This window comes from Pelodiscus sinensis, chromosome 1 (genome assembly GCF_049634645.1).
Source record: "Pelodiscus sinensis isolate JC-2024 chromosome 1, ASM4963464v1, whole genome shotgun sequence".
NCBI lineage: Eukaryota > Metazoa > Chordata > Testudines > Trionychidae > Pelodiscus > Pelodiscus sinensis.
Window position 1 is genome coordinate 133,690,690 of NC_134711.1, and position 243,439 is coordinate 133,934,128.

General features: G+C 49.3%; 3 protein-coding genes across 5 annotated transcripts; 2 read left to right on the top strand and 1 right to left on the bottom strand.

Annotated features, from left to right (window-relative positions):
- The first annotated feature begins 17,952 nt into the window (after nucleotides 1-17,952).
- KLRG1 (killer cell lectin like receptor G1) lies at nucleotides 17,953-36,946 on the top strand. The gene is made up of 5 exons (XM_075902428.1): nucleotides 17,953-18,113; nucleotides 21,246-21,350; nucleotides 22,240-22,391; nucleotides 25,119-25,222; nucleotides 36,507-36,946. Exons 1-5 carry the CDS (start codon nucleotides 17,996-17,998, stop codon nucleotides 36,616-36,618), a joined length of 591 nt encoding a protein of 196 aa, XP_075758543.1. The 5' UTR covers nucleotides 17,953-17,995; the 3' UTR covers nucleotides 36,619-36,946.
- Nucleotides 36,947-43,601: 6,655 nt separating this feature from the next.
- On the top strand, nucleotides 43,602-132,958 carry LOC102463964 (alpha-2-macroglobulin-like). Of its 2 annotated transcripts, none has more exons than XM_025181347.2 (37): nucleotides 43,602-43,775; nucleotides 51,150-51,333; nucleotides 64,810-64,966; nucleotides 65,956-66,008; nucleotides 66,645-66,665; nucleotides 67,327-67,492; nucleotides 73,769-73,853; nucleotides 76,527-76,650; nucleotides 78,832-78,946; nucleotides 79,270-79,379; nucleotides 87,570-87,731; nucleotides 89,856-90,083; nucleotides 91,767-91,830; nucleotides 92,764-92,906; nucleotides 94,424-94,573; nucleotides 95,428-95,595; nucleotides 97,242-97,383; nucleotides 100,838-100,925; nucleotides 101,498-101,726; nucleotides 103,373-103,499; nucleotides 111,151-111,272; nucleotides 112,454-112,505; nucleotides 113,605-113,688; nucleotides 114,093-114,269; nucleotides 116,341-116,425; nucleotides 118,026-118,182; nucleotides 118,436-118,510; nucleotides 119,504-119,669; nucleotides 120,531-120,754; nucleotides 125,198-125,416; nucleotides 125,704-125,831; nucleotides 126,025-126,115; nucleotides 129,485-129,553; nucleotides 129,725-129,793; nucleotides 130,837-130,939; nucleotides 131,588-131,629; nucleotides 132,789-132,958. In XM_025181347.2, the coding sequence occupies exons 1-37, from the start codon at nucleotides 43,687-43,689 to the stop codon at nucleotides 132,818-132,820; spliced, it is 4,500 nt and encodes a 1,499-aa protein (XP_025037132.2). In that variant the 5' UTR covers nucleotides 43,602-43,686; the 3' UTR covers nucleotides 132,821-132,958. The 2 variants fall into 2 exon arrangements, with proteins under 2 accessions (XP_025037132.2, XP_014425634.2); XM_014570148.3 differs by having other exon boundaries at nucleotides 43,607-43,775; nucleotides 97,242-97,398.
- A 4,732-nt stretch (nucleotides 132,959-137,690) lies between these two features.
- LOC102443957 (alpha-2-macroglobulin-like) lies at nucleotides 137,691-202,278 on the bottom strand. Of its 2 annotated transcripts, XM_075902349.1 has the most exons (36): nucleotides 202,119-202,277; nucleotides 195,942-196,125; nucleotides 192,929-193,085; nucleotides 192,561-192,613; nucleotides 187,692-187,712; nucleotides 183,491-183,659; nucleotides 182,389-182,473; nucleotides 181,415-181,538; nucleotides 179,481-179,598; nucleotides 179,199-179,308; nucleotides 178,836-178,997; nucleotides 178,246-178,473; nucleotides 177,337-177,400; nucleotides 172,396-172,538; nucleotides 171,536-171,685; nucleotides 170,862-171,032; nucleotides 169,620-169,707; nucleotides 167,767-167,890; nucleotides 166,888-167,116; nucleotides 165,020-165,146; nucleotides 164,493-164,614; nucleotides 161,291-161,342; nucleotides 160,646-160,729; nucleotides 160,052-160,228; nucleotides 158,742-158,826; nucleotides 157,535-157,691; nucleotides 157,161-157,235; nucleotides 155,645-155,810; nucleotides 152,196-152,419; nucleotides 150,981-151,199; nucleotides 150,568-150,695; nucleotides 145,590-145,680; nucleotides 140,651-140,719; nucleotides 140,161-140,263; nucleotides 139,222-139,263; nucleotides 137,691-137,859 (listed from the first exon to the last, which is right to left on the bottom strand). In XM_075902349.1, exons 1-36 carry the CDS (start codon nucleotides 202,205-202,207, stop codon nucleotides 137,834-137,836), a joined length of 4,416 nt encoding a protein of 1,471 aa, XP_075758464.1. In that variant the 5' UTR covers nucleotides 202,208-202,277; the 3' UTR covers nucleotides 137,691-137,833. The 2 variants fall into 2 exon arrangements, with proteins under 2 accessions (XP_075758464.1, XP_075758471.1); XM_075902356.1 differs by lacking the exon at nucleotides 137,691-137,859 and having other exon boundaries at nucleotides 139,211-139,263; nucleotides 202,119-202,278.
- Between the last annotated feature and the right edge of the window lie 41,161 nt (nucleotides 202,279-243,439).

Here is a 243,439-nt window from a genome sequence, read left to right on the forward strand (position 1 = left end):
CCCCCTCTGTTCCTGCTTCCAACACCTTGTCACACCAGACTTGAAAGAGAATCCTCTGAACTGTCATTCAGGCTTCAATTCCACACTTTACACCTCGGTCTAAACAAAGACATTAATTATCTCACCCATTACAAAGATAGCTTCCCCAATTATCACCTCTAGTGTCATTAGCTCACGTTTACCTTGCTCCCCTCTTCTGTTCTGAAATGTGATTTGTCCTTTTCATATGTGTTCATTTTTTAAATTGTATCCTTTGGTATATATGGTTGTGACTATTTTCTTCCACTGTTTGATCTGAGGAAGTGGGTCTGGCCCATGAAAGCTCATCATCTAATAAACCATCTTGTTAGTCTTTAAAGTGCTACATTGTCCTGTTTTTTGTTTCAGCTACACCAGACTAACACAGCTACATTTCTATCTCTGTTCCTTAGACACACAGAAATCACTAGTGCCTAAATTAAGCTCCTTCTATTCCCTTTATCCCCCTCCCCACCCCACAATGAGATGTATTGCAACTGCATTTTTTGAAGTTATTGCAAAATTATCAAGTGTCCTCCATTTCCACAAGCCAGAATGACAGCACTAAACCATGACAATTACAGGGTGGAGAAGACCATGTCACTAACCCTCACCACCATTGCTTGAAAGGTATATTGCCCATGAAGATCAACTGGGCTGGGTTATTTTATATGTAAAGCTACTGAGAAATGCATATATTAATACCATGATGGCAATGCTTATATTATGTAAACAATAGCTAATAATTGTCAAATGAGACCACTTCCCTACCTGCTTACAAAGCGCCTTATCCTATTTAATTTTAAGCTAGGATTAGGCCCAAAGCAATCTGTTGATATTACCGAAGGAGATCCAGGTAATATTTAGTCATCCTTCAAAAAATATAATGGACCAAGTAGTCAAAGCCCCACTGCCTAGTAGAGGGCATCTTTGAAGAAATTTGAAGAAACTTTGAATTTACTTCTGACAACAATGCACTTTCTCACTGGACATGGGGGCTTTGGCACAGATTTCACTTTGTGTCAGAATAACTCAGAAATGTGTTGTCCCAGATAACTCCATTCAAGTCTAGGCAACGTGCAGCCCAAAGACAGAACAAATTCCTTTGAAGTTGGAAGTCAAAACATCTCACCTCTATACATAGCTCACAAAGGGCTTGTTCACCATGACACAATTCTCGATGGAGAGAGATGATACATCCTGCCTCTCTGTGGACGTGTCAAGTGTTTTCATGTGGCATCTTAACATACTCTTTAAATCATCAACTGCTTGGATGAGGAAGACACACAAAAAGTTTGCCCATAGAATCATAGAACCATAGAGCTGGAAGAGACCTTAGAAGGTCATCAAGTCCAGCCCCCTGCTCTAGGCAGGACCAATACCAACTAAATCAACACAGCCAGGGCCTTGTCAAGCCGAGACTTAAACACCTCTAGGGATGGAGACTCCATTACTTCCCTAGGGCTATGTCTAGACTGCAGGCTTCTTTCAAAAGAGGCTCTTTCGAAAGAGCCTCTTTCGAAAGATCGCGTCTAGACTGCAGGCGGATCTTTCGAAAGAGAAATCCGCTTTTTTGAAAGAGAGCACCCAGCGAGTCTGGATGCTCTCTTTCGAAGACGGCCTCTTTACATTGAAGAACGCCTTCTTTCGAAAGAGGAACTTTCGAAGGAAGGCGTTCTTCCTCGTGAAACGAGGTTTACCGCCATCGAAAGAAAAGCCGCGTTCTTTTGAAATAATTTCGAAAGAACGCAGCTTGAGTCTGGACGCAGGGGAAGTTTTTTCGGGAAAAGGCTACTTTTCCCGAAAAAACCCCTGAGTCTGGACACAGCCCAGGTAACCGATTCCAGTGCTTCACCACCCTCCTAGTGAAATAGTTTTTCCTAATATCCAACCTGGACCTCTCCCACCACAACTTGAGACCATTGCTCCTTGTTCTGCCATCTGTCACTACTGAGAACAGCCTTTCTCCATCTTCTCTGGAACCTCCCTTCAGGAAGTTGAAGGCTGCTATCAAATCCCCCCTCACTCTTCGCTTCTGCAGACTGAACAAATCCAACTTCCTCAGTCTCTCCTCATAGGTCATATGCTCCAGCCCCCTAATCATTTTGGTTGCCCTCCACTGGACCCTCTCCAATGCGTCCACATCCTTTTTGTAGTGGGGGGCCCAGAACTGGACACAATACTCCAGATGTGGCCTCACCAGAGCCGAATAAAGGGGAATAATGACATCTCTGGATCTGCTGGCAATGCTCCTCCTAATGCAGCCCAATATGCCGATAGCCTTCTTGGCTGCAAGGGCACACTGTTGACTCATATCCAGCTTCTCATCCACTGTAACCCCCAGGTCCTTTTCTGCAGAACTACTACTTAACTGGTTGGTCCCCAGACCATAACAATGCTTGGGATTCTTCCATCCCAAGTGCAGGACTCTGCACTTGTCCTCATTGAACCTCATCAGATTTCTTGTGGCCCAATCCTCCAATTTGTCTAAGTCACTCTGCCATCAGGTGTATCTACCTCTCCCTCTAGCTTAGTATCATCCGCAAACTTGCTGAGGGTGCAATTAATCCCCTCATCCAGATCATTAATAAAGATATTGAACAAAACTGGTCTTAGAACTGAACCTTGGGGCGTTCTGCTAGAAACCGACCGCCATCCTGACATCGAGCCGTTGATCACTATCCACTGGGCCCAGCATTCTAGCCAACTTTCTATCCCTCTTACCGTCCATTTATCCAATCCACATTCCCTTAACTTGCTGGCAAGAATATTGTGGGAGACCGTATCAAAAGCCTTGCTAAAGTCAAGGTATATAACATCCACTGACTTTCCCATGTCCACAGAGCCAGTTACCTCATCATAAAAGCTAATCGGATTGGTCAGGCACGACCAATCCTTTGTTAATCCATGCTGACTATTCCTAATAACTTTCCTCTCTTCCAAGTGCCTCAAAATGGATTCCTTAAGGATCCCTTCCATGATTTTTCCAGGAACTGAGGTAAGACTGACCAGCCTATAGTTCCCTGGATCGTCCTTCTTCCCTTTTTTGAAGATGGGCACTACATTTGCCCTTTTCCAATCATCTGGGATTTCTCCCGATCTCCATGACTTTTCAAAGATAATGGCCAAAGGCTCCTCAATGACATTTGCCAACTCCCTTAGTATCCTCGATTGCATTAAGTCCGGACACATGGATGTGCATACGTTTAGCTTTTCTAAATAGTTCCTAACCTGTTCTTAACCCACCAAGGGATGTCCATCTTCATCCCATCTTGCGTCACTTAGTGTATTAGTCCAGGAGTCCACCTTGTCCGTGAATACAGAGAAAAAGAAAGTATTGAGTACTTCAGCTTTCTCCACATCATCTGTCACTATGTTACCTTCTTCATCCAGTAGGGGCCGCGCACCCTCTCTGATCATCTTCTTCTTGTTAACATGCCTGTAGAAACCTTTCTTGTTATCCTTCACATCCTTAGCCTGTCGCAATTCCATCTGCGCTTTCACCTTCCTGATAACCCCTCGGCATTCTCGAGCTATACATTTAAACCCTTCTCTGGTCATTTGTCCATGTTTCCACTTTTTGTAAGCTTCCTTTTTATGCTTAAGTTCACCAAGGATTTTCCCTGTAAGCCAATCCGGTCTCCTACCATGTTTGCCTCTCTTGCTACGCGTCGGGATGGTTTCTTTCTGTGCCTTCAATGAAAATACTGCCAGCTGTCCTGGACTCCTTTCCCCATCACGTTAGCATCTCAGGGGATTCTGCCCATCAGGTCTCTGGGGGTATGTCTACACTACAACGTTAATTCGAACTAAATTAGTTTGAATTAGTTAATTCGAACTAAGCTAATTCGAACTAACGGATCCAGACTAAAAAACTAGTTTGAATTAGCATTTTGCTAATTCCAACTAGCATGTCCACATTAAGTGGACCCTGAACCGGGCTTAAGGATGGCCGGAAGCAGTGCTGGCAGGGCATCAGAGGAGGTCTTAGAGTGTGGAGATGCTGTCTCAGGCTAGCCGAGGGCTGTGCTTTAAGGGTCCCGACCCCCACCCCGCACAGACAGTTCTCAGGGGTGCCCCGCTTGCAAAGCAGTCCTGGCTTGGAGTGCCCGGACTACCCACACTGGGCACATCACACCACTCAGCCATCAGCCCGGCTGCATTTGCCGCAGGCTGCCATCTGGGGAGAGGGGGCAATTGGGGGGCTGCAGGAGAGCTTCCACCCCCAGAAGTCCACAGAGCCAGCCCAGTCCTCCCCATCGGGGGCTCGTGCCCCATTCCTCCCTCACCTCCTTCCACTTACCCTTCCCTAGCCCCTCTTCTTGACGTACAAAATAAAGATAACGTGTCTTCCAAAATGGAATCTGTCTTTATTGAACAAAACTGGGGGAGACTGGGAAAAGGAGGTGGGAGAGGGGAAGAGAGAGGCTGGGAGAGGGGAGGGTAACTAAAATGATCAGGGGTTGGGAACAGGTCCCAGATGAAGAGAGGCTACAGAGACTGGGACTGTTCAGCTTAGAAAAGAGGAGACGGAGGGGGGACAGGATAGAGGTCTCTAAAAGCAGGAGTTGGGTGGAGAGGGTGCATACAGAAAAGTTCTTCATTAGTTCCCATAAAGAAGGACTAGAGGACACCAAAGGAAAGGAATGGGTAGCAGGCTTCAAACTAGTAACAGAAAGTTGTTCTTCACAAAGCAAAGAGTCAACCTGTGGAACTCCTTGCTGCAGGAGGCTGTGAAGGCTAGAACTAGAACAGAGTTGAAAGGGAAGTGAGATCAAGTCATGGAGGTTGGGTCCATGGAGTGGTATTAGTCAGGGGGTAGGAGTGGTGTCCCTGCCCAAGGTTTGTGGAAGGCTGGAGAGGGATGGCACGAGACAAATGGCTTGGTCACTGTCTTCGGTCCATCCCCTCCAGGGTCCGTAGGGTTGGCCTCTGTTGGCAGACAGGCTACTGGGCTAGATGGACCTTTGGTCTGACCCAGGACGGCCATTGTAAGCTCAGGGCTCAGGGTCGGGGGTCTCAGTGGACCCCCTTGATTCTCTTGCACACCTGCTCTTGGGTGGCCAGGCTGGAAGCTCTCTTGCCCTAGCCAGCCACTTTCCTGTGTTTAGTGTGGAGATCGTGGACGAGGTCCACGAGGTCTGCACTAGCCCAGGCGGGTGCCCGCCTCTTGCGGTCCCGGGCAAGCTCCCGGGAGCCGCCAGCCTGGTCCCGGGAAGACGCGGAGGGCTGGGGGGCATCGGGTGGGTGGCTCGATCCGTGCCAGGTGCAGGGTCTGCTGGCTGGGTGCTGGCAGGCTTGCACCTGGCACGGGCACCGTAGCCAGCCTGTGACCCTTTAAGGAGTCCGGGGCCGGGAGGGGGGCAGATGATTTTCCCTGGTGTTGGCCAGAGTGGCCACCAGGGAAAGCTGGGGAGGGCTAGCCTCCCACTAGTTCGAACTAAGGGGCTACACACCCCTTAATTCGAACTAGCTAGTTCGAACTAGGCTTAATCCTCGTAAAATGAGGTTTTCCTAGTTCGAACTAAGCGCTCCGCTAGTTCGATTTAAATTCGAACTAGCGGAGTGCTAGTGTAGTGCCTATTAAAGTTAATTCGAACTAACATCCGTTAGTTTGAATTAACCTTGTAGTGTAGACACACCCTGAGGGAGTCAAAATCTGCTTTTTTGAAGTCCAACGTGTGTATTTTACTACTCTCTTTTCTTCCTTTGGTCAGGATCCTGAAATCTACCATCTCATGATCACTGCTTCCCAGGTTGTCATCCACCTCTACTTCCCCTATTATTTCCTCCCTGTTTGTGAGCAGAAGGTCAAGCTGTGCACGGCCCCTGGTCGGATCCTTTAGCACTTGTGTCAAGAAGTTATCCCCAACATTCTCCAAAAACTTCCTGGATTGCCTGTGTACTGCTGTATTGGTGTCCCAACAGATGCCAGGGTGATTAAAGTCCCCCACGAGAACCAGGGCCTGCAATCTGGAAGCTTCTCTCAGTTGTCCGAAGAAAGCCTCATCTACCTCATTCACCTGATTCGGTCGCCTGTAGCAGACACCAACCACAACATCAATGCTGTTGTTTGCTCCTTTAAACTTAACCCATAGACTCTCAACAGGTTTTTCTCCCTCTTCATACTGGAGTTCAGAGAAATCATAGTGCTCTCTTACATATAGTTCAACTCCTCCTCCTTTTTTTCCCTGCTTGTTCTTTCTGAACAGTCTATACCCTTCCATGACAGAGCTCCAGTCATACGAGTCACCCCACCAAGTCTCTGTTATCCCAATTAAATCATATTTCTTGGACTGGGCCAGGGCCTCCAGTTCTTCCTGTTTGTTGCCCAGGCTTCTCGCATTAATGTACAAACACCTCAGGTAACCAGTTGATCGCCCTATCTTCTCCATTCAAATCAGGGGTCCTCCTTTCTTGCTCGTTCCTCTCTGCATTTCTTCCCAGTATCCGTCTTTCCCACTCCCCTCAGGGTTTTGGTCACTGTCCCCTGACGAACCTAGTTTAAAGCCCTCCTCACTAGGTTTGCAAGCCTTCCCGCGAAGATGCTCCTTCCTCTCTTTGTTAGGTGGATCCCATCTCTTCCAAACAATCCTTGTGCCTGGAACAGAGTCCCATGGTCGAAGAAACCAAAGCCCTCTCTGCGACACCACCTGCGCAACCCCGCATTTATGTCCTCAATTTGACGATCCCTGCCCAGTCCTTTCCCTTCAACAGGGAGGATGACGAGAACACCTCTTGTGCTCCGAATTCTTGGATCCTTCTTCCCAGCACTACATAATCCGCAGTAACCCGCTCAAGGTCATTCTTGGCCATATCATTAGTTCCCATGTGGAGAAGCAGGAAGGGGTAGTGATCCGAAGGTTTGACCAGTTTGGTAAGCCTCTCAGTCACATCGTGAATGAGAGCTCCCAGTAAGCAGCACACCTCTCGAGGTTCCAGGTCCGGTCATCAGATGGATGGCTCAGTCCCTCTTAGGAGGGAGTCCCCGACCACCACCACCCGTCTTTTTCCTTTGGGGGTGGTGGCCGTGGAACCCCCATCCCTAGGACTACGCATCCCATGCCTTCCAGTAGATGGCATTCCCTTCCGGTTTCTTCCTTGTAAGGTTCCGTCCAAACCATCATCCACACCCGAGTGACAGCGATTTCACCACTGTGGTAACATACCTACTCTCTCTGTGGGCTCTTCTGGAGGAAGAGAGAGCCTGGGGAGGTCTCTCAGGGGGAGAGGCCAGGGGTACCTCTATTTCAGTGATTCTCAACCGTGTTGAGCCAGGGGATGCACAGGCCAATGCAAACTTTTCCATGGATCACCAGTTGCTAATGCAAACTCACCATTAATTACATCATTTCACCTGAGCCATTTTTCTAGTGCTGCAGCTAGAGAGAATGGCTTAATTTAAATTATTAAACAGATTGAGTATTTTAACTCGTAATCAAATGTCATTTTAAATAAAATAAAATATTAATTTATGTACAACACAAAAAGGTTTCAATTTTTTTCTTTATCAGCTTCAGAGGGGTAGCTGAGTTAGTCTGTACAGCATCGGTTCTCAAACTTTGTGATACCACAACCCCCTAAAATGCTAATTGAATTTGTGTGATCCTTTCCCCGACCCTCACCAAAGTTGTTACGCAAAAAAAAAAAAAAAAAAAGGGTGGGGCGGTGGGAGCCAAAGTTGCTAAGCAAAAGTTGCACCACTTTGTCCAGTTTGGGACTGCACACACCCCTCCCCCTGAGACAAGCCCCCCAGCAGCCCCCCATCCCAGTGCACTCTCCCCCCCACCCTCCCAGGCAGGCATCCTCAGGGTCTGGAGCCAGGGCCTGACTAAGGGGTGGGCTACCCAGGCAGCTGCCCAGGGCACCAACCTACGGGGGGGGGGGGCAGCTGCCAGTGGGCTGCAGTGGCTGCCCAGGGCGGGGGCCACGTTAACCCCCACAGCACTGGCCAGCAGCGCCCTTCCCCCTGTGGCTGCAGGGCCCTGCACGGCCAGGTGCAGCCTGCCCCAGGCGGCCCCTGGCTGCGCGCCATCGGCAGTGGCCAGGCTGACTGGGCAGCTCATGCGCCGTGTGTCCTCCCACGCATCCCGGGGGCAGGCCCGTGTATGCCTCGTGTGCCTGGAGGCGAGGCCACGTGTCCTGGGGGCAGGCCCGCACATGCACCCGGAGGCAGGGTCATACGCCCTGGGGGCGGCGCCGCGCACCTGTGGCCCAGGGCGCCAAAATGGCTTGGGCCAGCCCTGTGACTGGAGCCGGCCCAAATCTCCAATCAAATCTCCCCGCTTCTCTCTGCCCGCCCCCTCCACCTCCCGCAGAGCCAGGCACGGAAAAAGAATCTTACTTTTAAAGTGTCTGCTTCTGCAGCCAGCCCTGATGCCTCAGCCAGCAGCTTACAGGGGCAGCATCACGTGGCCAGCTGCCGTTCTCTGCTGGTCAGGTGGGCCAGAGCAGTGCATGCTCCACTCCTACCCAGCCCAGCAACCCCCTAGCGTGGCGCCCGGCAACTTCCCCCTCCTACCCCACTATTCACTAGATTCTGTGGTGCTCCTCACTCCCCCTCCAGACGCTGCAGGGGAAAATTGATCAGACGGAGCCCAGACTGTCCAGAGATGCCGGGATGATACAACTGCAAACAAACAAACAAAAAACAGATCCAGCTGCGACCCCCCTGTAAGTTGGTTACCCCCAACTGAGACACTTCATTCCTCCAGGGTAGATTTTATGGAGCCCCTTTAGTTTCTGAGTTGGGGACAAAAATAAGGGGGTCAGTATGTGTGACAGGGTAGCCAGAGAATGGGATAGGGATGGCGTACAGGATCTGGGAGGGCAGTAGGGGGCAGAAGAGGGAGAGTTTGCAAGGGGTGGGTGGCAGGTAAGTAGGGTTGTCAGGTGTCCAGTTTTCTATCGGACAGTCCGGTATTTGCGCCCTCTGTCCGGTAGAAAATTTCAGAAAATACCAGACATGTGCAATGTCCAGTATTTTCTGAATTTCTGGCAGGGCGCTGGACAGAAGCCTGGTGGGGGCGGAGGAGTGACTGGGAGTCGGGGCCGCGATTGGCGCTGGGAGCGCTCTGGTTGTGTGCAAAAGCCGGGCGAGGCGGGGTGGGAGCCGGGACTCCCAGCCACTCCTCCTACCCAGCTTCTGCACACAACCAGAGGCTCCCAGCACCAATCACGGCCCCGCCTCCCAGCTGGGAGCATCTGGTTGCATGCAGAAGCCGGCCACTCCCCCCGCCCCCACCTGGCTTCTACTAACAACTAGAGGGAGTGCCTGCCAGGGGCACGGCCTGTTGGACTCCGGCTGCGGCCAGTGGCTGCACACCCCCCCGCCAGCTCTACTTCCCACCCCCCCTTCCTCTGGCCCCTCCTCCTCCCGTCCAGCCCCCGATCCCTGATCCCCCCCCAGCTCTGCTTCCCACCCCCCCTTCCTCCCGGCTGGTCCCCCCCCAGGCCAGTCCCTCCCCCCCTCCGCCCATGAGCAAGTATGTCTGATATTTTGGGGGGGTCTTCCTGGTAACCCTACAGGTAAGGTGCAGAAACCGGCTAGGAGTAGGGTATCTGGCAAGGTGGAGGGCGCAAAAGCAAGGGAGGGTACAGTGTGTGGCAAAGAAGGAGAGTGCAGGAAGAACAGTAGATGCAGGAGCGGACTTGAGCTAAGTCTACCCTATCAGATTTTTCTGATTGTTTTTCCAGAAGAGGCTTTTCCGCCATTTGGCCCTGTCTTGATGGGGCAAAATGGCAGAAAAGCCTCCTCTTTCAGTGGTGCCCTTATTCCTCATGAAACGAGGAATACAGAGCTCCGCGGAAGAGCACATTTACTCTTCCGCGAAAAAAAGTGGAAGAGCAAACATATTCCCTGGATGCGGCAGGGTTTTTTCAGAATACCTCCTGTATCCAGAAAACCCCCACAGTGTAGATAGACATAGCCTAGGGGTAGGATGTCTGGCCAAGGAGGAAGTGTGTAGGAGTGGACTGAGTGGGTAGAAGCTCCCGCTCCCGCCCCCACCCCCCGGGCCACCCTCCAACTGCTCTCCGGATGCCCCTGCACAGCCAGGCCTGGGGGTGGGGGGAGAACTCTTCTCACACACACACAACCCCACAGCTCTTCCCAACCTCCCTCCCCCGCCCAGCTGGGCCGTGGGGGGGGGGAGGGCACTCTTCCCCTCCCCCACCCAGCCAGGATGCTTTTGACCGTGCTGTTTCCCCCCCTTTTCCCATTTGTCCCTCCTATCCCGCAGCCCAGCCACTCATTCAGGCTTCCTGGGCTCCTAGAGGCACTGCCTCCTGCTTCTTCTATTGGCTGGATCTCCAGCTGCAGGAAAGTCCAGAAGTGTCCCTGACTCCTTCTCCAGGGAGGGGAGGGGGAGAAGAGGAGAAGCAGCGAGGGACCTTTTTCCCAGACAAATTTGGGGTTTTCCAGGGAACCCTGAAAAAACATTAAAAATCAGGACAGTCCAGGATTTTTGGGGCCACATGGTCACCATATCCATACCCGTGTGTTGACAGGCAAGATGACAGAGTTTCAGCCCTGCTGGCCACTCTCTTGGTGCTGCAGCTGCCTTCAGTGGCTACTTTAAGTATCATGTCCATCCTCTATGTGCCCCTCCCTTTCACATTCCTCCTCGCCTGGCCCCTTCCCTTTCCATGTTATGGAAAATAATACCATTCCCAGCACTTTGCATTTTCCAGGCACAACCAAACCTTGACTTAGGTTTAAATTAGGGTAAGAGGAAGCTGCCTACCAAATATGGTGGTCCTAGTTCTTACAGTTTAGGAGGAGTTCCGGAACAAATGGACTTACAGATGCACTCTAATATATATGCAAAAGCGGCAAGGAGTCCTGTGGCACCTTATAGACTAACTGAAGTGTTGGAGCATAAGCTTTCGTGGGCAAAGACCCACTTCGTCACATGCATCAAAGACCCACTTCGTCACATGCTGTGCAGGGGCATCCGGAGAGCAGTTGGAGGGTGGCCCGGGGGGTGGGGGCGGGAGCGGGAGCTTCTACCCACTCAGTCCACTCCTACAGGACTCCTCACCGCTTTTGCAGATTCAGACTAACACGGCTACCCCTCTGATATCTAATATATATGTGATGGATGTGGCCACATCACATACATATATGGCTGCATATGTAGCTCACAACAGTAAATAGGTTGAGAACCACTGCTCTGCAGCAATGTTGTGTCTATTCAATTTGATCATCACCCAGGCACTATAAATCCAAGCCCTACTGTGTATGTAGTAATCTGAAATAAAAAAGCATCATCGTACAGCTTGCCTCTTCTGAAGGGGTATTGTATGTTGGGAAAATGTAATCTGAGTACAGTGGAATATTCAGAAAGTCCTAAAACATTTTTAAAAAAAAGAAATTACACATGTAAACACTTGGGTTTCGTCTAGACTGGCAAGTTTTTCCGCAAAAGCAGCCGCTTTTGTGGAAAAACTTGCCAGCTGCCTACACTAGCTGCTTTGAATTTGCACAAGAACACTTATGATCTAATGTAAGATTGTCAGTGTTCTTCCGCAAATACTACTCTCCCGTTCGGGAAAAAGCCCTCTTGCGCAAATGCTTTTGCGCAAGAGGGCCAGTGTAGACAGCAAAAAAGCCTCAATGCTGAAAATGGCGATTGGGGCTTTCTTGCGCAAAATTGTCTGTGCCAATCTAGATGCTCTTTTCCACGATTGCGGAAAATCGTACCAGTCTAGACGCAGCCTTGCTGAGAGGGGAGGGGAAGTTAGGGAGCAGAGGAATACATGGGGAGGGATTGGAACAGCAGCAAGGAAAGTGGTATAAATGGGGATGAGTGATAAAGGAAGGGAGAACAGTTGTGGGCATAGATTAAGGAAAGAAAACATGGAGGCTCTCCCTCAGGAGACGGGAAAAAATTGAATCAGGTGCATTTGTCAGCCTCACATCCTCCCTTGATCAGGCATCCCCTGGTGGGTGCCGGGAGGGCTGGGGCCAGGTAATCTTACCTGCTCACAAGGGAGCTATGGTCTGTCTGGCTGGGGGCACTGCTCCCAGGAAACCCCCTGTAAATATCTCTTTAGCAGCACTTTAAAATAGTTCCCCCGCCCCAAGTCCCTGCCAATTCTTTAAAAAGGTCCTTGCTGATTCTTTAAATATTCTCTCTGTTGTCTTTTGTTGCAGTACAGACAGCTCTTGCTGGAGGTGTGCACTAAGGTGCACCCCCTTACTTTCACCTCTGCCCCTCAGGCTTGCACCTGTGGCTGCACCTGAAAGCCTGGTGGGAGGAAGGGGTCTGAAGCTGGCACAGGAAGCTGTGGGAACATCTTATACAGGTGCTGGCTGCCCAAGGTTTTCTTGGGTGTATGACCTAGAAAGCCCTCAGTAGCCCATGAGCAGCCAACCTCCCTGAAGCCTTTCACTGACAGCTGTAGTGATGGGCCCACCAGCAGGTCCCTCCAGTTATTCTGTCAAAGTGCTGCTGTCTGTGAGAGCCCAGAGATTCTGGGGTCTTCTCTCTACTTAGTCTACTATAAAACCCAGTTATTTTTCAGGCATGCTGCAAAAGACACAACAAAAGGATTTTTGGAGAGGCCAAGGCTATGCTTCTTAGACAATGAAGGGGAAGAAAAGAGCTTCTGTATGACTACACTTCTGCTGAAGTGATCATTTAATGCTGCTGAGTTTTGAATTGTATTAATAAGTGTTAAACACAAAGGCTATGTCTGCACTGCACTCTAAATTTGAAATAAGCTACGCAATAAGATTGCGTAACTTATCATATAATCATAGAATACTAGGACTGGAAGGGGCCTCGACAGGTCATTGAGTCCAGCCCCCTGCCCTCATGGCAAGACCAAATACTGTCTAGACCATCACTGATAGACATTTATCTAACCTACTCTTAAATATCTCCACAGATGGAGATTCCACAACCTCCGTGGGCAATTTATTCCAGTGTTTAACCACCCTGACAGTTAGAAACTTTTTCCTAATGTCCAACCTAAACCTATCTGTGAGGAAGTGGGGAGTTTTGGGGATTCAAAGAGGGGTGTTACATACAGGGGGGCACTCAGTGCCCAGCAGTTACTTAGGTTTAATGTGATAAAGGTGGGGAGTTGGTTGTTTCAGAGAACAGCACAGAGCTGGTGCCATGCTGTCTAGTACCCTGATGACCCCAACCCTCCTTGGAGGACACAGCCAGTTCTGGCTGGATGACAGACAATAGGCTGCAGAGAGGGACCCCGGCAACCAACCCAGCTGACTCCAGTGAGAGGAGAACATTGGACAGAGGAGGAGAGGTGGAGAAGAGGGGCCTGGGCAACCCTCTTACCCGAGGAGAAGACAATGGACTGGGGAGGGGCTGTTGCTGGGGGTATTGGAGGCTCTGCTCAGAGACTGGTGTTGTAGTTTTCTTGGGGACTGAGAGCAGGGCAGGCAGGGCTCAGCTGGCTGCAAGGGGAGGCTGACGTATGGGCTGAGGGCCCAGGCCTACTGGCCTTAGAGACCCGTTGCTGTGTTCAAAGCTCAATAAACCCTTCTGTTTTGTGCTGGCCGATAGTTGCTCTGGTCTAGAGAACAGGGTGGCACCATTCCTTCTGGGAGTGGAGGCCCCGGGCATCCAGAGAGAGTGGACCCCCCGAAGGGGCTCACAGAGGAGGCAGGGATGCTGAAGGCCCTGAGAGGCACCATCCTGGAGGCAGAGGGGTGGTCCCCTCAGGTGAGAGTGGGCACCCCGAGAGACGGTTCCTCCTCTGGAGTGAACTCCCTGAGAAAGGGCTGTCTCACTGCCGCTGGAGTGGAGTGAGCTCCCCGAGAAGGGGCTGCTGCACTGGAGGGTGGGGGTCCGCCCAGGAGCCGAGGGGCCAAGTGTGAGCACCAGTGCCGGCCTGATCCATTTTGGTGCTCTGGGCCCGGCGCGCGGCGCCGCCCCAGGTGCACAGCACATACATGGGCCTGCCCCCAGGGCGCACAGCGCATGCGCGGCCTGGCCACGGCCACTGTGCAGTGTAGACATACCCTATAAAGAGGCCTATCCAAGTCCCTTGTGGTATGTCTACACATCAAAGTTATTTCAGGACACCAGAGGTATCCCAAAACAGCTATCCCGCATCTTCACAAGCCACCTGTTATTTTGTAATATTTTTTGAAATAATGGGTGCACTATTTCGGCATCCCAGTAAACCTCGTTCCATGAGGGTTAAGGGACATCTCAAAATAGAACTTTATTTCAAAATGTGGTGCTGTGTAGACTGCACCAAATTTCAAAATAGCTTATTTTGAAATAAGAGCAACAAGAATGATTAAAGGTCTAGAGAACATGACCTATGAAGGAAGGCTGTTAAGTTTAGAAAAGAGAAATTTAAGGGGGGGGGACACGATAGCAGCTTTCAGGTATCTAAAAGGATGAGGTATACCTGGGTGGTCGACAAATACCTTTGATATCGACACCCGCGCGTCCAGACTATCGCGCTGAGCCGACAAACAGCTGATCGGCTCAGCGCGGCAGCCATGTAAATTTAAATGAAGCGTCGATTATTTAAATCGCCGCTTTATTTTCCTATGTCTGGTAGCCTAATCTACATGCCTCTGTCGCTTTGAAATTTGGTGCAGTCTACACAGCACCACATTTTGAAATAAATAAATAGGGTCTAGACGTACCCTATGGCGACCAGAATTTGAAAATGTGCGAGGAGGACACTGAGTTGACAAAAAAAACCCATACTTGTATATGTATATAAATAATCGTATAAATAAATGATCATGATATTAGTCGTCTTATAAGACAAATAGACTTAACGAAAACAATCATATAATGTTAAAAACATCAATATTTGTCGCTCTTATGAATTAAAAATATCAATTCATTTTTATCAATTTCATGTTCAGTCCATTCATTGTCTTTTATTATATTGTTAATTCTTCGTACTTCATTGAACAATAAATTGTCATTGTCATTTATTGTGATGCTAAATTTTTCTTTAACGAATAAAACTGTTTCAAGGATTTTATTCCACTGAATTTCTCCAATCAGCAGAGTCCAATCATACATGTACACTGGTTTGTCATGCTTAGTCCAATTTTCTAGCTATTCAAGAGCATTTTTATAAAAGCTCATTGCCTCCCTCGTAAATTCTTTCTTCATTCCCAGATTGTTCTCTTGTAATTTGTTTAAATTAGTAATTACAACCAATGAAAGGAAGTTGGACTCAAGACGTGATTGAAGTTGCTCCTTTAATTGTTTAATATGCAATCCCACTTCTGTAGAAGTTATATGCTCTTTTTCAATACTTTTTATAACTGACTGGAACAAAATTGCTTGATTGTGAACACAATATAGAGTTACTTCAGCAGATTCATTATTAAACAAGTTTTTCAAGATCAGTGGACATTTTTCCAAACTTAGAAAATATTATTTTAAAGGCTTGAACAATTGCAGCAGTCATTCAATGGCTGGCATTAAAGCTAACTTTAATTAAATTAAAGCATCTTGTTTTCGAATATCCCAATAGTTTTTTATATTCAACTGAGGCTTCTTTGCAAACAGTTTTTAATGATATAACTCTTACAGTGAATTGTTCAAAATGTAAATAAATTTGAGGTATCACAACTTCAACATTGATGGACATTAAGCTTGATGCTGTATTGATGGCATTAGAAATTGTATCTAATTTAGATACAATATGGGCATTGCAACCGATTCCAATAATCGTTTTCCCAACTAAATGCTTTATTTTCTTATGAACAATTTTATCACCTTTTTAGGGTTAATCATGTCAACTAAAAAAATCACATTGACATTACATGAAAATGGCTCAAAATAAATAATAACATTACATAAACCCTCTAAGGCTGTGTCTACATTGGCACCCTTTTCCGGAAAAGGGATGCTAATGAGACACTTCGGAATTGCAAATGTCCCAGGGATTTAAATTTTCCCCGCGGCATTTGTATGAACATGGCTTCCGCTTTTTTCCGGCTCGGGGTTTTGCCGGAGAAAAGCGCCAGTCTAGACAGGTACCTTTCGGAAAATAAACCCTTTTCCGAAAGATCCCTTATTCCTACTTTCAAGGATCCCTTATTCCTACTTTCAAATAGGAATAAGGGATCTTCTGGAAAAGGGTTTATTTTCCAAAAGGTACCTGTCTAGACTAGCACTTTTCTCCGGCAAAGCCCCGAGCCGGAAAAAAGCGGAAGCCATGTTCATGCAAATGCCGTGGGGAAAATTTAAATCCCCAGGGCATTTGCAATTCCGAAGTGTCTCATTAGCATCCCTTTTCCGGAAAAGGGTGCCAATGTAGACACAGCCTAAGTGTACTTATACTCTATATTAAGTCTTTTAACGGGTTCAATTGTAATATAATGAAACTTTAAAAAACAGCGGGATTTTTTTTTTGGCAAAGTAGGACAAGAAGGACAATTTTTTTTCAAAGGAGGACAAAAGGAGGACATAAATATTGGGTAGGACAAGCCCCTCAAACGGAGGACGGTCCTCTTCAAAGGAGGACGTCTGGACACCTTACCAAAACAAAACTCTTAATCTTTTTCCTCAAGCCTCTACCTTTCCCTTTTTCACTCAACATGGGTGACACCACCACTTTCATTGTCACTCAGGCCTCTAACTGGGTGTCATCTTGAATCAGTCTTCTCTCTAAATACTCATATCCCAACTGTGTTTACTTGCTGGTTATTCCTGAATAATGTTAAAATCCAGCCTTTCCTCTCCATTTGTCTAGATAAATTTCACCTCATCTTGTGTGTCAACTACAAGTTCCTTCTCTCTGGTCTTGAGAAACTATATTTTGTTCCACTTAAGTTCATTCACAGCACTACTGTAAAAATCATGTACATGCCATGTCACTTTGACCATTTCTATTTTCTCCCTCTCTGCATCCCTCACTCTTCCCTGTCTCCACTGCATCAAGCACTTTGTCTTCCTTTTAAAAGGCCATTATGACCTAGCTTTGTTCTCATCTGTTATTATACAGTTTTGAGATGTGGCCTCTGTTCTGCCAGTGATTACAGCTTTCACTGCCCATTTGCCGAAATTGTCAGGTTTTCCAAAAACACCTTTGCACTTCTTTCCATGATGACCCTTATGCATGGAAAGAGCATTCCTCTTCCTCAAATCTCCTCTTAAAACTCATCTTGGCTAGTGTGACAACGCGTCAGGGAGCCCCCGACCCTGCACCCCCATCCACAGTCAGATGTGACTCTCAGCCAGTAGAGTAGATTTAATAGTTCCCAGAGACACAGTGTAGCTTAGAATCAATGTTAACACAGGAACCAGGGCAGACAGCCTTATTCCACTTGGGGGGAAGGGCTCACTGGCCCTGAACCTCCCCTCTTTTCTGCTTTCAGTCTGCTCTCTCATCCTACCCAGGGGAGACTGCCTTACCCCCACAGCCACTGCTCACTTGCTCCCGGCAGCCCCGCCTCCTCCATTGTTATCTGCTGTCACCTGGGCCTCAGGATGTGAGAGACTGTACATACTTACCCAGTGAGTCGCACCCAGCCTCCCCCTCCTCATGCAGCTAGTGCTGCAGGGCCTGGGTATACTAAGACTCACACACACCCACACACAGTATCACTACAGAGCAGCATGGGACAGTTGGATTATATATAACACCATAAGACAAATAGTGAATGCAACACTAGAGTGAACATAGAATTACAAAAGTAGACAACATCCCCACTACGTCCTGGCTAGGTTTCCTCCAAAGTGCTTGGCAATGATTAGATAGTTGGTATGCTTGTGACTGCTGTTTATTACATCAATTGTAATATTCTATTTCCTTGTGCTCCCTCTGCTTGTATCTTTTGCCTCCATTTAAAATGCCTCTTCCTTGAATTCACATCTTTCACACAGTTGGAGGTGGAGGCTGCTAGATTGCGTGTTTTGTTTTTTTAAATGCAACCTCGGTTTCCTGTTTCTCATGATCCGAGCCCTTTCGCTGAAGGAACTGATTCAAACTCCTTGCCGGATACCCTCCTTGTCTTGGCATGGAGAGAAGCGGGGCAGAAACCTCTGTTGCTGATATGAGTGAAGAAATCACCTATGCATCTGTAAAGTTTTCACGGACTCCAGCAGTCTGTACCAATGATGTTGTGACAAATAAAGGTAAGCAAGCCTAATGAAGGTTCTGTCCTATGGTATCTGCAGGATCTATGATGGAAGTGTTCAGAGCTGGTCATTGACTTGGGGTGTCCAGCTTGAGTGAGCGTTTGATATTAAGTGCTAAGCACTCACACTTTATCAGAAATCAATGGGAGCTGAAAGAGCACAGCATCTCTGAAAGGAAGGCCCCTTTTGGGTTCTCAGTTTGAGCACCTGAAATCTGTAGCTTTCTTGAGTTTGATTGAATAACAATAGAATGGAGAATTTAAACCTATGTAAACTAATAATTATGAAGGTATAGATCAATTACTGGCATATAAAAATCATACACGAGTGAGGGAAAAGATTATTTAGATAATCCTGTGTCTCCTGAGGGTGAGTTCAAGATTGCTCTTTAGGACATGTTATCTTTTTTTAGTGTTTTCCTCAATCTAGGTTTAAAAGCCCCCACTGACGGAGCTTGCATCTCTTGTCCTGAGAGGCCGTTCCACAACTCAACACATCTCACTAAGATTTTCCAAGTATTCATCTTACATTTTTCCTTTCATAGTTTCCTCTTTCCTCTTGCTGTTTGCACCCTTTAGATATTTGCAGGCTGTTATGAAGTGCCCTGACCACTTCAGTTGTGGATTTTAGCTCTCTTTATTTGTTTCTTTCCAGTCCCTCAGTCATTTTTGTTGCTCTTCTCTGAATTCCCCCCAGTTTGCTAATATCTAATAATGAGGTGCCCACACTGAATGTAATATTCCAGGTACGTTGTCATCAAAATTGTGTAGAGGGAGGCTATTGCTTCCGTGTCCCAAGAAGGTATACTTCTGTGTACTCAGCTAAAACACCCATTTCCAGTGGCTGGGGCTATTTAGGCCTCATGCCTAAATATTAATCTATATGAACAATGCTACCATAGGGAACCAAATATCCACCTGCCAGCAAGGTCTCGTTCAGTGGGCAAGAGACCACCTTGATTTTGGATTTGTTTTCTAGCTGTGTTTCAAGTCTGTCACATGGGAGATGGGGTTTATATTATATATATTTCAAATGTTTTGCAGTCTCTTTTTTATTTCAAAATCTTCCTTTTCACATTATTCCCTACTGAGTCAACAGCAGAGGAACAAAAAAGGGGAAGCTCCTCTTCAAACCCAGTCCCTTTGCCTCCTCAGGAAATGGTATCTGATCACTTGTCTACCTCATTCCTCCAAATAAAGCATTTTTTTCTAGGCTAAAGTAAGGCTCCTACTTCCTCTCATTGGGTCACATCTTGTAATTCAATGCCAATTTACCACAGTTGACTCTCCAAGAACTTGTCCAGTTGTTTAAATGTCCTGTGTGTTAAAGGTTTCCCTCCTTTTCCTTTGGATAGTCTCCTTCAGTTTCACAGCCTCACTGTTAGGAAATATTTCATGAGTATCAGTACAAGATTTTCCCCTTTTGTTCAGTTTCATCTCAGTTTTTTTCCTCCCTTTCTCCACACAAAAGTCTCTTTCCTCATGTGATACTGTAACATTTGAGATCAGCAGAGGCCTTCAGGTTCAACAGGGCAGAACTAGAGGCAATGAATTCTCATGGAAGGACCTTCAACTCCGGAAAAAAACAACAAACGATCTGGCAGCACTTTATAGACTAACAAAACATGTAGATCAGTGGTCCCCAACGCGGTGCCCGTGGGCGCCATGGTGCCCACTGAGGCATTTATGTGCGCCTGCCTAGTGACCAGGGCCTGCCCGAGCCATTCTTGCACCCTGGGCCCCAGGTGCCCTGCAGCCCCAAAAGGTTGGGGACCACTGATGTAGATGGTATCATGAGCTTTTGTGGACACAGCCCACTTCTTCAGATGACTGGAGTTATGAGTAGTTGTGATTTGTTTCCATCAGTCCCCTGGATCCTCAGTGTGCTAACCTTGGTAGTGTGGTTCAAAGAAAGCTTTTAACTTCTCCAGTCTTTGGGGAAGGAGTAGGGTTAGGAAAGTGTCTGCGGATTCAAGAGATACAGATAACTTATTGGGGCTAACTGATTAAGACAGATGAACATAGAAGTTCTGTATTTCTGGTTTGTGATTCTTTCATTGTACTTGTGCCAAGAGCCCAGTGAGAGGGCCACTTAAAAGTCAAAATAATAATAATATAAAGATATAATGAACCATATATAATGGCCATAACCAGCATCATTACAGTTTGGGGAAGATGTAACCAAGCAACTATGCCCATCATGATTTTATTTGAATCTTGCCTCATTCATATTATGATGAGATTAATTTTTCATGACAGCAAGAACTATGGTTCAATCTATGGGAAAGATGCAGCATCTGAACTGTGATGCTGAGAAATGAGGGAGGAACTGAAAAATCTCTCCAGGCAGTTTCTTAGAACGGAAACCAGACTTCAGTATCATGTTTGAGCAGATATTGATCTCATATTTGAACTATTTTTTGTTTATAGTCAATGTGTGCAAGAGATTATGTGATGCAGAGGGAGTTCCCCCTTCCCTCCTAACATCAGGCTTTGGGGCATTTCTCAGGCCCTCAGATTGAGTCTAACATCTTGAGGTACTCAACAGCCATGCTGCTAGTAATACTAATAATGAAGTGTTATCCAAAGGTCTTATCCTGATTAGAGCCTGAGTAGTGCTAGGTGATATACAGAGATGAACAAAGACATGATCAATATCAGAGGAAGGGCGTAACTATTCCATCTGAAACTCCAGGAAGAATTCAGAGAGGAATAATGTAGTGGGAATATGTTTAGGGATCTGGGCAGAATGCTGAGGTTAAAATTACTTACTCAGGCAGAAAGCACCAGGGCATCTAGGTAATTTCTGACTCAGAGTAAAGTGCTCCCTTACTAGGAGTGCTCCTTGCCGGAAAATATCCCTGTAGCACTGTTCAGGGCTGTTGCTTTCAGCATTGTGGAATTGCCTGGGCAGTACAGATGTAAGCAGCCATTTCTGGTTATGGACATATTATTAAAGGAACTACAAGGAGATATAAGCAGTGTATACCTTTTGAGGTATAAAAAGGGCCATAAGCTCTGTGGCCATAAGCAGTTTGGCAAATACAGCTATGAATGGGGATGCGTAGTTGCCGGTGAGATAGGTGTATACACCATGCATTTACCAGAATTCCTATTTTCTCTCTTCTAGCTCCCCAGCGCTGGCCATCTATCCTGTGCATCTTGGCTGTAGGTGTTGGGATACTGATTGCCCTCCTGGTGATTGTAGTGATAATACAAGTGGTTTGGAGGACTGGTGAGTATTCAAAGAGACATTGGATATAAACAGCCTGATCCTGCAAGATGGGAGGTCTTCTTAGTTCACCTAAGCAGAGAAGGTATGATTATGACGACCATTATACTCTGGCACATCAGGAGAGACTTTACTGAAGACACCGGAGATAATCTAGCTTTGCATGTCAAAGAAAGCAGAAGTTTGCCAAAAACTTACTGAGGTCATCCCCAATGGAAACCCCAGAGGGCTTGTCCTAGGCCTGGTTTCCTAGTTAAAGGAAGAGCATAATGAAAGATTGTTTTTCAGATTTGTCTGCCTTAAAGCAGTGACTTGAGAAATAATAGTATTACTGGTATGACATTCTAGGTAAAACATGCACAAAAAGGTGCTAAACCTCATATGCTTATGTTGCGTGCTGTTGTGAGCTGTGGTCACACCTATTACACTTCTCATCCTGTGAAACAATCACACCATCATGTTATCATATTCTTTCCCCCTGCATTTCAAACATAGGCAGTGCATGCTTTGCAGTTAGAGGCCTAAGTAAGTTCTGCTTTCACAGGACTAAGTAACTGCATCTACTGAAGTCTGCAGAGTTATCCCCGTGTAAAAGGAAGATCAGCCTAGAGTGCACACCTCTGATCAAATTCAGAGGTGTTATAAAGAATTACATAAAAGGCCTGTGATTCCATTGCCCAGTAAAAGTTGATTATGCTTTTATTGCTGACCCTCAGGTCCCTGCCTTAATCACATTCCATCCTTTCCACGTGGCTGCCATGGTCTGCTAAAGAAGTGGCTACATTTCCACAAATGTCTATGCAATTCCAGCAGGTATCCAGGCTATAAAATGCCCTAAAATCCTTCATAGTGAATAGAAACAGAAAAAATCATTGATATGCATTCTTTGCAGATAGCACCTGTCCTGGCTGCCCTGACCAATGGTTGGGTTACAGGAGCAGCTGTTACTTCTTCTCCAAGATGAAAAAGGATTGGAGTTCCAGCCAGGATTCATGTTCTGCAGAAGGATCACATCTCCTGGTGATCAGTGATGCCAGTAAAATGGTAAAAGTCTATCATTATCATTACATGAGGCTCTTCCGTTGCCTTGCAAATGCTGTTATGATTTGTCTGCAGGGCATGCTATCATGCTGAGACCAATCTATATATATTTTAGAAATGTGTGTGTCTGTCTGTCTGTGAGTCTGTTTGCTCAAGAACTCCTCCTAAACAGTAAGAGCTAGGACCAGGAAATATGGTATGCAGCTTCCTTTTATCCTAACTTAAAGGAAGGTCAGGGTCTGGTTGTTCCAGGGAAACAGGATGTGCCTGGAGTTTGATTGTTTTCCATAACATGGAAAGGGAGGGGGCAGAGAGAGGAGGGATGGAATATTCACAGTCACCACTGGAGGCTAGAGAGCACAGGGGAGAGCAATCCTGCAGCATGACCATGGGGGGCAGCGGTACCACCAAGGGAGTAGCCAGTTGCCATTGGGCTCCACCATCTTTCCTGGCCATGCTCCCCCAAACCTCTCCTCTCCAGACCTTGGCCCCAGGGTTAAACTGTGAAGGTAAGGAGCCCTGCCATCTCCACTGCCTCACCCTCCACCCCCAGGAACACTGTTGAGGCTGGGCAGCATAGCTCCTCCCCCCCCCCCCAGCACCCTCAAGCCACTAAGCATGGCCACAACTGGCTGGCCTACATGTTCCCTCCCTTCCCTCCCCCCAGCCTGGCCTGGGGAATGCTGGTGGGAGGCCTGCATGACCCTCCCCACCCCCAGGAGTGCCAGCGGGAGGCTTGCACGGCCCCCGCTGCACCCCCATGCTGGGCAGATCTTCTAGTTTACTATAAAGGGAAGAAAACCCCTTGATTCTGTTGATGATATGCAGGAGGCTAGCATTTTTAGTCTAGGTCTAAGAGGTTCCCATGGGGTTATTATGATCAGCAGTCAGAGACAGATGCTGCAGGGGAACCTTTTTCCATCCTCTGGTCTGTGTCCTCCCCCTGCCAACAGTTAGCTTTCCACGGATGACAGGTAGCTTAGCTCAGCCATTTTAAGCATCTGAATGCAGCTTTGTGGAGGATATTAGAAGCCATCTGCTTGTAACTACTTTCCCCTACAAGTGCCAGGTAGGGGCACAAAATTGGTGACCATAAGAGACTTTCAGGTACCAGACAAACAAAGCTAGTTAGGACTCCTGCTTAAGCAAATGCTGAGCAAAGCCCTTGTTGCTGGGAACCATCCTCAACCTCTGTCCAACCCATTTTTCTACAGGTTCTGCCAGAAAGCCTCCCTGATCTCTCTGGTGAAAGTTCTTCACCCCTTTCTCTGTTCCTTGGGCCTTCTCTGATATCTCCTGTAATGAGTTCCATGTACTGTATAATGGATTTTCCTGCTGTAAATCATTCCTGTACTTCAGCCACACGATACTGCATTCCTTATATTGTATAGGCTGTGACCCATAGGCTGTCCTTTGCTAGAAACATTCATTGATTTCCTGGACATAATTCTCCAACTAGCCTGTCTCTACACTGGTTTGTCCTAGCTTCTGTTTCCCAAACATCTCCCTGGGGAATACAAGCCCCCTCAATTCACAAAGAAACCACATTGCCACAGCTTGTCTGGAAGATGTCAGCTCTGTTGTTTGCTTCTATGCATCCCCATTCCTGGCAGCAGGAGACGGAGCATTATAACACTGGTGTATTATGATTTAATTAGACATATAGTAAGGCAAATTCATCCTTGGTGATTTCCTTAACTTTTGTGTATTTATTCCAAGGCACAATGTATTGTGTACAGTTATTTTTTCTATGAACAAGGAACACACATGTTCAAAGTCATAAAATGGAAATGAAAGCCTCTAGAGGGAAAAGTCCATGTGTCTTTACTGAAACTTCAACACTGCCCTGCCAATGCCTGTTCCAGTTCTGGGTTCCCGCACACAACTCTGCCAGTGCCCCTCAGTCCTGCCCTGAAGCTCCCTGCAATTCCAGCCCTGGGTTCTTCCTGGCACCTCAACTTGTGATTGCTGCTTTCTGAACACAGTGTGCACTACATGTCTCCAGACAGGACTCCAAGGTTTGAGCTGCTTGCCAGCTATTACTTCCTAAGTATAAAAAGAAGAGTGTGGGAAACACAAGACAGGGACAGCAGCAAGAGACAAGCTATCAGCATTTTTTAAGATGTATGCATGGGTCTTGTCACCCACATGAAGTTAACTGAAATATTGCTAAGTTCCACAAAAATTGTTATTCAGATTTTAATGATGTTTTAATGTTTTGGGCCAATCAGCTACAAGAAAATACTGATTATCTTAAGAAATTCCAATGCATGACATTAATTAGATATATCAATGTTAATAATAAGATAGTCTAAGTGTGAGTGTAAGACTGTTGATCAAAGGAAGGCAGTGTAGTACAAGATAATGTGTACCAGTATGCATATACATATATGCACACACTGTTAATGTACAGTTCATAAAATAAACCACAGCATAAAACTTTTTACTTCCAAAAGTTTAACTTTTCTGTTACCTTTCTTCTGTCCTCATGTCTTGTCCATCCATATTAACCAAGATATTTACCCAGAAAACTGTCAAATTATATTTTGCACTGATTTTCATACATTTAAAATGTTTTAATAATGAACAGTGGTACATTCTCAGGAGAAGAATAGTCAGGCTCAGCTGATACATTTTGCCCCCTGACATTTGATCTCTCTGTTTGCCTATCAGGACATGTATTTTCAGGTCGAATTAGCCCCTTTTTGTGGCTTCTCCACTCCCTTTTAGGACCTCTTCAAGCAGATGTACACAGATACCTATTGGATTGGTCTGAGGAACAAAAACGGCACTGCCTGGACCTGGGAAGATGGTTCAAAACTCAACAATACAAAGTGAGTTTGATTTCAATTAAAAAAAAAAAAAACCAGCAAACTGAAGAGCTAGATCGTCAGACACTCACTGTATTTATCAGTTCTTATGCAAGCAAAACTGCTAGTGAAGATCTTGGGAGCTATGTCTACACTGCAGGGAGTATTGTGGTATAGGTGGTTTACATTATGTGACAGATATTATTGTGGCCACAGCTATGCTGGTATAACCCCACAGTGCAGGTGCATCTTCCCCTGAGGGAAGGGTTTATTCTTCTTTGAGTGATGTCCCTGTGGGTGCTCCACTCTGGGTGCACCGGCACCTGGAGATTTTTCCAGCAGTGTCCTGCTGTGCCATGCACATGCCCTGGTGCCTCCTCATGCTGTTGGTGTCCATTAGGTGCATCTGTGGCCTGGCCCCCCTCAGTTCCTTCTTTACCATCCGTGGCGGCAGATGGAGCTTCTTCTTTCACCCGTTTTCACACAAAAACCACAGAAATAGTTAATTCTCCTCAGTTTTCCTCATCTTTCCAAGTTTTGAGTCCTTCCCAACCCTATACTAAAAACATTTTTTTTTCCTTCATCATTCACCCAGACTTCATTTTTCTCCTCATGCCTGGATTCCCAGTCTTCAAATGATATGAGACCTGCCGAGATGCTATGCCCATTTCTGATGGGCACTTGTCATGCATAAATTGTTTGAGAGAAGCCCATCAGATGCAGAAGTGCACTCACTGCGCAGATCTTACAGCGAGAGTGCACCATGACCGTGCCAATAGGCTGAAAATGTACCTATATGAAAAGTTGCTTCAGCCACCATGTGAAGACTCTCCCATGCCTAAAGCATCAGACAGGTTGAAAGGTATGGACAAAATTCATCCCTCTACCTCTTTTGGCTAGCCAAAGTTGAAAATCCGGGTTTCCCTAGCTAGATTGCTAGCCTCAGTACCCAGCTCAGCAAGGGTGAGCATTGGCGACAGGCCCAGCACTTCTGGTGCGATACTGCCTAAATCATCCGCACCATACAAGAGGGCCCACTCTGAGCCCAAACAAAAACAATTGGCACTGGCAGCACTGATCGTACCAGCCGAATCCGTCACACACTCTAGGCACAGATCAGCATCAAAGCTGGCATCGGAGGCAGACCCAGATATGGCATCAAAAACCAGGCACCAACATTCCTCCTCCCAAACAATTGTCCCCAATGGCACCAGCAGCACCAAGCACCACACACTTAGCCTTGGCACCGCTACCAGATTGCCCACGGCACTCTGGACCCCCACCCAGCTGACCCTCACTGGCACTGCCATCTCCATGCTCATAGGTGCAGTCCGGTCACACACAGATTTGAAAATTTGGTCGATAGCCAGAAAGACATTGCTGTCACACCACCAACCGGACAGCTACAGTTCAATCACTGCCTCCGGCCCTTTTTATACCAATGCGCACAAATATCAGATCAATGGGTATTGGAGCTCACCAAAATTGGTTACTCCATCCCATTCATTGTTCTTCCTCCTACTCACTCTCCCTTCGCATCCCTCTTCAGGGACCCCCTCACAAGACCTTCCTTCAGCAAGAGGTCCTCACCTTCTACCAATAGGTGTGATAGAGTCAGTACCAATGGCTTTCCAAGGGAGAGAGTTTTCTCAACATACTTCCTAACTCAGAAGAAGAATGGCAGATGGAGACCCATTTTGGACTTAAGGGGGCTCAACAAGTACATCACATACCAACAGTTCAAAATGTTGATACTAGCAAGAATTATTCCAGCACTAGATCAAGGAGGTTGGCTTTCAGCTCTCGACCTTCGGGATGCTTATTTTCAACAATACATCCTGCTCACAGGCATTTTCTATGATTTGCAGTTGGGAGCCAACATTATCAATATCAAGTGCTCCCTTCTGGGCTTTCAACAGCTCCCAGAGTTTTTTCCAAGATTCTAGCTGTCGTGGCGATATTCCTATGCTGTCAGGGAGTTATAATATCCCATACCTGGATGACTGTCTTATAAAAGGCACATCCTTCCGAGAAATGCAGGACATGGTCAATATCACCAAGGACCTTCTGCTTCATCTCATTTTCCATATAAACTACCAGAAGTCCATGCTCCAGCCTACTCAAACTGTAGAATTTATAGGAGCACACATTGACACCGTCACAGCTAGGGCAACTTTGCCCAGGCACAGATTCGAGGCCCTTCACAACCTCTTAATGGTGGCACATGCGACCTCCACTGCAACAGTCTGTGAATACCTCAAGATCCTAGGCCAGATGGCTGCCACCACCTATGTGGCCCAATTGGCCAGGCTACATATGAGGTGCCTCCGGTCCTTTACACCCCTTTCCAAGATGGTCACTATCTCACCACATGTCCTCAGTTCATTGGAATGGTGGACGCATCCACACAATGTACTACACAGTGTACAATTCCATTAGCCAACCCCAACAGCCATCATCATGACCGACGTGTCCCTCCTGAGAAGGGGGGCTCATCTTGGACATCTCACCATACAAGGAAAATAGTCCCTCAGCAAACAAGTGCACACATCAATCTCCTAGATCTCAGGGCTGTGCACTATGCATATCTCCACTTTTTGTACCACATAATACACAGCACAATCAGTATCATGACAGACAACACAACTTGCATGTATTATATCAACCAACATGGTGGGGTCCAGTTACCCCTCTTATGTACAAAAGTTCTCAAATTATGGAACTAGTGCCTTGCACACCAAATTATCCCCTTAGCCACGTACCTCCTGGGGGCACTGAATGTTATGGCGGACATTCTCAGCTGCAATTTTTATGACAATCATGAATGGGAGATAGATTCCCAAGCCCTCTAACACGTTTTCTTTCTTTGGGGACAACCAGACATAGACCTCTTTGCAACCAGAGCTAACTGTAAATGTCACCTTTATTGCTCCAGAGCAGCCCTGGGGAAGGCTTCTCTGGGAGATGTGTATTCCCTCAAATGGGACTGTGTCTAGATTACATGAGGTATTCACATTCTACAAGGAGTAACAGTAGTTCGAATTAGGATCTTTAATTCAAACTACTTACTCTGTGCCATGTGTAGCCGCGGGCACGGAGTTTGGACTAAGGGGGATTTAAAAATGGCGGCACCCGGGAACATGCAAATGAAACCCAGAATATTTAAATCCCTGGCTTCATTTGCAACTCCGCTTGCCCTCATAACCCTACCTAGCTCAAACTAACGAGCTAGTATAGACATACCCTAAGAGTTTGACTAAGCCACCCTTCAAGCCTCTAGCAACTTGCTCATGGTCACACCTATCCATGAAAGTCACCTTTCTGGTGGCTATCACCTCTAGCAGGAGAGTGGGGGAGCTTGCTGCACTAATGGCAGTCCCCCCTTTATACAATTTTCACTAAGGACAGAGTGACCCTTCGGCCCCACCCTAAATTCCTCCTGAAGGTCTCTTCTTCCTTCCACATTGATGAATCCATACACTTACTTGTGTTCCCCAAGCTGCACGCTGATCCATCCCAAGCTGCATAGCATACCCTCAGTGTCCGCAGAACACTCTTGTTTTACATAGACCGAACAAAATCATGGAGAATATCCCCCGGACTCTTATCCTTTGACAAACATTCCAAGGGCCAAGCAGTCTCCTTCCAGAGGATTTCTTAGTGGATCTCATCATGTATCCTCTCATGTTACACCATCCATAACAAACAACCACCAGGCACGATCACTACCCACTCCACTAGGGCCATGGCCTCTACACCTGCCTCTCTCACAAATGTACCTCTGGAGGACATTTGCAAAGCAGCCACTTGGTCATCAGACCAAATATTTGCAAAACACTACACGCTTATCTCGGCCATTGCATCATATATGGCTGTTGGACAAGTGGTGTTATCCTCATTGACAGTGGCAGGGCTCCAAACCCACCTCCACAATTTGACTACTGCTTTGTAGTCACCCAGGGTACATCTAGACTACAGACTTTTGTCGACAGAGGATGTCTAGACTACATCCAGTTCTGTCGACAAAGCAAGCCACTTTGTCGACATGACAGTGTAGACGCAAAGGACAGTATAGATGCAATAACGCCTTCTGTCGACAGAACTCTGTTGACAGAAGGCGTTATTCCTTGTAGAATGAGGTTTACCACTGTCGACAAAACTGCCGAGTTCTGTCAACGTTAAATCAACAGAACTCGGCGGTAGTATAGACGCAGGTGTAGTTTTGTCGACAAAAGTCCCCTGTTGTCGACAAAACCTTGTAGTCTAGACTCACCTCCAGAGTGGGGCACCCACGGGGACATCACTCGAAGAAGAAAGGAGAGTTACTCACCCTGTGCAGTTACAGGGGTTCTTTGAGATGTGTGTCCCCATCAGTGCTCCACCACACACCCTCCTTCCCCTGCTTTGGAGCCTTCTGGTCTAGTGGCAAGAGTAGAGAAGGAACTTAGAGGCTGCGCCATGCTCATGCCTAACTGACACCAACGGCGTGAAGAGGCACCAGGGCACATACACAGCACAGCAGAACACTGCTGGAAAAATCTCTGGTCACCGGCACGAGGACACACCAGAACCCAGAGTGGAGCATTCATGGGGACACACATCTCAAAGAACTGCACAAGGTGAGTAATTCCCCTTTCAGTCAACATAGGAAAACCATACTCCTGAGGGAAGCACAGGCACTTTCTTATTTCTGGATGGGTGTTCCATGCCTTGGGGCCCCACCCCTTACTCCATCCCTTCCCCAAGACCCCACCCTTGCTCTTCCTCTTCCCATTCCTTCTCCATCCCCCAAGCAAGCTCTGGTCTCACTTTGCCTCTTCGCACCCTTTCTCTGCCCTCTTCTGCCAGTACCTGCCACTGAGTAGCTGGTGGGTGCTGGGCACTCACTGTTTTTTTCAATGGGTGCTACAGCCCTGGCTATGTGGATAGGAGCATTCTTCTATTGACCAAGTTGTACTGACACCAGGGATTAGGTCAACATAGCTACAGCACTCAGGAGATGTGGATTTTCTCAACCCTGAGAGCTGTTGAGATGTCAGCCTAACTTCTAAGTTTGCAGAGGATATCAAGCTGGGAGGGGTTACAAGTGCTCTGGAGCATAGGGTTATAATTCAAAATGATCTGGACAAACTGGAGAAATGGCCTGAGGTAAATAGGATGAAGTTTAATAAGGACAAATGCAAAGTGCTCAACTTAGAAAGGAACAAACAGTCTCACACATACAGAATGGGAAGTGATTGTCTAGGAAGGAGTGCTCCAGAAAGGGATCTAAGGATCATAGTGGATCATAAGCTAAATATGAGTTAACAGTGTGACACTGTTTCAAAAAAAGCAAACATGATTCTGGAATGCATTAAGAGGAGTGTGGTGAGACAGACACCAGGGCTACATCTACACTGGCATGATTTTCCGGAAATGCTTTTAACGGAAAAGTTTTCAGTTAAAAGCATTTTCGGAAAAGCACGTCTAGATTGGCAGGACACTTTTCCACAAAAGCACTTTTTGCGGAAAAGCGTCCGTGGCCAATCTAGACGCGCTTTTCCGCAAAAAAAGCCCCGATCGCCATTTTCACGATCGGGGCTTTTTTGCGGAAAACAGTACTGTGCTGTTTACACTGGCCCTCTTGCGCAAATGATTTGCGCAAGAGGGCTTTTGCCCGAACGGGAGCAGCACAGTATTTCCGCAAGAACACTGACGATCTTACATGAGATCGTCAGTGTTCTTGCGGAAATTCAAGCGGCCAGTGTAGACAGCTGGCAAGTTTTTCCGCAAAAGCAGATGATTTTGCGGAAAAACTTGCCGGTCTAGACACAGCCCAGAAGTAATTCTTCTGCTCTACTCTGTGCTGATTAGGCCTCAGTAGGAGCATTGTGTTCAGTTCTCGGCACCACATTTCAAGAAAGATGTGGTCCAGAGAAGAGCAACAAAAATGATTAAAGGTCTAGAAAACATGACCTGTGATGAATAACTGAAAGAACTGGGCTTGTTTAGTTTAGAAAAGAGAAGACTGAGAGGGGAAATGATAGCAGTTTTAAAATATATAAAAGTGTTATAAGGAAGACAGAAAATTTGTTCTCTTTGACCTCTGACGAGAACAATGGATTTAAATTCCAGCAAGGAAGGTTTAGGTTGGACATTAGAAAAAACTTCCCACTGTCAGGGTAGTTAAACACTGGAATAAATTGACTAGGGAGGCTGTGGAATCTCCATCACCAGAGACATCTATCAGGGATGATCTAGATGGTGCTTGGTCCTGTCGTGAGAGCATGGGCTTGGACTTGATGACCTCCAAAGGTCCCTTCCAGTTCTAGTGTTTGATGAATCTACCAGAGTCTATGATTCTAAGTCCAGACCAGACACTATGCACTGTCAAATTCTACTTTTCAGACATCAGCATGAATCCACGTCCATTCAGCCTTTTTCTATACCACTCTGACCTAAGACCTACTTAATGCCAACTGGCAAAGGAGTACAGAGAAGTTGCAGGAAACTCCTGGGTCTGATATGTACATTCTAGTTTTCCAAAGAATGTCATGCAAGGTTCCAAAAGCTGAAATCACACTGGCTATCTCTGTAATTGTGAAACACATGTACACATGTTATGTAAGGAGTTATGTAAATGTACTGAAAACTAGTTTTTTGTACTGTGTGTTTAGGGTCACTGGCAATATCAGGTTTTCTGCCAGACAAGACTGTCTGTATGGCAGTTTACAGTAAATAAAATATTGCATGATTCACAAGGGATCTCTTCTTACTAGTCTAAACTGAATGTGAATGAAGGATTGTAAAACATCGCAGAAAGAAAAATAACAGGAAGAAGTGTACAGTGGAGTGGGGGTAAAAAACACTGTCATAGAATCCTAGGGTTGGAAGAGACCTCAGGAGGTCATCAGGTCCAACCCCCTGCCCAAGGCAGGGCCAATCCCAACTAAATCATTCCTGCCAGGGCTTTGTTAAACCAGGACTTAAAAAACACCACTTACCTAGGTAACCCATTCCAGTGCTTCACCACCTTCCTAGGGAAATAATTTTTCCTGATATCCAACCTAGACCTCCCCCACTGTAACTTGAGACCATTGCTCCTTGTTCTGCCATTCATCACTACTGAGAACAGCCTCTCTCTGTCCTCTTTGGAACCTCCCTTCAGGAAGTTGAAGGCTGCTATCAAATCCCCCCTCACTCTTCCTTTCTGTAGACTAAATAAGCCCAAATCCCCCAGCCTCTCCTCGTAGGTCATGTGCTCCAGCCTCCTAATCATTTTAGTTGCCCTCTACTGGATTTTCTCCATCCTTTCTGAAATGGGGGAGCCTAGAATTGAATGTGATACTCCCAATGTGGTTTCACCAGTGCTGAATAAAGGGGAATAACCACTTCCCTAGACCTGCTGGCAGCGTTACTACTAATATGCATCCAAATATGCCATTACTCTCTTGGCTACAAGGGCACACTGTTGACTCATATCCAGCTTTTCATTCACTGTAATCCCCAGGTCCTTTTCTGTTAAACTGCTATTTAGCCAGTTGGTCCCCAGCCTGTAACAATGCTTGGGATTCTTCTGTCCCACGTGCCGGACTATGCACTTGTCCTTGTTGAACCTCATCAGATTTCTTGTGGCCTAATCCTCTGATCTTTCTAGGTCACTCTGAACCCTATCCCTGCCCTCCAATGTATCTACTTTTCTGCCTAGGTAGTGTCACCTGCAAACTTGTGGAGGGTACAATCCATCCCCTCATCCAGGTCATTAATGTAGACATTGAACAAAACCAGCTGCAGAACCAGTCTTTGGGGCACTCCACTTGAAACTGACCACCAATCAGACATTGAGTCATTGATCACTACCCATTGGGCCCGACAACCTAGCTAGCTTTCTTTCCACCTTACAGTCCATTTAGCCAATCCGTATTTCCTTAATTTGCTGGCAAGAATACTGTAGGAGACCATATCAAAAGCTTTGCTAAAGTCAAGGTATATCATGGCCATGGACTTCCCCATATCCATAGAGCCAGTTGCCTTGTCATAGAAGGCAATCAGATTGGTCAGGCATGACTTGATCTTGGTGAATCCAGGCTGACTGTTCCTGATCACTTTCCCCTCTTGCAAGTGCTTCACTTATTTTGAGGTTTACACATCAAAGGTTTGCCTTCCAGCTTTCCTATATGGGACACAAAGATGATACCCTGTTATCCTTTGCCTATGAAGTAAATAGATAACATGTTTCAAACTGAGACTCTTATAAAGCAGCTAGGCGTAGTTGAAAATGCTGGAGAGAACTTTGGGTGAGATAAGCTTCTTTAGACAGGATAAGCTTCTTTGTTACTTAAGTTTTAGTTTCTAGAAAGTCTGATTTTCTTTTTTATTGTAACCCTTTGTTTCCAATACTCTTATTCACTATCACTGGCATTTCTATACTTTGATCATAAATGTATTATATTTATAGTGGAAAAAAGATTTCAGTGCTGTGATATTAAGCAAAATACTAGTCCTGAGTTGAACTGGCAAGAAATGATGTACTGTTTCTTTGGGAGCATCAGCTTGGTAGTTCTGTGAGTGTCTAGTATATCAGAGCTGGTTATTTCAGGGACTTGGGGTTGGTGTGTGCATTTTACTCCCTATAGAGCAAGAATGAGGCCTGAAAGGCATTGATTTTGTTAGTAGAGGCTGGTGGTTTCAGAGAACTAATCCATAGCAAGCACAAGCAAGACTTCATACTAATGACAGCCTGGGGTACTTTCGTGGAGAATCACAGTCATTTTGCACAGAATTAAGTCACTTACCCATGTGAAAAATATGTATAAAATGCAGGGCCGGCCTTAGGCCGATTCACCCAATTACCCCAAATCAGGCCCTGTGCCTAAAGGGGCCCCATACCCCAAAGCCGGAAGTGTGCTGGGCACAGTGTGGGAGAGGGCGTCGGCCCCACATGAGGAGTGCGGCAGCTGCCTGCACCGCAGGAAGGGTGAGTTGAGTGCAGGATTTTCCTGCGCCGTGGGTGGGGGGGGGTGGTTAACTATCCCTGGGTATGTTTACACTACCACCCTAGTTTGAACTAGAGTGGTTAATGGAGGCAATCGAAGTTGCAAATGAAGCCCGGGATTTAAATATCCCAGGCTTCATTTGCATATTGCCAGGCGCCGCCATTTTTAAATCCCCACTAGTGCGGACTCTGTGCCAGTGGCTACACGCGGCACGGAGTAGATAGTTCAAATTAGGCTTCCTATTCCGAACTACCGTTACTCCTCATGGAGCGAGGTGTACCGGTAGTTTGGATTAGAAAGCCTAATCCAAACTCCGTGCCACGTGTAGCCGCGGGCACGGAGTCCGCACTAGCGGGGATTTAAAAATGGCGGCGCCCGGCAAGATGCAAATGAAGCCTGGGATATTTAAATCCCGGGCTTCATTTGCAACTTCGATTGCCTACATTAACCACCCTAGTTCGAACTAGGGTGGTAGTGTAGACATACCCCCTGGGATTTGTTGGCTGCTGCTGGGCCTTGTTGAAATTATTCAAATTGGGCCCCGCACTTTCTAAAGTCGGCCCTGATAAAATGTTATAGCTCTGAATTGGGTGTTATCTGAAGCTCTGTAAATCAAGAATTATTCTACCAAATAGAATATAGCTCTGATATACTAGACACTCACAGAACTACCAAGCTGATGCTCCCAAAGAAACAGGTCATAATAGAGTTACACTGGTTGTAGACTAGAGTCCCATTGATGTAAAACTGACTAAGTCAGATCAGAATCAAGCCTCACTTTTCAAATTTCAGAGAATTTCACACCCAGTTCTGCAGTGGTGCAAGTGACCGAGTTCAAGGTAGTGGAGAATTTCACCTCATCTACACTTACAATTTATGTTGACATAACTATGCCACTCAGGTGTGAGAAATCTACACTCCTGAGTGCTGTAGAACTTGGACCTCTCTGGTCCAGCACTGTTAGGACCTGACCAGCCCTGGACAAAGGAGTTTGCTTGACCATGGGAAGTATATGTGTGTGCATGGAGGGGTGGGTAATTAACAATGGGCTCCTCTTCTCACCCACCAGGCTCCAGTGGTCCTCCCAGCTTTGGTGGCCCACTGGGTTCTGGCAGCCCCACTGGCCTTGCTGCCCCACCAGATTCACTTCCCCGCTGGCCCTACAGGCTGTGGCAGCCCCACCAGATTCCACCAGCTTTCCTGTCCTCCTGCTGGCTTTTCTGACCCGTGGGCTCTGCTGCCCCACCAGTCACCGGCAACCTCTTTCACTGGGACTCTCTGGTCCAGCAACATACATGGTCCTCCTGGACCACAGAGATTGCTGGACCAGAGAGTCTTAGACTACAGAGATTCAACCTGTAGCTGTGCCTTCTTATGCTCGGCTACAGGTACATCCATGGAGAAATGGCTTCAATTTTCCTAGTTACAGTCACATGAGGAGATGGTGTTCCTGCCTTGGCATAGCAGTGGCTCTAGTCTTCATGTGAACCTGGCACAGATCCTTTGGCAGGGATTTACGCCAGTGTAAATCAGCATTTGAGCCTTCATTTTGGCTCATTCTATTGCCAGAGTAAGGACTGCAGGATTTGGACCTGTGGCTTTATAGTAATGGCAGACCACTTTCCCCCTCTCTAGCACTTCTCAAAGCACTCAAGTGAGGAGCTAACTTGACAGCCACTCCGTGGGAAGCTCAGTGCTGGTATCCCTGTTATGCAGCTAGGGAAGATGAGGCCCAGAGAGGTGAGCTAATTTGCACAGGATCATGTATTTGTGGGCTTCAATATCTAAGACATAGGTGAGAGGATTATTCTAAGAGGGGTGGGTGAGATTCTGTGGCCTGCACTGTGCAGGGGGTCAGACTAGATGATCATAATGGTCCCTTCTGACCTTAAAGTCTATGTGGTGTATCACTAGCAGAAGTAGGACGAGATGCTCATGGCTCCCTGTGCTATGCTCTAGCCATTTGAACAATTTCCCTCTGGAATTCCAGCTTTCATACTGTAAAGAGCTCCTGGAGGGAAATCCTCCCTCACTGAGTCTCCCAGCTTTGCTGCTCTCAGCCTGTCCCAGATGGCCCATGGCACTAGCACACATGCCACTTACGTTGCTAAATTAATTCACTGCACTATGTCCTTGTCTAGTATTGGCATGCATTTCATGATGACAATGGGCCAGAGGGGTTATTCTACATTCATCATCTCTGCTAGTGTCCGTTTTGGATTTAGTGACAGCTGCCGCATCTGCAGCTATTCCTGTCACCTTCCCTCAACAAGCAGAGAGAGTTTTCTGCCTTAACTTTTAGTCATCGTTCTCACTCTGTGTGTCTTTTGCAGGGTTCTCTCAAACAGCCCCGTGCAGCACTGTGGTGTCCTGGTCAAGGGGGTTCTCCAGGCCTCCAGCTGTGAAGTCCCTCTCCCATGGATCTGTGAGAAATCCCTCAAGTAACCTCCCACTGCACTTTCCCACCAAATGGTCTTCACTCATCTCCAGCCAATGGATGCAGATCCCATCAGCCTATCCAAACGTGCTTTATCCTTCTTTACTGTTGGTTGTTCTGATGTTCCTAGGAGGATTGAGCCCTCACTACCCCCTATTGAAATGAATCAGAATTGCACAGTCATGTAGGAGACCCCAACGTTTGGCCACTGTTCCTGGAAACCAGGCCCAGGGAAGGAAGTGGACAGGCTAATGGTGACCAGTGATGGAATAAGTACTCAAAAAAGTTACTTGAGTAAAAGTACTGCTACTTTGAAAAAAAATGTAACTAAGTAAAAGTCAAAGTATCCTTCTGGAAAACTACTTGAGTAAAAAGTACAAAAGAATCACATCTTAATTGTACGCAGATGTAAAAAATAGCCATCCTGTCTTCCGACAGTGGCCAATGCCAGGTGCTTCAGAAGGCATCAACAGAGGAGGCATCATTATGATTCATCTCCTGTTGCCCATTCCCAGTTTCTGTCAAACAGAAGCGAGGAACACAATTCCTACCCATTCTGTCTGTAACCCTTCTGCCGAGTAGGCCTGGCAACAACCAGGGCCGGGTTCAATATCTTGGGGTCTATCTCACACAGAACCGGCTCGAGCCCCCACCCAGTAACCTGGGAAATTCACACACCGCTGGGTGCCTCTGAGAGGCAATGCTTCCCCACTCGCAAGCACAGAGTCTGAGTGTAGGAAAAAAAACATTTAATGAAACAGAGAGATAAGTCATATGGCATTAACTTGGGGAAAACACCACAGAGTTCGTAACTCAAACATGAGCTAAGCCCCCCACCCCCAGCCAAGAATCACCTGAAGTCCCAAAGTCCGACATCCCAAAAGTCTCTGTCCCTGGTCAGTGACACCCAGAGTCCAAAAGTTCTCCCTCAGGGTTTCACCTCCCAACCTGGGTAGAAATGAGGGTGGGGGGATAGATAGGGAGCACCTTACAAGCCACTCCGCCATGGTCCACCAGCTGTTTCGTTCCACATCACTGGATGCTCTGTTGGACGCCTGCCGCCACTCCACACCATGCCATTGGTCACCGCTCCTCACCTGCCACCGCTTCGCTGGCTGCAATAGGTCTGGCTCCCAGGCAAACCAGTGATTTCAACTCTTTAGCCACCACCTGGACTCGCAAAGGATTCCAGCTTCCACTGGACTAGCAAAAAGACCCCTCATGGAGTCTGCTTTAGGTCTGTCCATAAAACAAAGGGGGAAAGGGGCAGGTTGGGCCAGTCTTACAGCACGCACCTGGCAGGTGTGAAGCAGGCTGACTCAAGCCCTTTAACACCTTCCCCCAGCTCCGTCCTCAATTCTGGAAGGGGGCAGGCTTATTCCTTGGAGACTTCTTACAATGATGGTGGTGTCTCTCCTGCAAGCACTGGTGGCATGTTTTACAGTTCCCACATTTAGGGGGTAGCATGATTTGTGACCCCCACAACAGCCCCAAATTAGTTACAATACACCACATTCCATTCCAACACTGATCCTCCATCAACCCTGAATTGGACTTACATAGCCATACCTCGGATTCCCTCCCCATCCTGGCATGAGCTGTATTTACATATCAACAGTTAATTATCTTGCACCGTTAAACAATCGGGCTATGTCTACACTGGCACGATCTTGCGCCAGAAATATGCAAATGAGGCAAAGCATGGAATTTTGCCGAGCCTCATTTGCATACCTAATGAGCCACCATTTTTGCAGAAGAGGTTCTTGTGCCAGAAGGAGCATCTACACTGCCCCTTCTTGCGCAAGAAAAACCCTCTTGCGCAATGCCGTTATTCCTGAAAATAATCAGAGTAGCACAGGATTCTCTGCGGTGGAGGGGGCGGGGATTGGAGGGTGTTCAATAGGGCAGATCGTTCAGCTTGCTGTGTCTGTGCTATAGAGCAGTGCAGAAGGCTCCAGATTCAACTGGGCTGACCAAATAAGCAGTGAGGTATTTACTTCCTGTTTCAAACTCACAATTTGAAGCCAGCCTGATGATTTGAGAGAGGAGTGCAGGTCATGACTTTGGTAGCACTGCTTGTATGGCTCTCACACACTGCCCTCTCACATCACCATCCGCAGCACCTCTCTGCCCACCCTCATCGAGAGGATCTGCGATACTCTTGGGCTTCCCATGGTTTCTCATAGAACAGCTCTCCCTTGTGGCTAAACACGTGGCGTATTCTCTTATGGGCTGACAGGGCCCATGCCCAGAGGTCCCAGGCAGTTCGTGAGCCCCACAGAAGTGGCCTGAACTCCAGCCATGCCTTCTGCTCCTCTCTCCTGTCAGCTGCTCCTCTTCTTCCCCACCAAGCTTTGTCTCCAACCCAGCCTGTGGAAGGGTGGTGACCGAAGTATAATCCCCCCTGTCCCAGGCAGATCTGGCTGAGTGCTGCTAGCCCAAGACCCATGCTGAGCTGGCCACCAGATCTGGCTCTCCCAAGTAGGACTGAAGTGAGCCCCCTTCCTTCGCCCCCGCCCCACGTGGCACAGAGCTCACCTGAGCATTTCTTTCCTCTTCCCCACCCTAGCGTGGAGTTTTCTGAGACCCTTCTCCCTTCCTCTCTCCTCCGCACAAAGTAGAGCTGGCCTGAGCTCCTCTTCAGAGCCCTTCCCTCCCCACTCAGGACTGGCCAAGGCTCCACTGCCCCCCCTCCCAACCCTGTCCCACTACTGCCCCTTTGGCAAAATTGGGCATTTGTCTCATTTGCTCATGATAACTGGTGTAATATTATATATTGCCAAAATAAGTCTGGGGCTAAAAGGGAACATGTGATCACCCTAGGCCAGGGGTCCCCAAACTTTTCATGGCCCCCCCTTACCCAGTCTGTGTCCAGCCCTTCCCAGGTGTCAGGAGAAGGGCTGGGGCCTCTCTCAGGGCTGAGAGTGAGGGTGCAGCTGGGAGCAAAGCTGCAGGTTTGGGCTCTGTTATGTTTCTCTGTGCCCCTCTAAGGGGATGAGCATCACAGTTTGGGGATCACTGCCCAGGGAGCTTCAGGCCATGGCTAGCCCAGGGAGCAAGGACTTGGAGGGACAGGAAAGGAGCAGGGGGTGCAGAGCTGTGGGGCCCACATGTTTTTGTGCCTAGGAACCAATAAATGTCAGTCCAACTCTAAGCTAAACACGCAGAGTTGTCAGCCCAACAGCTGGCTCGCTCTTGACTGGTGGAGCTTGTCAGTGAGTTTGCTTCCCAGTCTCCCGCCCCCCCTCCACCGCCCTCTCCTCCGCCATGTCTTAGCCTCTAGAGAGGCTACAGGGGCAAGGAGAAAGGGAGTGTGCCTCTTGCATCCACTGCCTCTGCTGTGGGCACAGAGAAACTGTGCCTGCTGATGGGAGGAGAGGGGGGAAGCAGAAGAGGGGATAGGAGGGGGCACAACCCCAGAGCTGCGTGACCATGCCCCTCCCTCTCCAAACAGCCCTGCCCCTTCTGGGAAGCAGCAAGCCTCAGTCTGTTCCCCCAGCTGTTCCCCTGTTGCACTTGGCAGAGCTGTAGCTGTGGCACCTCCCAGCTCACGTCCTGCCTCTGCCTCTCCATGCCTGGCACAGCTCCCGGGCCAGGCTCAGCTGCTTGGCCTGACCATACCATGTGACGGAGCAGCCAGGGGTGGGGTGGGGGAATGTGACCTTGCATCCCCCCCCTACCCTCTGCAAGAACTGCCTCTCCCTGCGGGAAACGCACTGAAAACCACCTTAACTCTGTCCTCAAGTGACTCTGCTGGATAACTAGAATGACACCAACATAGCTGTCCCAACCTGATTTGTAAAACAGATCGAGGTTCCATTTCTTCCCCACCTCGCGTCACTACAGGGTGGAGTGAAGGCTGTGAGGAGGCCCTGACTGTGTCCTTCTGAGCTGTACGTGTTGGGATTTCTTTCCAATGCAGCCTTAACTCTGAATTGCCTGACTTCCTAATGCTTGTTTTTCAATCAGTGACTCTGTCCCGGTGAAGCTTTCCCCCTGCATTCTGTGTACAGTGCACCCTTCCACCCCTATGTCTCTGTAGCAAAGCTTTTGTTTGAGTACATGACTCAGGGCACTCATGGTGCCACATTAGGGTTGCCAGGTGTCTGGTATTAACCTGGACAGTCCGGTATTTTCACCTCCTGCCCAGTAAAAAACACAGAAAATACTGGACACCTAAAATGTCCGATATTTTCTGGGGTTTTCCCCCGACAGGAGGTGAAAATACTGGACAACTGGTAACCCTATGACACACTCAGCAACTGGGCCCAGCCCCCGGGTCCCCAGGCACCAGCCCCGCTGCTTATCTGGTTCTGCAGGGAAGCTGTGTTCTGGCTCAATCATGAAAACAAGATGGCTGCTGGCAAAAAGCCTAAAGACTTGAAGCAAGGGGAAGAAATGCCTTCCCTGGGTCTTAGTGCTCAACCTCTCCTCTTCCTATCCCTCTTCTAACTCACATATGCAGAGGGGCTATTTTATTTTTTGCTTAACTTTTTTTTTGCTCAACAACTTTGGTCTCCCCCAACAGAATTTTTTGCCTGGTGTTTTTTTTGGGGGGGCGGTGGTATTTTTGGTTAAACCATTTGGCAACCCTAGTAATAATTACTCAAACGATGGATGTTCATGCACCAGGCATGAGCAGATTGTGAGTGGGGGTCAGGGAGAAACTATTCTCCATGCAACAGTGTTACTTAGAGAGGTGCATTGTGGGGCATCCTCTCCCCCTTCAACGCACCCAGCATTGGCTACTGTCAGGCCAAGATTACTAAGTGGAACAATGGCTCACCAGCATGGGGGCAAGTGGGGAACTAAACCAGATGGACCAGTTCTCTAGGTCAGTGACCCAGCTCTGTGTGCTGTGTGTGGAATGGCTAGGCTGTTGCCCTGGGGAAATGGTTAATGTGTTACAGACTGTCCCCTCCCCCCCGCCCTGTAACACTCCTTCTGTGCTCTGGGCAGGCAGATGGGAAGGTGAAGGCCAGGTTATAGCTGAAAGGTGGCAAGTTATATAGGCCTGCGGGGCACCAGGAATATTTGAATCCCCAGGCCTGGCTCCAGCAAAGTTTGTAGCCAAGCCTTTCCCTTGCATGCTCCTGCTGGTGTGTCTAGGCCTCACCTGCTGCCCCTGGGTAACTGAAATGGTCTGGGGCCCCTGCTGCCACCACTGGCACCGCAGTAGGACTAGAGCCGTTTCCTGTCACTCGCTCCCTGCAGCTGCCAGCATGTCTATGCAGCCCGAGGGTGGGGTGTTTCCACACACTACCCCTGCCCTGACACCGCTGTGGCCAATGGAAAGCTGCCCAAGTGGTGCTTGTGGGCAAAAGTGCATGGCGATCCTCCTGGCTCCACATGCCTCAGAGATGCTGCCAGAGGGGGATGCCCCAGGTAAATGCAACTCCATCCCCATACACCCCATCCTCTCCCAGAGCTTCCATTCACACTCTGTCCAGCCCCAAATTTCCTCCCAGAGCCTGCACCCCTCACCCTCTCCTGCATCTCCACCCCCTGCCTCAGCCAAGCCTCCTCTACCATCTGGACACCATCCCAGAGTCTGCATCCCACCCTGAAATCCAATTCCCTGCCCCAGGAAAGGAAAGGAAATCTCAGAAAAGAAGGTGGATCGGCAGAGAGCCTGATTCTAAAACTGAGAGGAACTGTTTTCACCCTCCTTATACAGGCCCATAGAATCATAGAGCTGGAAGAGACCTCAGGAGGTCATCAAGTCCAGCTCCCTGCCCAAGCTAGGACCAATCCCAACTAAATCATCCCAGCCAGGGCTTTGTCAAGCTGAGACTTAAAAACCTCTAGGGATGGAGATTCCACCACCTTCCTAGGTAACCCATTCCAGTGCTTCACCACCCTCCTAGGGAAATAGCTTTTCCTAATATCCAAGTTAGGCCTCTCCCACAGCAACTTGAGACCATTACTCCTTGTTCTGCCATCACTGAGAACAGCATCTTTCTGTCCTCTTTGGAACCTCCTTTCAGGAAGTTGAAGGCTGCTATCAAATCCCCCCTCACTCTTCCTTTCTGTAGACTAAACAAACCCAAATCCCTCAGCTTCTCCTCATAGGTCATGTGCTCCAGCCCCCTCAGCATTTTAATAATGATTTAATAATAATCCAGCCCCCAATCATGTGCTCCAGCCCCCTAATCCGCCCTCCGCTGGACCCTCTCCAATGCATCCACATCCTTTCTATACTGGGGGGCCCGAGAACTGGACACAGTACTCTAGATATGGCCTCACCAGAGCCGAATAAAGGGGAATAATGACATCTCTGGATCTGTTGGCAATGCTCCTCCTAATGCAACCTAATAGGCCATTAGCCTTCTTGGCTACGAGGGCACACTCTTGACTCATATCCAGCTTCTCATCCACTGTAATACCCAGGTCCTTTTCTGCAGAACTGCTACTTAGCCATTCAGTCCCCAGCCTGTAACAATGTTTGGGATTCTTCTGCCCCAAGTGCAGGACTCTGCACTTGTCCTTGTTGAACCTCATCAGATTTCTTGTGGCCCAATCCTCTAATCTTTCTAGGCCACTGTGGACCTTATCTCTGCTCTCCAACAAATCTACCTGTCCCCTTAGCTTAGACACATCTCAACCCCTGTACCCACAATTTGAAGGAGCTTCTTTCCCTTCCTCAGCACCTCATCTAGCATTGCTACAGGGTAGAGTGGCCAGCCTCACTTGTTGAGGTCCCATTGGCACTGCCTGCTGCCATTCCTCTCCTCTCAACACCCCCCCTCCCGCCCCCAGCCTGCCTTGCTCTCCCTCTCCCCCATTAGACAGAGACAGCATCAATCTAGACTTTCGCCCCCTACTTTGTCAGGTTCAGGCTAGACCTATTTCTGCACCATGTTTCAGAGCTATTGGAGCCAGCTCCTCCTCACATTCCTCTCCCCATTTCTCAGATGGTCCCAGTGCACTGCCCTTCTCTCGGCTCCCTTGGGGGCTGTTTGCAGAGAGCAGCATAAAAGGGCTTGCCCAGCACAGAGCCAGGGCTGAGTGCAAGGTGCAGGGAGCCAGCTGACAAGACCGAGTGTTGGTCTGACTCACCACTTCTGCTCTGCACCATGGGCAAGGACAGGCTGTTAGGTGGCGTGAGCATTTTCCTCCAGCTCCTCTTCCTCCTCCCTGGAGACACCTCACCCACCACCGAACCGTAAGCTGCTCATGCAGAGGGGGCTGGTGCTGCTTTGGGAATCAGGAGTCCTGGGTTTGTCTCCTGGCTGCCACTGATGGACTGACCCCTGGGAGGTCATGGCTCTGCTTTGTGCTCCTCTCCTCCCCTCCCCAACATGGTGATAACAGTGCCTTGCTCGCACCTGGGGGCAAGCAGGGGCTGAATGTCTGTCAGGTGCTCTGAGGTCCCTGGGTGGAACAGCAGGTTGGAGCGTGATCTGTTCTTTCTCTGGTTGTCATTGCTCAGGTGATTCCTCCCACCTGCTAGTAGGCCTGCAGGGAGACCCCCACCTGATAAGAGCTGAAAGGGAGGGGTTGTGCTGCCAGGGAGATTCTCCCACCTGGGGCTCTGGCAACACTGTTTCCTCCGCTGGTGCGAGAAGATGGGGGGGGGTGTAACTGCAAAGCAGCTGCCAGGTTTAACACAGAGGCAAACAGAGGGCAGCCCTGCGGTCAGTGCTTCCTCCAGGCAAACTCTGTGGGAGATAACAGAGGTGCTGCCAGCACTGACCCCGTCCACCGTGAGATACGCACAAGCCCCTGTGATGTGCCAGGCAGCTGAGATCTCTGAGGCGTGTCTGTCCTGCACTGGGAAAGAGCCTCCCAACCTGGGTCTACAGACTTGTGCTAGTGTGAGCCCTGAGAACAGTGTGGGCAGCGTGACCCAGGCTGGCTCTTGGGTGCTCAAGGGCTTGGGCATTGGGGCCCCTAGCTGTTAACACTCTGCCTTGTGGAGACCAGGATTCAGGGTCTGTCTGCACTTACGCAGCAGCAGCCGCACCTCTCTAGTGAATAGTGAAGATGTCACCTGTGCTGATTGGAGACCTATTCCCATCCGTGCAATTACCCCACTTCCCTGAGGAGTGGTACCTCTGTCCAGGGCCATCCCTAGAGGGGTGCAGGGCCTGGGGCAACCTCCCCAGCCCCATCTCTTCCTCAAAGCCCCACCCTTGCTCCACCTCACCTCTTCCCCCTGCGCTACAGCCTTTTCTCAAAGCCCTCCACATGGGCTGCATGACCTGGGGGTTGCCAGAGGGACTTAACGTGGGACACCAGCAGGGGTCGGGCATCCCCAGCATTCACCATGGCAGCAGGAGCCTGGGCAGCAGAGTGACTCACGCAGCAGCCTGCTGTGCTCCGCTGCCTTCTCCCACCCACATTGCTCCATTTCCCCAGGAAGCAGAAAGCTACGGCCCAGCCTGCTCCGCTCTCATGAGCAATGCTGGGCTCGAGGATGGGCTGGGGCTGGGGCTGGGGCGCTCTGCCGTGGTGCAGAGAAGCAACCGGCTGGCCCATGGAAGTGGAGTGGAGCAGGCTGCTGGGCCATTTGCTTCTCAGGCCCTCACTGCTGTTGCAAGTACAGCAGGACCAGCCTCTGTTACCCCCACTGTGCCAGCCCTCACCTGGCTGTCATGGGCCCCCTGGGCTCCCATGAATATGGGATACGGTCCATAGGACGATTGGAATGGTGACTGCAGGTCCCCCCAAATGCATAGGGCCCAGGGTGCCTGCCCCAAACTGTCTTCTGGATGGAACAGCTCTGGCTGTCTGGAGGGGAGAAGCCTTCCCATTAGCATAGCACCAACTATGTGGAGAGTCAGGTTGGTAGAACGGTGTTGCTCAGGACAGTGGGTTTTCCACACCCACTCCCTGGAATAACTCAGTGGGCTCGTCTACACTGGCCCCTTTTCCGAAAGGGGCATGTTAATTTCACAGGTCGTAATAGGGAAATCCACAGGGGATTTAAATATCCCCCGTGGCATTTAAATAAAAATGTCCGCCGCTTTTTTTCCGGCTTTTAGAAAAGCCGGAAAAGAGCGTCTACACTGGCCCCGATCCTCCGGAAAAAAGCCCTTTTCCGGAGGATCTCTTATTCCTACTTTGAAGTTCCTTACCTCAAGACTGATGTAAGTTTGTAGAGTAGATCAGGGCTCAGCTTGTGACCCTGACAGAGTCCCAAAGCACTGGCTGAGATGCAAAGCGATGGGGGGCAAGGGAGATTTTCTTTTCCCAGGGAGACCGTTTAAAATGCATTTGCTGTGGTCCTTTTTTAAGTCCTGGCACCACCGTGTGGGCATGTGCAGTCACCATACTAAAGAACTTGCATAATTGACCAAATCGTCTCAGATATGTTAGGGCTGTAGAACAGAGCTGGGTAATATTTTGGTAAGATTGTCAAGATTTTGGTAAGTGGTCAAGGAACACACTTCTCTATGAAGGGGGTGCAGGAGGGAGCTCGGGGTATGGGTTTGGAGTGCAGGAGAGGGCATGGGATCTGAGAGGGAGTTGGGGTGAAGGAGGGGGTTGTGACCTGGGTCAGGAGATTGGGGTGCAGGGTCCAGAAGGGGTTAGGGGTACAGGCATGAATTTTGACCTGGGGGGATAGAGAAGGGGGTGCAGGATTTGGGAGGGAATTGTGACCTGGGGTGGGATGTATCTATAGAGGATGGGGGTGGTGGAGCATGGAGTTGGGAAGTGGGAGGGGCTCGCAGGCAGGCTTTGGCTGACAGTCACTTACCTTAGGTGGCTCCCAGCCAGCAGCCCAATAGGTTGGTTCCCAAGGCAGGCTCCCTCCTGCAGCAGTCCCAGGCTGCTCAGGGAGGTTCTTTCCATATGCCACTCAGGACCACACATTCCTGGGGAGCGAAAGATCTCCTGTGCTCCCCTGGCCAATCATCATGTCTAGGAGCAGGGCCTGGGAGTGCGGGAGCATGTAAACTCTCGGCCTGGCCCGGGTCTCACAGCACCTAGAGCGAACTGCCAACCATTTTGAACAGCTGGTGGCTCCTTCACACTGCATGCCCTGGGTGGTGGTGGGTGGGGAGAGGAGGAGACTACTTCTCCCACCCAGGGCATTTAGGGTCTGGGAATGGGGGAAAGTACAAAGTCCCCCTCCCGCCCTGCCAGAGGTGCTTCTTGGTGTTCACAACTGCTGATGGCTCCCTCTGGGTGCCACACACCCCTGGAGGAGGGGAGCCAGCAGACATTTTGAACAGCCTTGGGGTCAGAGCAGGGTAGGCCAGGGGTCATATGAAATGGTTTGGTGGGCTGGATCTGGCCTGTGGGTCATACCTTGCCCACTCCCACTCTAGAGTCTATTGCCTAGAAGGTCCTGTCTCAGACTGTAAGGAAAGCTCTGGAGTTAACTCTCTGATACTGTTTACTGTTTCAGAGTGCTTGTGATTCCTGATTCTATTGTCTAGCAAATGGGACAGCTTGTGGTCATTTCTGGCATCTGTCAGTCACCCACCTTGTACTCAGGCTGTTGTGGGTAGTTGCCAGTGCCACTGATCCCAAAGTCGGCTACGCAGTGAATCAATGTCAAACGCTGATATTATCGTGAATTGGTGAATATATCCCATGGGTTGTCCATATTTTTACCAACCACGTCTCCTCCTCCCCCCGCGTCTTATGCAAGTTGATTTTTACTCATATTACAAGAAGACAAGACCAACATAATAAAGTCAGCATCTTCGATTTAATAATAATTTAACTTAATAAGGGTGGCATGTTTCGGTTGTCGAAGCAAATGCCTCACTCAGTTTACGCGGCTAAACAGACAGTTTTATTGGCCAATAAAAGCAAAGTGAGCCAAACGTGGTCCCAGCAAAGCCGGGCCCAGTAAGGCTGCTTAATACAATCAATCCTAGTATCTTTATACCCTTAACCAAACAGTCTGACGTCAGGGCATCCAATTACAGAAATAATCAATTAGACTAGGAAAAACAAAGCCTTATTAACAAGATGGCGGACAGGTACGAGGGAGTACCTCTCCTCTCTGAACCAGTCCAATTAACACATTCCAATAGCACATCTGTCTTGGCCTGGCGCATGGGGTGATAGAAAGTTCACTCTGGCCTACGTGCAAAGACAAAAAGCTGAAATGGTTTCTGTTATACAAGATGGCTTCTAGCTAAACATAAACTAGCTTCATCAACTCCCCCCTTTTAGCCTTTTAAAGGCTAACCATGAAACCATTTTACATCTCCATTTTCATCAAAGCCTTTATATACATTTCTTGTTCCTCTCTCTGCTCATCATATTTTAACATCATTACTTCCACATTCCCTTTAGTAAGGGTCTGTCCCTTGTTTTCTAGAATACAAGAAATACAGCATTTGATTAACAAGAAACAAAAATAAGCACAAAAGAATATAGCCACTACTAAAATTACACTTTGCAAAATCCAAGTTCCCACATGTCTAAACCAGACTCTTAACCAATCCCAGAGGGTCCAGTCTTCCCCCTGCCTTAAGCGTTCCACAGCTTTTTCAATCTCTGAGGCATCTTCCTCCACTTCTTTGCTGGTGTCAGTGATATACACACAGCATTCCTTTCCTACTAAGGCACAAACCCTGCTCTTATTAGCTAGGACATAGTCTAGGGCCATCCGGTTCTGGAGAACCATTTGTCTCACTTCTCCTAGTTCCATATTAATGGCACGGAGAGCTTTGGTTGTGGCATTAGCTACTTTCTCGAAAGCTACTTCCAGCCTCCGAATTTCTCTTACTGCATAGGCCACACCCAATCCTGGGAACGCAATTCCCCAAAACCGCTGTGTTTCTGTTCTCTCTCGGTAGTTTCGGATTCTACTCCCAGGGAGATGGTTAGTGATTCGAATGGCTGGGAAGGCTGCTCCAATGTAGCAGGTTCCACTCCAGCCCTTAGGCAGTGTTTTGTATGCTCGGCGACCACATATAAAGTAATGACCAACCTTTGCTGTTAAGGTCCTTTGGCATTGGGGCTTCATCATCCATTGCAAATAGTACCCATCGATTCCAAAGTCATAAGGGCCTTTGTTATTTTCCCAGGTGTTATTTCTGTTCCATACTCCATTCAGGACAATGTTTACCTCACACCTGCTTTTAGCGTCCAAACACAGAGGGTCCAGCGCATGGCTGCCTCACTAGAGACACCGGTGTGCCCTTTTGAAACTGTGACACATAAGACAGGCCTAATAGACAAAGACAGACACAGACAGACAAAAATGTTAGCTGCTCCACAAAATTGGATTCCGTAGCTCCCCTTACCCCGATGGCCGGCCGTCACTCCAAATCCCAAGCCCTCACTAGGAGATTTCGTAACAGGTATCTCCTTACCTTTTATTGAGTGCTCTGAGAGGTTTGGAAGTGGAGTGCCAGTCCGTCCATACGGGCAAGTGGCGCGTTAGGAATCTCAGTAGAACCTCCAAATTGTCGAAGCAAACGCCTCACTCAGTTTACGCGGCTAAACAGACAGTTTTATTGGCCAATAAAAGCAAAGTGAGCCAAACGTGGTCCCAGCAAAGCCGGGCCCAGTAAGGCTGCTTAATACAATCAATCCTAGTATCTTTATACCCTTAACCAAACAGTCTGATGTCAGGGCACCCAATTACAGAAATAATCAATTAGACTAGGAAAAACAAAGCCTTATCAACAAGATGGCGGACAGGTACAAGGGAGTACCTCTCCTCTCTGAACCAGCCCAATTAACACATTCCAATAGCACATCTGTCTTGGCCTGGCACATGGGGTGATAGAAAGTTCACTCTGGCCTACGTGCAAAGACAAAAAGCTGAAATGGTTTCTGTTATACAAGATGGCTTCTAGCTAAACATAAACTAGCTTCATCACGGTGATGGTTGAGGTCTGTGATGTTGTGTCTGATTCGCTATCGTAGCCAGATTCAGAGCTAGACGAGTCGACTTCCGGAAGAATTTCACATTTACGGAATAGTAGCCAGTGTTATTCTTTCCCAAGCTGCCAATACCCATTTGCAAACTTCGATGTTAGTTGCACAGTGCTGTTGACCTGCTGGAGTGAAGGTGTGCTCCCCGTTTGTCATCCAATTGTCCCATTCCTCACGGATGAAGAACTTGAATGGGTGGTTGAAAGCTACATCAAGTGGTTGCAACTTACAGGTCGGTCCACCTGGAATTATGGTGATATGGGCTCCCAGGGCATTGATATGTTTTGGAACCAAAGTTTCTTTATGGGCGGACAAGGCATCTAAAAGTAGCAGAGATTTGGGATTTAAAAACCCGCCTTTTCATGCATGAAAGCAGCTGTCTGTCCACATCTTCATCACCTCTGTGTTCATCCAGACCACAGAAATGCCAGCTGGTAGTTTTTCTCAAGGCATTGTCACCCTCTTAAAAATTACCATCGGTTTTAATTTCTTACCACCTGCCGTGCATGCCAATATGACCGTAAAACAGGTGCGTTCATGACCTGTGGTTGCTACAGGGACTATCTTCACTCCAGTTGCTGCAACAGACTGAGTTGAGGGTATATAGAAATACATGGGCACCTTGTCCGTGTTAATGACATCATTTGTTTTCAGACCCATCTGGTTAATTTCTTTATGGACAAAATCTTTGAAAACATCCATATTCTTCTCCCATTCATCAGGAAGCCATTGACCAACAGTTGTCTGTGCTTGAACTGAAAGGTTGTTTCATCTCATAAATTTGTAAACCCAGTTAACTGAGCCTCCGTGAAAATCATCAATTTTCATCTCCATAGCCTTAAGTCAAGACTTGAGCTTTATGGCTACCACTGACATCACACGTTGGCTATCTCTGTGCAAGAACCCACTTTACCAGGTTTTCTTCTAGATTTGGCCACTTGACTTTCTTTCCTTGGCATGCTCTTTTGGGAGGATTTAATTTCTCAATCTCTGCTTCTTCTTTTCTCCACTAGCGAACAGACTTTTCATTAACAGATCATTTAAAATCTGCAGTATATGATTTGCGCTTAGGCATCTTTACAAATATTTTGTTGGACTATATTTGTTATAAACTGAAAACGTTTTAAAACATTGTGGTTGGTACATCTTATATAGCAGTAATAGGGTAGTGCTTATTGCTCAACGGCCTCAGCCATGGTTCATTGCCGGTATAACAAGACCCAGTATTATCGGGTGACATCGTAATCTTCAATCTTTATAGCTGGCAAGTGGCAACCACGTCAAAAACCACCAGATTCTTTTATGAAGGTGGCAGAAGTCTCTGTGGGTTATGTACATCCACAGGTAATCTGATATATTTTTTACACATGATAGAAAAACTGTGGGTAATACATGAGTACCTGTTATACATGGATGCATGTTATATTCTCTAATTTACGGTAACAGCTGTCAGTCTTGTTCCACAGGTCACCTTGGACCTTCCTCATTAACCAGCACCTTCCTTAGATACTATGTGAAAGGCCCAAGGAAAAGTCCTTATTGGTTGGACAAAATATACAACTCACATTGGAAGGCAAAGGCTGAGACCATCAAATTGATTTGGTTGCTTGTATCGGTACAACCCTTCAGTGTGACACCAACCTCCACCCCCAGCCCTGCCTCTCTGACCCTGCCCTTCCCTTCCCAGGCAGTACATGGTCTTCGTGCCCTTTTTGGTCCACACCAAGGTTCCTGAAAAGGTCTGTATCCAGTTGACCCACCTGAATGAGTCTGTGACGCTGAGCGCCACGCTGGAGCATGCAGGGGAGAACCGGAGTCTGATCGCAGACGTGGTGACCGGGAAGGACGTCTTCAAGTGCATCCCATTCACCGTGAGTATCTGACCCACCCCCAACAATTATTATCTGTGTCAACAGCAAAGCAATATGGATAGTAACCAGAAGGATTAACCCCTGGAGCTCTGGTTGATTAGCAAGGCCAATTAAGTGGAACTAATCTGAGAATAGAGTAGGTTTCCTGGATTGAGGTCTGCCCTATCCTATACATGACCTGCCCAATTCCCACTACATGCACAAGTCTTTTCCCCACTGCTGGAAAAGACAGCTAGAATAGCTGAGATAAGATTTCTAGCTCAAGGCCTATTGCTGCTGGTGTGAATCAGAATAATAGAACTAGAAAGAACCTTAAGATGTCATCAAGTTCAATTCCTGACACTCGTGGCAGGACCAACCACCGTCTAGACCATCCTTGGCTGGTGTCTATCTAATCTGCTCTTAAAAATCTCCAATGATGGAGATTACACAATCTCCCTAGGCAATTTATTCCAGTATTTAACTAACCTAATAGTTAGGAAGATTTTTCTATGTACAACCTAAACCTCCCTTGCTGAAATTTAAGCCCATTGCTTCTTGTCCTCTCATCAGAAGCTAAGGAGAATATTTTTCCCTCCGCCTTGTAACAATGTTTCAGGTACTTAAAAGCTATTATTGTGTGTCCCCCCCCTTTAGTCTTCTCTTTTTCAAATTAAACAAACACAGTTATTTCCATCTTTCCTCACAGGACATGTTTTCTAGACCTTTAATAATTTTTATTGCTCTTCTCTGGACCCTTCCTCAATTAGTCTACATCCTTCCTGAAAAGTGGCACCGAGAACTGGACACTTCCAATTGAGGGCTAAATAGTATGGTGTTCAATGGCAGAATTACTTATGTATTTCTTACAAATATCCCAGAATGATGTTAGCTTTTTTTTTTCCATCAGTGTCACACGATTAACTCATATTTAGCTTGTGGTTCACTATCACCCCTAAATCCTTTCCTAGACAGTCATTTCCTGTTCTGTATGTGTGAAATGGACTGTTCCTTCCTAAGTGGAGCACTTTGCAAGTGTCCTTATTAAACTTCATCCTATTTACCTCAGACCATTTATCCAGTTTCTCCAGAGCATATCATCCAGTCTTTCAAAACATTTGTAACCCCTCCTTCCCTCGGTATCATCCACAAACTTAATAAGTGTATTCTCAATTCCATTGATGAAGATATTGAACAGAACCAGTCCCAAGACTGATCCCTGTGGAACCCCACCTGTTATGCTCTTCCATCATGACTGTGAACCATTGATAACTGCTCTCTGGGGATAGTTATCCAACCGCTTATGAACCCACATTGTAGTCCCTCATTTAGGTTGTATTTCCCTAGCTTATTAGTGAGACGGACATGCAAAACTGTAACCAATGCTTTGCTAAAGTCTAGGTGTACTACATCTATCACTTCTCCTCCGAAAGTGGCTTTGCGTGATGCTGCTCTCACGCTCCCTCCTGCAGCTGGGGGAACAGCAGCATGCAGACATGCCAGGCAGAGTAAATAGCAGCAGCAAGGGCCGGGTTCAGTATCTAGGGGTCTCCTCCCAACGAGGTAATACAACACCGGCTCGAGCCCCCACCCAGTGACCTGGGAAATCTTACATACACCTCTGGGTGCCTCAAAAGAGGCAATTCTTCCCCTCTCGCAAGCACAGAGCCTCAGTATAGTAGCAAACCTTTAATAACACGAGGTAACCGACATCTGCATTAAATTGGGGAAACACCACAACTCGGATTTACCAACCAAACAATGAGCAAAGGCCCTCCCCCCAGCCACAAATCTCCCCAAGGTCCCAAAAGTCCAACACCCCAAGAGTCTCAGCCCTGGGTCAGTGCTGTCCCAGGGTTCAAAAGTCCACCCACCCGGCAGGGTTTCACCATCCCAACCTGGAGGGGTGGGGATCGATGCACCTTACGTGGCCCGGCGGTGGCTCCGCCTCTCTGTGCCGCTGCCGTCAACGCGAGTCACTCCGCCACACTCCACTTGTCACTCCGCCACACTCCACTTGTCGTCAGGTAAGCCGCCTCCACTGTCCGGCTCCGCAAATCCGCCAACCGTCTCGGTCCACGCTCCGGGCTGCCAGCTGGTTGCTCCTGCCACTGCTCCACCAGCTGCCGCTCCTACCAGCTGCAGGCCGCCGTCAGCCGCTCTGCTGTCTGCTCTCAGGTCGCCCTGCCAGCTGCATCTACTGTCCACCTGCGCTTGCTGGTTGCCCCTTGCAAACTGCTCTGCTAGCAGCACAGCACCAGGCTCGCCTCAGCAACAGTGATTTCAGCTCTTGTCCACAGCTCAGCAACAGTGATTTCAGCTCTTGTCTACAGCACACAGTGATTTCAGCTCATAACAGAGGAGCCTTAGCGCTGGCCCACAGCAAAGTTAGCTCCACAGCTCCCAACTAGACTTCTAATGGAATCTAAATTAACTCTGATATTCCACAGTGGAGAAAGAAGGGAGTGCAATCAGTGCTGTTTAGGCCCTCAGACAGGGCCCCACCACCAGGTACCAAGACCTGTCCCCCAACCTCTCTCAATTTGACTGGGTTTGGAACCCATGCCCCTTGTCTAGCGAGTGCTACTTAGTTTATGGCGAATCCCTCTGTCATAAACAGTTCCACCATTCCATTGTCCTTGATTCGCATAATCAGGGCAACAACACTTTTATCCCCTCTGCCTCAATAACAGAGAGACTGGGGCTCCCACAGTGGCCAAAGTGACGATTTGGGCTGCTGTGGCACATACTAGACAGGGTGGGTGTGTCTATGCAAAATTGGGCTCAGCCCCTGAAGTCTCTTTGCACCACTTGCCACAGTTCGCCACTAGATGTCAGGATAGAGTTTACCCTGACCCTGCTTACACTTCTAATATATTTGTAGAATGTTTTCTTGTTTCCCGTTATGTCTCTAGCTAGTTTGCTAGTTTGATTTTACTTTCTACATTGGCCTATCTAATTTTGCCTTTACTTACTTTTGTTATGTATTTGTATTCATCCTTTGTAACTTGACCTAGTTTCCACTATTTGTAGGATATCCTTTTGATTTTTAGATCATTCAAGATCTCCTGTTTAAGCCAGGGTGGCCTCTTGTCATACTTCCTATCTTTCCTATGCAGTGGAATAGTTTGCTCATGCACCCTTTATAAGTCTCATTGAAAAACTGCCAACTATCTTCAATTGTTTTTCCTCCTGCTTCCCATGGGATCATACCTACCAACTCCCTGAGTTTGCTAAAGTCTGCCTTCTTGGAATCCATTGTCTTTATTTTGCTGTTCTCCTTTTTATCCTTCCTTAGAACAGCGGTTCTCAAACTGTGGACTACGATGGGAGGGTGGGAGAGGGAGACAGCCCCAATCCTTGCTGTGCAATCTGGCTCACAGGGAAGAAGTGGAGCCGAAAGTGGCTTTGCGTGATGCTGCTCTCACGCTCCCTCCTGCAGCTGGGGGAACAGCAGCATGCAGACACGTCAGCTGGCGGTTTTCCCCATTGTTCCCATTGGCTGAAATCTGGCCAATGGCAAAAAAGTAATTGAGCACCCCCTTCCCCTTATGCCCAGACCCCACATCCTCAGCCTGCTCCTGGCCCCTCCCTTGCTCCTGCACCCTGCCTTTGGCCAGACACCTTGCTTCTAGCCTGCTCCTGCATCTACCTCCCATCCAGACCTTGCACCCTCATCCCCTCCTGCACCCCACCTCCTGCCCAGATCCTGAACCCTCATCCCTATCCCTTTCACAGGCAGCCCTGTCCCATACACTTAACCCCTCATTTTTGTCCCCACCCAAGAACCTAAGGAAGGCCAGAAAATCCACTAACGCTGGGACCCCAGAAGAGTAAATCTGTCCTATGGGAAGCCCTGAACCTCAGTCCTCCCTGTCCCTCCCCTCCTCTGGTGGGGCTGGAGAGCCAGAGGAGTGTGGTGTTTCACTCTTTGTAATTTGAGTCCTGTGAGCAGCCGGAAAGCCTGCACTGGCTGCCCCAGAATTTGAATGGGCTTCCGCATGGGGAAGACAGGATAAAGGGCACCCTGAAAGTTACATCAGTGAGAGTTGGTTTTTTTTTTGAGGGTTTGTTTGTTTGGTTGGTTGGTTTTTTGCTTCTGACTTGTGTGATCCCCAAATGATTTTTCTGTGGGTCAGCGGCCCCTGTCCCTAAAACGGTTCACCACCCCTGTCATAAAGAAAACATGGAAACTTTTATTGTTGGACATAAATTTAATATTTTACTTTTATTTAAAATGAAGTTTGATAAACTAACATGAGAAAGTTAAAATGCTTAATGTGTTTAACAATTTAAATTCATGTTTCCTTTCTTACTGGTTAAGTTAAACGATTCTCCTTAGCTACAGCACTAGCAAAATGGCTTGGTATAATTATTTAATGAATGAGTTTCCACTAGCAACTGGAAAGGTCTGCAGAAAAGTTTGCATTGAGCCAGGAGGGCCAAAGGCCAAAAAGTTTGAGAGCCACTGTCTTAGAAATATGAATTCGTTTCATTTCATGATTGCTTTCACTCAAGCTGCTTTCCACTTTCAAATCCTCAATCTGTTAAAATCAAATATAGAACAGCCTCCCCCTATAGCTGTCTCCATCTCCTGAAATTTAAAAAAATACTCCAGTACATTCCAAGAACTTGCTGAATAATCTGTGTCCTGCTGTGTTGTTTTTCTAGCAGATGTCTAGATAGCTGAAGACCCCCTCCTATATCCAGGACTTGGGGGATCAGGGTACAGGATGGGGTTGGGGCAGGGAGTTGCTGTTTTGTGTGCATGAAAGGAGGGCTTTTGAAACCTGAAGTGATCACACACATAGCCAGAGGATTTTCAAATGGACTTTGAAAAGGAAAAAAAAAGGGAATAGAAAACATGATTTGCTATTTGGTTTCCTACTATCATGATGTAGGAACCATGTCATAGTTTTTGCGGGATCTGACTCTGAAGTTTGATTGCTTGAGGTTGGCAGCCCTGCAATAGGCACTCTTAAGTGCCAGCTCAAAGGAAAGGGTTATTTAGTAAAACTGGCAGAAAGGATGGAAAGAGCATCAGCCCGCAGTTACCACAGAAGATGAACACAGCACTTGCCAGACTTGTTCTCTTATGGGTGACCCAATAAAGGGTGCAAGGCTGAATTTGTTCAGTGAGGGTCTTCAGGCCTGATAGCTGGGATGTCCCTTCAAGATCATCTTTCTTCTAGAGACAATTAGCCCGCAGGCCCCACTGGCCAGGGTCTGCCTCTTAGTTGCACGTATAACTGAGGTGCCTCTGTGTTGTCTTTCTGTCATCAAAGATAGCAGTTGACTCACATCTGTTTGCATGTTGCTTCATCTCTAGGCAGCAATCAGGCTACAAGGCCCACCCTAAACTTCCCATTATGCAATCACCATATATGGGCTTTGGCTTTCCCATCTGGTAACGTCAAATTGATGGTTTCCCCAGCAACTCCCCTGTCTGAAGAACAGGGGTTCCCAAATTGTAATGAGTTATTTCCTCCAGCCAGCCTGGAAGAAGCCATTTTGGAAAACAAGGGGACACCCAAGGGCTGTGTCTACATTGGCATCCCTTTCCGGAAAAGGGATGCTAATGAGACACTTCGGAATTGCAAATCCGCGGGGGATTTAAATATCCTCTGCGGAATTTGCATTTACATGGCTGCCGCTTTTTTCCGGCTTGGGGTTTTTGCCGGAGAAAAGCACCAGTCTAGACGCGATTCTCCGGAAAATAAGCCGTTTTCCAGAAGATCCCTTATTCCTACTTTCAAGGAAGGAATAAGGGATCCTCCGGAAAAGGGCTTATTTTCTGCAAGATCCTGTCTAGACTGGCGCTTTTCTCCGGCAAAACCCCGAGCCGGAAAAAAGCGGCAGCCATGTAAATGCAAATGCCGCGGGGGATATTTAAATTCTAGGCTCTGCTGCTTCTCCACTAGGCCTGTCTACCCTCAGCAGTCTGCTCTGTGGTGACTGCTCCTGAACCTCTCTGAACTGGCAGTGGCTATTGCTGGATCCCCTGGACGCAGGCTTCCTTCTTGGGACAGACATTTTAAAACTGCTTCCAATCCCTTCATGCCATTGGCTAGGATAGGGGTTAGGGTTAGGGGTAGGCTCTATCCTTCCTGCTGCTCTAGCTCACCATTTGGTGGTAGAGGCACCTGCTCAGCAGGTTCATCACACTATACTTCAACAGCCACAGTTAATTACAAATGGCCCTTCAGATCAGGCCTCAGATGCTTGGGAAAAGCTTATCTTGTGGGTGTAATAAATTCATTTACTAGATGTGATCATGACTCCTACTGGCTACTTCAGTGACTGTAAGAGCCTGCTGCTTACAGAGAGCTAACAAGAGTACAGATTGAACTTCTCTAGTCCAGCGCTCGGTGGCCTGGGAACATCCATGGTCCAGTGAGATTGGAGTTAGCTGGATGGCCACAGACCATGGGTGTGGCTAACTTTCCTCCAGTCCCATAAAGTTTGTTTACAGCCACCAACCCTGGCTCTCAGGGTTCTGTGCTACTGTTTAGCTCTAATTTGCCCATAAATGTCTTCTAAGGGTATGTCAGCACTACAGTGCTATTTCGAATTAACTTAATTCGAAATAGTTAATTCAAATTAAGCTAATTTGAAATAACTCATCTATACACAAAAACTATTTCGAAATAGCGCATCCACACTGAGTGGACCCTGAACCGAAGTTAATGCTGGCTGGAACCAGTGAGGGCAGGGCATCAGGTTGGGACTTAGTGTGTGGAGCTGCTGTGTGTGGAGCTGCTGCCTGAGGCTAACTGAGCTCAGTGCTTAAAGAGACCCGACCCCCACCCCGGACAGACAGTTCTCAGGCTTCCCCCTTGCTTGTCTACCTCGATGAGGGACAGTAAAGCAGTCTTGTCTTGGAGTGCCCTGAGTGCCTACACTCGGCACATCACAGCACTAAGCCACATGGAGCCAGAGCTGTCCCTGGGCATGCTGGTGCATCTCATGGGGTCGTTGCCATCAGCCCGGCTACACTTGCTGCAGGCTGCCATCTGGGGGTCCATCGGGGGGCTGTCAGGATCCAGGAGGCCCTGAGGAAGAGTGTCCACCCCGAGGAGTCCTCAAAGCCTCCCTGGTCCTCCCCACCGGGGGCTCGTGCCCCATTCCTCCCTCACGTCCTTCCACTTACCCCTCCCTAGCCCCCCTTCCTGATGTCAAATAAAAGACACCACGTATGTGCAAAAATAGAAACTGGGTTTATTGAACCAAACTGGGAGGGGGGGGATGGACCTCTGGGGAGACTAGGAAAAGGAGGTGGGAGAGGGGAAGAGAGAGGGTGGGAAGAGGGAAGGGGGAAACCTGGGAGGAGGGAGCTGGAAATGGGAAGCAAGGGAAAGAAGGGGGTGGGGAAGCTCAGGGTCGGGGGTCTCACTGGACCAACCTGACTTTCATGCAAACCTGCTCCTGGGTTCGCATGTGGCCTTTGGTGGCCAGGCTGGCAGCTATCCTGACATAGACAGCCGTGTTCCTTCGTCTAGGGCTGAGATCATGGACATTGGGGCATCCCCTCCCAAACCTGAATAAGGTCCATGAGCTCCACCCTGGACCAGGAAGGCTCCTGCCTTCTCCAGCCCCTGGCAGGCTCCTGGGAGCTGGCAGACTGCTCCTGGGGAGCGGTGGAGGGCTGTCTGCCAGTGGCTTGTTGGCTCATGTTTTGGGGCCACTTGGGTCAGGGGCCCCGGTGGCCACTGCTGGCTCTGGGCTGGCAGGCTTGGAGCTGGCACAGGCACTGTGGACAGAGTCTACCCCTTTAATGTCTCTGGGGCTGGGGGAGAGGAGAGTAAGTTTTCCTGGTTGTGCCCAGAGTAGCCACCAAGGCTTTCTGGGAAGGGCTGGAGGCCCCCTATTTCGAATTAAGTGTCTATACAGCACTTAATTCAAAATAGCTATTTCGAATTTGGCATTACTCCTTGTAGAATGATGTTTACCAAATTCGAAATAAGGGCTCCACTATTTTGAATTTATTTCAAAATAGTGGTTTGCCTGTGTAGATGCTATTAAAGTTAATTTGAAATAACTGGTGTTATTTCGAATTAACTTTGTAATGTAGACATACCCTAAGAGTCCAGTAAGCAGTGAAAGTGTTGGCAATGCTGCTAGACAATACTGACCTTTTGTGGTTCAGCTTATCTCTGGTTTGGCACTGGTCAGGTCCTGAGGGCGCAGGACTAGCAAGGTTCAACCTGTACTCGATTAGCTCAGGAGATTGGGCCTTTGGTCAGATGTTAAATCTCAGCTGATGAATACAAGGCACATACCCATGGCTTGTCGCAGATGGACAGGAGATGGAGTTTAACATGCAGAAAGGAGTGTGTGGGGAGGTTGAAATGTTTCTTCTAGAAAAGAAGCTTCCACAGAGTGAGAATCATGTGGATAAATCCTGTGAGATTGTGTCACAGAGATCCCCTTGAGACCGTCACCCAGTGTGCTGACCATATCGTTGAGACTGCATACCTGCCCTCTGCCCACCACCATGTCCTGCTGGGCCAGAAGCTCTGCCCTCCCAGCAAAGACACAGGCTACGTCTACACTGAACCTTTCTTGTGCAAAAGCCTATGCAAATGAAGTGCAGATTAGCATACTGCTGCAGTTCATTTGCATAATTCATTAGGGACTGTTTTTGTGCATGAGGCTTTTGAGCAAAAAGGAGTTCTGTAGACGGCTCCATTTTGCGCAAAACCCTCCTCTTGCACAAGAGCCGTTCTTCCTCATTTTTTCAGGAAGAGCAAAGTAACTTACTAAGCAAAGGTAAACAAAAGATGCCATCTCAGCCTAATACTCTGAGAAACAAAGAAGAAGAATTAGAAGTCCTGGCACAGCCAAAGAACTATGATTTGATTAGAATAGCGGAGACTTGGTGGGATGACTTACGTGATTGAAACACTGTCATGGAAGTACAAACTGTTAAGGAAGAAAAGCAGGGGAGAAAAGAAGGAGGAGTTGCACTGCATGTAAGAGAATGCTATGATTGCTCAGAGCTCCAGTATATAGAGGGGAAAAAGCCTGTTGAGAGTCTTTGGGTTAAGTTTAGAGGTGAGGGTGACAGAGGTGATGTTGTGATCAGTGTCTGCGGCTGTGTCCAGACTCAAGGTTTTTTTTTTTTTTTAAAGTAGCCTTTTTTCGAAAAAACTTCACCTGTGTCTAGACTACAGCCGCGTTCTTTCAAAATTAAATCGAAAGAACGCGGCTTTTCTTTCGATGGTGGAAAACCTCATTTCACGAGGAAGAATGCCTTTTTTCGAAAGTGTTCTTTCGAAAAAAGGCGTTCTTGAATGCAAACAGGGCTTTTTCGAAAGAGAGTATCCAGACTGCCTGGGTGCTTTCTTTCAAAAAAGCGGCTTGCTTTTTCGATAGTACTGCTTGCAGTCTAGACGCTCTTTTTTCGAAAGTATCTTTCGAAAAAGCCTCTTTCGAAAGAGGCTTGCAGTCTAGACGTAGCCCTATAGACCTCCAGATTAGATGGATGAGGCAGACAAGGTTTTCTTCAGACAACTGAGAGAAGCTGCCGGATCGCAGGCCCTGGTTCTCATGGGGGACTTCAATCACCCTGACATCTGTTGGGAGATCAATACAGAAGTACACAGGCAATCCAGGAAGTTTTTGGAGAATGTTGGGGATAACTTCCTGGTACAAGTGCTGAAGGAACTAATCAGGGGCCATGTACAACTTGACCTGCTGCTCACAAACAGGGAGGAACTAGTAGGGGAAGTAGGGCTGAGTCTAGACCACGAAGTTCTAACGCAATTTGGAAATTGTGAACTGCAATTTGCATATCTTTTTCCACTTTTCTTCCGAAAGAGACTTTTCCAACAATTGGCCCATCTACACTGATTTACACTGAGGTTTCCAGGGATGCCAAAAAAATGTGTCTGCTTTTCTGATATTTTTTTCGGAAAAGCAGACACGTTCCTTGGACACGGCAGAGGTATCCCAAAAAAGCTCTGTAGTCCAGACATACCCTAGATGTGGGTGGCAATCTGGGAAGCAGTGATCATGAAATCGTTGATTTCAGTATCCTGACCGAAGGGAGAGCAGCAAAATACACACCCTGGACTTCAGAAAAGCAGCCTTTGACTCCCTCAGAGAACTGATAGGCAGGATTCCCTGGAATGCTAACATGAAGGGGAAAGGAGTCCAGAAGAGCTGGCAGCATTTTAAAGAAGCCTTATTAAAGGCACAGGAAGAAATCATCTCGATGCGCAGTAAGAAAAGCAAATATAGTAGGCAATCCTCTTGGTGAGCTTAAACACAAAAGGGAAGCTTATAACAAGTGGAAACTTGGACAGATGACTAGGAAGGAGTATAAATATATTGCTCGAGAATGCAGGGGAGTGATCAGGGAGACCAAAATGCAATTGGAATTGCAGCTAGCAAGGGATGTGAAGGGTAACAAGAAAGGTTTCTACAGACGTGTTAGCAATAAGAGAGTGGTCAGGGAAGATGTGGGACCCTTACTGGATGAAGGAGAAGACAGATGATGTGGGTAAAGCTGAAGTGCTCAATTTTTTTTGGATGGCCTCTGTCTTCACAGACAAGGTCAGTTCCCAGATTACTGCACTAGGCAAAACAGTATGGGAGGGGGTTGGGCAGCCCTCGGTGAAGAGAGAACAGATTAAGAACTCTTTAGAAAAGCTAGACATACACAAAGCCATGGAGCTAGATTTAATGCATCTGAGGGTACTGAGGGAGTTGGCAAATGTCACTTCAGAGCCTTTGGCCATTATATTTGAAAACTCTTGGTGATTGGGGGAAGTCCTGGATGACTGGAATAAGGCAAATGTGCCCGTCTTTAAAAAAAGGGAAGAAGGACAATCCAGGGAACTACAGACCAGTCAGCCTTCCCTTAGTCCCTGGAAAAATCATGGAGGGGATCCTCAAGGAATCCATTTTGAAGCACTTGGAAGAGGGGAAAGTGATCAGGAATAGTCAACATGGATTCACCAAGGGCAAGTCATGCCTGACCAATCTGATTAGCTTCTTTGATGAGGTCACTGGCTCTGTTGACATGTGGAAGTCAGTGGGTGTGATATACTTGGACTTTAGCAAAGCTTTTGATATGGTCTCCCACTATATTCTTGCCAGCAAGTTAAGGAAGTATGGATTGGATAAATGGAATGTAAGGTGGATAGAAAGCTGGCTAGATTGTCAGGCTCAATGGGTAGTGATCAGTGGCTCGATGTCTGGATGGTGGTTAATATCAGACAGAGTGCCCCAAGGATTGGTTCTGGGAAGGGGTGAAAGTAACTTAAAATTTCTTACAGGGACTGTCCTATTGTAACCTGGGTCCCTGCCAGCTCTTTAAATAGCTCCCTGCTGGTTTTTGCCACAGCTCAGGCAGCTCTTGCCAGCTCTTGCCAGCTCTTGCTATGTACTTTCACATATGATTCTGGGACTGGTTGGTGGTCAGTTTCAAGTGGTGTGTCCCAAGGATAGGTTCTAGGGCTGGTTTTGTTCAACATCTTTATTAGTGACCTAGCTGAGGGGTTGGACTGCACCCTCAGGAAGTTCACAGATGACACCTAGCTTGGGAGAGAGGTAGATACATTGGAGGGCAGGGATAGGGTCCGGAATGACCTAGAGAAAATGGAGGATTGGGCCAAAAGAAATCTGATTTGGTTCAACAAGGACAAGTGCAGAGTCCTGCACTTGTGATAGAAGAAACCCAACCACTGTTACAGGCTGGGGACCAACTGGCCAAGCAGCAATTCGGCATAAAAATACATGAGGATTACAACAGAGGAGAAGCTGCATATGAGTCAACAATGTGCCCTTGTAGCCTTGACAGCTAATTTGGCTGTGGTGAGGCCACATCTGGAGTATTGCATCCAGTTCTGGGTCTCCATTACAAAAAGGGTGTGGCTACATTGGAGGAAGTCCAGTAGAGAGTAGCAAAAAGGATGAGGGAGCTAGAACACATGACCTATGAGGAGAGGCTGAGGGATTTGGGTTTGTTTAGTCTGCAGAAGAGAAGAGTGAGGGGGGATTAGATAACAGCCTTCAACGACCTGAAGAAGATGGAGTGAGGCTGTTCTCAGTGCTGACAGATGACAGAATGAGGAGCAATGGTCTCAAGTTACAGTGGAAGAGACCTAAGTTGGTTATTAGGAAAAACTATTTCCCTAGGAGCACTGGAATGGGTTCCCTAGGGAGAGGGTGGAATCTCCATCCCTAGAGGTTAAGTCCCGGCTTGACAAAGCCCTGGCTGGGATGATTTAGTTGGGGTTGGTCCTGCCTTGGGCAGGGGGTTGGACTTGGTGACCTCCTTAGTCTCTTCCAGCCCAAGGATTCTATGATCTATGCAAGTGTTACAAATCCTAATTCTCAGCCTAGTTCTCATTTCAGGTAAAATTCTTCAAGCCAGAACTGATCTTTTTTGTGACTGGGGTCTAACAGCTTCTTCCTTCATTAGAGATTTTTTCATTCCAGATCTTTTCATGTGCTCACTTGTGATGGGGAGCAGTCTGTGAAGCCAATCATTCTTTGTTTCCCACCTCTTAAATAGAATTTTCCCTGGGTAGGAACTCTTTCTTCAATTCACCTGCCTCCCTCCAGGAATAATACAAAATTGAAGATGGATTCCAGCAGCAGGTCCTGTCTTTGTAGGATCAATCAGAATCCAGGCCTACCAGAAAAACAAGACTATTCACAAATTAAGTTCTTTAAGTACCACTAATGACCTAGGTTAAAAAACAGGTTTACAGTTTATATTTCTAACTTTACATACAAGACTGATACATGCACAGAAGTAGAGTATACACATTCAGGGGCTTACAAGCTCTTGAACAAGTCACTTGCCCTGTTTTGCTTAAAGCATATTCGACTTATGCATATTCATATTCCAAAACATATTTCCATACATATGTGGGGGAGAGTCATATATCCCTTTGGAGTAAGACTATGACAGGAGGAAGGGTTTTTATTCTCAAACTCTGCAGATGGCAAGAAACAATGAGGATACGAAGGGGAAATTTGTCAGAGACAGAACGACAGGGGTGGGGAAGGCTGGTGTAGTCTCTTTTGCTGTCAAGCACCCAGAGCAGGAGGCTAGTGGGAATGTGGAAATAGGAGAGCTCAGCTTGGGTGCTCCTGATCTTGTCCTTGTCACCACTGTGGTGTGTCTGTGATGGTTTCCCAGACAGCCCTCATCTCACAAAGGCAGGTTCAGTGAAAGAGGCTGTTGAGGGAAGTTTCTAAGACCATGTTTCTTAAACTTTTTAAGACTGAAGAACACCAAACAATCATTTTTTTTATGAGGACCACCAAGGATTTTTGTTAACCAAAAAAAAAAAAAAAGGTTGGGGGGAAGTTATTGAATAAAAAAAGGTCACCTGCCCCTTTGCCCCCTTAAGGGCAGCCATTTAAATCTCTGTTGTTCTCCATGGTACACCGCCAACTACCTCGTGGCACACAGGTGTGCCGTGGAACCCAGTTTAAGAAACACTGCTCTAAGACAGCTGCATTTTCACTGTTCTCTAGCTTCCTAAGTCTAACAGCTCGGCAGCAGCGTTTCTTACGGTGCTGGTGAAGGGGCCAACGCTGGAGTTCAAGAGCCAGAAGTCAGTGCTGGTCAAGAACTCCGAGAGCTTGTGCTTTGTCCAGACAGACAAGCCCATCTATAAACCAGGACAAACAGGTACAGGGAATCGAGAGGGTTATTGCATTAAGGAAATCCTCCATAGATCCTATAAGCAAGCAATATAGCCACATTGGTCTGACATCTGCAGTGCACTGAATGTGCCACATTGGTAGGTCTTGGAGAATGAAGATTTGTGCATCCCAGCACAGGCATAATGACACACCTCTCTTTATCAAGACCTCCAAAGAGGAGATTTCAGTCACTGGAATGGTGAGTTTTAATGGCTCAGATATTTGTCCTAGTTGGACTGAGGCCCTACCGACTGACTCATTTCACACAAGCAATCAAATAGTCTTCAGGATGGAAACAGACTTTGCCCACTACAGACCTGGAGTCAGTGACATAGAGGCAGGATTCCGTGAGCCATGTTGATTGTGCCATCCATCCCGTTGACTTGGGGCTGACTTTGATGCCCAAGAGGAGGAAAAATCTGTACTATTTTCCTTGACCATCCTGATGCTCAGCTGGAGGGTAATAACTCAGGTGCTCAGCTGGTGCTGGAGTGGTTTGTTTCTTAGGGGTTGTCTTTTCTAACCTGACCTCATTATATAGAACAGGACTTTGAGGAGCTGTGTTAATTGACATGATGTTACATATAATATTTCAGACAGCGTAGACACAGGCAAGCTGTGTTTCATGTTTTGTCTACTGGTTTGGTGAATGCCATGGTTTCCAGTAGCCTTTACTCTTGAGCAGTAGACATCATGTGAAATATGACTTGTCTGTGCCTACATTTGACTGCAAAGCTGCTTTTAACATTCTGTTAGTTAATACGATTCCTCAAGGCCTTGTTCAGACATGGTCTAGCTTTCTAGTGAAGCCAATCCCACAGATGCCAGATTCCAGATCTCATTCATAGAATGGGCTGGAGGAGACCTCAAGAGGTCATTGAGTCCATCTCATTCCCCATCATGCCATATGATTGCCATTTTCTGTTTTGGTGGCTGAATGTCTCATCATGGAAATCTTTCTGTCTCTCTTCTCAGTCCTGTTTCGTATTGTCTGTCTGGATGAAAACTTCCATCCTCTAAATAAAGTGGTAAGTGTGCTACACCTTAAATCATCTATGTGTGCAAAAGGATGAGAAAAGTACCCTAGCAAAAGGAGATGTTCCCCAGATTAAGGTGGGACTCCAGTGCCAGGGTGACTTTAGGACTCCTCCTTCAGACCACTTCATAAATTCATCTCATTTGGAAAAGAACATAACACACAGATCTGGGAATGGCATTGCCCACAGACAAATCCCTTTTTTCAACCTCACAAATAAGCAAACAATCCTTGTTATTAGGGTTGTAGAAGCTGCAATCAGACCATATAGCCTGGCATTTCTGCTCCCTTCTAAACCACATCGCCATGCTGCTATCGTGTCTCCCTGCTACAGCTGAAAAGACCAGTTGTCTATCTGCATCAACACTAACTTCTCTTTGATATGCCTTGCTGGAAGCTTTAAAAATCACATAATGCAACCACTTATATAGTGCTGTCCTATGGAGGAACATTTTGGTTTAAGTCTGAAGCGCATTTTGGTTTAAGCCCTGGTAGTTTATATTCAGTTGGTGTCACTCAAGATGCTGTTCTGATTATATTAACATCTCAGATCCTTTACAGCACTTGCTGATATTTTCATCTGGGGCATGAAGTTTGAACTCATTCTCCCTTTCGCACTCTTTTCCAGATTCCACTGGTCTATATTGAGGTATGTAGAGGAATTTACTTCATGTTCAGAGCATTCACATCTCACCATTGGCAGCAATCAGCACCTGGCAGCCTTAAGCTGCTTCTTGCTGATTTTGTTTGGCAGAAAGACCCATAGTGCTAACGGCAAGAAGGATTGGTTTTACTCTCACAGAGCCAATAATGCATCCAAATACTGCCCTGCAGCCCCTGCTGTTCCAGCCCTGGGCTCCCCTCACAGCCCTGCCAGTGTCCCTCAGCCCTGCCCTGCAGCCCCCTGCTATTCCAGCCCTGGGCTCCCCTCACAGCCCTGCCAGTGTCCCTCAGCCCGTCCAGTGCCCCTCAGCCCTGCCCTGCAGCTCCCTGCTATTCCAGCCGTGAGCTCCCCTCACAGCCCTGCCAGTGCCCCTCAGCCCTGCCCTGCAGCTCCCTGCTATTCCAGCCCTGGGCTCCCCTCACAGCCCTGCCAGTGCCCCTCAGCCCTGCCAGTGCCCCTCAGCCCTGCCCTGCAGCCCCCTGCTATTCCAGTCCTGGGCTCCGCGCACACAGCCCTGCCAGTTTCCCTCAGCTCTGGCTTGTGCCCCCTATGTTTGTCTAATTCTTGTCTCCCCACAGAGCTCTGCCAATGCTTCTAATTTCTCACATGCATCGCCTCTTGTAAACTGTGGTCTTGACACTTCTAGGACCCACACCGGAACCGTGTGCACCAGTGGCAAGAAGTTGCATTGAAAGGGGGCTTCACCCAGCTCTCATTCCCCCTGATCTCTGAGCCCATCCAGGGGACCTACAATGTGAAGGTGCATAAGGACACTGGGGAGCTGAAACACAACTTTACCGTGGAGGAGTACGGTAAGGATGGCTACTATCATAGTGTGAAGCTAGTTGCCGGTAGTGGATCCAAGGTGTTGACAATGGAGAATGAAGGCTAGATTGAATGGGTCAGTTGATCTGATCATTATTTTCTGCACAGCTGGAATAAGGCAGGGTCTAAGAGGAGTTTCTGTGCTCTGATAGGTTGACTTGGTACCCTCTTCAGACTTGTCCTTTACTGCATATCTTGAAGGTCAAGGACCAGAGAACTCAATGAATCCTTTACCCCAAACCTGGATTTCAGGGTCTGAATCCCAGCATCATCAATACAAGATCTTCACTGCTGGAGTGGTTGACTAAGCATAGTTTCATGTCTATATTTGTAGTTCTAATCAGGCCAATGTGGCCACGTGCGGGGCTAGCAGGGGCAAATTTTGTGCCTGCCCACAGGGGTGCAATTGGGGCTACTTAGGCAACAGAAAATTCTATTGGTTATGAAGATAATTTAGCAATTATTGGACAGGAGCACTGCATCTAATTCCTACATAAAGAAAGAAAATTAAATAAATATAAGACCCACTCAGCTGAAACACAAACATGTTCTGACATTGTGTGGCAAGTCACTTATGGCCTTAAAACTGACATGTATATTCTTATTCAGATACTTTCACTAATATCAGATGGGATCATTGTGAGCACCTAGTCTGACCTCTTGCACATTTCTAACCCAGTCCTGAAATAGAGCCCTAACCTCTGGCTGGGTTCCTGTTGTCCTCAAATCATGGCTTAACAATTTCAAGTTACAGAGAATTTACTGTTTACAGAAATTTAAACCTGAAAGTGACCAACTCCCCATCCTGTGTAGAGGAAGGCGAGCTCCTCCCCAGGATCTCTGTCATGGTTGGCTGATGTTGGCTTTTTTTTTTTTTTTTTTTTTGCAACGATGTTACACTGTTTACTTATGGTTAGCTTGTGGTCCATGTCATATCACATCTGTTATCTGCGGATATGCACGGCTCTCTGGATAGGTGCTTGGCTAACTTGCCCTTAAAAATGTCCAGTGTTGGAGATGTCACAACTTCACTAGGCAATTCATTCTAGTGACCCTGACAGGAAAATTTTCCCGTTGTGCAACCTAAACCTCCCTTGCTGAAATTTAAGCCCATTGCTGCTTGTACTCTCATCAGAAGTTAAGGAGAATATTTCCCCCCTCCTCCTTGTAACAACCTTTTAGGTGCTTGAAAGCTGTTATCATGTACTCTCCGTCTTCTCTTTTCCAAACTAAACAAACCCAATTCTGTCAATTTTCCCTCGTGGGTCATGAATGATGTTTGCTTTGTTTTCAACAATGTTACAGTGTTGATTCATGTTTAGCTTGTGGTCCACTGTAGCCCCTAGATACCTTTCAGCAGTGCTCCTTCCTAGGTAGTCACTTCCCAGTGTGTGTGTGTGAAATTGATTGTCCTTTACTAAGTGAAGTATTTTGCTTTTGTCCTAATTGAATTTCATCCTATTTACCTCACACCATTTTTGCAGTTTGCCCAGATAATTTTGAAGTATAATCCTATCCTTCAAAGCACTTGCAACCCCTCCCACTTTGGTATCACCCTTGTAAGTGTAATCTCTATGGGTATGTCTACACTACCCTCCTAGTTCGAACTAGGAGGGTAATGTATGCATACCGCACTTGCTAATGAAGCCCAGGATTTGAATTTCCCGGGCTTCATTTGCATAAGCAGGGAGCCGCCATTTTTAAATCCCCGCTGCTTCGAACCCCGTGCAGCGCGGCTACATGGGGCTCGAACTAGGTAGTTCGGACTAGGGTGCCTATTCCGAACTACCGGTACACCTCATTTCACGAGGAGTAACGATAGTTCGGAATAGGAACCTAGTCCGAACTACCTAGTTCGAGCCCCGTGTAGCCGCGCTGCACGGGGTTCGAAGCAGCGGGGATTTAAAAATGGCGGCTCCCCGCTTATGCTAATGAAGCCCGGGAAATTCAAATCCCGGGCTTCATTAGCAAGTGCGGTATGCATACATTACCCCGCTAGTTCGAACTAGCGGGATAGTGTAGACATACCCTATGGCATTATCCAAATCATTAATGAAATTATTGAACAGAATTAGATCCAGAACTGATCCCTGTGGAACTTCACTCATTATGTCCTTCCAAAATGACTATGAACCATCTATAACGAGTGTACCCAGTCACCAAAAGCTGGTATATGTGAATAATTTTGTTGACACTTTTGCCAACAAAATACTTCCACCTTCAATAAGTGGGTTTTGCAGCATTCACAAGTGCACTTGCTGCATCAATAGCTTGCTGTTCACAGGTGGGCATGCTAAGCACTCATAAACAACAAAAGTTTTGTGGAGCAAGTGTTGGGTGATTTTCTAGTTTTGGAAAATATCACTGTCGATGGCACTGTCATTGCCAAAACCTGGAAGTGGAAACAACAGCTTTAGGCCTTGTCTTCACTTGCATATATTTTGTTCTGTCAAGAAAAAACTGCTTTTGGATGACAAAACTCCTTGAGCATCCATACTTTCACATAGCAAATGTCACTAGATTTGGTAGTTTGTAGTGACAGAAGTTTTCCCTTCACAAGTGACTTTTTCAGGACAGCATCGACAATCCTATGATGTAGAGCCAAGATCAAGGATCTCTATCACGCCTGCCATAAGGCAAAGGAGGCAAACAGCCGGTCTGGTGCTGCACCCAAAACATGCCAGTTTTATAAAGAGCTGGATGGAATTCTGGGTGAGGTGCCTATGACCATACCCTAGGACACTGTGGATAGTTGTCAGAAGAGAAAAGAGCCAGAAATACTTGTCCCGGATACACAACAGACACAAGTTGGTAAAAAGACTGAAGAGGCCTAGGAGGCAAGAGTGAGGTCAGTCCGGTGCGAGGAGCTGTTCTCTTCCGTGGTGAGTTGCTGAGTTTCCTCTCCAATATCGTTTGAGAAGTCATGTGCTGAAGTAACGGAAGGGACATTGTTTGCAGGTGGGTGGGGTTGTTGGCTGAGAGGGCTGGCGGTGCAGCCATGCAGGGTGGGATTGGAGGTGGTTCCCTGGCAAGCAGTTGCTATGCCGGTGGGCCAGGTTGGGGGCTGAGTGAACAGCAGCCATGCAGGGTGGTCTATGCAGTCGGGGAGAGGGGGCAGTACGGGATGTCCATTTCACTGTGGCCAAACACAGCGTTGATGCATGCACGGATAGCAATAGAATCTTCCTGGGAAACGGTGTCGACAAGCTGCCTGATGTACTTATTCATTTTGTCACAGAGATTCCGGAAGTGGGTCTGGCCCACGAAAGCTCATCATCTAATAAACCATCTTGTTAGTCTTTAAAGTGCTACATTGTCCTGCTTTTTATTCCATGGCAGGGCTGCCTTTGCCCCACCTCTCTGGTACGACATTTCCCCAGACCAGCCTGCAATGTGTGCTGCCAGAACCAAGCTCAGCCCGGGCTTGCTTGTTAAACTTCAGCCATGTTATGTCAGAGATTGCAGCCTGAGGACAAGTGCAGGATAATAAAAATGGTTTCCTCGTACAAGTGCTACACAATCATGGTCTTTACCTTGGGGGAGTCTTTATTAAAACTCTTTCCCCCACAGTTTCACCCCCAAATTAAAAAAAAACTCACCATGATAAAGAAGTATCTGCACAGCAGATGTCTGCTTGACTACTGGAGAATCCAAAAAAGTGGGATTTTTTCCCTAGGCCATGGGTATTACAGTCAGAACTGTTACATTTACTCATGAAGAGTACAGTCATGCTATTGTTAATGGTTACTTTTTCAGACTAGACCCTGAGGAGTCCACCATCTTGGACACCATCATCAAATAGAATATGGTAATTGAGAAAAAAGAAGCCAAGGATGTGTGATAATAAGATGAAGGATTTGCTGGGTCCCTCCTCTGCTCAGGCAGTTAAAGAGAACGACGATGAGCTATAGAGAGGGAGCAAAGAGTAAGGGAGGGGAAGCAAAGAGAGCACAAGCAGGACCAGAAACAAGATGGAGTCGAACAGAGGCAGGAGATCACTGAATGCATGCTACAGCACATGCAGGACCAAAATGAGATACTCAGAAGCACAAGAGTCCTGAACAATAGAGACCATAACCTAAAGCCCCTCAACTCTAACTCTCTGCCTAGCAGCCATGATTCGCCCTCACCCCATCATCATGCACAGCTGCATGATGCATCCAGCAACCTTTCTTCAACATGCTCAACACAACCCTGCAATGGTTTCTTCTCCTTGAGCTCCACTCCCTGTGAACCCAATGATCACAGCGCGACCTTAGCACAGTTGTGAAGTTTTAAAATACAATAAAAGACAAATGCTATGCATGTTTCCATGAGCTTTTATTTTGTATTAAACAATCCATGCCAAACACTCTGGCCCGAATGCCTCACTTACAACCTCAAGGCACAGAAATCTCAGGCCTCCTCGTTGTCAAAGGGTTTCCTCAAAGCCTCCCTGATATTGACAGCCAACCTCCGTGCTCCTCTAACAGCTTGAGTGTCTCTGGCTGCTCAAAGTGTGTGTCCAAACCCTGTGCCTCAGCACTCCACCCACGGGGAAACAGTTCACCCTTACTCTCCTAGAAATTATGTAAGCAACAGCATGTGGCCAACACTTTAGGGATATGATCCTTCAGAAAGTCCAGCCTGCCATAGAGACCTCTCCATCTCCCTTTCAGTCTGTCAAAGGCACATTCAACAGCCATTTGGCAGTGGCTTAACCTGTTGTTGATCCATCCCCTACTGCTGTCCAGGTGCCCTGTGTAAGGCTTCAAGGGCCAGGGCTGCAAGGGGAAAGCAGTGTCACCTAGGATCACTGTGGGCATTTCCACATCCCCTACCGCAAATGTTTGGTCTGGAAAGGAAGTGCCAGACTGCAGCCTCCTGTCCAGGCCACTGTTCCTGAAGGTGTGTGCATCATGCTCCTTTCCAGACCTCCCCACACTTATGTCTGGGAGATGCCCGCTGTGGTCCACAAGCACCTGGAGCACAATGGAGAAGTGCCCCTTCCAACTGATGTACTTTGAGGCAAAGTGCTAAAATGGGGACGTGTGTGCCTTCTATTGCCCTGCCACAGTTAGGAAAGCCCTTTTCAGCAAAGCCAGCCACTATGTCGCCCCCATTTCCCACAGTCACTGGCCTGTCCAGCAAAAAGTCATTTATTGCCTGGCACACTGGCAGAAATATTGCGCCGACAGTAGACTTGCTCACTCCAAAGTGATTCACAACTGAAGGGTAGTAATCCGGAGTTGCCAGCTTCCACAAAGCAGTGGCCACACACTTCTCTACCAAGAGAGCAGCTCTTCTTCGGGTGCCCTTGCGCCGCAGTGCAAGGACCAGCGCCGCACACTGCTCCAGGAAGTTCGCTTTACGCATCTGAAAGTTCTGTAGCAGCTGCTCTTCATCCGACACCTACATGATAATGTGATCCTGCCACACATTGGGTTTCCCTAGCCCAAGAGTGATGATCAGCTGAGCATAACAAAACTATAGATCAATTCCTTGGCTGCTAATTCTGATGAATCTGAATCAGATTCTAATGAATCTGACTATGATAATCCGAATTTGATGAGTATCGTAAGTGTAGTCATTGTCCACCAGTAGGTCTGTCATTAGATATGCTGCAGTGTATTATGTCTTCTGCACATAAGGACCAGAAGGCTGTGACCATGTTTTCTCATCATGTTTGCTTGAATTGACATGGGATTCGGAAAACCCCAGGGAAGTCTGAGAAGAATACAGATGGTTAACGGGATGTTTTTAATGTTCCCATCATGCCTACTGCTACATTGCACATTCTCATAGGGCTTAGAGTGTGGAAGGTGATGCAGGGCACTGTGGGATGCATGCCCACAATCCTTTGCTCTTTTTGTTGACAAGGGAGCTGCATGTGTGGACACAAAGGGTACCAGAAAAGCCAGTTTGACAAGTTTCCAGCTTTGGTGACTCCACTTTCATGGTCAAACCTTGCTAGTGTAGCTATAGCCATACTTTATGCAGTTCACCAACCTTGGAACAGATCATTTAACTTCAGGAAACATCCTAACAGCCCTTTCTTGTCTTAATCACCTGTTAATCACCCAGTTTGTAAACAAGATTCTAAGGTGCTGAGGACTCATCACTCCATTAACTTCAGTGGGAGTTGCAGATGATCCGCACTTTGGAAAATCACACTAATGAGAAAAATTGAAATGCGTTGGGTCCCTTTGGGAAAGAGGCATTAGAGCAATCATGTTACCACTCTTGCACTGAGTCTGTGTGTCTTTGTGGTCTCCTTTCTGCAGTGCTGCCTAAATTTGAAGTTCTGGTGAAGCTGCCCAAGGTGATCAGCATCTTGGAAGAGAAGTTGAAGGTGACAGTCTGTGGCCTGTGAGTATTGTTCTTTCCTGAACTCCTCTTTTGGTTTCTCTCTCACCCCAGTTGCTAATGAAGCCCCAGATGAGAGCTGAGATCAATATGTGGAGATTAAAATATTTCTTAAGGAAGTTTTTGGGACCTATACAAAAGGCCCTGTTTGTAATAGGATAACAAGCTTTTCAGCATCTGCTGCGTGGAGCATCTTGGGCATGTAACACTCGGACAACACCCTTGTGTCCCTAGCACACATGAGCTAACCGAGGTGCAGTTGTTGGGTGCGATAGCTGGGGTGTAGTGTTTGGATCAGGCCCAATAGACCTAGCACATTTAAGAACGGCTTCTCCATTGCAGATGGGGAAACTCCAAGGCAACCCTGGTGCAGCTAGTTCACCAAACACTGGCCCTCAGCGCAGAGCCTCATGTTTGGCAATCTCCAGAGTTCCTGCTGGACACTCTGAGACACACTGCAACAATGATTTGCAAGATGTTCGATGTGTAGTAGCTTAATCAAAAATGGGGGTATAGTAAAGATCACAACCAAGTGATTCAGCCAAGCATTTCCAGCAATCAGTATTCCTGCAATAGAGTCTCCAAAACCAAGTTTTGTTCTCAGCTCTCCAAACAACATGGGAAATTACTTCAGTGGAATTGAATGGCTTTTCAGAGGGGCAGCTGGCTGCTTTGTTTTGCCCCTCACACAGTTGCATAACCTGTTGAGGCTGTGCCTGGAACAGGCCTATTTTTTGGGCACCTCGCTATCCACGTGAAAATGGAGAGGACTTAGAGAGGAGCAACACAAACAATGAAGGGGCTGGAGGGGCTGACTGATGAGGAAGGACAAAAGAGCTAAGAGGCAAAGTCAGCTTGGTGTAAGGAGGCACAATGACATCAACTTCAGTACAGGCAGTCCCCGACTTACGCGGATCCGACTTACGTCGGATCCGCACTTACGAACGGAGCTTTCTCGCCCCGGAAGTCGGGGCGAGAAAGCCCCGTTCGTAAGCTGCTCCGGTGCCCCTGGTCTGCTGGAGACCGTCTCCCCAGCAGACCACAGGCACCCGGACTGAAGCCGCAGCCGCGGGGGGTCCCGCGCCTCTGAGGCTTTGCCAGAGCAAAGCCTCAGAGGCGCGGCACCCCGCTGCCGCTGCGGCTCTGCTCCCCGTGTCCCTGGTCTGCTGGCGGGGGGGGCGCAGCTACTGTGCTCCCCCCCCCCAGCAGACCAGGCTTTTGTTTTGGACTCTGGGGCAGAGCAGCTGGGGCGCTGCCGATTGGTCCTGCAGCGCCCGTGGGCACTACTGGACCAACCCGGCAGCACCCCAGCTGCTCTGCCCCAGGTCCTGATTCAGCCGCTGCTGGTCAGTTTCAGCAGCGGCTGAATCAGGACGTCTGGGGCAGAGCAGATGGGGTGCTGCTGGGTTGGTCCAGTAGCACCCCAGCTGCTCTGCCCCAGGCGTCCCCAAGTCAGCTTCTGCTGAAACTGACCAGCGCTGACTACAGGAAGCCCGAGGCAGAGTTGCTCTGCCCCGGGCTTCCTGGAATCAGCTGCTGATCAGTTTCAGCAGCAGCTGACTTGGGGATGCCTGGGGTTCTTAAGTTGATTCTGTATGTAAGTCAGAACTGGCGGTCAGTTTCAGCAGTGTCTGAATCTGGACGCCAGTTCCGACTTACATACAGATTCAACTTAAGAACAAACCTACAGTCCCTATCTTGTACGTAACCCGGGGACTGCCTGTAGCTGTTTTTGAGCTTAAATATGTTAACGAATGTATGACCGCCAAGGACAGAGGGCTTGATGGACCTTTGGCCTGAACCAGTACGGCCAGTGTTATGTTCTTTTAGAATAATAGAATTATAGAAAGTTAAAGTTGGAAGAGACCTCAAGTGGCCATCTAGTCCATCTGCATGCCCAAAACAGGACCAACCCCAACTAAATCATCCCAGCCAGGGCTTTGTCAAGCCAAGACTTAAAAACCTCTAGGGATGGAGATTCCACCACCTCCCTAGGGAACCCATTCCAGTGCTTCACCACCCTCCTAGGGAAATAGTTTTTCCTGATGTCCAACCTAGACCTCCCTGTGATGGCGAGTCGGGGTTCCTCCTGGTCCTGCAGCCCCGTAGCAGCAAGAACAAACTCTGTCAGCCAGTAGAATAGAGAGGGTTTATTGCTTCTCCAGGATACAGCACAGCACATACAGAGCCAAGATGCCTCAGACTCCTTGAGTTAGGGGGTCCATTGCCCCCCGCCCCGACCCTCAGCCCTCAGCTTAGGCTGTTTCCTTCATGTTTCCCAGCCAGCAACTGCCTCACTCCCAGACTCTGCCTCCAAACCAGGTGTTCGTCTCCGCCTCCCTCCCTTTGTCTCTCCCATGGGGGAAGAGCTTTGTTATCTGGTCAGGCTGGTCCTAGGTGTCTGGGCTAATACACATGTGGTGAGTCAGTGGGAATCACACATCACAGCGCAGGAGGACACTGGGTTACAGAGCAGAAACCACCCCCACTACATCACACTCCCCCACTGTAACTTGACACCATTGCTCCTTGTTCTGCCATTTGCCATCACATCATAATCACACCACTATGATGATTAAGGAGTGCAGGGTCACAGGACTGATCATCTTCTCCAGCTCTTCAGCTCTCCCACCTCACTAATAGCCTTGGTTTCTTTTGACCCCTCTCTGGTTATAGATACACCTTTGGAAAGGCAGTCCCTGGCTTTGTGAGCGTCCGTGTGTGCCGGAAATATAACCACCCGGGCACCTTGTGTTATGGTGAGGATTCAAAGGCCGTGTGTGAGGAATTCTCTGGGCAGGTAGGTGATTGCTACGCTGTCCGTGAGGTGGTGTGATGTGGCATGCGAAAGAAAACTATGCCCGCTTTAGGCATAATCCTGCTGGGGAATGGACTAGATAGGTTAATAGTTCTTTTCCATGAAAATACTGTGTGATACCAGACTAGATGTACCAGTAATAACAGATCTGGACTCACAGATTATTTCCTTGCCATTGTGGTGGCCTCAGGCACTGGTGCACCTCAATCCCTCTTATTGGATGAGTGTGCAAGGGCTGGATGATGCTGGCAGCTTGTGATATGCCAGAGGTCCAGTGATCCCTTATGGCTTGAACTCTATGATGGAGCTACAATCTGACCAGGAGGTGGAAATTGATCTAGATGGACCAATGGCTTTCAGAAGAGGGATGAGTAGAGGATGATTAGTTATTTATCTGTTATATTACAGTAGCACCTAAGGGTCCAAATGGGGCCCTATTGTGCTAGGTGTTATAAATACACATAGTAAAGAAATATCCTGTCCCCAAGGCTGTGTCTAGACTGGCAAGTTTTCCCACAAAAGCGGCTGCTTTTGCGCAAAAACTTGCCAGCTGTCTACTCTGGCCGCTTGATTTTGCGCAAAAGCACTGACGTTCTACTGTCCGAAATCAGTGCTTCTTGCACAAATGCTTTGACATTCCCATTCGGGCAAAAGCCCTTTTCCAGAAATGTTTTTGTGCAAGAGGGCCAGTGTAGACAGCTAAAAACTGTTTTGTGCAAAATAGCCCCGATGGCAAAAATGGCGATCGGGGCTTTCTTGCGCAAAACCGCGTCTAGATTGGCACGGACGCTTTTCCGCAAAAAGTGCTTTTGTGCAAAAGAGTCCATGCCAGTCTATACGCTCTTTCCCGCAAATGCTTTTAACGGAAAAACTTTTCCATTAAAAACATTTGTCGAAAATCATGCCAGTCTAGACATAGCCCAAGAGTTTACTCCATCAACAGACAAAACAAATGGTTGGAGGGGTTGGTGAAAGGAATTACTCAAGTGCAATCAACAAGTCAGTGTCAGAGCTGGAAATATATCTCAGGACTTCTGAGTGCCAACCCAGTGTCCTGTCTGCTGCCCATACTGCCTCCTAGAGTCTCTGCAGTCTTAAATCACGTTAGAAATATATGGCTAGGCATAGTCTCTGGCCACAAAGAGCTGGTGAACTTTGGAAGATAGAACAAGCCAAAATAAACATTGATCAGTGATTCTAGAAAGGGGGAACATCTGAATTACTGCTGGTGGGTAGAAGGGCGGAGGGGTTCTCCAAAGTGTGTTTTAAAGAAGCATTTGAGGGAGCAGACTGAGGATGCTTGGCAGATGAAGACAAGGGGAAGAATTCGTACTTAGGGATTCATGCTAGGGAAGGCACAAAGCTGAGCAGTAGAAGGAGGAGATGGAAAGATCAGTAAGAGGACAGAAGGGGAGAAATGCAGGGAGCAAGGAGAGGAGAAGTGGGATGGAGTATGAGGTATAGAAGAGCAGAGCGGGGTTGAAATGAGGCAGACCATTATGGGGAGGACCAGGAGCCTTTTTTATGCAAAAATAGACAGGAAGCGGGGGAGAGATCTCCAGAGTAGGATGATGTGGTCTGAGCGTGGGAACAAGGAATGTTTAGGCTGGAGGCAGAAGAGCTTAGAGAGGAGGAGGTTACACGGACCAGGCTGTGAGGGCACAGCAGTGGGGACAGGAAGCAAGGGCAGGCTTTGGCAGCATCTGTCTAGCTATCATTTTGCTCTTCTATTTATCTAATCTTTTTGGTATTTGTATGACACCTGCTGATTCCACTTGGTATTTCAAACAAATGAGTATCTGCTAATATATATGATATGGGGGAGATATTTCTGTTATGGCATATGCCCTACATAGTCCCTTTTTATTTTTCCATTAGGCATTTGGAATTTCATGCTTTTAAAAGAAGTTTTTAAATGTCCAGCCTGCTAATCATTTTACTCTGTATTTCAACTGTGTTGCTGTGTATTTCAGAATGTTCATTGCCAGTTAGTTTATGGACTTTCCAAATCTGAAAAACAAAGTCTGAACAGTGAAAATGTGTTGTTCTCCAATCTCTTTTTTCTCAGCTCAGTCAGAATAGGTTTTCTGAGGATGATAAACTTTGCACACAGGAGAATGAGAGAAAAAACTCCTAAGGATTTTGTTCTTTTTTGTCCATCAGGCAGATAGCCAGGGCTGTATTTCTGAAGTGGTAAAGACCAAGGGATTCCAGCTCAAGAGAGCTGGGTATGAGAATAAAATCCAGGTGGAAGCCAAGATTAAAGAGGCAGAGACAGGTATGAAATATATGTACTTGCCAGGTCAGGTGTGGGGAGCGCAGGACTGTAACACCAGGGGAATCAAAGGGCAGGACTGAGGGGCACTGGCAGGGCTGTGTGGGGAGCCCAGGGCTGGAATAACAGGGGGCTGCAGGGCAGGACTGAGGGGCACTGGCAGGGCTGTGTGGGGAGCCCAGGGCTGGAATAGCAGGGGGCTGCAGGGCAGGACTGAGGGGCACTGGCAGGGCTCTGCGTGAGCCATGGGTTGGAATGGCAAAGGACTGAAAGGCATAATTTCCATGTGTTAGTTCATGCCCCCTCTTTGTTCTCTTCTCTTTCAGAGGTGGAGTTAACGGAGACAAGTTCCTGTGAAATCACATCTACCATTAGCAAAGTCACCTTTGAGCAAATGGACTCCCATTACAAACCTGGGATCCCTTTTTTTGGGCAGGTAGGGAACCTCTGAAACCACAAGCAGCTAAATGCCATGTAAGTATGAAATGAGTGGGAAACTCTTCTGCCAGCTGAAGCCAGCAGCAACCAGGGCTGGATTCAATATCTAGAGGTTTCTTTCCCTTGGTGCAACAAAGAACTAGCTCAAACTCTCGTCTAGTAACATTATGCATCACCTCTGGATGCCTCTGGGTATGTCTACACTACAAAGTTAATTTGAACTAACGGATGTTAGTTTGAATTAACTTTAATAGGCGCTACACATACAAACTGCTAGTTTGAACTTAATTCGAACTAGCGGAGCGCTTAATTCGAACTAGGTAAACCTCATTCTACAAGGACTAAGCCTAGTTCAAATTAAGTAGTTCGAATTAAGGGCTGTGTAGCCACTTAATTCGAACTAGTGGGAGGCTAGCCCTCCCCAGCTTGCCCTGGTGGCCACTCTGGGCACCACCAGGGAAACTCGTCTGCCCCCCTCCCGGCCCCGGAGCCCTTAAAGGGGCACGGGCTGGCTACGGTGCCCGTGCCAGGTGCAAGCCTGCCAGCACCCAGCCAGCAGACCCTGCACCTGGCATGGCATGAGCCAGCCACCCACTGCCACCCAGCCCTCCGCCTCTTCCCGAGACCAGGCTGGCAGCTTCCAGGAGCCTGCCCGGGGCCGCAAGAGGCGGGCGCCCGCCTGGTCTAGTGAGGACATCGTGGACCTCATCGAGGTTTGGGGGGAAGCCTCCAACGTCCATGACCTCCGCACTAGGCACAGGAAAGCATCCGTCTAGGGCAGGATAGCTGCAAGCCTGGCCACCCAGGAGCAGGTTTGCGTGAAAATCAAGGTGGTCGAGTGAGACCCTGACCCTGAGCCCTGAGCTTAGAACATAAAAACATAAGAATGGCTGTACTGGGTCAGACCAAAGGTCCATCTAGCCCAGTAGCCTGTCTGCCGACAGTGGCCAATGCTAGGTACCCTGGAGGGGATGGACTGAAGACAACGACCAAGCCATTTGTCTCGTGCCATCCATCTCCAGCCTTCCACAAACAGAGGCCAGGGACACCATTCCTACCCCCTGGCTAAGAGCACTCCATGGACCCAACCTCCATGACTTTATCTAACTTCTCTTTAAACTCTGTTCTAGTTCTAGCCTTCACAGCCTCCTGTGGCAAGGAGTTTCACAGATTGATTATTTGCTTTGTGAAGAAGAACTTTCTGTTATTAGTTTGAAGCCTGCTACCCATTCATTTCCTTTGGTGTCCTCTACTCCTTCTATTATGGTAACTAATGAAGAACTTTTCTTTATGCACCCTCTCCACCCCACTCATGCTTTTATAGACCTCTATCATATCCCCCCTCAGTCTCCTCTTTTCTAAGCTGAAAAGTCCCAGTCTCTTTAGCCTTTCTTCATATGGGACCTGTTCCAAACCCCTGATCATTTTAGTTGCCCTCCCTTCTCCCACCCTCACTCTTCCCCTCTCCCACCTCCTTTTCTCAGTCTCCCCCAGTTTTATTAAATAAAGAGAGTTTCTATTTTTGACCACATGTGTCCTTTATTTTTTACATCAGGAAGGGGGGCTAGGGAGGGGTAAGTGGAAGGAGGTGAGGGAGGAATGGGGTACGAGTCCCCGATGGGGAGGACTGGGGTGGCTTTGTGGGCTCCTCGGGGTGGAAACTCTCCTGCAGCCCCCCGATTGACCCTCCCGGATGGCAGCCTGCGGCAAGTGCAGCCGGGCTGATGGCCGAGTGCTGTGATGTGCCCAGTGTGGGCACTCAGGGCACTCCAAGCCAGGACTGCTTTGCAAGCGGGGAACCCTGAGAACTGTCTGTCCGGGGTGGGGGTCGGGTCCCTTTAAGCACAGCCCTCGGCTAGCCTGAAACAGCAACTCCACGCTCTAAGTCCTCCTCTGATGCCCTGCCGGCACTGCTTCCGGCCATCCTTAACCTCAGTTCAGGGTCCACTCAATGTGGACATGCTAGTTCGAATTAGCAAAATGCTAATTCAAACTAGTTTTTAAGTCTAGATGCACTAGTTCAAATTAGCTTAGTTCGAATTAACTAATTCGAATTAAGTTAGTTCAAATTAGTGCTGTAATGTAGACATACCCTCTGAGAGCAGGTCTACACACTGGGGAGTTATTCTGAAATAACACCCCTTATTTTGAAATAAAAAGGAGAGCACTATTATTTTGATTATAATGTACAGGCAGTCCCCGACTAACGCGGATCCGACTTATGTGGGATCCGCACTTACGAACGGGGCTTTTCTCGCCCCGGAGCTCGCGGGCGGCGGGACCGCCCAGAGCGCCGCGGTCCCGCCACCACGTCCTCTGGGGCGAGAAAAGCTGCTCTGGGTCTCCCTGGTGTGCTGGGGGGGACTCCCCAGCACAGCAGGGAGACCCAAGCAAAGCCGCACAGCCGGTGGGACCTCTGCGCCTCCGCGGCTTTGCTCGGGTCTCCCTGGTCTGCTGGGGAGGGAGGGGGCGCAGCTAGTGCGCCCCCCCCCCCAGCAGACCAGGCTTTTGTTGCGGGACGCCTGGGGTAGAGCAGCTGGGGTGCTGCCGGGTTGGTCCTGTGGGGACTCTGCCTAGGGCTTCCTGTAGTCAGCCTCTGATCAGTTTCAGCAGCGGCTGAATGTGGAGCCAGTTCCGACTTACATACAAATTCAACTTAAGAACAAACCTATAGTCCCTATCTTGTACATAACCCGGGGACTGCCTGCATTTGAATAGATTTGAATATAACAGGGAATGTATTAATGTATTAAGAGGGAATGTATTTCAAAATAATAACTCTTGCTTGTGAAGAGGAATAAGCTTATTTTGAAATAGTTATTTTGGGAGTTATTATTTTAAAATAATATGGTAGTGCAGAGACAGCCTGAGAGGCAATATTTTCCCAATTGGTACTAAAGTAATTTGTAACCAACACTAGAGAAAGCTGGTAAGTGTGAGCAAGCATGCTCTTTCTTCTGGATATCCCAGCAGAGCACATGTGTCTATGTAAATAATCTCAGGGGGAGATGTGCTAGTCTGGATCTGCAAAAACAATGAGGAGTCTGGTGGCACCTTAGCTCTGGTCTACATTAGGAGTTATTTTGAAATAATGCCTCTTTTAGGCTACCTCTACACTACTGAAACCGCGGTTTAAAGCGGTTTTGCCAACAGCTGAGTGAATTTTCGACCGATCCTGTACTCCTCAGAAAACAAGGAATACAGGATCTGTCAAAAAATCACCCCGCTGTTGCAAAACCGTGTCTAAGCCACGGTTTCTGTTTCAAAATGGCACTTGACAGAGACAGTGCCAGAATGTGATTATGCAAATGAAGCGTGGGATATTTAAATCCCCGCTTTGTTTGCACTTCCGATGTGTCTAATTTACATCCCTCTGCCAACAAAGGGGTGTAGTTTAGACTTGGCCATATTGAAATAACAAGCAGAGTGTCCTCACTACCAAGCTCGTTATTTGGAAATAAGGGGCTGGTTATTTCAAAATAATAACTCCTGCTTTCCATGAGAAATATTGCTTCTTTCAAAATAGTTATTGCAAAATAGCAGTAGTGTGGATGCTCTACTGCTGCTATTGCAAAATAACTACTCTCTAGTGTCATTCAGAGCAATTACTCCCCAGTGCTTCCTGAGACGCTAAGGTTGCGTTTAGACTGGCATGATTTTGCGCAAATGCTTTTAACTGAAAAGTTTTTCCGTTAAAGGCATTTGCGCAAAAAAGCATCTAGATTGGCACGGGTGCCTTTGCGCAAAAACTGCTTTTGCGCAAAAGCATCTGTGGCCAGTCTAGACGCGGTTTTGCGCAAGAAAGTCCTGATCGCCATTTTTGCCATCGGGGCTTTTTTGCGCAAAACAGTTCTTCCCTGTCTACACTGGCCCCCTTGCGCAAAAACATTTGCGCAAGAGGGCTTTTTCCCGAGCAGGAGCATCAGTGTATTTGCGCAAGAACACTGACAATCTTACATTAGATCATCAGTGTTCTTGCGCAAATTCAAGCAGCCAGAGTAGACAGCTGGCAAGATTTTGCGCAAATCTTGCCAGTCTAGATGCACCCTAAGTCAAGATAGTGTGTCCACATTAGGGAAGCCTGCCTCAGACTAATTTTGAGGGTTCCCTTTAGTGTGGACGCTCTCTTTCCAAATAGTTATTTCAGGAGTTATTTCAAATTAAGTTATCCTGAAATAATTTGCTAGTGCAGACACACCCTTAGAGACTAGGGGTACGTCTACACTACAGCGCTAGTTCGAACTAACTTAGTTCGAATTAGTTAATTCGAACTAAGCTAGTTCGAACTAACGCATCTAGAACTAAAAACTAGTTCGAACTAGCGTTTTGCTAGTTTGAACTAGTAAGTCCACATTGAGTGGACTCTGAACAGGGCTTAAGGATGGCCGGAAGCAGTGCCGGCAGGGCATAAAAGGAGGACTTAGAGCATGGAGATGCTGTCTCAGGCTAGCCGAGGGCTGCGCTTAAAGGGTCCCGACCCCCACCCCGGACACACAGTTCTAAGGGGTGCCCCGCTTGCAAAGAAGTTCTGGCTTGGAGTGCCCTGAGTGCCCACACTGGGCACATCACAGCACTCGGCCATCAGCCCGGCTGCACTTGCCGCAGGCTGCCATCTGGGGAGAGGGAGTAATTGGGGGGCTGCAGGAGAGCTTCCACCCCCAGAAGCCCGCAGAGCCAGCCCAGTCCTCCCCATCGGGGGCTCGTACCCCATTCCTCCCTCACCTCCTTCCACTTACCCTTCCTTAGCCCCCCTTCTTATTGATGTACAAAATAAAGATAACGTTTCTTCCAACATTGACTCTGTCTTTATTGAACAAAACTGGGGGAGACTGGGAAAAGGAGGTGGGAGAGGGGAAGAGAAAGGCTGGGAGAGGGGAGGGCAACTAACATGATCAGGGGTTGGGAACAGGTCCCAGATGAAGAAAGGCTACAGAGACTGGGACTGTTCAGCTTAGAAAAGAGGAGACGGAGAGGGGACAGGATAGAGGTCTCTAAAAGCAGGGGTTGGGTGGAGAGGGTGCATTCAGAAAAGTTCTTCCTGAGTTCCCATAAAGAAGGACTAGAGGAGACCAAAGGAAAGGAATGGGTAGCAGGCTTGAAACTAGTAAGAGAAAGTTGTTCTTCTTCTTCCCAAAGCAAATAGTTAACCTGTGGAACTCCTTGCTGCAGGAGGCTGTGATGGAGGTTGGGTCCATGGAGTCCTATTAGCCAGAGGGTAGGAGTGGTGTCCCTGCCCAAAGTTTGTGGAAGGCTGGAGAGGGATGGCACGAGACAAATGGCTTGGTCACTGTCTTCGGTCCATCCCCTCCAGGGTTCCTAGGGTTGGCCGCTGTCGGCAGACAGGCTACTGGGCTAGATGGACCTTTGGTCTGACCCAGGACGGCCATTGTAAGCTCAGGGCTCAGTGTCGGGGGTCTCAGTGGACCCCCTTGATTTTCATGCACACCTGGTCCTGGGTGGCCAAGCTGGCAGCTCTCCTGCCCTAGACGGCCACTTTCCTGTGCCTAGTGCGGAGATCGTGGACGAGGTCCACGATGTCCGCACTAGCCCAGGAAGGTGCCCGCCTCTTGCGGTCCAGGGCAAGCTCCCGGGAGCCGCCAGCCTGGTCCCAGGAAGAGGGGGAGGGCTGGGGGACATCGGGTGGGTGGCTCTGTGCCGTGCCAGGTGCAGGGTCTGCTAGCTGGGTGCTGGCAGGCTTGCACCTGGCACGGGCACCGTAGCCAGCCCGTGCCCCTTTAAGGGGTCCAGGGCCGGGAGGGGGGCATAGAGTTTCCCTGGTGTTGGCCAGAGTGGCCACCAGGGAAACCTGGGGAGGGCTAGCCTCCCACTAGTTCGAACTAAAGGGCTACACAGCCCTTAGTTCGAACTAGCTAGTTCGAACTAGGCGTTAGTCCTCGTAAAATGAGGTTTACCTAGTTCGAACTAAGCGCTCTGCTAGTTCGATTCAAATTCGAACTAGCGGAGCGCTAGTGTAGCACCTATTAAAGTTAGTTCGAACTAACGTCCGTTAGTTCGAACTAACTTTGTAGTGTAGACATACCCTAACAGACTTATTAGGGCATAAGCTTTTGTGGGTAAAATCCAGAAGCGTATACGCTAATATATCTGTTAGTCTGTAAGGTGCCCTACGACTCCTTGTTCATGTAAACAGGAGTGGCCTGAGGTGGGCTGCGGCAGCTAGCACCCCAGGCGGAACGCGCAATCGGCACCCCCGCCTGCATGGCCATCAATGGGGGTGACATCATCATCGGGCGCCCCGGGTGCCCTGTGACGTCCTCATTGGGTGCTGTTGAAGGCAACACCCTACGTGATGGCCGAATCGGCCTATAGCCACGGGCCACCCTTGTATGTAAATAATTTACTCTGAAAGTCTCTCCCCCTCCCAGCTAGCTGTCAGGGGAGAGGGGTCATTCAGTTCATTTAGATCCTTACTAATGTGCCATAGGATATTCAGTTCCAGGGTGGAGATATCTCTTCTCCTATGGAAGCTGCTGGATCAGAGTATTTTTAACACCCAGTGCCTTTGCTTCTTTGTCACAAGTCCTGGCACCAGCGTCTCTGCAGTGTAGGAGCTAGTGTAAGCGGGGGAATGGTCCCGCTATTGTGGGGAACTTTCCTGGCTTCTATACCACCCCGGTGAAATGGACCAGTGAAAGTATCTGAGTCCCCCCTCCCACTTCCTTTACCCAATGGCCTCCCTGACCCTGAGGGTTTCCCTTCCACTCTCCTGAGTAACAGAGTCCTTGAAACCCCAACAAGGCTGGGCCCAGGTTTCCTGGGGCTTAATCCCCGACCTTGTAGTCACTTGGGGCAGGGGATAGGGTGTCCCCACTCCGGGGTGCTCTCTTCACACTGGATGCTTTCTTGGCCCAGTGATCATTTCATACAGTTCAAAGCAAATACAATGTATTAAACATCAACTGATTAAAGAGAAAAGAATAAGAAAAAAATGAGAAAGGTTAAATAAGAACACGCAGTCCTGCTCTGTAGCATGGGGACATCACAAACAGCAGTCTGCAGAGTATAAGGACAATTCACAGTATGTTCCTTATAGGTCCCAGGGCTCTCTATCAAACCCTGGCTGTGCTGCAGGGGGACTGCAGACTGGACACGCTTGCTCTGGCAGTGACCACATGGCCTCAGGCTCTAGGTGGCAGGACCCCTCTCCCAGTCTGGCCTGTAGGGCCTCTTGGCTGGTGGTGTCTCCCTGCCCAGAGCCTCTCCCCACACTTTGCTGGTCCCAGCTGCTCACCACACCCATCTGCAGGCTGTGCTGCTTTGCCAGTCTCCAGCTCCTTGTGTTGTTCTCTGCCTCTTTTGGCTCTCTGGTCACTGCCAGTCTGTTGCTCAACACAGGGTCTGCGCTTCTTGGGCTGTGTGTGTCTGGCTCTGTTTCTGCAGGTCTGCCTCTCCATACAGCTTGCTCCTCTTAGCTCTCTCTTCTTGCTCAGAGAGACCCAGAAAAATCCCAGTTCACACTGAGGACGGGACCTGACCTTTTACTTTCCTCACTGGCCTGTCCAACCTGTCAATCAGGCTGAGCTGGCGTGTTGGCTGCTTTCCATTGTCTCTGGGGTCTGTCAGTCTCAGGGCCCTGATTTCTCATGGACCCTTCCTCTTTTGATACTGGGAACTGGCGAACCAAAAACTCCCACAGAGTTTTAGTAAGGGGCTAACAGTCCCCTTACACTAGGTAGGAGCTGCAGTGTAGGAGCTAGCTCAAACTAAGCTGCAGTTTACCTATCATTGTAGGGCTCTGACTGTCCTAAGGGCTCAGAGGGAACACTTGTGTGGGAATTTTCCCTCTGGCTCTTTGACCCTTGCTGTTCTGAGGTTGCCTCTTACTGTCTAGGTGCTGCTTCTCTAACTCCTTGGGAGACTCACAGTCCTGAGATCTCTGATCCCAATGTGCACTCACATTAGCCACAGGGCACGAGGAGAAAAATAGAGATTGCATTTCCCATGGGCACATGATGTAACCCTCAGCTCAGAGACTGCAGTATCCCCTACATAGTCACTACCACCTACCTCTGAGAGTTCCTCAGCAGATGTCCCAACCACAATGTGTTTCACAGAATACACCTGTCATGGCCACATTGCTGTGGTGATGGAGCAAAGAGCTAGTAAGTTTGCAGACACCGACTTTCTTGCCTAGTGTGAACATGGGGTCTTGGTGTATCTCCCTTAGGTGAAGCTGGTGGATGGGACCAATGAGCCAATCATCAATGAAACAGTCCGGATTTCCTTGGAAGGGCGTGACTATGAAGTCAACTCCACAACAGACGATCAGGGACGAGCACGATTTGCTCTGGACACCTCTCATTTTGATTCAGCCTCTGTTAGGCTCATAGTGAGTGGCTGGGGGAGGAGGGTGATCAGAGATGGGCTCTGTTGTGGAGTTTATATAATTTTTTTGCTGAAACCAGCTTCCTCTCTCCCAGGGAGCAGCTGTCTGTATCTAGAGCTCTTTCATATCCATGAAGTGGCAATAGCCCTACTGTCAGTGGTGTGGCCATATGTGAGAATTGTGCTTATCTGCATTTTTGACAACCTTGTCTTCACTCTGCCTAGCAGTCCACATTCCCCAGGGCGGATTCTAACATTCCAGACCTCTGCACAACTGCATAGACGCACCATAGAGTAACCAGCCTGCCACACAAGTGGCTTCTTTCCCCCAAATGGAGAGTTTCCGTCTGACATGGCATTAGCATGAGATGCAGCATCAGAATCAAAAAGCATCAAGGCCAGTCTTATTGGCCGAACATATAACAGGCAGAGAATAGATTAGTTCTCCATTTCCCCTTCTCCTCAAAGAGTGCACATTCTGCGTCAGGAGTGGGCAAAAGACAGCTCACCAAGGCCAGCTTCAGATCCAGCCTGTCACTGTCCTGTGGGCTAGCAGGAGCCTCAGCCAGGCTCTCTGCTTGCCATGCCACTGCACACTGCTCACCGTGGTTGGCTGCAGGGGGGCCATGTCATATCTGCATGTCCCATGGGGGGAGTCTCTGGTCACTGCCCATCCCCAGCACAATCTCTCAGCTCCCATTGACTGGAAACCTGCAGCTGGCTTCTTTGAGAGGTATATGGGGTGCAGCAGTCAGGAAGCCTGCCTGAGGATCTGCTGGATTGCTGGCTAGGAACCGTCTTGGGGAAGTGCTTCTTAACCAGAGCCTGTACCTGGCTCCTCACCCCATTCTGCACCCCAACTCCGTGCCCCAGATTATAACTCAAACCCTCTGCACTCCTGCTCCTGCACCCCTACCCTCTTCCAGACTATCTGCTGAGCCCCAATCCTCTGCCCTAGGTCACAACCTTCTCCTTCACCCAAAATCCCTTCCAGACACCGCACCTCCTCCTGCAACTGGTCTCCTACCCCAAGCTCACTGCTGCACCCAGCTCCCTCCAGGACCCCACATCTCCTCCATTAATGTCATTGACCACTTACCAAATTCTTGGAATAGCCACCCCCATCAAAAATTATTGCCCATCCCTGTTCTATAGCATTTGATATTTTCATTATAATTCTCTCCTCCCAGATTTACATCATTAAAAATGTCCAGAATGTTCAAAGGACTTTTTGAAATTGTCAGGGTTTATAACAAAAAATGTCAAGAACTTCTAGTCAGGGAAAAATAAAGAAATGTGCATGTGTGGGGCAAGCTCAAGGCGTTAGATAACTTCCTCTCTCAAATACAAAGTAGTTCTCTGCTCACCGCTCTCATACGAAAACTCTCTCCTCTCCAAACTGCTCTTCAGGTGAGATGTTAAATCCTGTGGATACAAGATAAATCTTTCATAGGTGTCTGTAAAGCCTTCAATATGCTTTTGGCACTGTACAAACAAGATGTTGTAGAAATAATGGAACAGCTTTCCCATTGCTGTCAAGGGGAGCTCTCACTGGGGCTGTGTCCAGACTCAAGGGTTTTTTCGAAAAAAGTAGCCTTTTTTAGAAAAAACTTCACCTGCGTCTAGACTACAGCTGCGTTCTTTCAAAATTAAATCGAAAGAACGCGGCTTTTCTTTCGACGGCGGAAAACCTCATTTCACGAGGAAGAATGCCTTTTTTCGAAAGTGCTCTTTTGAAAAAAGGTGTTCTTGAATGCAAACAGGGCTTTTTCGAAAGAGAGCATCCAGACTGCCTGGGTGCTTTCTTTCGAAAAAGCGCCTTGCTTTTTCGAAAGTACTGCTTGCAGTCTAGATGCTCTTTTTTGAAAGTATCTTTCGAAAAAGCTTCTTTCGAAAGAGGCTTGCAGTCTAGACGTAGCCTGAGTAAGAACCTTTGCATGACTGCAAACAAGCAAGCAAGCAATAATGTGTCATGTTTTGTGCATGCCAAAGAATCCATGTCATCCTATTAGCCCAGCACCCAGTACCTTCCAGAAGCAGGCCATTATTGTCTTGTTCTTTAAACACGGGCTGTGGATTTCAATTATCTATAGCTACATATATCTATAAATATTTTCTCTGTTACCAGGCAATTCATAAATCAAATACCAACTGCTATGACTATTCCTGGGTCTCCCCTTTATACGAACTGGACCATTTCGTGGCAAAGCGATTTTACTCCTCAAGTAACAGCTTTCTCAAAATAGAGCCTGTGTCAGAGACGCTAAGCTGTGGCCATACACAGGAAATCCAGGTGCACTACATCCTGAAGCCAGAGGCCATAGGGGAGCAGAAGGAAATCATCTTCTACTATCTGGTAAACTTGGAATTACTGACCTTTATCTGCACATAGGTGACACCTAAAAATGGGCCCAAGTGCCTGCCAGACAATCAGTCCCTGGACAATAATTCTAGGTGGGTCAATGAACCCCATGTGGCCAGGGCAAGAAATTATCTCTCTGTTCCTATGATCCTTCGCACTCCTTTCCTTGGACTGATGGTCTTTGCAGAGCCCCAATGCTGGGACCCAGCATATTGCCCCTGATTGTACACAAAGAATTCTGTGAGCAGAGACCAGTGGAGCAATACTACTGGCTCCAGCCACCAAAGGCACAAAATTCATAAGAACATAAGAATGGCCGTACTGGGTCAGACCAAAGGTCCATCTAGCCCAGTAGGCTGTCTGCCGACAGTGGCCAGCACCACGTGCCCAAGAGAGTTTGGGCCAAAGACAATGATCAAGCAATTTGTCTCCTGCCATCCTTCTCTAGCCTCTGACAAACAGAGGCCAAGGACACCATTTCTATTCCCTGGCTAATAGCCTTTTATGGACCTAACCTCCATGAAATTATCTAGCTTCTCTTTAAACTCTATTATAGTCCTAGCCTTCACCGCCTCCTCTGGCAAGGAGTTCCACAGGTTGACTACACGCTGTGTGAAGAAGAACTTTCTTTTATTAGTTTTAAACCTGCTCCCCATTAATTTCATTTGGTGTCCTCTAGTTCTTCTATTATGAGAACTAACAAATAACTTTTCTTTATCCACCCTCTCCACACCACTCATGATTGTATATACCTCTATCATATCCCCCCTCAGTCTCCTCTTTTCTAAACTGAAAAGTCCCAGTCACTTTAACCTCTCTTCATATGGGACCCGTTCCAAACCCCTAATCATTTTAGTTGCCCTTTTCTGAACCCTTTCCAAGGCCAAAATATCTTTTTTGAGGTGAGGAGACCACATCTGTACACAGTATTCAAGATGTGGGCGTACCATAGTTTTATACAGGGGCAGTAAGATATTCTGGGTCTTATTTTCTATCCCTTTCTTAATAATTCCTAGCATCCTATTTGCCTTTTTGACCGCTGCTGCACACTGTGTGGAAGTTTTCAGAGAACTGTCCACGATAACTCCAAGATCTCTTTCCTGATTTGTCATAGCCAAATTAGCCCCCATCATACTGTACGTATAGTTGGGGTTATTTTTCCCGATGTGCATTACTTTACACTTATCCACATTAAATTTCATTTGCCATTTTGTTGCCCAATCACTGAGTTTGGTGAGATCATCTTGGAGTCCCTCACAGTCTGCTTCTGTCTTGATTATCCTAAACAGTTTGGTATCATCCGCAAACTTTACCACCTCACTGCTTACCCCTTTCTCCACATCATTTATGAATAAGTTGAAAAGGATTGGTCCCAGGACTGATCCTTGGGGGACACCACTAGTTACCCCTCTCCATTCTGAAAATTTACCATTTATTCCTACCCTTTGTTTCCTGTCTTTTAACCAGTTCTCAATCCAAGAAAGGACCTTCCCTCTTATCCCATGGCCATGTAATTTACACAAGAGCCTTTGGTGAGGGTCCTTGTCAAAGGCTTTCTGAAAATCTAAGTATACTAAGAATACTAAGTATTCCTGACATTCATCTCCCAGGTTCCCCCATTCTAAGGCCTCTCCTACCCATAATACCCATAACAGGAAAGTTTCTTCTTCCATGCAGCTGATGGCCAAAGGAGGCATTGTGCGAGCAGGGACCCAAGCACTGGCTGTGGAGTCTAATGATGGTGAGCTCTCATCACCCTTTCCTTATCCCTGTCCCAGGAGGTTAATCCACCAGGCTTCCACATGCAGTGAGAGAATCATCGTGTGCCTTCCTCTGAGATGGGGTGCAGGGTGGGGGAAGGGAGGAGAGAGCAGATTTCTTTCCTCTATTGCCATTCTAGCTCTGCAGCTTCAGCCAAGCTGTAATCCCTCCAGCCCCTCATAGCTTTGTCCTGACTGAGATATTCTTTGTCACGGGTGCCTGTCTCAGAAGATGGCTCTTGAATCATTGAGGCTGGGTTTGCTTTAACCCTTAGGGTATGTCTACACAGCACCCTTACCTCAAAATAGTCTATGCAATTTGCGTTACACAAATTGCATAGCTAATTTTGACATTATTTTGAAATAAGGTGCTATTCCCAAATGTCCTTTATCTCTCATGCAATGAGGTTTACAGGGGTGTTGGAACAGCGAGCCCATACTATTTTGATATAACAGGTTTGCTCTTAAGGCATGGAATAGCTATTTTGGGATACCGGAGGTATCCTGGATAACTCTGCTGTGTGGACATAGCCTTGGAGAGCAGGAACAATTAGAACAATTACTCAGTCTGCATCCCTTCCTTAGCCACCTCTGACAAAATCCTCCCTTTTATTTTCTGGGGCACCAGGGGCTTCTGGGTTCCTGAGGGACACAGTTTGACGTGTCTAGATGCCAGACTGAGGCACTTGGTATGTGCCAAAGCAGGATTTGAATACAGATTTTGGCAAGAGGAGCCGATGTTCTCATCACTAAATCAAGATACTGTGTTTCAAGTTTCCTTGTGTTACCATGGTCGGAATCCCATCAGTAACAACTTTGGCCTGAAGGGAAGCCTAGAGACTCTAGAGAGATTTGTGGCCCTGGCCTGGAGCCAGCTTCCTGTAACAGACTTTCTCGTTTCTTCTCTTTGCCAGTTAATGGGACCTTCTCTCTGATGCTCCCTGTGGAGTCTGATATAGCACCCCTGGCACAGATGCTCATATACACCACTTCACCCCATCAGGAGATTATTGCTGATTCAGTCAAATTCCAGGTTGAAAATTGCTTTGCTAATAAGGTGGGTGTCTTGATTGAGAAGCCCCAATTCACTCCCTGAAGTCACTGATTAGACCAGCAGCAGCAAAAACTGTATGTTTTTGTTTAGATTTACAAATATTAAAACAGTCACTTAACACCAAAGGCTCTGGGTAACTTTACCCTCTATTAAAACTAGCCCTAAAAGGGATTGAATTGTCGTATTTCTGATGGCAATGCTGCCAAGAGCCCTCCTTGTAGCACCAACAGGGCTCCAGCTCTAGCACCTCCTCTGCTCTCAACTGTAGGAAGGCAAGGAGGTGGGTTTGTCAGGTAACCAGATCACAGTCTAGTTAGCTCACTACCATTCCCTTGGTCAAGAAGAAGGTAAGCACTAGCCCCACCTCTTCAGCCCAAGGCCCCATCCTTCTGTGCCCACCAGAGCCCACCCCACATCCATTGTAGCTGCTGATCTCTGCCTCTCATCCCCAGGCCACCCGATTGTGTTCTGGCTGGTCCCAGCCCAAGGATACTGCACCTCCTCCCCTAAATGTTGAGATGCTAGGCAGCCCAATGCCAAGTGGCTCCCCATACCAACTGGCCAAGCAGGCCCAGACTTCCTGGCCCCAGAGTGCCAGGCAACCAGGAAGTCACACAGCTCCAGCCTTCTTGGCTCTGGAGCACCCAGTGTCCATAATGTGTGACCTAACTCCCAGCCACTCCTCTCCCTCCAGCAACCAGTGCTAGCAATAGCCAAAAGCAGCCTGGCGCACACAGGTAGGAGGGAGCCTGACCTGGGGTGGAGCATGAGCGAGGGCACTCATGTCTGTTTGGCTAGGCAATGCCTTCCCTTGCCTTCATTACCTGTGGCCCACGCTCTAGGACCTCCAGCAGGGTCACTGGCATAAGCTCAACAAGAGGGTGCTTAGTTTTTGTCAGGTGACTGAGTGAGGAGTGGGCCTTGATCAAAGGCCTCTGCTCTGGCAGCATCCAGACCTTAGGCTGTTCATTTTACCAAGGCAGCTGTAAAACAAGATCCTTGATGGATAATGTTCTCTTTAATCTTTTACATCCACAGGCAGATTTTTCTGTTCATGTGTGGAATACATTTTGTTATGTACACAAAGGCATGTGTGAATATGCACTACAGATTGAAACAAAATGCCTTGTTATGGGTTGCTGTCTGCTACTCATCTGGGCAGTATTTGCATTTCTCTTGAGTGGCTGCACAAGTACATAGCTTACCAGAAACACTGCTAATGCCTCAGATCCCTCCTGGTATACCCATAATGCATTAGGGTATGTCTACACTACCCTCCTAATTCGAAATAGGAGGGTAATGTAGTCATACCGCAATTGCAAATGAAGCCCGGGATTTGAATTTCCCGGGCTTCATTTGCATAAAGCCGGCCGGCGCCATTTTTAAATGCCGGCAGTTTGAACCCCGTGCCGCGCGGCTACACGCGGCACGGAGTAGCTAGTTCGGATTAGGCTTCCTAATCCGAACTAGCTGTACTCCTCGTGGAAATATCTCCTCTAAGACTTTTCCTGGAATTGCAGGTCGACTTGCATTTCTCAGCTGCTGAGGGTCTCCCAGCCTCCAACACTCAGCTCCAGTTTAAAGCCTCCCCAGACTCCCTGTGCGCCGTCCGCGCTGTGGATTCAAGTGTCCTCCTTATGAAGCCTGAAACTGAGCTCTCACCCAGCTCTGTAAGTCCAACCTGGTCCTGTGGTCAGCATATGCAGGAGTGATTCTGTTAGGAGCCATGGTAGCAAAAAATGATGCAGCCTGGTCCAATTAAGGCCAACTTAGTGCTGAGAAGTGCAACTACTGGGGGGAAAATCCCTTCAGTCAATGTGTATGTGTCAATGCTCCCAGCCCTCCTCTTATCTTTCTTCAGTAGGTGAGGAGCAGAGAACTGGGCATTTAAGGTGAAGACAGACTTTGTGGGGCCAAGGGGGATCCAGCTCCAGGCCCCCAGAAGGAGCAGGGCCTGGACCAGAGGGGTGGTGTTGTGGGCAAATTTCTAAATGGCTAGGAGCCCTGGAACCTTTAAATATCCAGGCTGCAGGGCAGCTTCCTCCTTCTCTCCTCCATGCTCCACACTCTGTATTGTATGTATCTCTCTTGCTTTGTTTTCTAGCACCTCCACCTTCTCTGCATATATATTTGCCTGTCTGCCTCTGCCTGGGTGCATCTACACTGCACTGTAGCTCCAAATAAGCTGCACAATTTGAGCTATGCAAATTGTGTAGCTTATTTCGAGTTAATTGTGAAAGAGCTTATTTTGTAATTTGGCGCTGTCTGCACAGCACTTATTTTGAAATAACCCGCTATTCCGAAAGGTCCCCTCATGCAAGGAGGTTTACAGGGACTTTGGAATAACAAGCCCGTTCTATTTTGAAATAACGGGTGTGCTCAAAAGACGTGGAATAGCTATTTCAGAATACTTCTGTACCCCAACATAGTGCTGCAGTGTAGACACAGCCCTATCTGTTCCCCCCACAGTATTTCATGGCACTGAGTACCATGGGGGCCATGTGACGCAGTTCTGTTTGCCCAGGTGTATAACCTGCTGCCTGTGAAGGAACTTAAGGGGTACCACCATGGCACAGACATGCTGCCGGAGGATCCCCAGGACCAGTGCATTATACCAGAGCAGATGTACGTGAACGGAGTCACCTATGCTCCAGTGTCATGGCCCAAAGAAGAGGATACTTACATCATGAAGGTAGAATCTCCTCACCCTGTCTGTGTGGCTGTGGGGCGTATGGCACTTGGGTAGCTGCTCTGAAGGGCTGAGGACTGTTCTATGGCTGGAGCGAGTACCATGGTGGTGCCAGCTTCCGCCCCGCCCCTCATCAGGGTGCTGCAGCTCTGACCTAGGGTATGAGCACCTCCAGCTGGGGGGGGGGGATGCTCCTTCCATGGGCATAGCAGTCCTTGGCCGGTCTCCTGAGAGTGCGCACCAGGCGGGTAGCAGTGCTTATGGCAAAGATGGGTCTTTGTGATGTGGGCACCTGTACGGGTAGGAAATGTCCTGATGCTCTGCCGCTCATTTCCCATGAGCTGGTGAATGGCTGGTATGCGGGAGAGCTTTGGGCTCAGTGCTGACTTGAGACTAGAAGTGAAAGAACCCACATGCCCCACAAGCAACAAGCACTCTCTGAGCTGGGAACCACCCATCTAGACAAGACTCTGGGATCCTTCCCTGCTTCACCCCAACCTCTGACCTGGGATTGGACTGGAAGTTGGCACCAGTGCCCTAGAGAGTGTATCTCTTATCCCTCAGAGCCATCCGGTGCCCCAGGCCTGAGACGGCATGCCACCCTGTGCTGTGTGTGGACAGCTAAGATCTGTCAAGGCTATTTTTAGTAGAAGGCATGGACGGATCATGGGCAGTAAGCAACAGTTCATGGAGCCCATTACCTGTATGTGGCCTCTTGGTGACTTTACTAAAAATAACAAGGAGCCAGGAAGGTGGGAGGGAATGGAGCCCCAGGGGCCACAGCAGGGGACCAGCAACAGAGAGCCACTCTGGAGCTGGCTGCAGCTGTGGCACGGGGTGTGCAGCCCTCAGTGCACTAAGGCTCGACTGCAGTGGGAAGGGAAGGAGGTGATGAGGTGCATGGCCCTGGAAAGCTGTGAGGGGGGCACAGGGCCCTGTTGCAGCTGCAGGACAGAGGTGTATGGCCCTTGCTGCAGTCCCCACCAAGCCTAGGAGGCACAAGGCTAGGGCGCCTCCCTTCGGCAGCAGCCCGTGGTGGAAGCTGCTAGGTAGGAACACATGGTGCCAGCTGCAATCCCAGGTAGAGCCACGAGACTGAGGCACACAGCCCTGGCTGCAGCTTCTGCCAAGCCTGGGGTGCCATGAGGCTGGAATACATGACCCCTACTGTAGCCCAGGGAAGACACAGGGCAGGGGCTGCAGGATCCTGGCTCCAGCCAACCCCAGTTTCAGGGTGGGGTGCACAGTCCTGTCTCTGATTCTGGACGTGCAGAAATCACAGAGGTCAGATAAAGTCACAGAACCTGGGACTGCCATGACCTCTGTAACTAAATCATAGTCTTACCTGTGTGTGATAGGCTCCTGAGCCCAGGGAGGAAGTGTCACGGTTTCTCCCATGCTCATTAAACCCCAAGTCCTGGGGTATGCAGTGGTGAGGTAGCCATGTTGGAACCAGGATATTAGACAGACCAGGTAAGTGAGGTGATATATTGTATTGGGCCATCTGGGGTCAGCTGTAAACTTGTCTCTCTCACCAAGAGAAGTTGGTGCAATAAGAAGACCTTGCCTTCCCAATACTGGTGTCAGTTCTGGAATTTCAGCCTAACGAGAAATAAATAACAAAATGTATGTTGGGTTTTTCCCGACAGGAGATGGGTCTAAAGGTCTTCACCAACATGAGAAAGCCACATTACTGCCTTTTCATCCATGGACCTGCATGGCCTTATGGAATTGCTGCAGGAATTCCCGCCGCCGCCTCTGGAATCGTAGCAGGCGGTTTCAGTGCACAAGGTTACAGTCCACAATGTAAATGCCAAAGACCTCACACACGTTCTGTTCTGAGCAGAGAGCATGCCTGTGTTTGGGAACAGGCGAAGGTTGTGATATGGGGCAGAGGTATAGGAAGGAGATCAGGGTCAGCAAGGGAGTTTGGATGCAGGAGTAAGATCAGGGTGGGGGATTGGAGTGCAGGGTCTGGGAGGAAGTTTGGGTGCAGGAGAAGATTCTGACCTGTGGAAGGAGTGTAGGAGTTGGGTCGTAGATTGGGAGGCAGTTTAGATTCAGGAGGGGGTGCAGAGGGTTTATGTGCAGGAGTGGGTGGTGACCTGGATCAAGGGGTTGGAGTGTGGGAGCAGGTGGTGTGCTAGCTACAGGCTCTGTCCAGAAGCCACTGACTTTAGGTGGCTCACAGTGGAGCCCTCAGATAGGCTGTTTGCTGACCATGGCCCCATATGCCATTCAAAATGGCTGGCTGCTAGGGTTAGCATGTGCTTCTCCGTGTAGTGAGTCCCTTGAGGGGACAGGGGCAACAGTTCTCCACATGCTGCATTTGTCCACAAGGACCACACCTGCAGCTCCAGTTTCCGCCACTGGGAGGCTTGAGGCTTGTGTTGGGGGCAGGCACAGAGACCCCTCTCCCTACAAAGGGCACATACTGCGCAGAGACACATGCTGGCCCCAGCAGCTGGCCACTTTGAGTGGTGTGTGGAGCTGTGTCAGCCATGGAGTTTGCCTAACGGTCCTGCTGGGTGGCAGTGGGCCGGAGCCAAATATTTTGCCCACCCTTGCCTTATCACATGGGATACAGATATAAGAATAAAGCCTGTAGCTGCTTACGTGGATTCTGTAAAGTCTAAACAGTGAGCACATTTTTATAATTCTACTAACTAGTTTAACAATACTAACACACAGATGAGCAAAAAGAGCTGTTATTTCCCACACCAACATAAAAAAAGGGAAAAGGGAAAAATCGTTTTGACACATTTGTGATTTTTCTTATTTTCATCCAAAATAGAAATCATTGTCTCTCCCCCACCCCCTTTCTTCAACCTACCCCCAGAAATGTTGATGAAAACAGAAACTTTTTAATGAGAATTTCCATTGAGTCAAAAACCCATTTTTTCCAACCTAACATCTTTGGGAAAGATGTAGTGACTAGCTCTTAGGCCAGCATGTGGAAGGCTGAGGCTTGGCCATCATGGTGGAGCAGAAAATGACACGCCAGAGTGCTGATGACCCCTTAAATATGTTCAGAAGCTTCAGGGTGTAGCTGAGTTAGTCTGTGCAGGATACATTTTAAAAACAACCAATGGTCTGGTAGCACTTTATAGACTAACAAAACATGTCCATGGTATCATGACCGGAGTCATCTGAAGAAGAGGCTGTGCCCAAGAAAGCTCATACCATCAACATGTTTATTAAGTCTATAAAGTGCTACCAGACCATTGACTGTTTTTTAATTTTATCTTTAAATATGCTTCAGACATAGACCGCTCCATTCCAATCCTGTCCACCACAGCAGAGTTGGGTGCAGAAGGGATGACTTTTATTTTTCCCACCTTCACCCCCTGCTGTACTCCACCCCCTTCCTTGAGGCCTTGTCCTCACTTCATCCCTTCCTGACTACAATGCAATTTCCCCTAAGGCCTCCTGACATTTGTGGAGCGGCTGGCTGGCAGCCCAGCTGAGCAGCTGTGGAGTGGGTGCTGACCACACCCATTATTTTTTTCCCTTCAGTGCCTGTCCCTGATTCGCTCCTCACTCATTGCAGTGTAAATCAGGAGCAACCCCAATGAAATAAGTGAGTATAAAATTGATGAACCACAGGTGGTTTACCAGCCTGGAAAGCAGTCTGATGAGTTCACCTGCAGATATAAACCCAATTTGACAAGCCAAAAAAAGCATGTCAGAGTGGCAGTGCCCTTAGGAAGCTGAAAACTTCTTGCACTGACAAGAGTCCTAGCAGGAGTGAGTCTAGCTGGCGCAGTTATTCTGGCAGAGGTACTGTAGTGTAGAGAAGACCTGCATTAACCAGGTGTAGATGCAGTTAATTTCCCTGGTTTTTTAGGAAGAGGTGTTTGTGAGGAGGCATGATTGGAAGGCTCCTATGGGAGGGGTTTGCCATGTTAGCTACAGGCTCTGCCCTTCACCTGGCTCCACCATGCCATAGTTCGAGCCTCAAGTATGCATAAAAAGTTATAAGAAGTGAACTATATCTCACTTAAATGACCGCATATGTCTTGACTGTTGAACTAAACCCTGTGACTATTTTTAAGATGAGATTTTTTTGAGGGTCTCTCCACAATTAGCTTTTTCTTATCCTAATCTATTCTAATGTGCTCCTAGAACTGTGCTTTATATATACATACAATGGCAAAATGGGAAAAGTTTTCACACCCCGATCCAAATCTTTCACCACCCCCCACTCCTCCCCCCAAGTCAGCAGTTACCTTGATTTTGGGGAATGAGGACTGTAAAGGATCATTTCATTTTAAAGGTGATCTGTAAAGGGGCAATAACTGAGATTGTGCCTATGATTTTCTTCTGATGTATAAAGAAGGCACAACGATTTGGAGGCTGAGATGGATGTTTTTTGTTCAGATGTTTGTGTTTGTTTTGGGGAGGGAAGATATATTTGTTATTGCCTATTCTATTAGAAATATAGGTTCTGTCTAGCCTGGGAGACTCCTGCTTTGGCTTTGTCCAGACTAGAGTTGGTGGTCCTGTTATAATTTGAGCTAATTGATCATAATGCTAATGGTGTTGGTAACTGGAGCTCTCCAAAATGTTTGTTCTGGGGCACAGTTTTTGTGATTTGCCTTAGGCTGAGCCATCATGTCCTGATGCTTTGTATCTTGATACTGATACTTTGGGTCTAGATTAGTGTTTGCTGTCACTTTCCAGGTAATTGGCAATCAATTACAACAGAAGGAGACAAATGTTAGTCCAGACAAAGCCTATGCTAACAGGAGAACTAGTGAAATAACATCCCAAGTGGGTGTTATGCACCCACTAGGTTTTTCCCTCCTGGGCACTACAACCCTTGAGCTCTGTGTCCACACACATGGGTGAGTGTCTAATTGAATCAGTGAAGCTGAAGAGGAAAGTGTCCCAGGGTGTGTCTAAATTGGGAGGCATACTTTTCAGGTCTGACCAACTGAGAGCTTCTAGTGCACTGTCAAAGAGCTGTATTGCTGTGGATGGGGGCTTGGGCTTATCAACCCCAGCGTTATCCCTCTTGAAACCCTACATATGCACTTGGGAGGCTAACCTGCCATGCCCCTCCCCCAGCGACACTTCTATTTTTAGCATGCTTGCTTGAGCATAGACAGTGCCTGTACATCTATCCAAGCTGGAAATTACAGCTCCAGGTGCAGTGTTGACCTGCCCTCAGAGATGGAAGCATCAAGCTGGTGTTGATGCATTATACCTGTGTTAATCGGATGTTATCTTCCCTCCCCCCCAGATGAGAGCTATGACACTCCTCCAGAAGAGGTGGAGAGCGTTCGAAATTATTTCCCAGAGACCTGGCTTTGGGATTTAGTGCCTGTAACGTGAGTAGCTGGCTGTTCCTGTTTTAACAGTCCACTGTTTTTGTGACGATGACATGAATCCCTGAAGGTTACTGAACCTCTTTCATTTTCCAGAAACGGAGTCACTAAGCCACCTGGCTGTTCCTCAGTAGCAGATGTTTACAGGGCAGAACAACACTGCACCAGCTTTTAGAAAGGAAAGGGAAGACGAGCTCCATTTCCAACTGAAATTGCAGGGGAATCAAAGCATTTGGATTGCAGTGACAGGGATTACTGGGGTGAAGCCCCTCTCCTTGTTAAAAGGGTTGTGGGGTTTTAATGGCTACAGAGGGCCAGAATCTCAGCTGTACATGTTACCTGCAAGACAGCGCCTCCTTCGGCTCAACGCCAAGCACTATGGGCTCAGTGCAAACATAGCACCCCTACCTCCCCGCCCACATCACAGCACCCTACGCTGGGCATTGGGTTCAGTGCTGACTTAGGGAGGAGAGAGCCCCCTATTGAGCCCCCACATCACTCCCCAGAACAGTTGGGTTTTCCTTCACTGTCTGACTAGGCTGGGATCATGACTCTATCTCTCTTTGTCTCACCAGTTCAGAGGGCAGTGCTGATTTGACCGTGACCATCCCCGACACCATCACAGAGTGGAAAGCCAACGCCTTCTGCACCTCGAGCGACACTGGCTTTGGCCTGTCCCCGACTGTGTCCCTCAGAGCCTTCCAGCCCTTCTTCTTGGAGCTCACCCTGCCCTACTCCATAGTGCGCGGTGAGGCCTTCACGCTAAAGGCCACTGTCTTCAACTACCTGGGCCGCTGCATCAGGGTAAGGGACCCTCTCATCATCCCTGTGTAAACAAACCCACAGCCGACTTCTTTGCGTCACACAATCCTGTGTCTCTAACGCTTCTTAGCCCTTGGTTTCCCTGCAGCTCCTCTCTTCCCCAAACACCTCTGCACCCAAGCCTCTGTGCTCCTGTAACTTCCAGGCACTCCAAATCCCTGTCACTCCAAACCTCTACACCAGAGGTAGGGAACATTTTTGCTTTGGGGGTCACTGCCCCACAGAAGAATTAGTTGGGAGCCTCTCACAAGTGAGAAGCAAAACAAAACAACCCGCCTAAAACAAACCCTCACTGACATGGCCCTGAATGAGAAGGAGAAAGACATTTCCCACATTCTCCTCACAAACAAGAACCTAGGGGGGCCCAGCCTAGTGCATTTTGTGTGCTCCAACCCCGAAGGGAAGTGGTTGGAGCGCCAGCACAGTCTCCTCAATATTGGGGAGAGAGCCTGAACTTCAGGGGCTGCAGCCAGCTCCCAGGCCTTAGATTCCCCACCCTTGATCTACACCAATGGTAGATACGCTGGAGGGCAGGAATAGTGTCCAGAGTGACCTAGACAAATTAGAGGATTGGGCCAAAAGAAATCTGAAGAGGTTCAACAAAGACAAGTGTAGAGTCCTGCATTTGGGACGGAAGAATCCCAAGAATTATTACAGGCTGGGGACTGACTGTCTAAATAGTAGTTTGGCAAAAAAGGACCTGGGGATTACAGTAGATGAGAAGCTGGATATGAGTCAACAGTGTGCCCTTGTAGCCAAGAAGGTTAATGGCATATTAGGGTGTATTAGGAGGAGCATTGCCAGCAGATCCAGAGAAGTTATTATTCCCCTTTGTTCGGCTCTGGCGAGGCCACATATGGAGTATTGTGTCCAGTTCTGAAAGTGATTACATTACAGAAAGGATGTGGATGCATTGGAGCGGGTCCAGCAGAGGGCAACCAAAATGATTAGGGGACTGGAGCATATGACCTATGAGGAGAGACTGAGGGATTCAGGTTTTAGTCTGCCGAAGAGAAGAGTGAGGGGGGATTTGATAGCAGCCTTCAACTCCCTGAAGGGAGGTTCCAAGGAGGATGGAGAGAGGCTGTTCTCAGTGATGACGGATGGCAGAACAAGGAGCAATGGGCTCAAGTTACAGTAGGGGAGGTCTAGGTTGGACATTCAGAAAAAACTATTTCCTTGGAGGGAGGTGAAGCACTGGAATGGGTTCCCTAGAGAGGTGGTAGAATCTCCATCCCTAGAGGTTTTTAAGTCTTGGCTTGACAAAGCCCTGGCTGGGTTGATTTAGTTGGGATTGGTCCTGCCTTGGGCAGGGGGCTGGACTTGATGACCTCCTGAAGTCTCTTCCAGCCCTGTATTCTATGATATACCACAAATTCTAGCTACACAAGTGCATTTAGCAAAACTACCCTATCCTGGGAGACCACCTTGGTTATGACAATCTTGCGGCCCACTGAAATGGAGGGCCACTCACTAGCCTAGGGTGTCCCTCACTGCCCATCTTCACTTCTATACCCTAGTGTTCTCTCAACCCCTTATGTCCCCGTCTGCTGTATTGTCTGCATCTCTAATTACTAATCATTTCCCTGTCCCCCCTTCCCAATGACACTTCTCTGGACACTTGACAGGTCAGGGTGTCACTGGCTCCATCTGCCGACTTCCGGGCTACCCCTGTGGAGAAGGAAGAAGAATCTTATTGTCTCTGTGTGAATGGACGGAAAACAGTGTCCTGGGCTGTAACCCCAAAATCTCTGGGTAAGAAGCATTCTGGCACTGATATCTTTGGGGCATGCATTAAGTGGCGAAAATCTCAGGGGGGCAGGGACCTGGTAACTCAAATCTCTAAGAAGGGGATTCAACTTCCCCAAGGCACTCATTTGGAGTGTCTGTCTTCTGTCCTTGGTAGGGGAGTGAGCAGCTCCTCTAAGACAGAGAACCCTAGATGGATTTCAGCTGTTGGATTTCAGCACCATTCAAAATACAGTGTCCAGTGAGACCCTCTTCTCTTAGCTCCTGTGTTTCATTGATGGCTAGCTGAGTCTCTCTCTTCAGTCAGCAAATGATAGTCTTTGGTTCTCACACCGACCAGGACAGCCATCCAGAATGAGGGAGATGAGACTGGGAGCCTGTGAGATAATTATTATCTATCTGCAACTTCCCTGCCCATATTACATAGTGGAGAAACCACTTAGTTGAGCCACCCTATGGGAAACTTAAAGTCCTAGTTAAATGGCCATCCTGTATAAGGGAAGAGCCTATCTGAAAGGGTTTGAATGGCAACACTGTGCCAATTTGGAGACAGGCATGAAACCAATCCACTGATCCAAAAGGGCTTTGAACCCTGAGGTCTCTGGAATCCAGTTCACATCTGGATATAGCTTTGTGGTTGGAACTCCTCTCTCCATGGAACAGAAACACACAGGTGACAGTGACGTTCATTGCCTCTCCCCTTTGCTCAGTCTCTATTTCATCTTTCATTCTTCATCGGGCAGCTTTCTTAGTAATGAGTCGTAGATTAGCATTTCTCAAAACCTCCTGGAGGTGTCCAGAGCCCTGATGAATTCTTGCCATAGCCCTGGTATCTGGCTGCTCAAAGTTGACCTTCCGCTTCCATCCCAGTGGAAATATATCCCCCTTTGCTTCCCAGCTATTATGAAGTGCATAGCAATCGCCTATAACTGTGGGGATATTATCCCACTGAGCTCTGATCTTGTGGGCAGACAGTGCCAGTGCCCTTTCAACTGCCATTCTGCACCTCCTGAGCCTGTGGCTGCAGTGCTCCATGCTGCTGTTGAGATGGTCAGTGTATGGGTTCCTAAGCCAAAGAAGTAAGATATAGGCTAGATCTCCAGGATCGCTGTTGATCGTCCCTCTGTTCTGGAAATGAAACCGCTGCTTGGAGCTTTCTGCACGTGCCATGCAACTTCCCTGACAACCCCCACTGACGTTGGAAAACTTCTCCAGTGCTCTGCCATAGCTTGTGTTACCATAGAAAAGGAGCCCTTCCCAATGAGGTACTCTGGCAAGGGGCTGTGATGCCAGAATAATGGGATACGTGTGCCATCTGTTGCTCTACTTCAGTTCAGGAACTCCACTGTTGCAAAACCATCCACTATGTCCTGCATGCCACTGAGAGTCATAGTCTGGTGTTGCAGGAAACAATGAATATCTCTGTACACTTCATGACTGCAACTCTCCACAGTGGATTTCCCAACTCCAAATTGATTCACAATGGATTGGTTACCATCTGTTGTTGCAACCTTCCACACAACAACTGCCATTCACTTCTCCAGCACCTGTGCAGTTCTCATGTTGTCACTGTGGTGGAGGGCTGCGTGAGTGCTGCACACCATTCCAGGAATGTGACCTTGCCCGTCCAAGAGTTCTACAAGCCATTGTTCATGATCCCATCCTTACTTAATGATGCAAGGCCACCAGTCAGCGCTTGTTTCTCAAGCCCCGAAGTGGTACATCACCATCTACAGCTGCTCCAGGACTGCCAATAACAACCTGGAATTGTTTCTTTCCATGGTACACAACAAGCTGGCCTGCAAGGAATCATCCTGTTTCCTGATGCTCCTCCCACAGCTCTGGAAATGCTGCACGATCAGGAGCATTGTGGTGAAATTATCACAGTAGTGCAGAACTCTGCAGGAGCCACACTTCTCCCAGAAATGGGAGATGTGCAGGTTTTTTAAAAGTGGAACAAAACATTCTGGAATGCAGATATTACAGGATGGAGTAAACTGCATCCTGGAGTGCTGAAACCATGTTCCAAATCATCCCTGCACAATTTTTGCCCTCATAATGCATTACAATCTCTTTCCAAAATACCCTGTGCTAAATGGTGATGAATTGCATAGTGGGATACTTAGTGAGGATGCACTAATTGTGGCATCAGGGCAGGTGGTGTGAGTGAGGGCATGTACTGTGTTGACACAAGGAGCAAGCACAAGGTGGATATTCAAAATCTATTTCCTTTCTGTGGTGACTGTACATTGACTTAATTTACATTGAGTTAATTTTGAAGCATAAGCATAAACTCCTGCTTACCGTCCAGGCAATGCCTTGGTACTAGCAAATTACAGTCCCAAGAAGCAGAAGAGAGGTTTTTTTCAAAAACTATCTGATTCAACAGCTGTCGTTGCCAATGCCATGCATTCTCATTAGGTTAAAACATTCTCCAAACTTTTTACACCCAAGATCACTTTTTAAATGTCAGAACAACCCAAGATCTACTCCATCCTTCCACCAAGAACCCACCCCTTTCTTGAAGCTCTTCTCTCTGTTCTCCTCCTCTCCATCACTTGCTATCCTCAACCCTTATACACTTTCAGGGTACAGCTACACTGCACTTTTTTTTTATTCTTCTGTAGGAAGAGGTTTTTCCAACATTTGGCCTGTCTTGACTGGGCCAAATGTCAGAAAAAAACCTTCTTTCGGAAGCTCCCTTATTCAGAATGTTTGCTCTTCCACTAAAAAAAGCAGAACAACAAACATGTCTCTAGATGCAGAAGAGTTTATCCCAGAAAAAGTCTCCTGGTGGGTCTATACTGGTGGGTTCTTGGACAAGAACATCTTGCACAATAGTTCCTACGCAAGAATTCTTGCACAAGAACATGTCCACACTGCCATGTGCTTTTGCACAAGAGCATCAATGTCAGCGTGACACTCTCGTCCACAAGAAAGCTCTGATGGCCATTTTAGCCATAGGGCTTCCTTGTGCAAGAAACCCCTGCCACGCGTCCACACTGCTGTCTTGCGTAAGAGCTCTTGCGCAAAAGGGCTTACACTTGTTAGAAAAAAGTGTAGCTCTTGCGCAAGAAGCCCTGTCTTCCGACTCCATACTGTAAATCTTCTTGCACAAGAGTGGGCGGGCAGTGTGGATGCTCTGCAGGTTCTTGTGCAAGAACCCACCGTGTAGACATAGCCATAGTGTGGCAATTCTGTCAACAGGAGTGAAATTCTAGCATAGACACTTAGGCTACGTGTACACTACAGGCTGCTTGCGCAAGAAATATTTTGTGCAAGAGTTCTTGCGCAAAAGGTCTTACGCAAGAGTGTGTCCACACTGCCATGTGCTCTTGTGCAAGAGCATCCATGGCAGTGTGGACGCTCTCTTGCACAAGAAAGCTCTGATGGCCATTTTAGCCATAGGGCTTTCTTGCACAAGAAACCCCTGCCATGCGTCCACACTGCCCTCTTGTGCAAGAGCTCTTGCGCAAGAGAGCTTACACTTGTTAGAAAAGACTGTAGCTCTTGTGCAAGAAGCCCTCTCTTCCCATGCTTTACTATAAATCTTCTTGTGCAAGAGCAGGTGGGCTGTGTGGACACTCTGAGGCTTGTTACGCAAGAACCCGCCAGTGTAAACATAGCCTGCAGTCTAGCCGTACCCTCTCTGGGTTGAGACTGGAGGTGTGGGCTCTGGGATGGGAATGAGGAATTTGGGTGTGGGAGGGGGTGAAAGGTGCAAGCTCTGGGAGGGAATTTGAATGCAGGAGGAGGTGAAGGGGATGCTGGCTTGGGCAGGAGGCTCCAGGCTGAGGAGTGTTGGGGTCAGGTGGAGGGTTGGGGTACTGAGCAAGCCACAGGCTTGTGGCTGTGAGGGTTCGGGAGTTTGGGCTGGGGTTCATGAGAGGCCCAGGGCAGGGAGGCTGTGAGTATCATGGGATCAAGACACAGATTTGCAGTGTGTGGATGGTGCAGGAGTGTTGTGGTAGAAGACTGGGGATGTGGGAGTGCAGGAGTCTAGGGATGAGAGAGGCACAGGACAGGGAGTTCCAGTGTATGACAGGCTCAGGTTTGGGGTCAGGGTGGGTGGTACAAGAATGTTATGATGCTGCGGCCAGATGGGGGCTTGCGCAAGAACTATTTTGCGCAAGAGTTGCACAGGGAGTCCCCAGCACTTGCCTCCTCCAGGGACTCCTATCCCCTTCCCCTTGCAGAGGAGGCACATTCTGGCACATGCCTCCTCTGGGAACTCCTACCTCTCCCTCTTTCCTCCTTCCCCTCTCCCACAGAGGAGGGAAGTCCACGTGCCTCCTCCGGGGACTCCTATCTTCTGCTCCCCATGTAGGAAGTTCCTGGGTCAGGTACTGTGCAGGCTGTTTTGGGGGAGGGGGACCAGCCAGCGCACTTCCTGAAACTCCAGAAGTGGCGCGCAGTTGCAGGACATCCGTCCACCCCACAGGAAGCTGGTGCTACATCCATTGTCACTAGAGGCAGGTAGTGGGGCTTCTTAGGAGTGGGGGAAAATGGGGGGGGGGCCTGAATGCTTTGCGATCAACTGGTTGGGCCCTCGCAATCAACCGGTCGATTGTGATTGACAGGTTGGTGACCACGGGGCTAAAACCTTTCCTGGGAAACATCTCAGCTGAGTGCATCTGGTCTGTGTGTTAAGTAATGTGTGGATCTGTTGGAGAATTTAACTATTTCTTCCCCTGATGGCCCTGATGAGCTAAATAGAAGCATTAACCATTTTTTCTGTTCAGGCAGGGCTCTATTAATAGAACCATATTCCTAGATTATAAGGCCTCAAGGGACTAAAATGATCTTTTAATCTAACACAGACCATTGTCCTCACTCAGAAATCCGAGCTGTTACTCCCTGCATTCCCATCTGTCTTACCCAAGTACTGCCAGGACTGAGAAGGCTGCTGAAGAGTCATCCTTATGTCTTGCCTGCCCTGGATTTTTTGCACTATTGCAGCTTCACTGATGCAGCAGCACTAGCACAAACTCTTATTGTAGATGCACTGACTGGTATAACCTGTGATTTGCATGAGTGCTGCCTGCTCTGGTTTTAAATGAATGTCACAGTACAGTCACCAGCAAGAATTGGTGGTTGCCTTCTGAGGTCATCAAAAGGAATATGAGGCCTCCACAGTGATTCTTCACACAGATGTAGCTGCACCAGAACAAACCCCGAGAACAGCCCTGCTTCCCTGGGGTGAGTCACTTTTCACAACAGTGAAGCAGGGCTGTTCTCAGGTTTTACTCTAGTGCAGCTACATCTGTGTAAAAACCCCAGTGCAAGCATAGCCTAACTTACTGTTGCTGTGTCTACACAACAAGCGTATGTCCACTCCAGTTATGGCGGCATTCAGCTGCCACAGTTAGCACGTTACTTGCACGCATGCGTATTTGGTTCCTCGTGTCCATGGAGCACACTTTCCAGGAGTGCTTGTACTGATGCAGATTATAGTGCACCACTCACCACGATCCAGCACATGGTCTTTAGGGAAGTTTTGGCAATTGTGTGATGGGACTAAAAGGAGTTGCACAAGGTGAGTCAGTGCTTAGAGTAACTGTCCAAGTTTGTAATGGTCTCCATCCTATAAAGTCCCATAATCCCTTGCACTCCCTATTGTCTTGAGTGTTGCAAGCACAGACTCCATGAACCTGCAGTGTGTGCAGAATGGCAAGAAACAACATGACAGTTCCTTGGAGGACAAATTGCTGTGGGACATCATGAGAACCAGTTCAAGCATGGGCAGTCAGTAATGTAGGCACAGTGTTCTCCAAACTGCCTACATACCTGGTAGGGTTGCCAGATGGTTTCAACAAAAATACCGGACCCACTTGACTTGACATCACAATCGACATTACATCTTATTTAGTAAATACCGGCCATTTATATTTTCTCAATTTGTTTCCCGAACAGAAAGCTCAAATACTAGACAGTCTGGTTCAAAACTGGCTACTCTAATGCCTGGTTGCCTAAGGCTGGGGCCACTGCCGGGGAAGGCTAGAATCTCGGCGTGGCAGCCCGGCTCTACCTGGTCCCTGGGGAAAGCTGGGACCATGGCATGGCAGCCTGGCTCCCAGGAAAGGCAGCCCAGCACAGTAGCCCACCTGCCATGAAGGATGGGGCCACGGCATAGCAGCCTGGCTTTCCCCAGCTGCCAGGAGGGCCAGGCCAGGGCCGCATCCCACTGCCCCAGTTCTCCATGTGGCCGTGCAGGATCAAGCTGGGAGTGGGTGGAGCTTGGCTCTAGGTGTGTTCAGGGTCACCAAAATGAGAGCTGTACTAACAGCAGAGGAGCAGGTGCTGATCATGATGTGGAAACGTGCTATGCCAAATTGCTACCAGTCAGATAGGAATAAATTTGGAAACAGGAAATTCACTTCAGAGGCTGTTGCCTTTCACATCTTCATGACTATTGCTGTCCCTGCTATGCAGGGCCATGGTTCCCAGCAGTGTGTAGGCCATAGTGGTTGGATTTGAAGCAAGAGGGTTCCCAAACTGCAGTGTAGTGGTGGCTGGCCCACACAGCCTTCTTTTGGCACCAGTGCACCTTGCTTCAGAGTACATTAGCAAAAGAGGCTCCTTCTCCGTGGCTATTTAAATATTGGTGGACCACTGATATCAGTATTGGCTGGTCAGGGAAGGGGCATGACCTTTGCATCTTTAAGAACACAATTGTTCAGAAAGCTGCAAGCAGGGACTTACTTTCTTGTGTGCTGGCTTACCAGCGGCAATGTTAAAATTCCAGTAGTGATCCTAGGTGACCCAGCCACCCTTGCTCCATGGCTCATGAAGCCGTACACTGGCTACCTCAACAGCACCAAGGGATATTTCAACTGCAGGCCCAGAAAGTGCAGAATGACAGTTGAATGTGCCTTGGCCATTGGAAGGGGAGCTAATATTGTTCACGCACAGATAATATCTCTGAAAAATATCCCAGTGCTGTGTATCTGCTCATAGTAATGCCTTCATAGTATCCACTCATAAATATTCATGGTTTCTTTGCCTAGTTTGGAGCTGTGGCTGCACAGCCTCTTGTACCCGCAGGCCCATGAAATCCAATATCTTCTGTCTCTTCCAGTCAGGAGCTTGGCTGGAGTGTGCAGCTGGCATTGTTAGCCGGGTAGTTGTACTTGACAAGGGAGAGTTGCTAGATGTGCCCATCAATCTTGGCACCCAGCAAAAGAAATTTCAAAACTTTGCAGGGCTTCAAAGTTGGGAGGCTTTTGGTCCCTGTGATCCCTGGCCAGCTGTGTTCAGTCAGCATGGGGCATTGTGGGATAGCTGCTGGAGGACAGTACCAGTCGACATAAGTAATGTAGTTTGTACACTATCACTACATTGAACTAAGGACATCAACCTTGGTTCTATGCCACTCAGGGGGAAAGGGGTGTCATTAAGTCAAAGTAACAGACCACTTGCATCAGTAGAAACCAAACTGAAGTATAAAAACATGCACAACTAGCTTGACATGAGCTGCCCTGGGTCATCCTAACTTTGCAGTGTAGACCAGGCCTACCTTAGCTATGACAGGAGCTCTCCTTCTACAAAGAGGTTTCCATGTCACCAATAGTGCTGAAGAGTGCAGGACCATGGAAATAACCCTGACACACCTGTAGCAGCAGTGCGTGGCAGAACCCTTTATCCCTCTTTGTTTCAGGGCATGTGAATTTCTCAGCGAGCGCAGAGGCCCTGAAGACAGAGCTGCTTTGTGGCAACGAGATAGCGGTGCTTCCTGAGACAGGGCAGAAGGACACCATGATCAAACAGCTGTTAGTGGAGGTATGTGGGCTGCTTAGGCCCTGATATAGAGAAGTGGCAAGTTTTCACTTGGTGCGAGATAGGCAACAAGCTGTGCTACACTGCTCTGCATAGGACTGGAGAACGGTAATACCGTACCTAGTGTTACTGTAGAACTCTCCGTGCCTCCTCTGTTGTGGGGCACCTGTGACAAACTACTGCATAGTCCAATCCAAGTGCATAGGTGAGAGATGTAAAGCACCTAGGGGAATTAGATGTGCTTTGGAAACTCTCACCCACTGTAGGATATAATAATGTATGTTCCCTTACAGAACAAACCGGTCCCTAGTGTGCCAAATAAGCATAACATACAATACTGCATAACTGCTTTTTCCTAAGGCAGCAACAGTTGCTTATGTTGTGGCACCGTGAAATGAAATTGCACCAGGTACTGCTGCATACCTCACTGCTGTAGGAAAGGATAATCGGTGACCAATGATACAGAAAGCTGCATAGCCTCCTTGTGTGTCGTCAAAAAAATACTAATTCAATTTCTCGATACCTACACCCAATATAATAATGTGTCATATCTTCCTCTCTTATCCTCTGTATAGCCCAGTTGTCCCTTAATAGGAAGAGAAAATTGGCAGCATTATAGTATGTAGTATTGCTGATATTCCACTACGTATTAAATTGGCTTTAATTTTTGGATCACATGATATTAGCAAAAGAGACGAGGAGTCCTGTGGCACCTTATAGACTAACAGATTGACTGGAGTATAAGCTTTCGTGGGCAAAGACTCACTTCGTCAGATGCATGGGATAGCAATGACACATGGTGCATGGCCTCTCTGTTAAAGGGATATTAAGATACCGTCTTGCACAGTGTGCTACAGCTAGCAAGTAACCTATGCAATACAGCTGCCCTAGGTGTGAAAAGACAGTAACTTATTAGTAGCTGACTTTAATTTTATTCTGAGTATTATTTTATTAATCTAAAAGCATTTGTTCATGAAATTTACAAATTTCTCTTCCTGATTCACTCACTTGGGCCTTTGTCTTCATTCATTGTCTCCATTTTTGTGAAACTCACTTTTTCCCACCTCTCCTGCAGCCTCTCTGCCCCTTCCCCAGCCACATCCCCACATACATTTTGTTCCTGATGCTTGAGGATCAATTTGCTTGCAGCTTCTCACCTTTCTCATTTTCCTTTCCCTCTCTAGCCTGAAGGGATTAAGACAGAAACAACCTTCAACTCTCTGCTCTGTGCAAGTGGTAAGGCCCTCTTTGCTCCTGTTTGCCAGTGGCTGAAGGAGGGAGGGGATGGGATTCATTGGCAGACTCGAGAGTGTAGGGAGAACTTGAGATGTTAGGATATACTAAGCATGGGGGTGCGGGGGTGAGCGAGCGGCATTTCTATGTGGAGAGTCAAGACATGTTTCCTAATCATGAGGAAATTGCTTGGAACATTCAGATCTAGAATAGTCTGAGGGTATGTCTACACTACCGTCCTAGTTCGAACTAGGGTGGTAATGTAGGCAACCGGAGTTGCAAATGAAGTCCAGGATTTGAATTTCCCAGTCTTCATTTGCATATTGCCGGGCGCTGCCATTTTTAAATGTCCGCTAGTGCGGACTCCGTGCCCCATGGCTACACGCGGCACAGACTAGGTAGTTTGGATTGGGCTTCGAACTAGGGTGGTAGTGTAGACATACCCTGAGTGAGTAATCCTGGCCTAAGCCCTGGAGGACAGGCCTAAAGTGGGTTTTAAAGGGACTTTTCCATATCTAATTTCTTAGAGTTAGTCTACACTGCACCCGTAGCTCAAAATAAGCTACACAATTTGAGCTATGCAAATTGTGTAGCTTATTTCGAGTATATTTTGAAATAGCTTATTTTGAAATCTGGCACTGCCTACACAATGCCAGATTTTGAAATGGAGTGTTGTTCCAAAAAGTCCCTTACTCCTCATAGAACAAGGTTTACAGGGGTGTCAGAATAGCACACCTGTTCTTTTGAAAGATAAAGGTATTTCGCAGAATACGCTATTTCAGGATACCAGAAATATCTCAAAATAGCACTACAATGTAGACAAACCCTTATTTGAAACTGGATTCCACCATCTGCCAATTGCCAGCAAAGAAGGCCAAAGAACTGGAGACTACAGTTTCCCATCTGGCCACACGGTGGCACTTCACTCCATAGAAAGGGCTGAGGTTTTTCCCCTGGGTCAGAGGACCCCAAGTCAAGGGGACAATTTAGAACTGCTGAAGGCAGAGGCAGGAATTCCGGATGCAGGGGATAGGTGGAAGGCAACCTCTCTGCTGAGCATGGGGAATTCTATTGAATTCTGTCTGTCTGACTTTTCCCTCAGGAAGTGCAGAAGCAGGGAAGATTTCCCTGAAGCTCCCTCCGAACGTGGTACAGGGCTCAGCCAGAGCCCATGTGACAGTGCTGGGTGAGTGCAGCAAATCAAAAAGGACCTGTCCTGGCAAGTGCAGCCACTACAGCTTGCCTGCCTGCCATGCCAGCCTTTCCACCTGGTCAGTGACTCACTCCCTTCCTCGGTATCCCCATCGTCTCCCCATTCAGTTCTTCAGGCTCTTTCCTTTTCCTGTTCTTTCCCCAACCTCCCTTTATCAATCACCTCGTGTGTTGGCCTTGCTTTCTCAGCATCCCAATCCCTATCCCAGCTGTCTCTCTACTCTTCCTTTTCCCCATTCTCCGTGTTTCGTCTCTCAGGACAGGACTCTGTCCTTTCCCCGTCTGTCCTTCTCTCGCACCTGTTACTGCCTGTGCTCTGCAGCATTCTCTCTCCTTTGGCCCACTCTATGTGACACTGGTTCTCTGGTTCATCCCCAGGCGATATCCTGGGCACGGCCATGCAGAACCTGCAGCAGCTCCTCCAGATGCCCTTCGGCTGCGGGGAGCAGAACATGGTTCTGTTTGCCCCCAACATCTACGTCCTGGACTATCTGAACAAGACGGGGCAGCTGAGCGAGGAGACCAGATCTAAGGCCATCGGCTACTTAGTCAGCGGTGAGGCGAGATGGGGCTTTTGTTTCTTCCCTGCTCCCTTCCAAGGTTGTGCTGGAGCTTTCTGTATCTGCCTGACCTGCAGAGAGAGTTTCCCGCAGCTGAATATAGATGGAGTGGTTTGTGTATCTAGGGAGTGGGGTCTCGGTTCACCACACACTTGGCTTGCTCTTGCCAACTGTCTGAGCACTATGGTTACACAGACTCATTGGCCCATGAGAGCAACTGGCGGAGTCACCTTGTCACGGGGCAAGCCCACCTGTTCCCCTCAGGAAGGGGTGTCAGGAATCTAAGCCCCTCCCTTTTAGCCCACCCCCATGTGTGTTCAAAGTCAATGGTGCAGCTCTCTGCACACCAGGAAGCATGGCCCAGCAGCCAGGGTCAATAAGGGTATGTCTACATTACCCCCCTAGTTCAAACTAGGGCGGGTAATGTAGTCATACGGAGTTGCAAATGAAGCCCGGGATTTGAATTTCCCGGGCTTCATTTGCATAAAGCCGGCCGGCGCCATTTTGAAATGCTGGCTAGGTCGGACCCCGTGCCGCGCGGCTACACGCGGCACGGGCTAGATAGTTCGGATTAGGCTTCCTAATCTGAACTAGCTGTACATCTCGTTCCACGCACGGCACGGGGTCCGACCTAGCAGCATTTAAAAATGGCGCCGGCCGGCTTTATACAAAGGAAGCCCGGGAAATTCAAATCCCGGGCTTCATTTGCAACTCCGTATGACTACATTACCCCCCCTAGTTCAGACTAGGGGGGTAGTGTAGACATACCCTAATACAGGGACAGTTACAGCCCCTTGTGGAGTTGGTGCAGAGGGAATAGGGGGACCCAGGTCTGCCCTCTCCACTGGGTCCCAGCCCAGGGCCCTGTAAGTGGTGCAGTGGATCACCACTAGCTGGGGAATCCAGCCGAAACATGCCGAGCACCCTGGGATTCAACTCCCCATCCTGGGCTACTTCCTACCAGTCTCCCTTGCTGTCTGCTCCATCCAGCCTGGGGGCTTCCACTGCCGTTCCCTGCCTAGGGTTGCCAGGTCTCTGGTATCCATCCGGACAGTCCAGTATTTTCGGCTCCTGCCCAGTAAAAAAAATTCAGAGCATACCGGACACCTGAGATGCCCGGTATTTTCTGAATTTTTCCCTGACCAGGAGGCGAAAATGCCGGGCACCTGGCACCCCTACAAACACTCAGTGCCCGGCCTCCCCTCCCCAAGTCTCCCCTGGCTCCCAACACCCCCAGTCCCCCCATGCTGACCTGGTTCCCCAAGGCTGCCCGCACAAAATGGCTGCTGGTCAAAAGACCTAGGGAAGCAATGCTTCCTCTGGGTCTCAGCGCTAAACCACTCCCCTGTTCCTATCCCTGCACGTAAAGGGGACATGCTGTTTTAATGCTGTTTTATTTTAATTTTTTTTGGCTTACTTGGAGCCCTCCCTCCCCCCCCCTTTTTTTTTTGCTCAACAACTTTGGTCTCTTCCCCTTTTTTTCCCTTCAACAGAATTTTTTCCTAATTTTTTGAGGGGGGAAGGGGGGAGAGGTGTTCTGTATTTTTGTTTTGACTATCTGAACCCTACTAGCATCAGTATCTGGGTGCTGCTGCAGCACCAGCACTGCTCGTCCACCCCCGCAGACAACTCAGACTGAGCTGCCCCACAGGCCTTTATAGCCAGCCTCCAAATGGAGCATGCCCAGCAGGGCTGTGGGGGCAGGGCCTTCTCAGCCAGGTAGCCAGGCTTAACCCTTGCAGCCCCAGTGCAGGGTCTGTACGCCCTGTCACACACCCCTATAGTATGGAAATGCTGCACACTGTAGCCATGTGAAATGGTTTCTCAGCCTGGATGCTCTAATTAGCCAGATTGTGTGGTGCTCCCCCCGTGTGGTGTTAGTTCCCTCTGCTGATGAGCTTGTGGGATGGAGATGTGTGAGTGTGCACGTGTGTGCACGCACTAGTGATCTCTGCTGGCCAGTATATGGCAGGTTGCTCCTGTAACTAGGAGAATCTTTACTGACTGAGCAGCTGTTCTGCTTTCTCCCCCTCTACTGGTTTTTTAACTTTAATTCTCCATTTCAGGTTATCAGAGGCAGTTGAATTACAAGCACATGGATGGCTCTTACAGCACATTTGGGGAGTACCACAAGCAGCCGGGGAATACCTGGTGAGATTTCTGTGCCATCACACCTCAACCTCTTCTGGTATATTGCTATAAAGGAAATGCTAAATGTCAGTCAACTAGTGATGCTGTTAAATGCCTGAGCAATCCCTGGAGCCTTCCCAGCAAAGAGAACAGGCTTCATCTGTCTGCGGTGTATATAGAGCAGGGATTTTCAAACTTTTTTTCTCATGACCCAGTTAAAGAAAGCCCAGGACCCCTCATAATTTGACTGCAGTATGGACTCTGGGGTGGGGCTGAGGATGAGAGCATTGGGGTATAGCAGAGGGCTCTGGCTTTGCGGGAGGGGCTGACCTCGAGCAGCTCCCGGGCAGCAGTGCAGCAGGGGACAAAGGCAGCTTCCTGCCTCTCCTGGCACCGCAGATCCTGCTGCCCTCAGAGGAAGCCAGCAGCAGGTTCTCAGCCAATGGGAGTGAGGAGCTGCTCAGGGCAGGGACAGTGCGTGGAGCCCTGTGCGCTCTACCCAACTCCCACCTAGGGACTAAGCCTGCTCCACAGTCTGTGGTGCCAGGACAGGCAGGCAGCTGCCTTAGCTCTCTTACTGGTCACCTGATCCGTCTGCAGCCAGGAGCCACAGTGCCTGGCATTTCAGGGCCCAGTGCTGAGCTGCAACCCACAGTTTGAGTGCTGCTGATATAGATCATCTGATCCCGCTGGCCCCAAGGAGGGAGACAACTGAAGAGGCAACAGGAATGGGATGGGTTTAGATCGTGTTTGAAAAAAGCTGGATGGATCCAGGGGAGCTGCAGAGGAGCAGACTGTTGTATCCAGAATGGCAACACTGGCTTAGATGTAGAGAGCAGCCTGGTGCCAGATAGGCCAAGGGGGCTGCTGTGTCAGCAATCACCCCTTATCAGCCTCATTAAGAGGTGTGTTAAATAGCACCAGTCCTTGTACTAAACCTTGCAACATCCCACTGTTAGCCTTCTGCTCTGATGAAAATCGAACATTTAATCCCATTCTTTGTTTTCTGTTCCTGAACCAATTCCTGACCCATGACAACTCTCACCCTGTCATTGTTCGGTTGAGTAGACTTTCCAAAAGACTTTATGAGAGGGTCTGTCTTAATTTCTGTAGTAGTCTCTGATGTCAACCCGTTCTGTTTCGGTGCGTTACTGAGATGTTCAGGGAATTCTCAGATCAGACCCCGTGATGGCTAGGTCCCCTCAGGTCATTATTTTTTGCATCTTTTACTATTCTACTTTTAATTGTCATTTTGACTAGTTCACCAAGTATAGGCAAATTGGCTCTCCCATGGAGGCCTGTTTAAATATAGATTCTACATATGCAGCCCTACAATCCTCTGCTCTAGTAGCTGAATCTAGTATGGAGAGGCCCCAAACCGGCTGTGAGAAGGGAAGGGTTTGTAAACAGGGAGAGAGCTGGAACTGGATCCTGAAATCAAGGTGAGGCAGTCTGTGGAGGTGTGTAATGGTGGAGGCAATGTATTCCTGCTCTGTGCCCCAGACCACCAGCTCTCCAGCCCCTGCTACGTCCCCCCAGGCTGGTGCTGCCCTGGGCCTCCATCCCCGCCAGCGAGCACAGGGCGTGGGAGGGGCTCTCACCGCGGCTGATCTCTGTGCAGGCTGACGGCCTTCGTCCTCAAGTCCTTCGCGCAGGCCCGCTCCCACATCTTCATCGAGGAGAGGCACGTGCAGGACGCCCTGGCCTGGCTCGCTGGCAAACAGAAGGAAAACGGCTGCTTCCATAGCTCTGGGATGCTGCTGAACAACGCCATTAAGGTGACATATGTGACTAGATGGTTTCCCAGCAAGCACCCATCAGGTTTCCCAGCAAGCTGCATGGGAGCAGCTCAGACACTTCAGCACATGGCGCCAGGGTGGGAAGAGCTGGGGATGACTTGGCCTGGGAGCTATTATGGAGATATAGAGGGGCAGATACTGTGCTGTAAGTGGGGCCTATTATGGGGCAAGGAAAGGAGGGGCAGGGTTAGGGTGCCACATGGGGCTAATGCATCTCTCTGGTTCCCTGCAGGGCGGGGTAGATGATGAGGTTACGCTCTCAGCCTACATCACTATCGCGCTGCTGGAGATTCCTCTGCCCATCACCGTACGTACCCCCTCATGCAATGTCCCCTATACAAATGCCCCAAGGTCAGCAGCCTCCTTCTCCCTCACTCCTATATCCAGCTAAGTCCAGAGAGCATCATCCCTTTGCTGTGAGCAAGACCTCTCAGGAAAGGAGGGAAAAAAGCAGTTTGGAAAGGTGTGGACTCTGGCTCCCGAATGAGTTGGTTCTCAGGATTGTGGAAGCATCTAGGTGTGTGGTATTGGTTCTGGCCCATCTGTGCTGCTTTGATTGGCTCTCCCCTTCTTTTTCCTGTTGTGCATATTAGAAAAAAGATAAAAATCACAGAATCCTAGAGCTAGAAGACACTTCAGGAGGTCATCGAATCCAACCCCCTGCTCAAAGCAGGACCAATCCCAACTAAATCATCCCAGCCAGGACTTTGTCAAGCTGGGACTTAAAAATCTCCAGGGATGGAGATTCCACCACCTCTTTTCTTCTAGATAAAGAATCTAGAAGTCATGTCAAAAGATCTATAGTACTTGGTAACTGTCTCCTGTGTGTCTGGCTGCAGCTCGGATGGGTCTGTCTTGAGGGAAGCTGGTCAGCCTGACAGCAGGGCAACTCCCTTCTTTGTTATTTCCTGCTTGGTTTATATAATATTGGTAAACCTACTGGGGATCTAGCCAGACCTTCAATGGGCTGAATGCCTGGGAGGGGTTGAATACTAGTGGACCCCATAGAAGACAAGACCAATGCTGTAGCTTTTCTGGGAAGGGGGCTTTCTCATCTAGACCCATGTAAGCCACATTTCTGTGCTCAGTGGCCCACAGCGAAGAAGTGACTAAATGACTGAGACATTTGAGTTCACTGGGACCATGGAAATGATGAGTGTCAAACATCACTCATCCCAGCTCCAGCATCTGCATTCTATTGGACTTCATTGCACCTCTTTATAAAACCAGCCATAGCCTGTGGCCATGGCTTGTACTGTTGCATTGCAAATGCCGTCTCCCCCACCTCTCTCCCCTGCAGCACTCTGTGGTCCGCAATGCTCTCTTCTGCCTGGAGATGGCCATGGAGCAGGGAGGAACCCATGTGTACACCAGGGCACTGCTGGCCTACGCCTTCGCCCTGGCGGGGAAGGAGGAGAAGCGCAGGGCCCTGCTGGACTCGCTGGACAAGGAAGCAGTGAAAGAAGGTGAGACCTCCTGATGGGCCCCTCTCCTGACCCAGCCTGCGGGGCCTGCACAGCTTGCCTGGAGAGGGCTTTGATGGTTGTTACTATAACCCTGCAATCTCTGCTGTGGCAAACTGGGATTTTTTTTAGCCACTTCACACATTTTAGATCAATGAGTTTTAAAACCCTGGTACAGGTTGAACCTCTGGAATCCAGGATTCCCTGGAATGGCAAAATCCATTGTCCAGTAGGACCACAGATATTCCAGGACCAGAGAGTCCTGGTGTGGGCCTGGAGGCTGGGCTCCCTTCAGCTGGGATGCCTGGCGCACTGCATCTGGTCAGCCAGGCATAACACAGTGGGGCTGCCCAGAGGGGCCAGGAGCCTGGTGCACAGGGAGCTGGGCTGCCCGGCATAGCAGGGAAGGAGATGGGGGGACTGGCAGGGCAGGGAGGCTGGTGGCAAGGGGGAGTTGGCCAGGAGGCTGGCAGCTGGTCCAGGGCTGGCTGGTGCTGGTACCAGAGAAGCCAGGTATCACCTCCCTTGCTCCAGCAAAATCCCTCCTCTGGGACTGGTCAGATCCCAAGGGTGGTCCAACCTGTACTGGTCATTCCTGGGATCTGGCCTCATGAATGGGGAAGAAATATGCACAGGTATGGCAACCTTATTAGTCTCTGAGATCACTGTATCAACAATGTATCAACCTGCCAGATCACCCAGGGGGGTACTCTAACATCTTCATGCTTTGTATTTTCACTCCCATCAATGATCGAGACTCCATTCTCTATCCTCAGAGAAGGTCAGCAACCCTCTTGGCAACAGCCGATATTCTTTAATAAACATTTCTTCTCCCCTGCCTCCCTCTCCCTTCTCCCGCTGCAGATGGCTCCGTTCACTGGCAGAGGCCTGGGAAGCAGCCAGAGGCCAATCTCCCCTTCTATCACCCCCGGGCTCCCTCTGCTGAGGTGGAGATGACGTCCTACGTGCTCCTGGCTTACCTCACCGTGCGGCCGGAACTGTCCCGGGATGACCTGTCGTCGGCAGCTCAAATCACAAAGTGGATCAGCAAGCAGCAGAATCCCAACGGGGGCTTTTCCTCCACCCAGGTGAGCCGTTCCCCTCCCCAGCCCAGGCACCAAGGGCAGGAAGGGGTGACAGGCACGTACGTCAGACTGACAAAGAAGTCCCATATTTCCCAGGATTGGAAGAGGAGGGAGTGGGGGGGCAGTGCCAGTTTAGAGAACCTCTGTTTCTAAAGGGGTTTAGCTTACGGGATCATCACAGCATGGAGCACGGTCACATCAGATCCCTCAGGTCCTGGGGGGCTAATGAGGTAGCTGTGAGAGGGCCTAAGCCTTCACCCTCCCACCTCCCTGTCTGTCTCACGTGAGCAGAGAGCAGCAATACCCCAAGTCCAGAGAAGCAAACAGTTTCATGTTCAGGCCTGCTGATGGGGGGAGGCAAAGGATGCAGTAGCCTGGGACTTGGCAATTCAAAGGGGCCTGGAGCTCCAACTGCCACCACTGCCACAGCAGCAGCCCCTGCTCCTTCGAATTGCTGCCGGAGCATTGAAATGGCCAGGCAGCTCTGAAGGCTGGGGGGTAGAATGCCATGGTCTACGCCAGGGGTCTCCAAACTTTTCAGCCCGAGGGCCGCATTAACTATCAAACAGCAGTTCGGGGGCCGCTTTCACGACGGGGAATTTCAGTTGCCTATTGCGCCCTCTGTCGCAGCGCGGCCGGTACTCTGACCATGCACTCCCTCCAGTGCTGAAGGGGAGGGAAAGGGGGGCCCGGGCCCACCCTCACTCACGGGCCCCAGCCCAGGGCCCTAAGGACACGGAACCAGCTGGCTCCGGTCCGGCTGACGGGGCTCCTGCCGTAACTTGTCAGCCCACCAACTCTAACGAGTTCTGCCCTGGGCTGCTTCCTTTCCCTCCTCGTGTGACCCTCTACCTCCCCCCACCGTGGGGCGGTCACCTTTGATTCGTCCGTCAGGCTGACGGTCGTATATCCAGACGCCCACCCCTCCCGCCGGGGCTGGTCCTGCCGTCTGGGTGGCCATCGGGTCTGGACTCCTGAGAAGGGGGGGGGGGTTTCCCCCTGCTCTCCCCTTCCTCTGCACACTGTCCTCCCCTCCTGCTTGCCACCGCTCACTCCTTCCCCCCCCCCGGGCGGAAGGGGTCACCTTTTTAAAATTCCCGCCGGGGTTCACGTTCCCCCGCACGTCGTTATCACATCCTGCCCCCTGATTGGCCGGCTGCCCTGTCAGTCTGGGCGGGGGAACGCCGCCTGTGCTAACCCCCGCCCCCTGCGCCGTTTGCCGCCGCGCGGCCGCTTGTCAGCAGAGTGGCCCGCTTCTCCGGCCCCGGCGCGGCGTGAGTACACGCCGCACACCCCTGACAGGGCCCCCCCCCCCGCGGCAAGAAGGGCCCGTTCGGCGGCGCCCCAGGGACGGGCGGGGGTCGCCTCGTCACACCGGCACGCGGAAGGCGGGGCCAGACAAAAAGGTCTCCACGGGCCGGATGAGAGGGCCTCGCGGGCCGCATCCGGCCCGCGGGCCGTAGTTTGGAGACCCCTGGTCTACGCAGTGCCTAGGGCTGGCTGCGATGGCCCTGCTGCTTTTACTTGAGGCCCCGCCTCTTCCAGGGGGAGGAGCTGTCCCAGTCTACACCTTGCACTGGAGCCCACAGCGGTTGTTGACCCCACTGTCGATATATATTGCTTCCGGAAAACATGAATCCAGTTTCCTTTCCTTAGTACCCCTGTGCCCTGCCTTGTGTCTGCCCACAAGATATCTAGTAATATTCGCAGCTATACCTTTACCAGTCATTTTACTGAAATTTAACTAACCAACCCTAACTTACTGTGCCATGGCTATCTAGGTCCCACCACCGCAATTGGTTTACACTCAGCAACGTAAATTACACAGCAAAAAGAAACTTTCAAAGAACCCGACAGATCCTACAGAGAAACAGTGGGAAAGTGGGCGAGGACCATAATGAGCATTTCACAACCCCAAGTGGGTTAAGTGGGTCCTTGCCAGACAGCAAGCTAGCCACCTACATTTGCTTTAAATCTTCTAGGCCGGGGGTGGGGAAACTTTTTTGGGTCGAGGGCCTCTGACCCACAGAACAATCAGTCAGGGAGGGGGGGCACATAAGTGAGAAACAAAAAAGCCAAACCCTCACTGAGGTGGCCCCCCAATAGAGGAGAGAGACTCTCTCCATATTCCTCTCATACACCAGAGCCTAGCAGGGCCTAGCCTAGTATATTTTGTGTTCTCCAGCCCAATGCTGTGTGGGGGAGAGGGGTGTGTTGAGCCTCAGGGGCCACATCCAGCCCTCAGGCCTGAGGTTCCCCATCCCTGTTCTAGGCTCTTCCCTTTCTCTGATGGCGATAGATTGGATGGCCTTTCTAACACTCCCAGATTGGATCTTGTACAGGCTCTTTTTTGAAAAAGCCTGCCGTTTTCGAAAGAACCACATCTAGACTGCAGTTTTACTTTGAAAATGGCGCTTTTTCGAAAGAGCGCCATGACGCGAATTTGCAAATGAAGTGTGGGATATTGAAATCCCTGCTTCATTTGCAATTTTGAAGTGTCTAATTTACATCCCTCTGTCGAAAGAGGAATGTAGTCTAGACACAGCCAATAAGAATACACCTACATTCTTAACGCATTGGCTGGGGTAGACAATAATTTTTGATGGGGGGAGGGGTCTCTCCAAGAATTTGGAAGGAGGTCGGTGGCTGCACTCTTCCATGATATTAATGGAGGAGATGCAGGGTCTGGAATGGAGGTTGGGTGCAGAAGGGAGCTGGGGTAAAGGAGGGGGTTTGGGTGAAGGAGGCAGTTGTGACCTGGGGCACTGGACTGGGATGCAGAGGGTTAGGTTGTGACATAGAGCAGAGATTTGAGTTGTGAACTAGGGCAGGAGGGGACTGTGATTTGGAGCAGGGAACTGGGGTGCCAGATCTGGGAGGAGATATGGGTGCAAGAAGAGGGCAGAGGATTTGGGAATGTGGTGTGGGGGGTAGAGAGTGGGGAAGGGTGGGGCTGGGGTGCCAGAGGCAAGACCTGGCCAGGAGACTTACCAGACAGCAGCCTGTTCCTGAATCAACTTCCCTGCCAGCTAGTGTTCCCTCTAAGCAGATTCAATTAAGGTGCTAATGGTTCTTCATGTCTGTGTAGAATCTTCCTTTCCAAGGGCAAACTAATGGTTCTTATCAGCCTCTTGTAACTATTTAGTCTTTAAGGTGCTACTGGAATATTTCTTCTTTTTTAAGTCTTTCCTGTTACAGACTCACCGCTACGCCTTTGAAACTTATCTATTCACTGTCTCTTCTTCCTACCCTCCATTTTTTCTTCTCCTTGCCCCCCTCCTTCCCTTATTTATTCTTGGATCTGGATTTCCTACACTCTAGTCATCTGGAGAAGTGAGCTGTGCCCACGAAAGCTCATGACACCATCTACATGTTCTGTTAGTCTTTAGGGTGTTACCAGACTGTTGTTTTTTAAATTTTTCACATAATTAAAGGCAGCCCCAAATGCACCCTTCCTGAAGAGTGTGCATGAAGTGTTGCCCTTAAAAGGACTCTGCTTCAGGCAGGGATGTGGTTAGCATAGGGTTGTACTTATTTCTCTATCCTTGCTGGAGCGGCATGTTGGTGATGTCTGTTTGTGACCTGTTCTGAGCTATCCTTCTAGGTTCCTCCTTCAGTAGAGGCTGGGTGACATCTTTCCTGCAGCTCCTTTCAATGGCATGTGAGGGATACCAGAGACCTAAGGTTCCCTATAGTAGTGGTCCCCAACCTTTTGGGGCTGCCGGGCACCCAGGGGCAGGGCTGCGCACGTGCCACACACCTGGGGCCAGTACAGATAATGTGCAGCATGCCTGGGATGGGCCGTGCACGCACTGTGCGACCTGGGGCAGAGGCTGCCCATGTGCCACGCACCCGGGGCCGGCACCACGCATGCGCCCCGCAGCAGAGCCGGCCCTGATCACTTGGCGGGTGCATATAAATGCCCCGGAGGGTGCCATGGTGCCCGTGGGCACTGCGTTGGGGACCACTGTCCTACAATATTTAGACCCATGGCTGCTTTCAGTGGGAGACAGGTGGACTAAATACCTTGGAGGTTCTAGCCAGGATGGGTAGGAATGGTGTCCGTAGCCTCTGTTTCTCTGGAGGTGGGTGACAGGGGAGGGATCACATGAGGATTAGCTGTTCTGTTCCCTCCCTCTCAGGCATCTGGCATTGGCCACTGTTGGCAGACAGGATCCTGGGCTGGATGGACCATTGGTCTGACCCAGTGTGGCCATTCTTATGTTCTAAGGCCAAAGGAACAGGGAGCATGGTGTGTGCTGGTGAGGGGAGAGAATGGGTAGAAATGGGAAGGCTGAGATTTCTGTCTCCCTTCTGCCCCTGAGCAGGGCACTGCTGTGTGCATGCAAATGTGTGCATTTGTGTGCTGGTGGGATAGGGACTCCAGGCCCATGGAAAAGACTAACTCATCCCCTCGGTTGCCTGGGCCCATCTCTTCTCTGGCAGGACACGGTGGTGGCGCTCCAGGCCTTGTCCAAATACGGAGCCTCAACCTACGCCAAGAGCGGAGGAGCCTCCACAGTGACCCTGCAATCCACAGGGAACTTCCAGACCCACTTCCAGGTGGATCACACCAACCGTCTTCTGCTCCAGCGTGTGGCACTGCCAGAGGTGCCAGGGGACTACAGCATGGGGGTGACAGGAGAAGGGTGTGTCTACGTGCAGGTGAGAGGCCCTGGGGCAGGGGGAGAGGCTGCTGCTGAGGGGAGCCAATCTCATACCATGGAGACAGCAGGGTGGGGTGGCTTGGGGAGGGGAAGCAGGGGAGAAAGCAATTGGGATGAGGAAATAGCAAAACGTGAGAGGAGAGAGAATGGGGAAAGGGGCGCTAGTGAGAGGGGCAAAAAGAAACCAAAGATAAAGAAGAAAATGAGTTGGGAGGCAGGAGAAATAACCAGAGAAGGGATGACACACAGACAAGCACGCACCCTCCCACATGCATTCTCTTCCAGACCAGCCTCAGGTACAATGTGCTCCCCAAGCCGGACGAGGCGCCATTCGCGCTGGAAGTGCACACGGTCCCCGAGACATGTGACAGCCCCAGGGCCCACAAGACTTTCAGCATCGCCATAAACATCAGGTAACTCCCCACACAGGTCAGGCCTTCTGGAGCAGCCCTAGGGCTAGGGATGAATCATTCCAGGATCTTGCAGGTGTGGTGAGAGATGCTGCGTGTCAGGAGGAGCCTCCACCTGTGCCAAACAGAGTTGAGGTGTCTCGGCTCTGTGTTCACATATATTGAATCTTTTTTCCTTCCCCGCTTGGTCTCCCAGCTACACAGGGAAACGTCCCGTCTCCAACATGGTCATCGTCGACGTTAAGATGCTGTCAGGATTCATCCCTGTGAAACCCTCAGTGAAAAAGGTAACAGCCCGTTCTGTGTATGGGCCCCAGCACCTCAGGTCTATCTAGGCATATCTAGGTACCAGTGCACTCCAATCCCTGACTCCTCACAGTGGGCGTGAAGCCTGGTCTCATCTCCAGCCTTAGGGCCCCCCCCATGCCTCCTGTTTCTCTGATCCCTTCTTGTTTTTCCCACTGGAGTCCAGAAAGGCATGAGAGCCGTCTCATCCCTTCTTTCATAAGGGCCAGTTCAGATTATCTTTTCACCTGTTAATTTTTCAGTTTGCAGGATAGGCCATGAAGAGAGCAGCTCCTTCCAGGTCTGATGCGAGGCTGAGGCTTATGGAAACCTTGTGCAGTGACCAAGGGTTGCAGACAGTGTTAGTCAGTCTAAGACAGTGGTTCCTAAATTTTTCAGCATCGCACCCCCTTTTTGATTTTTGAGAAACCCTCACTCTTCCCCACCTCTTTTTTTTTACCATCATCCAACCCCCTTTTTAACAAAAAATTCAATTCATAATTTAAAATTAAAAATAAACACAAAAACTTGGTATGAAATTGTTACTTGAAATTAAAAATAAGCACAAATAATTTTTCTTGGAACAAAAATTTAATAAACATGTAATGTAACATAAGAAATAGCAGAAACAAAGCAAATTTAATGTGAAGGATGCTGCTGCATTTTCTTCATGAGGTGAGAAATCCTAGGTTTGAAGAACGAAAGTGAACAATGCAAATCGTTTTCGACATCCAGTCGATTTCTTTGTTTCATTTTTAATGTGACTAACTTGAAAAGCTTTTTTAACAGAGGTACGTTGACGAAAACAGAAGAATAAGACGTAGTGCTTCTTCTCCAACTTCCAAGTAAATTGGGAACTATTTTATCCAAAATTCCTCCAAGCTTGAGTTTTCAAAATTCTTTTGCACTTGAATCATATTTCATTTTGATTGATTGTTCTTGCAATACTTCTGGCAATGAATCAACAGCAACATTGAACAGATTGCGTACTAATTTATGAATGGGGTTTCTACAGAATTTATCTGGAAAATAGCAGATGAATTAGTCAGCAAGGCAGTCCAGATGAACCACAATTTTGTTCTTTGCATCCTCTTTTCAAAGTTCTTGGAAACCTTCATTTTCAGTGAGTGATGAAAATATCAGAAAAGACAAAGTTAGGCATCTGAGCTTGCGTTCGACGATTCCAAAGCTGGTTTTTTTCCCATACATGCTTTGATGGCATTGTGATGTGCTATAATGTTTGCAGAATTGTTTCCTTGCAGCTTCAAATTGATATTCAAAGATTCAAAAGATTCCATGACATATGCCAGTGAAAGTTGACATTTTTGGTACATAAATGCACGATATAACTCTTCTTTCTTCTGTTGCTTGAGGAAAAATTCCACTTCGTCTTTCAGTTCGAATAATCTTGAAAGCATGTTACCTTTGGTAAGCCATCATACCTCTGTGTGACACACACAAGTTTTATGATCTGCTCCCAAATCCACGCAAAGAGCAGCAAAAAGTCTCATATTTAAAGTGCCATTCTTCACAAAATTGACAACTTTGATGGCCAAACTCAATGAGTCACGTAAATTATCTGGAAGGGCTTTAATAGCCAAAGCTTGTCTTTGTATGACACAGTGAGTCATGGTTACAGCTGTTTTTTTTTTTTCCTTCACCAATGTCACAAATCCAAAGTGAGAGCCAAGCATTGCTGGAGCACCATCTGTGCATGCACCAACCAATATTCCCCATGAAAGTCTATTTTCTTCAAAAAAAAGTCAGAAATCATCTTCATAACATCAGAAGCCTTTGATGTGGTTGTCAATTCCCTTAGAAAAAAGCAGTTATTTCACAGTTCCATCGTTAATGAATTGAACGTAGATGAGCAACTGACAGCATTATGCTACATCGGGGTATCGTTGCAGCGAATTACGAAAAAAAGGAGAAGCCAACACTGACTCCACAACCTGAAGTTTAAGATCTTTCATCAGGTCATCAGTGAGACATTTCACGGAATTGTCGGAAAGCGAAATTGCCGATTAGTTTTTTCTTTCTTTCGACACCAATCACAATATCAGCTGCTTTCAACCAGCAAGGCTTCACCAGAGTTTCTCTTATTATGTGTGCTTTTTTGGCTTTAGCGATGTGCAATGACCATTCATAAGACGTTTCTACCGCTTTGGCCAACGCTTGGTAAAAAGCTCCAGTAAGTGTCCAGCTTCATGCGTTTCAAATTTTGAAGTTTAGCAGAAAAAAAACTCTTTTGGTTTGTCTGTCAAAGAGCTGTGATTGTTTGTGAACTGTCACTCAAGAAGACTAGGTCTCAAGTTATCATTGCTGAGAACTGTGTGGCATACTACACATTCAGGATGATTGATGGTTTTCTTCTATGACAGTGAAGCCATACTTAATGTAGTCTACATCTTACTTCCTTTTCTTAATTGTGGCTATAATATATTAAATTTATTCAAATTAGGAAAATTATTTTTATAGATTTTTTTTTAAATTAATAAGTTATCACAAACGTTTATTTACTACTACTATTACATATGGATACATGCTGCCTTATATATACCCCACGACCAGTCACTGTGCAAGACCGGCTACCTACTCCCACAATAGAACAGTCCAAAACATGAACGTGCTAGAAAGTTCAAAAAAGTTCCATCACCTTCGACATCATTCGTTGGCCTCCCCACTGACTGAACCGGTACCCATACAGGTCGAAAGGAAAAAAATAATCACATTTAGTGGCATGGAATTTGAAAATTAAAAACGATAAAAATTTGATAATTTGTTTTTAGTTATGAAAATTTCTCAGCCTACCGCTCCCCTTAGTAGTTCTTGATGCCCCCCTTCTCCCAGCTTGGGAACTGATGGTCTAAGGGCTAGAGCATGAGGGAGAACTAAAAGGTTGAAAATACTGGGACTGGTACAGACTTTGAATGGGGCCCTGCCTCTCTGATGAATGTTCCATCTCAGTCTACCAGCTAGGTGGTTCCACATACTTCTCTTTCTTACAGTGCAAGGGGAAAAAGGTCCTGGAGGATTCTCTATCGCTGCCATTTATAAATCAAGACACAATGTTTGTCTAAAAGTTCTCTAGGAATTCTTTTGGGGAAGTTCTCTGGCTAGCGTTGTACATACAGGTGTAGTTTGAACTCTATATTTGGTGGGGCAGTGCCTGGGTGGGGAGGGAGGCTAATTCCAGAGCTGCTGGGTGCTCTCAGTTTGGGACAGGCAATGCCTCTGAGATTCCAGATTATCATAATGGTCCCTTCTGGTCTCAGAATCTACGACTTTGTGCAAACGTTCCATTCCTTAGTGCTCTGAGTGGTCCAAGGGGGATCAGTAACATTTTGCTTCTCTCCCTTGGCCACTGGCAGTTGGAGAGAGAGAACCAGATTCACCGCACAAGATGGGTCCCCTATAATATGGCGACAAACCGGGAGCAGGTGAGTACATTTTAAAGATAGTTGCTCTGTTTGCCCAATCCCTGGGGGCCAACACCCACTTTCCGGAAGACCTAAAAGTTACTTGTGAACAATTCTGAGATTACTTCAGCATCTTGGGTGGTCCAAAGGGAGATCAGTAACATCCTTCTTCTCTCCCTTGGCCCCTGGCAGCTGGAAGGACAGCACCATATCCACCGCACAGAACTCAGCGCCAACCACGTGCTGCTGTACATGGAGCAGGTGAGCAGCTACCCAGGGCTGGAATGGGGTGGTGTAGGGGATCACTCGTGTCCGTGTCCCCAACTCCCCAGGCAATACACCTTTCTAGACGTGCTAGGTGTCTTATGATTTATTAAGTTATATAGCCTCACAATAATCACAGCGTGCCCGGTTGCCCTCGCTCCGAACCCCGACCCAGGGCCCTAAGGTCAGGATGCATGTCCTAGCAGAGGGGGTCGAGACCCCTAAACTCCCCCGCTCTCAGGGTCCACGCCCCCGCCCTGGGTCAATTCTTCCCCAGCCGCGAGCTGACGCTAGTCCGGGGTCCCCGGGTTAAAACTCACCCAGGGTCTCGAATATTCGGATCCGTCTGGTGCCTGCTGCGGTGCTCCAGTTCCCTGGGGATCTGTCCCTTCCTTCGGTCTGGAGTCCACTTTTAAAGTCCCCGCCGGGCGCGGGGGGATGACGCTCCCGCCGGCATCATCACCCTGCGACGACCCCCGGCATCGCACTGGTGACATCACTATGGACGTCATCCCGGCCGGTCTCCTGTCCCTGCGGGTGTGTTCCACCGTGTCGCTGCCCCTCTGGGGTGCCGCCGCTCCCCGCCCGGGGCTTTCCACGGCTTCTCGCCCCGGCGCGGTGCAGGCTCTGCTTCCCCAGCTCCGTGGAGATGCGGGCGTTTTGGGAGAGGCGGAGCCGCCCCGCCACAGGTGGGAAGAGTCACCCCCGACAAACCTTTGATAGAGGCACTGAAAGGGGGGAATGGCCAGGCCATGGATTAACAAACCCAAGTGGTCCCCGCAACTGCTGCTGCCCCACCATCCCTCAGCATTTCTGTGCTGCACTTCCTGCAACTTCCCCCAACATAAAGAGCCAGGGCCCTGTTCTCCCCCCAGCCCTGGGTTCTTCCTCCTCTCTCAGGTCAATCCCTGCCGGGCCCTGCAGCTTGGCCGGGGATGGGACATGCTGGGCTTGCAGGGTAAGGGATGGAGAGATGGAGAAGAGAGGGGAGAGGTGCCTAAGAGTTGACTTTGAGCCTCATCTGTTTCTCCCCACCTCAGGTGAGCAACGTGACTCAGAGCTTCTCCTTCGCAGTGGAGCAGGACTTCCCTGTGCAGAGTCTGAAGCCGGCGCTGGTGAAAGTCTACGATTACTACGAGACGGGTGTGTGGGGGCAGGGCTGGGGTGACGTCAGCCCCATGGGCCTGTCACAGGGAGGGAACAGTCACATTCAGTACCACACTCAGCCTGCTGGCATATGGGTCAGAGCATCTCCCCTCTCCCCAGTGAGCATGTGGGGCGCACAGGGATTATGGGCAAGGGCGCATCCTCCTCTGGCCTCATGCTCGCACCCTGGCAGTGGGCGAGGTCCCAGAGCCCTCCCGCACAGCACAGAGAAGGTGCCAGCCCAGGTACATGAGAGCCAAAGGGAACTGGGAGGATGCCGGGTTCAGATCCTGCCCTGGGCTCCCAGCTCTGCGTGTGACCTGAGGCAGGCACACTTGCTCCTCAGCCTCCCCAGGTAGGAAAGCAGGTGACAAACCAGAGCCTGCTGGCAGCCCTGCTGGCGTGCGTCAGACAAGCCCTGCGAAGGGCCAGGGGACACCTGGCACAGACCTGCTGGAGATGCTGCTGCGCTGCAGCCTTCCTCCCACGGAGCCCAGCTGAGGCTCGCCCAGTGCCTCGGAGACAGGGCCCCTCCCCTGAGCTCTCCGGTGCGGTGCCAGCTCTCTGCCGCAGGGCTGGGGGCGAGCGAGGAGCCCTGGCTGGGTCTCAGCCCTGACCACATCTCCCGTTCCTTGTGTCTTCCAGATGAATTTGCCATCGCGGAGTACGGCGCCCCCTGCAGCAAAGGTAGCGCATGAAGAGACAATTGTCAGGTTTTCGGATTGCCCTGATCAGCTCAGTTAGAGGAACAGAGCTGAAACCATCCTGTCTGTCTCCAGCCTGTCTGCAGGGCTGTAACATTTGCTGTTCTCTTTTGCTCCATGTCCTGAGGCGCTTTGCTAGTGCCAGGTGGGAAGCGACACTGACTCCGCAGCCTGACAAGTTTTTCCCCTCTGCTATAAGGGTCTCTGCTTCTTTCTGTGCCTATCTGTAGGGCATAGCAAGTGCAAGTCCTTTCAAAACTCATGTTGGGGATTCCTCTTCTCACCAGGCTGCTTTTATACAGGCTGCAGAGCAAAACAGATGAATGAAAAGCCATCAGCTGGGCTGGGGTGACTGGACGTGGCTGGAAAGGGGTCAGGGATGAAGCTCTGAATATTCCAGGGATGCCACTGGCCGCTGTGGAAGAGAAGCCTTGGCTGTCAGGACAGTCGCGGTGTGGCTCCTATGCTCGCAGTGACCCCAGGAGGGAGCAATTCCCCTTAGGGATGAATGTAAAATTGATTTCTTCCCTGTACAGAGGGGCACATAACCTCCCCATCTCACCCCCATGACTGTGCCCTACCCAGCCCATGCTCTTCCCTTCCTTACTCCTCCCCAACTCACATTATTGGGGGCAGTGCAACAGTTGGAGGAGCTGCCAGCAGTTCTGCTGCTTTTCCTGCTCTGTTCCTGTAAGTGAGGAAAGCTCCAGCCGACCCTACTTTTCCATGGACTTGTGTCTCCTCCCGCTCTGTCCAACTGTACAGCTGCAGCTCTGCCGGGGGACAATGCTGGGGGTGCAGTGCTGGAGGTCTCCTCCTTTCCCCTCAGGGAGGGGCAGCAGCCCAAGGAGAAAGGTACAGAATCCCAGCAGCTCCGTCAGCTCCAGGATGCCTCCCGCTTCCCCAGGCCTGTTCCATTGCAGGGCTGCTGTAGCACAGAGGAGTCGGAGGAGAGGCAGCTCTGTGGAGGAGCTGGGGGTAGCAAGGTGCCTTTCTGATATGCTGCAATGGTTAGAAACAGCTAGCCTGGCATGCCAAACATCGCCACAATGGCGTACTCAGCCATACCAGCTTGTTGTCACCACTGCCTTCACTGAGTCCTGGCTTCCTCTAACTCTCTTGCACACTCTCTCCTCCCCCAGCCCCAGCGAAGGGTGACCAGGGAAATGCATGAAAGATGGAGCTGTGTTCTGGAACCTGTTGGATCATCTCTGCATGCAGCAATCCCCCAGGTGAAGCAGGTTAATATAGCAGTGGGGAAACCCCTCAGCACCATACGATGAATGTTATAAATAAATTGTCATGGTTCTGATCAGTTGCTTGTGGCCTTTTTCTTGGTAACTTAGACTTCTCCCTTCGCCCATTTTGGGATCAGATTGCAGGATTGTCTCAAGCTTAAAATAGATCCAGAGCCATCCCCAGTAATTGGTGCCAAGGAGGGACTAGCAGGACCTCAGAAATGAGAAGGGACATAAGGTCTCTCTGGGAACAGCCCTAGTGCCTGTGAGCTGTGAAGATCTGTGCATCACATGGACCTGCTCAGTTGTGCAGGCCAGAGTCAGAGCCTGCCCTGATGAGACAATCCCAGGGAAGTTCTGACGTTTCCTATGCCATTTCCTGCATTGGAGAGAATCTTGACCTAAGCTCTAGTTGCAGGGCCAACCAGTTCCCTTACTGCCATTTGCAGTCAGTAGAAAGGTGCAAGCATAGCTCAGAAGAAATGTGAAGACCAGGGGTTGCCCAAGTGTTACTGAGGCAGAATTTCTCCCATGGGTATTCATAGCAGGTGATGAAGGAGAGAGCCCCCTTGGCTCTCAGGGGAAGTTTGGAGAAATTTGTGGCACTGGCTGAACCAGTATGGTGTGTGTGAAGGGTTGGGTCTCATCTGTCTGGGGAATGGGAACATGAGCTGGCCATGGAGAAGGAAGATGGAATAATAAAGCCAAGAGATGAGGAAGCAGAGCTGAGGATTCCAGCAAAGGAAGCATTGAGATGGGGCACACACGCATGTACGCATGCATTAGGTCACAGAGATGCTCATCCACCTCTGCATTTTAGCCCCTAAGTATTACTGAGCTAGCAGGATGCTTAGTTTCCAGTTGTGATGTACAGAAAAGCAATCACAGCTCAGGAAACAGCTGATATCTCAGGGTGCATCTACACAGAACCCTAAGCTCGAAATAAGATATGCATTTTGTACTATTCAAATTGCATATTTTATTTCTATTGAATTTTGAAATTGCCTATTTCAATATTTGGTGCATCTACACAGCACCACATTTTGAAAAAAACATGCTCTTTTGAGACATCCCTTAAACCACATGAAATGAAGGTTACAGGGATGCCAAAATAGGTCTCAAAATAGCAGAAAAGCTATATTGAAATAGTGGGGGTGTTCAAAAGATGTGGGGTAGCTATTTCAGGATACTTCAGGTATCCTGAAATAGTCCCGCTCTGTAGACAGCATGCTACACATGCACTGTGCCGGCCCCGGGTGCGTGGCGCATGCCCTTGGGTGCCCGGCAGCCCCAAAAGGTTGGGGACCACTGCTCTAAGCTATTCTAATCTATTTCACAATGACTTTCAACACTCTCAGTACTGTAGGTCTTTGGTAATACATCCCTACTGTCCTATTGTTGTTATTAGAGCATGGCATTACTATCCAAAGAGATTCTATTGCACAGTTTGTTTCATTTAAGACTTTTATTTCATTTGAGTCTATGCTTTCTTTCATGTATGCTGCCCCTCCCCTACCCGCACGACTTGTTCTGGCCTTCCCATGTATTTTGTATCCTGCTATGACGGTGTCCCACTGCTTTTCCTCATTCTACCATTCTGTGGGAGCTTCACCCCCTAAACCCATGCAGTTTATCAACTACAACAAGACGTATGTAGATGGCCAGTACCTTTAATAAAGATCCCAGGGGCTTGTTTGTGAGGTAGATAAAGGTTTGGGGCATGTGGACCATTGCAAAGTAGCCCTAGAACCACTCTTACATCATACCATCTTCTGTTGCAGCTGTGCCTTTTAGCTCCCCTCGCCCCCAGCAAACATGCTTACATGATTTAACAGTTTGTGATAGATTAGTTATTAATCACTTCAGTTAATTTTAACCCTATGTTATCACTCCAAATACTAACAGCCTTTACAAAATTTACTGCTTCAAACAGGCCTTGCTGCATACAAAACATATTTAAAAGATGCTTTTTATTAGACAATGCTGTTTTTCATGTTAAACTATTTCCAAAAACCTTTATTTGAAATAATTAAACATTGCATATTTAGCAAAAGAATATGAAAATGTTAAATTGAGGAGGGGAAAATCAGGGATTTGTGTTTCTTTAGATAGTCAGAGGCAATATCTAAACTTCATGCAGCCACAAAGCCATGGCTTTTGTGTGTTAATTTTTTTATAAGAGTATGCTAATATAGTGAACAAAAAAATTCATTGCAGTATTTCAGAGCTTCAAATAACAAGGAGGGGATATTCAGCTTGTTCTTTCACGCAGGTCCTTATTCCAGAGATTTTGTTTTTTTAAACTTTAATTCTAAATGGAGGGTATATGATATTGGCACTTTACAAAGCTTAAATTAAAATCTCCATGATGGTACAAAACGAAACCTGTTTTTTAAAACTTTCCTTGGATTGCATTTTTATATAAACTGTTTTTCATATTTTGTATAAATTTCCTTTTAAGTTTGCCTGTGTGTATTTTGTACAATTATTTGCAGATGTTTTCCTTTAGGCAAAACCTTAAAAAGAAAGCTAGGCTATGTCTACACTCGTGGCTCCTTTGCACAAGAAGGAACGTCTACGCCTATTACTTTTCAGGAAGAACGGCATTGCACAAGAGGACTTTTCTTGCACAAGAAGGCAGTGTAGACGCTCCTTCTTGCGCAAGAGCCTCTTCTGAAAAAAATGGTGGCTCATTGGGTATGCAAATGAGGCTTGGCGATATTCCACGCTTAGCCTCATTTGCATATTACTCGTGCAAGAAGCCGCGAGTGTAGACATAGTCCTAGTGTATTTTTGAGAGTATTTTCATATTATACTCTGGCAATTTTTATTTCGCTATAAAACTCATATTACTACAGTGTTTTTTCATATTGGCAAAAATTAAGAAATTCCTGGGTTTAGGGGAAAATCTCTCTTAATTTACAGGTTGTCTTTTATAAGTTAAGTTGTTATTTAGGGCTTGCGTTTTTAACCCGGGGTGTCAGGTTTTAATCTTTATCTTAGATGAGATGCCTCTTTGTAAGAAAAAAATGAGGTTTAATGATTATTTTGAAAGAAGGGGTTTATTTCAAAATAACCACATCTGCACAGCATTTTTCATCTCAAAATAAGGTACCATAAAATCTCGAGTATAATGCGCACCTATGTATAGCGCGCACACTGAGTTTATCATGATTTTAAGAGTCTAAACCCGAACTCCTATGTCTAATGTGCATCCATTATACAGGAGAACGGGAGGGAAGGAACGGGAAGGAAACCTGCCCCTTGCCCAGATGCCTGCACGCCGAGCTGGCGCCTACCGGGGGGGCCTCCCCTGCCCAACTGCCCGTGCGCCCCCTCTCCCTGCCCAACTCAGGCCTGCCCCCCCAACCCCGCCCAGCTTGTGCCTGCCGAGGGTGAGTTTAAAACTTAAAAAAAACCCTCTTATAGATAATGCGCACCCCAACTTCGATGCTAACAAAAACGGAAAAAAAGTGTGCGTTATACTCGAGACTCTACAGTATTTATGCAAATGAAGTGCAGGAAATTCAAATCCGCGCTTCATTTGCAATTTCACTTGGCTGCATTTGCATTCCTCTCTCAAAAGAGGAATGCAGTGTAGACATACCCTCAGAGAATGCCCCCAGCAGCATTGGTTCTCCTGCTCCTCACAAGGAGTAAGAGAAGCTATTCCAGTGCTTCACCACTCTCCTAGGGAAACAGTTTTTCCTAATAACCAACTTAGGTGTATCCCGCTATAACTTGAGACCATTGCTCCTTGTTCTGGCGTCTGTCACCATCCTCTTTGGAACCTCCCTTCAGGAAGTTGAAGGCTGCTATCAAATCCCCCCTCACTCTTCGCTTCTGCAGACTAAACAAATCCAACCCCCCCCCCAGCCTTCCCGTGTAAGTCATGTGCTCCAGCCTCTGAATCATTTTGGTTGCCCTCCGCTGGACCCTCTCCAATGTGCAGTAGAGGCCGACCCCAGATCCTCTCATCCTGCAGCACTATTAAAGACTTGAGTGTCTCTCTGCTCCTCCATCTTTGCTCAGAGAGAACACTCCTGGGCCAGAGACACAGGAAGGGTTGGACAAAGCAACCGAAGAGATTTTTGAAAGAACGAAATATGCAAAGTTTGGCTAAACAAATAACTTAAATGCATGTTAGGAATGACCATGCCATGTAAAGAGGCAAATATCGAAGCAGGGAAATGCTTTAGGGAACTCAAACTGCTAAAATTAGTAGCAAATGGAGTGAAAGTGAGAAAAGAGCATTTCAGAAAATATTTCCTAGAGAGCATAGGGCTCCCAGACTGTAGTTTGCCAAAGGGAAGTGAGCAGGAAGTCCCACTAGCTGAGGCACTTAAGGCAAGTAGTATATAAATCCCTGGAACATGCCGGTCAGTCCCAGGAGAAACCCCTTGTTACAATGATACACACTGCGGGCAGTTGGCACTTCATGGAAGCAGCAGGGATGGAACTTTCCAAGCCCTCAGCCTTCACCACTTGAGCCATGTTAGCAGCACCAGGCTCCTGGCACAAGCTGAGTATTTCTGTTTCCATCCCGCCCGGGCAGAGCACATCTACTCTCCCCCAGTCCTTGTGACAAGCGAGGAACAACCCCGCACTCGGGGAGCTGCTCTGGAAATGACGCAGGCTACCAGACACAATGGTGAGGAGCAGATATTTCCCCCAACTGCGCTGCAGGGCAGAGCCCTCGCTGGACGGACACGTGTGGGTTGGTCTGAGAGGTCCTGTGTGTAAGGCTGTGATCTGGGGCTGAACAGGGATGAGGGGAGTGGGGACAGACAGGCCAGGAGCCATGGGTCAGGTTGATAAATTCATTTATTTGTGAGACTCGTTTCCCTTTCCTGGCTGCTGTTTCCTCTCTGTCGACCCATCCAACCACCTCAGCCTGCGCAGGGCACAAGCCGGGGGGATGCCGGAGGCTCGGAACACGGCTCCATCCCTCACACGTTGCTCTGCTCGACTCCCGCTGTGAGGGAAAAGGAGAGGGAGTGGATGGGGGAGAGGGGCTATAGAGGAGAATTGCTGCTCCTCCCCCAGGCTGGGCACAGTGCCAGCACCACACCCAGGGCCGGGAACGGAGCCCGGTGCTGCCAGAGCTGCAGGCCAGAGATCCCATGGCCCTGACCTCTCCCCTCAGGGGCAGGGCTCCCTCACTGTTCCCACCTGGGGAGAGGCAGCACAGGATCCAGCGCGGGCTGTGTGAGCCTAGGGGGTAGCGGGAACCACTCCCTGCTGTGCCCGACTCTGCAGAGCGGTCACGTGGCTGGGAGATGCCCAGCTGGGAGGGACGTGGGGCCCTTGGACGCTGGGTGCCATAGACATGCTGAGGCTCAGCTCCGACCCTTGCTTTGGGAGCGAAGTGCTGGCTCGTCTCGCCCCTTTGTTCCAGTGGGACCCAGCGCGGGATGGATCGAACCACCTTATCCAAGAACCAGCAGTGCCCAGGGGAGTGAAGGGGGCTCCCAGCATTGGGACTGAGCAGTTGCCTTTGCGTCAGCACCAGGGGAACAGAGCCCAGAGCAAGCGCTGCATGCTGAGAGCCTTCCCTGGGCCCTCAGACCTGCAGAACAAGGGCTGGGAAAGGCTCAGACCAGGGGTGGGGAACCGAAGGCCCAGGGGACAGAAGTAGCTCTCGGCTTGCCTGGATCTGGCCCCTGAGACTCAGGGCTCCCCCCACCATTGGGGAGCTCATGCTGGTGGGGGGGAGGGGTTGTTTCTTACCTGTGTGCAGCCCCTGACTGATTTTTCTGTGGGTCAATGGTCCCCGACCCAAAAATGGTTCCCCAGCCCAGCTTAGGCCTTGGGGAGCCCCTGCTGAGTCCTGCTGGGGGGGACCCTCCCGACCCTCCCCTCTCGCTCTCCCGCCCTTTGGTTCTTCCATTTGCTCCCTGACTCTTCCTCTCCTGCGCCTCTGGTCTGTGCCAGCAGCAGGCAGCTCAGCCCCAGCTGCTGGGGAAGGGGGAAGGATCGAAGCTTTTAGGGCAGGCTGTGGCCTCAGGTTCCTATTCGATCCGACCAGGCAGCCTGTCCCTGAAAACGCCACAAAGCAGCAGCCCTGTGCGATGGCAGGGACCTGCCAGCTCTGCCTGGGCTGGAGCCCTCGCCCGGCCTGGGAAGAGCCTCTCTCAAAGCACCGCAATGACGCGGCTCCAGGGCAGCTCCAGTGGGGCAGAAGGCAGGTGTGTCAAGCGGGGGCTGTGTGTAGAGCAGCCACCCCCCGAACAGGCAAAGGCGCCGTCAGAGGGGGAAGCTTCCGGCTCCGGCTGCACGGGGCCGCGCTGCCTGGAGATGAGCAGCACAAGGGAGGAAACGGCGCTTCATGCGCTACCTTTGCTGCAGGGGGCGCCGTACTCCGCGATGGCAAATTCATCTGGAAGACACAAGGAACGGGAGATGTGGTCAGGGCTGAGACCCAGCCAGGGCTCCTCGCTCGCCCCCAGCCCTGCGGCAGAGAGCTGGCACCGCACCGGAGAGCTCAGGGGAGGGGCCCTGTCTCCGAGGCACTGGGCGAGCCTCAGCTGGGCTCTGTGGGAGGAAGGCTGCAGCGCAGCAGCATCTCCAGCAGGTCTGTGCCAGGTGTCCCCTGGCCCTTCGCAGGGCTTGTCTGACGCACGCCAGCAGGGCTGCCAGCAGGCTCTGGTTTGTCACCTGCTTTCCTACCTGGGGAGGCTGAGGAGCAAGTGTGCCTGCCTCAGGTCACACGCAGAGCAGGGAGCCCAGGGCAGGATCTGAACCCGGCATCCTCCCAGTTCCCTTTGGCTCTCATGTACCTGGGCTGGCACCTTCTCTGTGCTGTGCGGGAGGGCTCTGGGACCTCGCCCACTGCCAGGGTGCGAGCATGAGGCCAGAGGAGGATGTGCCCTTGCCCATAATCCCTGTGCGCCCCACATGCTCACTGGGGAGAGGGGAGACACTGCTGAGATGGGCCTGTTGTTTCTAGAGCTGAGAGCGGGTTGCTGTCTCCATGGGCCAAGCCAGTGTCAGGGATGGGGGTGGCAGGGCCCTTCGGGTTGGAAGCAGGAGGAAAAGGGAATTGGTTTTGCCCTGGAGCCTGCCTGGGCAGTCACTGAGCAGAAAGCCCTCCCCTGAGGTTCTCAGGCCTGTCCCCACGCTCTGCAGGCAGCACCGGGGAGTGGGGGGAGATATGTTGATGACTGAGATAACAAGACCAAACACAACCCTGAGCACAGAGCGTCCCCCTGTGGCATCTCCCCTGCCTGTGACAGGCCCATGGGGCTGACGTCCCCCCAGCCCTGCCCCCACACACCCGTCTCGTAGTAATCGTAGACTTTCACCAGCGCCGGCTTCAGACTCTGCACAGGGAAGTCCTGCTCCACTGCGAAGGAGAAGCTCTGAGTCACGTTGCTCACCTGAGGTGGGGAGAAACAGATGAGGCTCAAAGTCAATTCTTAGGCACCTCTCCCCTCTCTTCTCCATTTCTCCATCCCTTACCCTGCAAGTCCAGCCTGCCCCTTCCCCACCCCTCCCGCCAAGCTGCAGGGCCTGGCAGGGATTGACCTGAGAGAGGAGGAAGAACCCAGGGCTGGGGGGAGAACAGGGCCCTGGCTCTTTATGTTGGGGGAAGTTGCAGGAAGTGCAGCACAGAAATGCTGAGGGATGGTGGGGCAGCAGCAGTTGCGGGGACCACTTGGGTTTGTTAATCCATGGCCTGGCCGTTCCCCCCCTTCAGTGCCTCTATCAAAGGTTTGTCGGGGGTGACTCTTCCCACCCCATTCCAGCCCTGGGTGGCTGCTCACCTGCTCCATGTACAGCAGCACGTGGTTGGCGCTCAGTTCTGTGCGGTGGATATGGTGCTTTCCTTCCAGCTGCCAGGGGCCAAGGGAGAGAAGAAGGATGTTACTGATCCCCCTTTGGACCACCCAAGATGCTGAATGGAAAGCTGAAGTAATCTCAGAATTGTTTGCAAGTAACTTTGAGGTCCTCTGAAGGATGGGTGTTGTCCCCCATGGATTGGGTAAACACAGCAACTATCTTTATAATGGGGAACCAAGATGACTCAGGAATTCAGAGACTAGTCAGGTTAACATTCAGACTTGGAAAGAGCAGAAATTATAAAACTGTCTACCTGTGAGGACCTAGAATGTAACAGGGTTACAAGATGCAATCAGCATGTATTTGTCAAGAAAAAACAGGTACTTACTTTCATAACTGTTGTTCTTCAATTGATTGCTCATGTCCATTCCACTTAGGTATGCATGCGCTATGTGCTCTGATTGTTGGAGAGTTTTCCCTTAGCCAGCAGTACCCGTCCAGCCAGCAGGGGAGCCCTCTGGAGTGGCGCTGCTATCTCAGCACATTTATATCCCTGCTGCACCCTTCATCTCCTCAGTTCCTTCTTGCCGGAACGCTCTGAAGCAGGGGAGGCGGGTGGGATGTGGAATGGGCGTGAGCAACACACCTCGAAGAACAACAGCTACAAAAGTAAATAACCATTTTTTCTTCTTTGAATGCTTGCTCATGTGCATTCCACTTCGGTGACGCCAAGGCTAAAACCATAAATGAGGGTCCACCCATAGTGCTCTCATTCGCCTGGCCAAAGTAATGGCCACCAGGAAGGACACCTTCCAGGAAAGGAGCAGAAGGAAGCATGTTGCCAACAGCTCAAAGGGGGGGGGGGGGACCTATGACTCATGTGAGAACCAGATTTAGGTCCCAAGAGGCTCATGCACCCGGGGGTAGACCCTATCCAACCCCCTAAGAAAACTGTGCACCATGGTACACCCATGGAGTCTAAAACTGCCACTGGGCTAGGTTCTGTCACTGCAGATGCCAGGTCTGCGATTGGCCTGAGACACTATCATGGTGCTCGTGGTGCTGGGAGTGAGACTGGCTCCAGGACCTGCATCGGCATTGGGAGTCCGAGTTGCACTGGGAGCAGGAATGAGACAGCGATGCTCTGGACCACACCAACTCTGCGTCAGAATCCATCGAGTAATCGGACTTCAGCCAGGGTGGGGCTAAGGCTGGACCTGGGGAATCGGTGCCTCTCCACATGCCAAACCACGGACGCTGGCTTGCCCGGGTGCTCCACTGGCAGTGGGGACATCAGGTGCCCTGCTGCCATGTAATGGGCTGCCGAGGTGAGCGTGCTAGATGCCGAACTCTCCTGTATCCCTGCAATAGCAGGGCTACCAGTACTCAAGGACCCATCGGTGTCGATGCAGAAGTGAGCGCTGGGGAATGCAGCACCACACAAGACACCGGGGCCGAGGGCAGTGTGGGCCTGCCTGGGTTTGGAGCCGATGATGAGGCATGGGCCCGAGGCCGGCTGCAGCACTCTGGAAGGGGCAAGGACGAATCAGCAGTCAGCTCGATCAATTCCCACACTGCGTCAAACATGCCTAGAATGGAGGGACTTTTGACCGGAACCGGCTCCTACACTGCACTGCGGCTCTTAGTCACACTCGACTGGCCAGGAGCAGCAGACTTCATGGCCGGCATGGGTGCGACAGGGTTCTCCGACTGGGGGTGCACTGCAGGCGCATGCTGAGGAAGAGACCTGCCCTTCTCTTCTTGCGCAGAACCAGTGCGCCTCAATACCGACAGGGCTCCTGAAGACCCTGGTGCCTCCTGCACCAGGGCAGTGTGCTGTGGGACTCCAATGCCATGTCCGCTGATGGTGCCAGGCAAAGCGCTGACTCCATCAGCCGCCCTCCATCTTCAAGCACAAATCTGTCGCGCTGGGTCCAGGGTAGATTCTGCAGTTAGCTGGGACTTGGGCCTTACCCAGACACTTCAGGAACAAATGGTGTGGGTTGCCACAGGGCATGCTTGGAACAGGCAGCACAGGGCTTAAAGCTGTGAGGCCTTGGCGTGCGCTGTGGGCTGGGAGGGAAGGGGAAGCAACAGCGGAGCCAAAACCCAAGCAACTTATCTAACCCTATCTAAACAGGTACTTAGCAGGAGAAGAACAAAGGGATTCAAGTAGGTGCTAACTAACTCTGAAGACTTATGAGAGCATGCTTACAAACAAGGGAGAAGGGGCTCCAACAACCTTCATGGGCGGCCAGTAGGGGTATATATGCACCCATATAGAGGCGCCACTCCAGGGGGCTCCCCTGTTGGACCGATAATCCAATAATCCGAGCATGTGGCATGTGAACACCTAAGTGGAATGGACATGAGCAAAGACTTGAAGGAGAACAAATCATTCCAGACCAACCTCATGTTCTTCTCTGGGAGGATTACTGGGGAAGCAGCAGTCAACATATATCTTGACTTGTATAACGCCTCTGACACAGTCCCACATGACATTCTCATCAGAAAAGTCAGGGAAATGTGGTCTAGATGGAATTACTGTAAGGTGGAGGCAGAAGTCATGGAAAGACCATATTCACAGATGTTTGCGGTTACACCAGGTGGGTATATCTAAAGGGGGTATGCAGTCGTTAGTCCTGGGTCTGGGACTATTCAATATGATCATTTCACATGAATAGTGGAGTGCAGAGTGTACTTATAAAATCAGTGGATGACACCAAGCGGGGAGATCTGTAAGCAGTTTGGATAGGGTCAGAACTCAAAACAACCTTCCAGATTAGAGAATTGGCCTGAAAGCAACAAGATGAAGTTCAATGCAGATAAGTGCACAGTATTACACTTGGGAAAGAAGACACGATGCATGACTGCACAATGGGGGGATGTGGGGAGGTGGCAATACCGCCGAAAAGGATCAGGGAGTTAAAGAAAATCATACATTTCATATTCCTTAACAGTGTGATGCACCCCCCTCTCATGGGATCTCTACCTTGATGTGGTGGGGGGCTTGCTTATCTCAGGGACCTTCAGAGCTATGCCGGCGGGATCTTACTGCTCCTAGTAGGGCCAGGCTGGACAGGTTGATGGATAGAGACCAGACAAAAAGTGATTCCCTGATCCTCCAGGTTGGGGGTTGGGTGATGGGCTAACAACTCATCCCCATAAAAAAATATATTACGTTACAGAAACCTCTACATCATTCAAAATCAAAACCATCTCAGTCCAGGGAATTCCAAGGGCTTCCTCAGTGGAGGCTTATGATGTACAACAGTCAAACCCGGAAGGATGCTGTCGTGCCAATGACCCTTAGTCGATCCCAGATGCCCCTGGAGAGTAATCTGCTTTCACATAAGAAACACGTGATGATTGGCATGTGGAATGCAAGAACGCTGAGAGAAAAAGAGAGATGTGCACAAGTGGCAAAAAAAATGCAAGCGTACAAACTCTCCATCTAGGACATTTGTCAATAAATGTCTTAGACACATTCTCCAGCTAAAGTGGTACAATAGAGTGCCAAATGAAAACAAGCGTTAGAATGGATTCCAAAGGGAAAGAGGAAAAGGGGACGTCCCAAATAAACATGGTGACGTAGCTTCCTGGATGAAGTAAAAGCAGCTGGCTTAACATGGGATCAAATCAAGACTATCGCTAAGGATTGCAAGAGATGGAGAATGATTGTGGAGGCCCTATGCTCCATTAGGAGCCCAAAGGACTAATAGATAGAATAGATAGTGATGCACTTCCAAAAAATATGACACTCATTCTGGGGTGTATTACCAGGAGTGTCATATTTAAGACATGGTATGGGATTGTACAACTCTGCTTGGCTTTGGTGAGGCCTCATTTGGGCTACTGTGTCCATTTCCAGGCTCCGCACATTAGCAAAACTGTGGAGAAACTGGAGCGAGTCTAGAGAACAGCAACAAAAGGGGTAAAAGGCTTAGAAGACCTGGTAGGAAAAATAAATAGTGGGCGTGTTTATTCTTGAGAAAGGATGATTGAGGTGGGATCTGAGAACAGATCTGAGCACTGTTAAGGGCAGTTATAAAGAGCCTGGTGAGCAATTCTTCTCCCAGTGCACTGGGACAGGCTTCTGAGGGAGGCTGTGGAAGTCCCAGCACTGGAGGTTTTTAAGGACAGGTTAGACAAACACCAGCTGGTTTACATGGTCCTGCTTCTGCACAGAGGGCCCTTCAAGTCCCTCCCAATCCTGGAGCTCTGTGATTCTTCACTGGTGCTTTAAGGGCAGAGGCTAATCTGTACTAAGGCAACACAAACTGCATGGACTGAGAGGGGATGTGTCCTAATTTGAGACCTCTGGAGCTGGGATTCTATCAAGTGCAGAATCAGCTCATGTCTGACCTGTCCCCAGAGGGGAGGGCTGATGCTGTGAGTGGGGATGGGGCTCTCAACTCCTCAGGCGTCATTAATCTGCTAGGATCCCACCTCAGGGTCCTGGAAGGGTCACCGGCCAGCGTCTGGGCCTCTCTGAGGAGACAAAGGACCTGGGATGGGCTAGGGAGTTGCAGGGGGGAGAGGGGTGCAGGGAGGTGGGGGCTCCTTGCTCTGTCCAGCACCCTGAGAACTCAGCCTGACCTCCCCTTACAGGAGCGCTGCCCCCTGCAGGGGAGAATGTGAGGTGCCTCCAGGCAGGCTCGCCCGCTCTGTGCATAACAGGAGATTACCGAGGGGGAGCTCAGGGGGATGGGATGGGGCAGGGGACGAGTGGGGCATCGGGGAGGGCCAGAAGAAGAGAGGGGATGAGAGAGATGGGAGACAAGGTGGCCGGGGGAGGGGGAGAAGGCTGATACTGATGAAGGGAGTATGGAGGGATCAGTAAAATGAAGGATTGGGGTTTGGAGCTGATTGCAGGCAAGGGACCCTGAGGTGCAGGGGCCCATACACAGAATGGGATGTTACCTTCTTCACTGAAGGCTTCACAGGGATGAATCCTGACAGCATCTTAACGTCGACGATGACCATGTTGGAGATGGGACGTTTCCCTGTGTAGCTGGAAGACCAAGCAGGAAACAAAACAAGGTTTAATACAGCTCAGCACAAAGCTGCCTGCAGAACCCCCCTTTCTGCCTGGCTACTGCTACTCCAGTCCTGGCACCTGGCTCCCTGCTTTGCCACTACCTTTAGTTCTTGCACTGCAGTTCAATCCTCCTGCGATTCCCTCCCTGGGATCCCCACAGCCCTGCCAGTGCTTCTCAGTCCTGCCTTGCAGCCAGCGGTGCCGTTTAAGATTCTGGTGGTGGGGGAGGGGGGCAAACTGTAATGGGGGGAAGAGAGTGAGAGCATGGGGGGGCAGATTGAGGACAGCAACTTCAGCAGTGTTACTGAGCATGCTCAGTACCAGCCAAGCAGCAAATTGGGAGAGGGAGGAGGAGAATGATCCCATTCACCCTCCCCCCATACACATACATCACCTCTTTCTAGGGCTACCAAAGCACTGGAAAATTCTAGGTTTTTTTGCAATTTAGCAATTAGCTGACAAGAGCACTGTATCTAATCCGTATAGAAAAGAAAGAAAATGAAATAAACATTAGAACCATGCAGCTCTAATATTAGAATGTTCTGATAGCTTGTGGCAAGTCACTTAAATGTTATTCTTAACATTTTAATATATATTCTTACTTTGTTACTAACTGTGCAAGGAGAGACAGGGAGATGCTGTCAGGACTCTTGGGATATGTCTAGACTGCATCCCTCTGTCGGCAGAGGGATGCAGATTAGGCAGGTCGACATTGCAAATGAGGCAGGGATTTAAATATCCCATGCCTAATTTGCATAAAAATGGCCACTGCGTTTTGCCGACTCAGCACTTTGTCAGCACAAAGCGTCAGTCTAGAGGGGGATCTGTTGAGAAAGACAGCCTTTTTCAACAGATCCTGTAAACCTCCTTGCAGGAGGCATAAGGGATCTGTCGAAAAAGGCTTTCTTTCTCGACAGATCCCCCTCTAGACTGCCGCTTTGTGCTGACAAAGTGCTGAGTCAGCAAAACGCAGTGGCCATTTTTATGCAAATTAGGCATGGGATATTTAAATCCCTGCCTCATTTGCACTGTTGACCTGACTAATCTGCATCCCTCTGCCGACAGAGGGGTGCAGTCTAGATATACCCTTGGATTCTACCTCTAGGGACATGACAGAGGTCTATAAGATCATGAACGGTGTGGAGAGAATGAAAAAGGATTAAATGAAATTAATGGGCAGCAAGTTTTAAACAAACTTGAGGAAGTACTTCAAATAATGCACTACCAATATGTGGGATACTTTGCCAGGAAATATTGCAGAAGCCAAAAGTTAAAAAAAAATCTGTAAACTCATGGACGATAGATTTACCAGTGGCTATTAGTGAAGATGGTCAAATATGCAACATCATGCTCTAAGTGTCCTAAACCTCTGACTCTCAGAAAGTGGAGCTGGATGACAGATGCATCTGGCAACAGCCAGCGTTGGAAGACAGGATACAGCGCTAGATGGACATTGGTCTGGCCCTGTATGGCTGTTCTTATCTTCTTATGACCAAACTACCTTCTCTTCACCATTTATAAGGATGATAAAGTATATCTCCTTTTTGTACTCTGCATGGAGCTGTATTAATTTTTGATGAAATAATTTCATTTGAGCCTAGTTGACAATTTTGAGTCGTGATTAATGTCAAATATGCTGTATGTGGAAAATCTCTTGTTTTAACGCATAACATGAAATGTTTATGTATAATATAAGAACGTGTGGAGAATGTCCCTCCAAATTTAGAAGAATATAAGGGATTTTGTTGGTTTTCATTGTAAATTATTGTTGTGGTCTAACATTAATAGGAATTGTCTGTCACATGAAAGAAGAAATGTTAAAAGATATAAAACCGGGTATAACTTTGTGATAATGATAGAAATTACTTAAGGGGGGATCCAAATTAATACTGGGGGCTAGAAATGAAATACCAATGGAAGCAGCAAGCAAATTGAAACAATTTAAAATTTATGCATTCACTGGGCATGTGTCCAATAGGAATAAGATGCTGCTGGCCCACCTCTTATGAGCCCTAAAGCTAAGTCTGAAGTGACCATGTGCTCAGGAGAGTGGACTGAATCCAACATAAGAAGCTGCAGGACCCTAAGTACAACCAACCATTGCATCAGCTGTGGGGAAAGCCTCTCCCCTATTCCAGAGTTAAGAGGATAAGAAGAATGGGAGAGATTACATTTCAGAGACTGTACTTCTTCTATTATTTAATATAAATAACTGAAGGTTATGTTGCTGAATCTAGACACTCTAGTGAGGCATTATACAACCACATTTTAGATTTTAACTCTTATACGTTCAAGCAAGTTGCCCTAAGACAGTGTTCCCCAACCTTTTTGGGTGGCGGGCTCTGCGCAGGGCTGCCGGGCTGCCCGGGTGTGGAGCCACACGCCTGGGGCAGGGCCACCCATGCATGCGTTGGGCGCCGGGGGCAGGGGCCGCGCACTCCCGGGGGCGGCACTAGGCAGGTGCACATAAATGCCCCGGCGGGTGCCATGGCGCCCGCGGGCACCACATTGGGGACCACTGCCCTAAGAGAATTTGAAAAAGAATTGTTTTAAGCAACTGTTTGTAATATTCAAAACTTATTCCTTTGGACCAATCCCGTTGAAGAGTAATAGCCATACTCTTAAAAGAGCCTTAAAGATAAGCACATCCTTGGAACTGTGATCAATATGTTACTGAGAATTGAGATCATAAGTAAATGTATGAGCATCTTAGCAGTTTGCATTTTTCTTTGATCTAATGGCTTAGCTTAACTCTAGTCTGTGATGCTGCTGGCAGGACACACAATTGGCTGTGTCTACATTGGACTGTTGAATTACTGGTTGTACATTAATATGGCTGTGGATGAATGAATACATTGTCATGTGGTTTAAAATAAGCAAGTGAACAGTATTTCTCAAATTGGGACAAGTTAAAAGCTGACCTAAAACCAACCCAGCACTGGAACTAGTAAGGTAATGTTCCCTGGACCTAACAAAAGGGGTTAGCCTACTGGATTCTCTTCTGAATTTGCAAACCTTTCTGCTTACAGTACCTAGCTCCACTCACAGATGGGGAAAGCTGAGCATGTGCACAAGTGTTTGCAGCATCAGGGCCCAAAATTTTATCCATTAACATTTTTTCCAGTGTTGGTGTAAAATCTCTGTCACTTCAGATCCAAACTGGTTTAGTGCTAGCACTGGAAAGTTATCTCAGTAGCAATTGTGAGGGTTTTTTTTAAATAAACTTTCAAACCAAAAGGAGCTGAAAGATATGTCTGGTCTACTCTACTGACCTTATATCACTGTAACTCCACTGAATGTGCAACAGCAGCTGGCAGACTGTAGGGACTCATAAATAATAAGAGAAATATTTATATTGCCTCTATATAAATCCATCCAATATGCCTACGTCTTGATAGTGCATACAGAAGTGATCATCCCATCTCAAAACAGATATTGGATTTAGAAAAAGTGTAGAAAAGGGCATCAAAACGGGCATAAAACAGCTTCCATATGAGGAGAAATTAATAAGATGGGGACTTTTCAGCTTGGAAAACTAATGGGGGATATGATAGAGGTCTATAAAATCATGATTGGTGTGGAGAAAGTAAATAGGGAAAAGTTATTTACTTGTTCCCATAATACAAGAACAAAGTTTCAAAGAAACAAAAGAAGTATTTCTTCCCACAACACACAGTGAACCTGTGGAACTCCTTGTCAGAGATGTTGGGAAGGCCAAGACTTTAAGAGGGTTCAAAACAGACCTAGATAAATTCATGGAGGATAGGGCCATCAATGGCTATGAGCAGGGCTCGACAATTAACGTAATCTACTCGCCTGTGGCGCATGCGCAGCACGTGGTAGCGCGCAGCTGGCGAGACTGGCTTGGCGAGCCTTGGCTATTAGCCTGCATGGATAGGGATGATGTCACTACCCTTTGTTTGACAGAATCTGGGTATGGGCAGGTCACTTGTATTACCTGCTGGGTTCATTTTCTCTGAAGCACCTGGCATTGGCCACTACCAGAAGACAAAATATTGGACTGAATGGATTATTTATTTTACCCAGCATGGCTGTTATGTTCTTACCTTCTAACTTTGTTGTTAAGGGGTATGAAAATCTACACCACAAACTGTAGTTATACCAGCCTAACCCCTCTATAGACAATGCAGTGTCGACAGGTTAGCTACTTCCGTCAATATAGCTACACCTATCAGGGAGGTGGATTAACTATGTCAAGAGGAAAGCTATATACCATTGACATGGAGTGTCTTCATTAATGTGCTACAGCGGAGCAGTTGCACCTTGCAGCATGTTAAGCATAGACATGTCCTTAAACCTCCTAAGCCATATTTGGCCATCTAAGGGTGGGCTTTGTAAAATCACCCAAGTGATATTGGAAGACAAGTCGAACTGAACTCCATTTGCAAATTCTGAAGAAGAAAAATGGCCGGGTCAAAGTATTCAGCTCCTGTGACTGGGGACAGTTCGCTCTGTGGGATGGTGGTGGCGGCTGCAGATATAGGACAGGGACTGGCCTGCCTGTCTTGTATCTGAGTTAGTGTTGCTCTCACACAAAGGCTATTATGCATGTGCTGACTTGTGGTTTCCAGCCTCAAAGAAAAAAGCACAAGACAATATTTCTACTAATTTAGGGGTAGGAGTGTAAAGAGCTGGTAACATAGAAATACAAAAATCAGTCACTGAAAAGAGCAATTGCGATTACAAATTATCACAATTTAAAGTAAAAAAAAACCCCCAGTTTTCGTTGTTAGAAAAATACGTTTTTTGGTGGCTCCCCTCATTTCTGAGGACTCCAGGAGCAGCTCGTCTCCAGCCCTACAGCTGCTCTCGAAGGCCTGGCCCTGCAAGGAGAGTTACCTGATGTTTATGGCAATGTCAAAAGTCTTGTGAGCCCTGGGGCTGTCACACGTCTGGGGGACTGTGTGCACTTCCAGTGCGAATGGCGCCTCGTCCGGCTTGGGGAGCACATTGTACCTGAGGCTGGTCTGAAAGAGAATGCACAGTTCTGTGTATCCATCTCTTCTCCTCTGTCTCCTTCACTCAGCTCAGTTCCATTCTTTCTTTATCCCCTTTCTCTCTCTCCCCAGTCCCCAACTCTCTCTGTCCAGTCTCTTTCTTCCTCATTTTCTCCTGTCCTTCACCTCTTCCTCTCTTTTGCTTCCCTTCCCTCCCTTCCTCTCTCCTCCCCAAACCACCCCACCCTGCCCTCTCCATGGTATGAGATGGGCTCCCCTCAGCAGCAGCCTCTCCCCCGCCCCAGGGCCCCTCACCTGTACGTAGACACACCCTTCTCCTGTCACCCCCATGCTGTAGTCCCCTGGCACTTCTGGCAATGCCACACGCTGGAGCAGAAGACGGTTGGTGTGATCCACCTGGAAGTGGGTCTGGAAGTTCCCTGTGGATTGCAGGGTCACTGTGGAGGCTCCTCCACTCTTGGCGTAGGTCGAGGCTCCATATTTGGACAAGGCCTGGAGTGCCACCACCGTGTCCTGCCAGAGAAGAGATGGGCCCAGGTGCCCAAGGAGATGAATTAGCCATTCCCATGGGCCTGGAGTTTCCATCCCTTCAAATCCTCCCATACAGCAGTGCCTTGCTGAGGTGTAGAAGGGAGACAGAAAGGTTGGCTTTCCCATTTCCACCCATTCTCCCCCTTCACCAGCACACACTATGCTCCTCAGTCACTTTGGCCCCAATCCTCCAAGATATTTAGGCACCTATCGTCTATTGAAAGCTGCCAGATGTCTAAATACCTTAGGGAACCCTAGGGACCTGGTATCCCTGATGCTTCATTGACAGGAGCTGGGAGAAGACGCCACCCTCTCTCCCTTGAAGACATGCTGCAGACAGCCCAAGTGGAATAGGAGCTGCCTGTGGCTCAGAAAGGACCATGGCGAGACAGGCAGGAGGCTTGGCAATGGAGTTTGAGAAAGTCTTACAGCCCTTGGGGTATCAACCTAACCAAGATAGCATAGAGAGGTAACTCCCAGAAGTCCTAGCCTCAGAACATTAGCATGGCCTGGACCAGCTCATACGGGAAGGTGACACCTGCTGTTCAGTGTCACTCGGGATGGTTCTATCCTCTCTCCCACCAGGCATGTCCAGCAGTGCCTGGCTGCTGCTGCTTCTCTGAGGGAACCTCAGCTCCTGAGCTGGATTGGCTGGTCTGGATGGGGTCAGTGCTGGGGAGCTGGGAATGGCATTGCACTTGCGGGGCTCAAGGTGACTCATTTGTCATCCATATATAGGAGCAACATTCATCCTGTTTCTAGCTTCATTAGCTCTTTGTGCCTGTGGGGATCAGATGGAACTGTGCTCCATGCTATAACTATCCCATGATTTAACCCATATGGTGAGGAGACTGCACGCTCACCCTTTCTGCAGGGCTGCCTTTCCCTCCTCCCGGGTCACTTGTCTGTCTCCTGCCCTGTCCTGTCCGCCTCCCACCCTTGCCCTTGGTGCCTGGGCTGGGGAGGGGAACGGCTCACCTGGGTGGAGGAAAAGCCCCCGTTGGGATTCTGCTGTTTGCTGATCCACTTTGTGATTTGAGCTGCCGACGACAGGTCATCCCGGGACAGTTCCGGAAGCACGGTGAGGTAAGCCAGGAGCACGTAGGACGTCATCTCCACCTCAGCAGAGGGAGCCCGGGGGTGATAGAAGGGGAGATCGGCCTCGGGCTGCTTCCCAGGCCTCTGCCAGTGAACGGAGCCGTCTGCAGCGGGAGAAGGGAGAGGGAGGCAGGGGGAGAAGGAAACAGAGGCTGGGTAAGTGTCATTTCTAAAGGGGTTATTGATCTTCTGCTGGTGCAGGTGGGAGGACAGAGTCCCCCAAGCGCCTCTGGCACACTGGTGTGAGAGGGAAAGGGGTTAAGTAGCCCCTTGCTGGTTTGGTGGATTTACACAAACACTCAGTGACTAATCAGGCTGCCACCTCTGGGCCCACATCCCCTTTATCTTATGCAGGGACAGCCCAGAAACGGACAGGAGCAGCCTCTCTTGCACTCACTGACCCAAAAGATGGGAGGTCGCTCAGTGGTCCCAGCCTCAAGGGGCAAAAGGAGGATGAGGGAGGCAGTGACGGTCACACTCCATTCAGCTGGGCGAGGGCCCTGTGCACCCTTCTGTTCCAGCCCAGCCCTAGTCCTCCGTGGGTTTGCCCGGGACACGGGCACCTTGTTTGGAGGCCCCAATGATCCGTTTCCCCCTTTGCCAGTCCAAACATCAGGCTTCTCCTCGTCTTTCGTCTCCTGCTGCAGGGAGCAGGCCAGGGAGGAGCGTCCAGCGCGAGGAGCGGAGCCTGGAGTGAGGAGCGGAGCTGAGCCGGGGGGACCCGGCTGAGCTGTGCTGTTGCTCAGTGGGAAGGGCGCCATTGGGCCAGGGTGACGGGATATGCTCACGCACAGCACTGAGCTGCAGGGAGAACCCTTCCCCCCGCAATACACCTGAGTAGCTGCAAAGTCAGGTGCCCGCAGCCCTGGCCCCAGCTCACGTTTCTAAATCCCCTTTGTCCTAATGGGACTGGTTCAGCACGAGGAAAAAGCCGCCATCCAAGCGTCCCCACAGGTGCCAGACCTAGGGGAAGGGACCCAGGCCCAGCTCTCTCCTCCCTGGTGATGCCCCTTATGCCTGGGGACCTGTAAGGCAGCTCCAGTGCCCTGAAATGGGCCCCTTGAGGCTTCTCTCCGTGTGATGCCCCTTGGACCAAAGCAGCTGCTGCCTCGCCCGCTGCCTCCTGAGCTCCTCCCAGCCCTTCCTGGGTTGCGGTAGCCAGCAGAGCCTGCGCCGGGGTGGAGGAAGCTCGAGGCCACTCAGCTGCTTCCGCCCCAAAATGGATGACAGGGCTGGGGAGCAAGAACCCTCCTGAGGCGAAGGGGGAGAGCAGGGAAGGGGGGGCTGGAGCCAAAGGGGCGGGCAGAGGGAGGGGCTGGGGAGGAGGGAGAGGGAAGGAGAAAGCGCGGATGAGGGATTCCAGCGAGGGGGTTAAGGGGCAGGGAGGGAGAGAATCGGCACCTCTGGGGGGTGGGGAGGGAGGGAGGGAGGGAGACACCTGTGAGAACTGGCGGACACACAGATTTTGTGCCACTACCCCTGTTTTGCTTAGGGCCGTGATTTTCCTGCCGGTGCCTTCAGTCTGGGCGCAGTTATACCCGCAGAGCGGTGCCTTGTCTGGGAAAGCTCCAGGGGAACAGTTCTCCCGGCACACGGCTATCACTGCGTCCACACTGGGGGAGTCACACCACTTTAACTGCACGGGAACAGCTGCACAGCGCGGCTTGTGCACAGACAAGGCCTTTGGGTCCATCTACGCCGGGGAAATGCTCCGTGTTAGAAAACAAAAGGCATGACGCTGGTGAACGTGACTCTCAGCCAGCACAGACAGGGACGGCGGGGCCTACACTCTGCTGCTTGCAGGGCGAGGCGCTGGGGCACCCTCAGTGAGCCACCGGTGGAAATGTGACTGGGTTGGCCACGACCGGCTGCTGGATTCCACCCCCCGACTCGGGTGCTGAGTGGCCTTTGGCAGCCTGGCGATACCTGCATTCGCAGAGCAGAGAGTTGCCTAACTCCCATGAGGCCTCTGGGCGGGGGGCTGGAGATGGGAAAATGTGTTTGTGGAGCCTGCAGAGGGACAGGTGGCTGCAATGATGGGAGGAGAACTGGGAATGTGGGGAGGGGGCTTTGGGGTGGAGTGAAGGAGCCCGAGTGTGTGAGTGGGTCCTGGGGCAACAGTGCATGTGCTTGGCATTAGCTTGTGCCTGGGGCCAGCTGCAGCGTGTGTGTGGGGGGAGGGGCAGATGTGAGGCAGCAGGACCATTGAGATTTTGTGGGCGTGGAGGGAGTATGGGGGAGCTTTTAGTGCGGGAGGCAGCAGAGAGGAGAGAGGTTTGGAGCGCTAGGACCTAGCGGTGCTGCAAGCAGGGACTGGGGGAGCTGGAGAGCTCTCTTGGCTGGCTGCTAGGGCCTGCTGGCAAGGCCCTGAGGTAAGGGCAGAAGAGGGTGCGGCAGTCGCATGGAAGAGGCCCTGGGACAGGGGCCGGCAGCAGGGGCGGATATAGGGCAGGGCAAGCGGGGCAGTCGCTCCTGGCCCCGCGTTTCAAGAAGCCCTGCACATGCGCCATGGTGCCACCGCGCATGTGCCATGTCAAAGGGGGGGACCCTGCGAAATTGTGCTGCCGTGGGCAGTTGCCACTGAGGAAGTGGCTGGAGGGAGATTGCCGGTTCCCCGGAAAGGGAGAGCGCAGCGCGTGGCACGGCTGGAGGGCAGTGTCACTGAAAAGGACGCTGCAGTCCTGGGACTGGCCCGGGGCCTGAAATGACAGTAAAAGCGACAGGGCGCCTCACGAGGGTGCATTGGCCAGCAGAGCTAATTTCCAGGCCAGCCAGCAGGAGGCGCCACAGTGGCACGTGAATCCTGTGTCGGCCGGGAAGAAAGGCCTGGGAGCTCCCAGTGCGGGAGGCAGGAGTGAGGTTTGCGGAGGGGGACGGAGGAAGGGAGCTGAGGAAGAGGAAGGCCGGGCCGGTTACACGGTGCAGCAAAGGGGAACATGGGCGAAAGGAACAGGAAATGCTAACCAGCTGCGGGGGGCTGGGAGGGGGCAAGCGGAGGGAGGCAGGACGAGGGAAAGCACTAATGCAAGGGACAGATGCAAAGGGAAAGTTGCCCTTTCACCAAAGGCGGGATAGGAAGGAGGCATCAATGACCCAGTGTGAAAGGCCGGGGTACGACAGGCTGTGAGGCCAGAACTAAGCCTGGGCTGCCCCTCTCTCCATCTTGTTTCATCCTGTCACATAAGAGCCACCTGCCTGGTCCTCGTCCCTCCTGCCTCTGCCCTGCGGTGGCTTCCCCTCAGTGCGAGTCTGAGTACCAGGTCACCTTCCACGTGGGGATGCAGGCCCCGCAGGCTGGGTCAGGAGAAGGGCCTGTCAGGAGGTCTCACCTTCTTTCACTGCTTCCTTGTCCAGCGAGTCCAGCAGGGCCCTGCGCTTCTCCTCCTTCCCCGCCAGGGCGAAGGCGTAGGCCAGCAGTGCCCTGGTGTACACATGGGTTCCTTCCTGCTCCATGGCCGTCTCCAGGCAGAAGAGAGCATTGCGGACCACAGAGTGCTGTGAGGGGAGAAAGAGGGGGCTGAGAGGGGGCGGGGAGAGATCGCCCACTGCGCTTCCCCAATGCAACTTGCCCTTTAGCAGAGAGACCCCGTCTGACAGCTTCGGTGCAGAAGGGGCCGGGCCTTGGGTGGAAGGTGCGGGGCTGGGGGCAGCCAGTCCTCAGCACTGCCCTGGGCATGGCACTGGGTCGCCCAGCCCTCAGGGCCGAGGGGAGGGTGTGAAGAGGCAGCCTGGAGGCGATTTAAGAGGCCCAATGCTTTGTCTGTTGCTGCTGCCCCCATGGCAGTGGCAGTGGCCAGGCGCTCTAGACCCCTTTGAAGCGCTGGGCCCTGAGGCAACTGCCCGTTTTGTCCCCCCGTCGGCAGCCCTACTGGTAGCAGTTTTGAACCAAGGTCCTGATGATGGGAGACCTGTCTGGCTCTCATACAGTGAGCACACGAAGCAGAGCCACAGCGGCTCCTGCCTCTCGCTACCTTCCCCTCATCACGAGGGGACATTTCCCACACGCACAGGCTGGGCCGGCCGGAGGCATGGGTGAGCCAGGCAGCTGCCCAGGGCGCCAACCGATGAGGGGCGCCTGATGGCAGCTGTAAGAGGCGCATGGTGTCCCTTACAGCTGCCATCAGGAGCCGTGCGCCTGGCTCCCGCAGTGCTGGCCCTGCGGCACTGGCCAGCAGCACCCTTCATCTCACGGCTGCAGGGCCTTCACGGCCCGGCACGCGCGCCAAAAGGGCTCGGGCCGGCCCTGCGCACAGGGACAACTACGCACTACATGTCCCCACAAGGCAGTGCGGCTGGAAGGGGCACAAAGGGCCCTGGGATGCCTAGATCATGCACCACCCGGCCGACGTGCCTGATACCACAGGAACACGACGCGCTGGCACAAGTGGCCCTGTGTGAACTCGCTGCCCCAAATAGCCTTTTGGCTCCTCGCCGATGAGAGAACTTTATCCAGGGCCACGTGCGGGTGTGGAAGAGGCCTGACTGCGGGAGAACAGAAATCGGCCCTGGACGGGGACCCATCTGGCTAGTGCCAAGGGCGGGAGTGTTATTTCCCCGAGGGTTAAATAGCTGCACAACTCTAAGCTGGGTTGCCAGAGAAGGTCCAGCAAACGCTGCCTCCAAAGCTTTTAAACAACGATGATATGAAAGGATTAGCGACGAGACAGAGCCAGTGTCCTGGCCGGGAAGGGAAGCTCCAGGGAAACTCCAGCTCAAGGTCTGGATCTCACTGTTACGTCTTTTCTGACTGGATTGCCCCATGTTTCAAGGCTTCTGTCTCGGGGTGGGAGGCTGCCGAGTTGGGGCCCCTGCTGCGCCGTGGCTGGCGGGGTTATAGGTACGTACGGTGACGGGCAGAGGCATCTCCAGCAGCGCGATGGTGATGTAGGCCGAGAGCGTAACCTCATCATCCACCCCGCCCTGCAGGGAACCAGAGAGAGACATTAGCCCTGAGCCCCTCCCCTGCTCCTCCTTCCTGGGGCCTTCGACATCCCTGGTCTTCCCACAAGCAGGTGCCTTCCCTGTATCCGCCCTCTTCTCCCTTCCCCTTGCTCTTCCCCCAGCTAGATCCCATCCGCCCCACTCCCAAGGCCCCTGCCCAGCTCCATGTGCCGCAGTGGCAGAGCTGTGCCCATGCGGGGCTTCAGGATCCCTGTGACACTGGCATCCTGTGTGGGTCCCACGAGGCCCACAGGAAGCCAGCTGGGCGGGTACGTCACCTTGATGGCGTTGTTCAGCAGCGTCCCCGAGCTGCGGAAGCAGCCGTTTTCCTTCTGTTTGCCAGCGAGCCAGGCCAGGGCGTCCTGCACGTGCTTCTCCTCGATGAAGATGTGGGAGCGGGCCTGCGCGAAGGACTTGAGGACGAAGGCCGTCAGCCTACACAGAGATCAGCCACGGTGAGAGCCCCTCCCATGCCCTGTGCTCGCTGGCGGGGTCGGGGGCCCCAGGCAGCACCTGCCTGGGGGGATGCAGCAGGAGCTGGAGGCCTGGAGCAGGGAGCCATTCACTCACTCCGCCGCCTGCCGACCTACGGCCCATTTTAGGACAGGAAGGGAACCAGCTTCCTGCACTGGTTACAAATGGCGAGGGCAGCAGTGGGGGGACAAAGTGGAAGAGCAGCCTCAGACTCTGCAGAGACCAGGAATGGCCAGGACATTGGCCCTGCACGTTCTTCTAGCGCCGCACTGGGGGCAGCACTCAGAGGAGCAGGCCCCTTATTCGGCCTCTGAAGCCCAGCGCCTCCTAGCGCCGCACCGGTGCAATGGAGTCAGGAGTGGCAGAGGGAAGAGCAACCTGTACCGAGCTGCCCACTGCCACTCCCTGCAGAGCCGGTGTGTTCACCCTGCAGAGCAGGCACTAGGCACCGAGGGGCTGCAATGGCTCCACCCTCCGTCACCCGCTCCTCGTTCGCCTGAGGGCTGTGGTGGCCTAACCTGTCCAGCTTGGGTCCAAATACGTAATTTTGGAAAGGCCGAGTATCCACACTCAGACTTGGGGTGGATTCTCTGCCCTGCCCCCTCCACTCCCACAGCACAAAGGGAGCTGAAACTACCAGCAAGTTGTCCAGCCGGGGACTCTTTGGCCAGCACTTTTATGCCTTCTCCACATAGCCCGGCACAGAGGACAAGTGGCTGGCGTGTGCTGTGTTGTGGATGCACCTAGCTTATGTACGGGCCTCCTGGAACTGAGGGCAACTGGAGCAAGTTAGAGCAGCCCCCAAATGCTCTAACCTGACTTGAACAGGGAATCAGAGGGCTGGAAATGGCAGGCCTCCAGCACCTGAACTACATGAGATCTCCCTTCCCCAGGCATCCTCAGCTCTCCATCTCCTCATCTCTCCCGCCCCTGCAGCATCAGCGCCTGTTAACAATGGGCAAGCTCCAGGTTACAAGAGGAGGGAAGAGTTCAGCAGCACGGAAATCCTACCAGGTGTTCCCCGATTGCCCATAACGTGGCCCAAATGTGCTGTAGGAGCCGTCCCAGTGTTTGTAATTCAGCTGTGTCTGGTAACCTGAGAGGGAGAATGAAGGTGCGTTTTACTGCAGTGAAGTCCAGTGTAGAGGTCAGCTGGGAAAAGGGAATCGTCAGTTCCGTCTGCACATAGATGTCCTGTGCTCAGCATTATAACTAGGTATAGTTGCGCCCTCCACCTGAGTTTCGCATGCATCGCGCTGTTTACTTTCGCAGCTTATTATTTTTACTTATTGCATCTTTGCACCCTTGATTATGACGCGTCCAGCATGAGCACTCTGCTTGCCCTGCCCTTTTGACGGCCCGTTAAAATGCTGCAAATCCCAAGGTTGTTAGGATAGTAGAAAAATGCCAATATCAAGAGAGCTTGTTCTATTGGCATTGGCAAGAGGAAGTGAGAAGAAGGGAAGGGAGTAGAACTGCCTGCACACGAGGGGTTGTACGGATGGAATTATTGTTATTAGTTTACTTACTTACTTTGTAACTGAAATAGTTACACTGGTACAAAGCTGGGTTTGGATGAAGTGTGAGATGCAGAAGCAGGTTCAATGTACAGTACAAGAGCCAGCCAGCCCTCCCATTCCTACAACCAGCCTCAGTCTATCAGCAGAGAGACCTTGGTCTTCTATTAGCTAGTAAATGAAGGTTCAGGCAAAGGGTTATGATGTGCCTCTGCTAGCCACCAATGGCGAGTTTAAGGGTTCCTTTGCAGCAGCTAAACTAAATGGGAAGGCCATCTCTGAAGACTGCAACCTCATGAAATGAAGGGTGGCGCAGAAAAGGAGAATGAGGAATAATCAAGCGTGTGGCCCAAGCTGGGGCTGTCCTGTTGGGTGTTGCTTTCTTGTTGCACCAGCTGTTAACCGGTAACTTCTCTGAGTTGCTCCTAGGCACGGGAATGTCTGACCACGGGGGAGGAGAGGGCCGGGAGGGGGGCGTCAGAGGCATCATTCCAAGGGGTATGACAAGGGTTAGGGTGCTGCCGACGCCCTGGTGGCCAGGAAAGGCTGAGGGGCTATGTGGGGAGCCGACTCTCGTTTGCTGAGGTCAGAGTGAGTTACATCTGGGCTCAGACTGGAGAGCAATGGGGTGACGGGGCCGAGAGTGTACAAGTGACTACACCCCGCCTCCCAAAAGTGGTGGTCCGTCCATCTGTCTGTCCACCCTTCTCAATGGAAACCTTATATGAGCAAGGCAGATACAGAAAGCTCCAGCACGACCTTGGAAGGGAGCAGGGAAGAAACAAAAGCCCCGTCCCGCCTCACCGCTGACTAAGTAGCTGATGGCCTTGGATTTGGTCTCCTCGCTCAGCTGCCCCGTCTTGTTCAGATAGTCCAGGACGTAGATGTTGGGGGCAAACAGGACCATGTTCTGCTCCCCGCAGCCGAAGGGCATCTGGAGGAGCTGCTGCAGGTTCTGCATGGCCGTGCCCAGGATATCGCCTGGGGACGGACCCAGAGAGCGAGTGTCACACAGAGGCAAAGGGCGCTGCAGAGCACAGGGGGCCAGCGTGAGAGGTGCAGGCCAGACCTGCGAGAGCTCAGGGGGCGGGAGGGAGAGAGACACACAACAGAGGGCAACGTGCGCTGAGAGACGGGACGTGGAAGAGCGCCGTGAAGGGTGCGCTCCGAGACGGCCAGAGAGGAGCAGTGGGCTGGACGAAAAGCCGGAGGTGGGCACGAAGGAGAGAGGAAAAGGAGGAGAAGGGCTCGCTAGAGACCACGGCAGTGGGACAGAGGGAGGGGCTGTGGCAGGTGAACAACAGGGCTGGGGTGGAATGGGGGCAAGGCCGGGACCGTCAGACAGGGAAAGCGGTGGCAGCAGGACCCACAACCGGGCTGTCCCATGGCCTCACTTACCCAGTACTGAGAAATAGGCCCTGGCTGAGCCCTCCACCACGTTCTCCGGGAGCCTCAGGGGCAGTGGCTGGGGCACTGTCTTTCCTGGGGACAAGCAGATCGATGGGCTAGCTGTAAAATCCCCCCTGAGAGCAGTGGCCAGGCCGCTGGGACACTGCCTCTGCTGCGGCCTTTGCCCTCCACTGCACAGGGCTCCCTGCCGTTAGCAGCCCCATTCCTCCATAGCTTTACAGTGACCCCCACAGGGATCCCCAGCTCCCCCGTCCGGCCTGGATCCCCTCCGTGCCACCCCGGCCCTCACAATGGAGGGAGGAGCCAGCACCTGATGAGCCTCCAGCTCTTCTTCCTCTGGAACCTTCTTATCTGTAATGCCACTCCATAGACTCAGAGAGTGAGGGAAGGGGAAAGCCCCAGTAAATCCCATCTAGCCCATACCCCTAGCACCCAGGCCAGGAACGTTCCCTAAGACCCACCCCTCCAGCCCTTCCTGTGGGGACCATTCCAGCCCTTCACCGCAGCAAACCTCTCCTCGTCATCCTGCTTTCTTCAGCTCCATACTCAGCTTCTAGTTAACTCTTCCCCTTCCAAGCCTGCGGTGCCCACCCTTCCCTCTGCCGAGGATGTCAAGAGGGGCGGGGCTCTTACCAGCTGCACAGAGCAGGACGTTGTAGGTTGTTTCCTTCTCGAGCCCTTCAGGCTTTGGGTGGGGAGGAAAGGGGAATGGAAGGAAAATGAGAAAGGTGAGAACCTGCAGAGACACTGACCACCTGAGGAAAAGCACCAGGAAGGCTGGGTGGGTGGGTGGGAGAAAGGAAGCGGAAGACTTGCAAAATCTCATGTAATAAAAAATCTCACTGAGCCAGCAGATAATGGTCGGAAATTGTCTACTAGGAAGTTGTTGCCTCCTGGCTCCCAAGGGGAGGATATTGCAACGTTATTCCATGGGTGATTACTTGGTGATAGCACACTGGAAAACACGGGCTTTGCTTGTTCCACAGAGAGAAAAAGGAGCCAAGTTACCATTCAAATTTCACTTGGCACATAGGCTAATTTTAAAGCAAAAGCCAAAACCGACTTACTGTAACATGATAGAAATGAAGATTTGGAGGAGACTTTGAGAGTTCATGTAATCCCACTCCCTGCTCTGAGGCAGAACTAAGAAAATCTTTGACAAGTGTTTCTCTACCCTATTCTTAAATCAGATATGAGGGGGAATTTGCAACTTCCCCAGCTGCAATCTAATGCAATTATTTCTTTTCTTACTCTTGGTGAACATGGAGAACAATTGATCATTTTCTTTATAGCGCATATTATTTCTAGGGAAATTGTACATGAAAAAAATTAAAAATTCTGAATACAATATTTTAGAACTCTTTATATTTTGTCAGAATGATGACATCTAAGCATATCAATTTCAATTATTTTGATAATTTATTTAAATTACAATACCATGGATGGAGAATGGGAGTAGGAAGCACTGGAGAAAATCCCCAAACTCCCTTTATATAATAGTAATGGAGCTAGGGTTGACTCTTTATTTATAAGTATCAGAGGGGTAGCCATATTAGTCTGAATCTGTATAAACAACTAGAAGTCCTGTGGCACCTTAGAGACTAAGGGTATGTCTACATGATAAAGTTAATTCGAACTAACAGATGTTAGTTCGAATTAACTTTGATAGGCGCTACACACGCGAACCGCTAGTTCGAACTTAATTCAAACTAGCGGAGCGCTTAATTCGAACTAGGTAAACCTCATTCTACGAGGACTAGCGCCTAGTTCGAATTAACTAGTTTGAATTAAGGGCTGTGTAGCCACTTAATTCGAACTAGTGAGAGGCTAGCCCTCCCCAGCTTGCCCTGGTGGCCACTCTGGGCACCACCAGGGAAACTCTTCTGCCCCCCTCCTGGCCCCGGAGCCCTTAAAGGGGCATGGGCTGGCTACGGTGCCCGTGCCAGGTGCAAGCCTGCCAGCACCCAGCCAGCAGACCCTGCACCTGGCACGGCTCGAGCCGGCCACCCGCTGCCACCCAGCCCTCCTGGGAGCCTGCCCAGGTCCGCAAGAGGCGGGCGCCCACCTGGTCTAGTGCGGACATCGTGGACCTCATCCACGACCTCCGCACTAGGCACAGGAAAGTGGCCGTCTAGGGCAGGAGAGCTGCCAGCCTGGCCACCCAGGAGCAGGTTTGCATGAAAATCAAGGTGGTCCACTGAGACCCCCGACCCTGAGCTTAGAATGGCCGTACTGGGTCAGACCAAAGGTCCATCTAGCCCAGTAGCCTGTCTGTCAACAGCGGCCAACAGTAGGTACCCTGGAGGGGATGGACCGAAGACAATGACCAAGCCATTTGTCTCGTGCCATCCATCTCCAGCCTTCCAAAACAGAGGCCAGGGACACCATTTCTATCCCCTGGCTAATACCACTCCATGGACCCAGCCTCCATGAATTTATCTAACTTCTCTTTAAACTCTGTTATAGTTGTAGTCTTCATGGCCTCCTGCAGCAAGGAGTTCTACCGGTTGACTATTTGCTTTGTGAAGAAGAACTTTCTGTTAGTTTGAAGCCTGCTACCCATTCATTTCATTTGCTGTCCTTTAGTCCTTATATTATGGGAACTAATGAAGAACTTTTCTTTATGCACCCTCTCCACACCACTCATGCTTTTATAGACCTCTATCATATCCCCCCTCAGTCTCCTCTTTTCTAAGCTGAAAAGTCCCAGTCTCTTTAGCCTCTCTTCATATGGGACGTGTTCCAAACCCCTGATAATTTTAGTTGCCCTCCCCTCTCCCACCCTCTTTCTGATGCCCTGCCGGCACTGCTTCCGGCCATCTTTAAGCTCGGTTCAGGGTCCACTCAGTGTGGACATGCCAGTTCGAATTAACAAAACGCTAATTCGAACTAGTTTTTAGGTCTAGATGCACTAGTTCGAATTAGCTTAGTTCGAATTAACTAATTCGAATTAAGTTAGTTCGAATTAGTGCTGTAGTGTAGACATATCCTAACAGATTTATTGGAGCATAAGCTTTCGTGGGCAAAGATCCACTTCTTCAGATGCATAAATAAACTTTATTTATAGTTAGTAGTCAACAAATATCTGTTGCCATATGTTCCTATTACATTAGACACAACTGAAGAGTAAGTAAGAGTAAGTAATCTTTACCCCACTAACTCCACCCCTCCTTCTCTTCAGCAGGGAGCTGGGGTTTGAGAGAGGGTACTGTCTCTGGGGTGGATCTGAGGGTTTGGCAGTGTGGGAGGGGACTATGGGTGGAACTTGGGATGTAGGAGGGTGACAGGATGCAAGCTCTGGGAGAGAGCTTGGGTGCAGAAGGGGGCTTGAGGCTAGGACTTGGGGTGCAGGAGGGATAAGGGGTGCTGGCTATGGGAGGAGTTTGGGCGTTGGGGTGCAACCTCTTCTCACTTACAACCACTTAAATCCTGCTGCTTGTACTTAATACAATCACTTTTATTTACTATCAAGCCCAGTGTAAATACTTGTTCCCTGGGGGAACAACCAGTGTGCACGTTCCTCCTTTCATTGTGAAGGGGGCTTCCCCAAACAATTTATGTGGGGTCTGATCCCATTTGGTATCCCGGGAAGCTGGGCCCAAAACTGCATTTTCCTTGGGCCTGAAGAATTTCAGTATCTGTCCTTCTCTTCAGGGGGTGGGGGGGCAATCTCAGCTCTGGGTCTCGGCTGGGGGAGACCAGGGAGCTGGCCCAGCAGGACAGGGTGGTGAGAAGCCCCAGGGAGCAGGAAGGCGAGTGGCAGTGGCCATGTCAGCACCTCGGGAAGCATCCCCAAAGGGAATTCTGCAATCACCCCCGTCACATAACTCCTTACCTCTACTAAGAGCTGTTTGATCACCGTGTCCTTCCGCCCTTTGTCCAGTTCCTCCACTACCTCATTCCCACAGCGCAGATTTGTCCTCAGGGCCTCAGCACTCACTGAGAAATTCACATTACCTGAAGCAAAGAGGAAATCTTTGGCTGGGCATCGCAGTACAGGCTGTCCATGTCATTCGCATGGTGTGCTGCTTTGCCACACTGCTGATTGCCCAATGGTGTCTGGACACCTCCCATGCATGGATGAATGTATGATGCCCATTTTACAGTTTGGAACACTGAGGCACAGAGACACTGACTTGCCCAAGAGCTGGACACTGAGTCCAGGTCTCCTCAGTCTAGTCCAGTGCCTCAACCACAAAGCCGGCCTACCTCCTTTCACAGCAGATCAGACTCTTCCAGAGAGATTGGAGCCACCCACTGTCTTGTCCAGAAATATTGGAGCCACTTGGTCCCTCACACAGAGGTTTTGGAGCCGGCCATTAGTGCCCGATACTGAGATTTTGGAGTTGCCAGGTCCCTTACCCAGTGATTTTGGGGTCACAGCCCACGACGCTGTTTTCCGTCCATTCACACAGAGACAATAAGATTCTTCTTCGTTCTCCACAGGGGTAGCCTGGAAGTCGGCAGATGGAGCCAGCGAGATGCTGACCTGTCAATTGGATAGAGAGGTGTCACCAGGCAGGCAGAGAGAGGCAGTCGAGGGGCTGGGAATAAATGGGGATGGGACGGTGCAGGGAGTTTGGAGGCCATGGGGATTTGGTGGGCAGGGACCAGGGGGGAGGGAAAGCTGAGGGGTCCTGTGGCTTGGAGAGGAGCAAGAGACTGAGGAGGGGCAGAGAGCTGGGCGAATGGTTCTGAGGAAACAGGTGATTGCAGGGCCTGAGGGACACAGGGCCAGTCGGGGGAAGAAAGACAAAGTGGTGGCCCCAAATCTGCCACCTTGGTATGAGTGAGAGCCCGCTGGTGTCTTCTGAGGGGTAGAGAGAAAGTGCTGGAAGTGGGGGAGGGACTGTCTGGGGAAGCTGAGAGAGAACAGAACTGGGGGCATCAGCGAGCACAGCAAGGGGCAGGGAAGGAACGGGGGGACGTGGATGAACAGCGGAGCTTGTTCTTGCTTCACTTGATCTAGAATGACCTTAGACTGTAGCCCATCCTGAGCTTTCCAGCGCATTGGGCTACCCGCATTCTCCAGGCTTGCTCATCAGCTGCCATGTGGCCTAAGGCCTCCCATTTCAAACTACATTTCTCTGTGTGGTTGATAATCACACGCTTCCAAGTCATCCTGGCTCTGCCCCTCTGTCTTGGACTTTCTGGCTGCCAACTGAGAGCCATAACAGAGAGTCGGTTATGATTCGTTTGGCACACATGCCCTACCCATCCACGTCTTCTCTTACAAATGCTCTGTGGTCGAGACCTCGCCTTAGCCATTTTTCTGACCTCGTCATTTGTTTTCCTTTCCTCTCCTCTTACTCCTAATACTCTCTGCAAGCACTTCTGATGAAAAGCATCTAACTTCTTAGCATCTGTTCCCTGAGCGTACGGACTGAAAACTCAAAATCGACAGGGAACGGCTTGAGAGGGTCAATTGATTCAAATATCTTGGAAACACAATAAGCCAAAACAGTAAATAAGCAAATAAGAATAAGGACCAGTAAAGTGAGTGAAGCTATTGGTAAACTTAGGAGCATTTGGAAACTTAATACCGAATCCTTATATACAAAAGCAAGTGTCTACTCAGATGTCGTAGTAGCCATAGCAACCTACATAGTGAAAACTATCTAGAATGAAACCTACTGACATAAAAGCAGAGAGAAAAACCACCCCGGTCTTGCAGTGACCCCTTCCAGAGTCCCCTCCAATGCCTGTGTTGGAGCAGGAATACACAAGAGGCAGTGGGGCCATAGATGCAACTGGACATGACAGGCCAGAGAGTTTCCCAGCAGCTGTAGGCAGCTGGGGATGTTGTGCAGCAGGAGGCCAAAGGCCAAGCACACGTGTCCATTCCAGGAAGCCGGGGTCTCTGCTGGGGGGAGGGGATTTACAATGTGTGGGTGCCCCAAGTCCCTTGCTTGCCATGGGCTCATGAGATGGGCATAGGAGGTCTAAGGCCAGGTGACTCCAGCTGCACAGGAAGGTGGGTTCAGGTATATCTGCAGCTCGCAAACATCTCAAGAGATTTCTTCTTTCCTGCACCTGCTCTGTACCCCTGTAGAAATGCACACCTAGCAGCCAATCAGATTCCTCCTTTCCATCACCCATTTCTTACCACTGTAATAAGACACTTTCCAAGGGACCAACCAGCTACAAACCCTGGATGGGACGCTGAGCTGGATCTGGCCCATGTGGTCTCCTCCCTGCCCCTGCTGAGCAGAAGTGAGAGGGTCCCTTACCCTGATGCAGCGGCCCAGGTAGTTGAAGACAGTGGCCTTTAGCGTGAAGGCCTCACCGCGCACTACGGAGTAGGGCAGGGTGAGCTCCAAGAAGAAGGGCTGGAAGGCTCTGAGGGACACAGTCGGGGACAGGCCAAAGCCAGTGTCGCTCGAGGTGCAGAAGGTGTTGGCTTTCCACTCTGTGATGGTGTCGGGGATGGTCAAGGCCAAATCAGCACTGCCCTCTGAACTGGTGAGAAAACAAGAATGAGGTGATGGGGGGGGGGGAGGTTGTGTACCTCTGGCAGAACATCGTGTCCCTCATAGCATCTGAATTGCCCTCCTCAACTTCTGTAGCTGCAGGGTCTCCCGGGAGCACTGAGCATGTCCATGCGGGTTGGCTCTTGTAGACTCGCTGCAGAGCAATTCCTCCCATCCCAGCCTACATTCAGCTCCATAGAACAGTCATCCAAGTAACAAGACTGGCGGGTGGGGGGGTGGTTTGAGAAAATCCCTCAGACACACGGATACAGAACAGGGATGAGGTGCATAGCTCATAGCACTGTCTCTGCCAGAGCTGGGACAAAAACCAATGACACCTCCCTCTGACACACACACTCCCTGCAGAGGCAGGTCAATTAATAGGGGATTGTCCATTGTGATCCACACAATGAATTGCCTCTCAGTTACAGAGAGGAGAGGGAGTGGATGTGGTACATTAGAATTAGTTACTTCCTGCCTTCCCTCCAGCTACCCATCCACCCCTCACCCTTATCTCTGGTCGATACTGCACCTGTCACAGAAGGATCAAAGCACCTCCAATGGCATGTGGATAACTTCTTCTGAGTGTCTGTGCAGCCCACTTGACCACATTCCCCACATCCCATAAACATCACTTACTTCACTGGAACTAAATCCCAAATCCACGTCTCCGGGAAGTACTTCCGGATGGTCTCCACTGGGCCAAGAGTGCCAGTATCCAACCTGAGATTATGTAAGCCACCTCTTCCATATGCGTGCCTCGCTTCAGATGTTGGGGGAGGGAAGGGATCAAAAGGTGACATGTTAGACCTCGTTCTATACCAGGCCCAGGTCCACTGATGTGAGTGCGTCTGTTTTGGATGCGGGGGGCAACGAGGGCAACTTCCCCAGGGCCTACCAATTGAAAATTACTCCCGGCTGCTGCTGCTATTGCTGCTGGAGCCCAGTGGTGATGGGGACAGGATGAGGTGGGGCCTTGCAGAAGCAGGAGGGGGTAGGAAGAGGTGGGTCCCTTTCCTGGGCCACGGGTGGTGTGGGAGGAGTCATGTTGGGGAGAGTCATTTGGCTGGTTTCCAGCTTGTGTCCCTCCCCAGGTGTCATCACTGGTCCAGTGGATAGAAACAGTCACCCTGGTGGGTTCTTGTGGTAGATCCCCAGAGTCCAGTGGGGTCACAGCTACACTGCCCGGGGCCCTGGGTCCAAGTACTGAGTGAGTACAATTTGTGCACAGGCAAAGCTGAGGTTGGGCTGCAGCCTAAGTCAGGGCTACTCCATATGTGGCCACGGATGGGAGAGAAAACAAAAAAGGAGTCGCTATAATGGCCTTCTGTTGGTATGCATTTTAGTAGTTACATCCCTGGACTCATCTCCAGTTATATCCCCAGCTCATAACTCTGGTCATCTGAAGAAGTGGACTGTGCCCACAAAAGCACATGATCCCATCTACATGTTTTGTTAGTCAATAACATGGGTTCCCAAACTGGGGGGCGTGAAGAAATTCCAGGGCGGGGCATGAGGTGACCCAGTCCCCTCACCAATCCTCCCCCAAGTTTTGCTGCTATTTTTGTTTTTTGTCCCCGATCAGTTCCTTTTTTTCCCCCCCTCAACAAGTTTTGCTGCTATTTTGGGAGGGAGGGAGCATGAGGGTTTCTCAAAAATCAGAAAGGGGATGTGATGCTGAAAAGTTTGGGAACCACTAGTCTGTAAAGTGTTACCAGACCATTTGTTGTTTTTTTCTGTAACAGACTAACTTGGTTACCCCTTGAAATTCCTGGACTGTCATTGCTCATTAAAAGTGCTGTCCTATGGGTAAAAATCAGGTAAATATTGCATTGTATTAATATCAGCAGAACTGACTTAAATGGGGCCTGCATGTTGGTAAGTCTTGCCTTCATTTTTGTATTGATGCCTGTCAGTGTGAAAGACATTATTTGCATATATTTGCATATATATTTGCATGTATACGCAATCATACTTAAGTTGTGGCCCTCAGCATGTGCTGTATCATTGTGGCCCCCGGGGCTTCCAAAGTTGAGTAGCTCTGGCCTAAATTAAAGCTCTGGCTCAGCCTGCAGAGTACACGTCCCAACAACCTCCTCTTTGAACTTGGCCTTTTTTTGCTTAGTTTTTCCTCTGGTGCTTCCTACGAAATGGGAGCCTGGCTGTGGAAATGAGCCTGATCCAGGTCAGAGAGCTGCAACCAAACTCAACAAGAGTTAGCAGCTGTTTTGCGCCAGCGGTGCACAGGCGCATGAGGAGGTGTCAGCTGCCACTGCAGCTACAACAATGCTCATGTCCTCAGCCCACGAGCAGGCAGGGGGAACTGGACCAGATTCCTATTTCAGGACTGACTGTTGTGGGGTTTGGCCAGCACAGCTGAGAATAGAGTCTGGTCCAGTTGGTCTAGTTTCCATGCAGAGGAGAGGCTGAAAGGGAGGGGGGGGGGGAAGAAAAGCAAAGAGGGTGTAAGCAGGGTGAAACAATGCCATTACCATATTCCATAGGAGCATAGAACCTTTGCGGCAGACAGAGGTTGGGCTTATGGACCTTGGTGCTGGTGAAGACTTTTAACCCCATCTCCTGTAAGAAGATAACCCAGACAGCCGTGTGAGAAAGGAAACCTTACATCGGGAGGTCAGTGACCGCCGGGACAGGATCAGGATGTGATGGGCTTATCACAGTGGGTCACTGCAATGGGCAGACAGTGATGCCTACTGGTATCACAGAAGCCTAAAATGTCAATGCCAGTGAGGCTAGTGGGGAACCAAGGGCTGGATTTATGTCATTTAAAGGCACCAGTCCAGCAGCTCCAGACAGCCATCCCCTGTGGCCTCACAGCAGGTTTATTCAAGGCATCAGCAGTGCAAGCTTCTTCCAGGCACTCAGCTGCTGCTGGCTGGCCAAGGCCCTGCCCTAGAGGGAGTTCAGTCTCTCTGGCCCAGTCCTTCCCCTGCCTCGCTGCAGAGACACCTAATGCGCACTTGGCTTTAGGAGTGAGTCCCACTGGGAACAAACTGGAGAGCCTGCAGGACACCAAACCCTTGCCAGGTGGGCTGGGCGCTGCCTCAGAGCAGCACTCCATGTGCACATGCATGTCGATAAAATGGGGGTCGGCCCATGGAGAGGGGATAGAGAGTGTGTGGGAGAGAATCTCTGCCTCTGCAGCCATTTTGTCAAAGTCGCCCCTTTCTGGGTTCTGTTGCTTTGCTTCCACGGTTAGGACATCCCTTGTCATGTGTAAGTTAGTGATGGGGAAAGGAGCATCCAGTTCCTACAGCTGGGGGTTTCCATCTAGGCTTTGCCCTGCAGCTTTAGTTATTACCTCCAATGTATCAGTTCACAAGCATCCGGATCAGAGGCTATGTCGACACTGCAATGCTATTTCCGGATACCAGAGGTGCCCGGACTATCTACCCTGTGTCTTTTGAGTGCATCCGCTATATAGAAATATAGTGGACGTGCTATTTCAGCATCCCCGTAAATCTCGTTCCATGAGGCATAAAGGATGTCTTGAAATAGCGCTTTATTTGGAAATTTGGTGCTGTGGAGACGTGCCAAATTTTGAAATAGCCTATTTTGAAAAAGAATCGAAATAAGAGATGCAATTTGTGTAGCGCAAATTGTGTATTTTATTACACGCTAAGAGTGCAGCGTAGATGCACCCACACAGAGTCCAGTGAGGAAACTCTAAACCAACAGCAATTTCAGACACTACCGGGAGGCCTGGCGCTCACCTTGAGAATGTGGAAGGCATCCCCTTCCCCGTCAGGAGAAACGGGCGTGTAGATGAATCCGTTTAAAATGACATTGCTGAGACTCACACAAGGGTTTTCGTCTTCCTCCTCCACATGGTGCCCCCTGTAATCATAGCCCCTGATGTCCTTCACCGGGAGTAAATCGTACACCTGCGGGGACACGACTCGATGGCAGTGGCCACAGGCCCAATAATGACAAACCAGCATACGCCACCCTACTATCTGGTGAGGAAATTCTAAACCAACAGCAATTTCAGACACTACCTAGTGACCACAGACAACTTTACACGAACACACCCACGTGTGCAAGCCCAGTGCCCAAGGGTGACCCTACAATAATAAACCCTACAGTCAGAGCAGCATGCTCGCTGCTGCCTTTTCCATAATAACCAAGGGCGGCCCTGTGGCGCCACAATAATAAATCAGGACGTGTGGTTGTGTCCTCACACCAGGCCCCAGAACTAAACACCATGGGGTGCAGCAACAGTTTTCACGAGTGCCCGACATAGATCAACCCGCAGTGCAGACCCTGTGCTGACAAGGGGCACCCCAGTACCAGACAGACTGCCCTCAGCCTCACACGTGATTCTCTGCACTCTCCAGACACCACCGGCTCTTGTGCCCTTTGATCACCGGACCAGGCTGGGACTTACAGAGCTGGGCGACAGCTCAGCTTCAGGCTTCATGAGGAGAACGCTCTTGTCCACAGCTCGGACGGCGCACAGGGAGCCCGGGGAGGCTCTGACCTGTAGGTGAGCATCAGAGGCTGGGAGGCCCTCGACTGGTGAGAAATGCAAGTCGACCTGCAATGCCAGGAAAAGTCTTAGAGGAGATATTTCTCCAGATACCTTCACACACTGCCCCACAGCACAACCCAGACCTGGAACTGCCTCACACAGCCCTGCCCGTGCCCCTCAGCCCTGCCCTGCAGCCCCCTGCTATTCCAACCCTGGGCTCCCCTCACAGCCCTGCCCGTGCCCCTCAGACCTGCCCTGCAGCCCCCTGATATTCCAGACCTGGGCTCCCCTCACAGCCTTGCCTGTGCCCCTCAGCCCTGCCCTGCAGCCCCCTGCTATTCCAGCCCTGGGCTCCCCACACAGCCTGGCCAGTGCCCCTCAGCCCTGCCCTGCAGCCCCTGCTATTCCAGCCCTGGGCTCCCCACACAGCCCTGCCAGTGCCCCTCAGCCCTGCCCTGCAGCCCCCTGCTATTCCAGCCACAGGCTCCCCTCACAGCCCTGCCAGTGCCCCTCACTCCTGATGAATACAATTCAAAGATGACCAGCAGCTCCCCCTATATGTTAGTTCTGCTTGCACCTTCCATAATTTTGCCCATGCAAATTAGTCCTGAAGTGCGTTCATCTCTCATATTTAGTTGCTGATCCTTGGTCAGGGCCTGGCAGGCTCATGGAGCTAGTGAACATTTCCTGAGTTTCCTGTGAAGTTTGCCATTCTAGGTTCTACAGACGGGCCATGGTCCATGGGGTGAGTGTGAGTTGCAGATCAGGATGCTCACCTTATTGGCAAAGCAGTTTTCAATCTTGAAATCTTCCGAGTTGGCGACAACTTCCCCGCTGGGTAACGTGGTGTATACAAGTACCCGGGCCAGGGGTGCGATCTCGGGCCCCACGGGGACCCTCAGCTCAAATACCTGGACAACTGGCAAACAGAGAGCCAAGAGGATGAGAATGAGCTCCAGGACCACACACTTCCCTAGGCTCCCTCATCACGTCTGCAACATCAGCCACCCTGAAAAGTGCTTTAAACACAGTGTCATGGGGTCCCTCCCCTATGCTTTATGAAAATTGGCTTTTGGATATGAATATATGTAACTCAAAGATGTTTTATGCAAAATGCATCATGCAACATGTCACTTTTAAAGTTACAATCTGCTGAATCTGAATGTCCCATTTTTTGTGCATGTATGATTCTTGTTCTGCATGGTAGGGAAAGGAGGAGGACACCTCTCCCCATCCTCTTGGTCCACCTTTGGTCTGCTCTTTCTCCTCCCCTCCCTACTTGCCTTTTCCCAGCATTCCCCAGGGCAGCACTGCTGAGAAGTGGCACCACACAGGCTGGAGCCAAGTGGCTGTGCCTTCCCCACTGCCTGTGAGAGAAGGGAAGGAGGGATGGAGGAAGGGGGGTGCCACACTATGGAGCAGACTGAGACGCCTGACGGGCTGGCCCTCCCGTTTGGGGCGGGAGGAAGCACTCACACACTCCTTATGTATCCCTGTGTGTCATCACTGTTCTTGTATGTGGAATTAGGAAAATGAAGTGTGAATCTGGCTTGAATTCTGAATGTGGTAATGAGCACCATCAGGGATACTTTAGGAACATAACGGCTCAGTACTCAAACCAATGACCAGTGAAAAGTCTTGTTTGTCCTGTAAGCCCAAACTATGATTGGTCCTAGAAAGACATGTGACTACCTGCTACTAGACTCCATCTTGAATCTAGTACTTTTCCATGGGTTTGGGTAGCCTAAATGAAGGGTCCCCACCCTGGGGGAAAGTGTATTTTAAAAACTGAAATTTGTCAGGTCTTTGTCTTCAGCTTGCCTGTGAAACTGCCTACCCCATGCTAATAGGATACACATGAAGAAACCTGGCAACAAAGATCTCTGAAAAAAGCTGTAGACCTTGACCAGAATAACTGTTTAGGATAAGAATTTGCATGTAACAAGTTTCTTAGTGGATTAGAATTAGCTGGCATCTTTAGTAACTTACTTTGATCTTTTTTCACTTGCAATCACTTAACTCCTACTTTTTATACTTAATAAAAATGCATTTGTTTATTATCAAGCCAAGTGTAAATAATTATTACCAGGGTGGGCTTGTGCCTCTCTCTCTTTCATTGATAAATGGTACTGATATTAGGAGCTTTCTCTGTGTAAAACTTTTACACAGAGTAAAATGGATTTGGGGCCTTGGTCCTCTTTGGGGTCTGTGTTCCTGGGTGCTGAGCCCTTATAGTTAACCTCTCTCAGAGCTGAACAGGTTCTGTTTTGCTCTCCTGGGGGGCAGTAATCCTAATTCTGTGCCTTGGTTGGGAGGAGACCAGAGGATCTGGTCCAGCAGGACAGGATGGTGGGGAGCCCCATAGGGCAGGAAGGCAGGCATCGGTGGCTTGATCAGCACAGCAAGATTTAGGTGATCAAACCCCAAGCATTTAGGGGATCAAACCCGTAATACATGACTAAGAATTCTGGTGCACAGCGGAGCCCCTTGACTCCTACTGCAGACGCCTGTGGTGGGATATGCAGGAGAGGTAGATTTGGTGGAAAATCCAGCGAGAGTCTGGCACTGTCCTCCTGGAGCCCCATGCAAATGAAAGCAAGGAGAGGAGCTCATGCCGTGCAGTGACTCGGTGTGGAGGGTTGTGCCCACAGGGCTATAGAGGGGGTGGGATTCCACACTCTTCTGCTCATCCCAGTGGAATTTGTCCAGCCAGCCCGAATGAAAGTGGGAATCTCTTGACACTGCCATTAAGGAAACGAGTCGTCCTGCAGCACCTTAGAGGCTAACAAAAATATATTGTTAGGTGCTGCAGGACTCCTCTGAGCCTTTTAAATTGCAAGGCCACCATTTCAGATTTTGGTAGCAGGGGCTGCTCTATGCATGCAGTGAAGGGGGGGGGGAGAAGAGAGTGAGAGCATGGGGGGTGGACTGAGGACAGAGGCTTCAGCAGTGTTACTGAGCATGCTCAGTACAAGCCAAGCACCAAATGGGGGAAGGAAATCAACTACACCCCCCCACACACACACCCCACCTCTATCCAGGGCTACTAAGGCAATGGAGAACTCTACTCTGTTTGGCAGACAACTTAGCAGTTAGCCATAAAATATAATGTCTATTCTTACTTTGGGTATGTCTACACTACCCCACTAGTTCGAACTAGCCGGCATTTAAAAATGGCGCTGGCCGGCTTCATGGAAATGAAGCCCGGGAAATTCAAATCCCGGGCTTCATTTGCAACTGTGGATGACTACATTACCCCTGCTAGTTCGAACTAGCGGGGTAGTGTAGACATACCCTAAGTTACTAACTCTGGGGAGAGGCAGACCCTGTCAGGGCTCCTGAGCTCTCTCAGCTCTGGAAGGGGTGTGGGGTCTGTTGGGTTATACCAAGGGAGCAGATATATTTCAGCTCTATATAAGAACATCAGAGGTCCTTCTAGGCCTGTATCCTGCCTTCCAACCATGGCCAATGCCAGGTGCTTCAGAAGGAATCAACAGAAGAGGCATCATCATGATCCATCCTGTCACCCATACCCAGCTTCTGGCAAACAGAGCCTAGGGACAACCTCCCTGCCCATCCTGGCTAGTAGCCATTGATGGACCTACCCTCCTTGAACTTATGTTGTTCTTATTGGAGCCCTGTTATAGTTTGGGCTTTTCCACCATCTTCTGGCAAAGAGTTCCACAAGTTGACCGTGAAAAAATAATTGTTCATTTTAAATTGTTGCCCATAAATTTAAATGGGTGAGCATCTTCTGTTATGTTAGTGAAGAAATGAATATTTCCTTATAATTTTCCACATCACTCATGATTTTCTAGACCTCTAACACATCCCCCACCCCCTTAGTCATCTCTTTTCCAAGCTGAAAAGCCCCAGTTTTGTTAATCTCTCTCCATATGGAGGCTGTTCCTTACCCCTAACTATTTCTCTTGCCCTTCCTGTACCCTTTCCAAATATGAAATACCTTTTTTAAGGATTTTTTTAGATGGGGTAACGAAAGATGTGGGCATACAATGACTTTATACAGAGGCAATATGGTATTTTGTGTTATCTATTCCTTTCCTAATGAGTCCCAATATTCTGTTAGCTTTTTAGTTTTTAGACTGCACTGCACATTGAACAGATGTTTTCAGAGAACTAGCCACAATGATTCCAAGATCTCTTTCTTGAGTGGTAACAGCCATTTTAGATTCCATCATCTTGCATGTGCAATTAGAATTTTATTTTCCCATTTGCATTATTTTGCACTTATCAACACTGCCTTTATGTTGCCCAATCACCCAGTTTTGTGAGATCTCTTTTTAACTCTTTGGGGTCTACAGTGACTAATCCAAAGCTGAATGCATTTTCAAGCTTCAGGAAGTTGCCGAATTAATCTGTACAGAATAAACTTAAAAACAAACAGACAAATGGTCTGGTAGCACGTATAGACTAACAAAACATGTAGATGGTATCATAAGTTTAAGAGCAGTTTTTATTGTTAGTCTCTAAGGGTATGTCTACACAGCAGCATTATTTTGAAATGACTGAAATTATTCGGAAATAGCATAGAGCGTGTCTACATTACAAGCCTTTATTTTGAAATAAAGTCAAGCTGGAGGGCTTCTTATTCTGACTCCTGTAACCCTTATTTCACAAGAAGTAAGGAAAGGCAAAGGAAGAGTGTTCTTCCTTCAACTTCCTGCTGTGTAGATCATGCCAATAGCCAAATTAAGCTATTTAGACATCTACATTAATTGCATACCTTAAGTTGTGTAGCTTAATTCAACTTTAAACCTGCTGTGTAGACATTCCCTAAGGTGCTACAGGACCACTTCTTTTTTTAAGTTTTAAGTTTAACAGCAGTGATTCAAATGCAAATACCAGTAGCACAACATTCATTCATATTATTTTTTTCTACTATCTTTTACAGCAATGTTTTCATGATGATATAATGATCCTTCGATTACTTGCATGCCCAGAATTTTGTTGTTCTTAATCTCCCTTTCTCCCTCTTTTCATAACTCCCTGCCCCAAAGCCAAAGATGCAAGCAGCTCAAACTCTGTTGCAGTTAGGACCTGCCTCTGGAGTCAGGTCACGTAGCTTGAAGCAGAGCTTAAATATGAAATCCAGAAGTTTAAACTTGGGCCTACTGCCACCCTGGTCCTCCATAAATGGCTCCCTTGTTAAACTGCCATTAAGGAAATGAAATCAGTTGGGGGGATTGTAAGGTGTCCAAGAGAGCCAAAAAAGAAAAAGTGTAAGAGAAAAAGTAAAGAGGAGAGAAGGCTGCTAGTTTGGGCATCCCTTTCAGAGACAGCCGCTCACTATACCAGCACAGACAGTGAATGGGGTGGCACAAGCTCACAATAAGAACAGGCTGAAATTTTTCAGGTGCATTTTTTCTGTGGTGAAAAGTGCCGACTGAGGGAGACCAAAGCATTTCACATATTTAGGTTAAATTCACCAAATGATTTTGGACAGAAACAAAATTAGAACGAATGAGAAGGTTTGTTTCAGCACTTCCTAAACAAAAGGTTCAATTTTTCAATGAAACTGAAAAGCTGTTTTGAAATTTCCCTTCAATTCTATTTACAAAAGAGATTAAAGCAGCTCTAAAGAAAAGTGAAATGATTCAGTTGCCCCCAAACAATTGGGTTTTGGGGGGGGGGGAGGGGCGGGGGCTTCTGTTCAGCCAGTGACCCGGCAACTCCTTTATTCACACGGCTCTACTCACGTTCCCCATCCCCCACAGGATGCTCCTCGGTGCCTGCACTCACGATGCCTCCCTTGGCCATCACCTGCCAGTAAGAAGAAAACTCCTGTCACAGGGACCTGGTGGGGGATGGGGGCAGGATGCTCACAGGGAAGGCTGGGCTGGGGCTGAGGGTCTGTACTGACCCCCGGAGTCTCACAGAGTCCCAGACCCAGACGGGACTTTACTGGGACCTGGACCAAGTCAGAAGTTCTCTCTCCCAGCAGAGGCCGTTCACTCCCTGGGCAATTCTGCATTTCCCTGTGTGGCTTTTACACGTATCTGTCAAGTCAAGTGAACCTGCCCTCAGGGTAGTTTGGTGACATGGGACATATATGGATGTCTGGCCTCCAGTGCTGTGTCCTGTGTCAGGAGGTAAAGGTCCCTGGGGGTCTGGGTGCTGTGTCCTGTGTCAGGAGGTAAAGGTCCCTGGGGGTCTGGGTGCTGTGTCCTGTGTCAGGAGGTAAAGGTCGCTGGGGGTCTGGGTGCTGTGTCCTGTGTCAGGAGGTAAAGGTTCCTGGGGGTCTGGGTGCTGTGTCCTGTGTCAGGAGGTAAAGGTCGCTGGGGGTCTGGGTGCTGTGTCCTGTGTCAGGAGGTAAAGGTCGCTGGGTGTCTGGGCGTTGTGTTGTGTGTCAGGAGGTAAAGGTCGCTGGGGGTCTGGGCGCTGTGTCCTGTGTCAGGAGGTAAAGGTCTCTCTGTGTCAGGAGGTAAAGGTCGCTGGGGGTCTTGGCGCTGTGTCCTGTGTCAGGAGGTAAAGGTCTCTCTGTGTCAGGAGGTAAAGGTCCCTGGGGGTCTGGGCGCTGTGTCCTGTGTCAGGAGGTAAAGGTCTCCGGGGGTCTGGGCACTGTGTCCTGTGTCAGGAGGTAAAGGTCCCTGGGGGTCTGGGCTTACCAAGTAGTAGAAGACGATTTCCTTCTGTTCCTGCACGGCCTCTGGCTTCAGGATATAGTGCACCCGGACTCCCACACTGGAGCCGCAGCTAAAAGTCTGAGGCACGGGCTCGATTTTGAGAAAGCTCTGACTCGGGGAGTAAAAGCGCGTCACTGAGTGATGGGCACTACCGTACTCGGGGGTGACCCAGGTGCTGTCGTAACAGTTCAGTTCCGATTTATGTGTGGCCTGACAAAGAAGAACATTTCCACATCAGATCAAAGAGTGGGTAACACATCTCCTCCCATTTCAGAAGGAAGCGGCCATGCTCTCAACACGGCCTTTGCAGATTCTCCAAGGCACAGCGCGTTGATCTGCATTTCTCATACTGCCATGGGGCTAGAGCCGGAGAACCAGAGGGAGAGTGACAGAGCGTGTGCTAACCAGAGAGATCCAGGCATAGAGAGGAGGAAACTGAAATTCCCAGCCAAGCAGACAACCCTTTGTTTTATCTCCTGACGAACACAGAGATCAGTAAATCCGAGGACGCTCCCTGGGAGCTGAGTCAGTGACACCTCCCACCCCCTAGGTCCCTGGATTCAGCCACTTACCGCAATCTGAATAGAGGTGTCTGTGAAGTTGACAGTGTCTATGGAAAACCAGACTTGGCCCTTTTCATTCGTCGTGTAGTTGGCTTTATATTTGTTTCCCCCCATGGAAATCTGGATTCTTTCGTTGGCGATTGGAGCATCAGTCCCATCCACCAGCTTCACCTAAAGGAGTGAATCCAATCGCTATTGCTTACAGCAGGCAGGGAAAGCAGCTCCCAATGTCCTACTGGCCCGCTGCCCACGCTTTCGCCCTGTGGCAGCTGCAGACGCAAGTGCTACTTTTTCCCCAGAGCGTGAGATTGCAAGCCTGGAGTGGACTGTATTCATGTCTTGTAACTGCCTGGGCTCTCAGAGGTTCCCTACCTGCCCGAAGAAGGGGATCCCTGGCCGGTAATGAGAGTCCACCTGCTCAAAGCTGATTTTGCTCATGGTACCTGTGATCTCACTGGAGTCTGTCCCAGTTAGCTCCACCCCTGCAAGGAAACATGGCAATGAGGGGCCTGAACCAGTGTACTGACCTTCCAGATGCTTTCATCCCCCCCTCCCCCCTTCCACCACCCCCACCATCATGTTGTCCAGCTGTGCCAGGGCCCTTCAGTGCCGGCTTGCAACACCCACAGTGCCACAGGTCAGCATGAGGCATACCTGTCCCCTCTTCCGTGATCTTGCCTTCCACCTCAATTTTCATCTCGTAACTACCCTTTCGCTTGAGCTGGAATATTTTAGTCTTCACCACACTGGAGACACAGCCTTGACTGTCCGCCTGAGAGAGAGACCAAAGAGGGAATCACCCTGCAAATCCCTGTTCAATTCAGGTCTGCGGGAACACGATCAGGCCAACCTCCAAGACGTTTGCCAGCTGCTCGGTTTGTCCTAACCCCAGCCTCTTATTGGCTTGGTCCAGCCCGACACCCTCTTTTTCTTTCCTCTGCAACAAATCAGCTGAGGTATCTCTGGTTCCCAGTGGCTCATCCTACGTGTCTGCTGCCTTCCATGATGAATTGCACTAAAAATTCTCAAGGTTACACACCTGGTTTCCACCTGGTTCCCTGATTTTTCAGATCACGTCCCCTCGATTTGCAACTTCCCATCAGTGTGATTCATCTTATTGTGTCCCACCTTAGAACCCTCTTGCTTTCTCCAGGCATGTTTTCTCTTCCTCCTCCTCCTGTTCTCTCTTGTCTTTCTCCTCCCTCTGTCTAACTCAGCTCTATTTTCTAAACAATGGAGGCGCTAATGGTTCTTATCAGACTCTTGTAACCATTTAATCTTTAAATCTTCAACTATTCATTGTTTTTTAAGTTTTTTCTGTTACAGACTAACTCAGCTTCCCCCTTCCCACCCTTCCCGAAGCTTATCTACTCACTGTCTCTTTTTTCTTCCTCTCCTCCTGTTTCCTCCCCCTCCCTTCCCTTATTTATTCTTGGATCTGGACTTCAAACGCTCTGGTCATCTGAAGAAGTGGGCTGTGCCCATGAAAGCTCATGATACCATCTACATGTTTTGTTAGTCTTCAAGATGCTACTAGAATATGTGATGCATCTGACGAAGTGGGTCTTTGCCCATGAAAGCTTATGCTCCAATAAATTTGTTAGTCTCTAAGGTGCCACAGGACTTCTCATTGTTTATGCAGATTCAGACTAACATGGCTACCGCTCTGATACTGGACTATTTGTTGTTTTTTAAGTTTTTTCTATTTTCTCTGTCACTTTTTTCTCCTTCATATTCTTCCTCTCTCCTTATTGCTCTACCCCATTCTCTCTACTTTCTTGCCCTGTCTCTTTCTTCCTCCTCTTGACTTCTCTCTTCGGGTATGTCTACACTACCCCGCTAGTTCGAACTAGCGGGGTAATGTATGCATACCGCACTTGCTAATGAAGCCCGGGATTTGAATTTCCCGGGCTTCATTAGCATAAGCGGGGAGCCGCCATTTTTAAATCCCCGCTGCTTCGAACCCCGAGGTGAAACGAGGTGTACCGGTAGTTCGGAATAGGCACCCTAGTCCGAACTACCTAGTTCGAGCCCCGTGTAGCCACGCTACACGGGGTTCGAAGCAGCGGGGATTTAAAAATGGCGGCTCCTCGCTTATGCTAATGAAGCCCGGGAAATTCAAATCCCGGGTTTCATTAGCAAGTGCGGTATGCATACATTACCCTCCTAGTTCGAACTAGGAGGGTAGTGTAGACATACCCTTCCAGATCCTACAGTTCCCTCTTGATTTCACCTCTGCTCTGCTCCCACTTTCTTCCCCATCTCAATCCCATTCAGATCCAAAAACCCCTCAGGGTCCTCTCTTTCCCAGCTAGAAGAAACACCCAGCATGGGGTGAATCCTGACGTAACTGATGTCAATAGGAGTTTTGCCGTTGATTTCAATGAGGCCAGGATTTCACCTGAGGGGTTTCTCTTCAGAATTTGTATCCGAGTCCAGGCCTCACCTCCTGTTGACCAGTACCTGTGACAGAGCCTTCCATAGTGAGCACAGAATGCCAGCTAAGGTCTAACAACCCCTTCTGACAGACATGGATCACCATCCCCAAGAGAGTTGCTTCCTGACTATGGTTTGCATCTTGGACTCACCTGCCCGGTGAATTCCTCACACACAGCCTCGCTCTCTCTTCCATAGCAGCTTGACCTGCCTTGGGAAAACCTCCGGCACACACGGACACTCACGAGGCCGGGGACAGGGGGCCCATAGGTGTATCTGTAACCAGTGGGGTCAAAGAGACGCACGATGCTTAGATGGAGAGAAAGAGGCAGGCAGAAGTGGCCTTTGGGGCCCTTTACACTGTTACCCCGAGGACTCTGTGCCTATTTTTCCATGACTCAAGTGATGGGGCTGCAACCATTCCCAGGGGAAAGGGTTCAACTCCATAGCAGACCATTAGGACATGCTGCCTGAGAGTCCAGCTCTTCTGCCCTTAATCAGGTGAGTTTCCCTTTCCCCAGCTGCCTCTCATTTAGTCCAAACTTTCTGGTATGGAAGAGCCCAGAACTGTGGACTGGTTTCTAGCTGTAGTCTCCTCAGAGCTGTGGGGCCAGAGCTGAACACTGTCTTCCAGCTGGTGCCTCACTAGCACTGCAGAGAGAGAGCTTACTTATCTCCAGCCATTGCTTCCTACAGGACACCCCTTCAGCTCCAGGCATCTCTTCACCCCAAAGCATGAGACACATGGGAGGGTGTTCTCATGAATATGGGCAAGGAGCTGGAGGGAGAGGTTTGTGAGGAGGAAAGGATGGAGATAAATCTGGTGAGTCTGCTCATGGGGTGGAATGGTCTTAAGAAAGGGGACATTTGGACTGAAGAGAGAAGAAAACTTTAATGACAGGAAGCTGTTCAGGGCTGAGGCTTCATTTCCTGGGGCAGGGGGAGGAGCCCCATCCCTTGGGACGTTTGAAGCCAGAGCTGGGGGCAGACTAGAGAGCAGGGAACAATCCTGCCCATGGGCTGGAGATGGAGTAAAAGTGACCCAAGGGGCCTCCTCCAGCTCTGGTTTCCGGGCTGGTAGTGGGAAGGCATTGGTGGGGGAGCAGAAAGAAGAGCAACAACTCACAGGCCACAGACAGCTACTTTCAGCTCCTCGTCCTGGATGGTGATTTTCTTGGGCATCCTCACCGACACCTCGAACTTGGGCAGCACTGAGGGGGAGAGAAGGGCCAGATGCTGGACAGAGCGGAGGGAGCACACTCACATCACAGTCACTTCCCCACTGAGTGACAGACCCAGCCTGTCTCCCTGGCCCCCGATGCATGGGCCAGATTCTCAGCCTGCTATAAATCACCACTGATGTTCTGGATATGATAGGCTACAAGGAAGTGGTGTGAAGAGTGGAGTGGGAGAAAGGCGGAGAGGAGAGGAGTGAAGCAAGTGTCACTGGCAGAACACAGGGGGAGCAAACTGTGCCTCTGGCATGCAGCATTCCCACAGGTTGCTCTGCACCCCTACCACAACCTGCACACAACTGATAGGAAATGGGCCACACAAAAATAAAGCTGCATTGTACTGAAACTGAAATCACAGCCCAGATCTAGGAGACCTGATGGATGGGTCTTTGCATGAAGACCCCCAACACTACCCGTGACTCTTGCAGTCTAAGTCATGGGGAGAAAGCTACACACCCCTGACTCGAAGCTGAGATTGAACTCTAGTGCAAGAGCTACAAATGGCACCCTAGAAGGAGTTCTTGTTCCACTAAAGTAGTGGTCTCCAAAATGTTTACCTCACTTCTCCCATAATCCATGGGCCCCCAAAGCAGGGGCCAGGAGGATGCAGACAAGGTAAAGGAGTGGAGGTTGGGAGCACAAGTGGGAGCAGAGCCAGAAGTGGAGGTGAGGTCAGTTGCCTGGTCCCTGGAGGCAGGGCTGGCAGCTGGGCCCAGGAGAGGAGTTAAATGGTGCTTCCTTCCCTCCTCCATGGAGGCTGGCCTATATCAAAGCTGAACCCTGATGAATGTTCCTCTCCATGCACCTAAGGAGGTGTGCCTCATAATTTGCACTAAAGCATCCAGTTTTTCCTGGCCTTTAGCTCAGATAAGTCATCACTAAGCTGGACACCCTAGATAATCTTAAATTGATTTTTGTGCCAGGAACACATCCCAGACATTAGTTCTGTCTTCAAACAATCTCAGCCCCAGCAGGAGTGAGACCCTTCCTTACCATATTCCTCCACAGTAAAGGAATGTTCTAGATTTGTCCCCGACTCCTTCTGTACCACCACATTGTAGGTGCCTTGGATGGGCTCAGAGGTGAGGAGGAAGGAGAGCTGGGTGAGGCCCCCATTTAACTCCACCTCTCGCCACTGGAACACTCGGTTCTTCTGGGGGTCCTGCAGATGGGGAGAGCACAAGGTCACAAGACAGAGTGACTCATACAGGCAGGCTGGCTACATAGTATGAAGCTTCAGAGCAGGGCCATTTCAGTCCAATGCTCAGCAGAGACACAGGAAATACATGATCATCCCTGTGATGGTCTATTTCATATTCTATAAGGAAGCAGTCTTAAATATGAATATGCCCAACTCACACATGCTTTAAGCAAAATATTGCACGTAAGGTATCATTGGAAAGCCTGCAATCTTCTGAATGTGTAGATTCTATTTGTATGCATGTACCAGTTCTATATCTGAAATTAGGAATACTGACTGTAGATGTATGATCATTGGGTTCATGTGGGGAAAAACCTATTTCCAGTCTATCAGGAACAACAATGAAGCAGCTAATAACCCATTATCCAGAGACAACTGAGTAGGAGAAAACTATCTCCATGCAGAAGTGCTACAAAAACACATGTCCATGTCACCTGATGCTGGAATCCATCTTGAATTCTGTACTTTTCTGCACAGGTGTTAGAGAATCAAACAAAGGCTTCCTGCCCTAGGGAAATTCTATATAAAGCAAGGTAAGTAAATTATGATTGTCCTCATCTGGCTTTACAAACCATCTCCCCACCTCACAGGGATATTTGGAAACAAAAGGACTGTAATGACAGAGGCAGAGGGTATGTCTACACTAGCCCCCTAGTTCGATCTAGGGAGGCTAATGAGGGCGACCGAAATTGCTAATGAAGCGCGGGATTTAAATATCCTACGCTTCGTTAGCATGTGCCCGGGTGGTCACCATTTTAGAAGTTGACTAGCCCGAAGTATCTGCCCGCGTCTACACGTGACAGTGAAACGGGATTCCGAATTAAAACCCTTAAATTGAATTAGTTGTTAAACCTCATTCCAGGAGGAACAACAGCTAATTTGATTTAGGGCTTTAATTCAGAATCCCGTTTCACTGCCGCGTGTAGACGTGGGCAGTTACTTCGGACTAGTCAATTTCTAAAATGGCGACCGCCAGGGAACATTCCAAAGAAGCGCGGGATATTTAAATCCCGCGCTTGATTAGCAATTTCGGTCGCCCTCATTGGCCTCCCTAGATCGAACTAGGGGGCTAGTGTAGACGTACCCAGAGAGAATTGCTGGACCCAGGTGAAAAGAACTTTACTTGGAATAAGAACTAGGATGAGAAATTATGATTTGTAACAGATTCTCTTAATGTACAGGCAGTCCCCAAGTTACGTGGATCCGACTTATGTCGGATCCCTACATACGAACGGGGCTTTTCTCACCGCGGAGGATGCGGGCGGCGGGACCGCCCAGATGTGCCGCGGTCCCGCCACCCGCATCCTCCGCGGCGAGAAAAGCTGCTCCGCGTCTCCCCAGCAGACCAGGGAGACGCGGAGCAAAGCCGAGGAGGACGCGTCTCCATGGTCTGCTGGGGGGGGGGGGGGGGGGCGCAGCTAGTGCACCCCTCCCTCCCACGACAGACCAGGCTTTTCTTGCCACGGAGGACGCGGGCGGCGGGACCGCGGTGCGTCTGGACAGTCCCGCCGCCCGCGTCCTCTGCGGTGAGAAAAGCCGCTCCGCGTCTCCCTGGTCTGCTGAGGGGGGGGGGGGCACCCCAGCAGACCAGGGAGACGCGGAGCAAAGCCTTGGAGGACATGGGCAACGGGAGTGCCGAGACGCGCCGCAGTCCCGCCGCCAGCATACTCTGCGGTTTTGCTCCGCGTCTCCCTGGTCTGCTGGGAGGGGGACGCAGCTAGTGCGCCCCCCCCAGCAGACCAGGCTTTTCTCGCCGACACCTGGGGTAGAGCAGCTGGGGTGCTGCCGGTTTGGTCCCACAGCGCCGCTCCTCGGCGCTACTGGACCAACCCGGCAGCACCCCAGCTGCTCTGCCCCAGGCGTCCCCAAGTCAGCCGCTGTTGAAACTGACCAGTGGCTGACTACAGGAAGCCCGAGGCAGAGCTGCTCTGCCTCGGGCTTCCTGTAGTGAGCCGCTGGTCAGTTTCAGCAGCGGCTGACTTGGGGACGCCTGGGGTAGAGCAGTTGGGGTGCTGCCGGCGCTGCGGGGACCTACCCGGCAGTGCCCCAGCTACTCTGTCCCAGGCATCCAGATTCAGCCACTGTTGAAACTGATCAGCGGCTGATTCCAGGAAGCCCGGGGCAGAGCAGCTCTGCCTCGGGCTTCCTGTAGTCAGCCACTGGTCAGTTTCAACAGTGGCTGAATTTGGACGCCAGTTCCGACTTACATACAAATTCAACTTAAGAACAAACCTACAGTCCCTATCTTGTATGTAACCCGGGGACTGCCTGTATTATGTTTAGTTGGTGTGTTTTGCTTTATTTTGCTTAGTAACTTACTTTGATCTGTCTGCTATCACTTAAAACCACTTAAATCCTACTTTTTATACTTAATAAAATCACTTTCATTTATTAATAAATCCAGTCTAAATATTGTTACCTGGATAGGGGACAAAAACTGTGCATAACATGCTTCCATTGGTAACAGAGATGAACAAGTTATGGGCTCGTTCTCTATACATTTTATACAAAGCAAGATGGATTTATCTGGGGCCCTGGTCCATTGACTGAGCCTTCCCAGAGCTGAGCAGATCTGGGTCTGTGTTGCTCTGCTCTGCTGTGAGCTGTGACCCCAACTCTGTGCCATCACTAGGAGAGACCTGGCTCAGCAGGACAAGGCGGTGGGGAGCACCAGAGGGCAGGTAGGCAGGTTCAGAAGTAAGATCTACCCATCAGGTGACAGTCTCAAGGGTAATTATGACCAAACCTGTCACAATCTTCCTCTCCTATAGCTTAGAGCAGGGCACTTGGCAGCCAGCTCTGTACTTTCCCACTAGTCTGTAAAGATTTGTAATTATGAGAGACCTTTCCAATGAAGTCCTGTGCAATCAGTATGTGATCATACAACCAGATACCAGCACTGAATCTAGTTGATTTCTGCCCACCCCATCAACATGCTTACAACTGCATGGAATGAGCAAGGAGGATGGGAGAGAGTGAGGCTAGGAAAAGTTTGGCGGGATAGGATGGGTTTCCTCTGATCCTTTGAGCTCTCCTGTTACATTTGCAGAGTGAGAACTGGCAACTGGTCTGCTGAACAGAGAATTACTCAAATTATCTCAGGCTGAGAAAACCTTCCTGCAAAGGTACATACAAGGCAATGGAAATGTTAATCTGGTTTTAAATTTCATGTTATTTGGGCTACTGCTCCAGTTCAAGCAGCTAGTGTATCTTTGACCAATACAGCTTATCCCTGTATTGGAAGGGGAATGAGCTATGCCAGCATAAGGTTTTCTTTACACTTCCAGGTAGAAAGTGCTGCAGTAGCAGTGATTGAACACGGCCATGAGTCCCATGCACGAAGAGTTCTCAGCGTGCTCTAGTTAAACCACCTCCACAAGGAGCATTGCTCCAAGAGCTGGGAGCCTGCTTTCACTTGCACTTTACAGCGCTGCAACTTGATGCCCTTGTGGAGGGAGGAGGGGTTCATATCCCTGAGCGAGAAAGTTACAGAGCAGTAACTTGCCAGTGCAGACAGGCCTAAGGCACCTCTATGCTGGTATAACCACGCCCACGCTAGCATAATTATTTTGCTATGAAATCACAGCCCTGACTGACAGCTAAACTGGAATGAAATTGGCAGGCAGATCCAGGCTCACTTTGACAAAGACCCTTGTCAGCCTCTTTTAAAGAATCTAAAAAACCCAGAAAAGGCCCATTTTCCCCCTTTACTGGCCATGTTCCAATACATGCTGCAGCCAAGGACCAAAATCTCTGATCCAGGGCTGATCTGCCGGAGACCTGGCACCCAGGGGGAAGTAGAACTCTGTCTCCTGCTCCTCCAGACTTCCCCTTGCCTCCCTGCACCGAGGCTCCTAGACCTGCACTAACCATTCCCAATGGACACCACGCTCACTCCTGCTCTGCTGCGGAGCACAGGAGTCTCCCAGTCCCTGCAGATGCCACCAGCTTCCAGCTAGTAGCTGTGAGAATGAAAACAAACGTGCTACTTACCTTGATGAAGACCAATGGAAACTGTGGGGAGAACAGGGAGAAGCAGAGTCAGAAACACAGGTCAGACATGGCCTGAGCTCATTTGTCCTGCTCAGGGGATTTCTGCAGCTCCCCTGCATTCCCCTCCGCCCCCGCCCTGTTACTCAGTGAGAAACTCCAGCAGGGCCTTCTAATGCTTTACAGCCCGAGTTGGTCAGTTTCACACAGCAGTGAAATCAAACATTTCGTTCTGCATTTAGGGGGTTCAGGGCAAACATTTCAAAATCACCCAAATGCCTCATTAGCATTTTCCTAACCAATTGGGGTGCTGGGGCCCAGAGACAAAGGGACTTGGGTGTCTCATGCCCATTGATTTCAGTGGGAGTCAGGCACCTACATCCCCTTGCAGTTCATACTTAGGAGCCAAAGAGCCACTGACTGTCAGTGAGACTCGGGGGCAGATTTGTAAAGGAGTTTAGGTGCCGAACAATTCAGACAGGCACCTACTTGAATTTCCAAGTGCTGAGGTACCTAGTTCCCACCACAGCCAATGGGCGCTAGGCTCCTAACCTACCTGCATGCTTTTGAAAATTCCTCTTGGTGTCTAAACCTATGTCTGTAGGCACCTCAGCCCTTTGGCAATGTGGCCCAGAGTGCCCAGGTCACTTCTGCAAACAGGACTTGGGTTCTAAGTCACTGAGGCACTCTGGAAACGTGACCCCGGGCGTGCAGCCGCTTGCTCCCCCACCGGGGCCTGGCCAGAGCGCCACTCAGGTGAGCCCGGTGGGAGCGGCGGTCAGCTGGGGAGCGCGGACCCCAAAAGGCTGCTTGCCGCTGCTTGCTCCCCCTCCAGGGCCCGGCGGGAGTGCCGCTCAGCTGGGAGCAGCACAGCGTGCCACAGGGGGAGGGGGAAAAGGAGGGCAGGGCAGGGCACCAGGCAGGGAGGGGAAGGGGGTAGGGCTGGCCGGAAGGGGGGTGGGAAGCAGAGCTGGGGGAGATGGGGGGCTGTAGGGAAGGATGGGGAGGCCTGGAGGAAGGGGGAGGGAAGCAGCACTGGTGGGGGGTGGGATGGGGGCCGTGGGGCTGGATGGGAGGAGGGGGGCGGGAAACAGACCTGGCGAGGGGGGGAGGTGCAGCCACAGGCCACTTGCCACAGCTTGCTCCCCATCTGGGGCCCAGCTGAGCACCGCTCAGGTGGGCCCAGTTGGACAGGAAGGGCGGTGGGGGGGTAATGTACATGGCCAGGGGGCGGGGCCGTGTACGTCACAGCCCCCTCTTCCTCCTCCCGCCGTGGTGCTGAGTGATGCGCCCCTCAGCCAGGCCGCCGCGGGGGTGTGTGTGTGACAGACAGCGCCGCCCCTTGGCTGTGTACGTCACTGCCTCACCCCTCCTCACCTCCCCCACATTGGCCCAGCTGAGCGCGCAACACTCAGCTGAGCCACCACAGAAGGAGGGGAAGGGGGCGGGGAGGTGACGTACACGGCCCTGCCCCCCTTCCCCTCCTGCTGTGGCACTCAGCTGAGTGCTGCGCCCCTCAGCCGGGGGAGCCAGAAGCGCAAGGGGCTGTTTGGGCTCCCCCAACGTGGGAGGGGAAGGGAGGGCGGTGATGTACATGGCCCTGGCCCCAGCCGTGTACATCACCGCCCTGCCCCCCTTCCTCGCGGCAGCCCGGCTGAGCAGACAGCACTCAGCCAAGCGCCATGGTGGGGGGGAAGGGGAAGAGGAAGGGGGGTGGGGAGAGACAGGCAGGAGGAGGAGGAGAAGAGAGAGGGAGAGAAAGAGATGGAGAGAGAGGCAGGAAGTGGAGGAGAGCTGAGGAGGGGGGAGGCAGTATGGAGAAAGAGAGAGAGAGAGCGTGCTCAGGAAAGAAGACCTGAAAATCCCGTTGGCTAGTTATACCATAGGTGATCCAATGAGGAATCCTTTTTTTGGTTTACTATTCTGGCCTTCAGGACAGTACAATGAAGTACATGCATTAATTTTAGCCCAGAAATGGAAAAAAGTTCCAGAAGAAGATTTTTTCCAAGATAAGTATTTTTAGGAGAATTCTAATTAGCAGTCCACCGTTTTGGCTAAATTATTTACTGCCATTAATCATACTGGATGAATTCCCTCTTGCTGGAAATCCAGTTCTTATTTTTTTTAAAAGGGATCAGAAAGATTCCTTCTTCATGTAGACCTATTTACTACAGGTTTTTATTATCTGGACTTGAAATATGGGCTTTCGAGGCTAATGTATTAGGCAAGGGCTCCAGCTTTAGGTTTAGTAGAGCCACATTGGATAAGTGTTTTATCTCATAGTATTGATAAATATAATGTGGTTAAGGATACTAGTTTATATGCTGCTTTCCTGTATCTAAAGATGGCATTTGATTCGATCAACCAAGATGAACTTTGGGCAAAATTAAAAAGGAAAGGTACTGATTTAAGACTTTTGCATAGTTTTGCAGCTCTATACCAGTGCAAAATAGTTAGGATAAGAACTAAAGCCTTTGGAAAATATACTAATGCATGAGTATACCAGCTTTGTTTTCCAGGGTCTCTTCTTTTTAATTTATATATTAATGAGGTGGTTGATATTGTAAAGGAAAATAAATTCTCTCCATTGCATTTAAGAGAGATCCAGTTCAGTGTTTGTTATGTGCTGATGGTATGATTGTAATTACAATATCCAAGAGACCTCCAATGGTTATCCTCTTGTTTTTTCCTCTTATTGTAACTCTTGAGCCTAGTTCTCAATTATAACGAGCCCAAAGACATGATTTTGGGGATGAACCATTTGCAAATTGAATGGAGGATAGAAAGCTACAAGTCTCTGCTTTTACTTTATTAGGGATAGAGTTTCATCATTTGAGCCACTGGTCACCTTACCAAGAAAACCTAAGACAAAAGGTCCTTAATTCTGCCCAAGAGATGCTCTATCTGCTCACATGTTGGGAACAGAGCTGGCCCAGAGCTAGGAATCTTTGATGCAAAAACATAATATTGCACATGCTCTATGTGAGGGGGGAGGCAATAATTGTTGGTAGGGTACACTCCAAGAATGTGGAAAGTGGTCAAGGCTGCACTCTTCCATATTAATGGAGGAGATGTGGGGTCTGGAATAGAGGTTGGGTGCAGAAGGGAGCTTGCAGTAAGAGACTGGGGGGCAGGAGAGGGTGTAGGATCTGGGAGGGAGTTTGGGTGAAGGAGGCAATTGTGACCTGGGTTAGGAGACTTAGATGCTGAGGTTTGGGTTGTGACCTTGGATAAGAGGGATTTGTGACCTGGGGCAGGGGCAGGTTTTGGTTGTGATCTGGGGTAGTGGATTGGGGTGTAGAATCTGGGAAGGGATGTGGGGCCTGGAGTGGCAGCATAGAGTTTGGGTTATGTGGGGTAGGAGGGCAAAGGGTTGGGGAGCCAGAGGCAGACTCTGCCCAGAGCCTTGTCTACTTGACTCCCAGCCAGTAGCCTTCTCAAGCAGACTCCCTGCCCCCGCATTGGCTGCATGGGCCATGTGATTTTAGAAGCCTAAGGGGAAGGGGATGGAGGGTGCTTCACAAGCTTCCAGTTGACAGCAGACAGGTCCCATTGGCTAGAAACCAGTCAATGGGATTGTGCTGGGGCAGGAGCAGTGCATGAAGCCTTTGCATCCTCCTTTGGGCTCACAGCTGTTCAAATAAAGCCCCAGCAGGTTCTCTCAGCAGTGCGTGGGGAAAGGGGACAGGCACAGAGTCTGCACAAAGCTGCTGGCTAGATTTAGCGGCTTGGAGGGAGGGGGAATCCAGCCTGAGGAGGATATTTTGCCCAGGTCTGCTCTATGAGTTTCATATGGGGCCAGATTTCAGCCTTAGAGATCAAAGTACAGTAATTTTTTGAGGACACTTATGATTTCCCCAAATTCTGCCCCTTTTGTTTTTATGTGCTGAAGGGAATTTTTTCCTGTAAAGTCATAAAGCTTGTATTGCTTTTGTTAAATTTTTCCTCGTTCTTGCCTTCAGGAGATGGAGAAATATGTGTACTCCATATTGCCATGATAGAAGACCCTCTAAATTATTAGAGTTAGGCTAGATTTGTTTCTAATACTCATTTCTTATACCTTTTAAGCAATATAATCCGCCACTCAGAGAGTGGCAAATATTTTGTTTATCTACTTTGTTTATCTACTTTGAAGATGTCTCATGTTTGACTGAATGATCAAATCCTCATTTCTGTAAGGGATATACTTAATTAAGATTCCAAACCAGGAAAACTGCTGTTCTTATAGATAGATATGGAAACATTCATTCACATCTTCATTTTTGCCCTGTAAAAGATTCACCTCATTTTTTTTAGTTTAGAATTTATCAGCTTCTGAAAACATAGTGGATTGTACCTCTTTGATATAAAAAGAATTTATCACCATGTCAAAAGATAATACTTTTAGTTTTTTTCTCTGTCCATGATAGTTATCATATTGGTGGCAATTTTTTGTGCCAAGGAAGAGGTATGTTATTAAGTTCTGATTGACATTTTAAGGTAGTATATGTTTTATATGAATGTTACTCTTGTAGACTGTGTACATTTTTATTTCTGTATTTACAAAAGGCTTATAACATGATTTAATACAAATGAGACTAGCTAGTTTTACAGTACAATAAAGCACGATTCATATTATGTCAAAGGGATGTATACTGTCCCAGGTACACTCTGGCAATGAAGCTGAATGGGGTGCAAATCATGGTAGAATCTGACTCTTATGAAGACAATGTGGGGAGTCTGAAGGGATCATTTGCTTTACAGAGTTGCTCTCGTGGCTCTAGATGGACATTAAAAGCAATAAGATCCTCGGGCATCACAAGGGCCTTAAAGGGGACATCATCAGTGCTCACCAGCTCAGCCATGGACGCTGACGAGGGTGATCAGACCTACCTTCTCATTGAGGGGACGGAAGTCTTCATCCAGAGAGACGATCCGAAAAAGAACTGTGGAGACATGATGGAGAGAGCAAGAGATTCTCACTATGAAAATTGCAGCTGCTCTATCAGGCACCATGAGTCATTGAGGCAGGGGCTGCGTGCATGCCTGGCCCAGACGGAGTGACCAGTGGGCACATGGCAGGGTAGGATGCATGCACCACACTCCCCAGGCTCGTGACTGGTGGGGGGAGGGAACGGGGGTTGGGGGGAGGGAAGGCAGGTTTCCAGCCTGCTGTACTAACTTGGTGACGAGTTGTGGGGTCTGAGGAGGCAGGGAGGATTTCTTGCTCTGTATATAATTCCCCACCTGATTCCCTGTACCTGTTTGTCCCGGTTTGTAGATGGGCTTGTCTGTCTGGACAAAGACCAGGCTCTCTGAGTTCTTGACCAGTACCGATTTCCGGCTCCTGAACTCCAGCGTCGGCCCCTTCACCAGCACCGTGAGAAACGCTGCTGCCGGGCTACTGGACTTTGGAACCTGGAGAACAGCAAAAGAATCCCAAGCACTGCTACAGGCTGGGGACTGACTGGCCAAGCAGCAGTTTGGCAGAAAAGGACCTGGGCATTCCAGTGGATGAGAAGCTGGATATGGGTCAACAGTGCATCCTGCTAGCTAAGGTGGCTAGTGCCACTAGGGCACTAATTAGGGTGCATTAGTAGAAGTATTGCCAGCAAATGTAGAGAAATGACTATTCTTCCCTCTACTTCCTGAAGTGTAGACAGCACCAAAAGTGGAGATAAGGTACTTCTACTTCAGCCACACAATTAACATAGCTGATGTTGCTTATTTTAACTAGACTTTGTCCTGTAGGGTAAACATACCCTTAGTAACTATTAATCTTGTCTGAAACTCTGCACAATTGTGTGGTGTGAGTGGAGGATGTATAAGTGTGACAGCCCTTACAAATGCCCAGATGATCACGAAGCGGGAACCTTGAAGATAACCAGGAAACAGCCATTGTGTCTGAGGCTGAATTAGCAGCCATTGATGAACCCTGGAGACAGGCAGAAACACCCTTCTCCCCCCCCCCATAGAGTGAGACACAAGACTAGGAAATCTGACATTCCCCATCAAAGGATAACTCTGGAGAACACAGATTAACACCTCCTAAGGATGGATGGTTGCAGCAGGACACTGCAACACCCCCAGCCCCCAATGGGAACTGACATGTATAAAGTGGGGATCTCTTGCCACAAGAACTTGGGTTCAGTCCTGCAAGCCAAGCCTCAGAGGAGCCCTGAACTGAGATTGACAAGAACCCTATTCCTCACTCAGTCTGTTTGTCTGGTAAGACTGACTACCATGTGCGTGATAGAAATGTAGCCATGTTAGTCTGGTGCATGTAAGAGATGTGCGTGTAAGAAATCCCATGTGCTTCTTAAAAGCAGTCACAGAGTGTGGGGAGCCACCGGGCCCTGCACCCCCATCCACAGCCAGTTGTGAGACTCAGCCAGCAAGTAGAACGGAAGGTTTATTCATTGACAGCGCAGCACAGACTTCTTGTTATAGGAACCAGGAGCAGTCAGTACAATCCATCTTGGGGGAGAGGGGCCAAGAGTCAGGGCTCTAGGCCCCTGATTGGCCCAAGCCAGGTAGGCTCCCCTCTCACCAAGCTAGCTGAAAAATTAACTCACACCCCCACCAGCTCCTTACCCAGCCCCACCTCCTGCTGTGTCCTACTTCCCAGGCAAAGTGTCACCTGATTGAATCCTCCACCTAGCTCAGGTGTCTGATGACTTGGGCCATTCCCTACATACCTTCCCTCAGGAGTCCCTCCCCAAAGATCCCATTCCTCGCTGGGCACCCCACACACAGGCTACGTCTACACTGGCATGATTTTCCAAAAATGCTTTTAACGGAAAAGTTTCCCATTAAAAGCATTTTCAGAAAAGTGCATCTAGATTGGCAGGATGCTTTTCCACAAAAGCACTTTTTGTGGAAAAGCATCCGTGGCCAACCTAGATGCGGTTTTCTGCAAAAAAAGCCCATTTTCACGATCGGGGCTTTTTTGCAGAAAACAAATCTGTCTACACTGGCCCTTTTGCACAAAAGTCTTTCAGAAAAAGACTTTTGCCTAAACGGGAGCAGCATAGTATTTCTGCAAAAGCACTGACAATCTCACATGAGATCGTCAGTGCTTTTGCGGAAATTCAAGCGGCCAGTGTAGACAGCTGGCAAATTTTTCCACAAAAGCAGATGATTTTGCGGAAAAGCTTGCCGGTCTAGACACAGCCACACAGTCACTGCAGAGCAGCACAGGCCAGTAGGAGTCACATACAGCATAACAAATAGTGAATGCAAAACTAGAGTGAACACTGTGGCTGCAAGAGCCACAATCCCCACTACATCACATATGCATAACACCAGCCCCCCAAGACACACCTTGCCTCAGTGACCCACTGCTAGGCATCTAACCCTTTACCTAATCTGAAATGGCCACTCATCATTGGCAGGGGTGTGTGGACCTGCAGACTTTGCCTCCCCATGGCCCTAGTAGCCTCAGGCCTTGCAGCCTGGGAACTCCCCTGGCCAGAGCTTCCCCAGCTCTGCCTGCTTTCCCCCAGCCCTGCTCTAACTACAGCCCTAGTATTCTCAGGGTCCACAGCCTGGAAGTGAGGCCAGGCGTCCCCAACTCTGCCTGACTCTTCCCAGGTCTGCGCTGGCCCGCCCAGCACTGCTCCATCTCGGGAAACCACCAGCTTCTCTGGCAGCCAGGTCCCTCCTGCCCCCCAGCCCTTATTTATACTGCCCCATCTGAGCCCTCATTGGCTGTCTCTGCCTCAGCTGCTTGCTCCACAGCTCCAGCCCTCACCCGGGGTGGGTTTTACCCTTAAAGGGCCAGTGCAGATCAGATGCCCCGTCACACAAGCCTTTTGTTATCTAATCACCCTACCTCCCTCTGTTTATAAACAAACTCCCTGCCCCACGGGGAGGAGCACAAGCTCTGCTGAAGTGAAGAGCTGCCTCTGGGGGCTAGGGCATGTGCTTTAAGCAGACCTCAAGTATGAAATCCGGGGGTACAAACTTCAGGAGGAGGTAACAGCACCCCTTAGTCTCCCCACCTCTGCCTACAGAGCCAGCCACTCCGCAGCCAGTAGCACAGCATCTCCCAGCTGGGGCTGGGCACGGAGCTCCATACTGACTGAAGAAGCCCACTCCAAACGAGTCACCCACCACACAGCCGGCAGGAACGGAGGTTTCCTTAGAATGTCTCTGACCGGAGCTTGCTGCCTGCTGTGGTTTCTGACAGTGCCTGGCCTTGCAGGGGTTTGTCCCAGGCTGTCACTGTCTTACAGGCTCAGGTCACAAGCCCCATGGGGATCAGATACTCACGGTGAATGGGACGCACTTGAAGACGTCCTTCCCGGTAACCACGTCTGCGATCAGACTCCGGTTCTCCCCTGCATGCTCCAGCGTGGCGCTCAGTGTCACAGACTCGTTCAGGTGGGTCAGCTGGATACAGACCTTTTCAGGAACTGTAGTGTGGATCAGAAAGGGCACGAGGACCATGTACTGCCTGGGAAGGGAAGGGCAGGGTCAGAGAGGTAGGGCTGGGGGACAGAGAAGGCGTGGCGGGAAAGGCATGGACTAGTGGGACAGCCGAATCCTGACCACCCATCCAAACTGCAATTCATGCACACAGGATGGGGACTTGCATTTGGGGTTTGTAAAATGCAACATGCCTCTCTGCTTAGCCAGCTGGGCACCGAGCACACCCCTTGGAGTGAAAGAACTCATTCTGTGTCACCTTTGAGTGCTGCTGCCCAAGGGCTGTTTGCTCAACCTCCCGGCAAGCGTGGGGTGGCTTGGGAAGCTCCAGGCATTACCTGATTTTTGTGTATCCCATAGCCCCGTACTGAGACTCCCAAATCTTATCCGAGCATCCAGGAGGGAGCTCCTCTGAAATGCTTGTGCCCACGTAGAGACTGGCAGCTCGTACTCAGGCTCTCACCTCCTCTCCCACCGTCTGTCCATCTGGGCGTGTCACCTGCTGCCCTCAGTGAGGGAGGGATGCAAACGCTGTCTGGGGCCTGGCCTCTGAATGTAGGGAATGGCCGTCCTGCTGAAGGGGCGCATGGCCCAGTGCAAGCGGCTTTAGCCAGGGAACTCATTGCTGTTCCTGCATCTCCAGTGACATGCTGTGTGCTGTTGAGCATGTGGCAGAGGTGCTCTGTCCCTCAGTTTCCCCATTTCTGATACGGGGATCCTGAAAATGCTGCTTACGCCTCCATTTAATGTGCATGGAGATCTCTGGATAAAACATGCCAGGTACTTTTAAATGTTAACCAGGACTTTGCTCAGGCTGGCTCACCCCTCACCAGCAATGACCACAGTGAAGTCATGTGGGCTACCGGAGAGCTGCCCGGCCTTGGCAGGGCAGAGATGCTGGCTGAGCGTCATGCTGGGAGATGGATGTGCAGCAGCGTGAAGCTCCCTGGACAGCCCAGCTGCCTGCTGCTCCTTTGCTTAGCTAAGATTTCAAATGGACAAAGTCAGGTTGGAGCAGCCATCACCTGGTCCTGATGAAATTCCACTTCACCCTTTGCTAGGCCTGAGCCAAAGCCCACAGGAGTCTATAGGGCTCTCCATTCATGCCCTGGGCTTAGGATCAAGCGTGGAGTGATGTTCTCTCTACTTCTAATCTCGGTCAATAAGGGCTGGGGGCTGATTCTCCTCTCCTTGGCACCTGGTGCAGAGTGAGCCCAAAAGGTTCTGCTCTTGTGGCCTTTGACATCAAATCTGCCCTGCTGTAAAGGAGGAGCAAGGCCATGGGGAATCAGGGCCCGTGTTTAGCACTGCCAAGTGTCCTGCTTTGTGTGCAACCCATTCGGCAGAGAACAGAAAACCCTGTATGCGGAAACCAGACACTGCACCAGTGCTAAATTTGTGCTGGACTTGCCAGGCTGAGCCCTGGCACCTCTGGGCTTGGGAATTGATAGCCTCCGCACCTCTGAACTCGCTGCATTAGTTGGGAATGTAAAAAAGTTGCTTGAGCCTCAGCACTTCCCTCAGTACAAATTAAGCAGCGCACATGCTTCTCCCTCGGGCGGTGGGGCGGATGACAGAATGACCAACACATGACAGTCACATTGCTTGAGACCCTGCTGGTGGGCACGCTGACACTTCAGTGAACAGCACCACAGAAGCTGGCTTCCTGATTCCCCAGGATGTGCTGGCTCTTGCTCCTTCCTGACCCCGTCTCTTCCCATCCCGCTTGACCACTTCCCACTCCTGCCCCACCCCCTCCCCCGAGGGTGTCTCATTGATGACTGGTGCCTCTCCACAACAGGGAGCATGAGCTAAAGGTGAGGTCAGTGTTTCCCCTTGCCATGCCCATCCCCCAGACCCAGCCTGGGGCCACCAGGATCTCCCCACTCCACATGTGCCCACATTATCTGCTGCTCTCCCTGGTGGATGGGAGGCCAGGAGGGGGCCACTGGCCCTTTCCAGTTGCTGCTCTGCAGCCAGGCAGCTGCCTGGGAGATCCTGGCTGGGGAAGCAGTTCCTACACCCTGCCTGGGATTGGTTGCCAGGGACCATGGCTGAGTGAGCTGGAAATGTGCTAGGAGGAGGCTCACTTGCCCTCTAGCCCAGCTCTGGAGCCCAAGCCGGGAGGGGACACTACCTCCCCAGCCTGGCTCGCTCGAGCAGCCGCCAGCCAGGGCTGCAGAGCAGCATCCCAGCATCTGAAAGGGTCTGATCCTGAACCTTCCACTCCCCTGCATCTGGGGTTATCCCCCCGATGAGTCACTCAGTCCCAGTGTGCCTGGCCCCAACTTTTCCTGCCCTATTCTGCCTTTTCCCCTCTTCTTCCTGTCCCCTGTCTGGCACCAGTCCCCCTCCGCCCTCCACCACTGAACAGCTGAGTGTGCAGGTGGGAGGCACTTGGAGGGAAGGAGAGGCACTGGGGTGGGGTGGGCTGGGGACGAGGGGAGGGGCACATCAGTGGGTATGAGCATCCATGGAGTCAGCGCCTACAATTAACACAATATGAGATCATCAGTGAGTAGCTGAGTCGTAAGAAGGCAGCAGGCAGTTTCCTGCAGTTGCTCCTGGGCTGCTAGAGGCAGCGGTGGCATTTCCTGAGCAGGCAGCCTGGTGCCCCCTCCTTCCCTGATGGGTCATGGCAATCAGCCTGGAACTAATGGCAGAGCCATTTTGGGAGAGAGAGGGGAAGTGCAGCCCCCCACACCGGGATGCTGCTCACTCTTCCTCCTCTTCCCCTCATTAGCAGGGAATGAGGGGGTGTACACAGCATTCCTCTCACTCCTGGCTGGGGAGCAGAGGAGCAGAGAAGTGAGCGACACAAACTGTGTGCTTCCCCTTTCTCCCCCGTAGTGAGGGAAGGGGAAAAAGAGCAAGGAGCTTCCTGGTACAGGGAGTTTTAGCCCCTTCTGCCCTCCCAAAATGGAGCCCTTGCCTGTGGCTGGGGTAGAAGCAGAAAGTGAGAAGCCCTGGTTCCCCTTCACCCCTCCCCTCAATACAATCCCCCAGCCACAATGAATGAGCAACCCAAAGCACCCCTGGGGCTCCAGTCCAGCAGGCTCACCACCCAGCATCAATAACACTAGCAGCTCCGCCACAAACACACTTGAGCACTTGATATCCCAGCCAAAGCTGTCAGATTATTTTCAGCTTCCTGGAGAACACGAACTCTCCTTTCCCTCCACCAGCTTGGGCAGGGTGTGTCGACTAAACTAGGCATATATACAACACACTCCTATGACAGTTACTTCATTAAACAGTTTGCAAAATGCCTCCTAGAGCAAAATGAAACTGGTGACTGTGCCTCACATTCTGTTCTACTTCTGCCCTCTCAGCCTGCGTGAACTTTACCTTAGACTGAGGGAACGAGACTGGACAAAAGTCAGGTCTCATGGCCATGTTTACACAGCAGGGCTAAACTCCAAATAAGCTTCGCAACTTCAGCAATGCTGATTGCGTCACTTAAATTGAAATAACTTATTTTCATGTTTACACAGCAGTTATTTGAAAAAGAGCACTCTTCCCCTGACTTCCCTTACTCCTCGTACAATGAGGCTGTGTCTACACTGGCGCGATCTTGTGCAAAAGCGGCCGCTCTTGCACAAAAACTTGCAAGATGTTGCAAAAAACATTATGTCAAAATAACTGCGTGTGTGTAGATGTGGACTGTGTTATTTTGGAATAACGCTGCTGTATAGACACAGCCTGTAAGACAGATGGAGAGAGAAGAGCTGGGCCTCTCCTGTGCAGCACAATGTAACCAAACCCCAAAAAGCAGCTGCTTTTGCTGCAGAGAGAGCACATCTCATCCTTTAAACGTGCAGGGCACAGACAAGCCTGACCAAATAGAAGCTACTTGCTCACAATAGAATAAAGCTGGGTGAAAACGTCTGATGAAACTGTTTTCTGTCAGAAAGCGTAGTTTAGTGAAATGGAACTTGTTGAGTTTGACCAGTGCCCGGTAGAAAAATGAGAAGACAGATTGTTTCAATTATTTTCATTTTAATAACATCAAAATGTTTTATTTTGATTTTAATACTATGCTGTATTATAACATATACTAGCCAATAGCCTGTCATAAGACAGGATTTTCGGGTCTCTCTTCCACGTCTGTCTGTCTCTCTCTCTCTCTCTCTCTCCCCTCCTCCTCCTGCTTCCCCCTCTCTCTCTCAGCTCTCCTCCGCCTCCTGGCTCTCTCTCCATCTCTCTCTTTCTCTTCTCCTCCCCCTCCTGCCTCTCATTTGGGCTCCATGCTCCCTGTGCAGGAGCAAGCAGCGCAAGCAGTCGTTTGGGCACTGCGCTCCCAATGTTGCATGGGGAGCGTGGAGCCCAAATGGCCGCTTACACCTCTTGCTCCCGCGCGGTGACCCGGTTGAGTGGCACAGAAGTCAGCCGAGCACCACAGCAGGAGGCGAAAGGGGATGAGGCAGTGACGTTCACAGCCAGGGGGCGGGACCTGGAGCACATCACCGCCCTGCCTCCCTTCACCTCCCGCCATGGCACTTGGCTGACTTCTGTGCCGCTCAGCCAGGCTGCCGCGGGGGAGCAAGCGGCGCAAGCGGCCATTTGGGCCCTGCACTCCCCATGCAGCACGGGCCGCCCAGAGGGAACAGCCAGCATTTCAGGCAACAGCACCGCCCAGAGGGAACAGCCAGCATTTCGGCGTTACAGACTCTAAGACATTGGGCTGCTATATATATGATGATATTTTATATTATAATTATTTAGCATTATCATAAAAATGTGACATTATCAAAATGAAACATTTCTATATTTCTGAATAAAATTTTTCTGGAATTATCATCTTCCCAAAATTTAAACTACAAGTCCCAACTTGGAATGAAAGGAAATTTTAAAATGTCAGGCTTTCTGGTGACAGTTCCGGTTCCCAGGCAGCTATGAGACTGTCTCCCTATTGTGTATTTGTATAAAGCCAAGCACAGTTCAGGGCCCTGGTCCATAAGGGGGTTGGCACTGCTGTGTCACACACAAACAATTGGGTTCCATTGGGTTAAGAGACCTGACATTGGAATTATGGGACAGGATCCATCCCCCACTGAAGCAGGGCAGTGAAAACTGCACCTGCTCATGTACACTAGTGAAGAGGTGTGTTGCACCAAGGAGAAGTGGGTGTGCACTGGAGGGCAAATACTTTAATCTATGCTGAGTTCCATTAAAAAAAAATTCTGTGTCCATCGACACTGCTAAAGGGATACTCTGAGAATGCCCGGATCCTGGCTGTCTTTAGCTACACCCCCTCTTTACCCATTCCAGAGGAAGTGGCCATTCCAGCAGAATGTGCCATTGCCAGGGTCGGTGCTGACAAAGGAATCTAGGTCACAGACTCTCTTTGGAACAAAGCACCCTCTATGGTTGCCAAGGGAAGCAACTGGCTTTAAAGAGGAGAAGAGAGAAACACTTGTCTGAGCCCTCACAGGAAAGGGAAGTAGGGCTCATTCCCAAAGGCACCACTAAGCAGCTGGCACTTTGCCCACAAGCCACAGAGAGAGAGCCAAACACGTGTATATGTCTAAGTAGAGAGATATCCAGAGAGAGCTGTCTGAGTGCTTCAGATTAGACTAGAGCATGGAGCTGCAGCACAGGGCTGAGGGGCACTGGCCAGGCTGTGTGGGGAGCCCAGGGCTGGTATAGCAGGGGGCTGCAGGGCAGGACTGAGGGGCACTGGCAGGGCTGTGAGGGGAGCCCAGGGCTGGGATAACAAGGGGCTGCAGGGCAGGACTGAGGGGCACTGGCAGGGCTGTGTGGGGAGCTCAGGGCTAGAATAGAAGGAGGATGCAGGGTAGGGCTGTGGGGCACTGGCAGGGCTGTGAGGGGAGCCCAGGGCTAGAATAGAAGGAGGATGCAGGGTAGGGCTGTGGGGCACTGGCAGGGCTGTGAGGGGAGCCCAGGTCTGGAATAGCAGGGGGCTGTAGCTAAAGATGGAGGAGCATTAGCACAATTGTGAGTGGAATGAAGGAAATAAAAGAGAAGACAGCACCAGCCCCCTCTGCATGAGCAGCTTACGGTTCGGTGGTGGGTGAGGTGCCTCCGGGGAGGAGGAAGAGGAGCAGGAGGAAGATGCTCGGGCCACCCAGCAGCTTGTCTTTCCCCATGGTGCAGCGCAAGGTTGGTGAGAGAGGCAGACACTCAGCCTTGTCTGCTGGCTCCCTGCACCCGGGCTCTCTTCAGATCGGCCCCTTTATGCTGCTCTCTGCAAACAGCCCCTGGGAGGGGCGAGAGAAGGGCAGGGTGCCAGGACCATCTGGGAAATGGGGAAAGGTACACGAGGAGGAGCCAGGCCCAGCAGCTCTGACTCTTGGCACAGAGACTGTCCCTGGCCAGACCCTGACATGCTGGGGGGCTGGGTATTTCCTGTTGATGTTCATGTGAGACACTGTCCTGTGTCTGAACCAGTCACACCCACACCCGTTTGCCTCACTCCAGCAGCACCCTGCCGTGGGGGGCGGGGGCCTGTAGTTCATTACCGGGCCAGCCCAGCATTCGGTGGGGGTTGGAAGCAGCTTCCAAACACTGCCCAGGGCGGCCAGAGTAACCTTTCTTGGCCCCACCCCCTGGACGGCCAAACACAAGAGATGAACAAGCGCAAGCCAGGTCTCAGCAGCAGCAGCAGATTGGTCCAGCAAGTCTTAAGATTTATCCCCCCCCCTTGTGATTTTTGTCTTTGGAGCTCCCCAGGCCTCCCCACTTTGTGCACAGCTGTCAGTCTGGCCCTCTCCACCAGAAGGGGGAGGGGTGATGGGAATTTGGGCCCTGCTGCTGGAACTCTCACCCATGTCCGGGCATTAAGCCTGTTCCTCACCCCCATCAGGGCCCCAGGCACAGGTGTCGACTCCAAGGGGGCTCCAGCCCTGGAGCACCCAGAGGGCAAACAGTGGGTGCTCAGCCCCTACCAGCAGCGCTGCGGATCAGTTCCTCCCCTTCCCGCCCAGCACTTCCCTCCTGCCTGGGTTCAGCTGTTCAGCAGCAGGCAAGAGATGCTGGGGGAGAAGGGCTGGAGGGAGGCAGGAAAGGCGGGACAGGGATGGGAATAGGATGTAGGAGGGGCTTTGGGGAAAGGAGTGGAGTGAGGGCAAGGCCTAGGGACAGAGCTGGGGTTGAACACCTGTGGAAATCAGGGAGGCAGTGTGTGTGCCCCAAGTTTCATCAGTTCCCTACACGGCCCCCACCTCCAGCCTCAGATATGTTTTTACTGGGGCTCTTACCCCTCTGAGGGGAGGAGGCTGCAGTATGTGTGTGTGGGGGGAGAGAACCAAGTCTCTTCCCGCCGCTTCCCAGGCAGCTGCAGAAAGGAGAGGAGTGTGGGGAGGAGCAGAGGAGCCGTCTAGAGTGGCCCTCCCCTCCTATGAGCATGGCAATGGCAGAGGACTATCTCTGGACTTCTAGCCCCAGTATTATCTTGTACCCACACAAGGAGAGCTCCAGCCCCCTCTGAATAGCTGTCACCTCCAATAAAATCTCAAGCGTTGGCAATACTGCATTCCGCTGGGGCGTTAGCCACTTACCTCCACTACTAACCCTCTGGCACCCCGGAGAGAAACTGGAGCCCGGTACCTCACGTGGGCAGGGAACCAACCCATTCCCATTCACTGTATCTACAGAGATGCTACAGAAGTTTTGGGACCTCCATGAGTTTGGAGAATGGTGTCCCCTTTCCCTCCTCTAGTCAGTCCTGTCTGCTGGGCAGCCACTGAGAGGCCATTTTGTGTACAATTGCCCCCTGCTGCATGGTGTGTGTGGAGATGGCCCTGGCTATAATCATGCCCTTTTCTGGTTGCATGAGTGCAGCTGTTGGGATGGGGCTGTGTTTGTGCCGCTGCCCTTGCCAGGGATGTGTAGAGCATATTTGCTCTTGTCCACAGCACTTGCCTCTCTTGGCTGAACAGCTGTGCAGGAACCAAGCCAGACTGCTCCATATTTCAACCAGTGGGAGGCTACGTCCGACTAGCTCTGAGTACCCCAATGCTCTCCATTGTGCCAGGGAGAGCTTCTTTAGCCCCCATTTGTGAATGGTCTCTGGAGCACAGAGAGTGGCACACTGGGGTCTACATGAAAGAAGGAGAGTTGTCAGCAAAGATGTCAGAATTGGGAGAAGTGGGTTTATTTCTCAGTCCTGCCACCAATTCACTGTGTGACCTTGTGCACATCTCTTACCTCTCACTTTACTGGTCTGAAAAATGGTGTAATTATACTGATCCACCTAGCAGGGCATGTGGGGCTCAAACGATTAATGGTTGTTAGGTGGGTTAGAGTCTTCTGATGGGAGGTGCTATGGAAAGGCAAAGAAGAAACCCTTTTCAGGGCACATGGGAAAACCGAAGACAGACTTTCTGGGCACATCTAGACTGCCCGTGGCTTTTGAAAGAAGATATGCAAATTCAGCGCAAATGTATATATCTTCTTCTGATCCTGTTTTCGGAAGAGTTATTTTAAAAAAAAAAAAGCAGTCTAGACACAGCTCTTTTGGAAAAAAAAGCCTTTGTATTCATGCCGAATTTGCATATCTTCTTTCGAAAGCCGCGGGCAGTGTAGACGTGCCCTCTGAAGGTGGATCCCTTACCATGCTCTGGAAATAAGATCATTAAGGATGCCTGGGCATCCCCTGCCATGCTTCCATGGAATGAATATCCTGAGATATTGGGAAAGCCTCAGTTGGAGGAAGTTCCCCAGTAGATCTGGGAGAAGAAATGTTTCCATTCCCTGACAATTTTATTTTATTTTTTCAAATTGATATGGATCAAACCAATACTAAAAGTTTTCTAAACAGTTAATAGAGTGATAGAGTAAAAAAATGGTCTCAACTGAAACATTTCATTCAGTCTGAAAGAAAATATTTCCTTTTTATTTTGAGTGTTTTTTATGTTTTGAGTATTTTAAAAAATAAAAATTGAAGTAAATTTTGAAAGGACCCCCCCCCCCCAAAAAAAAAATAACCAAAGAAAAAAAAACCACAGCAACAAAAAATCTACAACCCCTGACATTTTATTTGAAAATTTCAAAACAACATTTTCTTTTTTTGGGAGGAATTTGTTTTAAGCTCCTCTCTCAGCCTCCTCCTCCCAAAATGCACCAAAATTTGCTGTTGCCCAATGTGCATGCATTTATTGGCTTCAGAAGAGAATTTTGTACAAAAAATGTCACTCAGCGATAATCCCCAACCCACACAGTCCCAGCTTTAGTTGTTTTCAGTACAAACAGTTGGAAAAAACAAACATGTGCTAAGGTTATGCAATTGCCAGTGGCTGATAAGTCAGCCTTCATCTCACTGTGGGTCTTGACCAAGGAGTGAGGTGGAAACATGTGAAGAATTAGTGGTTTAATAGTCCTTGGAACAAGGACTCTGAGGACTCTGTCAAACAGGACAACAAGTTGAGATTCCCCCTCCCCGACTCAGTCCTGTTCATATTGACTCTACCTTTATATGCAAAGGAAATGTTTTAATGATGCAGCTGTCAATTCATAATGGGCGAGAATTTGGGGATCAAGAAGACTCTGTGAAATAATGGTCCTAAGAGAGTCCAGTGTTGTGGGGTGGGGCTGCAAGGAAGGATGATAGGCATTGGTAAGGCTATGGTGGGAATCCAAGAAAGCTTTTGGTATTAGCTGCAGTACAGTATCCTGCTCTGGTTGCTACAATTCAAATACCGGGTTTATAAACTGCAGAGAGTCCAGAGAAGAGCTCTGAGAATGATTAAAGGGTTAAAAAACATGACTTAGCATTCAGATAAATCATCTGAGTTCCTTGTGTCTAAAAAGAGAAAGTTAAAGGATGACTTGATCTCAGTTTGTTCACAGGAAACAAATATTTGATAATGGACTTATTAAGATCCACTAGCTACAAAATGAAGCTAGACAAATATAGACTAAAAAAAGATGCACATTATTAACAATTGTAACAACTTATTAGTGGTCATGCTGAGTCTCCATCAGGAGCAATTTCAACTCAAGATTGTCATTTTAAACACATTTCAAAAATAAATGTTTTCAGCTTGTGTTAGACATGAGATCAAAGCAGATGATCACAATGGTCTCTTCTGGCCTTGGAATCTATAAACAGGGGGGCAGGACTGGGGGGCACTGGCAGGGCTGTGAGGGGAGCCCAGGGCTGGAATAGCAGGGATCTGCAGGGCAGGGCTGAGGGGCACTGGCAGGGCTGTGTGGGGAGCCCCAGACTGGAATAGCAGGGGGCTGCAGGGCAGGGCTGAGGTATGACTCTGCATAAAGGTTGTAGGACACCTTTTCTACATCATTGTGATGTTTTCTGTGTCTTATTGACAATCCTGAGACTTCTAGTGATGTGTGTGTGTGTGTGGTGGTGGGAGAGTGGTGATGAAGCAGTGTCCTGGCTCGCCGACAGCACAAATGACTATCAGCTGTGGCTAATAAATAGTCTTCCTTCATTGTGAAAAATTTGAAGTTGTTTTGAACAGAACAAAGCAAAACTCTTTTGTCCTGAGTGAGGATATAAGTCCAAAAATTTGAAAATATGGAAAGGCTGAAAACATCTCCTGTGTGGAGAACCAGGCCAGAATTTATCCACTTGGTCCAGAGGCTGCCTGACTCTCTGGGCCTTTCACTCTCTGGGTTGGTTGACTCTTTGGGCCTAGGAATGTTCTCAGAGCTGCCTGAGGAGCTCTGGGAGCAGAGGTTCCGGCTAGCTCCCCAGGTGAGGAGCAAGCAGAAACGCAGGCAGATTCCTGTTCCATGTTTCAGCCATGTTTAGTGAATAGCAGGGAACATTTTGGCAGTTTCCGTTAGCCTGTGTTTGCTGAGCACATTGACAGAGTGGGAGTTTAGGAGAAGACAGGAAAGCAGATAACGGAGGATTTGGAAAGCAGGGCAGGGCAGAATTTGCTGATTCATCACTTAGTGACTTGACTTTGTTACAACAGGGGTCGGGGGAGCACAGTGGATTTGAGCCAAGGGACAGAGCAGCCAGCTGCATATTTGTAACTGAGGCATTGACTGGCTGCAGGGCCCCCTGGCTCAAGTCACCTGACCGTGGTTTATCAAGAGGGACACTGGGTAAACAACCAGGAGTCCCAGCAAGGACATGCAGACTGCCTTTGTGCCAGCTTCCCTGGGCCAGGCATTGTGCAGGGTGTTCTGCAGCCCTTTCATTCTCATGCCCACATGGGGGGGGAGGTGTATGCACCCAGACCGAGTGCCAGCCCCTCCCTGCATGGCTCTCAGCACCTTCCATCCTGCACGGCACTGAGATGGGCTCTATGGCATAAACCTATGGCCCGAAGCGAGGAATGAATGAGAGCGGTTAGAGTGATTACTAGAATTGGGGCCAGAATCTTGGTTTTGGAGAGGGTTTGTAATGCTGAGAAGAGAACCCTCGGCTGTGTCTACACTGGCCACTTATTCTGGAAAATCAGCCGCTTTTCCGGAATAACTTGCCAGCTGTCTACACTGGCCCCTTGAATTTCCGGAAAAGCACTGACGAGCTACTGTAAAATCATCAGTGCTTTTCCGGAAAAACTATGCTGCTCCCGTTCGGGCAAAAGTCCTTTTCCGGAAAACTTCTGGAAAAGGGCCAGTGTAGACAGCACAGTAGTCTTTTCCGCAAAAAAGCCCCGATTGCGAAAATGACGATCGGGGCTTTTTTGCGGAAAAGCGCGTCTACATTGGCACAGATGCTTTTCCGGAAAAAGTGCTTTTCTGGAAAAGCATCCTGCCAATGTAGATGTGCTTTTTCCCGAAATACTTATAACGGAAAACTGTTCCGTTTTAAGCATTTCCGGAAAAGGGTGCCAGTGTAGACGTAGCCCGTCAGTGGGGTTAATGGAGAGCAAACTCAGAAGTGTAAGCAAGGTCTTAATGAATTCTTCCCTGCCATCCATCTGGGGGGATGCTTAGATATCCAGCAAATAGAGTACTTTGCACAAAGGGATCAACTTTGGCTGGTGTTGAGTTTAGTATTGCCTGCTGAGGTAGTGAACTGTTGTTATCAATATTGCTGTCACTATTGTATGCATAAAGGGAAGGAGAACTGTGCTTAATGTGTCCCAAATAAGGACATCCATCACCATTAGCTGAAAGGACCTGGTTAAGGTCATTTGTGTGTGTAAAATTAGACACAGGGAGTGGGGAATAATTTGTGAGTAGATGCCATGTGGCCTAGAAGACGAAGGCACGTATGGATGGACACAGTTGGGGCGATGTCGAGGACCTTCAGTAGGTCTTGTATCGCTTGAAACCTGTCTAGGGGCAAGTATGCCCTTGCCGTGATAGAATCTAGGATTGCCCCTATAAACTTTATATTTTGTGTTGGAGCAATGGTTGACTTCTGTTCGTTTATTATCAGACCGAGAGAATTGAACATGCTTCTGGTTAACAAGACCATTTGCATGGTTTCCTGATGCATTGGTGCCCTTATGAGACAGTCGTCCAGATATGGAAAAATGAGAACATGCTGGCGACGGAGGTATGCCGTGACGACCGCTAGAGTCTTTAAAAAAAACTCTGGGGGCTGACGCCAGGCCAAAGGGGAGGACCCTGTACTGGAAATGGTCATTGTTTAATCACGAAGCGTAAGAAGCGTCTGTGCGCCGGATGGACTGTAATGTGAAAATATGCGTCCTGTAAGTCGAGGGCCGCAAACCAGTCGTTGTGATCTAGAAATGGAATTACTGTGGTTAGAGTTACCATCTTGAAACATCTTTTCTGCAGGTAACCGTTGAGCTGACGCAGATCGAGAATCTGTCTCCACCCTCCCGTTTTCTTTTGGGTCAGGAAATAACGGGAATAAAAACCTTTCTCCTTGAACTCTTCCGGGACCTTTTCTATGGCTCCGATAGCTAGCAGGCACGTAGCCTCCTGCCATAAGAGAGTTTCGTGAGAATGGTCCCTGAAAAAGGACGGGGTTGGTGGATAGGTAGAGGGTATAGAAGTAAAGGGGATGGTGAAACCTGATCTTATTTCCAATACCCATTTGTCAGTGGTCACTTCGGCCCAACGATGGTAATAAGGCCAAAGGCGATGATGGAAGATGGGTATGGCATTGGCAGTGGTGGTAACTACAACTGGTGTAATCGCGCCCTCGACGGGCGAGTCAAACTTGTTGTTTTGCGTGCGGCGTGTTGGTCGCCCTAGATGGTTGAGGACGTCTACGTTGAGGTCTTTGTTTGGACCGAGTATGATCAAAAGGACGAGGTTGTTGTCTTTGAAACTGAAAATCATATCACCTTTGATACGGGAAGTACCTTCGGCGACGGAACGGTGGTACGTACATGCCAAGAGTACGAAGAGTCGTACGCGAGTCTTTGCCAGTGTGCAACACCTCATCTGTTTTGTCCGCAAATAATTTTAATTTGTCGAATGGCAGGTCTTCAAATTTTGCCTGCAAATCTCTAGGGGCCCCAGCGGCAGCCAACCATGATGCTCTGCGCATGGATATCGCGGTGGCTATTGACCTTGCGGCAATATCTGCAACATCCATGGCTATCTGAAGACTAGCCCTAGAACAAGCAGACCCATCCTGTACAACGGTGCGGAGTATAGCCTTATCCTCCTTGGAGGAGTTTTGGACAAGCCCTGCCAACTTAGCAATATTATCGAACCCATGGTTGGACAGAAGTGCCGTGTAGTTGGCGATGCGAAGAAGGAGGGTGGAGGAAGAATAAACTTTCCGCCTGAAAATGTCCAGTTTCTTGGTGTCTTTTTCCGCTGCTGCATTTTTTACTTGCGGATTTTTGGCACGATTAAGGGCTGCATCCATTACTAGGGAATTCGGCTGGGGATGCGTAAAAAGAAATTCCAAACCTTTGGAAGGAATGAAATATCTCTTTTCCGCCCGTTTCAAGGTAGGTGGGACAGAAGCCAGGGTGTGCCAGATCTCTGAAGCTGGTTCGAGAATGGCCTCGTCAATGGGAAGTGCTGCTCTTGACTGCTGCCTGGGATGCAAATTTTTCAGCAATCTATACTGTTTGGCCTGTATGTCCGCCATCTGAACATTTTGTGTCTGCACCACCCATTTGAAAAGGTCCTGGAATTCTCGACCATCATCCAGGGGTGAAATGTCTCCTTGAAATACTGCCTCGTCCGGTGAAGATGAGGAAATGTCGGCTGGAGATACTGTGTTCGGAGGAACATCGTCGTCCGAAATTTGACCCTCCTCTGGTTCAGACAACTGAGGAGGAGGAGGTATGGAGGCAGTCGCCAGGATCTCGGGCGATGGGGCTGCTTGTTGTAATGAGCCCACTGGGGACTGGTGTCTATGCAGCGAAGCATGACAACGGCACGAGTGAGGAGGAGAACGAGATCTTATGTAATGACGAGAGGAATGATCTCCACCTCCATGTCGATAGGAACCGTCGGGGGATGGTCTTCTGGATGAGTAGGCACTGCTGTATCTAGTACCATAAGATCTTGAGGGTGAACGAGTTGGTGAACGAGATCTAGAAGCATGCATCCCAAAATGTGGTATGGGGTGCCTGTAAACATAGGTGTAGTGGTGCCTGGAGTGGCGGTGCGGAGAACGCGGGCTGCGGTGATAACGAGGCTCCCTGGGAGAATGGTATGTCGGAGGAGACGGAGACGGTGCTGGTGAAAAGATGGGCGAGGGAGAAGGGGATACCCTTCTCGGAACCGACTTCCTTTGAGCTTTTGTAGGTACGGCCGAAGGCATGGCAGGAGGCTCATCGATAGAGGAATGCCTAGAGGTTTGATCCCCATCATCTAGTACTAGTATCGGTGATTGCCGCATCGGTGAAGGCGTGGATCGTAACGGTGCCTCAGGCAGGACCAAGCTGCAGTGGTCCGCTGGTGCTGGTTTCATAATAATTTGCGGTGCCACTTCCGGTACCGCAGATTGGCTACAACTCGGCACCGCCTTTGGTGCCATGGGCGATCGGTGCCCCGGTGCCGCCTGCTCCGTCGGTGCTGCCGACTGAAGCGGTGTCGGCTGCGGTGCCGTGTCGTGTCTCCTGTGCCGGTGCAAGGTTGGTGCCGAAGCTTTTTAGTCAGGCACTTTCATAGGCAGCCTCCTGTGAGCCGACGGTGCCGACGTCTTCCCTGTAGTCTTAACAGCGGTTGACTGCGCCGGTACCGAGGAGGAGCGCACCACAGGGTTATGGTTCTCCAGTTTTTGTTTTGCGGGTTGAGCACCCGTTCCGGAGGTACTGGGTCGGTCACCCGCACTGCGTTTAGATAGAGGGGCCACGGCCAGGGAACGCGCCGGGGAGACTTTCTTCCCCTTCTTCTGAGTTGACCCCGTCAACGGCGAAGACCTCCTCTTGCGCTCCATAGGGGGATCTCTTTGACGCGTTTCTGAAGGCTGTAGAGCCTTATCAAACAGGATGAGTTTCAGCCTCATGTCCCTGTCTTTACATGCTCTAGCCATTAGCTTGGAACAGTGAGCACATTTGCCTGGCACATGGGACTCTCCCAAACAACGTATGCATGCGTCATGGCCGTCAGATGCTGGCATGGGGTCTTTACATAAAGAACACTTCTTAAACCCCGGTGAACCGGGCATTTTGAAGTAACTGGTTTCAACAGTAAAACGAACTAATAACAAAACACTAACTAACTATGTCCAACTTCAACTATATAAATATAAATATAAAAAAAAATTAAACAACAACAACTAACTAACGAACGAAGTAAAAGGTGAGGAAACTGATGAAATTTTTTTAACTTTTCTACAGAAAGAAGCTAATTCTGAGGAGAGACTCTGATCTCCGTCAGCAGCCTAGGACGGTTGAAAGGAACTGGCGGAGGGGTCGGACCGCATGACTGAGGAAACCACGCGAAGCCTGCCACGCATGCGCGGTTCGGCCGACTACAGCTACGAAAAGCCTCCAATCAGCGGTGCCGGGACGAGCCTGACACCTAGAGTGGAGCACACACGGGGACCACTCGAAGAAGAACATGCCTTTAAAGCCTGCACCTGGGATCAGAGTGAGTAGTCTAGGAGATTGCTGAACAGTAAATAAAAGCACTGGACCATTATAAAAGTGTGCCTTTATTCATCAGAAAAAGCACCCCCAAAAGCTGGTAAGTGAGGTGCTAGCAAAGAGTTACCACCCACAAATGTGTGTAGGTCCAGGTATCATAATCACAGTTGGGAGAGGGGGTGGAGTGCCTGGGATAGTGAGAACTTGCAGAAAGTGAAAAGGAATGTGAGGGGTTGGGGGAGATTGTTGGACACTGAACTTTGAAAATGCTGCTGGTGAGGGTGAACCCATGTTGGCTCACTCTGCTGTTTGACTAAACACTTGAGAATCTCCATCTCTTCCTCCATCACCCTGATCATGCATTCTGTGGCTTGCCTGGTGAACGCCTCATTGTCCGTGTGGTTCTGCAACTCCCTTTCCAAGCATTGTTCCTGATGTCTGCATTCACTTGATGACTGATTTAACATTTCAGGAATCATCTCCTCCCTCTTTCTTTTAGGGTGGTTCCTTATCCTTAGGGTGGTTCCTTATCTGTTGCAACCTCTCTGACAAGGATGTTAAATAGCGGTTATCTGGCCAATCATGTAGTCAGTACAATTGCCATTCATTTTTGTGCTGTAATTTCCCAAAATGTCAGGCAGGGCAGTCTCCTGGGGCAGCAGGCAGTTCTTGCTGTCCCTAAAAAACTCCTTCTGAAGGACTTGTCAGAGTGGATTTTGACAGGCTTAAATTTGGTCCAAATACTTCACTGCAGAACAGTAAGTACCAGGGGGAGGAAAGACCTTAAAATATAAATAGCAAAAACCACACAAACCAGCAACATGGAATAGTACTATAGAGTGTGTAGAGACAGGCTGGGGCCTCAGCTATAAACAATTCCAAGGGAGGGGGCAAGGGGGATGAGGAACCCATATTTGGATCTGAATTTTGAAATTGATCACTACCTTTCTAATGGGCTTAACCCAAATCTTAGATCTGCACAACTCTGATTTGGCTCCAGAAAAAGAATTTTGTGGTGTAGGTCCTCCTTTGTTTATAAACTGATGGGTTCAAACTGATTAATACTGTACATTGCTCCTTAAATACATCCAGGAACTAGGAGTTCCTGTGCATACTGGAACAGTGATCAAATAGATCAAACATAAGCAGAACACAACCACCAGTATGTCATAAGGCATATGCTATTCTAGATCTCTGTGTTAATACTCCACTCACAAAAGCGGAATATGGTAGAGCAGATGGTTGCTTCTTTTCTCCATTGCCAGCAGATAACACATGCCTGTTCCTCATCTACACCCTCACAAGTACCACTTCCCAGTGCCTAGACAATCTGTAATGATTTTAATGTAAGGTAAACTGACAGAAGTATAGGTTCAAATGGTGGCCACAGTAAAGGAATCCTTACCAAGCTGGGGTCTCTAACTTAAGCAAAGCTGTAGTGAAGTAGGCTGTGAATGAAAACTCATCATCTACTCCTCCATGAATAGGACACTCAGGCCATATGTACACTACACGGAAGATTGATGCTGCCCCAGTTGATCTTCCCACGACATTGATTTCAGAGGGCGTCCTGTCAGTACTGCTGGTACTCCTGCTCCTCACAAGGAGCAAGGGAAGCCAACAGCAGCATTTGCTCCCTTTGGTCTCCTGTTGTGTGGACGATACAGAAATACGATATAAGGTACATTGACTCCAGTTACATGATTTACATAGCTGAAGTTGGGTATCTTACTTCAACCTTCTGCTGTAGTGTAGACTAGGCCAAAGAGAGCTAGTCAGTGCAAGGGAAGAAAGGAAGAACCATCTTCTCCACTTCCAGTATCTTACTAACACTACGGAAAAGGGATGCAGATGAGACAAGTCGGAATTGCAAATGAAGCGGGGGATTTAAATATCCTCCGCTTCATTTGTATAAACATGGCTGCCACTTTTTTCCGGCTCGGGGCTTTGCCGGAGAAAAGCGCCAGTCTAGACGGGATCTTTCGGAAAATAAAGCCTTTTCCAAAAGGTCCCTCTCCTGTTACCCATTCCCAGCCTTTGACAAACAGAGGCTAGTGACACCATTCCTACCTGTCCTGGCTAATAGCCATTGATGGACCTAACCTCCATGAATTTATCTAGTTCTTTTTTAACCCTGTTAAAGTCCTGGTCTTCACAACATCCTTGGGCAAGGAGTTCCACAGGTTGGCTGTGTGTTGCATGAAGAAATACTTTTGTTTGTTTTAAAACTGCTACCTATTAAGTGAGCCCTAGTTCTTATGTTATTTAGTTGTTCAATAACATTTCCTTATTCACTTTCTCCACACAAGACATGATTTTATAAACCTCTCCTAACCTCCTCTTAGTCTTCTCTAAGGTGAAATTCTTTTCTAAGCTGAAAAGTCCCAGTCTTTTTCATATAGTAGCTGTTCCAAACCCCTAATTATTTTGTTGTCTTTTCTGGACTTTTTCTAGTGCCAATACATCTTTTTTGAGATGAGGTGACTAAATCTGTATGCAGTATTCATGATATGGGTGTACCATGGATGAAATCCCAGCATTCTGCCAGTTGAATTAGTTAGCAGAGTGCTGGAGAGATGGTGGAAGATATGTTGATATCAATGAAAACTATGAGGTATAAAATATTTCCAGCTGGACTGGGATACAGTTGGTCACCCTATTCTGTTCCTGGACATAGTAGTTCAAATCCTGATGAAAGTCAATAGAATTACTCGTAATTTACACTGGTGTTAAAACAGAAAATTGACTGGGAATATTTTGCACACAGCCGTAAGCCCCATAGGACAAAATATGCTTTGTAATAAAAATATTTTTTAGTCGTTACACTAGATATACAATGGCTGGATATTCAGAGACATCATCTTCAAGCCATTATTGAAATGTTTCCCAGCATTTTGGAAGCAACTGTTTGACTTCTGTTTGCTTTCCAGCCAGACTAGTGTTTCAGATGGTCATCAATATAGATATAAATCATTTGCACCAGCCAAATGCTATATATGAAGGTGTGAGCCTGCAAGGAAACATGAACACCAGAGACATGAGCTCAGCTCAGGTCTGTTTCCTTCCATGCAGGCTGCGATAAGAAATTTTGTCTATCTAGACAAGATTAGTGCCTCAACCCCTCCTTCGCTAGTCCCTATCTCTGGGAATTAGTTTCAGCAAAATCATCCATATGATTAGAAGGAGGTATCATTGAAAGCCCTTCACCGCTGCCTAAGTATTCGATGGCCTTGGATTTGGACTTCTCACTCAGCTGCCCCATCTTATTCTGTCCAGAATGGAGATATTGAGGGCAAACAGGACCATGTTCTGTCTCCCACAGCTGCAGGGCATCTGGAGGAGCTGCTGCATGATATCACCTGGGAATGGAAACAAGTTAGTACATGAAAGCTCTCAGTCTGTACATACGCTTAAGTTTCAGAAAATCCATTTCTCCTCCCCCCGCCCCCATTGGCACACAGGTTCCCTCTTTGCTACATATAACACTGAGCAAGGACAGTGGGGATATGTCTACACTGCCACGCTAGTTTGAACTAGGGTGGCTAATGTAGGCATACGAATTTGCAAATGAAGCCTGGGATTTAAAGATCCCGGGCTTCATTTGCATGTTCCCGGGCAGGTGCCATTTTTAAATGCTTGTAGTTCGAACTGACTGCCCACGGCTACACACGGCACAGACTAGGTAGTTCGAATTAAAGCTCCCAATTTGAACTACCATTATTCTTCCTGCAAGGGAGGTTCCCGGCCAAACCAGTGATTTCAGCTCTTAGTGATTTCAACTCTTAAGCCACCACCTAGGCTGGCCAAACATTCCAGCTTCCACTGGACTAGCAAAAAGACTCCTCATGGAGTCTGCTTTAGGTCTGTCCTTAAAACAAGGGGGAAAGGGGCAGATTGAGCCAGTCTTACAGCTCGCACCTGGCAGGCATGAAGCAGGCTCTCAAGCCCTTTCCACCCCAACTCAGTTCACTCAACTCTAGCAGGGGGGAGGCTTATTCCTCTGAGACCTCTTACAATGATGGTGTCTCTCCTGGTGTCATATTTTACAGTTCCCACATTTAGGGGTAGCATGATTTGTGACCCCCACAACAGCCCCAAATTAGTTACAATACACCACATTTCATTCCAACACTGATTCTCCATCAGCCCTGGCTGAATTGGATTTACATAGCCACATGTCGGACTCCTTCCCCCTCCTGGCATGAGCTGTTTTTACATATCAGCAGTTAACAGTTCATTATCTTGCAGAGCTAAACAATTGTAGTGAGCACACCCACCCCAGAGCAGCTCTCTTCTTTTAGCTGACTGATAGCAAGCAATAGTGTAGCCCCTGCTTACACATGCTCCACAGCTTCCATCAGTCCCCACAGAGTGGTGCCCCAGAAATACTGGTGCCCTAGGCAACTACCTGTTCTGCTTATGCCTAAAGACAGCCCTGAATAGCTCTGATTGCAATGCCTCTTCTTTGAGTCAGAGATTTTGCTTTATGAAGCAGTAGAAAAGCATGGGGGGTCTGCCATACTGGCCAGATGTCAAGCATTGGCAGCTGTTGTGTGTCTGGAGGCTGTCAGGACCAGCTTCTGTTTTTCTAAATTTTGTTCCTCCAGTTTCCCGGGCAATGTCAGGTAAGTCCAGCTAATCTAATATATAAGGGTATGTCTACACTACCCTCCTAGTTCGAACTAGGGGGGTAATGTAGGCATACCGCACTTGCAAATGAAGCCCGGGATTTGAATTTCCCGGGCTTCATTTGCATAAGCGGGGAGCCGCCATTTTTAAATCCCCGCTGGTTCGAACCCCGTGCAGCGCGGCTACACGGGGCTCGAACTAGGTAGTTCGGACTAGGATGCCTATTCCGAACTACCGGTACACCTCGTGGAATAGGCATCCTAGTCCGAACTACCTAGTTCGAGCCCCGTGTAGCCGCGCTGCACGGGGTTCGAACCAGCGGGGATTTAAAAATGGCGGCTCCCCGCTTATGCAAATGAAGCCCGGGAAATTCAAATCCCGGGCTTCATTTGCAAGTGCGGTATGCCTACATTACCCTCCTAGTTTGAACTAGCGGGGTAGTGTAGACATACTCTAAAGGATAATGTTTGTGCTCTAATAACTTGGACACTAAGAGCTACAGCAACCAGACTTTCCATGGGATAAAACCTTCTCCTGGAGGAAAGGTTAAGGTACTGTGGGAAGGTGTTACACCCTCCCCCCACACACACAAGCTCCACCGACAGTAATGCGCTCCCAGGCTGCCGCTGTTCTGGGCTTGTGGCGCTTGCACAGAGGCGGCGAGCAGAGGACCGCCCTCATGGTGCAGGCATGCCTCAGCCTGCATGCAAATCGGTGGGCAGGTGGACCCAGGGAGAGCAGGAGCCCCGGCAGGGATGCCGGCATGGAAAAGAGCGCTGATGGTTAAAACTGAAGCCAGGCCAGACACAAGGGCTGTGTTTACATTAGCATCCTTTTTCGGGAAAAGGGTGCCAATGAGACTTCGGAATTGCAAATGCCGCAGGGATTTAAATTTTCCCTGTGGCATTTGCATGAACATGGCTACTGCTTTTTTCCGGCTCGGGACTTTGCCGGAAAAAAGCGCCACCCTAGACAGGGATCTTTCGGAAAATAAAGCCTTTTCCGGAAGTTCCCTTATTCCTGATTTTAAGAGGGGTAAGTGGAAGGAGGTGAGGGAGGAATGGGGTACGAGCCCCCGATGGGGAGGACTGGGCTGGCTCTGCGGGCTTCTGGGGGTGGAACCTCTCCTGCAGCCCCCCAATTGCCCCCTCTCCCCAGATGGCAGCCTGTGGCAAGTGCAGCCAGTCTGATGGCCGAGTGCTGTGATGTGCCCAGTGTGAGTACTCCGGGCAATCCAAGCCAGGACTGCTTTGCAAGCGGGGCACCCCTGAGAACTGTCTGTCCGGGGTGGGGGTCGGGACCCTTTAAGCACAGCCCTCGGCTAGCCTGAGACAGCATCTCCACGCTCTAAGTCCTCATCTGATGCCCTGCCGTCACTGCTTCCGGCCATCCTTAACCCCGGTTCAGGGTCCACTCTGTGTGGACATGCTAGTTTGAATTAGCAAAACGCTAATTCAAACTAGTTTTTAGTTCTAGATGCGTTAGTTTGAATTAGTTTAGTTCGAATTAACTAATTCGAACTAAGTTAGTTCGAATTAGCGCTGTAGTGTAGACATACCCTTGGACAGTATAAGAGCTACCACAACCAAACTTTGCATGGGATAAACCCTTCTCCAGGATGAAAGGTTAAGGTACTTTTGGACCCAATTGGGGTCCCACCCTGTCCCCCTGTGGCACCTACGGCCCTGGGCGCGAGCTGGGGTGGCCCTCCCATGCCCCGTCCCATCCACAAGGTTACATAACTGACCTTCTATTGCCCCCTTTCCCCCGCCAGCACACAGTGCCGCCACCCCCATGCACACAATGGCTTGGGCACCCACCCTGCCCCCTGCAGCACCTGCAGCCCCAGGCACGAGCTGGGGCACCCCTTCCATGTGTAACCACCCCTCCACCTGGGGTTGCTCCCCATTTGCCACACCCCCCTCCAGAAACCAAAACCAAAGCCGGCCAGCCTTTCTGCTCAGGTCGCTGGGCTTATCTGAGCAGAAGGAATCCGTGTGCCTTCTGCAGCGTAGGGAGGAGGGGCCGGGTTCAACTCTATGTGTTACACTGCTGTGAAGCCAGCCAGCTGCTGTTCATACTGTTGGGGTCTTCTGTGTCTGGTTCCAGCCATTGGGGTTAGATGTGAGCTCTGAGCTTTTGCTTGCCACGGCAGGGCCAGTGGATCCCTGAGCCAACCTTGCAAAGAGAAGTCCCCTTGCTACTGGCCGCATGTCTGAGTACTGTTCTCCTGGGCGCTGGCTGCTTGGTCCTGGGGGAAGGAGGGTCCTGCTGCTCAGAGGGTCAGGAGCCATCAGCCCCCAGGGTCTGTGGCTCTGGGGGTCCCCTGACTCAGGGTCCCCACCTTTCCTAAATTTTGTTCCTCCAGTTTCCCAAGTAACTCTGGGTAAGTCCAGCTAGTGTGATATATTATCGACTACCAGACCAGGATAGTGATAACGACTAAGAAATGCTAGGGGAGATTAGAGGGACTATCAAAATTTAAAAACTCAATAGTAGCGGATTTCAACTACCTTCATATTGACTGGGTACATGTCACCTCAGGATGGACTGCAGAGATACATTTTTTTTTGATACCTTAAATGACTGCTTTTTGGAGCAGCTGATTCTGGAACCCACAAGGGGAAAGGCAATTCTTAATTTAGTACTAAGTGGAGTGCAGGATCTGATTCAAGAGGTAAATGTATCTGGACTGGACAGCTCAGAAATAGTGACCATAATGCAATAAAATTTAACATTGCTGTGGTGGGAAAAACACCTCAGCAGCCCAACACTGTGGCATTGAATTTCAGAAAGAGGAACTACACAAAAATGGGGAGGTTAAAGAGAAATTAAAAGCTACAGTGATACAAGTAAAATTCCTGCAAGCTGAATGAAGATTTTCAAAGACACCATAATAGAAGCCCAACTTAAATGTATACCCCAAATTAAAAAACACGTTAAGAAAACCAAAAAAGTGCTACTGTGGCTTAACAACCAAGTAAAAGAAGAAGTAAGAGTTAAAAAGGCATCTTTTAAAAAGTGTAAGTTAATTCCTAGTAAGGAAAATAGAAAGGCTCTGTCAAATTACAGTAAAGCCTGTGTTATCCGTTACACTCGGGGATTAGGGTGTTTCGGTTATCTAAAAATTCTGGTTCTGAGGGTCCCATCAACCTAGGGGAAACCAAAGGACAATAATAAAACTCAAGTTTTTAATATTGGTAGTTTTGTAGCATGAGGCAGTTGGTCTCACATTTCTATTTTGAGCTAAAGATGATTAATACTTCTTAAATAAAAAATTGTTAAGCCAATCATGGTAAATCAAGCCAGGCCTGTGCGCCTGAAAATGTGACAGTGTTATGGCTTGGGCAATGCTGGTTAACAAAGTTTTCTGGTTAATAGAGTGCCAGATAACAAAGCTTTCACTGTAAGTGTAAAAATATCATAAGAAAAGCCAAAAAGCAGTTTGAGGAACAGCTAGCCAAAACTTCAAAGTAATAGCAAAATGTTTTTTAAGTACATCAGAAGCAGGAAGCCTGCTAAACAGCCAGTGGGGCCCTGGGACGATTGAGATGCCAAAGGAGCACTCGAAGATGATAAAGTAATTGCAGAAAAACTAAACAAATTCTTTGCTTCAGTCTTCATGACAGAGGATGTTAGGGAGAGTCCCAAACCGGAGCCATTCTTTTTAGGTGACAAATCGGAGGCACTGTCTCAGATTGAGGTGTCAGAAGAGGTGGTTTTGGAAGAAATGGATAAACTGAACAATAACAAGTCACCGGGACCTGATGACATTCACCCAAGAGTTCTGAAAGAACTCACATGTGAAATTGTAGAACTATTAACTGTGGTTTGTAACCTATCCCTTAAATCAGCTTCTGTGCCTAAAGACTGGAAGGTAGAGAATATGATGCCAATATTTAAAAACAGCTCTAGAGGTTATCCTGGCAGTTACAGATTGGTAAGGCTAATGTCAGTACAAGGCAAATTAGTTGAAACTATAGTAAAAAAATAAAATGTTCAGACACATAGATTAACATAATTTGTTGGGGAAAAGTCAACATGGTTTCAGTATCTACTAGAGTTCTTTAAAAGGGTCAGCAAGCATGTAACAAGGGGATCCAGTAGATATAGTGTACTTAGATTCCAGAAAGACTTTGACAAGATCCCTCACCAAAGGCTCTTAAGTCAAGTAAGTTGTCATGAGATAAGAAGGAAGGTCCTCTCTTGGATTGAGAACTGGTTAAAAGACAGGAAACAAAGGGTAGGAATAAATGGTAAATTTTCAGAATGGAGAGAAGTAACTAGTGGGATCCCCCATGGGTCTGTATTGGGACCAATCCTATTAAACTTATTTATAAATGATCTGGAGAAAGGGGTAAACAGTGAGGTGGCAAAATTTGCTAATGATACCAAACTGCTCAAGATAGTTAAGACCAAAGCAGACTGAAGATTTTCAAAAAGATCTCACCAAATTAGGTGCTTGGGCAATAAAATGGCAAATGAAATTTAAAGTTGATAAATGTAAAGTAAAACACATTGGAAAAAATAATCCCAAATACACATACAAAATGATAGGGACTAAATTAGCTACAACTACTCAAGAGAGATCTTGGCGTCATTGTGGATAGTTCCCTGAAAACATCCACGCAATGTGCAGCAGCAATAGGAAAACAAAACAGAATGTTAGGAATCATTTAAAAAGGGATAGAGAATAAGACAGAAAAAATCTTATTGCCTTTATATAAATCCATGGTACACCCACATCTTGAATACTGTGTACAGATGTGGTTGCCTCATCTCACAAAAGATATATTGGCATTGGAAAAGGTTCAGAAAAGGGGAACAAAAGTGATTAGGGGTTTGGAATGGGTCCCATATGAAGAGAGATTTAGAAGACTTGGACTTTTCATCTGAGAAAAGAGGAGACTAAGGGGGGAATATGATAGAAGTCTATAAATCATGACTGATGTGTAAAAAGTGAATAAGGAAAAGTTATTTACTTGTTCCCATAACATAAGAACTAGGGGTCACCAAATGAAATAAATAGTTAGCAGGTTTAAAACAAACAAAAGCAAGTTTTTCTTTACACAGTGCACAGTCAACCTGTGGAACTCCTTGCCAGAGGATGTTGTGAAGACTACAACTTTAACAAGGTTCAAAAAAGAACAAGATAGATTCACGGAGGTAAGGTCCATCAATGGCTATTAGCCAGGATGGGCAGAGATGGTGTCCCTAGGCTCTGTTTGTCAGAGGGTGGAAATGGATGATAGGAGAGGGATCACATGATGATTACCTGTTCTATTTACTCCCTTTGAGGCATCTGGCATTGGTTGCTGTTGGAAGACAGGACACTGGGCTAGATGGATCTTTGGTATGACTCAGAATGGCCATTCTTATGCTCTTTTAAGCATGGAACATAATAAACTTATCAAGACCTGAGAACAAAACTGGGACTGATCTCTGTGCCAGGTTTGCTGGCTCCTTCAGGCACATCAGCTCAAACTGCAGAGCCTGGGAGTAAATAAAAAAATACCCCCCCTTAAATTATACACCAGGCTACTCAACTTTGGAAGCCCCAGGGGCCACAACGATACTGACAGCACATGCCAAGGGCTGCAACTTAAGTGCGGTTGCATACTCATGCAAAATATATGCAAATAGCTTCTTTCACATTGATGGGTATGAATATAAAGCACTTCCCACAATGTCCCATTGCCCCGAGCACCTCCTCCCTGGGGGCTAGAAACGATGACATCCTGTACCCATCTTTTCCAGCCAGCCCATCCACTTACATCTTCAGTGCTCACCCTACCTGGAAGATGCCTCGCCATTGTGGAGCACGTTCCTAGTAGAGGCCTTGTTCAAAACATCCCACCAGTAGGCCACATGCTGAGCCCTGTGTAAACCCAACCCACACTGTGGGCCGCAAATAAATGGGCCAAATGTTGAGTAGTCCTGTTATACACATTGAAATCTAGTTGAAATACAAAAATATATTTTGGGGGGGTTTTTCAGACCTGGGACTAAACCCCAAACTCACTTCCCATGTCCCATCTAACATTTTTCTAATGTTCAAAGAAGAATTAATGTGGAATGTGCCACTGAGCAATGTAATTTGCATACACACATTGTCACGTTGCTGGATCTTGAGGGGAGCAGCCAGATCACTGATGCACCCATAGGTGGGGGTGTTGGCCCCAAAAATGGTATAGAAAGGGGCCATGTGAGGTATTGAATAGAAGCTTATTATCTGATAATCCTATGTATTCTGTTCATGTGTTTGTATAATGTCTGGCTACGTCTAGACTGGCCACACAAGACAGAATAGGCATGCAAAGCAGGCAAGTCAGAATAGGGAAATCCGCGGGGGATTTAAATATCCCCCGCGGGATTTAAATAAACATGGCCGCCGCTTTTTTCCGGCTTGGGGAAAAGCCGGAAAAGAGCGTCTAGACTGGCGCGATCCTCCGGAATAAAGCCCTTTTCCGGAGGATCTCTTATTCCTACTTGCAAATAGGAATAAGAGATCCTCCGGAAAAGGGCTTTATTCTGGAGGATCGCGCCAATCTAGACGCTCTTTTCCGGCTTTTCCCCAAGCCGGAAAAAAAACAGTGGCCATGTTTATTTAAATCCCACGGGGGATATTTAAATCCCCCACGGATTTCCCTATTCTGACTTGCCTGCTTTGCATGCCTATTCCATCTTGTGTGGCCAGTCTAGACGTAGCCTTCTGTGTGTGCAATTATTAGCATGTACTTGTATAGACACTGACGATTTCCCTTCATGTGGTTAAGCATTGGGCAGGGCCGAGCCTGTGGTTATGCTAATTACCGAGGCCCTGTGGGACAATGGCTCTCAATGGGCCAAGGACACACCTAAAGAATGGGGGCTGTCACCTGAGAGCAGCCAGCAGGGAACACAGAGATTGGCCTCTGTCCAGGTGACCTGCTACATACTAGAAGAGGCCAGGAAGGAGGTATAAAGAGGCCATGTGGTCGATGCCATTTTGTTCTCAGCTCAGCACTTCATCCCAGAGGCAGCATTGCAGGGATTGAAGAGCCCGGAAGACCTGTGAACCCATCCTGATGCTAGGATGTGCAAAAAGAACTTTTAAACCAGCAGCTGTAACATCTCTGCTAGAGCCTGCATCGAGGACTGGGAGATTCGGTGCATGTAACGTACTATTCTTTAACAACCTGACTCTCATGCTTTTCTTTCTTGTGATAATAAACCTTTAGTTTTCGATTCTAAAGGATTGGCCCAGCGTGATTTGCGGGTGAGATCCAGAGGGTAAATTGACCAGGGATCTGTGGCTGGTTTCTTGGAACCGGACAGAACTTGTTCAGGGTAGGTGGGATTGGGTGCTAGGACCGCCCCCCACCTGTGTATGAGGCCCGGGGCCATCTGGGGCACGGATATTGCTGGGGTGTCGGTGGGGTTTTGCTCGTGAGGCTTCAGGCAGGCAGCTGAAGCGCTCTGTGAGACTGGTTTGTGGCCTATTTGGAGAGGTCACCAGTCTGGGGGCTGTAAGGAGCCCCGGATTTGAGCAATTCGCCCTGAGCGGATGCCCTCAGCTGTGCCCAGACATGGCCCAGTCTCACACACATATAAACAAACATGAAATTAAAAGAAGTCAGAGACTAGCCCAACACTCCACACTTAACATGAAAGTGAAAAATTTTATATAAGGAGTGCACTGCTATTTGATTGTAAGTGTCAACCCCAGTTTGTCCTTGTTTTAACTACAGTGCTATGCCAGGGATGGGTCTGAGCCCATGTGTCTCCGCTGCGTGCAACTGCTGAATCTACCATATTGAGATTTTAATAAAATGGCAAAAATCAGAATAAATTTCCCAATCACGTGCACAAAACAATTTGATGGATTAGATGTGCTGCAACGACTCCAAGCCAAAGTGAGTTTAAGTCCAGGGATGAAAGCATCTGCAGTGCAGATGGAGATGACTGGCTGAGAGATAAATGAAAAACTGGTCTTGTAAGACAAGCATTTCCTCCTCAACCTTTCCACAGCTGGAAACTCAGTCCTCTGATGCTGAAGTCAGTGGGGAATAAAAGGTGCTCAAAACTTTTCAAATCTGAAAACGGCACATTTAATTTTGAAGCAGTTGCTTGGGCCCAGTGAAGTTTCAAACCACAACTGCTGTTCTAGGACCTGAAAAAATCTACACAGAAAAATGTTGCAAATTGTCTTTAAAATAGGCAGACATTTAATGCAGACAGCTGTCCTGTCTTTCTGATCTCAGCACTGAGACTGTCACAGTAGACCAGCTGATGGAAAGGAAGACACTTCTTTTCAGTTTCATGCCCATCCTTCTCTTTTTTAAGAAGTAAATTAATTTCATTCCTACCCTACTTCTGAACTGAAGTAGAACTTTTTCCAAATATTTGTTTTGCCACTTGTGTATGTGTGTGAGTGAGAGAGAGAGAGCAAGCATGCATGCAAGACTATAGACAAAAACACCTGTGTCCATCATGCTTATGGCCAATTGCCAAGTAGTTGCATTGTGTCATTGGCTACGTCTAAACTGCATCCCTTTGTCGACAGAGGGATGTAAATCAAGCACATTGAAATTGCTAATGAAGTAGGGATTTAAATATACCATGCCTCATTAGCATAAACATGTCCGGCACTTTTTTCCCCGAAACGGAGTTTTCGAAAAACAGCAGTCTAGACACAGATCTGTTGAAAATAAAGCCTTTGACAGATCCTATATTCCTCAAAAAGTGAGGTTTACAGGATCTGTTGAGAAAGGGTTTATTTTCCACAGATCTGCATTTAGACTGCCATTCTTTCAAAAAAACTGTTTCAGAAAAAAGTGGTGGCCATGTTTATGCTAATGAGGCACAGGATATTTAAATCCATGCTTCATTAGCAATTTCAATGTGCCTAATCTACATCTCTGTAGATAGAGAGGTGTAGTCTAGACACACCCATTGTGATGGAGAGGATTAGGAGCTCTGGGGCACCAATCTATTCCAGAGCAGGGACAAATTGCAAGACAGTAGAGGGCATTGAAAGGGGCTCCTGTTGGACTTGTACCCTAGAAGGGTTTGCTCTAGCTTTCATCACAGGCAGTGTTTGACTCAGCTGGAGGGCTGAGTCACCTATGACACACCAGAGTGAGGACAAGAGGGAGAGAGAGATGCAGAAAGAGTGCAGGCACATGCACACCCTAGGGGGTGCTCATGAGAGGGGTGTGTGATCCCGTTACATAGTAACTGATCATTTCTGGTAGTATCACATTCAAGAAGAAATATACTCCCTAAACTTGCTTCAGGCTGTCACCTGTTAATGCTAGCCATTGGGAATATAATCAAATTATATAGATACAGAACCTGTAATTACAAACCACAGATTCTGGCTGAAAGGACTGCACTCTCTATCTCCACTTCCTTGTGGTGTTCTCTTCTGACAATGGATATTTCCTATTTCCATCTTTGAGATGGAGTCAGGACAGAATACAGTCGCTCTCACAGGGATGCCTGTACAAAGAACTGACGGCATGTCTACACTAACAAGTTTTGGCGACAAAACTTATGTCGACATCAAAAAGTTGATAGAACAAAATTCGCTAGAGGGTGTTCACACATGTTCCTATATTGACAGATAAGACTAGTACTATCATTGACAGTGTGAGCAGTGCACTGTGGGTATATACCCCACAGTGCAGTGTTGCAGGAAGGCAGAGCTGATCCCTGCACATCATCGGATTCCCCCCCTCCCCAATTTCTCCCACAGCCTCCTCAGCTTCTGGGAGCAACATCATGAGTAGCTCTTTGAGCTCTCCCTGCTGAGGAATGTCAAAGTGGCAAAGACCACCCCCCCCCCTTACTCCTGCCCCCTGCTTGCAGTTGTGTCCCTAGTTCAGGGCAGAGCAGGAGCAGGAACAGTCCAATGATTTGCCCTTTGTTCCTCAAATGGAGCAGCTCACTCAGCTGTCAGACACTTCTAGGAGCTTTGAAAGGGGAGGGGTGCATGCCTGCAAGGCAACAGAGATCAAAGTGCTGAGCAGAGCCATCAGGGCAGGCACTATGGACAAACAACAAGGCAGAAGCCAGTTCTGTGAACAAAACAAACAGAATCTACACTGGTTCTTGGTTGACAATCAATGGAGAAGAAACAAAAATATTTCAGAGAGGTGGAAATGTTTGTCCCCAAAACTGGGTGTTTCCTGACAAAAGATGCAATGCAGCATTTATGCTCTCACTGTTTTGTCACCAAAAGAAGTTTTTGGTGACAAAAGTTGGTAATGTAGCTATACTCTTAGCCATGGTCTACACTAGAGAGTTATTTCAAAATAACCCCCCTTATTCAAAATAACAAGCAGGTATCCACACTACCAACCCCATTATTTCAAAATAACAGGCTAGTTATTTTGAAATAACTCCTGCTTTCCACAAGGAATAATACTGGTTTCAAATAGTTATTTTGGGAGTTATTGTTTCAATAACTTACTCAGAAACAATTTCCTAGTATAGACATGCACTTAGAGAGGAAGAGTCAGTTCTCAAGACAGCTAGGTTTATGGATTTAGGCCTTTGAAGAGTAGACCTAGAAATGCATGTGGAGTCTGATAGGAAGCCAACATAGGGCAGAGAGCTTGTAATGAGCCATCACTTACCCCACAAGTGGCCCCCTTTTAGCCAAGTGCCTGTGCCCTCCTACAACTCAGCACTCCATCCCTTTTGAGCTCCAAGGAGGAACTGCCTCCTGGCCCAACAGCTTCCTTTTAACAGCCTTGCTGAGCCCTGATTGGTCATGTCCTTTGTGCCGCTCTAGTGTTCTTGGAGGACTTCTCTATGGTTTGCTCTGGGTGTCACAAGCTTCCAGCAGGGAGCTTTGGGACCTGATCCACTCCATCACAAAGCCACAGAGGTTTATAGAAGACCTGTAGTATCCTGTGTCTCTTTCCTTTCTGCAAAACCAGCCATCCAGTAGTTAGTGCCTACCTGACTTTCTCAGGCCTTCAGTATTATTTGGAAGGAACTTCTTCCTCCTAGATCTTTCAATTTTTCTTTGTTCTGGTCCCTAGGTGAATGCATTGTTGCAGCCTTGTAATCTAGTTATTTGGGCTGGTAAGTTCCTGTGGACATGCTACCTTCTGACCATGGTGGACATGAGCTACAATTCTTATTTCCAGCAGGTCTGTTGGGAGGTTGCCAGATACCTGAAGAAGAGGCTGGGGTGACAAACTGCTCTCTCCATTGGTGTGTGGGTCCTGGTGAAGCTCCTTTCATATTGATATGCATGTTTTGACTTTTTGGGGCAGGCACCCCTAACATATCACTGGCGAGACATTGGATGACCAATGTAAACTTTAGGAGCGCGGCTTGAGAAATCCTGTGTTCAAATGGTGTGACAAGTCATGAAATCCAGCTATAATGGTGAGCATATTTGGCCAGCCAAACTGCCACCTACCCGCCCCTGAGGAACTTGTCACTATAAGGGTCTTCTAGGTGACAGTAAGTAGGAGCGCCCCAGTGTGCAGCTCTAGCAGGAGCTGGCTGAGCTGTGGCAAAAGCCAGCAGGGAGCTGTTGAAAGATCTAGAAGGGACCTGAGTTGCAAAAGGATGGTACCAGTGAGAAATTGTAAGTTACTTTCACCATTCTGTCTAGCAGGCAATTTTAGTTGCATATCTAGGCACTACCCATGCACACAAGTCATTAGAATCTTTTCTGTTTGTTTTGCAGTGTGGAGATAGTGAATTGAAGTCATTTGCAAAACCCGTAACTAGAGACAGGCCTGAATAAATATTTACTTGGGGGCATTCCCAGATCACAACTTTATTTATCTAACAGGCTGGTCCAAGACTCTTGATCTTAATACATTAGAAGCTATCTCTAAGAGGAGTGAAGTAAAAATCTCAAACATGCCTCGCTCTGTTTGAGCTCCACATTGGTCTTAAGGCTGCTCTGTGTGGTACAGAAATGTGCTCTAGAAGGTGTGATTCTAAAGTGCACTAATGTTTTTTGTCTCCAAAACTACATTGCAAATGAATATCCCCCTCATGTTCCTGCATGGAGCACATTCCCTAGTTCTGCATATTTACTGTCAATTACATTTGGCTTTGTTTCACTAAAATAATTCAAATGCAGTTGGCATTAAGATGATAAGATTTGCAGCAATTCAGACATTTGGCAGCAGTATCATAAGCAGTACAGGTGGCACCTCTAAAATCCAGGATTCTCTGGTCCAGCAATACCTGTGGTCTGGCTTGACCTTGGATGTTCCAGGACCAGAGAGTCCTGGCGTGCTGTAAGTGGGTAAGGGGGCTGAAGAGCTGATATGCAGCTCAGCTGGGCTGTGAGGGGCAGGGAGAGGGGCAGGAAGCTAGTGCAGCTCAGCTGGGCTGCAAAGGAGGGAGAAGGAAACCAGTGTAAAGCTCAGCTGGGTTGTGGGAGGGACCGTGAGCTGCTGGACTCAGGCTAGAGCCAGGAAGGTGGGGCTACTAAAACTTCCTGCAGCATTCAAGCTGTGGCCTTCAGTGGATTTATGTCGAGGCAATATGAGATTTTCTGTCTGAATACTTATCCTTTTCCTAATATTTCTTAACATTCTGTTGACTTTTTTGATGCTGCTGCACATTGAACCATCCACAATAGTTTTCAAGGAACCATCCACAGTGACTCCAAGATCTCTTTCTTGAGTGGCAACAGCTAATTTAGATTCCATTGTTTTGTATGTGTATTACTTTGCATTTTCAACACTAAATTTCATCTGCCATTTTGTAGCCCAGTTATCCAACTTTCTGAGATATTTTGGAGTTCTTCACAGACAGCTTTGGACTTAGCTCTCCTGAATAATTTTGTATCATCTGAAAATTTTGTTACAATGTTCACTCCTTTTTCCAACTCATTTATGAATCTATTGAACAACCTTGTACAGATCCCTGAGGACACCACTATCTACCTTTTCCCATTTTGCAAACTGACCATTTGCTCCCTCTCTTTGTTTCCTATCTCTTAATCAGTTACTGATCTATGTGAAAACCTTTCTTTTTATCCCATGCCTGCTTATTTTGCTTTAAGAGATTTTTGTGAGGGACCTTGTCAAAGGCTTTCTGGAAGTCTAAGAACACTATATCCAGTGGATAACCCTGTGATAGGATCTCTGCAGTACAACCTACAACTATGATACATATCACTGAAAATAAGAAGGGAGGTATGTTGCCCACTGAGTAAATTGTTGTGCTTCCTGTATTCCTTCAGTGAAGTTTCGAATTGTGAGCCTGGATGAGGCTTTTAAGGCCATTGATAAACTGGTGAGTATCCCTCCGGCTTTCCAGGAAGTAGGGGCCATCAGTGTGCAGAGTGTACCAAGACTCAGCAGATAAACAGAGTGATACCCCCAGGAATTACACTTGTGAGGCATACCTCACTTGCCCTGTGCCCCCTAGTAACAGAGAGCAGGACTGGGATAGCTCTTGTTGTATTAATTTAGCTGGAATAAAGGACCCAGAGAGTCAAAGGTGTTAGCAAATATAGCGTCAAATAAGGTTTGGGATTCGGCATTTATGGAGACCTCAGGCTGCTGATTACCAAGGCAAACACACCATTGAAAGTCCTACTAATCTTTCACTCAAGATCCAGAAAAGAGAAAGACAGTTAACACTTTTGAAATCTAAAGTAGCAAGTAAGGCTTTCATTTAAATAGTATCTCCTGTTCCTTTCCCTTTCACTGCAGAGAGTTTTTAGAAAAAAAAAAACCCTCCGTCAGGATTTTTGGTAGCATCAAAGATGGTAACAGCTGTTCTTTTTGTGGGAAAGAGAAGTTAGTTGAAATGGGGGCTGACTGGCTAAGCAGTAGTTTGGCAGAAAAGGACCTGGCGATTACAGTGGATGAGAAGCTGGATATGAGTCTACTGTGTGCCCTTGTAGTCAAGAAAGAAGAACATTGCCAGCAAATCTAGAGAAGTGATTATCCCCTTTCATTCAGCACTGTTGAGGCCACATTTGGAGTATTGTGTCCAGTTCTGGGCCCCCCACTATAAAAAGGATGTGGACACATTGGAGAGGGTCCAGCAGAAAGCCAGAAAAATGATGAGGGGACTGGAGTGCATGACCTATGAGGAAAGGCTGAGGGATTTGGGTTTATTTAGTCTGCAGAAGAGAAGAGTGAGGGGGGATTTGATAGCAGCCTTCAACTTCATGAAGGGAAGTTCCAAAGGGAGGATCCAGGTTGTTCTCAGTGGTGACAAATGGCAAAACAAGGAGCAATGGTCTCAAGTTACAGTGGGAGAGGTCTAGATTGGATATTAGGAAACACTATTTCCCTAGGAGGGTGGTGAAGCGCTGGAATGGGTTCCCTAGGGAGGTGGTGGAATCTCCATCCCCAGAGGTTTTTAAGTCCCAGCTTGACCAAGCCCTGGCTGGGATGATTTAGTTGGGGTTGGTCCTTCTTTGGGCAGGGGGCTGGACTCGATGACTCCTGAGGTCTCTTCCAGACCTAGGATTCTATTATTCTAATGCAACACACTTGTGTGCAGATAAGCAACTTCTTGGTAAACACCAATTAAAAGATGATGACAAGGCTCAAGGCTGAAGTGACAAGTGTTTTGCCAGTCAAAAAAAAAAACCAAAAAAACCTAACGTGTTTGACAGTACTCTGAGAAAAAGGAGATGAGTTGCCAGTGACTGTCCCAAGAGGTGTCTGGGAGCACTGTCAGGGAGACAGGCAAACACAGAGGCTACGTCTACACTGGCCCCTTTTCCGGAAGGGGCATGTTAATTTCAGCCATCGTAGTAGGGAAATGCGCGGGGGATTTAAATATCCCCCTGCCGCATTTAAATAAAAATGTCCGCCGCTTTTTTCCGGCTTTTAGAAAAGCCGGAAAAGAGCATCTACACTGGCCCCGATCCTCCGGAAAAGGGTGCTTTTTCCGGAGGATTGGGGCCAGTGTAGACGCTCTTTTCCGGCTTTTCTAAAAGCCGGAAAAAAGCGGCGGACATTTTTATTTAAATGCCGCGGGGGATATTTAAATCCCCCGCGCATTTCCCTACTACGATGGCTGAAATTAACATGCCCCTTCCGGAAAAGGAGCCAATGTAGACGAGCCCAGAGGCTTTGAGGAACAGTCTCTAGACAGGCAGTTCTGACAGAATCCCCATGTGGAAGATGGCTGACATCCGGTAAGCTAACAGGCACACAGTCTGGTCTATTGCATTTGAGATCCATTTTACTAATAATGACCCTCGGCTGTAAGAAGAATGGTCAGTCACTGGTTACCACTGTCACTGCCCTGGAGGTAACAGAGCTGCAGTGTCTGCACATATCAGACCTGCTCAGGCAAATCCTGGTTACTACATAGGGGACTTCCAATCTGAGGTCTGTGTGATTCCATCCTGAGGCCCCGGTGGGAGCTGGAAGCATGACACCGAGAGGGGCTGTATCCTCAGAGGCAGACAATAGCCGTTCAGCTGTTAATGGTGACAGGAATGACCATCCAGCCTGGAAGTTCTCCTGAGGCCCAGCAAGCGAATGCTGCTTCAGATCAGTTACAGTGAAAGCTTTCTCTATGAAGTCCAGGTTCTGATCCCATTGAAATCAATGGGTCCTTTGCCATTGACTCTCACAGGGCCAAGATTTGGCCCTTAGAGTAGATGTGAAAGTAGTGACAGTGCAGTGTAACAGACATGTGCAGTGTTTCACCGGAGTCTCCTAACTACCAGTTCACTCCCAAGGGTTTTTTTACATGGGTGTATCTGAGTGTGCCATGTTAGCTGGGAGTGGAGGGAAATAATGCCAGTTCCCACCCTCTGCTGCTTCCTTTGCTGATCCTAGTCTCAGCAGTACAGGATTCAAGGAGCTGTCCTTACCACTTGTGCAGATGAAGGAGATCTGGGTCACCTCCCTGTCGAGGCTGTCAGGCTGCTCAGCTCAGAGGGAAGGTGACACAAGCAGGGTTCTGGTCTGCCCTGGCCATGGTGCCCCCTATGCACATGGGGGCTACGGTAATATACAGGTTATATGCATGACAAAGGGGTTATGGTGGAGGATGGGGCTAGAAAAATGGACTGTGACTAATACTAGTCCACAGCTTTGCAGGCAGGGGTCTGACATGCTTGTTCTTTTGAGGCCAGCCCTCTCTTGCTCTGTGGTTGGAGCCTGCAGACCATGTTTGTCATATGTAGCAAGCACTGGGCCTCTTGCAGAAACGGAGGCTTATTGGGCTCCATCTCTCCATTTGTTGCCTGCTTTCCTCATCTCCAGCTGAGTGGCTTTCAGCACAAGCAGGAAAAGGCAAATGCTGTGGCATGGCTGTGCTGGGGTTCAATGGCCTGAAGTAGCAAAGCATTTGTAGAAGTAAGTGCTGGGCACGGACTGCGGATTTAACAGGAATGGGAGTTTCATGAGGCATACCGGAGCAGTTGGCAAAGGCTCCCCTTGTTGACTGCACCACATCTAGACTGCCCCGCTGTGCTGGATCAGCTGATCATCGGCACAGTGCGGTGGCCATTTTTATTTTAATGAAGCGGGGACTATTTAAATCCCCGCTTCTTTGCCTATGCCGAATAAACTATTTTACATGGCTCTGTTGACGGAGCCATGTAGTCTAGATGTAGCCGAACAGATCACAGTCTGAAGCTACTTTTGTACAAGCCACCACTATATGCATGGGACTGCCACTGAAGAGATACTGTAGGAGAGAATCATTATGGGATCCGTATAAAAAACTGCCACTAAATATGGAATTGTTGAGGCAATTCAGGGGTTTGTTTCACCATGCCGTAGTTAGGACCAGTGATACATTTCACACCCAACCCAGAGTTTCCCCAGGTGAAGCTGTGTTCCTATCTGAGGGTGTGCTTTGAGCCCCATCTCCAGTTTTGAGGATGGCCAGGACCATCCCCCCACCTCTTCTGCTAATGGACTCTCCCGAGCACAAGTTCTTCTTCCCTTTGGTGACTCACTCTGAGGCAGAAGTCAGGACTGAAGATCTCAGGTGTGTCAATAGAAAACTGAACAGTGCCAGTCTCACTGGCGGTCTAGTTGCCCCATTCTTTCCACTGAGCCTCAGCTGGACAGTGTCATTGGCAATGGGAGAGGTTTCCTCCCATGCTAGCGTGAGCTAACTCAAAGTGGGGAAAACACCAGACATCTAAGACATTCAGGAAATACTGAAACCTGAGCCTCTTTTCCCACCCTAAAAAACATCTGGTGAGCCCTGAAGGTCAAAATTCCTTGGTATGTTACAGTGAAAAGCAAAAACATCTCCTACAAAGATTAACATACTTCTGAGACTGCTCAGCATGTGTTACTTGTTGTCCGATTGTAAGAAAGGTAAATGCCCCCGGGTGATGAACACCATGGACAAAATCAGAAAAAGCAGCATTAGGTAACACTGACCACTTCTATAGCACTTTACATCTTCTAGGCATCATACCAACATTAACCAACCCTCACATTTCTCTGACCAGATAGGGAAGTTGTTATCCCCATCTTAAAGATGGAGAAACTGAGGAATAGGGAAAGGAAGGGATTTTTCCAAACACAGTAAATCAATGGCAGAATCACTAGTGGAGTTCCTAGTGATATGCTCAACCCAGTCTCTTGGACTAGCTCCTCCCTACATACTGTGGCAGGGCATTGCCCTGTACTGGCCCTTTAAGGGCCTGAGACCTGACGTCAGGAGGAAGCCCAGCTGAGGCAGCTAAGGTGGGCCCAGCTGGAGGCCATATAGAGCAGCTCCTGGGAGGAGGAGAAGGACCTGCCTGTAACGAGAGAGACTTCGGCCTAGCAAACCCAGGCTATTAGGTCTAAGGCCCTAGGGGCTGCAAGGAATAAGCCACGGAGGGCAGGGCTTGCATGGAGGCAGCCCTAAAAGGCCGGGCTGCAAGGAGGCAGCTGCAGTAGGCTGAGGGAGCTTGAGCCAGGGAAGCCTCAGGCCATAAGTCCACAAGGCAGGGTTGCAGAAGGCAACTGGGTAGGCACAGTAGGTGAAGAATTAGGGCTTCTAGGGAGTAGGGAAGACTCTGGAGGAGAAGTGGAGGAAGAACAATGACATCCCCCACCCCTGGAAGGGGGCGCAGACCAAGACCGGAGTGGTCACTGCCGGAGGGCAGTGCCCTGAAGAGAACACCTCACCCAAAGGAAGCACGTTGGCTTTGGAGCAGCCAGTTACTTCCCCAAAGCCACCCTGAGGGAAGAAGCTGTGTGGAAAGTGAATGAACCTGCTATAGTATCCTGGGGTATGTCTACACCAGCCACCTTAGTTTGAGCTAGGGGGGATAATGTAGTCATTCAAACTTGCAAATGAAGCCTGGGATTTAAATATCCTGGGCTTTATTTGCATGTTCTTGGGCACTGCCATTTTTAAATGCCCTGTACTTCAAACTACCTGCCCGTGGCTACACTCGGCACAGGCTAGGTAGTTTGAATTAAAGCTCCTAATTCGAGCTACCGTTACTCCTCTTTGTCCCCGGGGAGGAGAGTGTGGAGGTTGATTGAGGAAGAGGTTGGGGGGGCAGGAGTGGGAGGAGGAGGAACAGTAGCTGGGGGGCTGCAGGGGCAGGACTGGCGCAGGGCAGCACGCTCTGCACCAGGGCCTGCAGATGGTGAGAGATAGCATAACCCTGGGCAAGCAGCTCCCACTGGAACTCCTGGTTGTCCTGCACCTGCTGCTCCATGATCCGGATCTGGGCTTGCAGGGCCTGCAGGTGCTGCTACTCTGTATTCCTGCTGTGTGGTGGTGGTCCTCCTGAGGCCATGGGTGCGGGAGCATGTCCCGGGTGGGGTGGTGCGCCCTGCACGAGCAGCTGGTGTGGCTGTAGAGAAAGAAGAGAAGTGGTTAGTTCTCCCTGGGGACACAGTGGATGATGCCCAGTGCCCCCTGCAAGGTGAGGGCAACCATACCCTGCACTGTCAGAGCTGATGAGCTTGCACAGAGCCATGGTTGTCATGCCCGGCTCTGCTTGGGATTGGGAGCTGCCCCGAGACTGAACCCTTGTCCCTGTGCTGTGTATAGTGCAGCCACGGTGGGGGGAAGATGTCCCCTGCCCTTGTGTAGAGGGCGTGTGTGAAGGGAGGGAGTCCTGCTCTGTCCTGTCCTGAGGTTGGGAGCATGTCGGGTCTCTTCACACACAAGTGTGGCTATCAGGCCATGGCCCCTGTGTGGCACACAGCTGGAGCCACTTGCTCAAGGGTGCCCAAGGGTGCACAGGTGGCTGTGTGATCCGTGGGAGGCATGGCCCATGCGCTGTCCATGGTGTCCCTCCCAGCTCCCTTCCCCTCCCCCCCTGGGTTGGGGACAGTGCTGGCACTTACCTGGTATGGCCTCCCCGGATGATGCTGCCGACTCCGGTGCTGGGACAGCTGGTGGTGGCCCCTCTGCACCTGGTCAGGGCCCTCAGCTTCCGGCTTGCTGCCCCCGAGGCTGGCGCGGACTGCTCTGTCCCCCAGGATTTGATCAAGGACAGGGAAGTAGAGGCATGTGGCAGCCCCTGCGGTGGCCCTGGCGTACGCCTGCTACAGCTCTTTAATTTTGAGGTGCACCTACATCCCTTGCGGGCCATGGTGGCCACCATGCAGCCATTTACAGCCGCGTTCCTCTGCCTAGTGTGGAGATCATGGACATTGGGGGCCTCCCCCCAAACCTCAAGGAGGTCCATGATCTCTGCACTAGTCCAGGTAGGCGCATGCCATCTACAGCCTCTGGCTGGCCCCTGGGTGCTGCGGGATTGGGTGGGGGATGGCTGGCTGCTATTGTGCAGCCACTGGGTGAGGGTTTGCGGCTGCTGGCAGGCCTGGCTCTGGCACATGCCCAGTGGCCATAGTCTACTCCTTTTAAGGGCCCCGGGGCTGGGGGAGAAAAGATTTTTCCTGATTGTGCCCAGAGTGGCCACCAGGGGAAACCGGGAAGGGCTGGAGGCCCCCAATTTGAAATGAGTGTCTATACAGCACTTATTTCGAATTAGCTATTTCGAATTTGGTGTTATTCCTCATAGAATGAGGTTTACCAAATTCAAAATAAGTGCTCCACTACTTCAAATTTACTTTGAAATAGGAGTTCGGCTGTGTAGACACTATTTAAGTTAATTTGAAATAACAGCTATTATTTCGAATTCACTTTGTAGTGTAGACATACCCAGAGGGCTTTATAAATTAGCATTTCTTTGTTTCTTTAATCCCCCTTCCGATCCTCCCCACCAGGGGCTCGTGCCCCATTCCTCCCTCACGTCCTTCCACTTACCCCTCTCTAGCCCCCCTTCCTGATGTCAAATAAAAGACATGTATGTTTAGTCTGCAGAAGCGAAGAGTGAGGGGGGATTTGATAGCAGCCTTCAACTTCCTGAAGGGAGGTTCCAGAGAGGATGGAGAAAGGCTGTTCTCAGTAGTGACAGATGGCAGAACAAGGAGTAATGGTCTCAAGTTGTGGTGGGAGAGGTCCAGGTTGGATATTAGGAAAAACTATTTCACTAGGAGGGTGGTGAAGCACTGCAATGGGTTACCTAGGGAAGTGGTGGTGGAGTCTCCATCCCTAGAGGTGTTTAAGTCTCGGCTTGACAAAGCCCTGGCCAGGTTGATTTAGTTGGGATTGGTCCTGCCTAGAGCAGGAGGCTGGACTTGATGACCTTCTGAGGTCTCTTCCAGTTCTATGATTCTATGTTCAAAAATAGAAACTGGGTTTATCGAATAAAATGGGGGAGCGGGGATGAACCTCTGGGGAGACTGGGAAAAGGAGGTGGGAAAGGGGAGGACAGTGTGTGAGAGGGGAAGGGGAAACCTGGGAGGAGGGAGCTGGAAGGGGGAAGAAGGGGGAGGGGAAGTTCAGGGCCCAGGGTCGGGGGTCTCACTGGACCAACTTGATTTTCATGCAAACCTGCTCCTGGGTTTGCATGTGGCCTTTGGTGGCCAGGCTGGCAGCTATCCTGCCATAGACAGCCACTTTCTTCCATCTAGTGCAGAGATCATGGACTTTGGGGACATCCTCCCGCCCTCCCCCAAACATGAATAAGGTCCATGATCTCCACCCTGGACCAGGAAAGCGCCCACCTTCTCCAGCCCCTCTCAGGCTCCTGGGAACTGGCAGACTGCTCCTGGGGAGCGGTGGAGGGCTGTCTGCCAGTGGCTTGCTGGCTCATGTTTTGGGGCCACTGGGTTAGGGGCCCCGGAGGCCACTGCTGGCTCTGGGTTGGCAGGCTTGGAGCTGGCACAGGCACTGTGGACAGAGTCTACCCCTTTAATGGCTCCAGGGCTGGGGGAGAGGAGAGTAAGTTTTCCTGGTTGTGCCCAGAGTGGCCACCAGGGCTCCCTGGGAAGGGCTGGAGGCCCCTATTTCAAATTAAGTGTCTACACAGCACTTAACTTGAAATAGCTATTTCGAATTTGGCATTACTCCTCATAGAATGAGGTTTACCAAAATCGAATTAAGCGCTCTGCTATTTCGAATTAAATTTGAAATAGCGGTTTGCATGTATAGATGCTACTGAAGTTAATTTGAAATAAGGGCTGTTATTTCAAGTTAACTTTGCAATGTAGACATACCCTCCCTCTTTCTATACTATCTGATACGCTGTAGCTGATACCTTACACACCATAAACAGTCACTTTGAGTTCTTGATCAATGAAGAAAGGACTTTTTGGTACATTGACCATAACTTCAAACTTTGGTAACTATCCATAAAAATTTGTTAGGCCTGCTTTTTCCTGAGATGAGACAGTAATGACTAAACAACTGCCCCTAACGAGTTATCCTGAAGCAGGGCTATATAAACAAGGTCCTGACCCTTTGCCGTCACACAGCTATGGGGACAGATTGTTAGATTTTCAGAAGCTGTGGAGAGAACGTGTGACCCACAACATTTCTAGCCAGAAAAGTCAACATAAGCCATTGGGATCAGCACACATTTACAATGCAGTTTATTGGTGCACGCACTCATTATGCAAGAACAGCTCAATACTTCATGGGTTGTTAGGCCATGTCTACGCTATGCAGAAGATTAACGCATAGTATAGCCATGGTTGATCCTTCAGGGTTCAATTTAGTTGGTCTAGTGAAGACCTGCTAATTCAAACTGAGATGTTGCCCCTGTCAGTGCTGATAGTCCTGCTCCTCACAAGGGCTGTGTCTAGACTGGCCAGTTTTTCCACAATCATCCGCTTTTGCGGAAAAACTCGCCAGCTGTCTACACTGGCCGCTTGAATTGCCACAAAAGCACTGATGATCTCATGTAAAATTGTCAGTGCTTTTTCAGAAATACTATGCTGCTCCCGTTCGGGCAAAAGTCTTTTTCCGAAAAACTTTTGTGCAAAAGGGCCAGTGTAGACAGCAGAGAGTTGTTTTGCGCAAAAAAGCCCCGATCGCAAAAATGGCGATTGGGGCTTTTTTGCGGAAAAGCGCGTCTAGATTGGTCACGGACGCTTTTCCGCAAAAAGTGCTTTTGCGGAAAAGCGTCCTGCCAATCTAGATGCGCTTGTCTGAAAATGCTTTTAAAGGAAAACTTTTCCATTAAAAGCATTTCCGGAAGATCATGCCAGTGTAGACGTAGCCAAGGAGCAAGGGAAGCATTTGCTCCTGTCAACCTCCCGCTGTGTGGTTGGTGATTTATGATACATCTACTCCAGCTACAATTCCAGCCACGTTACTATGTATTTCTTAAATCTACCTTCTGCTCTAGCGTAGACCAGGCCTTAGAGTCAAATTCTTCTTAGCACCAGTTTTATATTATAACTCCACTGATTTCAATAGCACTATCTCCAATTTACAGAGGTGTATATGAGAGGATGCACATACAGGATCAATTTAAGTACAGTTGAGATCTACAGGATGCCCACAGTTCCTGCCAAGCATTACAGAGCATACACATCAGGCTAAAAGTTATGGCCTAGATCAGGGGTTGGCAATCTTTTCAAACCAAAGAGCCAAACTACATCACAATTCGGACAATTGGTCAACAAAGCCACATAAGAATGCCCATTTGCATGACTGAAAATATATAACTTAATATTATTGATCATTGACATAATGATTAATAATAGCAGAAATGAAAAATTGGACTCTCAGACTTTATTTAATGGTGTCAGCAGGCAGGGGGCTACTCCGCTGGGGGGTCTGTCAGTTTACTCCCTGCCCGTTGCCTGCCCGGGCCAACTGCCCTCGCTGGGCTCCTTTTCACCCCGCCACTGACAGTCTGATGCCATTGTCCCCTAGCTGGCTTGGCTAGTTGGCTGGGGAAGTTAGGGGGACACAGGCAAGCCCTCACTCCGAGCCCCAACCCAGGGCCTTAAGGACTGGGGCCAGTGTCCCAGTTCCAGTTGGTAGAGGTTCCACCCCGCAACGCACCAACCTTCCGGGTTACTACCCAGCCCTGGGTCACTTCCTACCTTCCCCGTGCTTGAGCTGTGGTTCAAGGTCGCTCCCCCGGTCTCTTACTAGCGACCTCCTCTCCTGGCGGTAGCACCTCTTTTGAGCGTCTGGCCACGGGTGCGTTTACCATGAAGAGAAGTGGGGGGAGCCACATCAGCATCAGTGGCTCTTTCCTCTCTCCCATTCCCTGCTGGCCCTTGCCCAGGCTGGCCCCACTGCCCGTCCCGAGCATGCACGGTCTCATCAGCAGCCGGGACACTCCTGCTGCTTCTTCCACCTCCCCTCGGGTCCTGCCACGCTCCAGCGGGGAGCGTAGGGCCACCTCTGTCAGCCCCCTGGTCGTGGTGGAGCAGGCAGTGCAATGTTGGGGGCGACATGGCCATTTCTCCTCAGTATTCCGGGGACAGCGCAGCCGCAGTGCGGGGTGGTGGAGCAGCCCTGCCACAAATGGGACTTGTGATGCTGCATCTTTTCATGCATTTCTTTGAAGTTTACGTCATAACTGATCAAATCCAGCTTCATGCAGGCATTCAGGCTGTCTTCGGTCAGTCTTATTGCAGGGGGCTGGGATGTGGGGGTGCAGGGGGCTGGGTTAGATTATATGAGGGGCTCAGGTGAGGGGGTTCAGGTGTGTGATGGACTCAGGGCTGGGGCTTATGGGGGTGCAGGAGTGTTGTATTGCTGTTGCCAGATGGGGGCTGGGCCCCAATTGGGGACTTGTTGGCCAGGCTTCATTTTTAAATAAAGTATTATGGCCAACACAAAAGGTTTCAACGCTCTTTATTAATGCCGTGGGTGGGGAAACTTTTTTGTGTCGGAGCCACTGAGCCACAGAAACATCTGTCAGGACCACACGAGTGAAAAGAAAACAACCACCCAAAACCAAAGAAAACCCTCACTAATGTGACCCCTAACTGAGATACCTTACTCCCCTGGCATTTCAGCCCCATGGTGGGGGAGGGGCAGGGGCAGGTGCAGGGAGAACTGGGGTTCAAGGCCTCAGGCCAGATTAAGTCCTCTGGAGTGAGTGGATTTTGTGAGCCCCCAGGGTGTGGGGTGGGGCCACAAATGAGGGGCTCAGTGTGTGGGACAGGGCTGCCAGTGAGTGGAATAGGGATGGGGGTGCAGGATCTGGGTAGGAGGTGGGGTGCAGGAGAGAGTGAGGGTGCAAGGTCTGGGTGGGAGGTAGGGTGCAGGAGCAGGCTGGGGGAAGGGTGACTGGCTGGGAGGAGAGGGCAGGAGCAAGGGAAGGTGCAGGAGTGGGCTGAGAGCAGGGTGTTTGGCCAGGGGGAAGGGGCTGGAACAGGGGATGATGCAGGATCAGGCTTGGGAGAGGGCGTCTGGCCTGGGACAGGGTGCAGGAACAGGTTAGAGGTGTGGGGGTCTCAGTGGGTGGGGGATGAATGAGTGGACTGGGGCTGGGTATAAGGGGGGCACTTACTTGCTTTTGCACCACATTGCAGGCAGCATGTAACATGGCCTCCTGCTGCTCCCATTTGTTAGATTCTTGTGAATGGGGGCAAGGAAGTGCGTCCCTATGAGGCTGGTCCCCCAGCCAGAGGAAGAAAACAGCAGCACACGGAGCCATTTTTGGCTCTGCTTGTTCCCTGCATGCCAGATCCAGAAGCGAGAGATTTCAAAATACTGAGGGAGTCCATTAACTATCTTACCATGTAGCACAGTGATAACAGCGTAGTTAATCCATGCATTTCACACAAACACAGCTGCTTTCTAAACCATACACTCAGGGAGCTGGAACTAGAACCCTCACCCACCAGCTCCAAAAGCAGGGGTCTTTATGAACTGAGGTAAAGGAGAACTCTTACCTATCCTTAGCAGGAGTTTTCATATCATCACTCTGGGCCCAACAACTAGAGGGTAAGATCACACTCCCAACTGTGCACAAAGCCCGTGCATACTGCATTTACTCCTAGGGAATTCTGCACCAAAAATAAAAAATTCTGCAACAAAAGATTAAAAATTCTGCCCGCAATCATTTAAAATTCTGCAAATTTCTCCATGTTTTATTTGTCAAAACAACTCCATTCTTTTTGGTAATTTATTTCAAAGTACCTGTCAGCAAGTATGTCTGTAACAATACAGATAGAAAAAAAGATTCAGGTTTTTTGTTTGACAAATAGATTCTTTACTAGGCATATTAATGCAGAAATCTGAATAATAGTCCATTTCAACTATGGTACAGAAACACGTCTCACCCCCCTCTGAAGCAGTGCAAAAGCTTGGGGGAGCCAGGGGTACAGAGGAACTAAGGAGAGTGAAGTACCCCACTGTTTCCCCCTAATCCCTGTCTCCTGGCCTGGCCTGACAAGAGGCACTGCTGTACTTATGCTACAGCACCCTCTTGGAGGCAAAAGGCAGAACTGCAGCAACATTTTGGCAGAAGATTTTTTTCTGCTCCAAAAATTGCAAATTATGCGTGGTTCATGAATTATGTAGGTATGCAGTAGTGCAGAATTCCCCTCGGAATATGCATTGGATGCCTGTGGAATAGTTACAGTATCAATGCAATTGTCATGAGCATAGCTGCTTGCAATATGCCATCAGAGTCTTTCTCCACAGGGCAGTGATGGCTGCTCAAGATGGGCTCTTCATCAACTGGAAGGAGAGCTGGGCAGTGGCATCTTCAGATGTTCCCTCCAGCCACTGAAAGATCCAGTTGCGCTGTGGGCCCTGAGCTTGGACAAGCACAGGCATGTTCTGATTCTTATTATTTTCCTCCCATGCAAACATTCTCGTTCAGGTTTCACACTGGGGGGGGGGAGGTGCGACGAGAAGTCCTGTGGCACCTTATAGACTAACAGATTTATTGGAGCATAAGCTTTCATGGGCAATGACCCACTTCATCAGATGCAACGGAGATGGTGGCTCGTGAGCTGCCCTGCCCCTAGGTACACACATTGGAGGACCCAGAGTAGTGATAAATGCTCTTTTTCCTATTATAAAAGTCTCTAGTAACCTACAACCAATGGCACCACACTCACATGGGCTTGGCACAAGGTTAAGAGTGGAAAAGCCCCAAAATGGTTGATGGAGAGGGAGGGTGTTTTGACAAGAACTCAGTGTTATAAAACAGCATTCACCCCAGTGGTCTGGAAAGGCTACATAAATCGTAAGAACAGCTTAAGTCAAGACCAGGGGTTAGAGTCTTAAGAAAAGGAATCAATGTATAGTTGAAGTTTTCTGTTATCTACATGAAACTCCCTGGAGACTGAATCAGGCTGTAAGGATCCCATCCTTAGAAATAAATGAAATACAAGAACAAGGCTCACCTGAAGGGTGATCCAGGTATACCAGCTTCAGAGGGGTAGACAAGTTAGTCTGTAACTGTAAAAACTTAAAAACAGTGAATGGTCTAGCACAGGGTTTCCCAACCTATGGGTCAGGACCCAAATATGGGTTGCCATTACATTTCAAAAGGGTCACCAAGTATCTCCCCAGGTGGCTCTGCCCCTCTCCTCCCCCCAT

What these genes read in the sequence shown, in the direction of transcription:
- KLRG1 (XM_075902428.1), top strand. Translation starts at nt 17,996, where the DNA reads ATGGAGAGAAGCGGGGCAGAAACCTCTGTTGCTGATATGAGTGAAGAA. An exon ending in TGATGTTGTGACAAATAAAG is followed by an intron (nt 18,114 to 21,245) that starts GTAAGCAAGCCT and finishes TCTCTCTTCTAG; the next exon opens with CTCCCCAGCGCTGGCCATCT. An exon ending in TCAGTGATGCCAGTAAAATG is followed by an intron (nt 22,392 to 25,118) that starts GTAAAAGTCTAT and finishes ACTCCCTTTTAG; the next exon opens with GACCTCTTCAAGCAGATGTA.
- LOC102463964 (XM_014570148.3), top strand. Translation starts at nt 43,687, where the DNA reads ATGGGCAAGGACAGGCTGTTAGGTGGCGTGAGCATTTTCCTCCAGCTC. An exon ending in ACAAGGTTACAGTCCACAAT is followed by an intron (nt 97,399 to 100,837) that starts GTAAATGCCAAA and finishes CCTCCCCCCCAG; the next exon opens with ATGAGAGCTATGACACTCCT. An exon ending in TGGCGACAAACCGGGAGCAG is followed by an intron (nt 129,554 to 129,724) that starts GTGAGTACATTT and finishes GGCCCCTGGCAG; the next exon opens with CTGGAAGGACAGCACCATAT.
- LOC102443957 (XM_075902349.1), bottom strand. Translation starts at nt 202,207, where the DNA reads ATGGGGAAAGACAAGCTGCTGGGTGGCCCGAGCATCTTCCTCCTGCTC. An exon ending in TGTGACCCCAAAATCACTGG is followed by an intron (nt 164,615 to 165,019) that starts GTAAGGGACCTG and finishes TCTTTGCTTCAG; the next exon opens with GTAATGTGAATTTCTCAGTG. An exon ending in GGCCTATTTCTCAGTACTGG is followed by an intron (nt 160,229 to 160,645) that starts GTAAGTGAGGCC and finishes GTCCGTCCCCAG; the next exon opens with GCGATATCCTGGGCACGGCC.